The sequence below is a fragment of the Rattus rattus genome, chromosome 6, assembly GCF_011064425.1.
Source record: "Rattus rattus isolate New Zealand chromosome 6, Rrattus_CSIRO_v1, whole genome shotgun sequence".
Taxonomy (NCBI): Eukaryota; Metazoa; Chordata; class Mammalia; order Rodentia; family Muridae; genus Rattus; species Rattus rattus.
The window spans coordinates 101,288,653-101,577,010 of NC_046159.1; the positions used below are offsets into that span (position 1 = coordinate 101,288,653).

Genomic DNA, 288,358 nt, shown 5'->3' on the forward strand with positions numbered 1-288,358 from the left:
TTAATCTTCCTTTCTTACGGAACTCCTGTTCTTGAAGTAGGTTATCTGATGGACCAGAGGTGACACACAACAGTTTGCCTTATGAACCGGGCTGTGTGGAGATAGTTAAACAGAACTATTAACTATTTTTATATTGTCTTTTTACCTGGGTATTTCAATAAAAATACAGATATACAGTTTTCACATATGTACAATCAAATGTACAGAGATTTATGTCAATAAGCGCCTTAAAGTTTGTGAAAACTTGAACATATAAACCACTTTTTGGAAGCCTGATATAGCTGAAACAAGTGGAAAGGTGGTCAGTAGAAGAGGGACAGACAAGGACCCAGCTGCAGCATTTCCCCTGACAGCATGTCCGGATACCATGGATACCAGAGAGAGGCTAGACTGTGCATACCAACTTGCCTCTGGAAGCCAAGGGAACGAAGGCCTCAGACTGGCACAGGAGGCGGGCAGGTCACAGATCCACAAAGAATGCTGGGCTGGAGGAGTGACCTTCTTACAGAGAATGAAAATACCTAAGCAAAACCCCTTTCATCTTTGGCTTCCTGATAGGACATTTTTTTGCTACTTCAAAGTCTGGGTGAGTGACAGGGTAGGGATCCTCCCTCGAAGTTCTTAAGCTCTAGTATTAATCACTCACATATGTTAACATTCATCCTATGTGGTCCCAAGATCCTGAGCTAAAAACTTAGTTTGGAGTAGTCTTGGGTGAGTAATGTCCCTAGAGCCTGGGAAATGCAAATTCAGATACTCCTTTTAAAAATAATACACTTTAGCCAGGCATGGTGGTATATACTTTTAATGCCAGCAGAGGCAGGAGAACCTCTGTGAATTCAAGGCCAGCTTGGTCTCCATAGTAAGTTCCAGAACAGCCAGGAGGACTCCATAGAGAGACTGAAGATAAGACTCAGCAGCTAAGAGCACTGCCTGCACTTTTGAAGGACCGGGGTTCAATTCCCAGCACCCACATAGTGGCTCAAAAACATCTGTAATTCCATGTACATACATATCCATGGGATATGACATACCCTTCGGGTCTCTGAAGGGTGAAACATGCAAGTGGTGCACAAGCATACATGCAAATAAAAGCAAAGCAGCAGCAACAAAACATACTAAACCCAGGACTCAGAGGAGTCAGAGCTAACATTCCGAAGTAGAGATCTCTACAAAATGACCCAGGAGCATGGCAGTGCACACTGTAAAATTACACAGAACAGTGAACAGAAAAATCAGATTGATTAGGGACCAAAGAGGTGCCTGTGCTTTGTTCTGGGACAGGTCTGGTGCTCCCAACTGACTTGCTGGTCTTAGGACCTTGGGCTCAGCTCTTACTAGATATCACCAGCTATGGATGCTGATAAACCCAGGGAAAAACACACACAGATTAAGACAAACAGTTACGTTAAGAGTATATTCACAACAAGAAAATGAACTGATAAATCCAAAAGGACCAAGACGGATTAGGAATGGGCACATGGGCTGGGATAAAGTTGAGCTGGAAGAGTGTCTGCCTCACATGCACGGGCAGGACCTCTGTTGTTTGATCTTCAAGGTGTCTAAATCTGGTGTGGTGCACACCTGTGGTCTCTGTAATACCAGTGCTAAGATGGTGGAGACAGGGCTAAGAGAGGATCAAAGCCAGTCTCAGCTACATCTCAAGTTCAAGGCCAGCCTGGCTACATGGCACCCTATTTCAAAATCCCAAAAAACAAAAACAGAAGGAAAAGACATGGAAAGTATGGGTGAAGAAAGAAAAAAAAAAACCCAACCCAACACAAAGTTTTAGCACAAAAGAAAACATGTCATTAGGAGAATAAATCCTAAAAACGAACAATAAATAGCACCAACTCAAAGTCTCCAGGAGCACCAAAGAGCAGGAAGACCTACACTCGACACACGAGAGAGAAGTCTGCGAGCATCAAAACCAGACATCAGACTGACATTGTGTTCCAGGCAGAAGCAGAGGAGGGCAGGAAAACAATGAAATTACACTTTTAAGTGATAAATGAAAAGTAGCAATTATATTCAGTCCAACTGTAAGTTAACAGATTTGGGAAGCCCTTCTAGAAAACTTTCCCGAAAATACAGAGTTCTATAATAAATTAGAAATATACTAATAAAGTATACTTAATACACTACTTAATAAGCACATGGAACGGGAAATGAGAAGGCACTTTGTACCTGTGAGGATAGGTTAGATACAGTGTCAAAATGGAGACTGGGAGCTGGAGAGGGAGCTCATCAGTTAAGAGCAGAGCACCCGAGTTCAGTTTTCAGAGCTCATGCCTTCTGGAGCACCAATTCCAGAGCATATGACCTCTCTCTCTCTCTCTCTCTCTCTCTCTCTCTCTCTCTCTCACACACACACACACACACACACACACACACACACACACACACGCACGCACACACACACACACATATATACAAACACACATACGCATACACACATATACATATATATATACACACACACGTGCTGAACATATATACATTGGGGGAAAGCACTCATACACATAAAATTATTTTCAAAAGATAGAACTGCAATGAGCATGTGCCCACTGACATTCAGAGTTCTTTGAAAACTTAGTAGGAGAGATAACAAGACTGATTCACAGTGGAATACATACATAAGCAAAATAGAGTGTGAAGACTAAAAAAAAGATAAAAGATTATACAAATAAAAGGAACTATGAGTATCTGTCTAAGCATTTTGTGTGTTCCTAGGAACAAATATTATGTTGAAATTACTCAACATGAGCATATGATGATCTATATTCCCAAGCAACTCTCAGTTTATAAATACCTTACATCCAAACTGTAACCAGGCATAACGGTACAGATCTGTAACCCCTGGACTGGGCGATGAAGGCAGCTGAGTTCCGGGCCAGCCTGAGCTACATGTCAATAGTCCATCACAAAACACAACACAATGAAATGCAAATGTGCACACACTAAAGAAAATTTTCCTGTCTTGCTTTTACTGTGATTGTTAAGGAAGGCAGATGCTAGCTTGGCCAATGCTTAGCATCCTGGCAGACACCCTGCATAACGCTCAGGAGACAGGAGTCAAAGAGCTGGGTGAGGACATAAAGTATAGCTCTTGCTGTTTGTTCCAGGCCTTACGTCTCATACACAGACCCCAGCTCTGAAACCAACTCTTCCCTGTTTTGTTGTCTGATGATAACAGGAGTTACTAGAATAGATGGCTTAGTGCCCGGACGTAGCTTGGCAGTTGAGTTCATGCTGTCCTGCGTGAGGTTCTGGGCTCCATCTCCAAGACCATCACCACCAAAATGAAAAAACATTTAGCAAAGTTTCTGGGTCTATCGTCAAATGTGAAAAACCACTGGTTGATTGGGTGACTGATGCAAGCCAGCATTTAGGAAGCTGAATCAGGATGACTTTCTGCTCAAGGCCAGATCCTGCCACAAAATAGCAGTGAGGGGGAACGAATACTATTTGGCAAAGGTTGGGCCGTGGGTTCCTATCCCAACACAGGGGGAAAAGTGAGAAAGAAAAGGAAGAGCAAAGGAGATCCAGAGAAAGGAAAGGGAACAGTAAATAAGGTGCCAATTCACATCTGCAGCATTCAGATGAGGAGTGCTGGGGAAGTGTGTCAAGGAAGGGAGAAAGGGGGCAGAACATGGACAGGAATCAGCAGTAAGCTGGCTAAGGTAACAGAGTCTCAACCATCAGGAGGCTGAGAGCAGAGAGCACAAGAACAGACCAGTCAGTGCTTCAGTATAAATACCATTCTTTCCATTAAAAGAATTCTATCCTGTTACCCCCAAATCTAATTCTACTCTAAGAACAAAAGGAGTTTTACTTATTAGGATTATTATTTCAAGGGTATATGTGTCTTATCTACATATATGTCTGTGTACTGTGCTTGCCTGGCAACCAGGGAGTCCAGAAGCAAGCACTGAATCCCTGGGACTGGAGTGGCAGAATGCTCCCAGTTGCCATGTGGGTGCTGGCTCACAACCATCTGTAATGGAATCTGATGCCCTCTTCTGGTGTGTCTGAAGACAGCTACAGTGTACAGTATAAATAAATAAATCTAAACAAACAACAAAAAAAAAAGAGGTGGACAGAGAACAACTGGGGAATTGACGGGAAGCATCCTCTAAATGCTGGTGCAGTACATAGTCCCACCGAGGAGAGCAGAGCTTGGGCAGGGCCTCTGTCTGTGGGAACTGGGCAGGGGACAAGACTGGCACCACGAAGGGTAGGGGAGGATTTACCAGGTGATTTCAGGGAAGTGCCTAAGTGAAGCAGAAGAGAGAGGGAAGCTAAGCCTTCGAGGAGAAAATGAAGGAGGAAATCTGTGGTTTAGGATAGGGAAGCGTGTTAAAAGCAGCCCTGGAAAACACCTACATGTTCTCATGCATCTCTCCCAGCCTCTTTGTGACAAGGTCTCATTGTGTAGCTTAGGTTGGTCTCAAAACTCACAATCCTCCTGCTTCGCACCCCTCCATGTGCTACCACCCTTGCTAAATTGGACTATTAAAAAGCAAAGTATTGTTGAGTAAAGAATGCCAGATACAACGTTAAAGAATGGGTAAGTGTGACATCCAAGACTGACAAGAGGAGATTGTCCACAGTGAAGACAGAGAGTGCAGCTGAAAAGCAAGCAAAGATCAAGCAATTTCCAGAAGGGGAGACTACCTAGAGCCTTTTTTTTTTTTTTTTAAGTTTTTCTGTGGTAATAAGGAATTAAATGACAAACTAGGGTACCCACCTCTAGGGGATGAGCAGTTTACAGTAGGGTAGGAAACACACTTGGTATAAATGACGCAACAGACCATGACAGCACACAAGTATGTAGAACCATGGTAATCCAACAGAAAAGGTAGGAAACATATAGTTTAGTATCAACTGCATACATTAAATGAGTGTATGCAAAGTAATGCTACTTACCAGGATGCTCGTACAAGGGAATGCATCAAAAAAGCAGGTGCTTGTAGGACGGGGGAGTATAGGGTGAGGGACTAAAGGATGGACAGAGGAACAGGGACAAAGGATATAATCAGAGAACAGAATGCTTTTGAACTGACACATTATCAGCCATACATGCTTACAAATATTTTGGAACTGCAGTAACCAATTAGCTATGAAGCAAAAGCCAGCAGCAGGTAGGCTACCAGTAAAGAGATGAACTTTAGTGCTCACTAGATTAAACTTCTCCAGAACAAGGGTAACCTTTGAAAGACTGCTAGGTACACAAGAAGAGTCCCCTTACTAAGTCAGGAGTTCCTGACACCTGTGATGGAAGGCACTTTAACTGGGTTTTATCCATACCTGTGTACTAAGCAGTGATCACAGCAGTTTACAAGACTGTTTCATTTACGTTTTGGAAAATGGGGAAAGGATGAGGACGCACAGCCATGCAGAAGAGTAACTAACAGCTGCTGTTATTGGTTTGTGCTAGGCACTCTGCTAGGCACTGTCTGCATGGCTCTAGTCCAGCCACTCTCACTGGGGGAGAAACAGGCAAGAACCCATTTTAAGTGAGACTTTTATAGTGGAGCCATGTGAACCCAAGTCTAATGACAACTTGTTCTCCTTCACACTTATGCCACCCTACTAGTAAAAAACATAGTGGGGAGACAGTGAAGGAACACACACCAGAACACAGAACAGTAAATACAAACAGAAAAGGAACACCCACATCAAGGCACATGTGGATGATACATGTTTCTGAGATGACAAAACGTACTAGTATATACCTGGAGAAGAGGTGTCTGCTATTATCCTTTGGAAAGCATAGGATCTCACCTACAATGGAACACCACTTTTGCTCTTTCTGACATGGACTCATACAGCCCTGTCTGATCTCACGTTCATGATGTAGCTGAGGATGACCTGAGCTCCTGTCCATCTCCCAAGAGGTGAGATCACAGGCAAACAGTGGCATGCTCAGCTTTGGATCATTTTAAGAAATGCTCTCAAGTGTTTACTTGATTTCCTGAGCCAATTGTGTGTTAGACTACATTCCTATACTGTTACAAGGCTAGTGACACACTTGGACCCAAACCTCTGCACACCCCCAGAATTCATAAAAGCAAAATATCTTCATCAACAATTTGTTAAATTTAGCTTGAAATTCCACCTAGCATCTTTCCTTAGCTACTTTCCATTTTGTTGCCTCCACAGTGAAGAATAAAACTGGTTTCCTTTCTCTTTTTTGAAACAACAGAGTCATACTATCTATTTAGCCCAGGCTGGTCTGAAATTTGCTGTATAGATAGACCAGTGTGTCCCCAAGTCAGCCTCTTTAATTCTCTGCTCACATTAAAGGTTTACCACACTACAGTAACACCTCCACCTGGTGCTCACTGAGCTCTACATGACAGCATCAGTCTTACCCAGTTATTTCTTGGCTCTCTAAACCATTAGCTTATTCCAAAACTCTTTAATTCCCTGGATGACTTTTCTTCAAAAAACATTTCCATTTACAGAACAAGCAATGAAACAAGATTCCGCCAGGCCCATCGGCATACAGCTGTAATCTAGCATTTAGGAGTTTGAGGTGGGATTACAAGTTCAAGGCTAGATAGAGAAACCCTTTTTAGTATATATGATTAATAGCGGGGCTATTGCTTATCTACTACTTTGGGTAAGACAAGTGTGCCAAACCAAGGATGGATTTTTTTTTTTTAAGTATATTTTGAGAGGGAGAGAGAGTGGTGTGTTTCTGTGGTTGCCCGAATATGTGAAGGTCACAGAGTCTTTCCTGAGCTGGATCTCACTGTACACCACGTGGGTCAAGGATCAAATTCAGGCTATTAGGCTTAACACAGGGACTTTTACTCAGAGCCAACAACAGATCTTTTTATCACTTTGACTGAGGACAATGCATCTGTAGGGACCTGGAGGGATGGCTCAGTGCTGAAGACCACATTCTTCCAGAGGACCCAAATTCAGTTCCCAGCCCCCTTTTCAATCCGTTCACAACTTCGGCTACAGGGAGTCAACTCTTTCGGCCTTTATGAGCACTAACATGCTCATTCCACTCATGTACATGGACGCACACACATGTAAGTAAAAATTAAACTCCAAAAAATTACAATGTATCTTAATACATCCATAATATACACTGACAAAAGAATGACCTCATAATGTCAAATTATTTAACTCAGGTGTTTGGGAGTTTTTTAAGAAGTGCCTTCAGGGAGAACTCAGATACACTGTAATTTGTAGTTCAAAGCACCCGATCCCTTTTGAAATTTAGTCCTTTTTAGCTTCAGGACAAGACACTTTTACACCGTATAAAAGGGAAAAAAGAACACACTCAAACCACTCTTCCTATTTTGGGCATCTATGTTCTTGCCTATATTTTCTATGCACAGATGTGTATCATTCAAAAATGTTGCCTACAGGAAGGATTTAGTGAGCTTGCATTCTAGGACTGTACCCACTCAAGCACATACCTCCCAGTACACCTTTTTTTTTCCCGGAGCTGGGGACCAAACCCAGGGCCTTGCGCTTGCTAGGCAAGCGCTCTACCACTGAGCTAAATCCCCAACCCCGCTCCCAGTACACCTAACTGTCACTGCTTCCTGACTGCCAATGGCTTGGAGGTCCACCACGTGCTTTCTCTACTCCCTGAGTCTTCCTGTGCTGTTCCAGGACAGAACTCAGTTGTCTGGTGGCAAAGCAAGTTTGAAGAATTCTTTTTGTATACATCAAAACTGGTGGTGTTTGCAAATTGTTTAGGAAAGCATGAGCAGGCTGTGCCTTTCTTTATTATTATACTATGCTCAAGTACAGTATTAAGACTCTCAACCTCTGCTGACAGTGGAACATTTAAACCCAAGTTAACCCAATAACACAAGACACAAGAGTGTATTTACATTCCTCTTTATTTAATACAACAAACACATAACATATACAAAAAGAAAAAAAATCACTCATGTAAAAGGTCCTGTCAATGAGGATCAACAGGAAATGTGTACTGGATCAAATAAGGCTCTCATTTCAAAATGGGTTTGCTAGCTACACCTGGAATATGAACGAGGCTGTCGCAAAGCACAATGAACACAGAAATCCTTGCACTGAGGAGTGCATCATGGGGCCAGTTTAATAAGTTCTCAGATGCCTGTCTGGGGATTTTCAAACTCTACCAGCAGTCCTATGGAATGCCAGGCTCTCTTGTTGCACTTATTTACTTATTTGTTTATTTTTAATCTGCCTCTTAGGAAAGTTATAAGAGCTCTAAAACCAGGAATCCTCAAAGTGTGGAAGCTTTAACACCAGCATTCAAAGAAAGCTGGAACTAGACCAAGAACTCAAAGGCAATATGGCCGTAGGAGAAGAGTTTAGCTCCTGCCTTCCAGTTTGCTAGTACTATGTGGACAGACCACCGGATGGCAGAATGAAGGACCTCCTTCTTGCTCATTGCAGGGTCAACAACAGCAGTCTGTCCATATTCCTGCTGAGCTGAACTAGAAATTCAACAAGCACCAGTTTGTCTCAAAAGAGCTTTACACACACGTGCGCGCGCACACATACACACTCACACAAACATACACACATCATCACCACCCCCTTTTATTAAATTTATTTATTTATTTATTGTTTACTAAAATAATACAAAAAAGGGAGACAGGTATATTTACAAAACTCCATGGCTGGTACAGTACATAATTATTAAGACACACTAAATGCTACAATCTTTCAGGTCCTGAGATTATTACAAATACCAACTCAAAGCTGTGTTCAGGTCCAGTTTTAGAGGGAAAAAAATCCCAAAGTATTAAGTCACACACTTATTTGAAGTACAGCATATATTCCTTCAAGTTAGCAAACACACCTTCCTACAAGCAGACACAACACAGTAATTAGGGCCTTTCCCCTAAAGGACCATCAACTGAGTCCTCAGGCTCCTATCTTGGAGACTTGCTTCCAAACTTGGTAGCATCTGTGTAGGGTGACGGTCACTGAAGAGGAGGAGCTGTTCCCTTATGGGAAGTGGCTTTGCAGGGTGGACACTCACTGTATAAAGAATTGTTTTTTCTTCTGCTACTAAACAAAAGTCTCCCCTTACCTAAACTTTTATCCTAGGGTTAGAAATCTGTGCTTAACCAGACTAAAATTCAGACTCTTGTTTTCCAGTTACAGTAAATAGGTCTGCAGTTCCATGGTAAGTCTTACAATCATAAATAAACCTTGCTCCAAGTAGAGAGAGAAAACTCCCATCTCTTGAGTCACCTTGGTTAGACTTAAGTTCATTATTTGGGACATGAAATTTACCAGCCAGAGATTTCTCTTCCTGTCCTTGAAATCTGACACGTTTAACAAGACAAGAGACACCATGGGGAGGAACAAACTAGCACACTCTTCTCCAAGAACAGTTTAGCACGACAGCATTTTCTAGAATAAGATAGTCTTTCAAAGACAGCCGACAATAGTCACTGAAAAGCTTGGCTCTCTTCCTTGAACGCCGTGTGGGAGGAAAACCAGTCTTTACTGGGAGAGGACCCCTGATGACCACATGTCAAAGTACATACAATCTGTTATGGAGTCAGAGCCAAAATGTCAAGAAAGCTGACCAAGGCTGGCTCAACTTTCTATTTAAAACAAATATCTTTGTCAACTGACAAAAATATATTTTCCTGTTTATGTTACTACCCAAAATTGGGCAAATCCTTGGTAACTTTGCCAGTGAATTTTCTGATAGGGCATAATGTTTCTGTAAACAGTAGAGGCAAGCAAAACAGAGGAAAGACTATGGTTGTAAGTACAGAAAATACAATATGGTGATGAAATTTTAAGCACAGACTTTCACATACACACATACACACAGTGGCTAGTCTTGGTTGCTGTTGACTCCTAAATGGACTTTGAGGATAGATGGAGCCGCTGACTCCTGTGTTATCTCAGGTAAATAATCTTAACTCTATTCCAACCAGAGCTCTATTAACAAGCATCTAACAATCAGACTAAGCAAAAAAAAAAAAAAAAAAAAAAAAAAAAAAAAAAAACAGAATACTGTAGCAAAGTGGGGGCAAATAATAGTTTCTGAGGTACCTAAAACTGGGACTAAGGATTCAATGATCTGGTTGGCTCAGACCTTGGCAAAAGAGCTCTGCTGTAGGGAGGTATGAAAACAGGCAAGGCAAGCTGTTATGAGCCCCTAATGAAAGTCTGTATTTTTTTCTGAAGAATCTTGGAAGATACTGGTATTAGCAGATTATGTAAAAGTGAGATCTATTTATTGTTACTCTGCACTACTGTGTGTGGACCCCCAGCCCATGCATATGCTGGGTAAGAGTCCTACCACTGAGATACACTCTCAGCCTATGAAATCTATTTTTTTAAAAATCTATTTTTTAATATAAATGAAGAGAGAAAAAAAATTTGCAGTCATCAGTGACACCCCCCCCCAAGTTCTAGACTATGTATAGAACCTTAATTTGTACCATAAAGACTTCAAACCGTGTCACTGACTAATTTGGGTAGCAGTGTCAAAGTATACAAAGTTTGAATACTAACTGCTATGAAATGGAAATACATAGGAAAGACAGACAAGTAGAAACAGCACAACACAAGGAAATCAGAAACAGCTGCATTAAAGCAAATGGTCCTTTGAGTGTGCATAAGAAATGTGTCATTTAGCATCAGGCCAGTCAAAGGTATTTCCACTAAAGTCTAAAGATGATAATCTATGCCGGCGTTCTCCACTAAGAGGTAAACTACCCCCTATACTATCTTTGCAGTTGATGGGACTGAGGACAGATGGCAAAGTGAGGGAGAAGAGAATGTAGAAACAGTTTACTTTTTCTCCCTAGATCTAACAACAGGCAACTTACACTGTAGTGGAGCAAGTGGTAACTTAAGAGCTCACACCAAAGACTGAATGAAGACTGAAAGAAATGAAGAAAAAATTCAACATTAATATTCAAAGCTGTTTTTAATCAGAGCCCAAAGCGGGTTTGCAGCTCTACCAACCTGAACACTAAACTTCTCGGCATTACAATGAGGTGACTTCATCACAAAAGCTCACGCGCTCCCAACATCAACTCTAGGTCTGTGCCGGCAAAGGATCTTCAGCTGGTGTTCTATGGAAAGTTCCCATTTTAGGGCAGAGGAACACAGATGATTATCTATTTTAGGCTTCTGCTACTCTTCCCCAGAGGAAACACACACACAACAAAAACCCTAAATCTTATTACTTTGCGTGGAAATCCTAACATTTGTTATTGAAGAATGAGTAAGAATATAATGTGAAAATGAAGAGTGTGCTTATCTGCATAGCTGATATTTAGAGGCTACTGGAAAGAAAAAAAAATTAAACAAAAATCCCCAAAGTGATTTTAGAAAAAGAACTAGAGAATGACTAGGTCTGAGCCAGTTCTGGGTCAGCCCAGATGTGCTGGCTGCTTCAGCCCAGTGCTACCTGCTAACTCATTGAGCTGGGTAACTAAGTGTTCCTCAACACCCTACATTCCACTCTCTTTCTGACCCTGAATATGAGCTGGAATTTAAACTCACCCATACACACTCTCTCACATACACTATTCAGCCCTAGCAAAACCTGTAGCATCCATTTGTCCCTGTTGTTACTGCTTTAAAGAGAAAAGTGTCATGCATTGCTACTTAGTGTGCATGAATGGAGGGTGAGATAAAATGATCCTAACCTCCTCCCGGGAGTTAGGGAGATCCTATTTCCTTCTATCCAGACCATCTTTACCTCTGCCCTGGCTAGGGAGTGAACCCTGCCTTTCTCCCTCCTATTTTCCTACAACCTGAGCAGCTGACAGCTCTGACTAAAGAAGCAGGAAATACAAAGGTAAAGGAATGTACAGCTGCCCAAGGGTAGGCCTGCCCCACCCACAGGGAAAGGTGGATAGCCCTACTGAAGTAGGAGTAGTACTCAGCGTCTGTTTACTCTTAGAAAAGTAAAAAATTACTTTCCCATCATCAGGCAAATACTGCAAGGAAATTAGATTCAGAAGGTAGACAAGGGAGGCTATAAACTTTCAGGATCATTTATCCATAATTCAAGCTTTATCTAACTTTACTTCACAACCTTTGCAAACATTACACAATAGCATCATAAAAGCTTTACAACAGTCTATTGGTAATTAGGAAACTTAGTGTTCATCCCCCTTTGATTTAATCTGAAACTAATAATTATACCACACAACAAATATGGTACATTTAAATATCAAATATACATCTAAATTAAAATTCCAGTGATTTTTTTTTAACTTAAAGACCATAGGGTGCTCTTTATATCCACTATAAGGAAAACATTTGTTTTTTCAACCTCTGCAAGAAGATAATACTATAATTATATAGAATGTTTTAGAAAAACAAAATATTTTTGAAATAGTAAAGTCTCTGATATCCCTGGGAGGTAGGTGATTATTATTATACCCAACCATCTTATGGGTAATCTGAGGCACGAAGGTTAAATGACTTCCCCCTAGATAAAGTAGTTTAGGAATTAACACACACTACTGATCCTAAGCTGGCTGACAACAGCTTTGCTACCAGGAACCTCTTTTTTTTTAGCCACAAGTATCCTTTTCCAACTAAAATTTTACTTAAAAGGCGGTCCTTTCTAGATATACAGAGGATCAGTTCAACTTAGTCTCTTTCAACATTGGTCACATCTATAGAAAACAAACAAACAAAACAAAACAAAAACCCCCCTTAAGGTCTTAGATACTGAAAGTTACGTTATTTTGCTCAAGAAAGACAATCATGAAATCAAAACAAAATCTGATCACCTGACAATAAACAGATTGAAAATTTCTCAAGTATGTCCAGATTCTATGAGTGTTTCCTCATTGTCTAAAATCTAAGTTTATTGAAGTTTCAGCTATATAATTTCAAGATCATTCTCCAGAAGAAAATATCTTTTAATATTGACATGAGTGTCAACTTCCTTCAAAGTGTATTCAGATACCATTCCGTGGTTCTAGCTCTACCTGTACTGAATCTTGTCTGCATAGGGCACCATATCAGCTTGACCAACAAGATACTCTTGTTTTTCTGATGCTTTCTCATACACTACTTCTGCAGGATTTGAGGGGTAGAGAGAAGTGGATTACATCCAGAAATAGTCAATGAGTCCACCGAGTTTATTATGTTTGCAATAACCAACACATGTTTTATATAGAATGCCCTATATATATACACACATATATATATTAACTTCTACAGATATTCAGAAAGGGAAGCCAGCATCATGTGCAAAGACTACTTCCCAATCTGCCCATCTGAATCAACGCAAAGCAGTGGAATAAACAAGGCAGATGTTCTGAAATGTCAAACGGGCAGTGCTTTAGAAAGATTGCCACGGAGCAGCTGCCCCTGGTTCTATACACACTGTGCATCTCACACTTGTGTCCACACACACAGAGCAGATGGAAGAGTTACTACATGACATGATTCTGGCAAGTCTGAGATTCTTTCTCCTGAATCCCTGACTTAATCAGTCTGTACTAGAGGGTGTCTGAAAGTTTTAAAGTGGGAGAAAAAGAAAGAAATAAAAGGCACTTAACAAAGACAAAGGCCTGAATTGAGCATGGTTTAGAGGAGTAATATAAGCATTTTACCAGAGATAAGAACTTATTTACAACAAGTTAAACTTTTCCCTTAAAACTTTATAAAATAAAATTGCATAACATGTTTGTGATCATTTATCTACTACTGTACTTTTCTCTGCTTTGTTTTTACAAAACCAAAAGCACCCCCAAAGCAAAACCAAACAATAAGTTGCCCATGCACACCTGGAAGTAAAAGTGCCCTTCAGAGAACGTGAGTCAGCAGAAGCACCGTGCTGAAGCACAGGGCAGTTCTCAAGTCTGGTCTGGATTATAGACTTTTCTTCTATTTTCAATTTGAAAAATAAAACAAAACAAAAACCAACAAAGGATGCAAATTCAAAACCTATATAATAATAACAAAACAAGGACCAGTGTGCTTTTATAGTACACTCCTAAAATAAAGTACCCTAGTTCTTCTATACAGGGGTCAAAGGACATGACAAAATCTCCTACAAGTAAAGCAGTTAAAGTCAACCAACACAGGCAACACAGTTCATCTTCCAAATGTAGCAGCAAGTAGGACAGACTGAGTTCTAGAGGCTTTCCCAAAGGACAGAGTTCTCACAGCCAATGGCAGTCGCAATAACACAGAATTTTCATTCAGAAAGTCTTGAACCAAGTAAAGGTGGGTTGAGGGTTATGGGAGAGGGTAACCAGAGGAGAGAGAATAGGGGTGCCTACCCTTTCCATCTCTGCATAGTAAACAATTTAGATTTGCTTTGGGAAAAAATATCCTGGATTAAGATCACTTTCAATAAGCTGTTTCCAAGCAGGTGTCAAACCCACAGTCTTCATACAGGTATATGCCCGGTTCTTTCCCCAGTGTTGGGACCCAAATAAGCCTTATTTGGTGTCTAGGACACAAAACAATATAATTTGGGCTAATAACATCCATCAAAGGGGTGGAGGGCATGAAAGAATGTACTAATTGAATCTTCTTGATTTCTTCAACGTATCAGGACTTTGTTATTATAGATTAACTTGGCTTCTTTTCCCCAAATCTTTTCTCCAGATTGTTTTAAAATCATGATTTCTCATTCTTTGTTCTCAGAAGCATGAGAAGAATTGTAATTTAATTTTAATAGGAATTATTGCTTGCATTTATTTTGGAGTCCACCTGTGGTGCAGCATTGCTGCCCGCGGACGGCTCTGCTGACTGTTATTGCTTGTGAATACTGAGGATCGCCTTGTCCATACAGTGACAGCTCACACATCAGTGAAGGCAGTTTCAATATAAGACAGCTGGAGACAGACGGTTTAATCTTCCTGAATCAAGTACCCCATTGAGTGGGACCTAAGTGTGCTGATTTATTTCTGCATTTGGATGTTGCTAACGTTCTTTAGCGATACACATTGCTCTACAGATATCCTTTCCAGTTACTCACCATTTAAAAATAACATAATTTGACTTTAAGTGCAAAAATACAGTATGAATTCCAAGTCTCTGTTAAAAAATAACCAACTTATATGCTTGTTTAGTAATAAAAACTGTAAAGACAGGTAACCATAAAGTATGGACACCATTTTCAATGTTATGATATAGAGAGAAATGTATGTACATTTAGAAAGGACTTTGATTCATTTGTCTAACATGAAAGGGTTGCTGGAGTGGGATCTGGCAGCAGTCCTTAGGAGTCAAGACCAGCAGGAACAGCATATACTTTACATACAGATTCTCAGAGCCCAGGGTAATTTTACAAAATGACATGGGAAAGAGAATTACAAATTTTGTTTTTTTCTAAGGATGGCAAAGAACCACCAACGGTCTTCATATAGCATGGTTCAAAATCGATGGGTTTAAGAACCTACGATTATTGTTTGACTTTGTGTATGTGTACGCAAATACACAAAAACACAAGTATCAGCAAGGAGACACTAATACACACAGACTTCTCTCTGGGTAGAGAAAATGAAGCACAAGGCTCCCTTCCTCAACAGACACCCCAGCACAGCAACCCATGAAGTACAAGCAGGCCTGTGAAAGGAAGTTACCTGGTGCTGGTATAAGCCAAGAGCTGAGAAAGTTTCTCTAAGAGACCTTTCAAATGAACCTTAATTCAAGTCAAACCTCTCTGCAATCTCTCAGTATCTTTCCAAACTATCTACTGGGGCTTACATATCCTCCATATTTGTTTAATTGGTAAAGTAAATTTCTACAGTCAAGAAATTATACCAATGATTCCTTTTCTTTCCTTTCCTTTTTTTTTTTTTTTTTTTTTAGACAGGGTTTTTTTGTTAGCCCAGTACAGACTTGCTGCTAAATACTCCAGGCTGGCCTCAAACCTGAGATCTTCCTGCCTCAGGTTCCTGAATGCTAGGACTATAAGCAAGAGCCACCATACCCAGCTTCAATAGTTCTTCTAAATAATCATCTTCCCTTACTGTAACGAGTTCTTGGAACTAAAGCTTTCAACTCTTCACTGACTTTTTGCTATTAAGCATGCCATTGTGACTTTGAAGTCAAATTATAGGCATAAAAACTGGAGCAGGTCTGAGGTTGGTTATTATAGTCCTAGAAGCTTCTTGGGACTTTTGCTTATCAAAGGAAAATGGGGGCTGGTCAAAACTCTTATCTGAATAAACTTAATGATACAGGGTAGTATGTAATGAGATTATAAAAGCAATCTTGTTATTACCAGGCTAGTCTGACACCATATATAAACTAAAGTTATATCACTCAGAGCTTATTCTTGGATATTCTGAAAATACTCAGAAGTTAAAATTCAATGGACACCACAAACCTGGCTGAGGCAAAATAAAATGTATCCCAAAAGAACTGTGTTTTCCCCTTCACACCCTTCATTGCCTCTATTTGCATATGGAAACTAGAATTAAAGAATCTTATAATCTGTACGCTGACTTGACTATTAACATTCTGAGTAAATTCTAGTAAAACTTTTTAAGATTCCAAATGCTCAAAACATACTATACTGGATATGGGTCATAAAGCTTCATTGTGATAGTTATAAAAGGTCATCCCTTGTGCACATCTGTATTCCTACTGGAATTCATCCCTTTAAAAATACCACTTCAGAATGAAAAACGGTATACTATTTTATGTATATATATACATACATATATATGTAATATATGTAATAACATACATATATATGTATATATATATGTATGTATGTTATTTGTTTGACCCATGAAGAAACAGATGCTGTGCACACTCCTGTTTATATCAACAGCTCTAGTCACCTAAAGTACCATTAGTGAAAGAGCACTGTGCAGGGAGGGAACTGGGCATTTGCAGTTCTTGGCAGGCTGCAAGAGAGACAGCAGCAAAGCAGCAGCCCAACAACAAAGACCCATGTCAAGAGAAAATGCAAGCAGTCACTTCTGTGCATCAGAACTAGAAATAAATACTAACCAGTCAATAGCAGGCGACAAGTCACCTGCGGGAAGAGTTCAGTACTTACTTCTGAATGGACGATGAAACTGACCCTTTTATAAAAAGGGGATTATCTACATTTTGTTTCTTAAGAGCACAGGCTCACTTTCCTGACTTTAAAAATCTAGAAGCTATAGTACTATTATCACTGTGTCACAGCAACTCTGCTGAAGCATCTTCAGTCCGCAGACTTGCACAGGGAGCTGCTACATACTGGAGAAGATTCAAGTTTGCTCAGGACATTTGAGGGTACAGTACTCTTCGGCTACTGTCTGGAGAGCATCATGCGACTGTGGCAAATCTGTCCACTAAACAGACATGACTGATTCTCCTCAAACTGGGCTAATTCTACTTTTAGCTGCTTTTACTATGCACTTATATGTAGAGTGTTCAGATCCGACCCCCAGGATGGATGGCCATTTACCCAAATCCGCTCAACTCACTTCCTTCTCCCCCAGCTTTTTTTTTCATTTTCTTTTTCTATAAAGTCAAATTTATACTTCTGTGGGTTTGACAGCTGAGTCTGTTTTAAGTAGGTTAACATGGGAACTTTGATTTTAAAAGACCAAAGGTCACTAACTTTGCACAGAAGCATTTCTTCCTCCTGCACTGGCTTTGCTCAAGTAACATACTCTTTCTTTTCCTTCTCTCCACAGTGCTTGGGACAAGAATGTAAACATCGACAGGAACAGCAGCCCTGTGACCACCAAGACTTCCCATCAGGTCGGCCACCTGCCAGCTAGCCAGCCACGTGGTTCCTCTCTCGCTTGCTGCAAAGTCACTGAGGTTTCCGTGGCAATTTAGTGTCCCCTTTACTTTGGCCTCCATCTGAGAAAAGAAACATTAAATGAATATGCTTTGCATATTGTAAAAAAGAAAAAAAAAGCAAAAGCAAGAAGAATCAGTTTATTGTGACTTACATCTCTAAAAAGATAACCTTTACTCCATAGTGATGGCATTACAGAAGTTGATTAAACCTAACAGGTAGAAAGGCAGTGGCTAAAAACTCTAGGAAAACTATTCCAGCAGGCATGTACTATTTTAAATAAATAGTTCAATGCTGGGTTCTCAAGGAATCAGATCACACAATGCCCACCTTAAAGGAACCTATTCCATCTTTTGATTTCTTTGGAAGACTAGGCCATTTTTATTTTCTTGTAAGTGGAATTAAATATTTTGCCATATGATGACATGTGATAATTCCCAAGTATTATGAACACAGCACATTGGTTGTACACAAGATGTAGCTATGTCTCTTTGTTTAGATCCTGGCCTTGTGCTGCCTCTGGGCAGCTTAGTTTCTACATCTACCAGTGTGTCACTGCTGGCACACAATGTGTAACTATTCTATGTAACTCTCAGTCAAACACTTCTAAAAACATCGGAGGAAGAGAAGACAGGGTTCCCCACGCAAGAGCAGTACCCAACAATCCACAACATCAAGAAACAGTCTCAGCTAATTTTCAGAGCCCTACTAGTAAGGAAAACAAAGACTCAGAGAAGCCAGGCCTGAAAGAAAATTACAAAGGAAGGAAATTCTTCACAAGAGGAGGAATCCTAAGGCACATGGCCATATCCACTCATGTCATATCCAAGTATCTTAAAAACATTAAAAAAAAAAAAAATCAAAACAGACTGCTTTGGAAGAAAAGCTGTATCAATGCTAATGATTATTTCAAAGTTGTATTAACAGTTCTAGAAATAACCAGGCTGTTTTCATTCACAATATATGTTTGTAGAGAGAAATGATTTGATCTATGGTATAACAAAATTATTAAAATGGTAAGGTACTATTAAAATAGGATTTTGTTCAAGGTAACAAAAAAGTTGTTTAATTACCAAAATAATTTAACTATCAAAATAAAGCAAGGTCCATTAACTGTACTGTGAAATTCTTTATAGCAGAGTTTGGTGCAGTATGGCCCATGGCTGAACTGAATCCAAACTCAAGTTTAATCAATTAACCATCTATTTTATTAATATAGTTTTATATTGGAAGCCAACTTTACTTGATTGTTTATAAGTCATTTGTGGCTCTTTTATATTACAATGATAAAGTTGGGTAGTTACAAAGTGTTTATTATTATTTGTGCCACCCAGGTATGGTGGCAGCAGCATGCAATGAGTTCAAGGCTGGTATGATCTACAAAGCATATTTCAGGCCAGCCAGGTCCACACAGTGAGACCGTTTCAAAACACAAACCAACCAACCAACCAGCCAAAACAAAAAAGCAGGCTGGAGAGATAGCTCAGTGGTTAAGAGCCTGCCTGCTCTTCCAGAGGTCCTGAGTTCAAATCCCAGCAACCACATGGTGGCTCACAACCATCTGTAATGAGATCTGATGCCCTCTTCTGGTGTGTCTGAAGACAGCTACAGTGTACTCATATAAATAAATAAATGAATCTCTAAAAAACAAGAAAGCTTCCTTTTGGCCCCTGTTTTAGATTCAGATTAGGAGAATAAACACTTAATGGGCTCTTACTGACATCCATTTACTAGATGAGTTATTTTTATTAAATTCCTATGTCTATTAGAAGCTTTTTTGTTTTGTTTTCAATGTGGAATAAGAGAAGTGATGCTGCAGATTTTCAAACTGAATCCAAACTCAAGTTTAATGCCTTATATTGTATTTTTGAGTGAACAGGTTTTTGTAAAGATTTATTTTATGCATATAAGTACATTGTAGCTGGGCTTCAGATCCCATTACAGACGGTTGTGAGAGGAAACAGTTTTAAACTTAAATTTTAGTTATTTGGAAAAATACTTAGATTTCCTTTTTCCTGTTCTGGGAGAGTGGTATTAACTAGATAAGTTAGTTTACATAGAGCTTGAGTCTTTTGAGCAACAAGAATCCTGTTTGTCAATTTCCTTGTCGGTGGTCACATTCACACCAGTCAGTAGAGCACATGTCTGCAACTGGATGGACCACAGAACAGGAATATATTTAAACCAAATCAAATGCAGAGGAAGTAGATGGGGTTTACGTTCCTTCTCTCAGGGATGAGCCTTGAGTACCTGATCACGGGAATGACCACAGGATTAATGATAGCCTATTGCCTCAAGACTGCTGCATAACTCTAATTTCTGCCCTATGCTCAAGAGTAAACTGGTTTAAAAACAGTTTATTTTAGTTTTAATTTTATGTGTATGGGTGTGTGATAGTCTGTATATGCTTGGCCCAGGGAATGGCATTGTTGGGAGGTGTGGCCTTGTTGGAGTAGGTGTGGCCCTGTGGGTGTGGGCTTTAAAACCCTTGTTCTAGCTGCCTAGGAGCCTTCAGATGAAGATGTAGAACTCTCAGCTCCTGCTGCACCATGTCTGTCTGGATGCTGCTGTGCTCCCACCTTGATGATAATGGACGGAATCTCTGAACCTGTAAGCCAACCCCAATTATCTTGTAAGAGTTGCCTTGGTCATGGTGTCTGTTCACAGCAGTAAAACCTAGGACAGAAGATGGTGTCAGGGACTGGTGTATTGCTATGATAGGCCTGACCATGTTTTTGTTTGGAAAAAATGTGGATTTGGAGACACTGGATTTGGAAAGCAGTGGAATGCTTTAAATGGGCAATCCTAGTAGGAATATGGAAGACTTCATTGCTGTGAAAGATTTGAACTGTGCAGACTTGGTCCAAGATGTTTCACAGGATAATAATTTTAATCTGTGGCCTAAAAACTGTTTTTGTGGCTTTTTGGTTTAGAATGTGGCTGCTTTTTGCCTTCGTTTCAAGAGTCTATCTGAGGCTAAGGTGAAGAGATTTATATTAATTGCATTGACAAGGGAAGTGTCAGAAAACACCCATCATATACTTTGTTTTCTGGTTAAATCTCAAGAAGACCATATTAAACAAGTGTAGCAAGCTGAGAAAGGAAAAATAAAAAATATGGTTTGAATTTTAATGGGGCAGCAGGAAGTGAAATAGAGTTCTGTGTTCTAGGATATTGAATTGAATTAAGGGAGTAGTGACTTTGGGGCAAGATTCCACACAGCTAAATTTAGGTCTGAGCATGGTAATACAAGTCTTTAATCCCAGGAGGCAAAGACAGATTTCTGAGTGCAAGGCCAGCCTAGAACACAGCAAGTTCTAGGTGAAGGAAAACTTAAATCCAGGGTTAGTGGACCACACCTTTAATCCCAGTGCTTAGGAGACAGGCATGCAGACCTCGAGTTCAAAGTCAGTCTATACAGCAAGTTCTAGGCCAGCTGAGCTTAGGCAGTGAAGGAGTTGGAAAACAGAAAGCTGGTGATAATGTAATAAAACACCTGCAAACAGCAGAATTCGACATCTTTGGACACATGGCTCTAGCTTTAGAGTCTGAATAGGAGGGACTACTGGGACAATTGATGCTGGGTAGCTGGAGCTAAGAAATTAATGGTGACTAAGAAGAGACCAGCATCACTGAGGTGAAATCTTCTGGGAAGTGTTTGCTGTGTTCCAGAGACAGCCAAGGTTGTAGCTTGTGCTGCAGCTGTACTTGGTAATGTGCAAGAATCACCCAGGTGGTACTGGTTTTGAAGGCATGAAGGGATCATGGAGAGCAGCTGAGGCTGGGCACTGTGAGAAGCCATGGAAAGACATTAGTGAAGGTGCAGCCTCAGCTGTAGTTGATGGCCCAGGAATGAAGGAGTCATGCAAAGGAGTTGAGGCTTGGCACCAAGAAGAGAGCCTATGAGAGGCTATTGGTGAAGCCTAGTTGCAGTAGAAGACCCCAGTGTATTAGAGATGCCAGTACCATGGGATGATCACTAAGAACAGGAGCAGCAGTGGAGTGGATCAATCTGACCTTACAGTGCTACGGAGGGCAGAGCTGGAGAAGTGACCTAAGCCTTTTGGAGGAGCCCAGAAGATCACATGTGCATCCTAGACATTTAAACAAGAAGCTGTAACACTGAAATTGCTTTGGAGACCCCAAGATGTTTGAGATGTCAGAGCTGTGGGCTACCTGCTAAGGAATACTGCTAACAGGGAGTGGAACCAGCCCAGAAAAAGAAGTTTGTTGCAGTCAGCAAAGATGAAAAGGGAATTGGAGGTCTGAAGACTGCTTTGATATCAGACATGGAGATAAGAGAGTTTGGAGTTTGCCCAGTTGGTTTCTTGTCTTGATTCGGGGATTACAGTTAAGTAATTGGATGGATCTCAGAAGGGACTTTTGAACTTTGGACTTTTAACATTGTTTCTTTCACATTGTAGCTGTCTTCAGACAAACCAGAAGAGGACATCAGATCCCACTACAGATGGTTGCGAGCCACCATGTGGTTGTTAGGATTTGAACTTAGGACCTCTGGAAGAGCAGTCAGTGCTCTTAACCACTGAGCCACCTCTCCAGTGCCGAACACTGTTGATGCTACTATAGACTATGGGGACTTGGGGAGTTGGACTAAATGTACTTTTTAAATTATGCTATGCTAGATATGACCCCCATAGACTCATATGTTTGAACAAGCCCATGGAGGCCAGAGAGTGGAATGTGATGGCTTATATATGCTTGGCTCAGGGAGTGGCACTGTTGGGATGTGTGGCCTTGTTGGAGTAAGTTTGTCACTGTGGGTGTGGGCTTTAATACCCTTATCCTAGCTGCCTGGAAGTCAGTATTCTGCTAGCCGCCTTCAGATGAAGATGTAGAACTCTCAGCTCCTTCTGCACCATGTCTGCCTAGACACTGCCATGCTCCTGCCTTGATGATAATGGACTAAGCCTCTGATCCTGTAATCCAGCCCCAATTAAATGTTGTCCTTGTAAGAGTTGCCTTGGTCATGGTGTCTGTTCACAGCAGTAAAACCCTAACCAAGACATGTGTTTTGCCTGCATGTATGTATATGTAGCACGTGTGTGCCTGGTGGCCAGAAGAGAGCGTCATCACTCCTGAAGTTACACTCTTATGAGTTGCTAGGAACTGAACTTGGGTCGGTTCTAAGAGCAGACTTTTAGCTGCTGAGCTCCTGACTGTGTGTGTGCAGCAATGTGTGCAGCAATGTGCCTACCCATGTGTAGGTGGGAGCTGAGGACACTGTTGTGGAGTTGTTCTCATTTACCTCTTTTTGTGGGTTCTGGGGCCCGAATTCAAGTGCCTCCTTCACTTGACTGCTGAGCCTTCTTCTCAGCATCTATGACTTTGGTTAATTATTTTATAAATTCATACTTAGGCAACACATTTATATAATAAAACCCTTCAAAAAAGTTTCCTCGGGTCTGAGACATGGCTCAGCAGTTAAGAGCATTGGCTGCTTTTACAGAACACCTGGGTTCAATTCCCAGCACCCATATGGCAGCTCACAACTGCCTGTAACTCCAGTTCCAGGCCAAACACCAAATGTACATTAAAACAAACAAACAAACAGTTCAACACTTGCAGACAACAGAAACAAGGAGCCTGCTTACCATTAAATGCTTGCTGTAAGTGTGTAGGCAGAGGTGAGTGGGAAAGGGTTGCTGCGTGCTGAGTTCCTGGCTGTAAACTCTTTAGTAAATCTGAGAGGAAAATACAGCTGTTAGTGATTGTAAGCTGTGAGTCCCTTAGATCAAACTTAGAAATAATGCCTTATCTAATACCAGTGTAAGCCCAAGCTCTAAGAGCTTTCTAACACTACAGCACACATATTTAAAAAGTTGACTTATGTAAATACAGTCTTGATTTCGTCAAACTTTGACTTTCTCTTACATACTGCATTGCCTTGGAAATATGGCATTAGAGGGTTCATCTGCTCATTTAGAATAGAGCCCCACTTACTCTGCGTTAGGCCATGATGGAGAGCCGCTGAGGTAGATCCCGAGGTGGCTGTCACGCCAGCTGTGTCCGTTCCAAAGCCAAGAAGCTCCAAGGGAAACTGGAAGGGCATGGTCACTGGAACAAGGCCACCCAGCATCCCAAAGGGAGTCACAGTTTGATTTGTTACAGACAAAGGTGATGTCATGAGAGTCAGAGGTGAGGCATTAGCCAATAATGATGCTCCTGCTGTAGACTGTGTAGAAACCAGGGGTCAAAATAGATAAGAAATAAAGCATTGCACCTAAATTGAATTAACATATTCACGGATGCAAGACTGTCTCTTTATCCATTCTAACAAATCAGAAAGAAATTAAGACTGAGGTGAAAACAATAATCCAAAGAGTTATTCATAATGATTCTGAAAGTCTCAAGTGAATGTTTTTGCAGTACACAGCTCTTTCGTTGGCACGGTAGCCTGCTTCTTGGATGTTCAACGTCCATTCTTGTTTGTAAGCCTCAAAGTCCAAAACTTACAGCTTCCCTTCTCTGCTTCTCCTTCCAAAACCAGTCAGGAGTCACTAGGAAGTAATTCCAGCCACTTCCATTGGGACTCTGAAGGCTCGCTCTTCTGGTGCAAGGCCCCCACTGCTGTCCTCACCTACTGCTCCCTCATCCCAGCATCTGAACCCTCTGAAAGCTGTCATCCTTGGTCCTACCCATGCTTCCCTAGAGCTGATAACTGCCCTACCTCCACCACCAAGGGCTCCAACTGTAGGATAGACAGTGCCTCTCCATCCCCTACCCCCAGACTCTTTTTCTTTCTATATCTCCACTGTTATTTCAAGTTTCCCCCCATCTCCCAGTAATAATCTGGTATCATTTGTATCTCTTTTAAAAAATCTTACTGAAGGATAGCCTCCTCCATTTTCCACAGTCTAGTTTCTTCAGAACTGCTGAAAGCTGGTTCCCATTGCTCTGCTTTTCTGAATTTAGACTAAGAGTAAGCGTCTCCTCATGGGTTGGTGGTGGTATATGCTTTTAATCCCAGCACTTGGGAGGCAGAGCCAGGTGGATCTCTGTGAAACTGAGGCCAGTTTGGTTTACATAGCAAGTTTCAGGCCAGCCAGAACTTCCAAAAAGCTTTTTAAGTTGATAATACATATTAGCTATTGTTGATTTTGTGTGCTTACTTCTAACTAAAATACCTCATCAATTAAGAGTTATGTTTGGGGTTGGGGATTTAGCTCAGTGGTAGAGCGCTTGCCTAGGAAGCACAAGGCCCTGGGTTTGGTCCCCAGCTCCGGAAAAAAAAAAAAGAAAGAGTTATGTTTGTTTCAAGCAGGGTCTCTGTGCAGCCCAGGCTGGCCTGGAACTCATTATAAAACACAAACCAACCTTAAAATCTGAGTCTTCCAGCCTCAACGTCTTTAAGTACTGTGATTACAGGAATGCTTCAGACACCAACATGCCTTACCAGGGCTGAAGGTTTTATTTCTTAATGTGTTAAGAAATACATGTAACTTTCCCATACATGTGTGGCATATTCACACTATTTATACATTTCAGGGTTCATACTCTTACTGAACAGAAGTGAGCTTATCTGCAGAAGCCATCTCGTTTTGCTTTCACTCCCCCATTCCCTTCTCTTGTTTGTTACCGAGGAGATTTAGAAGTGCAGTTCTGACCTGTCACCTCAGGTTTAATCCTGTGAATCAGAGTTTAGAGAGTAACACGACATGGGTTTCCAACACTTGACCTGTTCAAACCTAGAACCATGTGGTCCCCCACCATGCCCTGCCCTCAGCAAGCATTTCTCTTTCAGGTGTTGGGACTATGCTCTGAGTCTTCCGTCCTCACAACTGAACGGCAGTTTCCTCCTCACCCAACTTTCTCCTTATACCTAATTCTCAACACTCTGTTAAGTGACACTTTAAAAGGTGGCCAGCCTTTTTACTATGCTGATTCTGATACACAGTGAGTATATTTATGAAAAACTACCCAATTAGAAATAATAGCTTTTTAAAGCAACTAGGATAAAAAGGATCCAGTATCAGTTTAAAAAATAAGCAATAATGGTCCTTCATTTTAAATATTAAATCTATTGTAGTCTCAAGGTAATCTCCAAGGCTGTGTCCTGAATGGACTCCCTCAGTGAAAACAGTAAATACTGCAAATGAGTTAACCCTTTTAAAGTCTTTCTGCAAGAATCTAATTTAAGCATTATAACATAGAAGATAAATTGAGACAAGTTCCTATTTTTAAAAATAACGAATTAATCAGCAATTAAAAAAATGTTATGGGCTGGAGAGATGGCTCAGTGGTTAAGAGCACTGACTGCTCTTCCAGAGGTCCTGAGTGCAATTCCCTGCAACCACATGGTGGCTCACAACCATCTGTAATGGGATCTGACGCCCTCTTCTGGTGTGTCTGAAGACAGCTACAGTGTGCTCATATACATAAAATAAATCTTTAAAAAAATGTTACAACTAATGTTTCACTCTTTCTAAGAATTTTCCATCTGATTTTGTTTATGGAACTGGAATGTCAGGTGACTTCAATGTTATACTGACATGTAGAAGTTTCTTTAAGGGGTACTTTAGGAAGTAGAAAATCTCAATGTTTATAACATTTGGGAGCATAGAAAACCTGTTAACATTATCTAGATAAGCAGGATATATAGTGTCCACAATCAGACATGTTTTCTAAGCTTTCTCCATTTTGAGAAAAAATATGAATGGAAACTGCTTTTCTCAGGTAGACACTTGTTCTTACAAAGTTATGCATTCTGTTGGGTAAGACAGCTGTTTCCCACTCATCCAGAATAATATTCTGAAATGTAGTTATACCGTTTTTCTTAGTTAAGACCTCCTTTTACCAGCGTCCCTTCCATACATTGTAAATCCCAAATCCTACCAGGTTCCCTTGATATAGTGTGGGTCTCGCCCCATACTTTGCTCACACAGCACACTGAGGGTTCTTTCACTTGGCATTTTTACACTGCTGTTTCCTCTAGCCCATACTGATTTCCCATCTTTTCTACACATGGCTGTGCCCTGTTCCTCCAACTCTCAGGTCAAATTCAATAGTATTTCCTTTAACAGGCCTTCTATAGTCTATGATCTTACCAACAACCAATTTTTAACAATCTTTTCATAGCAGATGCTTTCTTTTTTTAGATAAACTTGTGCTTATCACCCTGGTTCCCCAGCACAGGGAAGAGAGCTTGGCACATATTACTCACATAGTACTCAAGTTTGCTTACTGAATGTTGCCTTCTAGAATAATAAAGAGACAAATATGGGGTCATACAAAGTCATAGGTTGGAGGTCAAGAAAGGGGAAGAACGTTCTGGAAGGAAAGTTATTAAGTAGAAAGCAGACAGAATTAGTATTAAGCTTTGACCTGCCACCCTTTGTTAAATGACCTATCTTTTCATCGTGCTTCAGATAGCCCTGCAGATGCCTTGTAGACAGGAGGTGCAACTACAAGAGCAACAGGCCCCAAATTTACTCCCTCATCAAGGAACATCTGCTTTCAGCACCTGAGTTCAGCAGGCAGCTGGAGGCCACAAGCAGCTGACAACACTAGAGACAGTCTACTGCACAACAACTACTTGGCTGCAGAGGGTACGTGATGCTAATAAACTGTTGACTTTTTCCTGAGTCGAACCATTGAGAGAGAGAAAAACAGATCAAGGAGGGAGGGCATCTTGGGGTTTCTGTGTTGTAAAGCCACTTGGGAGTGGAAGAATAGGAGGAAGGAACTTGTCTTGAGCACAGATTTTGTCATACAGACTTCATGCTGACAGATCAGTCATTCTTAAGACAGTGAATGGCTTCCTTTGGGGCAATGATAGTCAAATACAACAAGGTCAGACAGATTTCAGAGGTGGAAAAAAGTGAAGGACAATTTAACAAGATACCTGAAGGCGATGAAGTAAACAACAATACACAAAACCAATTTAAGTGTAAAAAAACTCCCCTGGCATTTTATAATAAAGAAACGAAGCTGTAACCCTGATAATACAGCAAAGACAGTACTTATGTCATAGAGATTTAACCAAAATTTGATCACTATTTCAGCAAAACAGTAAAGCTATAAGAGAACTGAAATTCTTATTTTTATAATGGAAATCACAAGAGAACCAATATGGTAACATTTATAAAAATTAAGTGGGTCATTCATTCACTCATTCACTTCTCTTGTACAAGGTCTCACTATGCTCACTATGCAGCCTTGCCTGGTCTGAATTCAATGAAGACCAGGCTGATCTCGAAGTCAAGATGTCCTGCCTCTGCCTGGGAATAAGGTGAGCCACACCACACCTGGTTGCCATTCATTCTTCTTTCAAGCTGGGCACGGTGATGCGTGCCTATGACACCAGCACACAGGAAGTAGTGGCCTTCTGGAAGGCCTTGTTTCAGAAAAAGTGAGACTGTGTGTGGTAAGGAGGAGAGAGTGGACCAGGAACTACTTACTACTTTTATTGGAATTTCATTTAGTTCTGTGATCAAATTAAAGGTTAACTTTAGTAAGTCACTTCTTTAGCAAATATGAAGAGTAATAAAGGCTAATTCCCAGACCTTTTCTATAATTAACAATTTTAACAAATAATCTCCATAATCAGAGAATTTGACTTTTGTTATTTACCTCTCTACCCTTTGTCTTTAACCCTTTCCTTGAGGAAAGGTCTTACTATCTTGCCTAGGCTGGTCTTGAACTTATGGGCTCAAGTGATCCTTTTGCCTCAGTGCTGGCATTTAGGTGAAGAACACCTCACTCAGCTTTATTATGATGAAAACAATTTTTTTTTGTTTCACAAAGACAAAACATCAATATGGATATGAACCAGTGAAGTGACAGTAAATTGAATTTGTTTTACATTAGTATTCCTGGAGAATGATGTAAGTTGAAGAATAACTTGGTATTATTAAATATGTACACAACACCAAGTCTTCAACACTATACTGAACTGCATGAAGCCTCTACAAATAGCAAGGGGAAAATTCATTAAATTACCATTCCACAGACTAGGAAGCAGCAAAAGAACTTAAAGCATTGACTTAAAGAACTCATTTCACAGATGAGTCACATTCGCAAAGATTTAAGGACTATACATCATAAAATATGTATTTTCAAAAAGGTATTTACAATATACTATTATGTAAGAGGTTTTTGAAAACAGCCTTAAAACACCCTATAAATAAAAGGTGGCGCACAGGTGGCTTTTTTCTTGTCTCTAAATGTGTTCATAGTGAATATACAGTACTTCCAGGAGGAAAAATATTAAACCACATCACTAATGTGAACAAGTCTCTTAAAAATCTCAAAATATAGACAAGGTGGAAAAGTAGACACAATTCAAGATGACTTAGAAGTCAGAGCCAAGAAATACATGAACAATGTATCAGATGTGTTAGTCCAAGTTGTCTCAACAAACAAACAAAACAAAAACCCAAAACAACAAAAAATCAAAAACAAAAATAACCCCATAAAACTCCAAAAAACCAAAAGTCCTCTCAAAATAGCCTTCAGCACATGCAGGGAGTCTCAGCTTCAGGGACAGGTAGGAGTGCAGTAGAGTCCTAGCCAGTCAGGTCTGTATACAAATGTCTACTCTCTAAACAAATCTAAATAAAGCACTGAATCAGAAACAACTACCAAACACAGAACAACAGTCTTTATTTTTATAAAAAATAATCTTAAAATTACATTTATTCTTGGGCAGGGGAGACTGTGCAATAGTGGTACGTGGATGTGGAGGCTAGAGGACAACTTTCGGGAGTCTGTTCTTCTACCCTGTGGGTCCCAGGGATGGAACTCAAGTCATTATGCTTGGTGGCAAGTACCTCTACCCATTCAGCCATCTCACTGACTGAGAATAAGATATTCTTGAGCTGAAAAAACAGTCAGGTCTGAGGTTCTTTATGTCCTAAGTACAAAATTAATGAAATGAGATCAGCACAGCTATAGCCTAAGAATACTGGGATTTAAAGGGACGTTTTCTAGTCATGTCAGCAGAGCAAACACACCCTCTTATAAAAGGATGTACTTCAATTAGCACGGCCTCAGACCCTTCTATAATAACCCTAAACACCATGCAGGAGTGCTGAGGACAGTCAGTAAGCCAGGTAAGTGTCACAGCACACAAAGACCTGGTCAGGTGTGCAACAGCAGTGAAGGAAATACAATTCATGTCCCTTCCAGCAAACAGACCTTGATTGAGAGGCAAGTTTACACTAAAAATTAACAAACTGGGAGGAGGTGGTATATAGGCATTCCACATTTAGCAGACAGAATTATACATAACAAAAAGCTAATGTAAAACAAAATTTTGGAGAGGATAAATGCTTAAAGAGAAATAATACAAATATATACATTTGACGTAATAAATAAGGAAGGTAGCTCAGTGGTTAAGCTCACTTGCTGCTCTTCCAGAGGACTAGAGTTGGTTTCTAGCATCCAAGTCAGAGGCTGACGCCTGCCTGTAACTCCAGCTCCAGGGGGCTCTGTCGCCCTCTTCTGGCATTCTTAAGCACTGCATCCAATATGCACATCATGCCATTTCACATTTATAGAGACCCACACTACTAATACTTAGTTTTGCTTTTAATGAGACAGTTTGTGGAGATTTTTTTCCCTCAACAGGATGTCATAGCCCATGCTGGCCTTGAACCTGATGTGTAACCAAAAACAACTTTGAACTTCTGAACATCTGACCTTGCAAGAATTAGGATTGCAGGAGTGCACCACCATGTCTGGTCTGGCTAAGAGATAAAGCTGTAAATATCCACTCAAGTTTTTTTTCCCCAAAAAACAAATGTTAAGGTAAATGTGATTTTCCCTGGTATGGGGGACTAATCTTGGGGTTTCACATGTGTTAGAGAGACTAGCACTGAGCTAACGTGCCCACCATCTAAAGTCTTACTTAAGACTCTGTTATGCAGCCCAGGCTAGCTTAGAAGCCCCTGCATATAGCCCAGGCTGGCCTTCCTGCTTCAGCCTTCCATGTGCTAGTATTACAGGTGTATGGCACCATGCACATGGCCTAACATGATACTTGGTTGAAAAAAATAAAAAACCCACATTCCAATGGAAACTTCACACAGCACTATGATGTCAACTCTAAGACCATTTCATAGGCATGGCTGTTATCAGCCCATTTTGAACACAGACTATGTGCTGTATGCATCACCTGCAAAGTCATTAAGGTGACCCAGGAAGTTTACTCAATCTTACATCATCATATAAATATACAGTCCATACATACCTGCACACTGGCTGTTACCACTGAAGACCCTGAGGCAGAGGTTGGTCTATGTGGAGTAGACAACGGTTTAGTAGCACCCTGTGTTCCACTTCCTGTTCCCCCAGATAGACTAGTCCTATTAGCTCCACTTGAGTTAAGGTTGCTACCTCTGCTGGCAGGTACATTCACTGGGATTCCACTCAAGCTGCTCTTCCCAACAGTTCCAGCGGACGATGAGTTTGTTAGTTTAGAAGGGGCCTGAAGAGTTTTTGTAGTCGGAAGGCCAGAAGTGCGATTTGAGGGCAACAAATTCAGAGTGGGAGACTGTCTGCTGATGTTCATTCCACTGGGCTGTTTATGGGCAGGGTTGTTACTTGTGGAGTGGCTACTCTGGGCTACTAGTGTGTTTGGACTAGAAGAACTCGGGCATACAGCAGGCTTGGGAGTTGGATTGGATTTAGAAATCAGTTTAGTAGATACTGAAGGCTTAGCTGATAGAGAGGGCTTGGGTGAAACAGAAGGCTTAGGTGAGGTCAAAGGTTTGGGAGATGTGGCAGGTTTGGGAGATGCGGCAAGTTTGGGAGATGCGGCCATTGAGAAGGGAGATTTGAAACCCTGCGTGGAGATTTGTGACACCATAGCCTTGGCTAAATAGTTACTGGAGGTAGTGGTACTCGGTGCTGTCCTAGAAACCAGGGGGTGAGACCCCTGAGAACCATTTCCAGGTGATGGGGTAGACAAAGGGAGGCGATACATCAGTGGCTTCTCTGAAGTCTTGAGTAACTGGGACGAACAGGAAAGTTGGGGGTTATTACTTAATTTCACCACTGGGTTGGTCTGTGATTTACTAATGGTGGCTTGTAAAGGAGACACATAGTTCTGCTGGACAGCTGAGTGCTGGTGCACCTTTGTTACTTGTGTTAACGAAGAAGCATCTTGGGCCTCTGATGTTCCCAGAGCATGAGAGGAGGCAGCAGCTTGGGCTTGGGAGGAGGAGACATGAGTCTGTGAAGAGGAAGCATGTATCTGGCTTGACCTTTGCAGTCCTTGCTGGAGCAGCCTGGCTGGCAAAGGTTCTAAGGAAACTTTAGGGTTCTGAATTGAAGAACCAGCAATAAGGCCTGAAGAAATACCAGTGTGAGCTAAGTCCTGGGGTTTCTTTGGTACTGGCCCCGTGTGACCAGCAATGAGACTTGATGAGTGAGCAGTCTGAGGAGAATCTAGTTTTTTGGGAGTAGCCAGTGGTAACTTACTCATGATACTTGCTAGCTTTTCTTCTCTCAGGCCTGGACGAGGTTTTGTGGTTGGCACATTTAGCCTTGAACTGACTGAGGGGCCCTTGTTCCCATTGTTGATGACAGCTAAAGCTTCAGATACAAGATCCAGAGAGGCTGAGGGGAGAGAAAGGTCTTCATCTAGGGAGTCATCCAGGCAGATGGTTTCTTGGGCTGGTGTAGAGCTAGAGCTGGCTGAGGCAACGATCGATGTGCTGGAGCTCGTGCAAGGACCACCACCTGAAGCCACCACGGATGCAGGCGCTTTGGGGTCTTTTTTGGGGCTACATTCCTAGCATAAGTAGCATCATATTAGAAAGAATACAGAGTTAATTTACACACTTTAAATTTAGTTTTTATAAGACTAAGACATTCTTATGACTAAAATTATTATTATTATTTTGTTCTGATACTGGTCTGTTTATAGCCTTGCCTGTTCTGAACTCCTTATGTAGACCAGGCTGGCCTTGAACTCACTAAGATTTATGTGCCTCTGCCTCCCAAGTACTGATATAAAAGTCATGTGCCAAGGTACTAGGCCCTTTATTTTAAAGCTAGAAATCTTGAAAAGACTGCCAAAACCAAAATAACATTAAGACAGTACTCTATCCAGATCTCTAAATACCAGTGTGACATACTATACCACCATGTCCTTGCAAGTCACCTTCCCAGGACCTGAAAACGGGGCTAAAGGACACTGACTGACATCATTGTCCTGGTGTGTGGAAGGGACTTCACTTTTTTTTTTTTTATTTTTTTTTTTAAAGATTTATTTATTATATATCAGCCTGTAGCTGGACACATCAGAAGACATCATTGTCCACAGATGGTTGTGTGGAAACTCAGGACTTCTGGAAGAGCTTTTATATCAAGACTATCCAGACTCCTGTCTAGAGGTTTGAGGTGGGATGCCAACTCTTGTTCTCTGCTTCCTTGTATTTCTGTAGCTCCTGACTACAGTATATTAGGAAACTAGTTATTCAAATCATTCTACTCGTTTTGATGGACAGCATTTGTAGTTTATCAAATACGTGCTTACTGTCTCCTACAAGTGAAAAGATACTCATCTAAGTCTTAAGTCTAAGTCTTACTGTCCTAAGAAAATGAAGGTATTAGTAATTAAAATACTAAACACCTAAGTGAATATTGTCAGTTAAATTAACTTTTTTTTAAATCAAGGAAGAGTTAAGAGAATTATAGTTTAAAATATTCAGAGAAAAATATTAGCAAGTTAAAGAGCAACCATTTATTTGTTGAGAGTAATATAAACAGTGCTAAATTTCATGTTTAAGATAAAGACAAAACTATTGCACAGATCAATAAATCATTTCAAAGGTGCTATTAGTTCCTTAGGAAGAAAAAGTCCCACACCCAGAGTCTTATATACTGATGTCTACAGCCACATCACTTACCTTCAGCATAGTAGGGAAAGAACGAACAGGAAGGGTCTTTACCATCACCTCCTACGGTGTCACAGTAAGTAAGCTGTTAAGAATGCTGTACACTCTAACTTCCAGAGCACTTGTCCTCAACTTTACTCTAAGAACTTCAAAGCCTCACTATCTACAAAAGTGTGGGTATGTATGACCCTATAAGGGTCTGCTGTTGTCACATGATGAATAAACATGAGACTCATGCTTGCGCATGGTGACAGTACAAGCACTTACTAAAACTCCATCATTAGAGAGGTGGGGCAATAATATCACCAGCACAGAGTTTCTGTTTTAACTATTTCTCTGAGGGGAGGCAGCATCTTTTTTTATCTCAAGTTTAAGCTCCAACTCCATCAAGCCAAGGATCAGCTTGAACGTCCAATGTTATGAATGTCTGCTTTTTATTACTTTTCCACTTTAAATATTCATGTTGGTAGCGAGGCAAGACTTGTGCTTGGCTAAAGAATAGAAGAAGCATGGGAGGGTTCACAATCTTCCTTCTCCTAAGCACTGCTAAAATTATTTTATATTCTTTTCTTGGAGGTAGGAGCAGGTCCATGTATCCCTGAGTGACACAGAGTTATGGAGAAGAGATTGGCCCCAAACTTGCTGTAATTTTTCTGCCTCTTCCTCCAGAGTGCTGGGATTAGAGTTAAGTACCACCATGCCCAAGTAATTTTATGTTCTAAATTAACAAATCTATGGCCTGTCCTCCTGGGGATTTAGTTGTTTGTGGTGTTCGCTGACTCTAACCTATACTAATATACCTCCCCATGTAGTTTATATTTCAGACAGTAGACAGTAAGCTCATAGGTTCTTTTTGCTTGTTGTTTGTGTTTTTTGTTTTGTTTATTCTGGGTCTTTTCTGTGGTGGTGAGGTTAAGCACTGACCTCTGTCACGCAAAGTCTACAGTCTGTCTGAGCTCTGTCTGCAGCCTGTATGTCTGACTGATAAGTAAGCCTAGAATGTGAACAACAAAACCTTTTTTTATCTGCTGTTCTAGGCCACCTTTAAGGTTTTGCCAAGTAATGCAAATTAAAATCCTAACAAAGGAGACATTTTCAATAGAGAAGGGGTCTTCCTCTAATCTAGACCCTTGGTCAAGACATAATCATCTTCATTTCTCTGCTACTCCCTCTCCTCGTCTGTAACTAAAGATGTAATTCTTTCAGGGCCATTTTTTTTTTTTTTTTTTTTTTTTGCTTTTTAAAGATTTATTTTTTTATGTATGTGGGTAGACTGCTGTCTTCAGACGTACCAAAAGACGGCATCAGATCCTATTACAGATGGTTGTGAGCTACCATGTGGTTGCTGGGGATTTAACTTAGTACCTTTGGAAGAACCACCGAGCCATCTCTCCATCTCTCTCAGGGCCCTGTTTTACACTGGCTTATTTTCTAATTCTGACTTGTACTAATCCCAGAAAATCCTGCAATACTCTGAATGTCAAGTGAAAAGAAGTCACAATGTTTCACTCCATATGTAGTCTCTCTACTATGAGATGGACAGTCTTTTCCAGGGCAGTGGGGCCTCAGCAACAGACTCTCACTGGGTAGCTCCTCTGACTCTGGACTGCCTCCTTTCTATGTAGAATCTTAGTATGGTTTTCTGGAACAGTTTCTCTGTTCAGTCCTAGCTGTGCTAGAACTCTCTGTAGACCAGGCTGGTCTTGAATTCAGAGATGCGCCTGCCTCTGCCTCCCGAGTGCTGGGATTAAAGGCACATACAATCATGCCCAGACAACTATGTTTTTTAAAGAACATTTGTTTCATTTCACTCAATATTTCTACATAGAATTAATGTATGCAAATCCCCACAGCTCCATAACCATATGTTTTTCAAATGGACTTTTATGAAGTTGAAATCAAGGAATTTTACACAAGCACCTATGCTTTGCTAAACAGCGTATGTTCTTTTCACCTTAAACTCCCTCCCAACACTCACCAATTAGGACCACCTACAGAGTTGCTGGGCTCTTACCTTGACTTTGGGTTTTGATGCAGGAATCACCTTTTTCTTCGCCCTGTGATAAAAGATTGAAATGAAGGTCATCTCAAAAGCAGTTATATGTTATGGATTACAGCAGACTACTCTAACTTCTTCCACCACTGGGAAACGTCCTTGAAGGCAGGAACCACATATAAGTATTCAGCTTGCCTGGGAATACTTAAGCAATATTTTTCTAATTCAAATTGACTGAAAGGCCAATTAATTACTAAAATAAGAAATATCTTAGATAAGAAAAAATTAAAAACCACACATAAATATATAAAACATAAAATAACTCACAACAGATGCCTAAGGAGATAGACTTAGAGTGTTAAGAACTCACAATTATACATAGGGAAACAGCTTTCAAGGTAGACCAAATACAAATTATGGAGATGGGTTAATAATGATATTTTACTTACGAAAAAAATCAAAAATTGTTAGATTTATAACTAATTAGTTAAAGGGCAAGAAGAAAACTTTGTGAGTTTGAGGTCGCTCTGGTCTACACAGTAAGGTCTAGGCCAGCCTGGGCTACACTGTAAGACTTAGTCTCAAAATAAATAAAGCAAGAAACTTTGAACATTTAGGAACCAGTATGAAATACCTGCAAATATTATGGAGTTTCAGGAAGGCAACAGTAATTCTCCATGCCCTTTTAGGAGGAAGGCAGTAGAGCATAAGACAGTCATATTTACCTATCTTATTTTCTCTCTTTCTTTCTTTCTTTCTTTCTTTTTTTAAGACAGGCTGCTTTCTCTGTATGGCCCTGGCTGTCCTGAAACTCACTCCATAGACCAGGTTGGCCTCAAACTCAGATCTTCCTGCCTCTATCTCCCCAGCACTGGGATTAAAGTAGCAACATTGCCTGGCTTACTTATTCTATTTTCTGATAAAAATACAAACAAACATATATACATGCATACATACAATAAAACACAAACATAGCAGTAACAGTGGAACTATTTAAAAGCTGAGGAGTGGGCTAGGATGTCACTCAACACCCAGCCTCGATGGGGGCGAGACATAGTGGCACGAACTCATGATCTGAGTTACTTGAGAAGCAGAGGCAGGAGGGTCACATGGAGCCCATTAAGGCCAGACTGGACAAAAAAGTAAGACTCTGTCTCAAGAGAGAAAACAGAATAATTGAAACACAACAGATCTCTGATGATAAACTAACAAAGTGTCCTTTCTATACACTAAAAATTTCTATTTCTTCTAACTGTATGTATGAAAGGAGAACAGCAATTTGATAATATCATCCCCAAAATGATAATTAAAACTACATTAAAGTGCTCAGCAAATTATAACTTGATAACTTTATATATTTCAATAACCCTTTTTTAAGTGCTAGAGATAAAACCAAAGGCCTTATACATTTTAAATACTCAACTAACTGAGCTATTTTCCCACTGGATCAATATGTACCCCCAAAGCAACCACAAACAAAACACTGCATTTTCCTATGTATTAAGAGGATAAAGGCTCACTCTTTAACAGCAGTCTCTCTGCGCTAGGCATGTGGCTAAGTAGAAGAGTACCTGCCTAGCATATGCTGGGACCTGGGTTTAATCTCTGGTATTAACATTTTTTAAAATTTGATTTTATTAGTGAGCAACTATATGTGTGTAGATATAAACATGCCTCAGTACACATGTGGAAATCAGGGATCAACTTTAGGAGTTGGTTTTCTCCTTTCGCCATTGTTCTAGGGCTCCAATCAAGTCTATATAAGGCAAATGCTTTTATCAACGGAAACATTTTGCAGACCTAGAAATCTGTTTTTTTTATTATTACTAAGAAAGAGCCATTTCTGTGTACACAAGGAAGATCACTATTGGATCAGCTCATCTGATGCCGTTACGCATGCAGACAATAAGAATGAGAGGAGCTACCCTAAGCTCCTCAGAGCTCCCCATAGGAGAATACCAATCTAGACTGGGAGAGTATCTCAGGACTGTTCCCAAAGTCACCAATCAAAACAACATAAAACCAACCAAACAAAGGGTAGCAACAGAGAGACGATGACCTAAAAGTAGACTTAAGTCTTACCTATGTCAATCAGCACTTTAGTAAACATCTTTGTTTCTTTTAAGAATTATTTCTTTATGTTTATGGGTACACTGCAGCTGTCTTCAGACACACCAGAAGAGGGTATTGGATCCCTTACAGATGGTTGTGAGCCACCATGTGGTTGCTGGGAATTGAAATCAGGACCTAAGAGCAGTCAGTGCTCTTAACCACTGAGCCATCTCTCCAGCCCCATCTTTGTTTCTTTTTTTTTTTTTCCTTTTTCTTTTTGTCAGAGCTGGGGACCGAACCCAGGGCCTTGCGCTTGCCTAAGCGCTCTACCACTGAGCCAAATTCCCAATCCCTCCCATCTTTGTTTCTTAAAGCCATAACATGAATAAAAACAAATGGAGAAATCTGGAATCAGGGTTTACTCACGGAGCAGAAGTAAGATGATTATGTACACTCCGGCTTTCCTTAAAAAGCATTCTGGAAACATTAAAAGACAACATTATTTCTATAGTAACTAACATGGTAATTGCTTCATTTTCTATTTTTGTTTTACATACAAGATCTTGCTGTGTGGCTCAGACTAGCTTCAAATGTAGTATTATAGGTCATGCTGACTTTGAACTCAAAATCCTTAATCATTTAATTTTTGTTTATTTACCAAAGTATTAACAACTTTATTCAATAATGTATTTCATGAAAATTTTATTTAGTTTCTTTGTATTTAGAAATTTTACCAAATCAGCAGAAAAGGTTTATGATTTTGTGTTTTGGAAGATGAGTTATACTACATAGCCCAAGCTGGAACTCTCTACTACTGGCTGGCTTCAAACCTGCAACCCTTCTGTATCATTCTCATTAGTGCTGTGCCACCATGTCAAGTTCTGCTCTAAATCCAGCATGTAGTTTCCTTCCTATGCATCAAATGTAGAACCGTCATCCTCCAATCTTTTCCTTACTACTAAACTCAGAAGCAAAAATGAAAAAAAATTTGAATTAAAAACAAAATAAAATCTTCATACTTATTTCTATTTCCACAAGTTAAGTGGTGATGATCTAAAATAACACACACACACACACACACACACACACACACACAAAAACACATTTTATTGAGATGGAGATCTCTCAATGTAGCCCCAGCCTGTAATACTATATATTAACAGAATGTTGAACATGTAAGTTCTTATTTTAAATATTTTTTTGAGATGATACTCCCCCTTTCCCTTTCCTCCATCCAAACCTTCCCATGTACCACCCCCTCAAACATGTAATTTTTTAGCAAAATCAATGTGATGTGGTTTTGTGCAAATATATTTAATCAAATTGACAAGAAAACACATCAGACTCCTAGAAAGCATATTACTTACCTTGCCTGCATCCAGCCCTTAGGCCACAGTGGCTTCACTTCTGTCTCCATGAAGGATTTAAGATAATCCTCAGCGGACTGGCTTTTATTTGGCTCTAGTTCATAGCATCCCAATTTGATTTCAACAAGGTTACATAACAAAGTTCTAAACAGATTAAAAATATATATTGATACAAAAATCTGAGTTGTGAAAATAAAGAATATAAAACTCAAAACAAGTGTTTTTGAAGCACACAAATCTGGTGGCAATAAAGAATATTAGCTAAAGAATTTAGACAATGATTAGAGAGAAGTTCTAACACCATTCATTGCACAGTCACCCCCACCTTTCAACAAGGGCCTTTGGTACCTTTGTTTAAGTGAGTGAGGACTGAAAGGAATAGTTGTTTCCCTGGGGTAGAGCACGCCAACAGTTCACACAAGTATGTTTATTACAGGCTTGTCCTCTGCAACCACAGTGGCTCACTTCACTGAGTAGGTGATTGAAGTGTTGTATCAAAACCAAAGTACCAAGTTAATATTCGTTAGTATGTTTTCTTACATACTAACTAGTCTTTGGCTGCTTCCAGTCTAGCCCTCTTATGCCTGTGGACTCTTCTTCTCACCTTATCTCTGACTGTAAGTGGCGACTGACAGGGCTCACCTGATGGTGTCATCCCAGTGGAACTTCTTTCGTGGGCCTATGACTCGCTTCCCTGGTTTCTCATCATCATCATCATCGGATCCATTTTTTTCTCGTTCTTCATCTGCTTGCAACCTGAAAAATGAAACATTTTATGAAGCAAAGTTTTCACCCAAAGTTCATAATACTCAGAGTTGTTCAGCTAAATGTTTACTCAGAGCAGAACAAACAAGAAGCGATTTCCATACACTATGGTGAATTTTGAAGTAGCATAAAGTAGCTGAGTAAACAAAGCCTCTGAACTACAATACAGAGGTACAAATGCTCATCCTTCAGGTCAACAGCTACTGTGTCTGGCCCAGTATAATCAGACTGGTCAGCATGGAAGATGTCTCACCAGCACTAGAGCATAGCCTTTTTCCTTTTTCTTCTGAGACGGCATTTCAGTATGAAATGAAGGCCAGGCTAGTCTGGAACCTGAATTACCCTGCTGAAACCTCCTAATTGCTGTTAATACAGACATGTCCCATCACACCCGGCTAGATTCTTGTTTTGTTCATATGAATACTAACCAGATAAAATCATGTGCTTTTGACAGCAAAGCAGTTGAGTGGGGAGTGACAATTAGGAAAACTTATTCACATCATTTCAGGGACATACACAAGGATGAGGACTACTTAAGAACATTAGCTAAAAGTGATTTGGTAAAGCCAGCCCAAAGCAGAGGCACATACTTGGCACATTTGGCTTGACTGCGAGCCTGGCAGTCCTCCTGGTATTTAAACAGCTGTTCAGGCATGACGTTGCTAACAGCCAGCTTCAGTTTCTGCAGAGGTTCTCTTAAACGATCATCCTAGAGGGGAGAGGGAATATATTTGGAATTTTTTTCAGACATCCCAACAAAACTTACTCTATAAGCAGATCCTCAGTAGGTGAAATCACATTTCTTATATTGATTACAGGCCTGAAATGATTATCTAATATGGCTATCTCTTCAAAGCACTGATTTGTCAAAAGGCACATTGGCTGCAGAATTAGGATGATTGTCTCACCAAGCAGAGTCCCAGTTTTGCTTGCTACTTCACATCTTAAGCATGAGTAAGCTTTGGCCAATAAGTCTTATGAATGAACTGTAATGCAAATAACCTAGAGAATAACCCGGGAGAGACACTGCCCAGAAATACTACAATACACGACTGGGGACTATCCTGTCCTCCCCTCTGTTGTTAGCAACTATAAGTTATGCTGCAAGCAAAAACCAAGTTCAAGGCCAAATGAAAGAAGAAACAAACTTCTCTCCATATGGCTTCAGCATAGGAATTAAGAATGTTATATTTGACACCTTAAATCAGCCAGAAGCATTTTCCTCTTGGGATAGAAATGGCCTGACAAAGCTCATATAAATACCAACAAGGACAAGATAGATGGTATCTTTCTCCCATTATCTAATGGAATATTAAATAACTTCAAATATCAAATTTCAAATGTTTCTCTGAAAATATATTGTTTGTGTTTGTTTATTTTTGTTGTTGTTTTATGGTAGGGTTTCACTATGCAGCTCTGGTTGTCCTGGAAAATCATATGTAGAACCAGCTGGCCTCTGCCTCCAGAATGCTTGCATTAAAAAATCACTGCTGCTGAGGCTGGTACCACTACAGCCGGCCAATTAGTTTATAATCTGGGGCTGGCTCAAGCTTAGCTGGCTGAAGTCCTGCCTAACATTAAGCCCTAGGTTCGATTCCTAGAAAGGCATAAAACCAGGAGAGGTGAGACTAGTCATGGTTGTGCATGACTTTAGTCCAGTCTGATTTATATAGCCAGTCCTAGGCCAGCCAAAGCTACATAGGAAGACACTATTTCAAAAGGAAAGAAAAGAAAGACACATGGGAGAGAAAGACCCAGATTCTGTTCCCCAAACCCACATGGCAGCTAGCAACAACCTTTGCCTCCAATTCCAGAGAAGCTAACACTCTCTGCCCTCTGTGGGCACTATAAACATTCATGTATACCAATATACTACAAGCAGAATATTCATGAAGAAGATAAAAATACACACTAACAAAAACAAGCAAAATGATAAAGGCCTATAGTCCCAGCACCCAAATGGAAACCCTGCTAAATCTGGGCTAGTTTAGGTCTTTATGTCCTTTTCAAAAAGGAAAATAAAGTGTTTTATACTATACAAATGGTGTTTCTCCGGGTTGGGTATGGTGGTGCATACCTTCAATTCCAGCACTGCTGCTGGATCTCTGTGAGTTCAGGGTCAACCTGCTGTCTATAATGAGCTCCAGGCCAGCCAAAGCTACATAGTGAGGCCCTGTTTCAAAAAAAAAAAACCTAAAAAGTGTTTCTATTTCTACTCTATTTTATCAGTTACCCATTTTTGTCATTTGAATTTTGGCTCCAACTGCCAATGTCTGAAGTTGCTAGCAAAAACACAAGATATGAGATACAATTTCTTTATTCATTAACCTGATTTGAATCAAGAAGGAACTATAATTTTTCAACTAAAAAAAAACCTCTTTGTGTTGCCTACTACATTGACTTTCTAGTCTAAGAATCTATGCCTTAGGAATCAGTGTTTCTCATCTAAACCTATCAACTTTTGAAATAAAATTAAAAAAAAATTTATGTGCACACACACACACACACACACACACACACACACCCGTGTATACATGTGTATACTATTGCTCATGCCATGGCATATTGTGAAGTTCAGAGGACAATTTTGGTAGGCTTATTCGACAAGTGCCTTTACCATCTTGCCAATCCTAGAGAAGGGGCTCTCAAACACCTTTAGTGCTATTCCATGTTTATTAATGATATGCAAATAGAACTATAAAGTGACAGATGTGCAAGACTCTGGGCAAACATTTTCTTGCTTACTGGTTACAAAACCCAAGATGTAGAAATTATTCTTCCACTCACCTGGACGTTAAGATGTAACTTCTTTAGACGTTTTACCAGTGTTTCCTTATTGCATGGCACAAATGCTTCAAGATGGGAGTAGACACCACTACGAATGACAGGACCTAGTTCTTGTAGCTGTAACTCGATGCTGCCCAAAAAAACAAAAAACAAAAAACAAACCACACCACAGTAAACAACACAGAATCCCTTTTACATAGCACCATATAAGCTATAAAGGAGTCAGGTGGTGGTGGCTCACACCTTTAATCCCAGCAGTAGGGAAGCAGGCAGGCCACTGAGTTCAAGGCCAACCTAGTCTACAAAGCAAGTGCCACAACTACACAGAGAAACTCTCTTTTGAAAAGTCAAAACAAACATAACAAAATAAGGAAGGAAAAGAGAAAGGAAGAAATGAAGGAAGGAAGGGAGGGAGGGAGGAGGCAGGGAGGGAGGGAGGGAGGGAGATGTTTCCAGAACTGCACTCTCCACAGTCCACAGAGTGCTTCCCCTGAAGGTATCTGAAAAGGAGAAGCTCCTGACACCCAGCTATATGTACATGCTATTTCTTCATCTTTGTTTCCCTATTGTGACTCTGACATAGCTGTGTATTTAATAGTTTACTCAATTTATTGTAAATGATTGGTCACGCTTCCCTTTCTGGAGAAGAAAACTAATTGTTAAATCTGTATTTTTACCTAGTAGCTATTTTTTTTTTTTTGATGGACTAGCCTGACTCAATTTTAAGAATAGAAACCATTTTGTTATAAGGTCAAAATAAATTCTTTCCAGTTTTCTGCATAACTTAAGTTTGACCATGTCTTGACCCATTTTCTGGAATTTGTTCCATACCCTATACCTTTGACTCCGCCCTGCTAATATGCTCTGCCAAATGATTTTGAGATGTTCTTCCAAGTTTCTAGGTAAGCACAACCCTTGGAAACCCCCCAGTCTTGCAGGTATTCTGAGCTATATTATCCCTACTCTGTCCTATGTTCAATGCCATTGTCTCAAACCTCACTTTAGGGAGTATCAATGTCTGACAGAAAGAAAATAAAGCATAATTAATGACCAAAAATTTTGCTTCAGTGATCTTTACTCTCATGAGATGAGATTAACTTTTGGAGGCCCCCAAGAGATAAGACTCCAACCCAATTCAGAGCAGACTGCTGCCTCAGGAGGTGTGTACCTTGAAGAAAACTCAAGGCCACAAGCATACTTTCTGTTTGGCAGACTGTCAGAATTGCTACACAAGAAGAAGTCAGCAAGCAACTGTCTGAGGAGGCCTCCATTGGTAAGTCACAGTAAAGCATCTCCTATGACATCTGGTGCTGGTCTGCTGGGATCCTGTCTGGGACAGTGAGGGTACTTGATGTCAGAAGAATAGCCTCTATCTGAAAATCCTGTACCCAATCAAAGGACATGGTTGGACTATACAACAAAGACGCAAGGTAGAAACCCATGCCCAGGAACTGGCCCATTGCCAAGTTCCTACAATTCTCCAAGTAACCAGTTTAGTCACCTCCATCCAGATTAAACAATGCTTGCTAATAAAATATTAAAGCTGCACCTCCATGCATTTATATCCAAAGATGGTATCTCGTGTTGGCAACCAAACTTTGTAAGAGTCAACAAGATGGTACTAGTTTTAAAAGGCCTATTAAAGGGTCATAGAGAGCAGCTAAACCTTGGCACTATGGCAGGACTGGAATTCCTGGAGTCCAGGTAAGACTACTGAGGAAAATGCAGACCATTTGCAATGAGGGACCTGAACAATTCTGAAAATGCCAGTGCTGTATGATGACCATCAAGAACTGCAGCCACAATGAAATGAAGCCCACTGGACTGGAGTCTAGGGGTAGGCTATATAGGATGCTGTCAAGAGTGGAGCCAGAGGGTGACTGGGCTCCTTAGAAACACAGGATCTCAAGTGAATCCAGATACTAAGCAGTGAGTTGTTCACACTGTTAATGTCTGGGCTTGCCCTGCCCAGGTGATGACTGTGCCCTGTTTTTTCTCTGTTAAAAGCTCTAGCAGGGCTCCCAGAGGTGCCCTGGGATATCCCTATCTCATGAAGCAGCAGGACAATGACCTAAGTAGTCTAGCAAAGAGCCTATAAAATGTCTTTCCTCACTTAAAGTTCATTCAAATCTCACTTAGGAATATATGTATAGTCTCTTTGTCTCTTCTTTTTTTTAAGCTTTAGCTATTTTGATAAACTAAGTCAGATAAGAAAGATACTATGATGATACACCATGAAAAGGTCAGGAAAGGGGTTGGGGATTTAGCTCAGTGGTAGAGTGTTTGCCTAGCAAGCCCAAGGCCCTGGGTTCAGTCCCCAGCTCCGGAAAAAAAAGAAAAAAAAAAAAAAAAAGCCAGAAAAGTAAAGTTGCCAGTCTCCTATGACTTGAAGTTTCATTTTGATACTCAAAAAGCTTCAACTCAAAAATTGTCATTTTTTAAAGGCTAAACCTAACAGGGATAAAAATATAAATGCTAATCTTATAAAAGCAAGTAACTTGTAAACTGTTAAAGATATTAAAATACAAAAGTTAGTAATAAGTTACCTTATAAATAACCAAATGTTTAATACGTTCAAAACTATACTTGTAAATGATGCTAAATACAAATTTTAGACTCCTGAATGTTTTCAAGGTTAAACATAAAACAAATAACTAAAAACAAGTAAAATTTACTTAAAATCAGGTATACTTAATAAGCGGCCCTCGTAACTTTACAGAGTTCCAATGAACATGACATTTAATCTGTTTAATGAAAAAATGTTCCTATGATAGAAATGTCAGCTCCTACAGGCAACTATAGGGTCTCTAAAGGCGACGACAGGTGAGGCACACACACAGGTTTGTATAATGATGATGCTAACCACGGGAAAATTGCCCCATGCTTCACCTGCTGCCAGGGAGGGCCCTGACAACAGTGCTGTGGGCACTACTGCACATGCAATGCTGTCCTAACGTGACAGCTGAAGACAGACCTCTGCCCACAACAGACTACCGCTGAAGCCTAGCATGACTGTCTAAGTAGTGTTATGTTAGGCCTCTGTCACTTTAATTGATATTTCCTGCTATAATTTATCTCTCTCATACCTCTAATTATGTTGATAGCTAACTGTAGCTTTATCAATTTAGCAACAGCTTGCCTGGTTAACACATTTCATATATGAAAATCAGGCCTTGAGCCAGGTGCAGTGATGCACACCTGTAATTCTAGCACTTGAGAGGTAGAGACAGGCAGAGCTCTAAGTTTGAGGCCAGTCTGGTCTACAGAACAAGTTCTACACAGAGAAAACCTGTCTCAAAAAACCAAAAACGATTTAAGTAAGCTTCATTAAGTTGCAATTTGAATTGACCTATCACAAGTCAAATGGACTAAGTACTTCTGTCATGACAACAATCAACACCCTAAGTTTCCTTGCCTATTACCTATTCCTGTAGGGAGAAGATCCAAATGTAAAATTTTCCTTAAGTTCCTTAACTTTAACCTCCATTTGCAGTCTATGTCTGTCCTGCAGATTCCTACTTGGCTGACAAACACCATCTAGGAACCAGTTACTCACTACAAATTGTTCCAAAGATTATCTATACCATGTCAGACACAAGTAGTCCTACAAAACCAGAGAGCTCTGGACTTGCAGAAAGCTGATTTGAACCAGTTCAGCAGACATGATTGTTTGGTCTCTTCAGCATGACCAATGAGCCAGATACTTTTGATGAATGCCCCACTGCCTGAATCTCTTTCCTGGCTTTTGACTAACATTCCAGACTTTCTGTGTCCTGACAATTTCAGCTGAGAAGCCTTTACAGAAGAGAATATGTCACCTCTTTAAATCTCATTCAGTGGGATTAATATTTTTCTCTTCTCCCTTGATTTCTCTTTTAAAAGTAAACCAGCAAAGCTTATAATAATTACCATATTTAGCAGAGAGAAAATATTAATAAATAAGATGTCTCTCAAAATAGAAAAGACTATAACTGGCAGCTGCTACTGAAAAAACAAAAACAAAAACAAAAACAAAAAACAGATGTCAGTTTGAGGCCATTACTGAAGCTCTTAGCCGGGATGATGGTGTATACTTAATCAGTGGCATGGATTTCTCTGAATTCAAGGCCAACCTGGTCTATTTAGGAGATCCAGGCCAACAAAGGCTACACAGTTAAGACTGGTTTCAAAACAAAACAAACAAACAAAAAAACAAAGTAGAAGAAACTGGGGCTCTATGTAACAAGTTATGTCCAAGTCACCACAGATAATTGTTGGACAACATACGCAAGCAGATCTCTGAGAGTTTGAGGACAGCCTAGTCTACAAAGCAAGTTCCAAGACAGCCAGGAAAAAAAAATAAAACAAACCAGAGGAAAAAAATAGATATTGTTAATTAAAAAAAAAAAAAAAGGACAAAAATCACATTTTTTAGAACTGGTTAAAAAAAAAATCCTTGGTATTAAAAAACTAAGTGTGTCAAACTAATAGAAGAAAAACTAGGAAGCATCTGGAACACATGGGCACTGGAAAAATTTCCTGAACAAAACACCAATGGCTTATGCTCTAAGATCAAGAATTGACAAATGGGATCTCATAAAACTACAAAGCTTCTGTAAGGCAAAGGACACTGTGGTTAGGGACAAAACGGCAACCAACAGATTGGGAAAAGATCTTTACCAATCCTACAACAGATAGAGGCCTTATATCCAAAATATACAAAGAACTCAAAAAAGTTAGACCGGGGAGACAAATAACCCTATTAAAAAAATGGGGTTCAGAGCTAAACAAAAGAATTCACAGCTGAGGAATGCCGAATGGCTGAGAAACACCTAAAGAAATGTTCAACATCTTTAGTCATCAGGGAAATGCAAATCAAAACAACCCTGAGATTTCACCTCACACCAGTGAGAATGGCTAAGATCAAAAACTCAGGTGACAGCAAATGCTGGCGAGGATGTGGAGAAAGAGGAACACTCCTCCATTGTTGGTGGGGTTGCAGACTGGTACAACCATTCTGGAAATCAGTCTGGAGGTTCCTCAGAAAATTGGACATTGAACTGCCTGAGGATCCAGGTATACCTCTCTTGGGTATATACCCAAAAGATGCCCAACATATAAAAAGACACGTGCTCCACTATGTTCATCAGCCTTATTTATAATAGCCAGAAGCTGGAAAGAACCCAGATGCCCTTCAACAGAGGAATGGATACAGAAAATGTGGTACATCTACACAATGGAATATTACTCAGCTATCAAAAACAATGACTTTATGAAATTAGAGGCAAATGGTTGGAACTGGAAAATATCATCCTGGTGAGCTAACCTAATCACAGAAAGACATACATGGTATGCACTCACTGATAAGTGGCTGTTAGCCCAAATGCTTGAATTACCTAGATGCCTAGAACAAATGAAACTCAAGACGGATGATCAAAATGTGAATGCTTCCTCCTTCTTTAAAAGGGAACAAGAATACCCTTGGCAGGGAAGAGAGGCAAAGATTAAAAACAGAGACTGAAGGAACACCCATTCAGAGCCTGCCCCACATGTGGCCCATACATATACAGCCACCCAATTAGACAAGATGGATGAAGCAAAGAAGTGCAGACCGACAGGAGCGGATGTAGATCGATCCTGAGAGACACAGCCAGAATACAGCAAATACAGAGGCGAATGCCAGCAGCAAACCACTGAACTGAGAACGGGACCCCCGCTGAAGGAATCAGAGAAAGAACTGGAAGAGCTTGAAGGGGCTTGAGACCCCATATGTACAACAGTGCCAACCAACCAGAGCTTCCAGGGACTAAGCCACTACCTAAAGACTATACATGGACTGACCCTGGACTCTGACCTCATAGGTAGCAATGAATATCCTAGTAAGAGCACCAGTGGAAGGGAAGCCCTGGGTCCTGCTAAGACTGAACCCCAGTGAACTAGACTGTCGGGGAGGGCGGCAATGGGGAGGGTGGGGAGGGAACACCCATAAGGAAGGGGGGGAGGGAAGGGGATGTTTGCCCAGAAACCGGGAAAGGGAATAACACTCGAAATGTACATAAGAAATACTCAAGTTAATAAAAAAATAAATAAATAAATAAAAAAAAAAACTAAGTGTGGGGGTTGGGGATTTAGCTCAGTGGTAGAGCGCTTGCCTAGCAAGCGCAAGACCCTGGGTTCGGTCCCCAGCTCCGAAAAAAAGAAAAGAAAAAAACAAAAACAAAAACAAAAAAACCCCTAAGTGTGATTAGGTTAAAAATAAGCACCGACATGGGGAAATGCCATGGTCATGAGTGCTAGTCAGAAATGCTTGGTTGGTGTCATTGGGTAGATGGTTACTAAGGGCCTAGACTCCCAGTAGAAGGGACTTCTAGACTTGCCTTATTGTTACAAAGTCAGTGATCCCGAAAGAAAAATACAAATTGCCCAAGTACAAAGAGATTCTATGGAAGGAAGTCTAGACTGAGTCAAGGAGACAATTTAAAAAGTCACTGGTTTTCATGGCCAGCAAACTGGGAGTACACACCTAGCCCAATCTGAGTGGAAGTGCTGGACAGTCAAAAACTCATTACCTATTAGGACAGCCTGCTTCAGGTAACAGGAAGAAAATCAAACGAGTACAGTGTGCATACTTGTTGATTCAGGTCAAGTTCAGCTATAAAGAAAGTTGAAGCATGAAACTCATCTCTTCCTCAGCACAAGGAAGAAATATTGAGGCCAATGCACCTGGGTAATGTCGTGGGATTCTACCTCAAACAAACACCACACACTATTACAACAGCAACTCTGTCTAGAAAAGTAAAGCATGTGGGTTTAGGACAGAGAAAAAAGGCCAGAAACAATAGAAATTGACTATGGGACTTGAAGAATGAATGGTGTAGGGAGGAGCTGGAGAGATGGTGTAGCGAGTGGTTAGGGGCTCTGACTCACTCTGACTTTCTTCCAGAAGACCCAGGTGTGGATTCCCAACACCCACATGGTACCTAACAACGGTGTGTAATTCTCAGTGCCAAGAAATCCGGCAAACTCTCTGAACTGTTGGGCACTAGGCAGTAACATATGTGCAGGCAAGCTACCTGTTAGCATTCCTTCTAGGCTCTGCCCAGCTGGCTTACTATAAAAGGGGCTGTGTGCCCCCTTCTAGGTCTCTTACTCCCTTATTCTCTCTGGCTCTCCTCTCTCCCTGACTCCTTTCTCCCTTTCTCCCCATTCTCCTCCCACCTCTCTCTCCACATGCTCCTGGCCAGCCTATCTCTCCTCTCTCACCTCCCTCTCTCTTCCTCCATCCATGTCTTATAGAACAGTAGATGGAGTAGGAAAAAAGGGAGAGAGTGAAAAGACCAGTATTAGCCATGAGAAGAGCTGATCAGTGTATAAGCAAGGAAACCATGGCTAGTGAGATCTGATCTGGAACCTGGACAACCCTGAGGAGTAGCAGCTGCACTGCCTAGTGACTGGAGTTTAGGAGTGACCTGAGCAGCACGGGTATGATGAGCCCCACACCTCTCCAGTGCACTGCGTTCACTGAAAGCCCCAGGCTGACAAAGTCTCCACCGCTACTCTGCTAGAAGCACACTTCTGCCTGAGGAGCTAGGTTTTAACTGTGAGGATAACAAACTGCAACTGGTTATAAAAGATGCAAACAATAGGTATAGAGCACCACGTCCAGTTTTCTGCAGTACTGGGGAATCTGATCCAGACCTTTATAAATTAAAGCCAAGAACTATACCAGTTCAACTATATATATATCCTTAGCCCTTCAACAACCTATTTATTATAGTGTGAATGTATGTGTGTGGATGTGGGTGAATTCTTGCCAAGTGTGTGGAGCTCAAAGGGTAACACTGGGAGTGGGTTTTCTCCTTTCATCTGGGTTCTAGGATTCAAACTAAGCACATCTTGCATAAGCGAGTTTTTTACCCACTGAACCATCTCATCAACTCTCAACTTAGATCCCAAGTTAGCCTCAAATTTGTAGTTCTTTTGCCTAAGCCTCTTGGTGCTGGGTTTAGAGGCATACACAACTACCCTCTGCAAAGTTTTTATTAATTAGTTTATTATTTGAGCTAGAGTAGCCCAGGCTGACCTTGAACTCACAATGTAGTTGAGGATGACCTTCAACTGACCCCTCTTCACTTCTGAAGTGCTGGAATTACAGATATACCACCACACACCGCTATGTGAGTCCCGGGCTTCAGGCATGCTAAGCAAACACTTCACTAACTACATCCTGCAAAGTGCGCCATCTGTTCTCTTTTCTTTCCTTCCAGTTAGGAGTTAAACTCAAGAATGCTAGGCAGGTATTCTATTATTGAGATTTAGTCCCAGTCCAGGTTTAAAAAGAAAAACACAAAAATCACTTACTCTAGAAGAATATTATTCATATCTTGTGTAAAGAATTTTTTCCTTCCTTCTTCATCAAAAAGTTTGGCAGCCTAGAGAAACATAAAAGAGACAATGTAATTCAACAAACAACACTGACATGAATTGTCTAACAACAACAACAACAACAACAACAAGACAATAATTAGTAAACAATCATTATAAGTAAAATAACACAAATTCTGATCCAGAGTCAGGCAAAGACGTTTGACATCCGAATCAAACAGGCTATCATGTATTTTTGCTGCAGTGGCTGTAACAGCCAGCACAGACTTAATGGCTGAAGAGATGGCTCAGAGGTTAAGAGTACTGTCTGTTTTTCCAGAGGTCCTGAGTTCAATTCCCAGTCATCAGAGTAGCTCATAACTATCCATAACGAGGTCTGGTGCCCTCTGCTGGCCTGCAGGCATATGTGTAGACAGAGCACTATATACATAATAAAGAAATAAATCTTTTTTTAAAAAAAGCAAAAACTTGGGGCTGGAGAGATGGCTCGGTGGTTAAGAGCACTGGTTGTGGGGTTGGGGATTTAGCTCAGTGGTAGAGCACTTGCCTAGAAAAGCGCAAGGCCCGGGGTTCGGCCCCCAGCTCCAAAAAAAAAAACAAAAAAAAAAAAAAAAAAAAAAAGCGCTGGTTGCTCTTCCAGAGGTCCTGACTAATATTATTCCCTCTTTGGCTAAAAATTATTTAAAAAATCTTCCCTTAAAAGAATAAATTTTTTTCAATAAAATAAATCTTAAAAAAAAAAAAAAAAAAAACCCAAAATCTTTAGAAAGAGATAGATAGATAGATAGATAGGTAGAAAGAAAGAAAGAAAGAAAGAAACCAAACTTATAAATCAAAGGTTTAGAAGAAGTAGAAGAAACTTAGGTCAAAGGCACAAAATGCTTTCTTTTTTCTTGCTATTTTTCATTAGTTTTTGTTGTTGTTTATTTTTTGGTCTTTTAAGACAGGGTATCATTATACAGCTTTTGCTGTCCTGTTGCTATGGAGACCAGGCTGGCCTTGAATTTACAGAGATCCACCTGTCTCTGTCTCTTAAGCAGTGTGATTAAAGATATATGCCACCATGCCCCACGCACCACCTTACAGAAAATATTTTCAACAAAATCATAAGGAAAAAATCACAAAACTAGGGAAAAAAATGCCTACCAAAGTGCAAAAGGCATACAGAATATCAAATAGACAGGACCAAAAGACAACATGTAGTAGCCAAAACATTCAATGTTCAAAACAAAGAAAGCATATTCAAAGTTGCAAGACAGAAACAAAGTAGCATTATGACGCCAGGCATGCCTGTGAGGGCAGCAGCTGGCTTCTCAACAGATACTCTAAAGCCAGGAGGGCTTGGGCAGATGTTTTACAAGTCTGGATGACTACTGATGCCAGTAGACATTTCTCTTTACTAACCAGAAGAGAAAGGAGAGCCTGCAAAGATAAAAGGCAGTTTCAAGGAATTTATGATCACCAAGCCAGCCTCACAAAGGAAACCTTAAAAGAATACTTGGGACTGAAGAAAGAGTTTGGCACATTCAAGAAGTAGTAACAGGAAAGCATAACAAAGGATAACTAAGAAAATCAAATGCAATAAAGTCAACAAAAAGGACAGTTATATATACACACATGTATCTTTCAAGAATAACTGTAGGTCTCAATGGTTTTAACTCTCTAAACAAAAGATTCAGACTAGCAAAATGAATTAAGAAACACTATCCATCACTTTGTTACCTTCAAGAAACATACCTCACCACCAGAGACAGAGTCCATCTTAGAGGACAAGGATGGGCAAACATGCCAAGAAGATAGATGTCCTGAACTAAAATAAGGACACCACATACTGACCAAGGGTAATGTCCATCAAGACATTACAATCTTAAAAATATATGCACTAAATTTTGATGCACTCACTCCTACAAAGCAAATACCTCAGATGTAAAGTATCAGGTTAACACACACACATTATCAGTAGCTGGCTTTAATAACCCATTTTGACCACCTCTCTCACCAATGGATGGATCATATAAATAAAAAATGAACAGAGAATTAATTAAATGACATCATAGATCAAATAGATCTAATATATGTATAGAACATTCTATCCAACATATACATTCATATACATTCTCAGCAGTCCATTGAACCCTACACTAAAATACTGAGATGCAAAACCTATCTCAATAAATAAAGAAAATTGAAATAATTCCTTGAATTTTAACTGGCCATAGTGAAATAAAACTATGTATCAACAGGAATAGGAACCATAGAAAACAGACCAGGCATTGTGGCAAAAGCCTGTAACTTCAGAAATTACGGATACAGGGGACAACTCTCAGCATAATAATAGTAAAACACAACAAATCCACAGCTAACCTATGTTAAACACAGACAAACTTAAAGCATTTCCACAAAAAAAAAAAAAAAAAATCAGAAACAAGATAAGAATGCCTCTTCTCCCCACTCCACTCCAACACAGTAGTAATTAACCAACAAGACTAGAGGAGAAGAAAAAAGGGATACAAACAAGAAAGGAAAGGAAGAAGTCAGAGGATCCTTATTTGCAGATGATAAACATAAAAGACCTTAAGAGACTTCATCACAAAACTACAGCTGAGGAACACTTTCAGCAAAGTAACAGGGTACAAAATTAACACAAATCAGGAGCTTTCCTATGTACCAAAGACAACAAAGCCAAGACAGAAATCAGGGAAACAATGCCATTCACAACTTATAAAAACAAAAAACAAAACCCTTTGACTAAAACTAAATGAGGAAGTAAAAGACTTGTACCTACGGCATAGGAGAGAACTTTACAAATAGAACTCTGGTAATGCAGGAATTAAGACCAACAATTAAAAATTGGACCTCCATAAAACTCAACTCTTTCTGTCCAGCCAAGGACATCATTCAAACGAAGAGGCGGTGTACAGAATGGGAAAAGATCTTTACCAGCTATGCATCTGACAGAAATGGTATCTAGAATATAAAAAACCAGACAACCCATCACTGCTGCTCTTCATTAACAGCCAGCAAATAGCCTAGATGTCCATCAACAGTAAACAGAGTGAACACATGGTACATTTAACTGTAAAGAAGAGTCAGGTGATGAAAAAAAATGATGACATTTGCAGAGAAATGACTGGAAATAATGACTCTAAGGTAATTCAGACCCAGAAAGATGCAGTCTCTCTTATTTGTGTATTCTAGCTTTGAACTTTTAGATATGTATTTAATTTGGAGCAACCATAGAAGTCAGGAAACTAGTTACTCCAGCTCCAGGGACCCAGTGCTCTCTTGTGGCCTCCATGGGCACCTACAGATATGTGCACAGACCACTTTACCTACACCCATAATCAAAAATGAAATAAAACTTTTAAGAAATATAGTCATCACTGGCCCTCTTAACGCACTTCCTCTAAGTTCTGCACTGAGAAAGGACATTCAAATAAATAAAAATATAAAACAGCTAATTAGCAAGTCACAACCTTAAAAGAAACAGTGAACAACAAAAAGTGTAGTTAACACAACAGACTCAATAAAACCAAAGGACCACTTGACGAAAAAAGACAACTCTTTTGCTACACAAGACATAAGTTTTTCAGAGTTAGAGAATAAATGCAGCATAAGGATGGATGGTTTCAATGGAGAAAGGAGAAAAAAGGAAAACAGACAGGCATTTATACATTACAACATTACGAAGAATGATTTTAGTAAAAACTAACTTCAAATTCATGAACTAAAATCTAAAAAAGACATCAGTTTAATAATGTCTATTCTGCTAGGGGTGAGCGAGCGAGTTTTGCCTTATGAATGAAGTACACTCTAGGTTGTTTGTAGTAGATGGGCCAGGCTGGCCTCCACCTGCAGACCCTTTGGTCTTTGACTCCATGCTAGAACTGCAGGCATCCACTACTGCACCTACCATTAAAAAGTTTTTATTACTTTTATAATAGGGGAAGAAAGTTTAAAATTACTAAAATATGGCATGGATTCAGACAAACATGCAAGTAATCAAAGATCAATTTAAGCCAGGTCTGTCAAATTTGAATACAAACTATTCTGTATCTCAGATAAAGGAGCTGTGTGTGGGAGAGTGAGTTTGAAGCTGGTCAGACTAACAATGAGTTAAAGCATGAGGAGAAACCAATGACGGCTGTCATGTGGGACTATAACTAATGCTTACTATAGCTTCTGATTAGCTAGAAACATAGATCATAAAATAACTAGGAGTTCAAAATGTGGCTCACAGGTAGAGTTCTTTCTAGACAGAATCTCTCTGTGTAGTCCTGGCTGTCCTGGAATTCGCTCTGTAGACCAGGCTGATACCAAACTAACAGAGATTTGCCTGTTTCTGCCTCCTGAATGCTGGAATTAAAGGTGTTCCAGCTGCCATCCCCCGGACAGTGGCATAACTCTTGACCAAGTTTTATGAAACCCAGTATTTGATTTCCTGGAACTGCAAAAATATATAACAAAAGAAAACAACTACATGTTAAAATAGCTTCCACCAAGTAAGTTCAGATACAACTTCAACAATGCTACTACGCATATACAGCCAATGTCTAAAAAACAGACTATGGAGAATAACAAGTTGTTGAGACTCTGGGTTGTTTTTGTCTTAAAACTAAGTGTCTGTGTAGCAAATAAAAAGCAAAAGCATCATTACACTTACTACACGAAGGTCCTCAATGCGTTTCTCCAGAAGCACAGGTAGACCATCTGGAAGTGTAGGAACCACCTTGGGCACAACCTGAGAGGCGAAGGTGGGCTGGGTAGTATTTCCATTTTCTCCCCCTGACTCAGAGAGGGGACTTCCATCAGAAGTAGCATCCAGTAATCTGTCAAAGTCAAAATCATCTAGCATCTCTAGGGCATTCTCAGCTTCCTGAAATAGTTCATGCTCATTTGTGCTAACAAAAATAGGGAGGTCAGGATCAGCACTGTTCAGACTTAAGTCCGGGATATCATCGCCCAGGGTTGTGGCAGCACAAGGGGGCTTAGGCAGAGAGGAAGTTGATGGGATTACTGGGACTTTAGGGGTAGACTCCTTCTTCAAGGCATCCTTCTCTTTTTGGAATTTTCGTATCATGGCAGCCAAAGAAAGGGAATCTTTATATCGTTTTTTCTTTTTTTCAGACTTGTGTGAATTGAGAGCCACAACTCTGTGAAGGAGAGAAAGACTGGTTAGGCTTCATCATTTTAAAGTTAATCCACTATGTAAATAAGCGAAATAATTAAAAGAATCATGTAGGAGAGGCAGAATAAAATTTTGTCGTCTTAGTTTCTTATTAAACTTTCACATTAGCACCTTCAACATCTAGATGACAGGGTTTTACACTCAAGCTCATTAGATGTCATCCTCACCCTCCCAAGTCCAAAAATTACAGATTTGTGACAACACATATGGATTAAACTGGTTCTTTTAGGTTAAAAAGCTGTAGTGAACAAGATAGTCAATGAAAAATCTGTAAGTAATCTGAAACACCATGAGTCTCTAAAATGACATGCAGAAGGTTAAATTAGACATAACTAAATACATTAGCGGTAAATATATATTTCTAAAATAAAACTGGAATATTATGATAATAATTTCCTAAAAGGCTTATTTAGCATACCCCAGTTGTTTGGGTACTTTTTTCCTTGGCTTCTTTTCTTTTTCCCCTTCCTCTTTCCGCTTCCGCTTCTTTGCCTCAATATCATCTTCTTTTATTTTGGGAACCTACAAAATAGTGAGAGTGCATCATTTATTAATGTATCAATTATTTTCCTCTTTGATGTTAGTAATACAGCATCTAAGGTAGTAGTTTTTTAAAGTGGTTTTTTGAGTTAGAATTACTTGCTTAAAGTACAGATTCTTGGGGGTCTATAAGCATTCTTGCCCAAGTTTTTGTTGTTATTGTTGTCTATGTGTATAGGTATGTGAGTACAGATGTTTATGAAGCCAGAGGGTGACAATGGGTACGTTCTTCAATTGTTCTCCATCTCAGTCAGTTTCTCACTAAACATGGAGCTCACCAATTATAGACTGGCTTGTGGGCAAGCCCAGATATCCTTCTGTCTATCTGTAGCTGTGATTCAGTTCACTGGGACCTCAGAGTTGACATTTTGAAAAAGGACTTTAGTGATTCTGGTAAATATACAGGCTTTGACCCCATAGCAGAAAACAATTATGGATAATCTTAACTTCTCAGATACAGTACAACAACAGAAGCTGTTACAAATTAGGTCTAACTCAATAGTTATGGATGGTTCTTGTACAGAAAATCTTACTTTCTTGTTTGTTTGCCCATTTTGTTGTTTTATTTTTGGAGGCAGGATCTCACTCTGTATCCATGGCTGGAAGCCAGCTATGGAAACCAGGCTGACTTTGAAATCACTAAGATCCACCTGCCTCTGCCTCCTAAATTCTGAAAGCAAAGATTGTTTGTGTGGTTGATTTTGTTCCTTTTAAAGAGTGTAGAAATCGAATCCAGGGCCTTGTGCAAAGGACACAATGATTCTACTATTAAGCTATCCCCTGCCCACATCTAAACAAACATTTTAAACAAATAATTAAGTACAATTTCATTAACAATACTTTTCCTTATGTTCATAGTTGTGGCACAAATATTCAAAAAGTCTATCCTAAGGCTAGGCATAGTGGCACATGCCTTTAATACCAGCACTCAGGAGGCAGAAGCAGTTAAATTTCTGTGAGTTTGAAGCCAGCCTGATGTGCATAGCAAATTCTAGCCCAGTCAGTGCACAAGTATATCCTGGGGGAAGAAAGATGGCTCAGCAGGCAAAAGTGCTTGCCATGCAAGCCTCGTAGGCTGAGTTGAATCACCGGAGCTCACAGTGGATGGAGAGATCCAACTCTCAAGAATATTGCATACACATGCTTGCACACACTCATCACATAGATACATACAATAGTAATAATAAATGAATAACCAAATCATACTCTGGTCTGGGTGTACAGCAAGAATTCCTGGGCTCATGTTTTTAGCAAGCACAGCAAAAATATAAACAAAATAAAACAGAAAACATATCATATTAATTCTATGCTTCCCTTACCACTGAGATGTCAAACTCACCTTGGGTGGCTTGTGCTTCTGGTTATCTGTAAAATCATCTTCTTCAGTATCTGAAGCTTGGCGAAACTGCAGAGTGCCAGTGTTGATATAGAAGCCTCCATATTTTGTTGTTAGAGAAGCAGGGACTAATTCGTCATACTAGAGCAAAAAACGTTTCAAATATACTCTTCTGTCTATAATTCTATAAACATGTCAAAGAACAACACTTCCTGACAACTTTCTGAAACACTACCTGCATATCCAGCCATCCCACTACTAGGCATACTCCCAAAGATGATAACATCAGTGCGCCAAAGATATGCCATGTTTCTGCTTCAAATGCAGCATCATTTGCAAAAGCCAACACTGGAGCAACCTAAGTGTCCAGCAGTAAATGAGAGGGATATTAAAATGTGGTACATTTACTTATATAATGAAACATTAATTGGCACTAAAACAGAAAGCCTGCACTGGTTGTGATGGCACATGGCTTTAATCCCACTACTCGGAAGGCAGAGAGGTGGGTGATCTGTGAGCTCAGTGCCAGCCAGGTCTACATAGTGAGTTCCAGGACCACCAGAGCTAGATAGGGAGACCCTTTCTGAAAAAAAAAAAAAAAGCCAGAAAATCCAATTCAATATATAAAAGCATTATGTTAAGTAAAATAAGCCAGCAAAGAGAAACCAATACCATACAGTATCTGTATGTGAACACAGAAGTTTGAGATAAAGGCAGAAGGAAGTGAGGGAGAAACTGGTTGATAAACGTTGTATTTAGAAATAGCTAGGGGATTATCCAGGCTAATTAGTGATCCTCTGACCACTAAAATTGTTTGTTGATTTAAAATAAATGGGGAGAGGACTGCAATAGATGTTGATGGAGAGAATAAGTTTAGAAAAAGTATCTGGAATTAAAGGCAAATCTGATCATTCAATGTTACTTAAGAGAGGAGTTTCCAGAAGAATCCTGACAGATGGTGTTAAGAACTCATGGTTCTGTTCTTTATTCCCTTCCCCTTGCCACTGCCCTTCATGACAATAATCCTAATGCAGAGTCTAAACCAACCAGAGTAGAGAGCTGAGCATTCAGATAGAAAGTCAGTCCTAAAAACCCCAGCAATGTGAAATTTTGTTAATAAGGAGATGACGCAGAATAAGAAAAGTCTTTGTCTTGCCTCTGTGTGTAAGTAGAAATATATTTTCAAGTATTTAAAACAAAAGTAAAGCATACTTCTTCAAGGAAAGCCGAAAACCACATTCAGAGCAAGGAAAGATACAGAGTCAAGCAGTATGCTGGGAAACTAACAGACTCAGCCTCAAAAATCTAGTTTAAGGTTTATCGTTTCGCCCAGTGGAGATGGACGAAAAGCAAATATTCAATGGAGGCCAATCCTAAGCAATCAGTGTTTATTTGAGAATGAAAAAAAAAGCATTCTGTACCTAGCAGTACTCAGATGCCTGGAAACAGGATGCCTCACTAATCTCCTCCTGGGATTCTTCAGATTACACTGTGCTTTGTCTTTAAAGAAAACATCCTTGGGAGTGGAGAGATGGATTAGCAGTTTAAAGCACTTGCTGCTCTTACAGAGGGCCTAGGGTTTTCTTCCCATCACCCATATAGTGGCTCACAACCATTTAGGGGACCCAAAGCCCTCTTTTGATCTCTGTGGGCACGAGGCACACATATGATACACAAATACATACTCAGGAAAAAACACCTATACATGTAAAATAAAATTTTAAATAATCTTTAAAAGAAAAGATGCCGGGCACAGTGGTGCACATCTTTGATCCCATCACTTGAAAGGCAGATCTCTGTGAGTTCAGGGTCAGCCTGCTGTACAAAGCAGGTTCTAAGGCAGTCAAAGTTGTTAAGAGAATTTCTGTCTCAAAAAACAAACAAAAAGAAAAGAAAGACAGAAAGAAGAAAAACATCCTTGTCACAAGTAAGGAAAAAGCCTATTTTACTGGTTACTATATAAATAAAAGGCATGGTAATGGCACACATCTTTAATCCCAACATTCAGGAGATAAAAAGGCAGGTGGAACTCTGCGAGTTCAAAGCTAGTCTGGTGTACGAGGACACCCAGGGCTACATAGAGAGACCCTGTCTCAGGGAAGAAGGAAGGAAGGAAGGGAGGGAGGGAGGGAGGGAGGGAGAGAAAGAAGAGAAAGGAAAAAAAAGAAAGAAAATTATTAAGGCTAAGCATTAAGTTATGATGGGATTTTTTTTTCTTTTCTTTTTTTTCCGGAGCTGGGGACTGAACCCAGGGCCTTGCGCTTGCTAGGCAAGCGCTCTACCACTGAGCTAAATCCCCAACCCTCATGATGGGATTTTTAACTAATTCCTTTCAAAGATTATGAAAAAGGAAAAAAGTTTAATTATGCTAAATTTCAAAGCCGTGAGATGGAGAAAAGAAATAAACTATTCTTTTGATTTAGTAGATGCACTGCTCTTCACGCCCCATGGAAAAGATCAGTATTACTGGCAAGTGAAAGACCGAAAGAGAAAGATGAAAAGGACTCTGGTACATCCCTCTATCTTTGGTTTCATATACTGAAAATACCACTAGCTCTCAATGATTCTTCACATGGATGCTTCTCTTTGGTTCTCATGATACCCTTGGGAGGGAGGGAAGGCAAACATTATCCCTATCTTGCAAGTGAAAACTGGTAAGGATCTATCCAAAGCCAGTTTGTATCACTCAAGTCACCAGCCAACTCTCAACACATTTGCTAAACCAAACCACTTCTTCATGAGGGAAAACATGTATCCCAGATACTCAGGGCAATCTTAACTACTCTAAGCCTTCTTTCTGTTGGGCTTTCTACCCTAGCACTGCTCAGAATAACTTTACAGGTATGTAATTGAGCTATCTAAGAACAATGTTAAAAGAAAATGAAACAACTTAAGATATCCTTGCTCTAAATCCTTTACAAAAGACTAATAAGAACTTGGCAAACCTCACAACATTAACTTCTGGAGGCTACATGCTTAGTCCTTTTACAGTTTAGAAAAATAAAACTGAGACTGACTTTTAGGCATTTAATAATAAGGTAGCAAAAGACTATAAAGACTCACTGGGAATAGATGACTTTTAATTTGAAAAGCTTATTGGCAACAAATCAATACAAGCAAGGTGTCCTTTGATTGGATATAACTGTTTTATGTCTGAATTATAAAAAGAACAAGGTGACTTTTAAAAGATCAATGACAGGGCTGGGGAGATGGCTGAGACATTAAGAACACAGGATGCTCTTTCAGAGGTTTTGATTTCAATTCCCAGCAACCACATGGTAGCTCATGGCCATCTGTAAAGGAGATCTGATGCCCTCTTCTGGCCTGCAAGTGTACATGTAGACAGAGCACTCATACCTAAATGAATAAATCTTTAAAATGCTTTTTTAAAAAAGATCAATGACAAAAGATTACTGAAGAAATCAACAACTTATACCTACAGAATTCATCCTTGTCAAAGCAGCAGTTTTCAAAGTTTCTTCAACCCAAGTTAAAAAACCTGTATCAAAACCCAGCATACACATACACAATGAAAGTGAAGTTATCTATGATACAACTTTTTCCATTAGATTTGTTTCCTTTGAAATACTAGTGAGGGCTAGAACATATGTCTCAGCAGTTAAGAACACTAATTTGGGGGCTGGGGATTTAGCTCAGTGGTAGAGCGCTTGCCTAGGAAGCTCAAGGCCCTGGGTTCAGTCCCCAGCTCCAAAAAAAAAACCAAAAAAAAAAAAAAAAAAAGAACACTAATTTGCAGAGAACCAAGATCCATTCCTAGCACCCACATGGTGGCTCAAAACTATAACTCCAGTCCCAGGGAACTTGGCTTCTGATTGTTGCAGTTACCAGGCACGCATGTTTTGCACATAGATACACGCAGGCAAAATATACATATGGATAATTACACAATAAGTCATATGGTCTAAATTGGCACATAATTCATATATTAGGTGCAAAATTAAGTTGAAAATTATTTAATCAAATATTATAAATATTGTTAAGTGATACTTAAACACCACAGATGAAAGTTCATCTATGACGGTTTCCATTAGAAGGCACTCTCAAAGAGTAAATACTTAGTCAGGCAGTGATGCACCTTTAATCCTAGAACTTGGGAGGCAGAGGCAAGGGATTCAAGGAGCCTGGTCTACTGATTGAGTCAAGGACAGCCAGGGCTACTCAAAGAAGCCCTCCCCAACCTGCCCCCCAAAAATCAAAACTGAAGACACTAAGATTGTTGGAGCTGCTAGAGATCAAGAGGGTGGGAGGGATGAACAGGCAGAACATAGAGAATTTTTAGAGTGAAACTACTCTGTATAGTCATAACGGTAGACATATGTCAATAAACATTTGTCTAAACCAACAGAATCTATCATGCCAGCAGGTACAAACTATGAACTTAGGTGATAACAGTGTTCATCAACTGTAACAGATAGACCACCATAGCCGGTATGTTGATAGTAAAGGAGACCGTGTGTGTGTGTGTGTGTGTGTGTGTGTGTGTGTGTGTGTGTGTGTGTGTGTGTGTGTGTGTGTGTGTAGCCAATGGAGAATGGAAGTTCTTTGTACTTTCTGTTCAGTTTTGCTGTGATTCTTAAACTGTTCTAGCGAGACATGGTGGTCCAAGGAAATCCTGGTGAGTTTGAAGCTAGCCTAGTCTACATATGTTCCAAGACACCCAGAGCTATACAGTAAGATTCTGACTCAAAAAAAAAAAACCTCTGGGTTGGGGATTTAGCTCAGTAGTAGAGCGCTTGCCTAGCAAGCGCCAAGGCCCTGGGTTCCGTCCCCAGCTCCAAAAAAAAAAAAAAAAAAAAAAAAACCCTAAAACTAAAAAAAATAGCTGGTGTGATGGTACATGCCTTTAATCCCAGCACTCAGGAGGCAGGCAGAGGTAGGCAGATCTGAGTTCAAGGCCAGTATGTTCTACATTTCAGAACAAACAGCCAGAGTGACACAAAGAAATCCTGTCTCAAAACAAAACAAAAACCTAAAAACCTAGTGAATTTAAAAAAAAATCTGTTCTAAAATACTTTAAGAAGCTATTTAAGTAAAAGGATGGGCACATGCAACGGCCATGAATGAATTTCCTTTTGGGTAAATCAGAATTTTAAATCTACATATTAGCATTATTACTGTTTGATACTTGTTAATACTTTTTTTTCCTTTCCTTTTTTCAGAGCTGGGGACCGAACCCAGGGCCTTGCGCTTGCTAGGCAAGCGCTCTACCACTGAGCTAAATCCCCAACCCCAATACTCTTTACTATATTTAAATTTACATTCTTTTGATCTCAAAGTAACTCTGGGAGATCGTAATTGCACAGAAACTGGTAGATAATAAATGCACAGAAAATTAGCTAACACTGACATATGTTTTCTTGATCAAATGTCAAATTAGGAACTAATATAAAACTAGAACCTTGGACTTCCTACACTGAGTTCCAAGTAACAGTCAATAACCTAAATAGAAACATCCCAATCTTAACTTGCCAATTGCTAAGGTGAGCGCTCTCTACTCTAAACAGCTAATATGCCTTAGCACAAATAGTTTAGGAACGTGATGTCCAGTGTGCACTGCACTGACAATCAGTCCAACCACTCTCATACCAGTATAAGCTCGATCTGTCACCATATATGCAACCAAGGCTCTATCACCATGCAAAGGCTATACCAATTTGCAAACCATAAGATATTTAAGTACTGTCATTAAGTACTACAGAAGATATGATAATCCTAAAGGACATCATAATCCCAGGCATTAGAGTAATCTAATACTCAGATAAAAATGGAAGACCCTTACCCATTACAAAACATGACAAGCCTTAATTCATGTACTAAAAAAGACAGAGTACTACTAATTTTTATATGTTGTCCCAAATTTCATCTTCCTTTCATAAGGGAAATTGGATGTTAGAGCTAAGGTTGTAGAATTTGGTCAAAACATACTGGTGATAAAGTCTGGTGCTTGATACACCACCCCTGTAGTAAGGTATACAACAACAACAACAACAACAACAACAACAACAACAACAACAACAACAGACTGAATAGTTTTATAGCTATCTGCCAAACTAACTTTAACTCTAGAGCACCAACTCTCAGGACTACTTGGCTTGCAATTTATAAGTCATTCCAAAATGACCTCCAGAAGCTTGCCTCAGGATGGACCCCATGACTAATAAATTCTACTGCTAGCAATTTGCCTCAGCCATATTATTTCAACTCTATAAAGTGTCCTGAATATATGTTTATTCAAGTAGATGAATGCACGCGAGATACTCAACTACCTGCAAACACATAACCCTGAGAATTAAAACTTTTTTTTACTAAAATCAGTAAACAATATATTGTTAAAAACCATTAAAAGCAGTATATATGTGCTAATATATACTACTAAAAGATGTTGACTTTTAAAAAAGAATATTTAAAATACATATAATGATAATATTTGTTTATTTTTTACAAGAACATACAGGTTGAATGTTTATTAGATAAAGAATTTCTTGATGACTACAAAAGAACTTTATGTTTATGTTTTGGTGGGGGACATTTGGGGAATACTTGACCTTGTACTTAGTATCCATCTTCTGTGTTGTTGATTTAACATAACTGATTTATGTATGTATATGCTGCATGTGACTGTATGAAGGTGCACTGCCTTGCATGTGTGCATGTGGGTATTGAGGCTAGAGGTCTATGTTCGCAGGGGTCTTCCTAGTCTCTCCTCATTTTATTTTTCAGTCTCTCACTGATCTGTTAATCCTGCCTGAATGGCCAGCCCTAGGATCTGTCTACCTGGTGCGTGCGTGCGTGCGTGCGTGCATGTCACTTTTACATGAGTGTTAGATCCAAATTCAAGTTCTCAAGCTTGCATGGCAGATACTTTCCTTCTAAGCCACCTCCCCAGCATTATAAGTGATTCTTTTAAAAGCTAGAAAAATAAAACCCAAGAAGTCCTAAGAACAAAAAAATTTGTTTAAGCTGTATACCCAGAAACTGTAATTCAATAAATTAGTTAAGACAAATGTATCAGGGAGACATGGCTCAGTGTTAAAACGCATATTCTCATAGAGGACCAAACTTCAATTCACAGCACCCGTATCAGGCAGCAAATAACTGTCTAGAACTCCAACTTCAGGGAGCTAATACCTCTCTGATTTCCCTGGGCACATACACAGATACATATACATAACACATAAATAATAAAATTTTACAAAATTAAGAAAGCACATCAATGTTTTCCACCATTGATTAAGCTTAATGTAATCATTTTCAGCATTTGATTAGAACATTATTCCCTCTCCTGAGTATGAGTATGAATGTGTGTGCTTGTGTATAAGAGAGTGCATGTGCTTCTGTGATTACTTATGTGCTTCTGTTTTTAGATAGGGTCTCATATATCTCAGACTACACCCTCAATTTGCCACGTACTCAGGAATGACCTTGAACACCTGATTCCCCCATCTCTACAAATGCTGGGATTGCCAGTATATAATACTGTGCCTTTGTCCTTTTTGAAAACTTTACTTCTCAGTTTGGGCAAGGAGTAATGATTTCTCTAGGAATTAATGCTAACTATGCACCTGAAAATAAGTAACTGACTAACCTCAAAACATTCTGGAAAGACCTGAAAGCACAGCAAACTACAAGTAATGGCCTACTATCTTGTTGGCAAACCAGGACTTGCGGGCCAAGCTCAGCCTAACAGTTTATTACACAGCCTGCCAGAATGAATTTTGCATTTTTTAAGTGGTGGGGAAAACATCAAATTAAATATTCTGTGATGCATGAAAATTACATGAGTTTAAATTTTACAGTCTATCAGTAAAGTTTTACCCTTCACATTGCCACAGTAATCTATGTACATATTCTCTGTGACTGTGCTCATGCTAGAGGAAGAGAAGAGCTATAAGAGACACCATATGGCCCACAGTCTAAAATATTTACCACATGGCCCTTTAGAGTTTGCCAAAACCTGGCCTATGACAGCAATATAGTAACAACTTACCATGAACAAGCCAACATTAGAAAAATGTAAATCTACAGTTAAAAAAAATTCAAGCTATATAAACAGCTTTAAAAAGCACAAATAAACATCCCCGGAAATATTTTAAGTTGCCTTGACGTCTACTGCCAAGAGCTTCCTGCCATATTGAAAATATAGTACTCACAGCCTCTGAGTTATCAATAAACGGGTCTGTCTCATCATAGCCAAAGCCTATATCAATTAAATCCTGTAGCCGATCCTTCCGGTGTTTACGGGCTTTCCCACCCTGCAAAGAAGAGAGACATTAGATTTACTCAGCACCAGTACTGCTTCCATGAATTAAAAAAGGCCTTTTAGAGAATTCACATCCTTTTTGTAGAGAAACCCTCTGTAGGCAATTGTACCTCCCCATATCTGGCATGTAAAGTGCACTTAGTGACTGCTTCTTTCTTCAGAGTACAACAAGCTGGACAAAGTAACTATAAGGTAGAAAATCTGTCAACATGTCCTCAACCACATAGTAGAACAATGAGAAGTCAAATGGATGGCATCTATCTTTGAAATAATAAAAATTACTTTTCAACTCTGTGGTCTTCCTTCAAAAGCCTTTGTTCATCCACGAGGCTATAAAATAACTGATCAGTGTTCTGCAAAGCCATCATGATTACCAAAGCCAAGGAAAACATAAAAAGGTCAATCTGCTGGATATGGTGGCACATGCTTTTTAATCTAAGCACCTGAGAGGCAGAGGCAGATGGATCTCTGTGAATTCAAGGCCAGCTTGGCCTACATAGTGAGTTCTAAAACAGCCAGGGATACCCTGTCTCCAAGAAACAAAAGAAAAACAATCAATCTAGATAAGCCTACAGAGAGAGCTAATCCCACAAGTTATCCTTTGACCTCGCATATGCCACAGGCATGCAACTATGTCTCATGTGTACAATACATAAAAACATTCTTTAAAAAATATTATATCTTATGTGTATGAATGCTGCCTGCATGTGTATGCGCATGTACACCTGCCCGGTTCCCCCAGAAACCAGAAGGCAACACTGGATTCCCTATAACTGGACTTAATTATGGATGATGAGAACCAAACCTGCATCCTTTTGTAAGACAAGCAGGTGATCTAAATAAACCACTGAGCCATCTCTTTCCAGCCCTTTATTTTATTTTTTAAGATTTTTAGCTTTGTGAGTGCACATGCGTGCATCAGTGAGTATGTGTGTGTATATGTATACATAAATATACACATATACACATATGTATATGTACGTACACTGTATATACATTATATACATGCACACATGCAGGTATACATACATACATACATACATACATACATACATACATACATACATACATAAATACATACAAAGATTAGGTGCCTTCAGGAGTCAGAGGCGTGCATCGGATCCCCTGGAGCTGGTGTTACAGAGTAGCAAGCTACCTGATGTGGGTGCTGGGAATCAAATTCAGGTTCTCTGCAAGCCATCAAGCCACTCTACAGCCCCAAAACCTATTCTTAAAAAGTTACACTGAAATGTTATGTAATTGTACATGCAGAATATATGACTATGAAAAGAAGCACATACAGGAATTGGTGGTCAGATGAAGTCTGTTGTCTAGCCTATTCTCAAGTGTCCTGTGCCAAAGTCCACACTCCAGTTTTGATGACTGTCGTTATGTGAGGCATAGCCAGGGAGTATCTAGCTGGGTGATTGATGAGCACAAGAATCTCTTCTACTCTATGAAACTTGTGAACCTATAATTAATGTTAAATGTTTTTAAAACAAAACAATGGCAAAAACAAGCCAATTCTTGGAGATGGCATTATTTAAGTTATACCTTACTTTTGCCCTGGCTGACCACAGCATAAAGAGCTCATTCTATTTTAGATACAAAATGTTACTCACATTCTCAGAGTGCCATATAAGCTTGGGATAAGTACTTTAAACCGAGTAGCCTTCCTCTGGTACCAGGAAAACCTCTGATACCCTATGCCTCACTTTGAACATTTACATTTACAAATTCAAACTCAACTATGACTTTTAAGCATCCCTGAACCATCTCCTCATCCTGTGAAGAGGGAGAAGGAGGAAGAGGAAAATACCAAGGATATGGCCTATCAACATGTTACTTTCAAGCCACAGTGGACTTTGGAGAAAAGGATAAGAGAACTTGGTTCCAGTTCTCACAGGGCTGACTTTAATGCACATCAAGTCTAGTGTTTAAAGATGGTTACATTTAATGCAACCTGTCTTTAAATAAAAACTAAATAAAAAAATGATAGGGAGAAAAAGGCTACACTGAATTATAAACAATGTCTCTAATACAGTGCTTACCCTCAGAGTAACATCCAAAGGTAATTCTAAATAAATACTGTGTGCCATACATACTGATATTGAAACATCTAACCTGCCTCCTGAGTGGGGGGATTAACGTCACCACTGCCAGTGCCTAACAAGATATCTTTAAAAAAAGGCCCTTGCTGCCAAGCCAGGGTGGCCTGAGTTTGATCCCTGGAACCTGCCTGGTAGAAGGAAAAAACCAACGTCTGCAGATTGACATCAGGCTTCCACATGACAACCTGAGCTTGGTCCCTGGAACTGACAAGGTAGAGGAGGGAAAGCAACTCTTATATGTTGTCCTTTGGCCTCGATATGAACAGAAAATAAAAAACTATTTTATAAAGATAAATAAAAGCTCCAAACTCTGAAAACAGTACAATGTCCTTTGGTGTGCTGAATGAATAAAACACTGGAAGACCCACAGACACATGAGATAATAGAAGACCATGTTAAACCAAAGCCCCACACAGACAGGGTTTATTTACAGGAAATTCTAGAAAAACAATAATAGCCTCTGGAAACAAAACAGGCCAGAGGTTGCCAGGGCTTGGGCTAGTGGTAGAGGACTGTCTGCCAAAAAACATTATGGGGAGATAAAACTGACCTACACCATGACTGCAGCAATACTTACAGACTGCGTACCCTTATTAAAACTCACTAAGTTGCACAATTAAAATTGATGAGCTGTTATTAAATTATATCTCAATAATAATTCTAACCTTCAACGTCTGTCATTCAGTTCTTTCTTCTCTACTTTCCTTCCTTCTCAATCTCTCCCTTTTAACTTTTAAATTTTTGCCAGAGTTGGGGTTAAGAATTATTATCTCTAGCTCACGTCTGTCTCCCATGAACCTCTGCTCACAGATTTAGTCATACCTCCAGCTTCCTTTCCATTCTAACTCCAGGTCTTGAGAGCTGGACATTATTTTTACCTAAACTTATTCAATCCCTTGGCTAACCTCACTTCCCCCAAGTTTACCCTTAGTACATCTGATAAACAGTTCAAACATATCACTTCCTATAATCTCCTGCCTCAGAAATATGCTACTATAAGGAAAATCCAAACAAAGACCTTAATAGTCACAAGTGTGAGGTTTTCTGCATGGTATGTCCAATTGCCTATCCATCTTTCTCTCACAACTTTCTAACCTGAGCTTTTTGGTCCTTTGAAATCCTCATCCTAAGCACATGTGCTCATCCTTATTCGTTCCCTTTTGATGGACTCTTACCCTTCATGGATCTTAACTCTCATGGCTCAGACGGACTTTAAAGTTTTCTCTAGAATGCTAATTAAAATCACAACTGCAAACAACCACAGCCGCTGCTCATCGGATACTTTCAGGGCAGAGGCACAAGGTACAATTAGATGAGTATAATTTGCCTGGGGAAAACTAGAAACAAAACAACAAATCCATGGTCTGTTGTGATGAGCAAATACAGAACAAATAGCTTTATTGGTAATTAGATGAAGGAACCTGTGTGTCCAGTCAAGGTTACCAGTTTGTTGCCACTAAAAATGACCATTGTTGATTGTTAGTGCTTATGGAGCAGAACAGCAGTACTGTTAAACAGGTGTGAATCCTTTTAAGTGTCAATCTTAAATAATCAAAAAGAGCTAACTAAAGCTATTATATTAATATGTAATCTCATAAAAATCCTATTAATAACAGCATCAAAGATATAAATATAAACCATTTAACTATGGCATGATCATTCAATGCAAGTAGTCATTAAAACAAAAGGCTATATATAAGGACTAAGAAAAGCTGTTTGTTAAATCTTATTTAAAATTCAGGTTAATCACAGAAAGGACACTATGAGTGTTTATTAGATATCTGAGGGCCAACAATGATGGCACAGAGGTAAAGACACTTGCTGCCCACCCAGACAACAAAGCTTGATTCCCCAAAGACCTATGTAGAGGAGGAGAAAATAGACTCCATGAATTGTCTTTGGATATCCACACATGTAATATGAATGTGCACACCCAAACAAACATCACATAAAATACTTAAATATATAGTTTTTTAAGTTTAAAAACAGGTGGCTGTAGAGATGGTTCATGCAGTTCAGAGTACTTGTTGCTCTTGCAGAGGACCTGGCGGTTTGAGTCTAGCACCCACAAGGTGGTTTACACCCATCTGTAATTCCAGTCCCAAAGCTGGAACTTGTTGTGCAGCTCAGGCTGTTCTCAAAACGTGCAATCTCCCTATCTCAGCATCCAAGTACTAAGATTACAAGCATGCGCCACCATTTCTGTCTTGGAATAACTCATTCAATAGACACCCAAAAGGAACATATGAGCTGTGAATTTTAAGCATTAAAATTTACCTAAAGGAACTCAAGACAGATTGGCAATATGCCCTCCCTAGTAGACAAACCTATAATGAATCACTCTTTTTCAGTATCTTTAAAAAAAGACTGTGCCCTACGACAGAATCATAATTTATAATTTTCTGAATCTTTTTATACTGTATAATTTACACATTAAGACTTTATAAGAATCAAAATTTACTTCCATTTTGTTACGTCTCAAATAAAGAACCCTTTTAAAGTCCTTTTTCTAAGTACTCCTTCATGAGTCAGTCATTAGCACTGAGTCATTAGTACTGGCTTAACCTGATAATCAGTATCTCAAGCCAATGCTGAAGGATTGCATTAGTAAACTGAGAAACAAACAAGCTACTCCTAAGGCAGGACCGCATCACCTCTGTGACAGTCAATGGAGCAAAGCATCAACATTCTCTGATCACGTATGGCCAACAGAGCAAGCAGGACACCAACTGATAAGACTCTGGTCTTACAACCAGAAGAAAATATCCTGGTCACAAAGCCTCTCAATTTCTACCCCAGACAGTCGCCTAGAACTATCTTTTTTACATCCATGCTGATTTCAACCTTCTAATAAAAAGCCTACAGTTTTAAATCAATGGAAACAGTCGCCAGCACAGAAACATTAATACACACTTTGATAACCACCACTTATGGGTGTAAGATCTTCCACATGTCCTAAAACTGCTGTTTCACAATATGTCTGCAGGTATTAAAGATGTTAAAAATGTATTTAGCTCAGAGGCCATATAATAAAAATGGCTCAACAAAGCAAATGATCAGAATTAAACAAAAAGGTATTGTTTGAGCAAGGATTTCTTTTCCCTTTAAGACTACCCAATCCCTTAAAGTTTTTAAAGACCATTTATGATGATATCCTGGATTTTCAGGACCCCTAAAAATAGCAAAATCTCTGGATGTTCAAATATCCTGTATAAAATCATAGTGTTTATACATAACTCCCTTGTATCCTGCTGTATATTTTATTTCTAGATATTTGTTAACAGCTAGTGCAATATTAGATAGTTAGCAACCTGCATTGTTCAGGGAATACTATAAAAAAGTCGCCACGTGTATAATACAGACACACGTCTCTTTCTCTCTCCTTTAGAACACTTCTTATTTCAGTGGGGTGAGTCCAAAGAGGTGGAATCCACAACTACGGCGGGCTGTCCCAGGCTACTACTTTATTTTATTTTTGCTTTTAGTTTTGTTGTTTTTCAAGACAGGGTCTCTCTATGTAGTTCTGGAAGTCCTGGAGTTATGTAGACCAGCTTGTACTCACAGAGAGTCACTACATCTAGCCTGGTTGCAGACCACTGTTAGTCTAGAACACTAAATTCACTGGTATTTCTGTTTCATGAGTAGAACTCATTTTGTAGTGATCTTAACAACTTTGCCCACACTCTATCCAAAACTTTAGCAAGCTGAGTCTTAGGAGCCATACCCAATAAAAGGACAAAAATGGAAGAAAACCAGAACCTGGAAGGCTACTCAAATGCTCTAACTTCTCAGGAGTTAGAAGCATCAATGAATGATATAATTTTTAAAATGATAACACACTTTGTAATATCCACTTCCTAATGCCATATCCAAGGGGACTATTAAAAGTATTTCACAACTAGTTGTTAGGTCACTCAACACAATTTATACAATTACTAAATTATTATTTTTTTTCTGGGCATGGTGGCATACAACTTTAATTCCAGTACTTGAGAGGCAGAAGCAGGTTGGTCTGTGAGATCTGACCAGCTAAGGCTGCATAATAAGATCCTACTTGGATGGATGGATGGATGGATGGATGGATGGATGGATGATGGATGATGGATGATGAATGGAAGGAAGGAAGGAAGAGAGGGAGGGAGGAAGGGAGGGAGGAAGGATAGGCAGATAGAACAGGACAGACACACAAGGAACATTTTTACAAGTATTTAGTTATTTTGGGCAAGGGGCATGTGGAAGTTGGAGGACAATTTGCAAAAGTCAGCCTATCATGGATTTTAGAAATTAAGCTCAGGTCCATTGGGCTCAGCAGAAAGTGCCTTTATCTGCTGAGTCATCTTGCCAATCTAACATATTTGTTTTATACTCTATAGCAAAATAAAACTCAAGACTTTTTAAACACACACACACACACACACACACACACACACACACACACACACACACACACACGGGGACAGACAGACAGACAGACAGAAAAAAAAAACCAGAGACACGGTTTCCTGGTTTGTAGCCCTGACATGGAATTCACCATGCAAATCAAATCTATCTAGCCTAGACAATCTGTTGTGACCCTCCTGCCTCTGTCCTCAGAGAGCTGAAGTTACAGGCATGCTCCACACAATGATCACTTCAACTATTTCATTTATATGGATCCTCAGAATTACTTTTGGATCACCAAATTTATCATTGTTCCCTTAAAAAACAAAAGGAAAAAATAAAATACTCTGAAGCTACTAGGACTCTGATACATACATTAATACTGGCATTCCAAGTCTATAAGGTAGAGGAAGCAAATATTTTTATAAGTAAGGAGACTTTAAAGCTATAATTCATCAGTGGTAGTAAATGCTTGTCAAGGAGTTGCTCACAATCAAAGTTAACTGAGTCCCATGTGAGGCACTAGGCACTGTGCTGGACACCTTCACAGAGACTACTGAATTTATACCCAGCTCTAGAAATGGGAGTCCCAACACATATGCAGTACCAAACTAAGAGAACAAGTCTAAACCCATTAAAATGAACCCTGTTCCCTGCTCTGACATACACCACTTAGAAACTATCTTAAAACATAGCCAGAACCTGGGGTGTTTAGCCTCAACATCTGAAACCATCATCTTATTCAGGAGATACAGACAGAAAGGTCATGACTTTCAGGCTTCCCTTGGCTATAGAGTGAGACTGTCTTAAAACAGCAAGGACAACCAGAAAAGACCTCACTACAAACTGGCATGGGTTTTTGGGTAAATTTTCTTCTAGAGCATCTACCAGTTCATCTATCTTAGTGAAGAGCCACAGATTATATACCCAGAAGGACTCTTTAAAAAAAAAAAAAAAGAATCTCATAGATATGAAAGTTGGGGCTTAAAACAACTTCATCCAAGGGGCACAATTTGTTGGTGGCAAAGAGTAGCCTACAACTTAACTCAAATTCCACTGTATTTTGATTATTTCTTTCTCATGCAGGAGCCAAAAAAATGTCAATCTAAAGAGTTACACTTTGAGGATAACAGGAATGGCAGGCCAGTGGATACTGATATCCCATCTCTGTAAAGCATTTCTAATGCGCACAGAGGAACCAGAAGTGCAGCCTCATTTCCCAACTCACCAAGAGTAGTTAAAGCATTGAATAAACAAGACATAGGGATAGAGCTTTCTATAGTCAGTTATATAGTTTTAAAATTGGAGGAAAAGTTATATGAGAAATTATATTACAGTTATATTTATATTTTTATTAAAATAAGAATTAATATATTGTTGCATGGAATATGGGATATATAAGAATATTTAAGGTGTCTGAGGTCCACATCATAATCTATGCACTGCATGCTGGGATCCTGGTAAGAGATGTTAGGGACAGTCTACTTTCTACATGGAGTTTTAATGTAGATTAATTAAAATTTGGAAATCGTGTGTAATAAGAAATAATCCCATATAAGATGCTAATAATCTTGACCGGGTAGTATCTGAGTCAGAAACAATGACAGAGGAATCCCCATAAGCTATGAAAAATCATTGGCTATGTATGGTGACGTCAGAGTCATAGTGGTTTGATGTGTCAGGAATAGCCAATCCAAGTGGATTGATAGCTCAAGCAAGGGATGGATAGAGTAGAAGTGATCAAGACAGATAGCTGTAAATTATGGATGAGTAAAGAGAAAGTTAATCTTTTTTTCATTTTTTTTTCTGCATTTTACTCTCAGAATAGATACCTCCAAGGTGATTTCTAAGTTCTTCCTCAGTCTTGAGGTTTGGGATTCCCTGTTTGGGTCAGCAAGTTGCGAGAGTGTGAGTTCACCCTATATTCTTCAGTACGATTTTTTTTCTTGCATGTAATCCCTCTTCCTGCATGAGTTGAGTATCTTGGGAGAGCAACTGTAGACAGTGGTTCAATAAGGAACACATAGGAAAACAATTTGTTCCATGAACTGATTCCTATGAAGACTGTGCAATGACAGAGGTAGTGACCACTGCCAAAGATGCTCTAGAGTTTAAAGTACACTCAAGCATCTGGTAGTTAATGTTAGTTTTCAATGGAAATCTAACTAGCACTACTAGTGATCATCTGCTCAATAAATTCAACACAGTTGCCTGGGGGGATGATGTTGGATCATTGATGACCATAAAACATCTGGGAGTCCTCTGAGACATCCATGATGAACACAACATTGGGAGTCTGAGGTCCACATCATAAAAAAAAAAAAAAAAGAATATTTAAGGTGGATATGACATAAAGGAGTTTCCTACTGATTCTGATCTACAGAGCTTAGAAGTACAGTCTAAAGCACTTCTCTTAAAAGGAGGAAGGTTGATAAACTGCTATACTAAAAGAACAATGTTCTCCACAACTGTGGGAAGAGGACAGGGTTAGAGCTATACGCAGCAGGATGTGTTGTCTATTCTTGACTTTGTGTGACCATGGATCAGGCACTTAGCGCCTCTTTCTCTTCATCTATAAATACAGTGAATCTTTCTTACCTGACAGTTTTTTTATTATACATTGTTAAGCAAACTGTTTAGATTCTAGAAAGACTGACTGCAACGAATGCAGCCTACTAATACAGTCAGGACAAACCTGTAAAACTGTCTGGCAGTCAAAACCATTCATTCAGCTTCAATTTGCGAGATCAAGATAAGTAAGCAGTTGCTATTTACAGGCCCTCCCAACTAACCAGACAAAGAAAACTGGCCAAGAGGGCAAAATGACTGAGGTAAATATTACTGTACTCACGTATTTCATTTCAAACTTCTTAGCCAACATTTCCACTTCTTGTCTCTCCTTATGCTCATCAGTAAATGGATCTTCTGTATGAACAAGTTTCTTCTGATTTAAAGGAAATGGGAAAGAAACACAAGTATTAGTACTTCTTCAACTACACTGCCATGTATTAATCATATATCAACTACAGTTCAATATAACTAAATATACATTTAATAGCACAGCAAGTAAGTATTCTCATTATACCCATTGTATTATTTTCCAGGCTTGAATATATCTTTATATTTCAATGAATCAATATTCCTAATAGAAACAAATTGGTCAAAAGCATTAAAAGCTATTTTTAACAATAGTACATAGTAGGAAAGTATCTGCAGCTAATAGACATATACACACTGTACAGTTTTTTGATGGTCAAGAAGTCAACAATCTAAACTGACTCCACTTGCAAAATGATCCCATCCCAAATAAAGCAATCGCTCCTCAAGACTAACATTAGGTAAAAATGAAAACACACATTTTGTTTTGATATTATCCCTAAAAAGGACTGATTCAGCCACTTAATATCCCTAAAAAGCTAATCAATTATAGAATCAGGATTTAAAATATGCTTACAAGTTATTACTGAAGTATCTCAGCTGTCTGGCTTTCTGCTGAGACTAAGAATAATTTCTTTATCATCTGTCACCTGTCAATAGATATCAATTCAAGGGATACACAAAGCTAAAAAGTGCAATAGCTCACCATGGCTTTCTTCTAACGGTGTAAAATGAAACGTTCTAAAAGAGTTTAACACACACACACTGAGCAATTCACCATACACTTGCCAAAACAGATAAACTTGTATTCTTTCCTGATTTTACTACTTTTTTTAAAAAGATTTATTTATTTCCATTGCTCTCTTCAGACACACCAGAAGAGGGCATCAGATCCCATTTCAGATGGTTGTGAGCCACCATGTGGTTGCTGGGAATTGAACTCAAGACCTCTGGAAGAGCAGTCAGTGCTCTTAACCGCTGAGCCATCTCTCCAGCCCTGACTTTATTACTTTTAAAAATTAAAATATTATTGTGCGCTGCTGCATGGTGGGGATGAGTGAGTATGCATACATGTGGAAGTCAAAGGGTAACCTTATGAGGTTGGCTCTTTACTTGTATCTTTCTGTGGATTGTGGGGATTGAGCTCAGGTTGTTAGTCTTAATAGACATGCATTTTGGCAGATGTGTTTTATATGCATGTTTTTCAATGTAAAAAAAAGCTAAGAGCTACTTTTAAAAAATACCATTTTTATCCAATCAAGAAAATTTTACTTTGAAAAAACTCTAGTTTTGTTGTTTGCCTGTTTTGTTTTTTTGAACACAGGGTCTTTATGTAGTCTTGAACGACCTAACTCACTGAATAGACTGGGATGGCCAACTCAGAGGTCCTTCTAGTTCTCTCTCCCTAATGCTGGAATTAACAGTGTACACAACCACACTCATCTGAAAGTAAGTATTTTAAAGGGTTAACTTTTTCTAACTGATGTAGCAGCTTTAAATAGTTAAAAATGAAAGTATATTACAACCAGGACAAAGACCTGAATTTGGAACTAAGGCACTTCATCCTAAATATAAAGACTGACACACAAAATCAGCCCAAAACATGACAGGGAAACATGAACAGGATGAGGGCAAAAGGATTCATCTTCCCTAGCACATCAGAATAAAGGGAGACTTCTTAAGATTTTAAAGAGTTGATTTTAGAATCAATTTTTAAATGTAATAATAAATATTTAGATTTTCTTACCCTAATGGCATTATGAATGAAAAATGTAAAACTCAAGGGGAAACAACCTAGCAACAGAAGACTGGTAGGGAAGGTAAGCATTGAATTGGGAAACGCAGTCATCTAATGGAACTAACTGAAGCAATCAGCATGTTTGCTGTTAAAATTGTTCCCTCCCATCACAGTGCAGTCCAAATACTAGGCCCTTATTCGCATGGGGACTTTTATGGGACCCAGAGCCTTTCACCACATGCTAATTAAAACCACTGAGCTTTACCTCCAACACAGCCTGACTCATTTTTATATATGTAAATATAAACAAAGATTTATATTTTTTTTTAACTAAGAATCACCTTAAAATGTCATTCCAAGTTGTTTTTCAAGACAGGATTTCACTACACAGTTTAGGCTAGTCTCAACATTATAATCCTGTCTTAGTATGCTGATACAAAGAGTATCACCATGCCCAACCCGTTCTAAAGTATTTTGTGTACTTAATACAGGCATCAAAATCTATCTCTTGTTTACATATGGTCTATAAAATTAAAAGACTCACTTCTCCTCTACAGTTAAGAAAAATGTTGGCAATCCCAGCATTCAGAAGGCTGAGGTAAGAAGTCTGACAGCAATGTGAGGCCAACCTGGGCTACACAGTGAGACCTCAAATCAACAAACACCCACAAAGAACTACCACTTTCCCCAATAAAAACTCAAGAAGAATCTCCCCCACCCAGGTAAAACAAATTGCAAGTTATCAGCTACCTATGTGTGATATCAATGCAATGATTCTGTTCTTCGACCCTAGTAGCACCTGTAAATCCTTTGCAGGTCTTATCCAACATAAGAAAGGAATACCAGCATTCTGCAATGCTGCAGTCATCACCAGCAGTTTCTCTCACAGGAAACATTTAACTCGTTTTGTTCTCAAATGGGTACTCAGGTTATCTGATTCCTTGGTTTGCTAGGAACTGAACTTTTTTCTTATGTATTTGTCATGTCCATAATTCAGAATACATTATTGCCAGCAACGGTGAACACATGGATCTCTCAGGGCAGGGACGATTCCAATGTCTCAGGCATTGAAAATATATATATATATATGGTTGAATATATAGTGAACCACAGTTATGGCATAAATACCACAAAGAAAAAACAAATTAAAGGGCTGATCTAACCTGCAAGGTGATCTTGCTTGTTAGAGTTAGCCAAGATCTACTTTTCCTCATAAATATGGACAAATTTCAACTGTGTATGTTAGTTGGGACTGCACACTTCATTTAGCAGGAAAGAAGGGTGCTTATTTAAATATACCCCAATGTAGATGATACTTATAACATACTGTTTTCAATAGCCCACACCTACCAACTTTCAGTTGACAAATCTTATTCACTGACATACACCTATTTAAAAATTGAGATTTGTTTTTCTAATTTGACTTAGCCTACTATACTAAGGTACACTAATTACAGTAACTCAAAATTAAAGTTACTTTGGAAAAATTATAACTCTAAAAATAAATTAATCGAAGCCAGTGTTGGTGGTACCGGTCTATAATCCCAGCTACTCAGAAATCTGAAACAAGATCATAAATTCAAGGCCAATGTGGGCTACAAAGTAAATTAATGGCCTGCCTCACCAGAATCATCTTGTCTCAAAAACAAAGGATGGGGAGTACTTGGAGTCATGTCAGTAATACATCCCTGGCCTGGCATATTCAAGACCCTTGGCTTAGACTTCCTGGAGGAGGAACTTTTGGGATTACCACTTTGTAGACATCCTCCAGTTGGTCAGTCTTCTAGGATCTTTCTTTATGGAACTGTCACAATTTATTTACAGAAGTGTAATTTATACATTCTTAAATAATAAATATATTAAATGGGACTAATCATAGGAAAATGTGGCAACTTTTCCTACAAAAGTATATCACATTAAAAAACAAATTCTTTTGTGGAATTACAAACAAAAGATAAATGGTTGAATATATAGTGAGAAAATTGAACCAATAAATCCCTAAATTGATATTATCTATGAAGCAAACATAAAAATTAAACCCAACTCATATGTCTCATAGAATATAAAAGTATAGCCATGTACCAAACATTGCTTTAAAGGTCAAGGAACGATCACATACACAACAGTAAATACCACAGAGCCTATACAGCAGGTTAAATGTAAGTAGGATATATCTAAAATCAGACTAAAACACCTACTCAGGTGTACAGGAAAGTGTACACCTTTGACTCCACTACTCAGGAGGCAGAGGCAGAGGGGATCTGAGTAGGAGACCTGGTCTACAAAGTGAATTCCAGGACACCAAATCCGGTTTCAAAACAAAACAAAATCTAGGTTATTGTAGGTACTTTCTATTTGCACAACAACAAACCACAAAGTAGCATTATGTAATTTTTTTCTACCAAAAATGGCTTTTGTCTTGCTGTTTTATTATACCTGTGTCTGTGTGTGTGTGTGTGTGTATGTGTGTGTACACAACTTGGACAAGATGGCTCTCTCCTTCCCCCATGTGGACACTGGGGATGGAACTCAGGTCTCTAGGCTTGGCAGCAAGTGCCTTTATCTGCTGAGCCATTTTGTTGCCCAATTTTTGTTTTTTTGAGGCAGGTTCTCACTATGTGGTCCTGAACTCTTCATCCTTCCACCCCAGCCTCCAGAGTGCTTAGGTCACAGACTACCATACACATCTACAAAATGTTTTGCATCTGTAACTTATGCAAATTGTAAAGATTGTACACCTACTTATATTAATGAGTCAAGGATAATTCTTTTGAAAATGCTCCAATTTAATAGACAAAAATTATATTCATACTGTAAAAACAAAGAGTTATGGAAGAATTGAGTCTACAGGACAAAATATACCTGAAAGTGACTAAAATGGTCTCTACCCCTAACGATTCAATTTCTCTGAAAACATTTAGTAATGATGGCCACACAATACTTGTAACTAGCCATCAAAGGATTATCTGGCACAAAATGAACACAGATTAATGGTATTAGTCAATGTGAGACTTTTAACTAAAGAGTCCTTCACTGCAACAACAGAGATAGTTGAAAGGAACTAATGCATTCTGGAGTCCATTAGAAAGCCCAGCCTAATAAAGAGCATGGTCTCTAAACAAGAGGGCAATGCCTCTGTCTGTCTGCCTGCCTGCCTCTATCCGTCTCTCTCTCTCTCTCTCTCTCCCATCCCCCCCCCGCCAAAGATCACCAACCCACAACAATAAAAATTACAGTCACCGACAACCGCTGTCCTAATCCCCATTGTTCACCGGTTCCCTCAAAAGCATACCGATATATATTTTCCTAATTTTTTTAAATTAAGAGCGAATGTTTTTTCCGTCATTCTCCACAAAACCACAACGGACAAACGCTCCCAATTCGAACTAATGAAAGCCACTCAAATAATATGACTGAACAGCCACCGAATAAGACAGGAGACCTTTCCATTCAAAGACAATATGCACAAACTCAACACACACAAAGCTAACAATATTTACCAACACAAGTGCAACCACATTACGAATCCACTTTTTCATTCCTAACGTGGAATCATTAGTTTCTGAAAATGTTTAATTTCTCTTAAATCCCCTTCAATCAAGGAAAATAAACCACCCGGCCACGAGCCCATCTCAGCAGCCCTGGCGCACGATACAGCTGGGTTGAGGAAGGATGAGGATGAGCCGAGAAGGGGTCACACAATCTCTCCGCTTCAGACCGGGGGGCGTGTCCCCCAAGGTTTTTTCGCTTCCCTTCTACCGGAACGACAGATGGAAGTGCCACAAGAAGCTAGCCGCACGGCTCGCAGGGCCTCGGGATTTGGTGTGGGGAACAGAAAGGAAAAGGAGGAAAAAGCTGAGGTTTCGAAAGGTGCACAGGAAAACCGGCTCGGCGCGGTGTGGAGGGGGCAGCCTCGGCCACCCAGGTTGGCCGAGCCGCGCAGCTCCCGCCCCGTCTAGCCGCCCGGCCCCCGCCACCCCACCCCCGGGGCGAGCGAAGTGCAGAGCAGCCCGGGCAGGCGGCGGGTCCGGAGGCGCCCGGGCTGTGGGGCGGCCGGGAGGGAGGGACCCTCTGTACCCGTTGTTCTCCGCACAGCAGCAGCTCCGGGTAGCTGAACTCCACGCAGCTTTCGTCCGTGGGGTCCTTGAGCACCAGCTCCAGGCGAACAGTCTCCTTCGGCGGTCGCGGGGGCGGCTCCGCCCGGGAAGCCGACTCCCGCGGCGGGGGAGTCTGCAGGGGCAGCGGCGGCGGCGGCGGCTCGGGCCGCGGGGGCTCGCGCTGCAGCCGCCATGGCGGCTCGGCGCGGCTGACCTCGCGCTGGGGGGCGGCTTGTCGCGCGCCGGGGCTGAGCGTCAGCGCGGGGCCGGCTCCGCCCGGGCCGGCTCGCGGTACGGCTGCGGCTCCAGTCGGGGGGGCTCGCGCTCCGCGCCCGCGAAGTCGGCCTCGCGCCGCCTCACCGGTGACAGGCTAATGAACGCGACTCTGCGCGGCTCCGCCATCCCCACTGTTCTGGCCCTCGGCGCTCGCTCGAGCCGGCTCTCGTCTCGACGCCGCACGGCGTGCCTGCCCGCCTTTCCTTCTGCTCTCCGTCACTTTTCTTCCCTCCAGCACCCTCAGCTGTCCCCGCGGACGCCACCGTGAGTGCGGACCAGGTCCCTGTCCCCGCTACTACGTTCTGATGGGCTCCACCACCATCGCCAGGGTCGCCGCAGCCGCCATGTTGGATCCCCCACATAAATAGAAGCAGGCCGCTGAGCGGGCGCATGCGCACACTAGAGACGCTCGCGTCCACAGTCGTGGCTGTTGCTCAGTTTTCCTCTTTTCCTCTCAACAGTCTGGAGGCCAGACAGCTCGGCGGAAATGACGTCACAGATAGGCCTGTCTCCGTGGCAACGGGGACGCTATCTATGCTTTGGTTTCAAAGGAGGGGTTTGCGGTTCCCGGAGTGATTTCCTCCTCTCGCCCGGAAACCGAGGCACGCTCGCGGATCCCTTAGGGTGAGCGTCGCGATGTGCCTGGGACCGACCCAGTCATGGCGCCGGGTCCCGCCCGACGTTGGCCTCTGGCTCTCGGCGTCGGGGAACAGGGTTGTCAACTGAGGATTCCTGGCGGACCCAGGAAAGGGGTGAGGGACTGGCAGCGGGTCTTCCCGGCCTGCCGGTCCGTTGCCCAGTCACCTGAGGTGTCCAGGGTAGAAAGGCGAAGACTAGACTCGCCCCAGACCCCTCCCGAAAGCGCCACGCTGCCTCCCACACTTCTCCCTAGCCGCTTTGCACATGGCGGTGAGACGCTTAGTGACGCGCCTCAGTTGAGAAATTGAACTGGCAAATGAACAGTTCTTGAAGACTCGAACGTCTTGGCAGCGTTTGGTGTTATTTTAGGGGACATGCTCTTGGGGGAAAATAAAATCATGGCTCATATTCTGAATAGGAAGGAGCGTTGTTTTAAGCTTCGCTGGAGAAACTTTTCCGTGGGAAACGAACTGGAATTCAGATTTTAAAGGACTAGAACTATTGGCCCTTTAAATCTATTCAATAGAAAGTGAATTTGAGGGCTCCCTTTCCACATCCTCAAGGAAACTCACGCTTGTTAATTGCATTAACTAAATTAGATGTTGAAGAGCTGAGTCAAAGAGACGTCACAGACATTTTTAGTATTTGCTCTTCTATTCCTTACTAAAGGTGTATGCCAAGTGGTGAGGGAATGTTCATCCCAAAAGGTCCTGCTAGCTCTAAGCCAGGTGTGGAGATGTACGCCTTTAGCCTCAGGAAGATACAGGCTGTTACATTTCAACACTGTCCACATTTAAAAAAAACAAAACAGGTCAGCTAGCACTTTTTTTTGATATGCCTCAACTACCTCAGTGAGCACTTCTTTTTTTTTTTTTTTTTTTCTTTTTTTCGTTGCTGGGGACCGAACCCAGGGCCTTACGCTTTCCAGGCAAGCGCTCTACCACTGAGCTAAATCCCAACCAGCTAGCACTTTAATGAAAGTGGTGGCACTCTGGAGCCAGGCAGATTTCTTTGAGTTCAAGGCCAGCCTGTTCTACTTGGTGACTTCTAAGCCAGCCAGAGCTACATAGTGAGACCCTGTCTGAAAAAAACAAACTGGCAACAAGGAAAAAAAAATGATGAATTTCTTCTTTAAAACGCTGCAATATTTCCTTGACATTATATTTTATGTTTAACATTCCTTCCACTACTCCTGATTTTGATTGTGGTCTCCTATTTTGAACTGAAGTGACCTTTCTGCTCACAGACTTGTTTCTGCGGTCTTCTAATGGGTCAATGTTTCTGAAACACTGGTTGCTATATCGCCCTCTATCCCATCTCCAATTGACTGAGCACTATACCTGTGTTCAGTTTCTGCAATTTATCACGGAAATTGCAGTCTGTCCTTACGCCAAGCTCTTCTATAGGTAACCTGTCACACAACATTATCTTCTGCTGGGTGCTTTTCAAATACTAAACATCAATCGACAGTGAGCAGTAGATTCTAATTGGCAGTGTAACTACTCAGAATAGCACTTGAGCGGCAGAGGCAGGTGGATCTCTATGAAATTGAGTCCACCCTGGTCTACAGAGTGAGTTCCAGGATGGCCAGAACTATGTAGTGAGTGAGACATTGTCTCCAAGAAACAAAACAAGAAAAAAGCAGTTTCTACCCTGTAACCCAGTGTACACACACACACACACACACACACACACAAACACACACACACACACCATGAAATTTAATCTACCTTACTAATATAATGTATCATAGAGTAAAAACAATGATGGAGGTCAAAGGACAACTTTGTAGAGTCTGTTCGCTCCTTCCAGGTGACCAGGCTTACACTGCAGTGCCTGTACTAATGAGTGATCTTGTTAGCCTAGAATTGTTTAAATGCTAATTTCTAGTCTTGAATGTATTTTCCTACACAGACAGTAATAATTATATGACTGGTTCGCTACATTTATCTAGCATAAAGTGTTGTACTTTTTCATTCTAAATGCTCTGTAGCAACAGTTTAGATTGTGACATTACCACAAATTTGTGTTTAGCTTGTCTACCATATTTACTGTATCCACCAGTGCTGAATAAAGTTTTTATTTCATTTTGCTTTGCTTTTTAAGACAGGCTCTTACTATGTAGCCTTGGATGACATAGAACTAGCTCTGTAGACCAGGTTGGCCTCAAAAGCAGAGATCTGCTTGCCTATGCCTCCCCCCCAGTGCTCCCCAGTGCTGTGATAAAAGGCATATACCACCAGGTATAATGGCACACACCTTTGATCCTAGAGCTCAGGAGGCAAAGGCAGGCAGATCTCTGTGAGTTGAAGGCCAACTTGGTCTACAATGTCAGGACAGCCAAGGGTAGGAAGAAAAATCTTGTGTCAAGGCATGGGGCTTCTATTCTTTTGTGTAATAAAAAAATCCTCGGGGTTGGGGATTTGGCTCAGTGGTAGAGTGCTTGCCTAGCAAGCGCAAGGCCCTGGTTGGTCCCCAGCTCCAAAAAAAAGAAAAAAAAAAAACCAAAAAAAAAAAAAAATCCTCTTTGAGCACAATTTATAGTATCTTGAGTGATATCTCTAACATACACATATGATGTTGATGACATCTTTTTATGAAAAAAATATAGGGTTTCCCCTACCCTGAAACTCAATAGGAAATTCTAGTTTTCTGTCAGCAAACAACATTCTCATGTGCTTACTTGCATACATCTCGGGGTGTTGTGATCATGTAAATTGTTCTTAAAAGTTATGCTTTAAGTTCTAAAGGAGGGTGTGTCAAGTGTTGATTTTTTTTTTTAAATCTATTATAATTTGCTTTGTTGTTGTTGTTTTGTGGAGTTGGGAGGGGGGGAGTATGTGTGGGGAGGGGTAGTGATGAAGCAGGATTTCTCTTGTGTAGCTGTCCTGGAACTCGTTCTAGAGACCAGACAGGCATAAAACTCATCTACCTGTTTCTACCTCCTTAGTGCTGACCACTACTGCCTAGCTGCTTGCTTTTTTAAAATAATGCTTGTAACCCTCAAAACAGGTTTCTGAACCCTCTAGCTGGTTGCAGTTTTGAAGTCGAAGTAAATGTGCATCTTAGCAGGTACGAAACTGAACAAGTCAGGAAAAAGTAATTTTACTCCCTAGAAACTAGGGATAGAAAATAGATACCTACACATTTCTGAGAGAATTCTTTTAAAGAATGATTTACTTATTTTATGTATATGTGTACACTGACAGTATCCTCAGACACACCAGAAGAAAGTATCAGATCATGTTACAGATGGTCATGAGCCACCATGTGGTTCCTAGGAATTGAACTCAGAGCCTCTGGAAGTACCTAGTGCTCTCAAATATTGGGCCATCACTCCAGCCCTTTCTGAAGAGAATTTTTAAAAGCTCTAAATGATGTAGTTGAAGAAAGGGGGCCTTAAAGAGGCTAGAAAGAGGTCATAATCAGTTCCTAGTGAGTGCAAAGTATTTTTAACTATACATTATACTCTTAAAGTGTATGCATTCATTTAACCATTATATATCCTAAGAGATAATCTATTGAGCTACTCATCCCTTATCTGTGTATTGTATGCATGTGCTTTTGTGTTCACATATGCCTGTGGTTGCTGACATTGAATGTCTTCCTCAATCACTCCCTACCTTATTTGGAGTTTATTACATTTATTTTGAGTGTTTGTGTATTTGAGGGGTGTACATGTGGAGGTCAGGAGTTTGGTCTTACTTTCCACCATGTGGGATCCGGGGGTCAAATTTGAGTCATGGAGCTTGGTGGAACCGTTAACCTGCCAGGTCATCTCATCAGTTCATCCGCCTTAGTGTTTGAGAAAGGCTTCTCACTGTACTTGGAGTGCATCAATTTGGTTAGGCTGGTGGGCCAGCAAGTTCCATAGATCCATCCACCTGTCTGTTTCTCCAGGGCCAAGACTAGAAGCATGCCACTCCAGGCCCAGCTTTATACATAGGTGTATGGAGATCCAGGCCCAGATCTTCATGCTTGTGTTGGCGAGCAGTTGATGGCAAGTACCTTTATTCACAGAAATCCATCTGAACAGCCAGCAGAGCTATAAAAGTCTGTACATCTTTGTTTTTATCCAATTTGATTGGTGAGATATACAGGATTTTTTCTTCTTTTACTGGTTTAACTTATTTTTTTATTTTAAAAATCTGTTAATAGTATCATTTTTCAATTTTTTTTTTCCTTTGAGACATCTTACTGTTTAGGCCATACTGGTTTCAAACCTCTGACTTCTGAGTGCTGGGTTTCTAGGCAGTCACCACCATATGGCTTCTATTTATAACTTTTTTTTTTAAGATTTATTTTATATGAGTACACTGTAGCTGTCTCCAGACACACCAGAAGAGGGCATCAGATCTCATTACAAAAGGTTGTGAGCCACCATGTGGTTTCTGGGATTTGAACTCAGTACCTCTGGAAGAGCAGTCGGTGCTCTTAACCCCTGAGCCATCTCTCCAGCCCTCTATTTATAACTTAATTAATTTTGGAGTTGATTAATGTTTCTTGTGGCAGCCTTATGCTTATTTCAATAATCTTTTTATAATTTCTCAAGAGCCCAATGCCATTTTCTTTTTTTTTTTTTTCCTGTTTTTTAGTGTTAAGGATTCAAGACCTCATCCTCCTGAGCTTTAATACAAATCTAGTTTAGATTGCCTTTTACTTAAAAGTTACAGGAAAGTTGTTTTTTTTTTTTTTTTTTTTTTGGAGCTGGGGACCGAACCCAGGGCCTTTTGCTTGATAGGGAAGTTCTCTACCACTGAGCTAAATCCCCAACCCCTACAGGAAAGTTTTAATCCTGACACTTGTTATTTTTTTCTCTCTGCTTTTATTTATGTTAAACACTTGAGAGTTGGGATGACTACTCTGTGGCAGGAAGTTTGCAAGCTTGCCAGAACTCCAGAGTTAGATCCCTAGCGTAACACAGAGGAAACTGTCCATGGCACAGTAAATACCTGCTTCGGTTTGGGTATTAACTTCTGCTTTATATCACTGTGATTATAAATACACTGAGCTGGGTGGTGGCACATGCCTTTAAGCCCAGCACTTGGGAGTCAGAGGCAGGTGGATCTCTGTGAGTTCGAGGCCAGCCTGGTCTACAAAGTGAGCGTTCCAGGGCAGCTATGGTTACACAGAGAAACCCTGTCTTGAAAACCCAGAAACAACCAACCCCCCTACCCCCACACACAAGTTCTTTTGAGTTTACTGAAGAAGGTATTGGGCCTTGAGGTTAAAACTACAGAGGAAGAACAGGCTGCCTAGATCTAACTCTTCCTTGCTTACTATCATACACCCTGTGACTTATATACAAAGTCACTTAAGCACTTGTTTTGTGCCTCAGTTTCTCTTGGTTTGTAAAATGGAGATAATACATAATTTAAAGCACTGGTGTTGGGGCAGATGAATTGGCTTACCTGGTCAAAGTGACTGCAGTCAAATCTGATGATCTAGGTTTCATCCCTAAGACCCGCATGGTGGAAGAACAAAACCAGTGCCACAACTTGTTCTCTGATCTTCACACACTTGCCACGGAACACACATGCCCATATACACACAAATTAAATGCATTAATCTTTTAAAAATAGTGTTTGAATCAATTGGATTAATTGGGTTAATCAATTGTGAAATGTTTAGAACAGGGAGCCGTATCCCGGAAGTGATGTTATTTTCTTTGTGGCTTACTATGCAGTAACTTTATTGAACGGCCCATGGATCCTTGAAGGGGAGGTCCGTTCTTTGGCATATGAAGCTATGCTTATTGCCAATAATGTTGAGATGACTGCAGCTTTACTTATGTTTTCATTTCACCGCTTATAAACTGCTGTTATCTCTCATCATTTTGTTTTTTGATTATTAGTGCCTTCCCTTTGTTGCATGTTCACAACCATTGTATTCATCAGGAAACAGAGCCTTTATCATTCCAAGTGTGTCCCTTTGACTTGCTTAATGACTTTGACCTGAATCCAACCTTGTTTGATTACGGCACCTGCTCTCTCTCTCTTTGCATTTTCCCAGTTGAACTGCGGCCCATCTTTTTACCTTCTCAGTAAGAGCAAGCAGCCCAGAGTTGCATTTCACTTTGTGATTCAATCTACCAGTCTCTTTGCTTTAATAGAAGACATAAACCAATACAGAGGTTTGAACAAGAGGTAGGTTTGAGCAGAGGCATTAGTTTGCCATTCTTTCTCCTTTACATCGTTCCAAAACTCCTAGAAATTGCTAGATGCTTCGTGTTTGTATATGTTTTTCTGAGAATTTAAATGCTTTGTATTATTGTGTAATGAGGTAAAATTAAAATGACCTTAATTCTAAATTTCTTTGGACATTATCTACAACCTGAATGCTATTTCTCTGTATTCTATAGTTAAATTATAAGGTACACCCATGCCTGTAACTAGATTGATCACTAGTATGACACAACTGTACTAATACTACTGTCTACCTTTCTGTTCAGAGTAAAATGCTTTCTTACAACTTTCACATACATGTACCAATTTTCAATAATATTTTTAAAAGATTTGATCTGATGTGTGTGTGTGTGTGTGTGTGTGTGTGTGTGTGTGTGTATGTGTGTACCATGTATGTGCAGGTATCCACAGAGACTACAAGAAGGCATCAGATCCCCTTGAGCTATACTTAAATGTTGTTATGAGCCCAGTATGAATGTTGGGAAGCAAACTCTGGTCCCCTGGTAGAATAGCAAGTGCTATTTACTGCTGAGCCATGTCTTCAGCCCTGATTTCTTTTTCGAAATCTTGGTTTTATTCCTTTTCTTGTTTATCTCTTGTGCTGATTTCTTACAAATGCTAGGCTATGCTATTTCTGTGGTTTGATTACGCATCTTTGAGGAGCATGAATTTCCTGGGAAAGCTGCTATAATGAACATTTGGGTGAGGGACCCGGGACTGTGTGCCCCTAAACAGGCATTCTCCCACTGGTCCTGAGTTGGACTTATGCTTCACCACTTCGTTTGCTAAGCCACTGGGAGATGCTTTCTACATACACTGCTTGGGTCTCTGATGTCCTGTTGTCTCTTCTGCACCTCAGAACTCTACCCAAGGAGATTTCCTGTTAAAATGTTGCATTCATCATATTTTAATCAAACAGAAAGATTTTGTATTCTTTCTGTGTGTCTGCCTCTCCATCTGCTCCTATGCCTTCTCCCTAACCTTTCTCTCAAACACACACACAGCCTTCATACATGTGGATTCATGTGAACCCAGTTGGATTCATCTTTGATTGAATAAGTGTTTGTTGCTTATATTTGTTTACTTTTTCAATATTTGTCTTCTGTATATGGGTGTTTGATCTGCATGTATGTGTGTGTTCAACGTAGATGTCTGGTGCACATAAGAAGTTCAGAAGAAGGCATTGAATACCCTGGAACTGGAGTTAGTAATGGCTGTTAGTCACCCTGTGGGTACTGGGAACCCAACCCGGGTCCTGTACAAGAGCAATGGGTGCTCCTGATCCCTGAGCCATCTCTCCAGCTCCGCTTCCATTCTTGTAAACCATGGAAATCATTTTTACAACTGAATCATGAAGTAGCAGTATTTTTCCTTCCCTAAAACTTTATAATGGTTTTCTTCACTTCCCTGCCTTATCTGATCTCCAAACCCTCATACAAACTTTTCTCAATGTGGTCATAGGTGCACCCTCCATGAATCTAATCTTGAATGAACCAGTCTTGGACCCATATGTTGTGATGCCTGGGACTGTTGTACAATAGTCCTGAAATCTGCTTCCATTCAAGCCTTCCCATCACCCTTAAGTTATTGCCCCTGTTTCTTATATGATGGGACCTTTTTCTTCTGTTTGTGCCTGTGTTTTTTAGATGGCACATACCATGCAGGAGATAAAGGAGATATATGCTTTATATATATATATATATATATATATATATATATATATATATATATGAAATGTAAATAGTATGCATACCTGAGTGACAGTCTCTAGTTGAAAATTTTCTCCTCAGAATGCATTTATAGAGCTGCAATCGAGACATCCAGTGCCATCTATTAATTTGTTCATCATTTATTATAGTCTGGGCCCACCTCTGCCCACCAGACACTTGAGTTTTCCTTGTCTCTTATGTTCTGTGGCCTCTGTATTTCTGTTGACACCCTGGACATGTGCTTAGATAGAATCTCAGTGTCTGAACAGTACTTGTCACCACAGGCCCATACGCTCTTGAAACATAAGTCTTTTGTTTTTACTTTTTAGTCAACATGTAACATTATTGTTGTATGTGTGTGTGGTCTCTATGTGTGCACTTGAGCTGCCACATGTGCATGTGGAGGTTGGAGCACAATTTTTTAGAGTCAGTTCTCCTCTACCCCCTTCATACTGGATCCCAGGGCTTAAACTCAGGTCACCCACCAGGCTTTAGAAAAATGCTTCTCGGGGCTGGAGTGATGGCTCAGAGGTTAAGAGCACTGACTGCTCTTCCAGAGGTCCTGAGTTCAATTCCCAGCAACCACATGGTGGCTCACAACCACCTATAATCAGGTCTGGTGCCCTCTTCTGGCCTGTAGTTGTATACATGCAGGCAGAAAGCTGTATGATGTATACATAATAAATAAGTAAATAAAATAAAAAAAAAAGATTCATTTTAGAAAAATGCTTCTCAACCTGCGGGTTTTGACCCCTTTGGAAGTCGAATGACCCCTTCACAGGAGTCATCTAAGATCATTGGGAAAAAAAATAGATATTTATATTACGATTCATAACAGTAGCAAAATTAGAGTTATGAAGTAGCAGCAAAAATAATTTTATGGTTGGGGGTCACCACAAAATGAGGAACTGTATTAAAAGGTCGAAGCATTGGGAAGATTGAGAACCACTGCTCTAGAGGAGAGAACCTTTATCTGTGGTGTCAACTTGCTAGGCTTAAAAAAATAACTACTATTTCTGATGGTGGTGGTACTCAGCTTTAATCCCAGCACTCAGGAGGCAGAGGCAGAAATCAGAGGAGTACTAGGCCAGCCTGCTCTACAGTCTGAGTGCCAGGGTAGCCAGGGTTACACAGAGAAACCCTGTCTTGAAAAGCCAAACAAATGGTTGGGGATTTAGCTCAGTGGTAGAGCGCTTGCCTAGCAAGCGCAAGGCCCTAGGTTCGGTCCCCAGCTCCGAAAAAAAAGAAAAAAGAAAAGCCAAACAAACCAAACCAATAAACAGACAGACAAAACCTATATTATATGCTCCTAAGCCCCTTATTTTAAGTATAATCCCACTATACTGGGCAAATGTGCTGTCAGGGTGTCTAGGTTATGCATATACCTTACCTTTCCAGCTATTTTTCATGACCTGTAACCACTTATGCAGATGATAGTACATTAGGGTATGCTCATAGTCTTGAGGACTATGAGGCACAGGGCCATAGTTGACACATGTAGTTAAATGTTTTCATGGCCGTCTGTTGAAATTGGCAGAACAGTTAGTAATTGCATTTCTACCTGGTTGCTCACAGCATTCAAATGCAGCTAGTAGTCATGTGATTACCACAGAGTCTATACCAATAGTTCCCTACTTGTCTTTTGTTTATCAAACAAACAAAAAACAAAACTATTTTCCAGCCCAGCGAAAATTAAAGGAATAATGTTTTGTCGTATTTTTGTGTTTTACATATGGCCTCATGAGGCCCAGGCTGGCATTGAAATCACTATATAGCTAAAGATGACCTTCAACTTCTAAGAACTTCCTGATTCCACCTCTCAAGAATGTTGGCATTACAGGAGTGCTTCATTATGCCACAGTTTGTACAGGACTGGGGGATGGATCCCAGGACTTCATGTATGTTAGGCAAGCACTCTTCCACCTGAGCTACATCTCTAGCTCGTAATAGAAGCATAATGGTTATTACTAAAAGTCCACCATTGTAGGGCACTGCTCGTGAAGTCTGTGCATATACATGTGAATAAACAGGAGTAGAGTCATGCCTTTGTTTTGTGCTGCTGTGACACAACTGGAGATTGGGTAGTTTACAAATAAATAACAGAAATATGTTTTCCCATAGTTCTGGAGGCTCAGGTGCCCATGTTCAAATCAAGGTGCCTGTATCTGGGGTTACTTTTGCTAGCGCTCCCCCCACCCCCATCTTCAGCTTATTTTTGCAACAGATTTTTGCTAGCCCTTGAACTCAACAGATATCCACCTGTCTCCTCTCAGTGCTAGGATGAAAGGTATGTGTCACCACACCTTCCTTTGGTTTGAAAGACAAGGGTTTCAGGAGGCTAGAGAGATAGCTCAGCAGTTAAGAGCCATACTATTGCAGAGGCCTCAAGTTTGGTTCCCAGTATCTATGTCAGGCAGCTCATAACTGCTCGTTATTGCACCCCCAAATGATCCGATGACTTCCTCTTACCCCTCAGGGCAAGACACTAGTACAAACTGACACAGAGACAGACAGACATATAAATGTATATATTAAAATAAAATGAAATGGCCTTAAGGCACTGGTGCTCTTCCAGAGGTCCTGAGTTCAATTCCCAGCAACCATATGGTGGTGGAGGTCCATTTTCTGGTGTGTCTGAAGACCTTGTTCATGCATAAATTGAATAAATAAATCTTTAAAAAAAAAAAAATGAAACCTTAAAGGCAGGTCCCATATAGTGGAGGTATTTTCCACCTTGTTCTACAGTTGAGAATGTGCTTGACCTCATTATCTTCCTGCCCCCAGCTCCTAAGCACTAGGATCAAAGTGTGTGGCATCATCCCAGCGGCTTCTTGATGGCCCTCAAAAGACAATAGGATACATGAATCCACTGGCATACATTCTTTTCATAGAACCATCCTGAGGATATATTACCACATAGACATGGCGAAAGGCTCTGCCTACCACACTTGTGTTGGTGACTAATACCGGAGTTTTCGGTGATACATTGAAACCCGAGCAACATCAAAACGTTACTTTGTAACCCACTTTTCCAACTCTTCAGTGTGGCCTTTGTTTCAGTAGTATGCTAGTTTCCCGTGCCTGCTAACAAATACAGAGAACACTGGCTAAAAGCAACAATCTTACATAGTCAGAAGGCTTAAAATGGGTCTGCTTGGGCTAAAATTAAGTCCATACTTTCTGGAAGTACCCAGGAAAAGCCAGCTTCTGGAGATCCTTGGCCCTCAGCTCCTGGTTCTCTTCCTCTATCTGCAGAGCCAGCAGCCTTGGCTGAGACACCCTCTCAGACTCCCCCACCTCCACTCTTGAAATAACCTCTGTGATTACATTGTGTCCTGCAGAGAATTCTGATAATCTCCCTAAACTAAAGCTGGCTTGTTAGTAACTTTTTTTCTGCAATCTTAACTCTGCCTATGTTACCAGCCACATGAAAACTAGGATTGTCTGGTAACCTGGATGGACTCTTCCCATGCCAGCTCCTGGCTCCCATTTGGTAACCTGTATCGACTTCTGTGCCATTCTCCTGTTTCCTTTCTACTACTCCTGTTCATCTCGGTTGTCTAGCTTATAGAAAGGTCATTGCTGTAAAGCACAGTTTTGTTGCAGTCACTGCTACTGCTGCAAGAACCTGTAGGGTGTGGTGTATAATATTCCACTCTGACCTCACAGTTTATTCCCTCATCTTATTCAGGGCCACAGGTGTTGTTTTCAGGCTGTTTCTGGGCATAAAGGTTCAAATTAGCATTCTTGTGCACATTCCTGGTGAGACTGTATAGACTGTCTCTTGGGCAAGTAGCTAAAAGAATGAATTGCTGAGCTGTGTTGTGCAGTAAACAAGTAAGGCCATGCATGTTGTTTCTTCTTTTCTTTGAGACAGAGTCTCTCTACAGAGCCTTGGCTGTCCTAGAATTTACTCCATAGACTAAGTTGGCCTTGAACTCAAAGAGCTGCCTACCACTGCCTCCAGAGTGCTAGGGTTAAAGGCATGTGCCACCACTATATTGTTTCTTAAAGAACTCGAATGACCAGGAATGATAGCTCACACTGTGATCCTAGCACTTGGGGGTTAGAAGTAGAAGGATCTAAGGTTGTTCTCCACTACAGGGTTACATGAGACCGTATCTAAAAGAAAAAAATACAATGAAAACAAAAGAACTTAAATAGATCATGCCTCAAAATAGGCAGTCAACCATGGTGGCTGCTATCTGTAACTTTAGCATTCAGGAGGTAAAGCAGGCAGATCTCTTTGAGCTCTAAGCTAGCCAGGGTCACAAAGACCGTGCATGTGTGTGTGCGTGCATGCATGTATGTACAACTGTACATAAGATATACAAAAGTGTATCTACAACCTATTGCCCTCTCCCCTGAACTTAGCCTAAACCTCCCTGGTCAGCCCTTAAAAGTCTACATCAGACATTTAGATTTTATTTATGAAGTCTCTGATGTTCACAAGTGTGCAAACTTGTGACACATTCAAGATACATGTGAACTGATGATGTTCCCTGATTAATTTACTGTGTGCTCTAGAGTTAAGGGATGATAAAATTACATCACTAAGTCCCAGGTTCTGATGCTCTTGGACCATTTATAAATAGGCAGGACCACTGAGCATTTCTATAAAGTGCCTATAATCTTGTGTTTTACAGGATGGAAAAGAAATGAGAGGTAATTGTCTAAATGCACTTTAGAGTTTGGGGTATTTGGCTTCTGTGTACTTGGCTATCTGCTGTCTATGCTGTACGCATGGCAGGATCTTGCTTCATGTTGATTTGGGGATCTATTCTGATTGCTTCTCCTAAGTGAAGCAGAAGGTATCTCATTTACATGTCTAGAAGCATCTCCATTGCCTGCTTGTATCTTCTTCTTTTCCATATCTCCCTATGCATGCTCCTTTTTCACTGTATAGCCAGGGATGGCCTTGGAATCCTAACCTTCCTGACTCTGCCTAAGTGCTGGGAATCTACATGAGCCACAACAACCAGTTCCATTACCTCTTTTTTAAAAGATTTATTTATTCATGTATTTTATATATGCATTTTGTCTTCATGCACATCAGAAGAGGGAATCAGATCTCATTACAGATGGCTATGAGCCACCATGTGGTGGCTGGGAATTAAATTCAGAATCTCTAGAATGTCAAGTGTTCTTAACTGCTGAGCCATCTTTCCAGGCCATCCCATTCTCTTTTTAAAAAGATTAATTTTAATTATGCATATGCTTACATGGGAGAATGTGCACGTGAGAACTGGTGCTAGAAGAGGCTGTCGGGTCTCCTGGAATTAGGCAGTTGTCAGCTGTCTGTGGTGGGTGCTGGGAACCTCACTTGGGTCCTCTACAGCAACATGTACTCTTAACTGCCCAGCCACTTCTGGAGCCACACCATTGCCTTCTTGTTGTTTTTAATATTTTGTTCCTGCTGATGACATCGGCTACTGGCTGAGTTAACCTGTGTGTACTTCTGTTAGACTGACTTTCTTGCAGGCCCAAATTGTGTATTTCAAATTGCTAGAAATGCAATACAATAATTGGGAACCAAACTGCATGAGGTTGGATCTCATGAGCTCCTTGCTATAGGAGTTACGTGTTCAGTTATTTAATCAGACAGGAGTTGATTGAGCACATGTTCTGTACATCACTGTACAATGTGAACGTCATAAACTTCATAATAGACTGCAATCAGGGAAAAGCCGGACCCAGTGATTTGGTAAGAACCACTAGGTCCTAGGAAAGGCTTCTTTGGCATAGTCTCTTTTTTCATAAAAATTAACTCATGGAGCCTTAAAGTCTCTTTTCCTGCCTTCACTCTAGATTAGGAAAGGAAGTGGCATACAACATGCCCAGCCCTATATTTATGATGTGAAACAGAAGATCGTGATGCGAATCCAGTAATAGGACTGGATTAGCAAAGTGCTTGCTATATATATGGAAGGCCTGAGTGCAGATTTTTAGCACCTATGTAAGAAGCCAGGCCTGGTAGCATATGTTCTAATCATAGCTCTGGGGGGGGGGGAGGGAGGACAGGAGGTACCCAGGCTGGCCAGTCAGTCCTGCCAAATAAGCAAATCCAGCTTCAATGAGAGATCCACTTTCAAAACAGAGGGTCATGAAGGCTAGAAAAAGACTCATTGGTTAAGAGCAAAAATTCTCACAGAAGACTACAGTTTAGTTCTCACTATTCACATCTGCTGAAAGTTCAGCTCCAGGGATGCCCTCTTGTGACGTGCAATCACATGCACATATCCACATACATACATATAATAACAAATATCTTTAAAATACAAGAGATAAGACACTCAGCTTGCCCTCTAACCTCCACATGTGAGCACAGCTACATAAACATGAGCATACGTGAAAAGAACCAAAAAATAAATTTTAATTTAAATATAGGACAGTGGTATGTGATTCTTTTGTCGTACAAAAATAACTGTAAAAGTGTTTTTCCATTTGTAAGTATACACTACAGATTATTTTTAAATAGTACATTGATACTATAGACTGTATAAATTACACATTCCCAGCCTGGGGCCCTTCTTCTCTGGGCTGTCATCTGTAGAGAAAACAGCTCCGAACCTTGACACCCTGTCAAGACGATCAGAAACAATTATCCCTCCTAACAGAACTGCATGTGCTTCTCTTCAACTTCATTTTTTTCGTTTCAATCCTGTAGATTAAAAAACTTTAAAAAGTAATCTAAAATTCTGCTGTTGGGAACAGACATCCTTCTGTCAAGGAAAATGTCATAGAGACTACTGAGTTGTAAACTGAAAAATTCTCATTGGTAAGTACATCACTGTGAATGAGTGTCTTTCAGGAATGAGGAGCTGGAACTGAACAGCACTTCACTGGAAGATGCCAACTCCTGGGACTTCATCTGCCTTCCCACTCCTCGGCTTACAAGTATTTAAAGCAAAAGTAAGTTTCCTAAGAAGGATCCACAGAACTATATAGCAGGTTTGGTCATCTGATCCACCTAGTACCTTTGACAAAGAGAACCAGGTTCTATTGAAAGAGTGGGAACACCAGAACAAGACTAGGAGAAGCTCTGGCATAAAGAAATGGTGCATCTTTGTTTCCTGCAGTCCTGTCAGACCTGTATTGTGATTTGTGCTTTGGACCAATCATATCTGAGCCTAATGTAAAAGATGGCACACTGGCCATCCTCTAAGCAGAGCTGGAGCCCGCCTTGGGATTGGCCAGAGAGAAGCTGTGTCCAGCAGGTCCTATTGCTTCAGCTGTTTCACTCTGTACAGGTTTCCCTGTCTGTGCAGAATGCCATCTGCAGCTGGGGGCTGGGGCAGGAGGAAGAACTAGTGTTTCTAAAAATTCCTCCACTTCTTCCTTTGTGCAGTCTTTGCTCTACGAGGATGGGTCTCAGACTTACAGAAGAAAATTATAGAGCATATAAACAGGAATCTGAAACACAAAGAGATGTGTGTCTGTTTTCTGAATATAAACCTGACAATAGTTTGTTGAAAGAAGTTTATGTGACGACAGACAGCTCAGAGACACGAGGCTGAGATGCGATAGAGCAGTCTCTTCAAAGGACCCTGGTTTATAATTGTATCAATAAATCCCTACACCATGCTCGTGTGTGTGCAATACAAACATGTACATGTACTGAGCAGTGGTGAGCACGCCTTTGATCCCAGCACTCGGAAGGCAGAGGCAGGCGGATGTCTGAGTTCAAGGCCAGCCTAGTCTACAGAGTTCCAGGACAGCCAGGGATACACGGAGAAACCCTGTCTCAGAAAAAAAAAAAAGTTACGTATATATGTTTCATGAAAACTTTCCCAGTCGTATGTTCAAAGCTGCTGTCCATTAAGCAGATATTAAGAACCTTGCCCTTGGGGTTGGGGGTTTTAGCTCAGTGGTGAGCGCTGCCTAGGGAAGCGCAAGGCCCTGGGTTCAGGTCCCCAGCTCCGAAAAAAAGAACCAAAAAAAAAAAAAAAAAAGAACCTTGCCCTTGCTTTGCGAACCTTCAGAGATGCCAAGTTCTTCCTTTCATTCATGTTTTAAAAACGCACATACTCCGATTGTCTCGCTGTAACAAACTACACAAGCAGCGCTTTACTCTCTGAGGCAGCGGTCCCATACGCCAACTATCTACTACTGACAGCCTTTTACTAGAGGGCCTCATGGCCATCCTGAGAATCACACAGCTCGAAAGACTTTCCTCAGGAGTCAGAGATGTAGTCATGGATGGGCTAATGCACAAGATGATGGAATATGATCAAATGATGGCAATTCTTTAGTATAAAGGTACTTGTCACTGCAGCTAGAAGAAAATGTCCTGAAATGTAACAGAAAGAAAAACAAAACTATTACCTATTCCTAAAAGCCAGTAAATTATGTAAGAGTATTCGGAATGATTCTGGAAGAAAGGCACCAGGGAAGCCCAAAGTACTTTCACCAGTAGATTACATTAGGTGTCAGCACAGACCAGGGAGATTTGTGCTGCCTGATGGCTAAGTCCACACATAACCACCCGCTCATCTTAACGCTCGAAGAGCAAGGAAGAAAATGTCAATCAAACAGGGTCCTGGATTGCATATTCAAGTGCAGGAAAACAGTTCCAATTTGATGTGAGAGGATGCTGGTCCTCGCCTAAAGCTTGGCTGCTTAGATGGGCACTCTATTCTCCTTGGCCCACTTCTTCATGATCCTGATGATATATTCCACTTGGGTGTTTCCTGTGCTTCTCAGTAAATGCAGCACTTCTCGGAGGGTCTCTCTGAGGAAAGATTTTAAAGAACAAATATTCTCAATAGAGGAAGAAAACTGGCAATCTCACGACATTGCACTATATCCCAAGGAGGCATCTGTGTTCATGGATCCTCCACTGGGCATAAGCCAATTACAAAGCTGCTAGTTTTCTAAGCCATAGCAATGGGTCACTTCAACAGATTTATTCAAAAAGGGTTCAGATATACTCATAATATAAATGAGAATAGCAGTAAGGACCAAATTTTGGTGAATACCCAGCATTTACACTTTAAAACACGTTTTAACTTAATAACTCATTTATGTACACATGTATTTATGCATATGCACATATGTATGTTTGTATGTATGTATGTACATATGTATGTATATGTGTGTACATATGCATAGTGTATTTGCACTATGCAGATGCCCGAGAAGAAGACAGAAGAGGGTATCAGATCCCTTACAGGTGTTTGCGACACGTGACATATACGCTGGGATTCAAACTGTAGTCCTCATGACTGGGCAGCAAACAGTCTTTTTTTTTTTTTTTTTTTTTTTGGTTCTTTTTTTTTTTTTTTCGGAGCTGGGGATCAACCCAGGGCCTTGCGCCTAGGCAAGCGCTACCACTGAGCTAAATCCCAACCCAGCAAACAGTTTAACTGATAAGCCACCCAGCCCCAAGTTAAAATTCATTGTAATTGGGCTGGAGAGATGGCTCAGTGGTTAAGAGCACTGACTGCTCTTCCAGAGGACCTGAGTTCAATTCCCAGTAACCACATGGTGGCTCACAACCATCTGTAATGAGATCTGATGTCCTCTTCTGGTGTGTCTGAAGACAGCTACAGTGTACTTATAAATAAATAAATCTTTTAAAAATTCATTATAATTAAAGCTTAGATACTAGGTGAGGCAGGCTGAAGCGTGCCTGTTGTCTCATCAGAACTTTGGCAACTGTCTGTGGCTCTGCTCTTCTTGTGGTCTTGCTTTCTACTCTGCTTCTCTCTGAGGAACCTCTTGCACCTGACTAAGTGCTTATATTCATGATTACACATATACACAAGACAGGAAGTAAATTTTGATAATTTGCCTGCAAAATTTTACAGTTTTCTATCCATATGCATTAAGCAATAGATATGGTGCATGGAACTATTTTTATAACACTAAATTAATGAATTAGTTTGAGACCAGGTTGACTTTGCTGGCCTTGAGCCCACTACTTTGCTTTAGGCTCCTAAGTGCTAGGAATTTACTTTCAAGTATTTTAGTTTTTATTCACATAAAACTATAATCCTCTTAGTTTTATATAATCAAATACCTTAGCATTTCCTGGAATACAAGAAGGCAGAAGCAATAAAAGAATTATCAACCATATCTACTCCATTTCTGTTTCTTTGAGGCCTAAATTAGATAGCAGAAGGGCTTTTAGAGAGCAGAAATGCCAATGGCATTTGCTCTGGAAATGGCTGTTCATCCAGAGCCAGATGTACACCTTACCCTGGATTTCAAGGCTCTCGTATGCTTAGAGTCCCCAGTGTGTATGACTTAGAGTCACTTGACTTTGTAAAATAAGGCATTTCTGGAAGAAAATGATCATACAATGTTTCTACCTTTTAAGATTTCTGCACCAAGGGGTGGAAGGACAGAGGCAACTCCTCTATTTGCTTACTTACTTGGGTTCTCTCCCAGCTAAAATCATCTGGAAAATGCCCACACAGGCACCCCTCTTGCCTTCCCAGTATTCAGGGTTGGGATCCAGCCTCTCTAGGACATCAAAAGCCTTGGCTGAATAGTAGAACTGGCCCATCTGCACAAAAGAAAACATGGTGGTAGTATTGACCTTTAGTTAAGAGGTGGGACAGAGTAAAACATGGAGTACCAACCAAAATGGGCTGAAGCAAATGCACACATTTCTTTTGAGGTAGCAGCTTAGGCACATGTCAATGCCTAGCTAAAACAAAAGAACCACAGTTTAAATGCTAGGTCCATCTACAGCCACATGGCCTTGCTTTCAGTGATAGAACATTTTGTCTAATACTGTTGAATTATGCTGTCATCAAAACATTTGCTGTTTCTCCTAATTCTAGTCTACTCTTGTGAGAAACTGGTGGCATTGACTGTCTCGAATTAGGTATTTTTTCAAGTTTCCTCAATATACTACACTAACTGGACCATATTCAACTCAAAACCTTTTCCTGGGTTGGGGATTTAGCTCAGTGGTAGAGCGCTTGCCTAGCAAGCGCAAGGCCCTGGTTCGGTCCCCAGTTCCAAAAAGAAAAAAAAAAAAAAAAAAAAAAACCTTTTCCTGGTTGTCCTAAATCCTTAGACTGCCTAGGCTGTGACAATTCTAAGCACATGGCCTCTGAATTCATTTTGCAGACATCTATCCCAAAGACTCGGCACATTTCCTTAGGTTCACGGAACATGCTGAGCTGAACTGAAATCGCCGAGATGGGTTTTCCGAATTTGCTCTTCAGGTTCTAAATTACTGGGTGACTCTCTTCACTCTGTGGATCTGGTCACTCTCCAGCCTGCTACTCAGCCACTGACAAGTGCCTTAAGGTTTATGTTGAGGAATTTAACTCCAGTAACAGGGTTGCTCTGGCAATGGATCACATCCAAAGATGATCTGGCCAGGATGCAGAAACATCCCGGGTTACCGTCTGATTTGGCTGGGATACTAACACACCCTTAGTACACACCTTTAGTCCCTAAAATGGCAGGTTAGATTAGTTTGTAGAAGGATGCAGCCATGTTTAAAAATGTCAACTAGTTGAGAGGCAGACAAAGTGATGAATCAGAGAAAGATGAATCAAAGATTTAACAATGAGTCAGAAAATCTATGCCCAATTCTCACAAAAATAGTTCAGAAATGAGGGGCTATTGAAGAGCAGTGCAGAGAGGAAGAATGAGATAGACATAGGTTTTTTTGTGTGTGTGTGTGTGTGTGTGTGTGTGTGTGTGTGTGTGTGTGTGTGTGCCTTACAGAGAGAGTTGTACCAGTTGCAGAGAGAACAAGCTAGACACAGGTGAAGACAGAGTGAGCTGGTGAATGAAAAGGATCCAGAAGATTAGGAGATCTTGTCAAAGTTAGTATGAAGCCAAGCAGAGCAATTCGGTCAGAAGCTGAGAGAAGCCAGATTGAATCAGTCAACTTGATAGGTTAGATTGTATGGAGGCTAGAAGCTTCCAGGCCCATACAATCCCTTATCCTGTCTTTCTACCTACTTCCCAAGTGCTCTTCCTCTTCAGGGTCTTCACATTTCTTCTCAGTATGTAAGCCAGCACATAAATAGAGTGGTGTGTGAAACATACAGCTTACTATGGATGAGTACAAGTGGACAAACCACCAGGTCCACATGCTGTGGCAAAACAAGATCTGCTAGCAGATCCCTTCCAAAGCTCACCAGTCCCTGGAACTATGTGCCATGTGATGCTGGTCCTCAATTTTCACTTCCCTGTCACCCAAACTCACCTTGTAACAGTCATTGGCAATGAGCTGTAAGAGGCTGAAGGACTCGCCGGAGGTTTCCATCTTGAGATAAAGTTCCCAAGCTAGTCTTGGTTTCTTGTTCATAATATCTGCAAAAGAAAACAATGTTATTGTTTACTCATGATAGTGCCTCAGGACATTAACCAAAGATGTTCTTCAACTCTAGCCTTGAGCCTCTCAAGTGATGAAATTGTAGGAGTGTGCCACCATTCCCAGCATTTTTTAAACTTAATTTTTATTTGTATGTATGTGTTTGTGACCTTGAGGGCCAGAAAAAGACACTAGATCCTCTAAAGCTGGAGTAACAGGAAGCTGTGTTGCTGGGATCTGAATTCTGTTCTTCTGCAAGATCAACCAGCACTTCACCACTGAGCGAGCCATCAATCACTTCAGCCCCCAGGGTTAGGCTTTTTAAATGTATAAGAAATAACTCCTGCACTGTGCCATTCTATGGACTTGGGTTTATGTCCTCCAAATACAAAATACTAGTAAAATACCTCTCACATGAAAAGCTTGCAATGCTGCCACCTACCTGGTTTCTTACCAGAATTAGGTCAAACCTAAAATATTTAAGCTTTATATAATTATCTTTTAAACTGAGTTAAGTTCTAGATGTCTCCACTTTGCTAAGGGTATAGTCGTTCTTCATTCAATCCTGCTCACAGTTCCACCTTCATTGGCTCTGACTGCTAACCAAGTGCTATGGGCCATGCCTGTAATTCCAGCTTTTGGGAGATTAAGTCAATGGGATCCAGGAGTTTAAGGCCAGCCTAGGATATAGAGTGGGACTTTGCCTCAAAATACTACCAGCACCACCAACAAGAAGAATATGCAGTTGCTAAAATGTTCCTGTGACTATAAAAACATACTGAACATTTTAAGGGCAGCTTTAAAACTTTTACTTATTATTGTATGTGTGTTGTGTGTTTGGGTAGGAGGGGCCTGAGCCAGGGTGCATGTATGATAGCCAAAGAATTAATGTCCACTCTCTTCTTCCACCTTTACGTGCTTTCCAGGAGACAAGTAGTTACTTGAGTCATCTCAGTGGCTCCTGGTACATATTTTAAATCTGACTGGATTGTAACGCCCATGCAGGAACTAAGCACGTATGCCCAGGTGAGGCACCATATACAGACTCTAACTCCCAGCCTCTTTCCTTAACTTTCATGCTTCCCTATTTAACATCTAATTTTAACTTAGTAAGTCACCTCTGTTGTGCCTGTTGTTTTTTTTTTAAATTTTGTTTATTATTATTTTTTTGAGATGGTTTCTCTGTAGCCTTGGCTGTCCTCAATCTATGGACCTTGAACCACAAAGATCTGCTTGCCTCTACCTCCCAAATGCTGGGGTTAAAGGTGCATATGCTCACACCACCCTGCTTATTTTTTACTTTTATTTTTTCACCCACAGAATCAACTAACCTGGGGCTGGAGAGATGGCTCAGAGGTTAAGAGCACTGACTGCTCTTCCAAAGGTCCTGAGTTCAATTCCCAGCAACCACATGGTGACTCACAACCCTCTGTTATGTGATCTAATCCCTTCTTCTGGTGTGTCTGAAGGCAGCTACAGTACACTCATATAAATAAAATAAATGCATTTATTTTAAGAAAAAGAATCAACTAATTGGGGTTCATAAAGGCTCACAGAGACCAAACAAGAAATCAAGGAGCCTGCATGGGTCTAACCTAGGTCCTCTACATATGTTACTGTTGTATAGCTTGGTCTTCTTGTGGGACTCCTGACAGTGAAAGTGGGGGCTATCCCTGAATCCTTGGCTGCTTTTGGGGCTCTTTTCCTCCTACTGGGTTACCTTATGCAGCCTTAGTATGAGGGGAATTGCCTAATGTCATAGGAGCTGTCTGATGTGGATGATGGGAACCAATCAAGTCCTCTGGAAGTGCAGTGAACACTACCAAACCATCTCTCTAGCTCAGATTAGCTAAAAGACAAAACAAAACAACAACAACGAAACCCTAAAGCAACAAAAAACAAAAAATTCATTCTGTAGCCATGGATGGCCTAGAACTCAATATGTAAATTAGGATAGCTTTGAACTCACAAAGATATGGCTCCCCATGTCTCTCAGTCAGTCAGTATCTCAGACTGAACACATACTCATCATGTAGCCAAAACTCACTATGCAGCCAAGGATGGTCTTGCACGTCTGATCTTTCTGATTTCCCCTTAAGTAGTGCTGGGTTTTTTGTTTTTATTTATTTTTGTTTTAATTTTATTTTTTTTTTAAATTGGCATTCTCAAGGAACATAAGAAGAGCTGTAGCTACAGGTCTTCTGGTGTCAGCCTCCTCAGTGCTAGAACTGTTGTAGGTTATCTGATATGGGTTCCTTCTACCCACAGCTGGAGATGACTTATCTCTTCTGTTTTATTGTTCACACTTTGTTTACCTTTCCCTCTCACATTTTTTTCTGTTGCTCAGACTAATTACTAGTCTTAATTTAATTTATTTCCCTTTGGCTACCATTAGTAACTAGTGTCTTGGCATACAATATACTATTGAAGAGGCAATTGCTTTTAACTGACACTTGCTGTGTTTTCATGATAGGCATATTTAGGGTAGAGTTGCTTCTTCAGTCAATACTCTCATTTAGAGCAGAGCTGGATAGTGAGCGTGGTGCTCAGAGCATGTGTTCTGAGGGTTTAGCTACTGAGCTACACTCTAGGAGCACAAGAAATGAAACAGCATCTCAACTCTACAACAACCTAGTCCCTCTTGAACACGAGAAATACTTTCACTGAAATAATACAACTAACTGGAAAACAAAATCCAAAGAAACGTAAGTCCAGATATGCAAATCCCAATGCGGGGCTAGGTGTAGTGCCTTTAATCTCAGTACTTGGGAGGAAGAAGCTAGTGGATCTCTAAATTTGAGGCCGGAGTCTATCTATAGTGGCCATCTGCTCTATATAAAGTGAGTTCTAAGACAACCAGAGCAACACAGTGAGACCCTGTCTCAAAACAAAACAAAACAAAACTTCAAAAGTAAGTCCCAATGTAGAAACAAAAACTCTGAAAAATCAAAACAATATGATTACTCTAATGGAATTACAGTAATGGAGTCCATGAGAGTGAAAGTGAATTGGGTGAAATCCTAGACAAAGAATTCAAAAGAATGAACATGAGAACATTCACTGAAATCAATGAGGACATGAATAGCTGAATAGAGAAGTCAGAATAAGGGGCAGGAAAGATGGCTCAGTGGTTAATCAGAGGGCTCAAGATTCTGTTACCGGAAACCACATGGTTACAACTGTCTGTAACTTCAGTTCCAGGGGATCCAATGCCCTCTTCTGGCCTCCCCAGGGACTGCATTCACAGAATGTACACACCCATGCACATAAAAGAAAAATAAAGGTTAAAAAAAAAAAGACATAAGTTGTTAAAATATAAAATTAAATTTAAAAGTAAAAATAAAGTATGAAAAGGAATTCATAAAAAGAAATACTGAGGGGTTGGGGATTTAGCTCAGTGGTAGAGCGTTTGCCTAGCAAGCACAAGGCCCTGGGTTGGTCCCCAGCTCCGAAAAAAAAAAAAAAAAAAAAATACTGATAAAACTTAGCTTGAAATTTTGTAAGTGAAAAATTCAGTAAGACATACAAAAATTCAGTGGAAAGCCTCACCAATAGAAGGGACCACGTGGAAGACGGTATCAGGACTGGGGGAGAGCACAGATGAATGTGATAGTTAATCTTGGGTATCAACTCGACTAGATGGAATCAACCCAGGATTCTGGGCGTGAGGCATTTTCTTATTTGGATCATTTGAGCCAGAAGATCCACCCTGTATGTGAGCCACACCTTCAGGTAGCAGCCTATATAAAAGCACTTGAAAAAGTGTTTGCTTTTCTTATGCTTGCTCTCACTCTCTCAGACAAGTTCTTCTGTCCCATTGCTCAAGCATTTCTTTGCCTTGTATTAGAACTAATTTCGTTGGGATTACAACATAGATTAAAAATCAGCAGCTCTCTAGGAATTCCTAGGGCTCCAGTGCCAGATTGGGAGAATGTTGAGATATCCAGTCTTAGGGACAGAAAAACTACCGTATTTTTAGCCTTTCTATCATGAAACAGCCATTGTTGGAGTATCTGGACCCTACCCTGTAAGCTAGTATAAAAAAAAATCGTGTGTGTGTGTGTGTACAGTCTGTAATTCTGTTAGAGAACCATGATTAATATAGTCAACATCATATAACAATAAAAATAAACTGTTAATGGAAGATGAAAAATAAGATATATGGGTCATAATTAAAAGACTTAATAATGATCCATGGGCACAAAAAAGAGAGAATAACGACAAAGGAGCAACATGTAACTCTAAAAAATTTGTTAAAAAAAATAAAAAAGGGAAGTTGTATACTTCATCACAAAATTTTATTTTTAATTTTTGGGCTTTGGATGCTAAGGGACACTCTGCTTACAAATGTTGGAAGAATTAGATCGTGCTCTGGCAAGGAGTAAATGTATGATTGGGCTGATGATCACTGCTGGTGATGTTGTTCTCATAACTCGTATAGCCAGTGCTACTATTTCTGCATTAGCTTTAACACAAGAGTTAAAAACATCTAGTTTTGCTAATCATCTTGCAGAAAATGTAACCAATGTCCTGAGCATACAAGAGGAATTGGATAGATGACTAGAACAAGGAAGGAATTGATGCATTATATAATATAATGTGACCATGGGAGATGGTACTAGGAATGAAAGTCAAAAGCCATTTGGAATGTCATACTTGATATCTATGGGTTTGTATGACTCTAAAAATGTATGAGAGTCAGCATAATTGGACCAGAGTAAAAAGACACCTTCAAGGTATATGGCATAATACTAATACTTCTTTAAATTTATTAGCCCTGCATAAGGAGGTTGTGAATTTAAGAAATGTAAAGCCTTTGTCTCTTGATGCTGCTAGTACTGCAAATGATATTCTGAAAAGTTACAGGCCACTTTTCCTTCATGGTCCTCATTTGCATCTCTCTTATTGGGCACAGCAGGACTTGGTTCTGTGATCCTTTTTAGGGTATGCCTGTTACCTGTTCTTTTGAGAGGAATCATCGTAGCTTTTTACATAGATTCAAGCTCCAACATTTTCCCTAGCAGAAGGTGGTAATTAATGATGGGTAAGATTGTCTTGAAAACCTTCTTAACCTAAGACAGACCACAAATACAAGAATATTTGTGTGCCAATGATGGGTTTTCAGATGGCAACCTAAGACAGGTACAACTTTCTGCTCTGTGACTAATAAGTTCAAGGCTCTTATACATAGAAAGACAAGATTGTCTCAGAGATGGGACAACCTAAGTCAGGGAATGAATGCAAGGATTCATGTACTGATGACAGGTAAGGTCCACACTGCTTGAGGGGATGCCTAAGGTGGGCACAGTCTTTATGCACCAATAGCTGAGGCTGCTTTGGCTTGTATTGAGAAAAAAAGGATGACATGTGGGAGCACATCCAGAGTTAACTTTGTCTGACGTCTTGCTTATGGTTAATCATGAATGAGTCTGCTGACATCTGTCTTTGTTTTTAATTAAGACGTGCATTATACCCTGCCAGGTCTTGCACTTACACATACATCCTTGACAGACTGTCCAAAACCTGAAGGCCTTAATCACATATAGATACTGTGTACCACAAATTTACCATGTAGGCTTCGTGGTTACTGTTTAACTTCCTAGTCATGTTGTTTGCCTTTCAACAACACAGAAAACACACTAGTTGCTGGCATAGTATTGACCAGCAGCCCTCCCATGCCTGTCTCCTGCATCTTCTTTCTGCCTCTCCTACAGTCACCCTAATTCCCCCAGTTGTAGTCCCCAAGTTGACTGACAAAGCTTTAAAAACATCAAGAAGACAGATCAGAAAATAAGCTCCTAGATCATTAAGTCCTAAGTGACTATGTCCTAAATTACAGTTAAAACACTAAGCATACAGAGCCCAAAGGAACATTAGAAGCTTCGAGGGAGAAACATGAAATCACATGTAAAGACAACTCCATCAAACAAGAGAAAGTTTTGCAACAGAAATTCTAAAAGTTAGAAATCTTTGGAATGACATATTTCAAATTCTCAAAGACAATAATCATCAACCTAGATTACTGTATTTAGCAAAGCTTATAACTGAAGAAAAGTTTGTCACAGTGGTTTATATTCACTAAAACAATAGAAGAAGGTAAAAGACTTATACACACTGAAAAGAAACACACACACCCATGAGCATGGCAAGAATAAACCATAGCAGCATGACGAATAAGCAAAGGAGAAAAGCTACAGTAAACATTACATTCAGTGGGGAAACTCAAAGACTTTCAAATAAAACCAGAAGTAATACAAGGTGTCCAATTTCTCCACCCTTTAAAACTTTCACCAATCTTATTCAATATAGTCTTTGAAGTCTTAGCTAGAGCAATAACGCAAGAGAAACAAAAGAATAGTAAGAGTAGTCAAATTACCCCTACTTGCAGATTTATAATCTTATAAATTGGAAACCCTAAAAATTCTACCAGAAAACTTTTAAAACTAATGAACACTTTCTACAAAGTATCAGTATATAAAAATCTGTATTTTAAAAATCATTTTTCTATATATCATAACAAACTTGCCAGGAAAGAAATCAGGGAAATAATCCCATTTATAGACATTTAAAGATATTTAAATCCCATTTAAAGACAACACAACAATAATTTGGAATAAATCTAACCATGAAAGGAAGAGACCTGGACAATCAAAATTTAAACACACACACACACACACACACACACACACACACACACACACACACACACACACGAAAATGGAAGAGTTCCTGTAGTCATGAGTGAGTCAAATAAAAACGGTTTTATTACCAAAAACAAACTACAGATTTAAGGCAATTGCCACAAAAATTCCAATGACATTCCTTACAGAAACAGAAAAAAAATGCTAAAATTCACATGTAATACAAAAAGGTACATACACAAAAGCAGACATATAGCTCAATAGAATAGAATGCATAGAATGCATAATCCACAACTAAATCTATAGGGTAGGGCCACCTGAATTTGACAAGGGTTTCAAAACATAAGTTGGGGAAAATATAGCCTTTTCAACACACAGTGCTGAGCAAAGTGGACAGCCACAAAGAAGAGTGAAAGTAGATCCCTATCTCTCACTCTATTTAAAAACACGGATCAAAGACCTGAAAGTCTAAAAATGTTAAGGGGAAAATACTCCAACATATAGGCATAGGCAAGGTCTTTCTCAATAGCCTCATAACTCAGGCCAAGACTTAAGAAATGGGATTTCATGAATTCCAGAGGTGATGAGTTCAGTTCCCAGCAACCACATGATGGCTCACAACCATCTGTAATGGGATCTGATGCCCTCTGCTGATGTGTCTGAAGACAGCTGCAGTATACTCATATATATAAAATAAAAAATCTTTAAAAAAAATAAAAGCTTCTGTGTCTGTGTATTCTAAGAAACATCTGAGTATAGAACTGCCTATGGAAAGGGCAAAATGTTGGTTTAGTTATCTGGTGTCTGGAAAATATAAAAAACTCCCAAAATATGAAAATGTTGAACATCCTTAGTAGTCAGGGAAACAGAAATTGAACTACATGAGATTCCATGTCTTCCCAGTCAGAATGGCTACCAGACAAATAAGTACTGCAGAGTGGAGAGAAGGGAGCCTTTATATACCACTGGTGGGAATACACACCACTTAATAGGTGTAGTGAGCCATATTGGATTTGGGCCTGGCCGTTTTGTGACTGTTTAGCTCAAAGTGGCTACGTGACTCTTGGCCACACATACTCCTCTAAGAGCCTCTCCCATGAATTTACGGCACAGGAAGAAAAAACCAAATATCTCCCTAGTAAACACCTGGTGTCTCCACTGCATGACCTCTGCTGAGCCCGGCTGATGCATGTGGAACTGACACACCTGGACCACACCTGGGTGGTGGTCAATTTACTTCTGCCTTTTGCTTCCTCAGCCTTTATCCTTGAGATTTAGGCTGGTCTTCTGGGATTTCTCCCTAATTAATTCAGGTCTCGTAGTCGGTCTTTTGTTACCAAAGTCAAGAGCCAGGTAGTCACGAGCCAGGGTTTCCCACTGTGCTTCCCAGATATTTTCTACCTGGAGACTTGGGTATATAAGTGGTGAATAAAGCTACAGGAGACTCTTCTGCTCTCCTCCTTCCTCTCACTCTCTGACTCTCTTCTGCTCTTCCTCTTCCTCTCTCTTCCTCTCTCTCTCTCTCTCTCTCTCTCTCTCTCTCTCTCTCTCTCTCTTCCTCTTCTGGCTTGACATGATCTTCCTCTCCTGGCTTGACACAATAACCTGTATGTATGTGTGTGTGTGTGTGTTTCTTTCATCCCACAGGTTTTCACCCAATTCTCAGTACCGTGTCGGTGCAGGTGCCGACAAATAGGTACAACTGTGAACGTTCCTCAAAATCTCTAAATAGTGGGTTATGGTTAGAAGGTATAGCATTTACCCCACATGCACAAGGATTCAGGTTTGAGCCCTAGCACCACAAAACAACAAAGCAAGACTATCTAAAATAGAACTATACTATGACTCTAGGTCTTCACACCGTGGACACGTGCACACTCATGTTTATTCTGCACGATTTATAATAATCAAGCTAGGGAATTAGCTCACATGCCCACTAACATAAATAGATAACACACACACACACACACACACACACACACACACACACACACACACACACACACAGAGGATATAAAGAACAATGATACGTTTTAGGAAACATGTACAACTTGAGAATATCATATTAATATACAACAACTTAGAAAAATAAATTCTCTCATTTAGATCCCAGATCTTATACAGCTTCACAGGACCATTTCTCCATTTCCCCATATAATATGAAAGCTGGAGAGAGACGGGGATGGAGTAAACTGTGGGAAGGCATGTAGGCTGGAAATAGTCAAGGTATAAGATAAACTTGAAGTTGTGTTGATGGAACCTGGCACTATTTACAATTAATATGTGCAAAAAACTGAGAAAAGAGAAGATATGACTTATTAGAGGTTATCAATGAACAAAAATTATATTCTGACATGTTGCCACTTTTCATCTTGACAAATGAAAGGCAGCACCAGCATGACAGCACCATCCCTCCCATGACACTGCAGAGTTGGGAAGCTCGGGTAAAGCTGGAGAACCTGACGTTTTCCTGCCAGTGTGGAATGGTCGAACTAATCATGGGGAAAGCTACATCTCACATTCACATGGCAGCTCTTATCCAGGAACATAAATAACCCTTAGTCAGTGTCTACTCATCCTATAGAAAACAAACAAGTGTAAAAAATGCTTAATGTGATTCCCAAACAGATTACATGATGGAAAGAAAATTAGGATTCGTGTCATGATGTTCAAAACAAAAACTTACAGCAGCGAGCTAACCAACTAAGGTAAATGTAATCATTTTTCAATTTCTCACTTTGGATCAAGAGGAAAACCTATGAGAGAAAAGAAATAAACATGAAGCTGGGTATACAATAAAAATGGACATTATCAAGTAGACCAGGCTGCTGATACTGTAGCCTTATATTTTAATAGGAAAACTGAAGCATTAAAGGAAAACAATGATTGTAAAATCTATATGTTTCTTGACACTATACTTTGTAAAATATTTACTTTTTATTTATGGGCATGCATGTGAACCTGCTTGAATATGTATACACCATGAACATGCAAGCGTCCCAGAGGTCAGAAGAGGGTATCAGATGTCCTGGAATTCAGACTATCGACAGTTATAAGCCACCACATAGGTGCTGGGAACTAAACCCTAGTTTTCTGCAAAAGTGCTCTTAATAGTTGAGCTACCTCTCCAGGTTGATATTGCACTTTTAATGTAAATAACAATGAAACAAATTATTTTTTACTCTGTGTGTGTCAGCTTCTCTGTGTGTGTGTACATATGCATGAGAGAACATGGTATGTGTGTATCACGATGTGCATATGGAGGTCAGAGGGCAACGTTCAGAATCTGGTCCTTGCTGCTACAGTGCTGTATACTGGAGGTTAGCTGGCCTGCAAGCTTCCAGGCAGTTCTGTTCCTGCCTCTCATCTACAAGAGTCCTACCACAGACAGCTTTTCTATGTAGGTTCTAGGGATGAACTTGGGTCACCAGGTTTATGTAGCTAGCTCCGTAACCCACTGAGCCACCTCTCTGAACTGTTGTTATTTAAGTCTGGCTACTCTGCTACTAAGTGCTGGGTCTGTAGGAATGGGGTACTAGTCCCTAGCTAAATCAACCTTTAATAGTTCTTACCGTTTACCATTTTATATTAGTGAGAAGAATCTAAGGATGCCTTTAGATATGACTGTTCAAATGCCTTTGAAAGCAGGCACTCACCTCCTCACCCTCACTGGTGTTGCCTGTTGCAGCTTTGGCTTGGGCATAATTAAAGTTAAAGATGTCGTCGTTGTAGAAGTAACTCTGAAAAAGGTACCAAGAACAGGCCACACTGAGTATTAACATGCAAAATGTAAAATCATCAGCTTATTAACTTAACGATCTACTTTTTTCCTTACAATTTATTGATGCCACCCGCCTTTAACCCCAGCACTCAATAGGCAGAAGCAGACAGACATTCCGATGAGCGAGGACAGCCTGTTCTACATGGCAAATTCCAGGCCAGCCAGGGGGACATAGTGAGACAAAAAGTAAATTATTGTGCATGCACCTGTGTGTATATGTGTGCATGCACCTGGGTGTATATGTGTGTATGTGTGCGTGTGTGTGTGTGTGTGTGTGTGTGCGTGTGTGCATGGTGGTAGTGTGGTAATATGTGATATATATGCAATGGTGCATGTGGAGATCAAAGTACAATTTTTTGCTTCAGCTCTAGCTCTTCTGCCTTTACCTAAGTTCTTTTTTTTTTTTTTTTTTTTTTTTTTTGAGCTAAGGACTGAACCCAGGGCCTTGCACTTGCTAGGCAAGCACTCTACCACTGAGCTAAATCCCCAACCCCTTTACCTAAGTTCTTAAATTGAACTCAGGTCACCATGCTGGTCGCACTCTCTCTCTCTCTTCTCTCTCTCTCTCTCTCTCTCTCTCTCTCTCCCTCTCTCTCTCTCTCCTCTCCTCTCATTTCTCTCCCTCTTTTTCTTTTTTTTTTTTTCTTTCTTTTTGCTGCCCCCATAGAAATAATCTTGAGCAATTAAGCCAGGTATGGCACATAACTTTAATCCCCAACATTGGGAGGCAGAGACCAGTGTATATCTGAGTTTGAGGCCAGCCTGGTCTACAGAGTGTGTTCGAAAACAGCCAGAAAAATACAGAGAAACCCTTTCTTAAATAAAATTAGATTAATTCCTTGATGTCATCAATACTACCAGAGAAAAGAGGCTATGTATTATAACTTTTTGGTGGGGGAGAAGTAACTGTGATTGGCGTTGAATTCCTTTTTTATTGTTGTTTTGAGACAGTCTTACTGTGTAGCTTTGGCCAACTAGAACTCACTATACAGAGGCTGGTCTTGAACTCACAGAGATCAATTTGCCTTTCCCTCTGCCTCCTGAGTGCTGGGATTAAAGGCATGCGCCACCATATCCAATGGGCTTCAAACTTGTAATTCTTCTGCCTAAGCCATCATTTCTATCTAATACTGCATGTAGAGTGTTTCACACATAAAGTCACATGGGTAATTCATACTGACCTTAAAAGAGTTGAGGTAAATCAAGACATCATCAAATTGTTTAAGCAGGAAGAAACAGGAAGCCATGCACTGCCTTCCTGGTATTGTATCTAAATGGGGTTGAGGAAAGGGGGAAGAAACCATGGAAATTCATGAAACCAGATGGTGTCTTTAGTTAAAATTCGAGTCACTGTAGAATTTAGAAATAGGAACATAGCTGTGTGGGGGCGCACACTTTTAATCCCAGCACCAGGAGACAAAGGCAGGTGGATCTCTGTGGGTTCAAAGCCAGCCTGGACTACATACATAGTGAGTTCTAAGACAGCCAGGGCCATATTGTGAAATCCTGTCTAAAATAAAATACTGAATCTTAGGACCTCTTTTTTTTTAAGATTTATTTATATTTTTTATATATGAGAACACATGTCTTCAGACACACCAGAAGAGGGCATCAGATCCCATTACAGATGGTTGTGAGCCACCATGTGGTTGCTGGGAATTGAACTCACGACCTCTGAAAGAGCAGTCAGTGCTCTTAACCCCTGAGCCATCTCTGCAGTCAGGACCTCTTTTTAATTCCTGGTTCTGAAACTGTAAATTCTGCTGGCCCCAGACTCTCAGTGTCAACTCTCAGAGTACATAAGAAACATATCTCCTGGAAGTATACTGATTTTGGTGTTCCCTAGACTGCCTTTATGAGATTTTGGTTTGTGTAACTCTAATACCTCAACTCAATCAATGTGGTCAAGTCTCCACATTTACCTGTCCAATACAACCTACCGCCTCCAAGCTCCAGCAGAGAAATAATATGCCAGAAACTACCTGACTCTGGCCTGGACCAGCCTTCACAAAGTCATCTTACATGTCTACTTGAGATAGCGATGGCACCCCCACCCACACCAGGGCATTCCGAAGACTCTGTGCTGCTGCTCAATGTTCATGTCTGATGTGCTCCAGGATCTCGTCTGTATTATGTTCAAGGTCTGTCTGTCCCACTGCACTGTAAACCACACAAGGGCAGGGATTCTTGTCTTATTTGTTGCTACATTCCCAAAGCTTTAGCAAGTTTTTGTTGTACAAATCAAAAATAGGGAAATGGAATACTATTCAATAAATAGTGTTGGTGAAACATTTGTGAATTTGTCAAAGGAGTGCCTTTTTAAAAAGTTAACAGTCAGTTCAGCAAGCACACTCTTTTGCTATGTAGACTAACTAGCCTGTCCTGGAACCCACAGAGATCCACCTGCTCTGCCTCCAAAATGCTAAAGACATGTGCTACCACGCCCAGCAGATTTCACTTTTTAAAAATAGAAACGAGAGAGAGTAAGAGAAACTTAGTGTGGTGGTATATGCTTGTAATCCCAGGACTTAAATTGTATGTATTTATTTATTTATTTATTTATTTATTTATTTATTTATTTATTTACTCTCCCTCCTTCCCTCCCTCTTTTGGCTCTTTTGAGACGTTTCTCTGGGTAGCCCTGCAGTCCTGGAACCCACTTTGTAGAGCAGGCTGGACTCAAACTCAGAGATTCGCCTGCCTCTGCCTCCTGACTGTTGGAATTAAAGACATATGCCACCATGCCCAGCACTCTGTCTCTTCTTAAAGCTTTTATTTATTTGATTTATTTGATTCTTTATGTGTATGTGTGCAGATGCCCACAGAAGCTAGAGGGGGTATCAGATTCCCTGAACCTAGAGTTACAGATAGTGTGAGTGCTGGGAACCAAATTCTGGCTCTCTAGAAGAACTGTACATACTCCTAACCACTAAGCCATCTCTCTCTCTCTCTCTCTCTCTCTCTCTCTCTCTCTCTTGACTCTAATTTTTTTTTTAACATTTAAAGTATATTTTATTGCATTTTTTTATACATTTGAACTGTATATGAGTGTGGCCATGAATCTGCCATGGTGGGCATTCATAGGTCAGAGGACAGAGGACAAGTTGTAGAATTTGTTTCTCTCTTTCTATCATGTAGGTTTTGGCAAACACAACTCAGGTCATGAGGTAGACATTTGTCTTTACCTACTGACTCAGCTCACTTGCCCTTATTTTTTTTTTTTTCTTTTTTTCGGAGCTGGGGACCGAACCCAGGGCCTTGCACTTGCTAGGCAAGTGCTCTACCACTGAGCTAAATCCCCAACCCCATTTTTATTATTATTATTAATCATTTTATTCATTTACATTGCAAATTATATCCCCCTTCCTGGTTACCCCTCCATCAACCCTTTATCCCATCCCCATCTCCCTCCTCCCCTTTGCCTCTATAGGGTGCTCCACCCATTCACCCACTCCCACTTCACCCCTCTAGCATCCCCCTACATTGGGTATCAAGCCTTCCTCCCCTCCAATTAATGTCAGATAATACTGGCCCTTACTTTTAATTTTTCCTTTTTTATGTGTGTGACAAATATGTATATATGTATGATGTGTATGCATGTTTATCTGCATACAAGTGCATGTACAATGGAATTCATGAGGTGTCAGACGACCTCATGTTCCATGCCTTCTACCTTGTTTGAGTCAGGCTCTCTTGCAGTTTGGCCATAATATGTCAGGCTAGCTTCCCATATATGTCAGGCTAGCTTCCCATATATGTCAGGTTAGCTTCCCTTATATGTCAGGCTAGCTTCCCTTATATGTCAGGCTAGCTTCCCTTATATGTCAGGCTAGCTTCCCTTATATGTCAGGCTAGCTTCCCTTATATGTCAGGCTAGCTTCCCTTATATGTCAGGCTAGCTTCCCTTATATGTCAGGCTAGCTTCCCTTATATGTCAGGCTAGCTTCCCTTATATGTCAGGCTAGCTTCCTTATATGTCAGGCTAGCTTCCATATATGTCAGGCTAGCTTCCTTATATATGTCAGGCTAGCTTCCCTTATATGTCAGGCTAGCTTCCCTTATATGTCAGGCTAGCTTCCCTTATATGTCAGGCTAGCTTCCCTTATATGTCAGGCTAGCTTCCCTTATATGTCAGGCTAGCTTCCCTTATATGTCAGGCTAGCTTCCCTTATATGTCAGGCTAGCTTCCCTTATATGTCAGGCTAGCTTCCCTTATATGTCAGGCTGGCTTCCCTTATATGTCAGGCTGGCTTCCCTTATATGTCAGGCTAGCTTCCCTTATATGTCAGGCTAGCTTCCCGGTAAACTTCTGAGGATTCTCCAGTCTCCACCCATCTCGCAGCAGGAGCACTGGGATTACAGATGCTCACCACCCTGTTTCTATGGGAACTAGGGACCAGAACTCAGGTCCTCTTGCTTATAAGTGCTTTACACCGAGCCTTCTCCTCAGTCTGGAGTTATTTTTATAACCAACAAAATATGCTCTGAAGTTAGGCTTTGCTAGATGTGGTGCATACCTATAATCCCAGCACTTGGGAGCCAGAGGCAAGATGATTCTAAGTTCAAAGCCAACCTGGTAGTGGCCAGCCAAGGATACATAATGTGACCTCGAGACCCTGTCTCAAAACACAAAACAACAAAAAGTGAAATTTAAAGGCAAAGGACCCACTGGGGACTGGGGGGGGCTGCAACATGCCAGAAGGTAAATATATAAGGAGTTGTTAAAAATTCCGTAAGAACATTTCATATTAAAACTAATTTATATTTACAACTCTCAGGAACCAAGAAGAAAATTTATTCCTGTTTATTTCTCACATTGCTCTTTTAAAAAAAAAAAACTGTACTTATTTATTTTTTATGTGTCTGAGTTTTCTCTTAGACATTGTCTGTTCATCATATGTGTGCCTGGCTCCCATGCAGGCCGGAAGACAGCCAGTGCTCCTAACTGGGGAGCCATTTCTCTAGCCTCAGGTCCATTTTATAAAACACAGTTACCTGTATTTTAATTATGTGCGCATGTGAGTGCAGCGGCCTGTGGAGGCCAGAAGGGAATGTTGGATTCCCTGGGGCTGGCTTACAGGCAGTTCTGAACCACCTGATGTAGGTCTTGGGAACTGACCTTGAGTCATCTATGAAAGCAGCAGATGTTCTTAACCACTGAGCCATCTTTCTAGTCCTCTCTTATCCTCTTTCTCTGGTATGTTCAAAGGGAAAATGCTCATATTTTCTCTTACTGTTGTGTCTATTTGTGTGTACACACACACGCACACACACACATTCGTGCATGTGCACATGTGTGCCATTGTTTCAACAGGGTCTCTTATAGCCCAGGCTGGTCATGCTGTTCCTATTTCCTGAGGGCTGGAATCATAGGTAACAGCTATCATGTTTGCTTATTGTGATGCTAGGGCTCAAACCCAAGGCTCCCTGCATGCTGGGTGAGCAAGCTACAAAGTGAGCCTTCCTCCCCAACTCTAACTTCCTGCTTCATAACGGGAAACATAACATGCATCTCTAGACAGTCAGCTCCACCAGTCAGTACTGTCCAAGTGCAAACATAAACTGTGTTCAGAAGGACAGGTCATAGACATACCACATTCACTAGCTGATCCTCCTACCAACTGGAAAAACTGTTGGGCAATTTTCATATGATCCCTCTGCAAAATAGAACAGAACTCATAGAGAGGCAACAAGTACAAACATTTTATTTATATTATACTTATGACTATAATGCATTTTCCCATATGTCATTTAACATATATCCTTGTTTTATATCATGCTCATATCATTAGCGCAGCACCTAGAAAATTACAATCTAGAATTGTGTGAACATAGGTAGAACTAGAGAAGGAAACTCTAACCACAAAATTCCACTCTAAAATCCGTGCATTAAGTAAATTTTCACAATGAACAACTACATAACTCTCTGTGTCTGAACGTTGTAAAGGTGCTATAGACGTAACAAGGATTACTCATTAGCCTCATTTATCTAAGCAGAAAGTACTTGATGCCGACACAAAGAGACCCAAAGATGAAAGGTTTGTTCATTGTATCCTTTGTTTCATGAATAACTTAAGACATTAACATGGATAAGAACTTCAGTTTATCTACCTGTCTGTCTGTCTGTCTGCATGCCCGCCTGCCTGCCTGTTGTTGAGAGAGGGTTGCTCTATGTAACCTGGGCTGTCCTTGAACATGAGTCCCTCCTGCTTTGGCCTCCTGAGTGCTGTAGTTATGTGTGTGGAGCCATGCTCAACAGCAGCCTAGCTTTGAGCTGCTTTTGTAGTTATAAGATGGCTTTAAACACTGGGGAGGGGGTTGGGGATTTAGCTCAGTGGTAGAGCGCTTGCCTAGGAAGCGCAAGGCCCTGGGTTCGGTCCCCAGCTCCGAAAAAAAGAACCAAAAAAAAACAAAAAACAAAAAAAACAAAAAAACACTGGGGAGACTGAGGCAGAAAGATTGAAAATTTCTGTGATTTCAAGACCATCTTGAGGATATAGTATCTAGGAAAACCAAAATTAAAACAAAGAACAACAACAACAACAACAAAAAATGGTCAAGTGTGGTGGCACACACCTTGATCCCAGAACTTGGGAGGCAGAGGCAGGCAGATCTTCTAGGCCAGCCTGGTCTACAGAGTGAGCTCCTGGATAGACAGGACTACCCAGAGAAACACTGTTCTCAGAAAAACAAACAAACAAACAAACAAAGAAAAGCTTTTACAGAAGAGAGGAGGGTGTATTTCCAGTACCTTAACAAAAGCTTTTCTAGAGAAAGAAGTTCCCCATGTTCTAGATGCCAAATCCATTGTTTGTATTTGTCAGAAAAGAAATAACTCTACTACATTGGTGCTCTTTTAAACAAAATAGCAAGTTTTATGGTTAGAGCTTAAAAAAAAAAATCTCTACACAATAGAATTGTTCCTGCAAAATACCTGAACTGGAGGTTTTAAAGAATGGAAGGAACTGAAGGACGTGACTCAGCGCAAGGATCTACCACGCAGAAGGCTTTGACCCCCAGCACCCCTCCCCCAGTGATAAAGACAAAGGGCATGCAGAAGAAGCCAGGGAGTGTAAGTGGTTGCACATCAGTATCTATTGTGGTCTTCACATAACTAGAACTCTGTCAAATATAGATTATCATGATTTTATACTCACTGAACCCATTTCCTGGCCAAGGGCTGCATTGACAACTCCCTTGAGAATATACTCCTGGGAAAACACAATCACACCAATCACAGTTACGCGGGCTTTCTTGTTGGCCCCTTGTCCCAACTCTACTTCATATTCTTTTCCCTGCTATAGCCTGGTTTATGAAAGGAAGAGGAGTTTGGTTTGACTTCTAGAGGACAAGAGCCCATAAAGCAGAGTTTACTATTGTAAGCTCTTTTTTTTTTTTTTTTTTTTTTTTTTTTTTTCGAGCTGGGGACCGAACCCAGGGCCTTTATTTGCTAGGCAAGCGCTCTACCCCTGAGCTAAATCCCCAACCCCTATTGTAAGCTCTTACAGAAATAATTCAGTGAGAGGCTGGAGTTTGCTTAGTTGGCAAAGGGCTTGCCATATGAGGACCCTGGTTCAATCCTCAGGACCCATGTAAAAAGACACTTGCAATTCCAGTGCTGGGGAAATGAAAATAGGCAGATTCCTAGGCTTGTTAGGGAAGCCAGCCAGTTTTATTCAGTCTTTTATTCAGTGAAAGGGGCTGGGCAGGGTGCTTTCTATAGACGTAGTGTACACAGTGTTGGAGATATGATAGTATGAGACACAGTCCCTGAATGAAAGAAGTTAACAACTTACTGAAGGAAAAACGATAGTTTGCAGACACTTATAGAGTAGCTGTTCATTCAATATAATTATAGATTTCATTTTTTAAAACAGATTTAATATTTTCAAATTTTAGACCTTTTAGGGATCAATGGATATTAAGGGGGGTTGGGGATTTAGCTACATTAAAAAAAAAAAAAAAAAAAAAAAAAATTCAGGGGCTGGAGAGATGGCTCAGTGGTTAAGAGCACTGACTGCTCTTCCAGAGGTCGTGAGTTCAAATGCCAGCAACCACATGGTGGCTCACAGCCATCTGTAATGTGACCTGATGCCCTCTTCTGGTGTCTGAAGTCAGCGACAATGTACCCACATACATGAAATAAATAAATACATCTTAAAAAAAAAATTCCAAAACATTCATTCTCATCCCAAAGTGGCACAAAGTCATCAGCATATATGGTCTTCTTGACCCTACAGTAGGAGTCTTCTCTGAGGCAGATTACAGCTATGACTGCAGTGCTGCTCTCCACAGCACTTGTTCTAAAAAGTGACAGTGCCTCTACTTACCTGAGGTGTAGTAGGTTCCAGATCCTTGATCAAATTATAGGCTTCCTGCACATCATCTGCAAGGTAAGGAGTCAGCGTTATACGGGCTTGTGTTTCAGTGGTGCTCTCTTAAACAGTCATGGTGTTCAAATATTCATATAAAATGGGGCTGAGGGTGCAGCAGCTTAGTAATAGACTGTTCTTACAGCAGGTGCAGGGCTACACACACACACACACACGAGAGAGAGACAGAGAGAGAGAGAAAGACAGAGAGAGATAGAGAGACACACAGAGAGAGAATACCATGTTTTACTTGACCTTGAATTCTCCATCAAGTTCTAGGTTGTGCAGCTATCCTAAAGAAAACTGTCATTTTCTTTTTTAAAACATGCATGTATGTATGTCATGTGTGCATGTACATGAAGGCCAGAGGACAACCCCTGGTGTCATCTTCAAGGACATGGTCCACCCACTTTGAGACTAATAAGGCTGGAGGGGCTCACTAGAAAGAGACAGGATCCTCCTGTCCCCACCTCCCCCGTGCCGTGTTACAAATGCCTGACACAACACCTGGCACTTTCACAGGAGTTCTGCAGCTGGAACTCGGGTGTTCCTGGACTTGGCAAGGTGGCATGGGTCTCTCTAATCCCAGCACTCAGAAAGCAGAAGCAGGTGCATCTCTGAGTTCAAAGCCAGCCTGGCCTAGTGAGTGAGTTCCAGGATAGTACTATTTTAGAGACCCTATCATTAAAAAATAAAAATGTAGGCTGGGTATCATGTCAATGGATTTGTATTTAAATAAGAAGACTGTCTCCTCCTCCCCCCTTTTTTTTTTCAAAAAGAAATAAACATTACATACATTCCTAAGAGTGAAATAACAATGTAGACATGTTCTGTATAGTGCTGGCTGGCCTGGAATTCACTATGCAAACCAATCTGGCTTCAAACCCACAGAGATCTATTTGCCTCTGCCTCCTGACCATAGAGACCATATAGGTGTGAGCCACCCATAGCCAGTTTAGACATTATTTAATTTGGAGTCTTTGGACACTCTAAAATTTGCTATTGTTTATGCTAGAAATTTTTCATAATTTGTGAAATATATTCAATTTTTCATTAATTCATATCTAAAAGCAAATTTCTTTTTGCTTATCTGTCACACAGAGAGGACTGTTCTGTAAGGCATGTTCTCACAAAGTAAGCACATTTTTCTCAGTGAGAAATAAGTCACCTGGTTGGGCTCTACCACATGCCTGAAAAGGCTACACTTAAGTTTAAGATCCACAGCCAAGTATCCTATACTGCTGAGTTCTGAGAAAGGTTGCTCCAAAAATGTTCCCGATAATCAGAGAATTAGACATCACATTACATTTCTCATAATATACTTAGTCTACAAAGCAAGAAATTTTTGAGCAAACACAGATGTTGATAATTTAAGATGTACATTTTTTTTCTTCTCCTTATCTCCTTCATCTTCTTTGTCTTCTTCAGCGTCTTTTCTATTTTTTCCTGTTTTGCTGAGACAGGGTTTCTCTGTGTAGCCCTGGCTGTCCTGGAACTTAACCTCAAACTCACAGAGATCCACCTGCTTCTGCCTCCCAAGGGCTGGGATAAAGGCGTGCACTACAACTGCCTGCTCTGAATGTACATTTTCATAAAAAGTGAACAGGAAAAGGTTAAAGGGAAAAAAATTGATGGCCTGAAAGGAAATTGACAAAGGAAAGGACAAAATAGTAAGATGAAGAAAAGGGAAATAGACTGAGAGGGGAGAAGGGATGAGGAGAGGAAGGAGGAGAAAGGATATGGAGAGGGAGGAGAAGGGGTGTGAAGAGGGAGGAGGGGTGTGAAGAGGAAGGAGGAGGGGTGTGAAGAGGGAGGAAGGGTGTGAGGAGAGAGAAGAAGGGGTGTGAAGAGGGAGGAGGAGGGGTGTGAAGAGGAGGGGTGTGAGGAGAGAAGAAGGGAGGAGAGTGAGGAGGGAGGAGGAGAGGTGTGAAGAGGGAGGAGGGGTGTGAAGAGAGAAGGAGAAGGGGTGTGGAGAGGGAGGAAAAGGAGAAGACAGAGGAAAAGGCACAACTGGTAAGTGCCATTCAATTACTTTTGTCTCACAAATTTGGTGCAAATATATCTTTGGAAATGTTATGTATTTACAACTAATTCAGTCGTATAAATATTGGAAAATATTTTTCATCATGTCAGAACATGACAAATTTCTCTTACCTTGACGAAGGTAGTAAATCACTAGGTTTAGCCTAGCTTCAGGAATGACATCAACCAGGGGAGGTAAAACCTGCAAAGCCCCTTCTCCTCCTCGGAAAACAACCTACACAGAGAGCAAGAGTGTCACTGTGGTGCCTCAGGGGCTATGCATGCTCTTCACTGTAATCGTGAAGCAGCATGGGAGTGCTGGTGTGCACACTTGTGATCCCAGGACTCGGGAGCCAGGTGTGAGGAGAGCATGTCCAAGGTTAGACGGAGCTTCACAAGGAAACCATGTTACCACAGTATCACAAAAGTAAAAAGCCCATGATGGCATTTAAATAACTTTTCAGAGCCTGTTCCCTCATTTCCCAATGGAATTAGTATAAATTACAATTACATGAGTTAAAATGGGCTGTGTGGCACATATATAGTAGATACTTAAATTTAATTCTACAAATATTCATTAGCTCTATGTCTACTACCATATTAAGCACTGGGGTTACAGCAAGACCAAGTCACTCCCCTGCAACCACATAAATTATTCAAGTATGGAGAGTCCTTCAGAAAGCAAACAAGGGCTGGTGAGATGATTCAGTAGGTAACGTGCTCGCCACTGAGCTGGACAACTGAGTTCAATCTGTGGGACCCACATGATAGAAGGAGAGAACTGACTCTTACAAGTAGTCCTCAGGCCACCACATACATGTAAGTCATGTGCACATGCTTACTCATACTTGCACATGCATACATGCAAATGTAATAAATTAGTTAACAGACGTGATTAAAAATGTAAAAGAAAAGCAAACAAGTATGCTGTTAGATAATGAGTGTTACAAGGTTAAAACCGAAAACATTAGCCAGTGAGATGGCTCAGCAGGTGGAGCCCCTGCTGCCAAGACGGACAGCTTGAGTTCAGTCTCCAGGACCCACACGCACATCTCCAGCAAACTATTCTCTGACTGCCACAAGCACACATGTGCACTAAGAAAACACATTCCCACACAGAAGTAAATGTAATGAAAATTTAAAAACCATTTTCTCACACTATTCAATTTCCAGAGCCTAGCAAATGTTCAGAACACAGAAAACCGTCCCGCTACACTGAATTGAAGGCATCAGGCATGAACTTTGTAATTTCCCCACCTTAGAATACTAATTTTGATGATTTTTCCCAGTTCCTCACAAGGGGACTTCTTCATGTGCCTTGATCTTGTGACTTCTAACTCCATCTGGACTCTGTCTCCATTAATCACTGTATCTTCAGTCTTCCCAGAGTAGCAGCCCTATGTCTCAACTTCAAGTACACACAAGGGGTTCTGTTCTTGTGTAAAATCTCCACTTTGTTCCCTCCTTTTTTTCTTCCTTTTTTTTCCTGAGAATGCCCCCTATTTTCTTCCTTTTCTTCCTTTCAATGCTAAGCTTCAAAAGCTGTGGCTGACTGCTAATTTCCTCTTGCCCTGCCCTCCTTAGCCTCCCCACACTTGTCCTTTGCTCCCGCACCCTACTCAACTTACTCTCATAATCACAAGCTCACCTCTAACTAAATGCAAGGGACTTTTTTGTGTTCTTCTTCCATGGTTATCTGTGGTTTGGCCCTGCTGGCTTTAAGATGATTGTAAAAGTCACAGCACCATTGGTAGTATTCCACCAGATAGTGGCTGTTACAGAGAAATATAAAAAAAAAAAAAAAAAATCTGGCTCAGCAGGTAAGGGCTGGTTACAACAAGCTGAACACCCCTAATTAAAAAAGTCAGTACCTGAAAATGTTTAAGTGTTGCTGCTGATGCCACGAGTGCAAAATTCCACATGTGACCTCAAAAAGTAGGCTGGCTGGGTGTCCTGGCATATATATGCCTTTAGTCTCCTCACTGGAGAGGCAGACAGGATCTCTGAGCCTGGTCTGTGTGTACACAGGGTTGCAGGCCAGCTAGAGCTACACAGTGACATCTTGTCTCAACAAGAGGAGGAGGAAGGGGAGAAGGAGGGGGAAGAAGAAGAAGCAGAAGGAGAAGCTGTAGTTTCTCGATCGCTGTTTTCAGATGGGGAAGCGGAAACTCACCATACAAAACCATTGGCTCTGTGCTCCCTGGTGCCTCACTCAGAGCACATAATCTCTGCATCTCACTGTGCTGCACGAGGTAGGCTATGATTTCACGTGAGCTTGGATTGCATTTAAGCAACGGCCATCACAATCTAGCCCTAAACACATTAGTTCCTTCCCACTTTCTCCAGCACACACTTACGACTGGTACAATCAGCCCTAGTTGTCTTACACACATCACACTTGTTCTACATCCATGACCTAGATTAAAATGAGCCCTGAAGACTCAGCCAGCATTCAAGGATGAAGCAATCGTCCTATTCTACCCATGAAGATAAGTTCCTCTGTTTTCCTCCAAGGAACAGAAACACTTGAGTCTCCATGCCTTGCCCTTCTTTCCAAATGTGACCCACATTCTGCCCTCCCAATAAGAGGAAAGACTGGTGTCTGAAACCCCTTTTATCTCTTCCACAGTAAGGCAGCACTCCCTAGAGTAGGGCGGTATTTGTTGGGCGTTTCCCTTTATTAGTTGCTATGATGTACCAAAATAAAATAGGACTCAAGTCACCCAAGACGGGAAACTCACTCACCAGATTGTGTCTGATGAGTTCTTTAGCAAATTCAAATGGTGACGAGGCATTGTCCATCAAGCTTTTGAGCTCTGCCTAAAAAATAAAAAGGAAAGACTTATCAAAGTAATAAGCATATAGTTCTTATTTTCTAAGATTTATTTTGTTATTATATGTATTTATTTTGATTTTTTTTTTTCAGTTCTCTCTATGTAGCCCTGGCTGGACTTGAACTCACAGAGATCCACCTACCTCTGCCTCCTGATGCTGGGATTAAGACATGCACCACCACACCCAGCTTCTTATTTTCTTAAATGTGTGTGTGTGTGTGTGTGTGTGTGTGTGTGTGTGTGCGCACTTGAGCACTGTCTTCACCTAAGACTAGAAGCACTGTTACAGGTGGGTGTTAACCATCCAACATGGACTCTGGGAGCTCAACTCAGGTCCTCTGCAAGAACAGTCTAGACTTGCAACCACTAGCTGATCTGTCCAGCCCCAAGGTACAGTTCTTATGACGCATACCTATCTAGTGCTTTAGAGTTTACAAAGCATTTAATGTGCTATCTCATTTGATCCTGGGGGCTCTGGGACAACATAATTATTATCTACATTTTACAGATGACATCACTGAGTCTTATAAACAAAGGTTAAGTGTTTTGGAGGCTGGGGATGTAGTTCTATAGCATGCTTGCCTAGCAAGAAGGGAGCCCTGGGTTTGAGCCTGAGTACCTTATAACTGGGAGTGGTGGTACACACCTATAATCTCAGGACTATAGAAGTGGAGGCAGAAGGATCAGAAGTTCAAAGTCATCCTTGGCTATACAGCAAGTTTGGAGCCATGGACTATACCATGGACCTTCTAAAAGAGTTAAGTGCCTCAAGCCCCAGACTAAGTAGGAGGTTTAAAAACTGTGCTCGTGTCTTAGGACCCCTAGGGTCAGTCCTTATTATCAGTGTCAAGGGCTTAGAGATTAAGCCTCTCGTTGTTTTAGTCTTCCCATTCCACCCACATTCTTTTCTTCTAACTTTATAAAGTTTATTATTTAAAAAACTTGCAATAAAAATCACACACCAAAATTAACCAGACCCAAATTCCTTGAACTTCTATACAGTATCTATGTAGGAGATACACAGATATGTCTATACAGTTTGAATAGCAGTTCTGAATTCATACAGCTTCATGTTGGATTTTACAATTTTACTATCAAATATATTTTTATGCACATATCTACTGCTAAAACCAAAAAAGTCTATGACAGAATTAAGACAAGAAAACCAATTATGTTATATCCAATTCATGCCCATTACCTGCATTCAGTACTTCCTCATTCCCTATTATTTAGGTCATCAGTTTTCAACCTGTGGTTCGAGACCCCTTTGGGAATTGAACAACCCTTTCACAGAGTTCACATATAAAATATCCTGTATATCAGATATTTATATTATGATTTATAACAGTAGCAAACTTGCAGTTATAAAGTAGCAACAAAAATAATTGTACGTTGGGGGTCACCACAACATGAGGAACTGTATGTATTAAAGGGCAGCAGCATCGGGAAGCTTGAGAACCACTGATATTTGTTCTCTGTTACTTTATTTTAATTAGGTGTCTCTGTGGGCGTCTTCATGTAGTGGTGGTGCCCTCACAGAGCAAAGGCATTGGATCTCTTGGAGCTGGAGTCATAGGTGACTGTAAGCCACTGCATGTGCTTGTTGGGAATTGAACTCAGATCCTCTGTAAGAGCAGTACATGAGGCATCTATCTGTCTACTCAGGCTCCTGAATTCTGAATTCTAACGTTTCCTCCTGTGTGCTGAACTGAGCCTGTTTACAAAACCCAGTCCAAGTCCATTCTCCCTCGGCTTTCCTGTTTGTCGTATCATAACCTCTCCTGTATTCTCTCGATCCTTTAACCTGAACCCACATACAGTGGCTCTGTAGCCCCAGCCCAGCCCCAGCACAGGATGGAAGCTTGCAAATGTAGCACAGCAGCAGAAATAACAAAATTGGGTGGAGGGAAAGAATTGACTTTCCAAAGTTGTCCCCAACCCATAACATATAAGCCATTCACATGTGTACACACACACACTCTCTCTAAATAAATAAATAAATAAATAATCCTGCGACTAAGCCCAAAGAGCCAAATCTTATCTCAAAACCCACACAATAGAAAAAGAGAATTGGTTCCTGCAAGTTGTACAATGTGACACACACACAAATATATAAATAATAAAAATGTTTACTAAGTCAGGCATAGTAGTGCATGTCCTTAATCCTAACTTGGGAGGTAGAGGCAGAGGCAGGCAGGCCTCTATGAGAGTGAGTTCCAGGATAGCCAGGGCTACATTGTGAGACCCTGTTACAAAAAAAAATTCTTTTTGTTGCTGTCTTCAGACACCAGAAGAGGGCATCAGATCCCATCACAGATGGCTGTGAGTCACCATGTGGTTGCTGGGAATTGAACTCAGGACCTCTGGAAGAGCTGTCATTACTCTTAATCACTGAGCCATCTCTCCAGTCCCTCCCGCCAAATTTAATAGAGTAAAATCTCTAAAGGATTGTTAATGATATCAAGCTTAAAATCAAGACTTTTGTTTATGTGGTTTTTAGTCAATAATACTTCTAATATGAGACATTGAAACAGAAAACAAAATAATCAGTAAATAAAAATAAGTAATTTATTATATGTTAATATAAATTATTATTTTTAAAACTATATTTACCAGGCAGGCCAGTGGTGATATACACCTTTAATTCCAGTACTTGGGAGACAGAGGCAGATGATATATGTGAGTTTGAGGCCAGCCTGGTCTATACAATGAGTTCGAAACAGCCAAGGCTATACAGAGAAACCACAAAAACTAACCAACCAACCAACCAACCAATCAACCAACCAACCAACCAACCAACCAACCAAAAACTGTATTTACCAACACACAGAGATTGGCTGTTTCATACTTTCCACAAATAATAAGTCAGTCGGTCAGTCAGTCTGTCTGTCTCTCTCTGTCTGTCTGTCTCTGTCTCTCTCTCTCTCTCTCTCTCTCTCTCTCTCTCTTTCTCTCTCTCTCTTTCTCAATTGGTGCTTTTTGTTAGAAAGTTGCGTGAGCTCCAGACAGGAAGAAACTTGAAGAAAAGATGACAACTGGAAGGCCATGTCCATGTTAGCATCTGTTATTGTTTTTCAGTACAGGCATAATAAAGAAATGTCCTTACTGCTTTGGAGGACAAGTTAGTAACAATACCACTGCCATCATCTCTTTCATGTTTACTTCAAATATAGCCCTGAAAAAGTCACTGCCTGTCACCAACACACAATGACATGGGATTATTTCTCCTTTCATGATAATTTTGAAACCATAAAAAATATTCTGTTTTCTAAACATCTGTAGTATACATTAGATGTTCTGTCTATGATCTTCTAATGCAAGGGAAATTCTTTTTCTTTTCAGAAGAGATTCCATTCCATGAGCTTTGTTCTCTAATATGATAGAGACTATCAATACCCAATCCCACCTGTTCTTAGGACATTTGGCTAGTCCTGCTTGCTAGCAGGCTCTGAGACTTCCTGAAGCTGCGATCTCAGCATCATGCAACCAGCGGGTAAGTTCTGTGGTTCTCATGTGTTAAAATGGTTCTCATGAGGTAAAAATAAAAAAGTCGGGGGGCGTCTTAAACAAAGGAACAGAGGGGGGGGGTCTGCTCACAGACTCTAGGTCCCCTGCTGTGAAAAGTACAGAGTTTATCTGAATCAAGTGGGTATTTCGCCCACTTTCAGATCTAGGTAGAAATAAATAAAAATCTATGGGGTTGGGGATTTAGCTCAGCGGTAGGGCACTTGCCTAGCAAGCACAAGGCCCTGGGTTCGGTCCCCAGCTCCGAAAAAAAGAAAAAAAAATCTATAACACCAGGCAGAGTGAATACAGACATACCTTATAGAGTTATTAATAAAGTCTGAGGCTCCAAGCAGAGAGCTTAACAGATGTATTTTTGGCTAAAATCTTAGTGTGACAAGTTGCTTACTTATTGGTATTGGTATTAATAAAAAAGTGATCAAAGTGTTTTAAGAACTACTCCACTAAGGCCATATGACTTGATGCTGGCTAGCAAGGGTTTGTGGTTATTTTGTTATTTACCTCAACAGGAAGCTCATGTAATCTTAATGTGGGTTCCATGGGAATTTTGGGTTAATTTCCTGATACGACAGATTAGGAAAGCCTAAACAGAGCTTGCAACCTCCCAAAAGAACAATGCCAACCAACCAGAGCTTCCAGGGACTAAACCACTACTGAAACACTATACATGGACTGTCCCAGGGCTCCAACTGCAAATGCAGCAGAGAATAGCCTTGTTGGGGCATCAGGGGAAGGGGAAGCCCTTGGTCTTGCCAAGGTTGGACCCCCAGTGCAGGGGAATATGGGGGGCAAAAGGGGGATGGATGGGGGAATACCCATATGGGGGAGGGGGAGGGGAGGGAGTAGGGGCTTATGGACAGGAAACTCGGAAGGGGAATAATCTTTGAAATGTAAGTAAAGAAATATATCTAATAAAAAATTAAAAAATATATAAAGATGATAAAAACATCAAAAAAGAAAAAGAAAAGTCTAAACAGGCTCATACACCATTGTTTAGCTTACTTCTTTTTTTAAAAATTGTTTAATTTTCACAATGGATGTGATTTTTGAGCTTATGGTTATATTATTCCTCTGGGAGAGAGTGCAAAATACAAACTTTTCTGGCTACAGACTAAAATACATGGTATTTTGGGAAAAAGGTTTTGTCTTTGTGTTTTTAAAAAGGGTGATTAGGCTGTGGACACCTTCCAGAGTTATACTGGTTAGATTTGATAAATGTAGACCTCCTGAAAAACTAAATTCAAGAGACTCAAACAAAAAGTTATCTAGATACCAAAACTTTTGTCTTGAGAATTATATTTTCCAGAATGTACCTGCTTGGATTCCTGATCTCAAGGACTTTCAGCTGGATCCAGTCAAGGCAGGCACATCAGGCTACAACATTTGCTCCATTTTCCCTACTGCCTACCCGACCAAGGACATCTCAATGCCTATGTAAAACTTGAAGAAGCCACTGAAGAGTCACTGCCCCAATTCCCTGGACTTTGGGAGGCTAAAGGTGGTTATTCTAAGGTTGTCTTTCTAGAAAATGTAGAAATGGTCATAATTTAACAGGGAGGAATTAGCTCAAATTGATTATACAGCCATTATCTCATTTAGTAGAAATCTTTATATTTGTTACTAAGCTAAAGTTATAATCTTTTACATTGGTACAGAATTTATTTGATACAAGTTTAGGTTTTCTTTGATATAAATTTCTTATCAACTTAAAATTAATATTGTTACTTTCATGTGTAGGCATTGTGCCTATACAACACATTTAAGTATACAAGGCTTAGACGCAGTCCTTTACTGCTACTAAAAAATTAATCTGAGATGATTCAACATGTGGGTTAAGGGCCCAATAACAAATTCATGGCTCTAAGTTTACTGTTAGAGTGTTTTCAAGATAATTTATTAAGATAATTAATGGACAACAGTCCATATTACTTACATAGTTAGATGGTTTTCAAAAATATCAAAAGTCCACAAAATCTAACATTTAATATTATTTATCTTTTGTTGAGATATGTCTGCTCCTAAGAGCTCACCTTTGGTGGATTTGAAGAAGAAATTGAACATTTCCACCTCCAGATGAGGTGATGTATTGTGGTGAGGCAGCCACTAGGCAAGTATTGCCATAATTCATCTACAGACTAAATACTGTCCAGAAAAGGACATGCTACAGAATTAATTGACTGATAATTTCTGCCAAGCCAGAGTGATCAGCCCTTCAAAAGTCTGTCAGATGATCCTAGGCCAGAAGGCTGAAGACTTGCTCTCACATGTTGCTGGCAGGGGACTGTGCAAGTAGAAAATGGTCTCTATAACCTGTCTCAGTTCTAGAAGCCGTGTTAGGCTTCCTGTATTTACAAATATATTGGTCATTCTCAGATTTCTATGGGATTGAAGACTGATTATATTCTCATAGCCTACTCAGGCTTTTTAACTTTGAGAATACCAATTTAATTAGATAGTTATCAGATAGTATACAAGCTAGCCAGGATATAACATAAATTTTAAGTCTTTCTTAAGCTGGAATGGATAACTAAATGTTCTGTTTAACTGACAAATGTTGGACTGGGTGTTAGACATATTTTATACTTTTAAATTACAAAATGATAATAGTTGTGTTCAGCTTATATTTGAGAGAAAAGTTTTTTTTTTTTTTTTTTTTGGTTCTTTTTTTTTGGAGCTGGGGATTAGACAGAAATGGTGAAGTGTAGGTTGATGTTACACAGGTGAAGGCAGGTGCAAGATAGAACTAGGCCTCTCATTGGACGAGAAGGAAAAATGGGCAGGAGAAAAGTTTTAGAGACAAAGGAGACTGGAGTGAGGAGGAGGGAGCTGAGAGAACATGGCAGCAGATGTTAGGATTCCTCTCTGCACATATTACAGGTTGTTATGACTATTCTTAAGGGACGGATATATACAGGATTTTGTGTTGTCTAGATGGGGAAATTATAGCTTATCAATTGGATCAGAGGATATTGTGTGGTGTGTTTTTTTTTTTTTTTTTTTCCCGGAGCTGAGGACCAAACTCAGGGCCTTGCGCTTGCTAGGCAAGTGCTCTACCACTGAGCTAAATCCCCAACCCCGGTGTGTTCTTTCATATGGGGACTTAATTGAATTCAAGAAAGTGTATGGTGGTCGGATGCACCGGGCCCTCCATGGAATTGGGATGTGTATGCCTGGCATGGTGGAAACCAGCCAAGAGTGCTGTGAGGGCAGGGCAGCCTGACAGGGTGGGGCGCTGGGATGGCTCTCAGACAGCAGATCAGAAAGTAGATGGGGGCAGTGTGGAGCCGCTGAAATAAATTAGTGCCAATTCCAATGTCCCATTGGAGCTGGAACTAGCGAGAGTGTGACCTCCAGGGTATGCATGTAGGAACCATTCAGCTGCATTTTTATTTTTATTGCAACACTCATGCTGCAACTGCCTCCACCATCTTAAAACCTGGCTTTAATAGAGGGCCCCTATTGTGGCAGGGTTAGAAGCACGAAGGGTGACAAGTGAGTCATCCAGAGACAGCATCTAAGAAGATGCTGCTCTGTCTGTGTACATGGTGAGAGTGCCAACACTGTGCCCAGGCAGCTTGTCTTCCCCACTCAAACCTTGGCCTGTTTCACAGCCTCTGCAAAGTTCTCAGGGACCCAGAGACGCCAGATCACATTTTTCTTTTTCTTTTTTCTTTTTTTTTTTTTTGGAGCTGGGGACCAAACTCAGGGCCTTGCGCTTGCTAGGCAAGCACTGTACCACTGAGCTAAATCCCCAACCCCGTCAGATCACATTTTTAAATTACTGAATATTATTTAAATATTAATGATCTTACTGAAAAACTACAAAAATAATAGAGGAATTATTAAAACATTTTAAAGTAAACCAGGCAGTAGTGCCACATGCCTTTAATTCCAGCACTTGGGAGGCAGAGGCAAAGGTAGGTAGATCTTTGAGTTTGAGGCCAGCCTAGTCTACAGAGCTTCAGGACAGTCAGAGATACACAGAAAAATCCTATCTTGAAAACCAAAACAAGATGATTTTAAACTATACTGAAAAAACATGACAATAGAGAGTTGTGTCAAAAGGGAAAGGAAAAACAGATTGAGGGAAAAACTTACAAGCCATTTTTGAACTGGAGTGTTTATGAGTCTCACAGAAGAAGAATCTTTTTTTTTTTAAAGATTTATTTATTTTATGTATGTGAGTGCATTTTCACTGTCTTCAGACACACCAGAAGAGGGCATCAGATCCCATTACAGATGGTTGTGAGCCACCATGTGGTTGCTGGGAATTGAACTCAGGATCTCGGGAAGAGCAGTCAGTGCTCTTAACCGCTGAGCCAGCTCTCCAGCCCATAGAAGAAGAATCTTAATGCACATATTATTTACTCTTTGAGAACTTCAAGCTTGTGTTTTGTAAATTCACAATGTGTTTTGTAAACTTGGGTGTTTAAGCCAGGCATGTGGCTCCTGCCTGTACAAGGCACACTTGGGAGACTAACATGGAAGGATCCGGAGCTCCAGGCTGGCCAGAGCTATACAGTAAGATCCTAGGATGGTTTGGCGCCAACCCAAACAGTACAAATGGAAGAAACATGTGTCTAAGAAAGCAGTGATGCAAAAATGTAGACAGAGCTGGATCTAAAAAATGTCTGAGGAGTTCTTAACCTCACCAGATTACCAACTGAACAGATTTGAACACACGGTAGCACCAAATCCAATGGACAGTGAGAAAGGTGGGAGACAAAGGCAGGGAGAGAAGGGGGGCAAGCTCTTTCTAGAAGCTCTAACTAAGAGGGAATGGCAGATGATGGCGTGGAGATGAAGGAGAAAAAAGTGACAGACATCAGGGTTCTAATACTGGTTTACTCAACACATGATGGGACAGGCAACTTCTCAGCCACGAACAGACTCTAGAGGAAGAAGCTGAAGCAGTTGGTTTTCAACATTTATATTAACACACATCATCTAGGAAAAACTATCTAAAATACACTAGATACAACATAGATCATTCGGAAAGGAAATTCCTTTTAGGATATCAGATTTTTTTTTTAAAGGCATTTTTTGGCTCACCTTTAATGCCAACACTTCAGAAGGAGAAGCAGGCAGATCTGTGTGAGGTTAGGGTCAGCATGGTCTACACAGGAAGCTGGAGGCCAGCCAGAGTCAAGAGTGAGACCCTGTCTCAAAAATGTTTATATAACTCTTTGTTTATAGAATCAATAACCAAAGACATTAATACAGAGCTATAGGCCCTAGAGTTTATAAAGTAACTCCCACTAGAACTGAGATAAATAGAAACATATCTGCGTGCCTACCTCAGCTGCTTTGCCATTATAAAGGCGAAAGTGATTGCAGGCCTTAAGGTTGAGGGCGATGGTGCTATCAGGAATTTGCTGAAGGTAAACAGCCAGGACTTCTTGAGACACATCATAGTAATCCAATTTGTAGTAGCAGAGGGCCACATACACATTGAGGGCCAGGTATTCCCTGTAAGCAGAAAGACTCAAGCTGAAGTATGTTTCACAGAAATGTCTAACTGCAAAGCTCAAATGAACAATAAGGCAAAGAGGAGAGGGCAAGGATCTGCCCTGGAAGGAAGAAAGCAACATATAATCAGGATGTTTTCTTTCTCTTTTTGAGTTCAATATTTGAATGTCTTTAAACCAGATTTGATATACTTCTCTTTAAGAAAGTTTTTATTAGCACATATTAGTTATACATAATTGGTTTGTTTATGACATTTTCACATACATATATAATGTATCTTGATAGTATTTGCCCTACATTATGCTCTCTTGTCCCCTCCCACTCATCTCCTTCCTCTTTTCCATTAGTCTTTGCCTCATGTCTTTTAGTGTGTGTGCAAGGCACGCCACAAGACATGTGTGTGTGTGTGTGTGTGTGTGTGTGTGTGTGTGTGTGTGTGAGAGAGAGAGAGAGAGAGAGAGAGAGAGAGAGAGAGAGAGCACTCCAGTGAGTTTAATCATGGTTACTTATAAAGGCAGGGATGAGGGGTCATTTATAGAAACACAGGCAACTTTCCAGTGGATATATCACCACTAACAAAAATGTTTCTCTCTTCCTACAGGAGCTATCGACTGCTTCTATTTTCCCAGGTGAAGCCTCATAGGCCGCTCCTCTCCAGCAACCATCAACTGTCCATTAATCCTCAAAGAAGGGCTGAGCTTTGTAAGCACCCCCTCCTCCATATTGGAATGATAAATGGACCAACTTTGTGCAGGGAATCATAGCATTCAAGGAAATTCAAGACATCTAGAGGGCAGCATTCGTCAACACACCACCTTTTCCTCTTACCTTCTTTTCTACTCTCTTCCCTAGTGTTCCCTGAGCCTTTGAGGAAGTGACAGAGATGTTTCACTTAGGGACCCTCTTTAACCTGTCCCCACCCCACCCCCCTTAACCTGTTGAGTGTCTACAGTTAATGCCACCCACTGGAAAAAGTATTTCTGGCCATAGCTGGCAGCAGCATTAATCTATGTGTATAAACATAAAGATCTAGGGCTGGAGAGATGGCTCAGCAGTTAAGAGCACTGACTGCTCTTTCAGAGGTCCTGAGTTCAAATCTAAGCAACCACATGGTGGCTCACAACCACCTGTAATGGGATGTGATGCCCTCTTCTGGTGTGTCTGAAGACAGCTACAGTGTACTTATAAATAATAAATAAATAAATCTTTTTTAAAAACCATAAACATCTAAAAGACAAATTGAGAGGTATATCATGTCCCTGTATAAAAACAACAGCAGTAGCTTCTCTACAAGGATAAATGACTTTTATGGTCATGGGCTTTTAACCAGTTTTACAGTACTAGAAATGAATTCTCCCTGAGGAAAAGTCCTCAGATCAGAAGGCAGTTGGTTGCCTCCATAACATTTATACCATTGTTGCATTTGTGGGCAATCTTGCCTAGCATGTTGGTAGTTTAGCACACAGCATACACAGCTGAGTAAGAATGTTGACAACAGTTTTCTTCCAGCCATTGGCATAGAACCTTCCAGCACTGTGAAAGCTAGTCAGGTGCCTTGGTTTGAATGAAAATGGATCAAATATGCTCATATATATTTGAATTCTTGGTCTATGGTTGGTGGAACTATTTGAGAAGGATTAGGAGGTATGGTCTTGTTAGAGGAGGTGTGTCACTGGAAGAAAGCTTTGAGGTTTCAAAAAGCCCAAGTTCATTCCCAACTAGCTCTGTCTCTGTCTCTCTGTCTCTGCCTCACAGATATTGTCATAAAATGTAAGTTTTCAGCTACCCCCCCCTCCCAGCACCATGCCTGCTTGCTACCACATGCTTCCCACTGTAGTGGTCATGGAATCATCCTCTGAAACTGTAATTAAAGTCAAATTCAATGCTTTTATAAGTTGCCATGGTCACGGTGTATCTTCACAGCAATAGAACAGCAACTAAGACACCAGGAGAGGAAGCTTCAAGCTCAGTTCCAGCTAGATTTCTCTGCCAAAAAAAAAAAAAAAAAAAAAAAAAAGGGTTGGGGATTTAGCTCAGTGGTAGAGCGCTTGTCTAGGAAGCGCAAGGCCCTGGGTTCAGTCCCCAGCTCCGGAAAAAAAAAAAAAGAACCAAAAAAAAAGTAGATTCTTCAATATTGGGACATCTAAGCAGCCAAAAGTGATGGCAACAGTCTATATGCTTCAGGGGCCTTTAGGGCCTTTCTGGTCAACAATCCACAGGGGTGTGGCCCACACTTAGAACTGGGATTTTTCATTTAATGACATTTATGTCTGTATACATGTGTGTGCCTGGTGGCCATCAAGGCCATAAGAGGGCATCTTCCACCTCCAAAGAAGAGAGATTTCAGTACTTTGCTGCCATGGACAGGCTTAAATAATGCATTTTTTGTTGATATTTTATAAATTATTATTAATTTTTAAAGATAGCATACAAAGTAACAAGTTTTTTATGATATTCTCATACAAATGAATCATTATATTCATTCTAACCAGTTTTTCCCCCTTCTTCAAGGTCATACATTTTCAAAAATTTAAATGTGTATATACACACACACACATTATACAGTCAGTGATCAGTAAACGTGTCAGTATATACATTTTATGGGAATTGGAAGGCATTAGACAGCTCCTTACAAAGGAAGGATGCTAAAGGTAGAGGCCAAGCATGATGGCACTCCTTTAATCTCAGTACTCTGGAAGCAAAGGCAGGAGGAGATCTGTAAGTTCAAGGCCGACCTGATCTACATAAGAGATCCAGGACAGATACATAGTAAGAACCTGTCTCAGAAAATAAAGGGCCTGGAGCAGTGGCTCAGTGATTAAAAGCAATGGCTCCTCTTCTACAGGACTTGGGTTTGGTTCTTGATACCCACATGGCAGCACATATGTAACTCCACTTCCAGGGAAGGTGATGCCTTCTTTTGGCCTCCACAGATACTAGGCACACATTTGGTGCACACACATGCAGGCAGAACACCTATACACATAAAATAATAAAACTAAAAGCAAAAACTACAAGAGAAAAATGGCAGAGAAAGTCTGACGTGAACCATACACAAAGCATTCTGAACCTCGTCGGATTATCAGTGAGACAGATTTGAATACATGGTGGTACTAGGTCCAAAGGACACGAGGCTCTAAGCCAAACTGGGAACAAAGAGAACTCATAAAATGGCAGAGATTTCAAGTGGTCAGAAGAGAACACACCTGTTATCCAGCAGTATCCGCTTGTATATATCAATAGCTTCCTGGTAATGAGACCGCATGTAGTGGATTGAGGCCAAGCTAAGCTGGTCCTCTTTGATATCCTGAAGATTCTGATGAAAGTTCATTAATTTCTTCTCATCATTAAACTACAATTGTGAGAAAAGACAGGCAGAGTCACACTCACGTGAGGGAGAAGCCCAGGTGGTGGAGGCCTGAATGCCTCTCTGGCCGCTATCTCCCTGTTTTCCCCATCTTCTAGATCTTTATCTTTTTGGTACTGCTGCAGAGAAAGATGTCAACATCTCTGGAGACAGAGCCTTGGTAACAGAAAGGCTGTCTGTTACAGCTATGATTTACTACTTGATATCTCCACCCTATTTATTTTTCTTCTTCTTATGGTTTCTTTTCTTTTCTTTTCTTTCTTTCTTTTTTTTTTTTTTTTTGCTTTCAACCCTTGACAATTCTTTCCCATTCTTTTGTATTGCTTTTTCTTCAGTAAATAGTGTGTAATCAGGATGTACTTGTCATCATGTAACTTCATAAACACATTTTAAATGTTCTGTGGTAGGTTGGTTTCATCGTCTCCTCAGTTACTACCTGCGGCTGTTGTTTTAGGCCATCAGAGTTCAACCTGCCTGCTTATTTATTAGGTGATCGCTATGAACAGCAGCTGCCTGTGTTATACACGGGACCAAACTGATACATTTGTATGTAACTCTGGATGCATAGACTACCTACCCTTCCTGGTGCTTCAGCTCTTTTATTTTTAAAGTATGTTTATTTAATAATTGTATGTGTGTAGATGCTTCCCAGCATACATGTAGATGCATCCGGTGCCCGTGGAGGACAAAAGAGAGCATCGAGTCCTCTGGGACGAGTCACAGACTGTTGTGAGCACCGTGTGGGTCTGGGAACCAGAGTGGGCTCCTCTGCCACAGTGCTCTGCACAGCTGAAGCTTCCCAGCCTCCTTGAATCTTTCTTTCAGAGAGCCTGTTTTAACCCTGGGACTAAGAGAGAGCTGCGCTCCCAGGGGTGGTGGTGTAAATGACCTTGGCTCCATATGCTCATATGTTAGTGCTTAGTCCCCAGTTATCAAAACTGCTCGGGGAAGATTAGGGGGTGTGACCTTGTTGGAGTGGGCAGCCTTGGAATAGGTGTGTCACTGGGGATGAATTTTAAGGTTTCATAAGCCTAAGCTAGTCTTTCTTTCTCTGCCTGCTGTCCCACTGATCAAGATGTAAAACTCTCAGCTACTGTTCAAGCACCATGCCCGCTGGCTTTCTGCCATGATGATCATAGATTAACCCCTGACACTGCAAACAAGCAACCTAAAAAAAAATGCTTTCTTTTATGAGTCACTTTTAGCCAGATGGCGGTTTAATTCCCGCACTTGGAAGGTAGAAACAGGTGAATCTCTGAGTTCAAGGCCAGCCTGGTCTACAAAGTGAGTTCCAGGACAGCCAGGGCTAAACAAAGAAACTCTGTCTGGGAGTTGGAGGAAGCAATCATCAAATTTGTGGCTGAAGAGATGGCTCAGTGGTTAAGAGCACTCACTCACTAGCTGCTCTTCCAGAGGTCCTGAGTTCAATTCCCAGCAACCACATGGTGGTTCATAACCATCTATAATGGGAGCTGATGCCCTCTTCTGAGCATGCAGGTATATATGCAGATAGAGCATTCATATAAATCAATCAATCAATAACTCTAAATAAAAAGTTGCCTTGGTCATGGTGTATCTTCACAGTAATAGAACAGTGGCTAAGACAATGGAGTTCTAAGAAGGAGGACCCTCAGAACCTCTTCTGCAAAGAGATAAACTACTCTTAAGGGATGGTGTCCCACCCCCTAAAGAGAGACTGGGCCTTTAGCTCAAGTGATAGCTGACCTTAAGATGCTATCTAAGATTTCCAGATAAAAGCATCACTTGAACCATTTCAGATAAGCATCCATACACCTGGGCTAACTCTGAATGTGACACATGAACATGGTGGTTTCATTTCAATATGAGGGCTTTGCTTTCTGCCTTAACCCAGAACTCCTTTATCGACAAATGTGAGTAGTAACCAGTGTTAACAGAAATACTGAAAAACCAAAGAAGTAATGTTAGCCTCATTCTATGGATTATCCTACATAAAAAAAAAGAAAAGAAAAAGAAAACACAAGACAACAATGACAGTCCTCCTCTAAAGATCCCAAGCTAGAGTAGTAACTATGATAAGACACTTACAATATTAACAATTCGTCTTAGTCACTGTTCTACTGCTGTGAAGAGACACTATAGCCAAGGACTACTCTTGTCAAAGAAAGCATTTAATTGGGGGCCTGCTTACAGTTTCAGAGTTGTGCTCTATTCTCATCATGCAAAGAGAATGGTGGCATGTGGGCAGAATTGGAGAAGTAGCTGATAACTATAACATAATTCATCCAGGCAGAGAAAAACTGGGCTTCGCATGGGCTTTTGAACCCTCAAAGCCCACTCCCAGTGACACAGCTCCTCCAAAAAGGCCACATCTTCCAACACCTCCTAATCCTCTCATATATTGCCAATCTCTGATGACTGAGCTCAAATATATGAGCCTTTGGGGGCCATTCTTATTCAAACCACCACACAGCTCATACTAATGCTTTCAAACTACAGACAAATAGTTTAAATACCTATATTTCCTGACTATCTCAGGAAAAACATATGACTCTGTTGTAACCTTACTTTATATTTTGGCTTGCTCCCTTGTTTGTCTTTTAGACATTGTTGAAATGATATACATTACTGATTATAACTTCATACCATTTCCTTTTAATTTATTCCAGCATTGGATTTTTTTTCTCTAAATTGTTCTTTTCTGTTTGGCCAGAGTATCAACATGTAACAGTCCGTGGGGCAGTAATACAAACTGGACCGTCTGTGTATATTGATAACAAAGGGAGAACTGTGCCATTAATAAAGTAAAATGATGAGGATTTATACCTGGACAAAGTGTGTTCATTTCTCCAAGACTTCTATCATCAATAAGATGTGAGCTTTTGCTTTACGCTTTAATGCCGTGCTCACATCACAGTTCTCAGGCACCTCCTTGTGGAAGGAAGCCCTGTCGTTTTCAGCACTGATCTTCGGATTGGGTGTAATAATCTGTTGCATAACGTACTGTCTATGTGGTTTGATGTCCCATTTAATGATAGGCCCTGAGTTCCCCTGAATGATGACCCTTTAAACCCCCAGCTCCAAAGATCTTTCAATGTGTCCTAAGCCCAGCTAAATTGAGACCTTTGATCCCTAGATAGGCTGGGTCTTCACCTTTATTCTCCTATAAAGAAGTTATAGAAGATGGATATTCAGTCTTCTACAACCCTTAAAATGAAGGTCCTGGAGCCTGGAGAGATGGTTCAGCATTAAGAGTACTTGCTGCTCTGGAATACCTGGGTTCAGTTCTTAGCACCCACATGACGGGTTATGACCATCTGTAACTCCAGTTCCAGGGTATCTGACACTCTCCTGTGGCCTGTGTAAGCACTGCACATGCATGCTGCACAGACAGGAAGGCAGGCAAAATACCCATAGAAATAAAATTACTTTTCTTAAGGAACTGAGGTCTCAAATAGAGAAATTGAGGCAGGATAAAAAGATATGGAGTTATGTTGAAATGGATAGAAAAGGGTAAGAGAGAGGAGAACCTTCTCCAGTCTGCCCTGCCTTTACTGCTGAGAAAGGCAGGAAGGCTTAAGACTTTACTGATGAGGACCTAATGGTGAAAAGAGGCAATGTGTGTTTCCAAAACACCTTGAATGGTGCTCATGCAGGGCCAGATGCTGCGTCCCCAGAGATGCTGCAGTCAAGGAGGCTCTGCTACAGCAATCAGGCTGTACTACTTGGGGCTAAAATGATGGGAAGCCTTAGGTTCCTAACATTCTCTTCTCTTAGACTAACTTTTAACTTAACAAATTATACTCTGGGCAATTTTAAAAGAATAGGAGGGCTTCTTATCAAACTTCAGACATATAGCCACACTGTAAAGACACTCTCTACCTTGAGAAGCCATACCTGTCTTATAGGATGTGGGCTTTGTGCTTGTGTTTTTCTTTCCTCTCCCCTGTCTCCCTTCTCCCCCCTCTCCTCTCCTCCCTCCTTCCCCGCCTCCCCTCTCTCTCCTCTCTCTGCACCTTTGTCTCTGCAGTTAATAAATCCAATGTTGCCTCTTGAATTTAAAAAAAAAAAGGATGTTTTTTTTCCAAAATAAGTAAGTCCTGAGGCTGACCTGTAGTTTGATCACTGATACACTACAGACGTGTGCGCACGCATACACTTGTACCCATGTGTGCTTATGTGATACTGGAGCACAAACTCTGGGCTTCCTGCATGCCAGACAAATGGGCCATCACTGAATACATCCTCATCTTTTCCTTGAGCCCCAGTTGGCCTAGAATTCACTCTGTAGACCATACTAGCCTCAAGCTTGTGGCAAGCCTCCTCTCTCTGTTCCAAGGATTACAGGCCTGTGCTGCCAAGCCTGTCCTTAAATCTGCAAGTGAAAGGCTAACACTTGGTTGCAGGTACTAAGTTACAAAGTCTAGAGGGCAAAGCTTTAATTAATTGGTGCTCACTTCTTTAGACTGCACTGCTTAATTCAGAACTTATGAAAATAAAATTTCTTCTCTCTCTCTCCCTCTCTCTCTCTCTCTCTCTCTCTCTCTCTCTCTCTCTCTCTCTCTCTCTCTCTCTCTCTCTCTCTCTCTCTCTCTTTGAGACAGGGTTTCTCTGTGTAGCCCTGAATGTCCTGGAACTCGCTCTGAAGGAGATCCACCTTGCCTCCACCTCCTGATTGCTGAGATTAAAGGTGTTTGCCATCACCACCCAGCAAGTTCATGCTTCCTTAGGCCTGAACATTGGAAAACATCCAAAGAAGCAACAAAGGGAAATGATGGCTGAACTGTGGCACAGCTGTCTGTTAGGAGTAGTAATGATGACAGTAAATGAGGTCCAAATTCAAGTTCTGCAGACAGCACCCAGCTAAAACCACCGAGGAGGATCTCTCAGCATCAGCCAACATGTTACACGAGAAACATTCAGAGTTTGCAAGAGAACATAGAGATCAAAGTACATATGAACTTTTAAAGTATATATGTCTTTTTTAAAAGACAATTGGGAAACTATTTTAGAAAGATTTCACGGCCCAAGAACTACCATTTTATCTCTTCTGTAGACTATCTTGTGACAGAAAAAAAGATAACATACTTTTGAACACAAAATCTGGACTTAAAACAGTACATATACATATAGCATGATCTGAATTTGATAAAAGAAAATAATTCACATTTCCAGAAAGATATGGGGACAGTGGTATAGTTCAGGGGCAGAGTAAATGCTTAACATGCATGATGCCCTCAGTTTGATCCCCAGCACTAAAGAAAGGGGGAGAGAAGGTGGGCAGAGAGAGAAAGTGAAACATGAACTTTAAGACTAGATAAGAAGAGCTGGAGAGATGGCTTGGTGGTTAAGGGCACTGCTCTATTAGAGGAGCTGAGTTTGACTCCCAGTACCTACACAGTGGCTCACCACCTTTTGTAACTCCAGCCCCAGAGGATCTAACACCCTCTTCTGGCCTCCTTGGATACTAGATGGTGCACAGGCATACATGTAGGTGAAACACCCATACAATAGAATTAAGTAGTAGTAGTAGTAGTAGTAGTAGTAGTAGTAGTAGTAGTAGTAGTAGTAGTAGTAATAGAAAAAGGTCAGAAGAGAAAAGGAAATGTTGATTATTGTGTTTATATATAACTTTTTAAAAAAAGACTTTTTCTAGGGACTAGAGAGATGGCTCAAAGGTTGAGAGCACTGACTGTTCTTCCAGAGGTCCTGAGTTCAATTCCCAGCAACCACATGGTGGCTCACAACCATCTGTAATAAGATTTGGCTTCCTCTTCTGGCATGCAGGCATATATGCAGGCAGAACATCATGTTCATAATAAATAAATGTTAAAAGAGCTTTTTTTAAAAAAAGAATATAATGAAAATATCTTATTTTTGTAATAATGAGAAGACACAAAGTATTTCGTGAAATAAAATCAAAGACTTCCATTTCTAATAATAGTGGGCTTGTTGGGAGCACAGTCCTTTCACTAAGAACAAACAGACATTTGAATGCTACTAGAAATCTGTGTGGAGGCATGAAAGTTACAAACTTGGTGAAGCTCTGAGATACTAAGATCCCAAAGAGATGAGAAGGACGGGATGTAGGCGCCCACCGAGATAAGCCCAGCAGCACTTATCTGTTAAGGACTCTGGTTAGCTCAATCGGTGGCTGAGTTGCCAAAAGCTCAGTGGGAGTCACATGGGCTTGATAGACAAGACATTTGAGGCTGTCAGTGAGGAGTCCTGGGGATAACTTAGCAAGGGGAGCGCAGGGGAAATTCATCGGCTCTCAGAACAGCTGGGGACGAGCTTTAAATGGCTAATACTGCTGGCAGCAGCCAGTCCATTGGCTTCTGTCTGTCTCATGTGCCTGCCAGATACAAAAGTAAATCCTCTGTGGAAGATGGCAAACTATCTAGACCTCTAATTATCTTCATATTATTTTCATCTATAATAGCCAGAATTCAACATGATATGATCAGACATACAAGAAATAGGAGTATTAGACCAAAAATCAGCTGTCAGGAAAAAAAAAAAACCTATGAGAATTCTTAGACCTATGTTTTATGTTCAATATGCATTGAAATTAGGAAGTTTTAGTAAAAATTTTAAAATGTTAAAATTAAAATATAAATTCTGGAAAAGACCACAACTGAAATTAAGAACTAAGTACAAGGATGGATTTAATAAATGATTAAACATGGCTGCAAAAAATTGGTAAGAAATTTCCTCAAAATATATATAAAAATAGAAGTGTTTCCTTGACACAATGAAACTGTTTGTATAGGTACATATTATTGAAGTCCTACAAGGAATGAACAACAAAACAAAAAAGAAAACCCTTGACAACCAAAAAAAAACCTCGATATGTAAAAGACATATGCTATAGTAACCTCTAAAGTACTATTAAAAGTATGAAAACAACAAGCTTACAGAGAGCAAATGTGGGATTTTTAAAAATCATTGCAAAAAGGATATAAGAAAAAAGAAGATGGAATTCTGATTATCTGGGACAAATAAAGAAATGAAACAGTCAGATGGCAGTCGCAGGCCTGGGTGTGGTGGTGCCTTTAACCCCAGAGGTTGGGAGGCTTAGTCAGGAGCTCATGTATTTTAGGTCATCTTGAGCTATGCAGCAAGCCCAGCCTGTACAACATAGCAAGACCACATCTCAAAAGTCAAGAGCACTGGATACAGCTCAGTGGCAGAGCACATGCATAGCACGCACAAGGCCCTGGGTTTAATTCTTAACACTGTAAAATAATAATAATAATGTTGTGAACATTTTAAATGCACCAAATATATTTTCATATACTTCTTGTTTGTGACTTGATTAACTTTCTGTAAATCAATTTAGCAACATTAACAGAAATTTCTAGTTAAGTATTTCTACCACTGTTGGCAAAAGAAAGAGAGAAAAATGTTTTTAAAGCAAGAAATGTGGAATGAGAACATCATTACCTTGTGAGCCAGATGGAATAGTAGGCGGTTTTGGAGTCGGCTTTTTGGAGCTGGCAGGGAAAAACAGAACCATGTTGTTTGATAAACATGTGCTTTTAAAATAACATCTATCGATACACACTGAAATTAGGCTGGAGAGATGGCTCAGTGGTTAAGAGCACTTGCTGTTCTTGCAGAGGACCCAGGTTCAATTCCAAGTTTACAACTGTTCATAACTCCAGTTCCAGGAGATCTGGTGCCCTCTCTGGCACATTCAGGCAAAGCACTCACACATAAAATAAAAAATCTTGGAGGAAAATTAATTCAATAGTCTATGAAACGTAGTCCCTGGGTGAGTCTCAGGTGGACTGCCCAATCCTTACCTAGCTGTATTGTCTGCTAGAGTAAACAGTGTGTAGAGGAGCGAGAAGGGAGCTGTTCTAAGGTCCTGCTCTCCACTCTGACATCTACCCTGCTAGCTGCCATGATGTTCCACAGCACAGCAGTCGATGAGCACAGTTTGGTCTGCCTCTGTGCTGCCCACACACTAAACCAAACAGTGGTAAGAATCAGAGTCACCTGAGAACACACGTGGAGCCACCCACATTTTCCATTCACCCCAGGGATCTTTCTCAATTCCTCCTGAAATCCTATTCTAGAATTATACTCCCACGTTTTCCTAAATCCAGAGTTATATTCCCATATCTTCCTCCACACCAGTCCACTGTATTCCAGGGATCTTCTACCACAGTTCAGTACCACCCTCAAACAGGCATCGAAGAAAAAGGCTAAACTCCTTTCAAGTTCCAGTCTTGTTTGTAGTCTTGTCAATTTTCCATTCTGGATAACCAATTCTATATCTCTTTTACAGAACAGTATCATACTTCAATGCATGAAGAAATGAAAAAATGTATGTAAGTATGGAAATGAAGTTGGCTGCTGTGAGCAGCCTTCCTGTGCCCACCAAGTGTCCCAATGCACACTCTTAGAAACATGAGAGAGTTAGTGCCCTAAGTGACCTGGTGAGTGATTCCATTTGGAAAAATTACACTAGTGTATAAGAAAAACAGGGTACAAATTAAAAGTGGTTTTAAGTTCCCCATTTTCCTTGAAAAATGGGTAAGTCTTATACATGTAAATATGAATTCTACCCTGAAAATTATTTTCCCCAACAATTTCTTTTGGTGGTGGTGGGAACAAGATCTCTCTGTGTAGCCCTGACTATCCTAGAACTCACTCTGTAGACCAGGCTGGTCTTGAACTCAGAGATCCACCTGCCTCTGTCTGCAGAGTGAGTGCTGAGACTAAAGGCATGTGCCACCACACCCGGCTTCCTTACAATGTCTTAATCGATATTCCCTTGCCCCCTTTCTCTACGTTTCCTTAAGCTTCATCTGACTTGCACTCTAATTATCTTTCATCTTTTTTCATGTGCCCTCTTTACCTACAAGTTTGCTAACAACTCTTCTTTAGCGGCTTTACCAAGCTTCTACGATGGGGAGCCCACCAGGATCCTGAGGTGGGGATCAGCTGGCCTCCAAGCTTCTCACTGTGAGCAAGAGCCCCATAGCCCATAGTAGAGTGGCTTGGGAAGTGCTCCTAACCACTGGCCTCACCTGAAGGCCGCCTGTGGCCTCTGAAGCCACCTTGTCCATCTTATCCCAGCAAGGGACTAACTTCCATAGCTATTGAAATCTGCGAATAGCAAAGTGACTTTCAGCTCTCGTGTCTGTTGTTGGGGTTGAGGTTTACTTCTGTGGCAGAGTACTTGTCCAACAAGCATTTAGCCTTGGACTAAGTCTCCAACACCCAGAAAAAAATTGCAAAGATTGTAAGACTGGATTTAAAAAGAAAGTTTCAACTGTAAATTGAAGTATCTATAAGACACACACTTTAGAAGCAGAGATAAAGTTAGGTACAAAGCAAAGACTAATCGTGAGTACCATACATAAAGTGCCCATTTTACCTTTAAACCCAGCAGCTTCTGCTTGTTTATACATTCCAAGGAAAAAGTAGGTGCAGGCCAAGTTTACCCACACTTCCGGGTTGCAATTCTCCTCCTTCGCCGCGTTTTCGTATTCCTGAAACAGACATTTAGTGATGGCCTTGCTCGACGGTAAAGCAAATTCTCTAGGGTGGAAGGATTCTCTCTCACAGAGCAGCCTACACTCTGGGGATCCCACAGCTCCTCAGCCGTTATCTACCAGAAGAGGTTACACTTACATGTGATTCTATCCAGACAGAACTCTTGCACACAGAATTTACACTTTTTTTCTTGTACATGAAATTTACACTTTGGTTTATCCTCATTTTAAAATGTCTTAGAAACCTTCAGAAATGAAAACAACCGGAATATATTTTGGTAACTTAAAAAGACATGTGATGGGGCTTCTGGAGAGATGGCTAAGAACACTGGCTGTTCTTGCAGAGGACCCAGGTTCGATTCTCAGCAGCCACATGATGGCTTACAATCGTCTGAACCTCCAGTTCCAAAACACCCAATGTCCTCTTGGCCTCTGCAGGTACCAGGCATGAACCTGGTTCCCATGCACACGTGCAGGCAAAACACGATAGTCATACACCTAAAATAAATAAATATAAAAATCATCTTTAAGTGACTGTGAGATACAGAGGTATAGCTCAGTGATAGAATGCACACCTGACATGTGCCAGACCGAGTCAGTCTCATGTGAATGCTAACATGCTCAGAGTCTCATTAGCATACATGAAAAAATAAAGGGCAAGTAAGATACAAACTCCCATGCCAGACCATATAGTCTTTCTTGTTTATAAAGTTACTTTTGGATAGTATTTAAAATCATTTTAAAATACTAACTTATATTATACATAAATGATACTATCAAATGTATTAAATACTCAGAGTATATTGGAGTCCTATACCTGGTCACAGTATTATTTTACTTTATTCATTATATAGCAAAGTGAGAGGTTGAGCAGAAAACTTCTATATAAATATTTGCCTATTTATTTATTTATTTATTTATTTATTTATTTATTCATTTATTTATTCTTTGAGGCAGGGTCTCTCTTTGTAGACCTGACTATCCTGGAACTCAGTATCTTGACCTCAGAGTGAGGTCACTCTGTAGACCAGGCTGTCCTCAAACTCAAAGATCTGCCTGCCTTTGCCTCCCAAGTGCTGGGATTATTTTTTAAAATTAGCTTACAAACTAGCACACTTCCCTACAGCATTTTTATGGATGGTTTTTTATCGACCGTCCCCTTATCTCCTCCTTTAGCCTATCTTCTGACTCCTCACTGCATACCCTCCAAACACCCCCGCCCCCATGTAGTTCCTCCTCCACCTTCATACTGAAGCAGAATAAGGTAGAAAACCCCAGTCATTAGATACTGATACATCGACTGACTCAGTGACTTAGGTAAAGCACTGCTTGTACTACCCATCTGCCAGCCTGGCTTCACTGCACAGCTCAAATACCTGACTGTTGCCCTTAACAACCTGCTCCTGCCACTGACTGCCGTTGCAGCATCTGGCTTGCCTGCACCACTTTATGGTTTTAGAGTACAAAATGAGAATACAAACTGGACCTGGACTGAAGCCCTTCAGGAGCTGTCCTGGCTTCAGTCCACCAGTGAGAGCGCCTCTCTTCCACCCTCACGAGTGTATCAGAGTGCTTATTCCAAAAGAATTCCCAAATAGTATTCCATGTGCTCAGTTACCTTCCCCACCTACTGAATCAGGTCAGTAAGAAGGCTCAGTGGTCAGGGTCAGTGGATCCTGTATGAAAAGGCATAGGATTGGGGAAGGCAGATAGGGCAATTTCTTTCTTCTTGCTTTGTTTCCTCCGGCATCGTTTGGCTGCTACCATGAGTACACACCATATAGTGTCATTGTAAACACTGCGGGATCTCCCCCACTAACCTCCAAAGCTCTCTTGTAGTCACCCAGGTGAAAAGCACAGTAGCCAATCCATAAGTTAGTGTCCTCTTCTTGCTCCCCAACATGGCGTTTGAACTTCACATTAAAATTTCATGAAAAAAAATACAAAAAAGGTTTTGTTAATAAAGACTTTGGGGTGTTTTGTTTTGTTTTGTAAAGGTATGCTGGGTTACTGATAAACAACCAGAATGCTACTAGAAGCTGGACAACACACAGCTCAATTAAGCCACTTCTGACAGGCGTTGGCACAGTCATGTTCTAATTGGCATACAACTCCATTTTTCCTCCAGACATTCTGGATTTGTTTTTCTGTGTTTGCTAGCACCTTACTCCAGAAGTATGTGAGTTATCTAATAATTCTGGATGATGGCCCAAAACTATATAAAACATTTAGAGCCAAATAACCAAAGGTTAGAGGCCAAGCAATGATCCTAAGGTCCCAGGGCCACTCTCTGTCCTAATGGGACTTAAATTCACGTCTGCCTCCACAGTCCAGGCTCCCACCACTGAGCTCTGCTGCATCCAATCTCACACTTCCATCTGCTTCTGTTAGTACACACACGCACACGCAAACAATCCATAAATCTCTGAAGACAGGCCAAAAAAGCATTCTGTTAGCCTCAGGCTAGCTTACAGACTAGAAGAGCTAAAGATGTCCAGAAGACAGTCTTATTTGGGCCCATTATAAAATTTTAGGGGGCTGGAGAGATGGCTCAGAGGTTAAAAGTACTGGCTGCTCTTCCAGAGGTCCTGAGTTCAATTCCCAGCAACCACATGGTGGCTCACAACCATCTGTAATGAGATCTGATGCCCTCTTCTGGTGTGTCAGAAGACAGTGACTGTGTGTTCACATTAAATGAATGAATGAATGAATGAATGAATAAATCTTTTTAAAAAGACTTAGAATTCCTTGGCTAATAAAGAATAAGTTTTATTACAGAGAAAAGGACTGAGAAGGATTCTCAATTATCATGTGTCCTAATTTCATTTCCTTTGCTGTGATAAAGACCCTCACCAAAACAACTTAGGGAGCTGGACACGAGTGTAAATGCCTAGCTGGACGTGATGCACATCTTTAATCCAAGCATGCAGGAGGCAGAAACAGATGCATTTTATGAGTTCAAGACCTGACTGTTCTACATAGTAAGTTTAAGGCCTGCTTAAACAGAGATCTTGTCTCAAAGACAAACACAGGGCTTCTCTGGTTGTAAAGTGAGTTTCTTATATGGAGGTAATAGTATATAGATTGTAAGCAGGCCAGCCTTCAAGTCCCTGCCCAGACTTGCTTCAATATGAATGGTAACCTGGAATTATAGGCTAAATAAACCTTCACCTCCCTAAGCTTTTTGTTTGCTGCACTGTTTTGGTTTTGCTTTGTTTTCATCTTTAATCATCTCAGTATTTTTATTTTTTTAATAAAAAATTGTATTTACTTAGGAGGATTCAGAATGTCAAGAAAATAGTCACTTTTTTTTTTTTTTTGCAATTACAGAGTGGTATTCAGTTAACAGAACAACAAATATCTTCAAATAAGCTGCATCAGAGACAACTGAAGATAAAGAAAAAAGAAAAATAAATAAATAAATAAACAAAACAATAAACAAACTGCTGTCCCCATATATAACTAATTTGTGCTGTGCACCAACAAGAACCTGCTTTAATTTCCATGCCAATTTACCACCCCCAGACTGTACCAGGCAAGGTTAGTGGCTATTGAGAATACCACCAGGACAGGGCTAGCTAAAGACACATTCGGTAGTGTGTTAACTATACAAAAAAAGACACTGTACAGTTTAAAAACAAATCTGACACAGCCTTACATTTCAAGTTTTTTCTTTAAAAGGAGTTGTGTACAAGGGGTTAAATGCTTTATAGACAAGAAAAAGAAAACTGCGCTAGAACCAACTTATTCATCATCATCATCATCATCTTTATCTTCGTCTTCCTCTTCTTCATCCTCCTCCTCGTCTTCCTCTTCCTTCTTTTTCTTGCTCTTCTCAGCCTTGACAACCCCTTTCTCACTGCATCAGGTTTTCCTTTAGCTCTGTAAGCAGCAGTATCCTTTTCATGCTTCTCCTTCAGCTTGGCGGCCTTCTTCCCATAGGGCTGCTTGTCATCTGCGACAGTGTTGTTCCACATCTCTCCTCGTTTCTTTGCAACATCACCAATGGATAAGCCAGGATGCTCGCCTTTGATTTTTGGGTGTTACTCAGCACAGAACAAGAAGAAGGCCAAAGGGAGGCCCCTTGGGGGCATTGGGGTCCTTGAACTTCTTTTTGGTCTCCCCTTTGGGGGGTGTAGGTTTTTATTTCTCTTTCATGACGAGCCTTGTCAGCCTTTCCCATACCTTCAAATTTCCCCTTTTCTTCAGCAGACATGGTCTTCCACTTCTCTGAGCCCTTCTTGGAGAACTCTGAGCAGTTGACAGAAGCATCCGGCTGCTTCTTCTTGTGCTCCTCCCGGCAGGTTTGCACAAAGAATGCATGTCAGGACATTTTGCCTCTCAGCTTCTTAGGATCTCCTTTGCCCATGTTCAGTTGATTTTCCTCCAAGAGACACAGAGTTGCCCAGTGCCCAACTGGCTCTCACTTGCCCCAGCACTGTTTCTATGGAGCTCAATGTACTGCCGTATTTTTACTTTTAATTTGGTGTGTGCATACACTTGCTGCTCTTCATGAGGACCCAAGTTCACTTCTTAGAACTCTCCTAAGGCAGCTCACAACTTTATGTAACTCTAGGTCTAGGGCATCCAGTTCTTCTGGCCTCTGTGGGCATCTGCATTTGGGTGCACAGACCCACATGCAGACACAAACTAGACATAATTTTTTAATGTTTCAATATGAAAATGCAAGGGGAAATATGTGTGGGTGGGAGGGTTTATTTAATTATATGTATTTTGTCTTCCTGTTTTCTTTTCATGTTTGTCTATGCACCATACGTGTTTCTAGTGTTGAGGGAAGCCAGAAAGCCTTAAATCCCCTGACATTTTAGTTACTAATGGCTGTGGGCAGGCATATGGGTGCTGGGAATTTAAGTCCTCTGGAAGAGCAGCCAGTGTTTTTAACTGTCGAGCCATCTCTCCAGTCCAAAATGTTTTATGTTTTATCAGGTTCATAGTTAGCTTGGAGTTTGGAATGTGTCTGGTTATATTTGTCTGGATTACCCATAATGTGCTCACCTGTTCCAATAGCATAGCAATCAGTGTTCAACCCACCATTCACCAGACTTAGAAATAAACCTTCTTTGGACATTACCTCCAATAGGGTAATAGCGCCAGTGAAATCTCTTTGCGAAAGTAAATCCTCTAGTTTTGGAATCTTCCTCCCTTTCTTCTTTCTTTTGTCAGTGTGTGGTGACTCCCCGCCCACAGCGGGTTTGGCCCTTGAAAGCATCTGTAAAACAAATAGCAAAGACTCTTCTATCAAAAACCATTTTTAAACTGAGAGTAACAGCTCTCAGTCAGCTCTATAATCCCATCCTTACCATCAAACCCTAGGAAGTCTGTTCAGATTCGCATTTTACTAAAAGGACCCTGAAGGATCTGAAGGGGAACCGAAATAGCTACTTCGAACAACTTTATCCATAACAAACACTCACTCAACTTATACCATCTCGGCTTTCCATTTTTCCCAGTTCACAATCTAGTATCTGGAAATGAAGAAGCAGGAGGGAAGAGAACATAGAGGTATATTTCTTCGCATCTCTCCCTATTCCCTGTGGAAACACTGGAGGGATAAGGGTTGCCCTCTAGAGACACACCTAGATTCTATACAATAGTGTGTTGAGGGCTCTAAGACCAAGTACAAACCTATTGGAAATCCCCCACCCTTACTATTCAGAGCCACTAACCATCTTGGCGTTGGTCCTGTGAGCCCCCGGCTGAAGATAGTCTGCAAAAGCTGTGCTTCGGCGAGTTGCCACATCCACACAGGGAGCTCCGTCTCCACGGCAACGCCGCCGGGAGGCTGGTCCTTCCGAGAGAAGAGCTCGCCCGGGCACCAGTGCACCCAGCTTCTTGGTTCCCTGTGTTTCCGAAGCTGGGAGAATAGATGTTTCTCTCAAGGGAGCGGATCCTTGTTCTTTGCGCTGAGGAGGAAAATGTGGTTGTGTCTCTGCTTAGGAATGTAGCTTAGGAAAAGGCGACTTAGAATTACTATTACAACTAGGAAGTATATTTCAAATGCAAGTTTCTTGGGAAGGTAATTTTCAAGGACCACTTCCGTTTTGCCTTGGTTGAGGATGACAGTAGCCCGGCTGCCTGGTACTTTGTCTCTGTTTTCTGCTGATACCTGCTGAACCAAAAGATAGTTTGGAGGCAGAAGTGATACCAAAATATTTCTTCGAGACAATGTTAATCCAAAATATGGGAGGAGAAAGACCACCACCACTAATAATAATGACCAAATTAATTAAAGCAAGATTTTTTATTCCTTTACACAGGCTGCCTCTCTCTAAGGCCAGTTTGGAGAGATCAGCATTGGATGTGAGAAAACAAGGTTTTATAGAGCTTAGGGGTGGGGTGTCGAAATGGGGAAAAATAGGAGTGAGGGATGTTACAGAAACTGAACATAACGATAACAAGTAATAACAAGTTAGTCCAAACTACCTCCTGAAACAGTCATAGCAGCCACAACAAGGTAGTCATATAACCTTTTGGAACAAAGACAGGGTTGCAGGATGGTTCTAAACAACTTTTAGAAACAAAGACATGACCGCCATTCCTGGGACAGGCAGTACAGAACCATTTGAAGTTAAGGCTATAGGAGAAGTATAGCCTAATCTTTGAGAAACAGAGGTTTAATCATGAACAAGAATGAGCCTACTTTGTCAGTTACTATAAGGTGACTTCTTTTTTATTTTAATGAATTTATTTATTATATATGGGTACACTGTAGCTGTCTTCAGACACACCAGAAGAGAGCATCAGATCCCATTACAGATAGTTGTGAGCCACCATGTGGTTGCTGGGATTTGAACTCAGGACCTCTGGAAGAGCAGTCAGTGTTATTAACCACTGAGTCATCTCTCCAGCCCCTATAAGGTGACTTCTGTTTGTCTTGCTTTGCTTTGCTTTTTGTTTTGTTTTTCAAGATAGGGTTTCTTTGTGTAACATCCCTGTCTGTCCGGGAACTCTCTTTGTACACCAGGCTGGCCTGGAACCCACAGAGATCTGCCTGCCTCTGCCTCCTAAGTGCTGGTATTAAAGGTGTGTGCCACCATGCCGGGTTATAAATTGGCTTTTAAGTCTAAGACGGAGGCAGCCTGGTTTTTCAACACACCTGCACACAATTAGAAACTGTAAAAATGCATGCACAATTAAAGCAAGAATGGAGTATTTACTCCAGACCATCGTTAATTTAGCTGCAAAAAAATATTTTTAAATACTAGAATTGTGGAATGTTGGAGCTAGAAGGGACCTTAAAGGACACTTTTAGAATGAGCAGATCCACTAAAGGCCTAAAATTTTAACAACTTGGGTGAAGTTGTGTAATCGTTACATAGTTAAATAGCCCTTTTGGAGACTCACTGTACTATAAATGTATGAAAGGGACATTTGACATCTTAGATTCCTTCACATAGTCATCTCTCTCCAGCCTTCGTGTCTCTTCTCACATCTGCAATCTGTTGGTGAGCGAATGACTTCTGTCATTACATATACAGTTTTGTATATACACAAACAAATTGGTATGCAGAGAGGTATGGAAGGGCAAGTATGTACACTTTAAAGATGCCCAGATGGACCAGCACTCCACTTAAAATTCCTTTGTTTCCAAATCTTAGAAATATTCCTATTTTCAATAAAAATTTCCAAAAAAATATTTTAGTTGCTTTTTATAGTGTGACATAGGTGACAGATCCCTTAGTTGTGACAGTCAAATAATTATAACATAATCTTTTAAAAGTACAACTCAGTATATTTTAGAGTATTCACAACACTATATTTCTTTTTAGTCTTAAATTCTGGATCATCCCAGGAAGCAACCTTACAATGGTGCTGTAGAAATGGCTCAGCCATTAAGAGCACTGACTGCTCTTTCAGAGGTCCTAAGTTCAATTCCTAGCAACCACATGGTGGCTCACAACCATCTGTAATGTTATCTGATGCTCTCTTCTTGTATGCAAGTGTACGCGCAGGTAGAGCACTTATATACATAAATAAATAAATCTTTCTTAAGAAATCAAAGAAGGGGCTGGAGAGATGGCTCAGTGGTTAAGAGCACTGACTGCTCTTCCAGAGGACCTGAGTTCAAGTCCCAGCAACCACATGGTGGCTCACAACCATCTGTAATGAGATCTGATGCTCTCTTCTGGTGTATCTGAAGACAGCTACAGCGTACTTATATATAATAAATAAATAAATCTTTAAAAAAAAAGAAATCAAAGAAACCCTTCAATGCATAGCAGACATTCATCACTTTGCATTCTCATTCTCTCTCTCTCTCTCTCTCTCTCTCTCTCTCTCTCTCTCTCTCTCTGTCTCACTCTCTCACTCTAGACCATTCATCTGTTTTCTGTCCCTGGTAGTTTGACTGTGCTGAACATTTCATAGAAATGAAACCATACAAAGAAGAACCATGTTCCATATGTCCAAATATTGACAATCAGCCCAGAAAAATTATTAGCTAAAATGTTTTATCATCTATCTTGACAAATACAACAAAATATAGAAGTTCGGGCTCTAGTTTAGAAATATCAGAATTCTTTGATAGGTGGGGCACTGCACAATTCTCAGCCTTCAACTCTTCACACCCCAAGCTGTAATATGCACTAAAAGGGCTTTGTGCATCACTGTGGACCCTTGAGGAGTCAACAAATTCAGACTCTAGGCACCCACTTATCCTAGAAGTTGTTATGCTCTTATAGACCTAAAGGAAAATCCCTCTAGGGTTCCTCAGACCCGGGGCAGAGCCCTTCTCAAGCATGCAGACTAGACGTTGCATGGGTAGGTTCAGTGTTCTAAGCATCATGCTATAAAGGAGGGAGTACAAGACCTCAGCATTGTAGATTCTAAGTAGTTTTGCAAACAGTGAGAATAGGACACAGAGCAGAGGCCTCTCTTGCTATGGTCTAAAGTTCGTGTTACTGATAATACTGTATGCCACTCTGTTGAATTTACTAAATTAGCTGAAATGATCCCTGATTTCTGAAAGGTTGTGGTATTGCTTTAAGTCTCTGCACCCTTGCAGAGGCTGTTTAAGATATGTTTTAGTTATAACGGACAGAAGACGGCCCTAGGTGTACTGGAAAAGTTATTTTTCCCAACGACAGCTGTAAGGATCACACCTGGTGTTACAAAATGTGACAACGTCAGCACAGGAAAGCTGATTACTGGGGCGAGAGACAAAGTTAGGGTTTGCAGCTTTATTATGGTTGGGAGAATACAGCAGGTTCTAAGGAGCTGTGTTACATGTCTAGACTGTGGTGAAGGTTGTGTGAATATGTAACGTTACCCAAAAAGTGTCCAGTTAACGCCAGTTGAGTATATCTGGAAACATAAACTGCATCCCATGAAATCTGATTTTCTTTAAATGGTAATCTAGTTTTGAGCCCAAGGCAGTATTATCTTTTATTTTCTAGATTTATTTATTTTATGTATATGAATACATAGCTGTCTTCAGACACACCCGAAGAGTGCCTCAATCTCATTACAGATGGTTGTGAGCCACCATGTGGTTGCTAGGAATTGAAGTTAGGACCTCTGGAAGAGCAGCAGGGCTCTGAACAACTGAGCCATCTCTCCAGCCCCTCAAGGCAGTATTCATTTAAAGATTATTTATTTTGATTTTGTGTGTGTGTGTGTGTGTGTGTGTGTGTGTGTGTGTGTGTGCCTGTGTTTGTCTATGCAGGTGTACACAGATGCTACAAGAGGGTGTTGGACTCCCTAGATTGGGGATTACAGGCAGTCTTGAAATGCCTGATATGTGTTCTGGGAACTAAACCCTGCTCCTCTATAAGAACAGCATGTGCTCCTAACCACTGAGCCATCTCTCTGACTCTACAGTAGGGTGCACTTGAAACTTTATCTCTCCAGCTTTACCCGGATGCAGACTGACAACATCTGTGGTTCTTAGAATCCACTGTGGAAATTATGTCTCTGTTCTTGACAGAGCTTTGAGCTGCTGGGAGAATGTGAAGACACGGAAGAGTTTTGATCAGGCCTGGAAGGGACAGGAGGCTGAACTCAGCATTAGAACATTTGCCTAGCATGTGTGAGGCCCATAGTTTGATCCCCAGCACAGAAAAAAATAAGTTTGTACATTTCTCAGTACAGTATACTGGCTGGTTTTGTGTGTCAACTTGGCACAAGCTGGAGTTATCACAGAGAAAGGAGCCTCAGTTGAGGAAATACTTCCATGAGACCCAGCTGTAAGGCATTTTCTAAACTAGTGATAAAGGCAGAGAGGACCCATTGAGGGTGGTGCCATCCGTGGGCTGGTGGTCTTGGGTTCTATAAGAGAGCAAGCTGAGGAAGCCAGGAGAAGCAAGCCAGTAAGAAACGTCCCTCTATGGCCTCTGCATCAGCTCCTGCTTCCTGACCTACTTGAGTTCCAGTCCTGACTTTCTTTGGTGATAAACAGCAATGTGGAAGTGTAAGCTAAATAAACCCTTTCCTCCCCAACTTGTTTCTTGGTCATAATGTTTGTGCAGGAATAGAAACCCTGACTAAGACAGTTGGCTTTTCTTAAAAGGAAAAAGAAAATCTCTTGAAAAGAAACCTCCATGTTTCCAAGCAGGGCAGTGGAAAGTAATCACAGCACCCAGAAGGAAAGAAAAGCCAAGTGGATTTCTGTGCGTTTGAGGCCAGTGTGGCCTACAGAGTGAGTTCCAGGATAGCCAGGGCTACACAGTGAAACACTGTATCAAAAACCAAACAACGTTGAAGGAATCAGAGAAAGAACTGGAAGAGCTTGAAGGGGCTCGAGACCCCATATGTACAACAATGCCAAGCAACCAGAGCTTCCAGGGACTAAGCAACTACCTAAAGACTATACATGGACTGACCCTGGACTCTGACCTCATATGTAGCAATGAATATCCGAGTAAGAGCACCAGTGGAAGGGGAAGCCCTGGGTCCTGCTAAGACTGAACCCCCAGTGAACTAGACTGTGGGGGGGGGCGGCAATGGGGGAGGGTTGGGAGGGGAACACCCATAAGGAAGGGGAGGGGAGGGGATGTTTGCCCGAAACCGGAAAGGAATAACACTCGAAATGTATATAAGAAATACTCAAGTTAATAAAAAAAAAAAAAAAAAAAAACCAAACAAGTTGGGTACTGGTGGTATGCACCTTTAATGCCAGCACTGGGGAGGCAGAGGCAGGCAGATCTCTGGGGGTTTGCAGCACAGCGTCCATCCTGTTCTGTCTTGTGATGGATTGAAAGAAGATACCAAACCATGAACAACTTCCTAGATCAACAGTTCTTAAACTGTGGGTTGTGATCATCCAAAGACATATTTCCAATGGTCTTGGGAACTGAGACACTGCTCAATAGCCAAATTATAGTTGTGAAGTAGCAACGGTGATAACTATATGCTCTGGGGTCAGCACGACATGAGGAACTGTATTAAAGGGTCACAGCATTGGGAAGGTTGAGAACCACTGTCCTAGATGTGGTGAAGAATTAAAAAATTAATAATAAGCCGCCTAACTACCCCAAAAGAAGAAGTGGGGTCTGTAAGAGCTTGAACTTTTCACCCTCCCCTGCTGTACAATGGTTCCCGAACATTCTTGCATGAAAAGTTTCTGAACAGCCACAATGACCCATAGCTCCGCCACAATGTTCCAACGGCCCTGTAAAATGTCACAACCCCTAATCACAATGTCACAAAGCCCTGGGTGTGTTGCCATGGCGTTACACATGACTAGCATATGATTTAACTGTATGGGCTGTTTATGGTTTTGGAATTTCCCTCCTCCCTCCCTCTTGCTCCCCCTGGTTTGTGGTTTTTCCTTTATAAGCTCTGTGAAAATTCAGGTGTGTGAACTCCACTGCCCCTGTGGGATACGAGTCTCACCCCAGTGCACTGGTTACCATCGATGTCATGTAATTACAGCAAGGACGGTCTTGTGTGAGTTCTTGGGGGTTACGTCATCCGAGACTTGAGGAGGGTCTCCCCACTCTGGGGTCCTTCATTGGGGCTCGTCCGGGATGGGTGACCACCCTCGTCTCCAAAGACCCACTTGGAGGTGAGATAGCATCTGTGTCTTTGTCTGTGTCTGTGTTTTGTGCCGCTAAACTCTGGGTCTGTATTTGCTACTCTGGGTCTGTATTTGTCATGAGTTCTGGAGTTCTGGTTTCAAGTCACCCCATCTCGGCTGAGAGGGAGGCCTTTCTCAGGAGAGAAGCGAAGCGTAGACGTGCCTGGGGCTCACTGATTGCACTGCCCTGGGAGACGTCCCAGGAGGTGAGGAGGGACCCCAGGGACGCCTGGGAGATTCCCGTCTGGCTACCTGCAAGGACATGGTAGTTCTGTAGTTCTCCTGGATTGGAGAAATCTGCATGCCCTCTGGCCATCTGTATTTCCAGAGTGGTTTTGTCTGTGTGTCTTAGGTCTTTGTTTTGTGTTCTGGTTGAGAAAGAAGAGTGATGTAGAATCCTCCCCTTCATCTGTTTTTGTGAGCTCACTGAAGCTCCCATCTGAATCAGTTTGGTTTGTGGTGATCTTGGGTGTGGCCAGTTGTCTTTTGTTTTTGTGCGCACTTCTGTTTTTTGTCTGTTAATCTTTTGAGAAGCCTAGTGTCATTTGGAGGCTGGTTCTCTTGAGAGGCAAAGCCACCAAGCTGACACTGAAGAGAGGTACTCTTTAAGGGAAAATCTAAGTCCAGAGGGACAGCCGGTAACAGATAGGCTGCCCCTCTGCTCGCCTTTCTGTTTCATAGACAAAGTTGTGCTTATATTTACAATGGCCTTTTTGTCCCAAGAGAGCCTCCTGGTTTAGTTGTGTGACTAAATGCTGTTTGCCCTCTTCTATTCTCAAGATTCTCTTGAGATGCTTGTTAGTAACTGTTACAGGACTTCTTTACCACGGAGGAAACCTGCTGTCTTCAGACGCCTGAAGGTAGGGAGTGCTCCAGGTCTGCCGCCAGGCTCCAAGGGTGGGTCTCTGAGGGGTTGGAAAGTGCCCCACCAATCTGGCCAAGATAAGGAAAGGATATGAAGAGAATGTTACAGAAACTTGAAGGGTTAAGTTAAGTTGCTGAGAGTTAGTATAAGTTACAGAGAAAGTAAGGTTAAAAGAGAAAGAAGGTAAAAAGAGCAGAAAGCTAGGGAAGAAAGGAGACTAAAAGAAGAGGAAGTTAGAGAGCTAAAGAGAGATAAAAGACGGAGAGAAACATATACTGGCCACAGTAGTTAGGGGGAACCTAGGAAGATAGTACCTGGCAACAGAAGAGAATTCTGGCTAAAGATCAGTGTGCCTAATGCAAAGAAAAAGGACACTGGGTCAAGGACTATCCAAGAAAAGAACAAGAGGGGCCACTGGAGAGCTTCTTGGTCATAGAGTGTTGGCTATGTACAGAGATAGAAGGGAAGTGGGATACAGGGACCCAATGCTCTGTGCTCCTATGCCCCCCAGTGGGCCAATATCCAAAGACCTTTGAGTGCAAGGGGCTACTGGCAACGAACAATACTTATGGACTGCCCGAAGAACAAGGACCTTGAGGGTAACCCACTAGTTCATAGTCATCCCTGACTGCCCCTATCCCTTGCTCATGAGAAAATTGCTCTCCAAAATGGCTTATGGGTTGAAATGGCTGGGTGAGGCCATGTGCATGCATATCTACAGACTGTATATGTGGAGCTTAAGATCTTGTCTCAGTGCACCAGTACCTGATGCTGGGAGATGAATGGCTTAGCGCTGTTCTGCTTGGAACATATCACTCCTGCCAGCCGGGCACTAACAATTATCACCCAATCCAGGACTTAAACTGTGATAGAATGGCTGATGTTTGCCTTTGAATAGAGTGTCCCAAAAGATGGGACCACTGGTCAACTGCCTAGATTCTCCACCGGTGAGGACAATCTGGTCACCTTGCTGCCCAGTCCGGACCTGGAACCACCACAGCACGAGTGTCAAGCACTGGCAGAAGCCCATGGTGGAGGAAAGACCTCTGACTGGCTGATTGACCGCTGCTGAAAGCCGAGGACCTTGTCACAGATGGGAACAGTTCTCTTCATGAATGAAGATCAGAGATAAGTGGGTGCTGCCATGGTGGACAAAACGATGTCATCTGGGATGGCTGAACTTCTCCCCCAGCACATCAGCACTGCAGATGCCTTTGCCATCTCTTGGATGCCCTGGTGAAGCCAACAACTGTGAGTACTATTCATTGCCCAGGAAAACAGGAGGAAGAGATTCAGTGACATGGGGCAGTAACAAAGCAGATAAAGTGGCTCGGGAAATGGCTATGCAGGAGCCTATCCTGGTTACAGGCCTGCAAGAGACAGCCACTGGGAACTGGGATTGGACTAAGGGATGGCCTCACTTAGAATGTAAAACAGAAGAAAAGGCTCAAATTGCTTAAACGGAAAAAAAAAAAAAAAGACAATGACACACTTGAGGGGAAAGCTATACTCCCCAGAGAACAAAGAAAAAGACTCACTTTGTAAATACAGAAATGGATTCATTTAGAGATAAAAAGTTTGTCCAAGTAGTTAAGTGTATGTAATAGACTTTAAGATTTTAGCCAGAGAGACAGTAAAAAAATATAAGGTATGTCAGTAGTGAATGCTTAGCAAGCAAACAGGGCAAAGAGACCTAGAGAGTTTAGTGAAAAGTCGAAGTGAACTTCACTGAGATAAAACCAGAAAAATATGATCAAGTATTTCCTAGTGCTTGTAGATACCTTTCCAGGAACAGATAGAAGCTTTCCTCACCAAACGAGAGACGGCCTCTGCAATCATCAAGAAGATACTGGAAGAAATCTTCCCCTGATTTGGAATGCCCAAGGTAATCTGGTCAGACAACGGCCCTACTTTCATTGCCAAGGTAAGCCAGGGTGTGGCCAAGTATTTAGAGGTCAATTGAAAATTACATTGTATTTACAGACCTCAAAGTTCAGGACAGGTAGAGTAAATAAAATTTTAAAAGAGACCCTGACCAAATTAAATTAACCATGGAGACTGGCGAGACTGGGTGACACTCCTTCCCTCTTGCTCTTCAGAGCAAGGAATACCCCTACCCACTTTGAGATCTTATATGGGGCCTCAAGTCCTCTGACTGTATTAGATGATGTTACTGAACCAACATGTCATAGTGCCATAGTAATAATGATTTGTGTGCCAGGCTAAAAGACCTATAGGTGATACAGAAAGAAATCTGCTCACAGCTGACAGCAGCCTATGCCCCGGAGACCCCAGAGACATCCCATCAGTTCCAGGTCGGAGATTGCAGCTACACTGAGCCCAGACACTCGAGCCTCGCTGGAAAGGACTGGTGCTGCTGACCACCCTGACAGCCGTCAATTCTCAGCCCTCACCAGCCCTGTACTAGCTGTTAGGGCTGAGAGCTGGGACCTAGAGGGAAATTCAGTCATGTTTGTCCTGGGTTCTATCAAGATAGGTGTGGGATAGGCTTGATTTCCATTACAAATGATGTAACGCTACATACGTTAGTACTCCTAACACTTCTTGGGACTGTGCCTCAGGGATCACAATCTATATAAGTTTAGAAGTTCTAAAAAGCTAGTCATGACCTTGTGTGCAGGTTTAGATAGTGTCCAGATTGGAATCCTGATGCTAACGACTTAGTAAGACACAAAAAGGAGTTGAGAATTACTTAGGGCTAAGGCTATCTAGGTGCTGCAAGGGCAGCACAAGGACATCTGCTGTTGCAATACAAGGCTTATAGAGAATTCAGAACTGCCATTCAGGAGTAATTAAAGACTCCATGAATAAACTTAGAAAAAGGTTAGACAAAAGGCAGACAGAGAAGCGCATCAGGGATGGTTTAAAAGTTGGTTTAATAAGTCCCCATGGTCAACCACTCTCCTCTCTACTTTAGTTGGGCCCATTATAATTCTCATGCTTCTACTTACTTTCGGGCCATGTATACTCAATAGGCTGGTGGCTTTTATAAAAAAAAGAGTGAGTGCTGTTCAGGTACTGGTCCTGCGACAACAGTACCAAGAGCTACAATGGGATGAACAGTGGCTCTAGGATTAGAGCGATAAAAAGAAAAAGTGGGGAATGAAGAATTAAAAATTAATAATAAGCACTAACTACCCCAAAAGAAGAAGGGGTCTGTAAGAGCTTGAACTTTTCACCCTCCCCTGCTGTACAATGGTTCCCGAACATTCTTGCATGAAAAGTTTCCTGGAACAGCCACAATGACCCATAGCCTCCATAAGCCACAATGTTCCAACGGCCCTGTAAAATGTCACAACCCCCAATCACAATGTCACAAAGCCCTGGGGTGTGTTGCCTGGCGTTACACATGACTAGCATATGATTTAACTGTATGGGCTGTTTATGGTTTTGGAATTTCCTCCTCCTCCTCTTGCTCCCCCCCTGGTTTGTGGTTTTTTCCTTTATAAGCTCTGTGAAAATTCAGGTCGTCGCCGAACTCCACTGCCCCTGCGGGATACGGGACCCCAGTGCAACTGGTTACTATCGATAAACCTCATGTAATTACAGCAAGGACGGTCTTGTGTGAGTTCTTGGGGTTAAATCATCCGAGACTTGAGTGAGGTCTCCCCATCTGGGGTCCTTCAGTGGCATGCCACTGGCCCTGCCTTTGCCTGCAATTCTCATTTCCTTTTTTTTTTTTTTTCTTTTCTTTTTTTCAGAGATGGGGACCGAACCCAGGGCCTTGCGCTTGCTAGGCAAGCGCTCTACCACTGAGCTAAATCCCCAACCCCTGCAATTCTCATTTCTATTATGACTTTCAACACATTAGTTTTTATTGGCTATGAATTTTACAAATATTACGTGGATTAGCGGTAACGGTGGAGCTGAAGAGTGTTGCGCCTTCTCTGCACGGCGAGACCCACCAATGGTGTGGTGGAACTTGTGGACTTGTGGCCCTTTCCAAGGCCGCGGCTCTTGCGGCCAGCAGATGTCAGCCCACGCATCTCCCTGTGCTTGTGGACTGGTTTGGTGATCCATTGGGTGTCAGGATTTCTTCTGATAGCTTTATGGAATGGATCAATGAGGATAACCTCAAAAAATTTATAAACACATTAGTTTTTATTTCATCACTACTTACTTTATCAATGAAAAGCACTGGTTTTATGAGTTATCAAGAAAACATGTGGAGCTGGAGAGATGGCTCAGTGGTTAAGAGCACTGACTGACCTTCCAGAGGTCCTGAGTTCAATTCCCAGAAACCACAACCATCTGTAATGTGTTGTGGTTTGTCCTGGAGTTATCTATATTTTGATGCTAATTCCACTGCCCCAAGGACAGCTGCCTAGTCATGTACTCAGGAATCAGGTGACTTCACCAAAAACTTCTCCCCCATTGAATTTGTAAAATACAGGGGCAGGTACAGGATAGAAGGAGGCCTGTCATTGGAGGAGAAGGAAGGATGGGTGGGAGAGAAGTTTGAAGGAAGAGGAGGAGACTGGGAGAGAGAGGAGAAGAGACAGGAGGGAGAGAGAGCGAGAAACTGTGGCAGCTGTGGAGGCTGACGTTAAGATTCCACTCTGTGTATTTACAGGTTGTTATTAATGTTCTCAAGGGATGGATGGTACCGGGTTTTGTACGTTTAGGTGGGCAATTATATCTTATCAATTGGGTCAAAGATTATTGTGTTGTGTGTTCTTTTATGTGATGGTTTAGTGTAAGAAAGTGTGTGGTGTCAAGAGACACTGGGCCACCGTGGAGTTGGGATGTGTTTCCGCCAAGATATCTAGCAGACATCTTGGGGCACTGCGGTGCTGGACCCAGCGAGGTAAAAGACAACAATACTTTTTTTTATTTTTTATATGTTTACAACAACAGTAATGGAATCTGATGCAGTGTACAGTGTACAATATACAATAAACAATAAATAAATAAATATTTTTTAAAAGGAAAGAAAAATGTGCATTAAATCACAAGGCAAGGGCTGGAGAGATGACTCAATGGTTAAGAGTACCGACTGCTCTTCCAGAGTTCAATTCCCAACAACCACATGGTGGCTCACAACCATCTGTGGGATCTGATGCCGCATTATGGTGTGTCTGAAGACAACTACAGTCATATATATATTAAATAAATAAATAAATAAATAAATAAATAAATAAATAAAATATTTTTTAAAAAAATCACAAGGCAACACTGCTACACAATCCCAAAGTAGTCACAGTCAAGCTGTGAGCCTAAGCTATTGTCGCACAATGTCTTGACTCAGGCTGAACATCTCCTTTCCAAGTGGTTCATCCACATACTGGACAACTTGGCACTGATTGTTGGTGGGAGAGCTTAATTACTTGCCATATGGGCCTTTCCATAGGGTGACTTGAATGTCTACATCATTTGAAAGTTGGCTTCCCCAGAGGTAGGGAGCGAAGAGGAAGCCCACAATGTTTTCATTTTAGGAGTCACTGTGTCATTTCAGATTACTGAGGTCACTCCTATGCAACTTGGAAGGAGACCACAGTCACTTGCAGACAAAACTCACTGGGAGCCAACTGGCTACTTGCTCTAGGCAGTTGTCATCAAGTTAATCCCACCCAAGGACGTCATCATCCCCATTTCTTCTGCTTTCAAACTAAGGCATAGAGAGTAGTGCTGCTAAGAGGGGGGCATGCAGCCCGAAGTTCCTCATTTCAACTCCAACAAGAAAGTCTAAATCCGTACTGGGAGAATGACTGGCCCTTCTCTGTGGTTAGAGCTTTGTTCTCTAGTTAACCATGTTTCATTAGCTAGGGAAAATTCCTGGCCATCCCCTGCTTCTGTCCTCCCGTCAACTGATCATGTGACTAATGCCTCTCCCGACTCCTATACCTCAGTGGAACATCTGTTTGGCGTGGACTTTGGACATTCCATCTGACTCAACCCAGTTATGTGTGCACTTTTGATTTCTGTGACTTAGCTGACTCATCAGTCTGGGTGTCTGCTTCCTTCTGATTGGTCGTTTAGCTGATTCCTATTGCTCTCTATTCCAGTGTGTCCTCACACCTCCAGCTTTGCGCTCCTCACAGATTTACCTGAAAAACATGTTAACAATGAAGAACGGGGGCTGGAGAGATGGCTCAGCAGTTAATACCACTGGCTGTTCTTCCAAAGGTTCTGAGTTCAATTCTCAGCAACCACATGGTGGCTCATGACCACTTATAAAGGGCACTCATAAATAAATAAAATAAACTTAAAAAAATAAACAAGCAGGGTTGGGGATTTAGCTCAGTGGTAGAGCGCTTGCCTAGCAAGCGCAAGGCCCTGGGTTCTGGGTTCGGTCCCCAGCTCCAAAAAAAAGAAAAAAAAATAAACAAGGACAATGAAGAACAACAACTAAAACCCCAAGAATAATAGACAAAAATCAAGAGCAATGAAACAGCAAACTCGTGTTGGGGATCCAGCTCTGGGGGTTGGGGATTTAGCTCAGTGGTAGAGCGCTTGCCTAGCAAGGGAAAGGCCCCGGGTTCGGTCCTCAGCTCCGGGAAAAAAAAAAAGAAAGAAAGAAAGAAAGAGCAAACTCTAGTGTTCTGAGAAAAAAAAAATCCCCTTCCTTTCCCTTCCCTTGTCAGCCCCCTAGAATGAGTAATCTACATTCGATAATTCTCCTTCTTGACTATACACATTTTGATTGGCAAGCTTACCCATCCAAGAAAACTATTCACTAAGTTGGAATATAATGTTGAATATAAGAGTATTTGTTGATTTAACGACTCGTGCTCAGAGCACAAGGTTTACTATCCTGGCAAGTCCACTGCTTGGATAGTTCCCCAAAGCTGGAGTTTGAGAAAATGAATATACATACAGACTGCAGAAGAGAGAAACGAAATAGTCATATTTGAAATAAATATACTACTTTAGCCCAGGATAGCCATCTGAAGGTTGTACGCTACAGCGTGGCTCAGAGGAACTACATTCATGGAGGCTGTCAGAAACACACTAAGGAGAGGTACGCCAGGGTCCCTAAGTTCAGTGGTACTGGGCCTGGCACAGTGTCAGCTATGTCTGGATAGGAAGGAGTAGTGGGGAACTCAAGGCCAGCTTGGGCAGCACAGTAAAAATCAAGAGAGAGCAATAACCCTCCAAAGACCCATTGCTGATTTTCCCAGTGGGACGTAACTGATGGGCTGTGGAGCTGTCTTCAGAGTTGACTCCTGACAGCAGCAAGGATTCTAGGATCTCTAGGATTGAAGCTAATTCCAGGCACTTGACAGCAAGAGCTGGAGAACCATAATAACAAAGCAAAGAGTAGGAGACGAGGGGCTGGAGAGATGGCTCAGCGATTAAGAGCCCTGGCTGCTCTTCCAGAGGTCATGAGTTCAATTCCCAGCAACCACATGGTGGCTCACAACCATCTATAATGAGATCTGGTGCCCTCTTCTGGCCTGCAGCCACATATGCAGGCAGAATGCTGTACATAAAATAAATAAATCTTTCAAAAAAGGGCACGCTCTGTAAAGAACTTGGGGATTGTAACAGAACAGTTTCCCGAGGAAGAAAAGAGATAGGTGGTCAACAGTGTGCAGTTTAGTACAGGCCCTCAGTTAAAAAAAAAAAGGGGGGGGGGCGGGAAAAAGCAAGGTGGTGGTGGGGGTGGGGGTGGCAAGTGCTTTAAATCCGGGTGGAGGCAGGCAGATGTCTGTGAACTGGAAGCCAGCTGGTCAACAGAGCTGGTTCTAGGTCAGACAGAGCTAAGCAGTGATATTCTAGCTCAAAAAAAAAAAAAAAAAGATGGGGTGGTGTGGGAGGGTTTAAAACCAGTGGCAAGGGGTTGGGGATTTAGCTCAGCGGTAGAGCGCTTGCCTAGCAAGCGCAAGGCCCTGGGTTCGGTCCCAAGGTCCAAAAAAAAAAAAAAAAAAAAAAAAAAAAAAAAAAAGTGGAAAAAGTTGGGGATTTAGGATTTTTGGTAGAGCGCTTGCCTAGCAAGCACAAGGCCCTGAGTTCGGTCCTCAGCTCCGAAATAAAGAAAAAAACAAAAAACAAAAAAAAACAGTGGCATGTATCTTCAATTTCAGCACTCAGGAGTCAGAGGTAGGGGAAGTCTCTCTTGAGTTTGAGGCCAACCTGGTCTACATAGAGTTCTTGGATGGCTGGAGCTACACAGAGAATCCCTGTCTATAAGGAGCAGGGGGATGGTGAATAAAGAGAGATGTATTGACGGCACAGGCCTACAACATGATGTGTGAGCAGACAGCGTTGATTCGCTCACTCAAGGAGAAATCACAATTATTTGTTTACTAAAACCGTGTTCAGTTTCAGACTGACTGAGCTGAAGAGATGACCATGCCCACTGTGGGAACAACTCTAATATTCCACGATGTACTATGATAATTCTACCAGTTCTCTTCCCCTTGTCACCAATAACACTAGAATTGTTATACGGTATAGGGACACAACTCCACAGGACAGCTTTTTAGAGACTTCTACCTAGGGGAAAACTGGACTTCAACAAAGAAATGAATTTCAAGGTGAGCGAAACACCAAGTTAGATTTATTGAAAGCAGAAAGAAAGGTGTTTCAAGAGAGTAAAACATACCTGTAGGCTTAGATTTTGCAAAAACTCCTTTAATAAGAGTTCTTTTAGGGGCTGGGGATTTAGCTCAGTGGTAGAGCGCTTACCTAGGAAGCGCAAGGCCCTGGGTTCGGTCCCCAGATCCGAAAAAAAAAGAACCAAAAAAAAAAAAGAGTTCTTTTAAATATATATACATATATTTATGTATATATATGTATATATATTATGTATATATGTATATATAATTTATGTATATTTATGTATATATATATATAATTTATTTTGCCTGCATGCATGTCTGTGTGAGGATGTTGGATCCCCTACAATTGGAGTTACAGACAACTGTGAACTGCCATGTGGGTAGAAAGAATTGAACCTGGGTCCTCTGGAAAAAGAAGTTAGTGCTTTATTTTATTTTATTTTATTTAGCGTGTGAGTGCTCTGCTGCATATATATGTATATGCCTGAAGAGGACATAACTGAGCCCAGGTAGAACAGCCAGTGCTCTTGAATGCCTAACCATCTCACTAGCCCCTAATAAGGGTTCTTAAACTCTGTCATGGTTTGAATATGCTTGGCCCAGGGAGTGGCACTATTTGGAGGTGTGGCTTTGTTGCAGTAGGTGTGTAACTGTGGGCGTGGGCTTTGAGACCCCTCATCCTGGCTGCCTGGAAGTCAGTCTTCTGCTAGCAGCCTCCAGGTGAAGATGTAGAACTCTCATCTCTCCCTGCATCACGCCTGCCTAGACACTGCCATGCTCCCAAATCCATAATATACTGAATCTCTGAACCTGTAAGCCAGCCCAATTAAATTCCCTTCTAAGAGTTGCCTTGGTCATGGTTTTTGTTCACACCAGTAAAACCCTAACTAAGACACTTTTTAACACCCCAGAGATAGTTTATTAGGGCAAAAGGAGATGGAGACCTGTTTAGAAATAGTTCTTTGGGGCAATTCCAATCTTTCTTGTCAGGATATCAGCAGTTAAGTTTACATGAGTCAGCATCAGTAGCTCCATTCACTCACAAACACCACTCACTAACTAGAAATGGGCTGTTTGATCCAGAAGAAACCTCCAGGCTCTGCCAATAGGCCCAAGTCCACAGAAGCAGCAAGAAGCCACTGGAATATCACAAGAAGTTCTTTGCATTTTTTTTCTCTACAAAGTCACAATGAGTGAAGATCAGCAAAGAAGACAAGGAGAACCAATGCCACAGCATCGCCACTGTGTGCTGGGTTATACTTATATTCTTTTCAAACAATACGCGTTCTCAAGTATCAGTGCCTGGGTATGTGTAAATGAATTTTTCCAGGCAGCTTCCAAAAAAAACCAAAAAAACAAAACAAAAAAACCCACCACATGTCTGCTCTCAGCAAACATCCTCTCATGAAAAAGTCACATGATACAATTGAGTCTCTAAAGAAAGCAGAACTTTCCATTTCATACACCTCACAGGACCAGGGCGGAGCCTTAAGGAGTCATAATTAGTTGCCATTTTCTGAATCCTCACTGTATGTCTAAGATCACCACACTCGGATGTTACACTCTTCCTGGCATCTGATTCCGAAGGACTAAGAGCTGGCTAGTGCAGTGTGGCAGCAAACTGAATCATTTGACACGGTGACAGTACAGTGAGGGGGAAGGGTTTTACACTTCCAACGGTTGCTAAGCAAACTACTTTTCTAACATTGCTCAGGGATATGATTTGTTTCATTTGCTTTTCTTCTTAGAAAGATTTGTTTTATTTTTAATTACGTGTGCGTGTCTGTGTGAGTATGTGTATATGCATTGTAGATGCCCTCAGAGCCCACAAGAGGGCTTTAGCTAGAGGTACAGAAAATTGTCATCCACCCAGAGCGGGTGCTGGCAAAAGAACTTTGCAAGAACACGAAGCCATCTTAACCCCTGAGCCATCCCTCCAATCCCAAGGGTATAATCTGTAAGCAGGTTAAAAGTCAAATAAGTTTTCTCAGCAATCAGAGTTGTAAACTGAATCTCTGAGGGGCATTTAGTCTAAGAGAGGGGAGCACTAGGAACAAACACTTATCGGCCATGTTAGCCCCAAGCAAACAGAATATAATTGCTGTCCTTGTCACTTTTGATTGAAATGTATTTGGGAGGGCGTTATTTGACCCTAAGTGAGCACAATTTGCTTATCATTTATAACAAGGTGCCTTTTGGGAAACGTGTTGTCTTAGTTAGGGTTTTCCTGCTGTGAACAAGCACCAAGACCAAGGCAACGCCTATAAGAACAGCATTTAGTTGGGGCTGGCTCACAGGTTCAGAGGTTGAGTCTATTATCATCAAAGCGGGAACATGGTAGCATCCAGGCAGGCATGGTGCAGGCAGAGCTGAGCGTTCTACATCTTCACCCAAAGGCAAACAGGAAAAGACTAAGGCAGCTAAGAAGAAGGTCTTAAAGCCCACGCTCATAGTAACACACCTACTTTAAGGCTACACCTCCAAACAGTGCCACTCCCTGGGCCAAACATATTCAAACCACTACATTCCACACCCTGGCCCCCATCAGCTTGTTCAAACACATGAGTAATGGGGGCTATACCTACACATAACATGAAAACACACTTAGTCCAACTTCCAAAGCAGTCACAGTAGTCCCAACAATGTTAAAAGTCCAAAGTTCAAGGCTTCTTCTGAGACTCATCCAATCACTTAACTGTAATCCCCAAAGCAAGACAGGAAACCAGCTGGGCAAACTCCTCAGTCTGCATCTTCATTTCTGACATTAAACCAGTCTTCAGATCTTCAATTCTTTTTTTTTTTTTTTTTTTAATCTACGTTGATTGTAACAAACGTCTTTCTCCTGATCTGGTTCCACTCTGTTAGCAGCTTTCCTCAGCAGACAGCTCATAGCTCTGGCATCTCAAAAATCTTGGGGTTTCCAAGGTAACTTCAATGTTACAGCCTCTTGTTTCAATATCTGGGATCCATACATGATCTTCTGGGTTCCTCCAAAGGGCTTAGGTCACTTCTCCAGCTCTGCCCTCCGTAGCACTCTAAGCTCAAGTTGATCCACTCCATTGCCTCTGTTGTTCTTGGAGATCATTTCATGGTCCTGACATTTCCAATACACTGGGGTCTTCCGCTGCAGCTAGGCTTCACCAATAGCCTCTCACAGACTCTCTTCATGGTGCCAAGCCTCAATTCCTTTGCATAACCCCTTTAGTCATGGGCCACCAACTACAACTGAGGCTGTACCTTCACCAGTGGCCTTCCATGGCCTCTCACAGTGCCAAGCCTCAGCTGCTGTTCATGACCTCTTCATGCTTCAAAACCAGTACCACCTGGGTGACTCTAACACATTACCAAGTACCAAGTGCAGAACAAAATACAACCTTGGCTAACTCTGGAACACAGCTTCTTTGTACTCTCAGAAAACAATTCCCAGAAGATTTCACCTCAGTGATGCTGGTCTCTTCTTAATCAACACTAATTTCTTAGCTCCAGCTAACCAGCATCAGTTGTCCCAGTCGTCCCTTCCATTCTGGATGCTAAAGCCAGAGCCACATGGCCAAAGCTGCTGAGTTCTGCTGTTTACTATGGCTGGAACATGATTCCCCCCGCATTACCAGCTTTCTGTTTTCCATTTGCATCACTGCCTAAGTTTGGCTGTCCTGGAACTTGCTCTGTAGATTGACCTTGAACTCAGAGATCTACATGGCTCTGTCTTCTGGGATTAAAGTTATGTACCACCATGCCTAGACCTAAGGTTAACTGGGTGGGATCTTCCCCCAAGGTCCCACTCCCTTAATCTGTTATCTCCCAGAACATAGGATTCACCTTCATTCTACTGGTACCCCTTTAGTACTTGAGCCATATATTTTATATTTTTCCTTTCTCAGCTTGCTCCTTTTAATTAAAATCTTCTTCATAAAAGTGAACTTTGGTAACCACACAACAGAATTGTTTTGAGACTTCCTTTTTCAAAGCAATTAATCTAAATCTCTTCACCTTAATTTCAGTCAGACTCCTGAAAGAATGGCAAAATACAGCCACATTCTTCATCAAAATACCAAACAGACTCTAGAACACATACTGAAATTCTTCTCAACTAAAACCCCTTGGGCCAGGTCTACACAGTTCAAGTCACTCTCAGCAACAAAGTCCTCCATATTCCTATTGGGATAAACCACTAAGCCCCACTTAAAGGATTCCACTGCTTTCTAAATCTAAAGTCCTAAAAAATCCACACTGTTACAAGCAAAGCATGGCCAGGCTTATCACAGCAATAGCCCACTCCTGGTACCAACTTCTGTATTAGTTAGGGTTTTACTGTTGTGAACAGACACCATGACCAAAGCAACTCTCATAAAAACAACATTTAATTGGGTCTGGCTTACAGGTTCCGAAGTCCAGTATCATCAAAACTGGAGCATGGTAGCATCCATGCAGACGTGGTAAAGGCAGAGCTGAGCGTTGTACATCTTCAACCAAAAGCAAACAGGAAAAGACTAGCTTCCAGTCAGCTAAGAGGGTCTTAAAGCCCAAGCTCACAGTGACACACCTACTCCAACAAGGCTACACCTCCAAATAGTGTCACTCCCTGGGCCAAACATGTTCAAACCACTACACTTGTATTGTGTTAGGGAGCCAATTGTTCACTCTCAGTGGAATCCGAAGTCTCTTGGCCTTGTCAGTAGTAAAAGCAAATCAGACCCCAAGAAAAGGAGCCTCCTCTGATGTAGAAACTTAATGGTTCTTTGGCACAAATCCCATCTGTGTTGTCAGGAAATCAGCAGTTCAGTTCACAGGTCAGCAGCAGCAGCAACAGCTCGATCCATCTGCAAACTCTTCATTGATAGACCAGTAGTCCAGTTCAGTAGTGTCTGGGTAGTAGCAGCAGTGGTATGGCCTCGCAAGAACAGCCAGGCCTCAGCCGAACCAGCAGGAGGGATTTGGGGCAGCAGCAGCAGCAGCAGTTTTCTTCTGTGCCTCTCCCAACAAAGATCAGTGAAGACATGAGACCAAGAAGTGTCTCAGAGCTAGCTCTGTCAGTAGCCCCTCTGACAGTCTGCTGAGCCCTCGTTATACTCCCTCTAAACATCACGTGTCCTCAAACTGGTCTGGCCTCAGCCTGTGAGTCTGTCTCAGCAAAACTCCACTTGAGTCTTTATCAGTTGACATCACTCTGCCAATTGTCCTGAGTCCTCAGAAGCAGCAAGAAGCCACAGCACATTACCAGAAGTTTTTTTGTTTGTTCGTTTTTGTTTGTTTGTTTGTTTGTTTGGGTTTTTTTTTTTTTTTTTGGTGCATTTCTCTCTGTGGAGTCCCAACAAATAGAGCCCAACTACACAATGTAAGGCAGACCAATACATGCGTGACGTTTGTCCCGGCCCATGGGAACACCAACGGAGACCCTGGGGGGAGTGGAATGGATGGGACAAGAGGCAGGAGAAACAGAGACAAGACAGTATTCTGATCCAGTCTCATTTAATCAAGCAAAAAGCACTTGCTTATAAGCAGAAAAATCACGCAACACAAACTGATAGTCAGGGTAATGATAAACATATGTCACATCAGAAACCAATGGCATAAGTTTTGATTTCCCAGAAACTTCTTACCTACAATAAGTTTCAATTTCCTAAAGTTTCTAACTAACAATAAAGTGAAAGTCATTCTTGTGCAGAAGCAAGCTACCAGGAAGTCTCCAGTATTCTTAGCTGGTGGTAACCCCACGTATGCTACTTGGAAACAAGGGCCCATGAAGTGGGAAACATAGCTCAGGCAAAGAAAGGCATAAGCAGGCCGGGTGGCCGCAGACAACACTGGTGTAGAATCTTTCATCACGTGACCTTTCGTGTGCTTGCTTTAGCAGAGCATCCTCTCTTTGTCTGGTTCAGTGGAAGGTCCCTTCACGAGTCTGCCTTAACCATTCACCTGTATCCACTTTAGCAAAACCATGTCTGCGCTAGCAAAACATCCTTTTAACATAACTGACTTTCCAAAGAACCCTTAAGTTTCCCCTTTACTCCTCCCTTTCCCACACTCTCCTTGTATGTGTGTCACAGCGCTTCCTTATCTCAGAGCAGAGCAACTCTGGGAAAAGAGGAATATGTAGATGTTTTTGTGACTGTTAGGGAAGGGACAGGGTCAGAGCTCATCTGATGCCTGGAGATCGGCCGCAACCTCACGGTTCCTATGGCACAGCTGGGTAAAGCGCAGCGAAGGTCCAGTTCACAGTGGTTCTTCGGGTTCTTGGAGTCACCAGTTGCCATTTTCCCAATGCTCATAGTAATTTGAGAGCACCATACTTGGACGTTAGGCTCCTCCTTGCATCCATCTGACTCTGAAGGATAAGAGCTGGTGTAGTATTGAAGCGAATTGGAACATCTGAAATAACGACTGTACTATAGAGTGGGGGTACGGTAGCCACTGCTGCCCCTCTTAAATATCTAAGGGATGAAGAACTGTAGTACATATCGAATTAACCTTCCGGTGGGCCTGGTGGCCGCTAGGATCTTAAAGAATGACTACAGACTGCAAGGAAGTAGCAGCTTAGGCCCAGGCGTGCACCCTAAGGCATTGCTTGGCAGCTGTGGATCTGGTGAGTGCATTCTTTTCTGCTCTAGTCAGTCAGTAGTTTGGTCTAGTAGACTCATAACCGTTCTTACAGCATTGCCATTGGGCCATTCATCTGTGTGGGGGGTGGGGGAGAGCATGGGAGACGCCCTGGGGTGCGGCACATGTGTTCCCAAGAGTGAGAGCTAAGGGTGGTGGTGGTGATAGCACACACCTTTAATTCCAGCGCTGGGGAGGCAGAGGTAGGAAGATCTGAGTTTGAGGCCAGCCTGGTCTACAGAGTGAGTTCCACAACAGCCAGGGCTACACAGAAAAACCTTGATTGAAAAATCTGGGAGAGGAGGGGAGAGGGAGAGAAAGAGAGAGAGAGAAATGCTTTGAAGATCTAGTGATTTGCCACTTTATTTAAAATTTCAGAGATGCTTGGACAGGTATGATGGTTTAACAGGTAAAGGTGTTTGCTGCTAAGTTCAACAACCTGAGCTAGAACCCACATGGTAGGAGAGGTAGGAGAGAACCAACTTCTGTAAATTATCTACACACACACACATGCACACACAGACACGCACACACACACATGCACACACACCAAATGAATTACGAATTTTAAAAAACTAGAGTTCTACTGGTTATTAGCATCCTCAGGTTCATCTCTCAGAGCAAAAGGCAACTGTCTGTTTCTCACATTCTTTATTCGAGAAAGAAGCTTAGAGTCCGTGAGGAAATCCAGGTTCTCCTTGGACACAAACTGGGTCGAGCAGCATCGCTGCTGCTGTTGGACCCCAGAAGGGAGACCCTCACTCAAGTCTCGGGAGGAACGCGCACCCAGTAGGACACAGACACCGACTTGCTGTAATCACACGAGGAAGTTTTAATTGTAAGCAAAATGAAACGAGAGCTCAGGCCAGCATGCTGGGGTCCTCATACACCACACACAGGGAGTAGAGGAGTTCATCTGACCTGACTTTTACAGAGCTTTTAAAGGAAAAAAACCACAAACCAGGGGGGAACAAAGGAGGGAAATTCAAAACTATAATCTGCCCATACAGCTAAATCATATATTAATCATGTACCACACACACCCAAAGCATTGTGACATTGTGATTAGGGATTGGGACATTCTACACGGCCAGTAGAACATTGTGGCCGAAAGCTATGGGCCATTATGGCTATTCAAAGAAACCTTTCATGTAAAACTGTTTCGGGAACCATTGTATAGCAAGGGAGGGTGAAAAGTTCAGGTTCTCACAGGCCCCACTTTTTCTTTCTGGGTAGCTGGACCCTTACTTCTCCTTTTGGTATTAATTTTTAATTTTACACTTCTACACTGCCTTTAGACTCCATCTGCGTCCATTTTCTGTTGCTATAACAAAACACCTGAGACCAGAACAGGACTTATTTAGCACACAGTTCCAGAGGACCCGGAGCCTCTGTCTCACAAGGTCAGGTTTCTGTTGCTGCGAGAAAACCCTGCTCAAAAATAACTTGGGAAAGACTTCACATCACAAGTCATCATGGAGGGAAGTCACAGTAGGAATGTGGAGGCGGGAACTGAAGCTGAGTCTTGGAGGAAAGGCTTTGCTAGGCTTGCTGGCTTGCTCTCCGTGGCTCGCTCAGCTTACTTTCTTATACAGTCCGGGGCACCCTGACCAGGGCTGGTGGCACCCACAGTGAGCTGGGCCTGAAGGACTCTAGTGGGCCTGAGCAGTACACACTGGCCTCTGGCCGGCCTGGCCCTTCCACTGTGCCCTCCGCCTTGCTAAAAATCATCAGATTACATTCCTAAAGCTAGCCACCAAGGTCTATCCTCTTCCGTGGCCACTTCCTCCTCCTGTGGCTCACAACCAAGGTCCAGCTATTGAAGTATTTTAGTTCAAAGCCCCCTTAGGCTCACCTAATTGACATGCCCAGTTAAAAATTAAACACCTCATCTTAACTCAAGGGTTTCTCTCTTTTTTTTTTTTTTCCGGAGCTGAGGACCGAACCCAGGGCCTTGCGCTTGCTAGTCAAGCGCTCTACCACTGAGCTAAATCCCCAACCCTGAGGGTTTCCCTTTTACCTTTATAAACTGTCATTTTCCTACAGGCCCTGTTGAGTTCCTCTCTATCCGGAGTCCTCCCTTCCCCACTCCCTAGACCCTTCCCCCTCTCTCTTGTCCTCTCTCTCCTGTCTTTGTCTCTTATTCCCTTCCCTTTGTCCTTCTGTGGCAAATGAATATCCTTTGTGCTGAGAACTTGGTCTTGTAGTGTCTTGTACCAATTCTGGTGCTTTCAGGGCCCTGCTGTATCATTGTAATCAAAAACAAATGTCCACACACTTGCCTATAGGGAATCTGAGGTATTTTCTCATCTGAAGTTGAGAACAACACAAATAACTCTGGCTTATATCAAGTTCACAATCCTTGTCGTTGTCGTCATCATCGTCACCATCATCATCATCACCATCATCATCATCATCACCAGAACAACATCCTAACTTGAGATTATGTTGTGTGACAAAAATTTTCCTGGGGAGATGCTACACACAGTTCTACTCACCCCAGATAGGGATGAGTACCCCAAAGTACAGATATGACCAAAGTTCAACTTGGTAAACCGTGAGTTGTATTGAGGTTACTTGCGGAAATATAGGTGAATGGTTACTTACGGGAGCAGAAATGGCTCAAAACCATCTGTACCGCCAAAGCCCACAACAGCACGGATGACAGCTCACAAAATCTGGGAACCTGGAGCTCATTGCAACAGCCTTTAAAGAGTTCAACAGGTTGAAGAGTGTCTGTTCTAAGTGACTCAGTTGGTAAACCCCCAACAGGCGGGCTTGGCTGGTTCTCCTTCCAGCCATCTGGTCTGGTCTCATAGTTTTCTTTGCAGCCTGGCTTGTCTGAGCAGGAGCAGGACTTTATTACTTCTCTGGCAGGGATCGGCCTATGGAATTCGGTGAGTTTCAAGGACTTCCAGGAGATATTTTGAGTTTTTTAAAAAATATTTTTCATGATCTATTTTTATTTTCTGTGCATTGGTGTTTTGTCTGTATGATGTCTATGTGAGGGCTTCAGATTCCCTGGAACTGGACTACAGACTGTTGTGAGCTGCCATGTGGGTGCTGGAAATTGGACCTTGGTCCTCTGGGCGAGCAGTGGCTGAGTCATCTCTTCAGCCTGATATTTTGAGTTTTTTATCTTCCTGTTTAAGAAGCTTTGCTGTAGGATGGAATGCTCCAGTCTCAGAAGAAGCCACTCTATGACAAACGGCTCATAATGAAGCAAACAGAGCAAGCATGCTCACACAGGTCTCTCTACCCCTCTAATGGAATCACAAATACCATCATTGGGACCTCCCTCCCCTGACGTTGTCTCACCCTATCCCCCTCCAACACCAAGTAATTTTTTTTTTTTCCGGAGCTGGGGACCGAACCCAGGGCCTTGCGCTCGCTAGGCAAGCGCTCTACCGCTGAGCTAAATCCCCAACCCCAACACCAAGTAATATTAACATACGAATTATTACTATTTTTGGAATACAGATTCAAACTCTATTAGAACTAGGTTGCTTTGCAAGAAGCCTAGAACAGGAAAGAACTCTAGGGCAGGACCAGGCTGTGAATCAGGCTGTGATACAAACAGCCCTTCCTTTTGGATCACACAATATAAGATAGTCTGTAGCATTAGGGTATTAGGGATAAAAAATTCGTAACACGGTCAGTTACACAGCCTTAATCCTGTCCATCCCCTGGGAAGCAGAGGCAGGAGAGGAGGATCGTGAGTTCCTGGCCAGCATGGTCTAAGCAGGGAGGTAACATTTTAAAACAATAACAAAAATAAAACATCAGGGTCAGCCTTGGCATGGAGAGGGGTTCTGAGAGAGGGCGTGTCTGGGAGCTGCGAAAGCAACCGGCTCTACGTCAAATCCTGGGTCCAAGTTGCCCGCCTAGGTTCTGCTGAGATGGCTTTCCAGACTGCTCGGTTAAGACAGCTAGCTCTCTGCTAGTAAAAATTCTAAAAGCTATCTGGAAAGCTCATGGGTTTTTTGACCAAAGTCAGAAAAGCTGCTATAAAAAAAAATACTATTGGATCTTCCAACCAAGTCAGAAATCCTGTTAGAAAAAAATTCTTAAGAGGTTTTGTTTCTGTTTTGTTTGTTTGTTTTTGTTTTTTGCTCTCCAGGGGTCTCCAGATAGCTCTTGTTAGAGAAAAATTCTAAAGAACTGCTATTGCTTTCTGCTAACTCACCTCAAGTAGACCAAAACCCCAATTTTTTTTTTTTTTTTTTTGGTTCTTTTTTTTTCGAGACTGGGATCAACCCAGGGCCTTCGCTTCCTGGGCAAGCGCTCTACCACTGAGCTAAATCCCAACCCCAAAAACCCCAATTTTAATTTACATATTAGTTCAATTATTTATTCCAGGTTCCTTTGACTATCCTATAAATGGGCATCCTGTGACCCCTGCCCTTTGATTCTTAGAAAACAGCAAGCACAAGGTTTCTTTTAACATTGCAAAATAATCCAGAGATCTGCCTGCCTTCATTACACAGAGATGCTAAACTAACTTGGTTGGGGTAGGTCCCACCCAGGCCTGAAATAACCAGTTCTACCCTGCCTGGGGCTAACCTTGCTGTGTCCCAGGCTGACCTTGAACTCAGGAATCTGCCTGCCTTTGTATCTTTATGACAAGCTGTCTCCTTAATGCAACTGCCTTTTTTTCCTTTAGATCTGTGAAGCCCCTCATAATTCACATTGCATCCTTACTTTTTGCATAGTCGAGAAATTATATATTTTCGAACTCATGTTTTTAGAGCTCTTTCCCATAATTTAAGGGTTGTTCCTGAAGGTCGCAGGGTTTACTATGTTGCGGAGACATTAGCCGCACCTTCGCCTCCTGGAGTCAAGTCGTCTCAGATTGTCACGGAGTCATTAAAGTTAACATAGAGGACATTCCTTCGAGGAAAGTATTACACAACAAGCCTTATCCCACAGGGATAAGGGGCAGGAACCATGTGTCATTCTGTGTCTCCCAGGGAGGCAATAAAACAGGGGAGTTAGACATTGTGGTTCCAGAGATGGATGTACTTTCCCGTAGATCCAACAGAGAGCCCTTTGAACTACAAATAATGGTTGCTGCCAGGTGCTGGGGCTCATGGCAGTCAGAGGCCAGCTGACATAATACATAAAAGGAGACGTGCTGGCAAACGTGGTACGGATGCTGTACGTACTGGAGAAGGAGAAATATGAGTGGAACCCCGTGACTGGCACAAGTGTCCCTCAGTTCTCCTTTGTCTGACCAGACCATGATACAGAGAGATAAGATAATAGACAACCTTGTATGCGTAGGCTCCTCAGCCTGGAAAATGTCTGAGATCTACTGAGGAGGAAGCTGAGGGTCTGTCTGGGGCATTGTAATAGGTGGTACTGGAGAGATGGCTTAGCAGTTCAACTGTTAGCTGCTCTTGCTAAGGAACCGTGTTCAGTTACCAGTGCCCATGTTGGTTGTCTCAAAACCTCCAGGAATCCCAGTTCCAGGGAATCCAACCTTCTTTCTTGGTCTCTACTGGTACTTAGATGAGTGTTTGTACACACACGCTCACACACTGACACACACACATACACACACAGACACACACACACACACACACACACACACACACACACACACAGACACACACACACACACACACACCACACACACACAGACATACAGACACACACAGACACACACACACAGACACACACCACACACACACACACAGAGACAGACACACACACACACACACACACACACACACACACACACACACACACACACACACACACACCCCACAGGGTGTTAAATAGTACTGGAGGGATATCATGAGGAAAGAGATTCCTGAGGGGCTAAGGACTGGATATAGCTGACACAGTATGCATTACCAGAGCTTGCCTCTCAGCTCCCAGGACTATGTGAGCTGATGGCTGTCAGCTTTAGCTTCTCCTGGATCTGCCCAGTATCTGCTAACATGCTGCATTTCTCTACTGGCTTCGATCAGCGAGGCGATGGCACATGGGCCTCCTCTGTGCCGAATAATTTTTGGTCAACTTGACATGAATAGGTTCATCTGGGAAGAGGGAACTTCAAATGGGAAAAAAAGAGATCTCCACCAGACTGGCCTGTGAGCAAGTTGGGGGCTGTGGGTTTTATGGGTTTTGTTTTTTGGTTTTTTTGGTTTTTTTTTTTTTTTTTAATGTGGGAAGACCCAGCCACTGTAATAAGAATAGAGCACGTTGAGTGAAGAATGGAGAGTAAGCCAGTAGGCAGCATCCTTCCATGACCTGTTTCAATTCCCGCTCTGACTCCCTCATGATGGACCATAAGATATAAGATAAAATAAACCCTTTCCTCTCTAAATCATTTCTGGTCATGGTGTTTATCACAGAAAGCAAACTAGGACACACCCAAACCAGGGCTTCCGCTCTCTAGCATCACATGTCTCCTGATTTAGTCTTCATGAAAGTATGACAACACTCCCTCAGGCTCAGCCTGGGTCTTCTCTTGATCTTCTCTGACGTTCTACCCAGGGTCCAACTCCTCCCTCCCCTTCCCTCTCCTCCTCCCTCTCCCCCCTCTTCTCTCCTCCCCCCCCCCCTTCTTCCCCATCTCCTCTTATTCTTTTCTTCTCCCTCTCCTCAACTTATACCTCACGCTATCCCAGAATTTTCTATGTAGTCCAGGCTGACTTGAATCATCCTCCTGCTGATGTAAAAGAAACTCAAAGTCACAGAATTGATGTTTTAAAAGATTTAGTAATAGATTTGCTTTGGAGACATTAAATCACACAAAATAGAATTTAGTAGTTAAGGGACTGCTGCCTCCCCAAAGTACCCCAAGGATAAATATATTGTAGCCAGTCCTATTAGAGGTTAGCAAAATTTAACATGCTAAAATGTAAATGTGTGTTTCCCAGGATTTACTTACCATTTTTAAATTTTTATTTATTTATTTTACATTTATGAATACACCATAGCTGTCTACACCAGAAGAGGGCATTACATTCCATGACAGATGGTTGTGAGCCACCATGTGGTTGCTGGGAATTGAACTCAGGATCTCTGGAATAGCAGTCACTGCCCTTAACCACTGAGCCATCTCTCCAGCCCTACTTACCATTCTTTAGGCTTCATTTCCATAACAAAAAAGAGAGCCCTGACCAAACACCAGCCTTTGGTCCATCCAGGAAGACATCCCTTTAACTTGTTGCCTAAGGCAGATAACATAAGGCCACCAGTCATCATTAAGTCCTAGCCTGCCATTCCTCATAATCTTATCAGGAAAAAACATAAGATTTCGGGTCAGGAGATGACCCTGGGTAACAAGTATTCAGAAAAGAACATCGCTAATGTACTTAAGAAATGATTCTGTCATCATCTTTGCTATGTAAATCTCCCACCTGCCTAAGCGGCCAGATTCACACTTTCCTGTTTCTGTTTAAATTGTTCGAGGTGGGGCTGGAGAGATGGCTCAGAGGTTAAGAGCATTGGAGGGTTGGGGATTTGGCTCAGTGGTAGAGCGCTTGCCTAGCAAGCACAAGGCCCTGGGTTCGGTCCCCAGCTCCGGGAAAAAAAAAAAAAAAAAAAAAAAAAAGCATTGGCTGCTCTACAAGAACTCTGGAGTTCAAATCCCAGCAACCACATGGTGGCTCACGACCATCTGTTATGAGATCTGGTGCCCTCTTCTGGCCTGCAGGCATACATGTAAGCAGTGATAAATAATTCTTAAAATAAATTCTTCGAAGAAGTATAACCTGGGGTGGGGGATGAAGGAGATTTTAGGATGGCAGTGCAGGAGAAATGAATATGCCAAAAAGACCTGATTTCCTTGGGCATTCTGCCCCTTTAACTCTGTTGTTAGCTCCCTCCCACGAAATTCAACTGTAATAGTACATATTATGATTTCAAAAACAGAAGCAAGTAGACCTCTGACTTTGAAGCCACCCTGGTTTACATGAGGGGTTTCAAGCCAGCCAAGGCTACATAGTAAGACTCTATTAAAACAAAACAACAACAACAGCATGACAACAAAACAAAAAAACTTTTTTTTTTTTTTTTTTTTTTTTTTTCTTTTTTTTTTTTTTTTTGAGCTGGGGACCGAACCCAGGGCCTTGTGCTTGCTAGGCAAGCGCTCTACCACTGAACTAAATCCCCAACCCCAACAAAAAAAACTTTAAATGTTTCCTCTGTCCTTCCTTTCCACAATTTAGAGTGTTCTCTTAATTATATGTCTTTCCTTCTTTTCTTTCTTTTCTGTAGTGGAGACGCTAGGGATAGAACTCAGGACTCCTGAAAAATCGAGATGTTATCTACCAGTGAGTGGTATCCCCCAGCCTACACACTGTTTTCAGAGCTTTGAAGGCACTGAGAAATGGTCTCTGTTTTTTTTTTTTTTTTTTTTTTTGGTTCTTTTTTTCGGAGCTGGAGCTCGGGACTGAACCCAGGGCCTTGCACTTCCTAGGCAAGCGCTCTACCACTGAGCTAAATCCCCAACCCCATATGTTCTCTGTTCTTAAGCATGCTCATCCAACCAGACTCTTTATTCTCTACAAAGAAGTCTTTTTTTTTTTTTTTTTTTTTTTTGAATTTCACAGAGCTTTATTGGGTAGGACAGAGGGCCACATTTCTACCTGTTTACCCACCAAACATTTAAACTGCTATTGCTCTGAGATCCCTGGTGATCTTCATGATCTCCATTGGAGCTTGAAGAGAGTATGATCAGGAAAGCTCAAAGCCTCCTTCCTTAAGCACAGGTAATATTATTTACAGTTCACCTTCACACTGGAGATGAAAATCATACTGGAATCTATCGCTAAACCAAATTTACTTTTCCTTCTTAAATGTCTTTGCTACACAGTTTCACTTTTCTGGTGACTTCTTGTTCTTAATATCTTGGTGTATACAATGTCTTCATCCTTCTTCAGAGTTTTTGCATCTTCAAAGAAGTCTTTTTTAAAAAAAGATCTATTTTACTTATGTATGTATGTTTCTGTTTGAATGTGTGCTACATGAGAGCTGGGAATCGAACTCTTGCCATCTGCAAGGGCAAGGAGCACTCTTAACTGCTGAGCCATCTCACCAGCCAGGACTCTTTGTTCCTCATCTCTTTAATATCAATGGAGAAAAGCCTCTGATTGCCTTGATACTGGCTCTGTGAGTGTGCTAGGACTTTCTTGGTTCTAGGTGGCTTAATACTTATGTGTGTGAGTGTGTATGTGTGTGTGTGTGTGTGTGTGTGTATGTGTGTGTGGTGGTGGTGGTGAGTGTGTGTGTGGTGGTGGTGGTGGTGGTGGTGGTGGTACTAGGGTATCTGAAAAATCAAAGAGTACTAAAGCCACCAGAGGCTTCCAAGTTGTTTTATGCCCAAGAAAAATAAAGAAATTTGGACAATGGTGATTAGAAAAATGAGGAGACACTATATTTGCACAATTCTCTTACAGATCTTGTGAACTAGACAGCAACTTCCTATTTAAGTTTTATTTTTATCTTATGTGTGTTTGCTCACTGTATTGTTTGTGGAGCCAGACCATGATGGCATGGTTTGAGCCACTTTAAGGGCGCTGGGAACCAACCAAGATCCTCTGCAGGAGCAGCAAATGCTCTTAACTGCTGCGCTATCTCTCTAGCACCTATGATTGAGGCAATCACCATAGAGACTGGTCACGTTTGAGAGCAAAGGACCAAACCAGTAAGACTCCTTATTCCACATTCCTTAAGCGTGTTCCTGTTAGGAGTATGTTCAGGGATCTCAAAGGACAGAGAACGGTGCTCTAACTGGTCTGTCCACTGCAGAGTTTACTCTCGATCGCAAGGGTGTCTTCAGGAGAGCGAACACAGAGGCAGGAGGCACACTTGGTTCCTCCTCTTCCGCCTCTGCCTCTTCCCCTCCCCCAACCCCCAACCCCCCCTTTTTTTTTTTTTTTTTAAAATTTAATTTGGTGTTGTTTTTTTTTGTTTTTTTGTAGTCTTGGCTGTCCTGGGGCTCTTTTTTTTTTTCTTTTCTTTTCTATTTTTCGGAGCTGGGGACCGAACCCAGGGCCTTGTGCTTGCTAGGCAAGTGCTCTACTACTGAGCTAAATCCCCAACCCCCTGGGGCTCTTTTATTTTTGTGCCCTGTCCCCCTCATCCCCTACGATAGCTAGAGTCTTACCTCTAATCTTATTTGATTGTCTAGTCTTAAAGGAAATACCAGTAAAGAAAATGAGGAGGAAGAAGTTGTTCACTTCAGTCTCTCCATTTCCTAGAATGCAGCAGGGCCTTTGTGCTAAAAAAAACGTTTCTTACAAGGTGGGGGTAATCAAAATATTTTAATTTTATAGTATCTGATAAAAAAGATTCATAGTTAATATTTCTAATATCCCTTTACCTGGTCCCTCATCCATCCACAGGAGGAGACAGTTGACTGATTCTAGATTCTTAAAGGGACTTCCTCTGATCCCCTAATGGGATACTGCTGTTGATAAAGCCGATGCGGGATTGTTTCTTTGATCACTGTGTCTTCAGAGTCACCACTGTAAGGACCACACTGAAGATAGTCAATAAACACATTGATCTTACTTGATTAGATAAGAATGGGTCTCTGGAAACCTGCCAGACTGAAAATAAGGCCGAGTGGATTAAAAGACAACTCCAGAAGCAAGAAGCAGGAGTCGACAAGCAGCCAGATGAGGACCCAGGCTTGGCTGCTTTTCATACCAAAGAACTTTCATACCAAAGTTCCAGTGAGTCAGAGTGAACCGCTGTGCATGCGTTACACACCTGAGTGACTCTCACCCAGGTTTTTGAAGAATTTGAAAAACTTTATTTCTTATTAATGTGTTTTTAAAACGTAAGTTACATTTATTCAGAGAGAGAGAGAGAGAGAGAGAGAGAGAGAGAGAGAGAGAGAGAGCGAGAGAGAGAGCGTTTGAGAGTGTTGTGGAGGTGGGAAGGCAACTTACTGAAGTAAACTGTCCCAGCATGTGGGGAGATTCTGGGGGTCAAATTAATGTCCTAGGTTTTAGCAACTGGTGCCTTTACCTGCTGAACTATCTTCCTGGCCAGTAATCCCCTTGCCTCGGTCTCAGGATATTACTGCCAAGCCATCACCACGTCAAGTTTTTAATATTATTTCAGTGTGTGTTTGTGACTGTGTGTTTGTGTGAATGGGTAGGGGTCACTCATGCCTCCCTCTTGTAGAGTTCAAACCTCACAGCACACACTTTTATTCCTGCACCGCGTCTGCAGATTTTAAAGAAAGGTTTATTTCCCATCGAATCAGTGACCCGACCCATTCACTTCATTTCGGAGTGCTGAAAGGAAAGCCCTTTTCTTTTTCTAATTTGGGTCTAGTGTTTAGGGGCCTGCAAATTAGCTGAGAATATAGATGAGACAAACAAAATACAATTGTCGTAAAGAAAAATTTTAAAACCTCAATTTAACAAGGGGAAGGGGCCGAAGAGCAGACAAGTTTTTTTTTTGTGTGTGTGTTTCACTAGAGAGAATGGAAGGACACAGGGAACCTTTTTATGCTAATGGTCTGGAGCAGCTGAATCTTCCGGAAGCTCCCCGGGGGACACGGATGGCTCTTTAATTTCGTCATCTTTTGCTTTCCTCAGAGGAAACTCTAATATATTTCTTTCTGTCTCTAGGGTATCAATAAGGTATAAGGGTTTACCTTAAAAATCATCCTCATGCCAAGTGGGGAAGGAGGAAATCTGAAGATATTCTAAGCAGTTGGTTTGGGGCACCAAAATTGGAGATTTTAGTTAAGAAGGCCAGAAAGGATCAAAGAACGGGTCTTCAAATAGCTCTGGAGAAGGCTACGATCCCAGGGAGAGTAACAATCACCGCACTCTAAGAGGGGCTCTGACAGTGTGTAAAAAGTGCGTAATCCTAGATCTGGCGCCGCGCGGTCAGGCCGGGGAGCAAACTTTCGAGAACCTCGGCCATCGGAGCTCCACCTGTTCCTTCAAGTTATTTCCTCAAGTGCGGAGTTCCGATAACAGCCAAGTCCTGAGGTGGCTGCGAGCACTGAAAACACTCGGCGGAGCGTCCGGCTTACAGGAAGCGCTCACCAGGTCAGCTCTTTCCGGGGCTGGGTGGGGCGGATTTGAGGACGCCTCCAATGGGTCCCCCAGGACGCGTCACTGGCCTCAGGCTTATCAGAACTCCACCCGAGCCTCACGAACATCTTTACTTCCTCTCTTCCCTGTAGCAGCCTCGCAGTCCGGAGCTCCGGGGACCTCACGTCCAGCCTGGAACCGAGGGTGCCGCGGCACGGCGGACCTGCCCGCGAAAGGTTGCTTGCTTCCCATTCGCTCTCCCGCGCGGCTAACTTTAAATCTGACCCCGGGACCTGGCCGGTAAGGTCCGGCCTCGCGACGCCACCGCCGGAGTTGGAAAGCGAAACCGCTCTGCGCTACGAGCGGCACCGCCCGCGTCCGCCCCTGGGGCCGCGTGTAAGTTTCGATTCTCCGTAAAGCCGAGTCCCGCGCAGCGGCCCGAGCGGCGGCAGCCATAGCGCGCCATGGCAGATCCCGGGGTATGCTGTTTCATCACCAAGATCCTGTGCGCCCACGGGGGCCGCATGACCCTGGAGGAACTCCTGGGTGAGATCAGGCTCCCCGAGGCGCAGCTCTACGAGCTGCTGGAGACGGCGGGGCCCGATCGCTTCGTGCTATTGGAGACTGGAGGCCAGGCCGGGATCACTCGGTCTGTAGTGGCTACTACTCGAGCCCGTGTCTGCCGTCGCAAGTACTGCCAGAGACCCTGCGACAGCCTGCACCTCTGCAAGCTTAATCTGCTCGGCCGGTGCCACTATGCACAGTCTCAGCGGTGAGTGCACTGGGGATGGGGAAGGTTCTCTACCTGCCTGGCCGAGCACCTCCGGGCTGCTTCCTGGGCGAGGCCGGAGCCGGGTGGATATCGCTATAAACCCCTTCTCCCTCTTTCTCCCTTAACCTCTAGGCCAGTCGTTCTCAACCTTCCTAATGCTGCGACCCTTTAATACAGTTCCTCAAGTTTGTGACCCCCAACCATAGACTTATTTTCGTTACTACTCCATAACTCTTATTTTGCTGCTGTTGTGAAACGTAATGCAAATACCTGTGTTTCCGGATGGTCACATGCGACTTCTATAAAGTTCGGCCCCCAGGTTGAGAAACTGGTAGCCAAAGAGCTATTGGAGTGGCTGACAAGGCTGCCTCTCTACCCTTTCCGTCGCCCGCCAGAATCCTAACTACAGTACTTTTGGGCCAACCAGAATTTGTAGAAGTTGCAGGCACACCTTTCCTCCTTGCTACCCTGGTTGATCCCGAGTGTTGCGATCACCCCAGAATCTTAGCGGTGCTTCCCAGTCTCCTGTGTCTCCGGTGCACCAATCCCGGGGACGCTGTGATCCTTCAGTCCTTGTCTGTCATCCAGCGACCGGCTGAGCCACCTGGCCAGATACCAAAGGTGTAGTAGTGGTCTCTCGGCCTTCTTCCTACTCTGCGTGGCCCACACAGTGACCGACCCTTTCTTGCGACTCGCTCTCTCAAATTGCACGAAACAATGGGTTAACTTTTCAGGCAGCTGCTTCTGTTCCTTTTTGGTTGTTTTGTTTTGTTTTTTGCTTCTCAAATACTAGGCGTTTCCAAGGTTTGAATGAAGCTTTTTGTTTTGCCGTCTTCCACATTTCTTCAAGACAGGGATCACTGGTTTGGGTTCACCTGTCATACCTACCGAGATGACTTCCAAACACATCTAACCTGTGCAGGCCTGCTATGAATCCGGGGTCTCCATCCAAGGTCCCAGCTCCCTGCTCACATAGGTCAAACTTCCTCGGAGCAGGCTCTCCGATCTTATCCCCGACTTCACGCCAGTTTATATAATTTCTTTTTGTTTTTTCTTTTCTTTTCTTTTTTTTTTTTTTTTTTTGGACGTGGGAACCGAACCCAGGGCCTTGAGCTTGCTAGGCCAAGCGCTCTACCACTGAGCTAAATCCCCAACCCCTATAATTTCTAATCCTGTCTGCCCTTTCGTCTTCCAGGTCTCACTTCTGAGTGTCGCAGAAGTAATGAATGATTGGTTCTTCTAGGATGTCATATTTCCAAGCTTTTGTAGTTGTGGTTGGTGGTGGAAGTACTCAAGATTGGTATTAAGAGCTGCATATTGGGCAAGCACCCCACCCCTGGAGCCTTTAAAAATGTTTTTGAGCTGGAGTTTCACCGGTTTGCCCAGGATGGCCTTGAATTTGTGCAGTTAGCCTTCAGCTTGGTTTCTCCTGTCCGCCCAGTCTGAAGTGGCTGAGATTACTAGTCTGTGCTGCCAGGCCTAGGTTTCTTTCTGCCGAGAGTATTTTCCACACTTTGTTGAGTCTTAAAAAACTGTGAGTGTTGCCCTGTTTTGGATCATCAAACATCTTTTTTCCTTTTTTTCTAAATTGGGTATTTTTTATTTACATTTCAAATGTTATTCCCTTTACCAGTTTCCTGACCACAAGCCTCCTACAACCACCCTTCTATATAGGTGTTCCCCTGTCCATCCATACCCCTTACCGTTTCTCCCTACCCAAAAATTCTTCTACACTGTCGGACTCCTGCCTTGGCAGGACCAAGGGCTTCTCTTCCCATTGGTGCCCAACAAGGCCATCCTCTGCTACATATGCAGCTGGAGCCATGGGTCTGTCCTATCCATGTGTGGTGGTCTTTGGATGGTGGTTTAGTCCCTGGTATCTCTGGTTGGTTGGTATTGTTGCAAACGCCTTCAGCTCCCATTAACATTTTTTTTTCAAAGATTTATTTATTTTTGTATGTGAGTACATACACTATTTCTCTCTTCAGACACACCAAAGAGGGCGTCGGATCTCACTACAGATGGTTGAGCCACCATGTGGTTGCTGGGAATTGAACTCAGGACCTCTGGAAGAGCAGTCAGTGCTCTTAACTGCTGAGGCATCTCTCCATCATTTTTTAATCATCCACTTACTTACTAGCAAAAACCAACTTCTGCCAGTCACGTCCAGTTTATACCTCCAGGATGTCTGTATCAAAACATACAGAAGAGGAGTGCTTTAAATGGATGGACTAATTAGTATTTTTTTTTAATCGCTAATTGTTTGTAACAAGAACTCATTTAGCGTTAAATATTTGAAGGAATGCTTTCCTGGGTCCCTTTATCTAAGTATTTTCTGTTATGATGCAACAGTTTGAAAGCCTTTCTGAGTTACAGGAAGTTGTGTTTAGAAGCTACCATGTAAGTTGCTTGCAACTGAAGAAATTACCCGAGAAGGAAGCAAGGGAAGTGGTTTGAGGCTGAAAAGGAAGGAACATTCTAGCACTGTACAGAGCACCGACTGGGTGATAGCCTGCTTTGGGACTCTTCTGTTATTGCCTGTCCTGAGCGTTTCTTCAGGAAGTGTTGGCTTTTTGTTGTGAAGAAGTCCGAGTGTTTTTCTACAGTTCTCAGCATATTAAAAAGGGGACAGGGGAGACTGCCAAGTCTCCACGTGCCCATCATTTTGGTTCCACACTTTTCAAAATGGGGCCTGCCCTGTCTCGCATATTCTCCATCTATCTCTTTCCCCCAACTCCAGTGTTTCATGTTGAAGCTAATCCTGGTGATTATTTACTTCCTAAGTATTCAGTATCTCTAATAACAGGTAAGGACTATACTTTATTAATATTCTCGTTGTACAGTGATCACTTTTTAAAAGTTCCCTCTCCCCCTCCTCCCCTCCCCCTTGCAATAGGGTCTTGCTGTAGTCCAGGCTGGTTTAGAACTCTCATTAGACCAGGAATGACCTTGAGTGTTTGATCCTCCTACCTCTACCTAAGTGCTGGGATTACATGCTTGGCACGGCCAACCATAGCAGGTTTATGGGGTGATGCCATGGGAACCCAGGGCCTCATGCACACTAGGAAGCACTCTACCAGTGCGACTACAGTCTCAGCATCTCCCCACCTCAGCAACTATTTTATTATCAGTTAATTTAGTATTCAAATTCTCTTGATTGCCTTAGTAAGCAAATTTGTATTCTCAGGATAAAACATATAGACATAAACCATCCGATATGTTTTTTAGATATGTCGTTTAAGTTTGTTGCACACAACACGTATAGAGCTTTTAGCTTTATGAACTTTGTTATTGTGATTATTTTTGTCTGGCTTGAAACAACTATTTTAACTGCTTTGGAACCACACACTTCTGTATTTTGAAAGAACATATATGATAGATTATTTTGTCAGTTTAAGTTTAGATAGATACTCCAGTGAATTAATTAATTAATTAATTAATTAATTAATTGTCTCACTGGGTAGCTTTCAATGGTCTGTAACTTGCTGTAGCCTGGGCTGGCCTCAGATCTACCTGCGTCTGTCTCCACAGGGTGGTAGGAGGGATAAAGGCATGTACCACTATACTTGGTCAGGGTGTGTTTGTTTTTGATGTGTATGGGTGCTTTGCCTGCACTTGCACCGTTTCTCACGCCTGGTATCCTTGAAGGGTGGAAGAAAGTGTCAGACACCCTAGAACTGTATCTACAACAGCTGTGAGCCACTGTGCAGTTCGGGGAAATGAACCTGGGTCCTCTGGGAAAGCATTCAGTGCTCTCAACCACTGGACCATCTCCCCAGCCCTATACTCCCTTCGGAGTCTAGGAAAACATTTTTTAAAAAACATTTTTTTCCCTTTAGCAACCCTTAAGAGAATTTTGTCTACCAAAATTTGCCATGCATTAATAACCTTCTCTCGACTCACTGGCTAACGGGATCAGTTAACCAAACTAATATCCACGACGTTGTAGTGTAATTTGTGTTTTGTTTATAAATACTTTCCCTGTAGTATACTTTTATTTATAGATTGAGCTTCTCCTGCCTCGGTGTCCTGGTGTTCCTGTCCCTCCTTTTGCAATGCTTCTGGCTATACATTTTAGTTGACAACAGGACTTTCCTGGGTAGGCAGTGTATTCTTTCTTGTTTGGCCACTCAAGTTGGGACACTTCTGTTTACATTGCTGACATGATATTTCCAAACCTGAAATTCAAGTCCTAGGAGTAATACAGACACTAATTATACCATAAGCATGGGAGAAATGACAAGTGAGTCTCCACCATAGCTCCAGAGAATAAATAAGCACGAGTCCTCCCCTTTTAAAAGACATCTTACCATTATTGTTGTTGTTGTTGTGTCTGTGTGTATGGGTGTACGATGTGTGTAGGGGATTACATAGAGCACAGGGGAGGCCAGCACAATTATGTGAACTGGGTCCTCCTTTTTTCTTTTGGTTTTTGTGGGACAGAGCCTTGGTAGTTAGGGCAAGCTTGTTTCAAACTCAAGAAAAATCCCTCTGCTTCAGGTTCTTGCGTCTAGGCTTGCAGTCATACGACATCACACCAAGCCTTCAGCGCTGTCTTGGGGCTGGAGAGATGACTCAGCAGTTAAAAGCTCTCTCCTCGTGTTCTGTTTCCAGCGCCCACATGGAAGCTCAAAACCATCTGTAACTCCCGTCCTGTGGGATCTGACACGCCCTTCTGGCCTCCATGGACACCGGGAATTCATGGGGTTCAAATGCATACCTGTAGACAAACCACTTGTAGATAAAAATAAAAATAAATAAGCCTAAAACGAAAATCTCATCTTAATCAGATGAGACGGGCATGGGGCCTTTAAGTTTTCACTGAAGGCCACCATAGCTTGTAGAGGTGACAAGGCAACCCTATTTGCAGGACTTTAGCTTCTCCATTACCTAGAAGAAGCCCTGTGAATTGAAGTTTTTCCTTAACTCAATTCCCCTTGCAGGCACTATTTCTGCTGGACTGGTTGGAGCAGACTGCCTTAAGGTCATTGTGTTACTATGGTTTCTGTCAATGTGGGTGTCTTCTCTGGGCTATTTCCTGTTTTTATGGTATTCGGTGCTGAAACTTAGGGTAGGTGTGGGGCCTGTGAGATGGCTCACGGGTTAAAAAGTACTCGTTTTGCAAACCTGGTGCCCTGAGTTAATTGCCAGGATCCACAGAAAGAGGGAGGAAGAAAACCAACTAAATCCACAGAATTGTCCTCTGGTTTCTACACATGCGCTTTGGCATGCGTGTGCTCCATACTCATCACACACACCAGTGTGCACAAATGAGAAATGTGGGATCGAGAGCTAGGTGGTGGCTGCGGTGGTGCCTGTCTTTAATGCCAGCTCTTGGGAGGCAGAGGCAGGTGGACCTGAGTTTGGAGCAGCCAGCCTTGTCTATAGCGTGAGTTCTGGAACAGCCAGGGCTATACAGGGTATACCCTGCCTTGAGAAAGGGAAAAAAGATAAATGGGAAAAAAGGGATCTAGAGTGACTTTCTACTTTTTTTATTTTTGCTTATCTCTTACAAAATGAAGAGCCTCGAGAGGTCCTTAAGCCCCATTCTTTTGCCTGTTTTCAGATCTACAGACCCAAGGGTGATATCAAGGTTAGGGTATTTTGTTCCACATCACTGGATTTGACTAACTGCTGATGGAAAAATTTCGGGGGCTGGGGGGGGGGTGTCGAGGCTTGGGTTTGTACTGAATCATTGTTCTCTAAGCAATCCAGCGGGACAAATATTTACATAGCCTTTCCATTGTATTAGGTATTCTGAGTAATCTCAGGGTGATAGGTAGAAGGGCGTGCCTTGGCTACGTGCAAACGCTGTGCCTTTTACAGAAGGAACTTACAGTGGATTTCGGCTTTGAGGCATCATGAAATCAGCCTCTGAGGGTCCCCAAAGGATGGCTTTTCTTCATTCATTTCTCTTGTTCTCACAGCATGGTGCTTCACTCTCTCTATTTTTTATTCTCCTTTTGCCTTGAGCTCTAGTATTATGGGTCTTGGTTCTGGTCTTTGCCAAGTGGTACGCATATCCACTTTTTTATTTAATTGGATTTTTTAAATTTACATTTTAAATGTTATCCCCTTTCCCAGTTTCCCCTCCAGAAACTCGATATCCAATCCCCCTCCCCCTGCTTCCGTGAGGGTGTTCTCCCACCCACTCACCCACTCCCTCCCACCTCCCCTACACTGGGGCATCAAGCCTTGACAGGACCAAGGGCCTTTCCTCCCACTGATGCCTGACAAGGCCATCCATCCTCTGTTACATGTGCAGCTGGAGCCATGGGTCCCTCCATGTGTACTCTTTGGGTGGTGGTTTAGTCCCTGGGAGCTCTGGGGCTCTGGTTATTGTTTTTCCATAAGGGGTTACAAGCCCCTTCAGTTACTTCAGTCCTTTCTCTAACCCCTCCACTGGGGACCCCATTCTCAGTCCAATGGTTGGCTGTGAGCATCCGCTTCTGTATTGGTCAGGCTCTGGCAGAGCCTCTCAGGAGGCAGCCATATCAGGCTTCTGTCAGCATGCACTTCTTGGCATCCGCAATATTGTCTGGGTTTGGTGACTGCATGTGGGATGCAGTCCCCAGGTGGGGCAGTCTCCAGATGACCCCATATCCACTTCTAAAAGACTACATAGTACCAAAGAATGCTGCCCAGTCAAGCCTGTTCCACCCCTTTCCCCAAGCTTTCACTATCTATGCTTAGCGATCTTGGGCCCATAGACATTCATATTTTTAGAATCTATATATGCATCCTGGGTCCTTCCACAGGTGGAAGGTAATGGTTTATTCAGTCTGATGCCTCCACGACCTCGGGTTGTCGGTTCTGTAGGTGTAGAGAGAGCCTAAGGAGAGAAGAAACCGGTGGACTAGAGCTGGGAACCGGGGTCACTATCTTCCACTCTGAGGCCAAGCGGTTTGAGAATTCTAAATTCATAGTTGACTGTCCTGGTCGGTACAGGCGAATGTTTGCGACAGCAGCAGGGAAGAGCACAACAGATTCTTAGCTTGACTTGGTGCTGTTCAGTGTATGGGCATTGCACATGAACCTTCATTGTCGGCTGTAGACCCCACAGAGCGGGACCATTCTGATGTATTCAGGCACATAGCTTTCTTTTGTGCACACAGCTCATTTGCTCCTTATTAAAATTGAGACTTAAAAAAAAATTTTTTTGTTACGAAACCGTGATCTTTCGTTATTTTGATTATGTTTCTTGGTGCGCATCTTCCCTACAGGAACCATAGTGGACAATGTGAAATTCTAAAGAGTGTTTGTGGAGCCAGGCTTGATGGCGCATGCCTTTAATATCAGCAAAGCTCTGAGTGTGAGGCCAGCCTGGTCTGCATAGCAAGTTCTATACTGTGAGGCCGAGTGTTGGGTAATTTACACTCCTGTTTGACATGAATAGTCTTTGCTTTGTGTCTGTCTGTGGTCTCTTAAGCTCTTTGAAATTTATGCAGATGAAGGGAATGTAATCTTGTACCTTACTGGCTTTTTGATTCATTTACTTAATTATTTACTTGTTCAATTAATTAACTTATTTGTTTATGAATGGAGACTCCTGTAGCCTAGGCTGGCCCCCACTCTTGTTGTGGTTGAGGATGACCTTCTGTATCACTCTGAATCACTGGTTTTGTTTTGTTTTGTTTTGTTTTTGAAGATTGCTGGACTTGATGCATTTTATTAGCAATCTTTTCTGGTCATTTTAGCATAGTATTCATTCGTTTGTTTGTTTGTTTGTTTGTTTGTTTTTGGTTTTTCTGAGAGATAGTGGTGTTCTCCGTAACATTGGCTGGCCTCGAACTCAAGAGATCGAAGCTTGACTTCCCCTACCCAGTGCTGGGATTAGAGACCTGAGCCTCTATGACCAGCTCTTGGTATTTGTTTTTTGTTTGCAATGGTCTTTATTAATTTATTTTTTAATAGCTAAGCCTGGTTTTTGTTTTGTTGTTTTTTGTTTTTTGTTTTTCATCAATAAACACATTCATGTCTCTGTGTAAACATTCATGGCCTCTATCCAAAAAAAATCTGCTGAATAATTGCCTCATACTGATGCTTTCCTACCCTGTCTTCTGGCCACCTCTGACCTCCTTCCTGCCTGTAAGACTTAGCTCTTCTGAACCTTTCCTCTGGAGGCATCATCATGAGGGGCGTGGCCTTGGGGGCCTGCTCCTTTCAGGCACTGTGTTTTCAGAGTTGAGCAAGTGACACTTAGTTTGGCTGTATTTATCAGGGAGCAGAGCAGGTCCTCCTGGGAAGGAGTCTCAGTAGACCAATGTCCCTGAGCCATGGCCTTAGAGGCCTACTTGGTATTTTCTGCAATCTGGTGACCAGGCAGCTTGCAACCCGGAAGAATCATTTTAGAATCTGTTCACTTTCAGATTTGCTTCATGTTTTTTAGTTTACTTCAGTCAAACTTGACATTCAGTTTGGTAACATTCTACAAAAATGAAACTAGGAGACTCCATATAAGTACTATGAACAATGATTACATTTTTTTTTTGGCTTGTTTGTTTTTGTATTTTTTTGTTTCTTTTTTGAGTCAGAGCTCTGTGTAACAGCCCTGGACCCTGGCTATCCTAGAACTCAGGAATTAGACCACGCTGGCCTTGAACTCACAGAGATCCACAGCCACTGCCACCACCACCAGGCTGCCTTTTATTTTTAAATGACACATTTTAGGAAACCTTTGGCATTCAAGCCAGCCGTCAACAAATATACGGAGGGGCATACTTTCTGTACCTCAGTAAAATGGAGTCCTCGAGTGGTTACCTTATTCTAACTTTTCTATTTTAACATTCATCCAGACTTTCAAAGACACTGATGTTGGGAAGTGTGGGTGGAAGCAGCTTGACTGAGACATTCTCCAGTGGAGAATACTTTCAGCAATAACCCTGCTTCCTCCTGCTCTTTACTCCCTGTGTCTGTCTGTGTGTGTGTGTGTGTGTGTGTGTGTGTGTGTGTGTGTGTGTGTGTCTGTCTGTCTGTCTGTCTGTCTGTCTGTCTGCCTGCTGGTATATCGCACTATACAAGTGCATGCAAGTGCCCACGAGACCAGAGGAAGGAATTGCATACCCCTGAACAGGAGTCACAGGTAGTTTTGAGCTGCTCAGTGTGGATACTAGGAACCAGATTGGGGTCCTTGCTGAGCTGCCTTTCCAGCCCCAGACTTTTGAAGATTTAGTTAGGCTAAAAGATTCAGGCATGGAGAACCACTGGGCTACATTTCCAGGTTGGACCTGGCATCAGGGAGGGGATTTTTCCAAGTCCCTAGAAGAGCCAGTTGGTACCAGTTTGTCTCAGCCTGTCTCTCACCTCCCTCCACCCTCACCTTCAGTGGGCTTGGGCACTCTGATGTCACCTCCTGCAGTTCTGCTCCTACCTGACACTCTAGGCCTTGATGTGACAATGGGCTGAGTTCCCTTTGTTATGGGTAATGAAGCTGTGAGCAAAGCTTTTAAACCCCCTTTCTTTGCCTCTCTGGATATCCTTGGCTGTGCTGATCTGTTCTTTTTGGACTCCACCCTATTGAGTGGTCCAAATTCAGTGACCCATCCCTACCGTCTCATGACCTGGCTGTGTAACCTTGAACATTGTAAGTACAAAGAAAACCAGAGTCCTTTGTTTTTAAAACAATACTTCATTGGGGTTGTTTTTGATTGCTAACATTTTATTCTCTAGACCACTGTCTAGATGCTCTCTTTCTCACGGCCTGGACCCTTTTCTACCTAGTTTGTATTACGGTGCAGTATCCTGTTTCTGTGCAAATCAACTGTCTCTCTGTGTTTATCAACCCTGCCCGTAGGTTATGGGGGAACACGAGAGTTAGGGGGAGAAGGGAAGTAGTTCGATGTAGTTTCCATCAAAGACGGAGAATCTTGGTTTTTTTGTTTACTCTGGTCTGCGGAGCAGCTGCCGCATTTACAGGCCTGTGGCAGCTGGGAGGGCACCCAGTTCGGGAGCCTCATCCAGGATTGAATGTGAAGGGCCCAGCCTTCAAGTCTCGGCCCCAGGGAATACGTTAGACTCGCTTGGGGTCTCACACCAGGTGTGGTAATTTTTGCACTCCTCCTGCAGTAAGAACCACTCCCCAGCCTAGGGGAGAGCGTGGACTGCCCAGGTTACAGCAAAGGAGAAAGGATGACTTGTTAGGCTTGGGGTCTGAGAGGTGCTCCTGCCTCTTCTGTGGCCGTCTTTGCTTCCTTCTCAGAGTTACCTTTTCCTACGACTGGAGCTGTTTACGTGCTGTTTATCTGCGCCACAGGCACTCTGCATAAGTTTGCATTGTCCTGGGCAATTCCTGCTGGGTTGTTTGGGGGGCCTCTTTTCTGTCAGTTTGGGAGCTGGGGGGCACTTGAGGTCCTAATCAACCCTCTCTGCAGGAGCCATTGTCCCCTGTTGGGGAGGGAACCTCGACTACTTTCATGTCTGACCCTTCCCACACCCTACCTTCAGACAAAACTGTCTGAGAAGTGCCGTGGAGCCAGCATCAGTAGTCTCACAGACCCTCTGGGTGTAGATGATTGTTTTTCATGGTACAAACTGGAGTCAGCTGGTAGGTCTCGGAGGGGATCCAGACCCTGCACCTCTGATTACTTCCGTGTGGATTCTGGGCGGAGGAACACTTTGAGAGGCTCTAGCTCAGACTCCCGGAAGAGGCCCTTGGGAGACTTTGACACCAGTTCTGGGCTTCAGCTAGGTGGTGTTAGGCTCTTGAGCTAGGGCAGAGAGAAGAGTGAGAGGAGAGTGTGGAAGGATGGAAGCTTCGACCTCTAGTTAGACCGGGGAGCTGCACTCGTCTCCTCCCAGCAAACGTCACAGTAAGTGTTTGCCTTCCTACTCTTTATCCTTTGACTCCCCGCCCCCCTTGCTTTTATTCTGCACCCAGTTTTCCAGTTAGCAGTGAGGAGCAATGGCTTTCAACAGCCCTACCTTTCTCCTTTGTAAGTTTCTGATCTACATGTTTTCAGTTTTGAAGATTAGAGACTTCCCCGCCCCTCTTGTTTTTGAAGTCTGTGTTAAATGATCTGGTCTTCCTCCTGTCTGCGTCACCATTTAGCTTTCATTTATTGGGCCTTAGTTGCCCACATCAGGGTTATCGTAATTGCTAATCCCGGTCAGGAAACACGTGATGGATGTTGGTTTCTGTTTCCCTTCAGACAGCAAGTGCAAACCGCCCCGCCTTTGTGGCTGACAAGTGTGCTGAAAATGAGGGCTAAAAGAAAATCCTGTAAGATGAGGCTGAGGGGACGCCTGGAGCCTGTAGGGAAATAGCAGGGCCTGCCAGGGATGGGACACCAACCGCATCCAGACTGGACATAGACGTACCAGACAGAAGCTGGGTTTGAGGTGAAGACCAGAGATCAGGGAAGTAGTAGTTTGCCTCAAGATGGAGATGAGAAATGAAAAGTAAAACCGGAGCCATCAGAAGGACAGCATCAAGGACAACAGCCAGCTCAAGCTGGCTCTTCTTTTAGATGTCCATGCCTCCAGTGGACTTCCAGGTAGAGGGAGCCGCATTGGTTTAGCTCTGTAGTCAGGTCGTCTGGGCTAGACCCAAAAGGATTCTTACTCTTTTTGACTGACCGTTGTCACCTTCTCAGTAAGGGGTCAGAACCTGCCTGTTTGTGGGAATATTTGAGCAGGTGGCTTTACCCACGGAGCCACCTTGCTGGCCCTGGACAGGTGCTTCAGTTGGGTCATTTCCAGACCCGTAACAAGAACCTTAATGGCAATGACTTTGGGAACAGTAGAGTGAGATGCCTCAAGGGGCAAGGTAAGGAAATCTTCCTACACATCTGGCAGAGCTGTAACAGCGTGTGGGGGTGCAGGGAAGTTTCTACTTTTGGGGCTGAGACCAGAAGGGATTACCTTCTGAGCCTTTTCTGCTGTAACAGTCTCTTGAGATCCTCTTCCGTGGACTCGGGGAGTAGGTGATAAGTTGAGTTTTTGCCCAGCTGTTGAGGGTTCTCAGCGGTACAGGCAGGTGGGAGCAGTTATCTGAAACCACAGAGCCAAAGCCAAAAGTTAGCAAAGCCGAGGTCAGCCTTATCACGGAGCACCAGAAACACTGGAAGCCAAGGTTAGCGGTGGGGAAAGTAAGGAAGGGCCAGTGTGGGAAAATGGCGAGGATGGAGGTCATCACCAACCGTCACCTTTCCTTGAAGCAAAACAAGAATGCCTGGCTGGATTCAAGGACTCAGCTAGTGGCCGACATGGCCGTGGTCCGGAGTTGCTTAAAGGTTTTGTTACATTCTGAAGGCTCAACATTCCTGGAAGTGACTGTGTGTGTGTGCACGCACATGTATGTGTGCAACTCACCACACACGCATTCATGTAAAGCGTCATTCGTCTGGAGCTGTCCCCCTTATTTTTTGAGGCAGGTTTTGTTACTGACTTAGAACTCACCAAGTGACTGAGTTTGCTGGCTGGTGAGCTCCAGGGACCTGCCTCTGTGCACTTCTCCAGTGCTGGGAGTACAGGCAAGCCACAGATTAGCTCTTTATTCATTTTTTTTTTTTTTGTAAGTTCTAGGGATTGAACTCAGGTTCTCACAAGGCTGACCTCGGTTGTCTTGGAACTCATTCTGTAGACCAGTCTGGTCTCAGACTCTGAGATGTGCCACTCTTGAAAAATAAGGTGGACAGCTCTGGAGGAGCGACTATGGGCGCCAGGGAGTGGAATGTGGTGGTTTGTGTATGCTCGGCCCAGGGAGTGATTAGAAGGTGTGGCCTTGTTGGAGTAGATGTGTCACTGTGGGTGTGGGCTTAAGACCTTCATCCTAGCTACCTAGAAGTCGGTCTTTCACTAGCCGCCTTCAGATGAAGATGTAGGACTCCCCAGCTCCTTCTGCATCATACCTGCCTGGACACTGCCATGTTCCTACCTTGATGATGATGGACTGATCCCCTGAACCTATAAGCCAGCCCCAGTTAAATGTTGTCGTTATAAGAGTTGCCTTGGTCATGGTGTCTGCGCACACACATGCACACACAGTCACTTCCAGGAATGTTCTCGAGCCTCCAGAACTGCCTTTCTGACTGAGCAGTCTCTCTAGCTCACAGAAATGAGTTCTAAAGACTAGAGAATGATTGCCACTTGGATGTTTGTTTGTGAAAATCCACCAGTGACAAAACAACTGAAAAGTAGTAGTGAAGTGAGCTGCCTGATGTGGGCGCTGGGATTCAAACTTGGGTCCTCTGGAAGGGCATGGAGGGCTCAGACCATTCGGCCATCTCCAGCCATCTCCAGCCATCTCCAGCCATCTCCAGCCATCTCCAGCCATCTCCAGCCATCTCCAGCCATCTCCAGGCCTCTTAGTGCCTTTCTCAGCAGGCAGTGGTTTCTGAACAGACGCTTCACATTCCGTTGCCAGTGTTTTTCTTCTGTCATAGCTATGTGCAAATGAAGTCTATAACAGTTAGGTCAGATACTGTGTATATCATTTGTAAAGAATGCCGGGCAGTGGCGGCACATGCCTTTAGTCCAAGCACTCAGGCGACAGAGGCAGGTGGATCTCTGAGATTGAGACCAGCCTGGTCTACAGAGTGAGTTCTAGGACAGCCGAGGCTACGCAGAAAAACCCTATCTCAAAAAACCAAAAAACAAAAAAAACAAAAAACCCCCAAAACTATAAAAGATAAATAAAAAATAGAATAAAAATGTACCCCTCCTGATTGAGCTGTTTGGTAAATATATCTTTATTATTATTTATTTGGTTTTTTTGTTTGGTTGGTTTGGTTTTTTGTTTTGTTTTGTTTTTTGTTTTTGAGACAGGGTCTCTCTTTGTGACCCTGGGTGTCCTGGAACTATCTATGTAGACAGAGATGATGGCTTCAAAATTACAAAGATTCTCCCATCTATGCCTCTCAAACCCTGGATTTAATAGTATGTGCCACATACCCTACTTTTTTTTTTAAATTTACCATACCTTTACTTTCTTTTTTTAACTCAGAGGCAGAGGCATGTAGATCACCATGAGTTTGAAACCAGCCTGGTTTTCATGGCAAGTTCTAGGCTGGTTGAGATGTGTGTGTGTGTGTGTGTGTGTGTGTGTGTGTGTATGTGTATGTGTGTATGTATATATATCCTGTTTTTGTTGTTTGTTTAAAGTATCTATTTGCATATGTGCAATCAAACTGAGGTCATCGGGTTGTTGGCAAACTTTTACCTTTACCCAGTGTGTCATCTGACTGGAACAGTGTACCTTTTAAAACTGTATTCTTTGTGTAGGATAGATTAGCCTATGTTAATTACCAAAGGAGACAGCATTGGTCTGTGCTGAGTCAAAGTTTAATGAACTGTTCCTTTTTAATCTACTTCACACACGCCAAGCAGGTGCCCTAGCACTGAAGTCGAACCTTGCAGTTCAGTGTTTTAGGCTGGCATAGGAAATAACGGACTTCAGCATGGTTTCTCACATCTCCACGCCCTGCTTATTCGTACCCTTCTCCCTGTGCCCTTCCCCGCTCTCCTGCGCCCTCTTGGTAATCCCTTTCTTCCCAACAATTCCCCCTTCTGTATCCTCTTTCCTCCTCCCCCTCCGATTAGAACTCAGAGATGCCTCCTCCCTCTCCTGGCCCACTTTCTACATCCATGTCACGTGAATATGGCTGCCTTCTGGTTTTTTTCATTTCATTATGAAGTACAAACACTGATAGTTGTCCTCCTTCCTTCCAGGAACCTCTGCAAATATTCTCACGACGTTCTCTCGGAACAGAACTTCCAGATCCTGAAGAATCATGAGCTCTCTGGGCTTAACCAAGAGGAGCTAGCTTGCCTCCTGGTCCAAAGCGACCCTTTTTTCCTGCCTGAGGTAGGTCCTGGTTCTCACTTTAAACAGCAGGCAAGAGAATTATGTGCAAGACAGGCATGCTGTGCACACCTTTAATCTCAGCACTCTTGGGCGGCAGATCTATTTGAGTTTGAGGCTAGCCTTGTCTATGTAACAAGTTCTAGGCCAGCCAAGGCTACTTGGTGAGACCCTGTCTCAACAAATAGAAGAAGAATTTGGGTCCACGTGCCTCCTTCACTAGGCTGCCCAGGGATTCCACTGTGAACAAGGACGGGTTAAGGACATGATGGTAGCTGGACTGGTTAAGGCTTTTACATCAAGGTAGCCTTGGGATCGAAGCTGGAAAGATGTCTGGGAGATGCAGGTACAGGTTGTGCCACTGTCCCAGAGACTCCTACCGTAAATTCAGTGATTAGGAAAATATACTTTAAGCTTTTTCTCCTTGATAGCCTCATCAAGGGTCTGTAGGCTACAGCCTAGACGCCAAACCTGGGCTGACACCCGTCTAGAAACAGTCTATTGGAACGTAGACGTACAGACGAGTTTACAGTTTTTCTGCTGCTGTTTTTCCCCTCTGGGTAGTTGCAAACAGAGACGGAATGGCCAGAAGACCCTAAAGTGTTTACTGTGGACCGTCACAGAACTATGGTACCTCTGGATCCTGCATGGATCCCGGCGAGCAGATACGCAGCATGGTAGGGTAGAGGGTCCAACACCTTTTTGCAAGACTCGTGCTAGTGAGTTAGCGCCTGTTGTCTTCAGCATGTGGCTTCCATCTCTTAGTACAGGGATTTCTCACTGGTCGCCACTTTTTAGTCAGTAGGATTGTAGAAGGGAAGTTGAAGTTGAACAGTTTGCCTTTTAGAAAATTGGGCGCGGCGTGTAGCACATTTGCTCACATCTCATTGGCCAGTGCTTGTCACATGGTCATATTAGCTGCGGTGGGGCGGAGAAACGTAGTTTCCAGCTGAGTTGAGCAGCTGGCTGTCAAGGACTTCTATTAGTAGAGGAAAGACCATGGTAGATAAACGAAGTCTCATCCGCTTAGGCTTACAGAGTGGCGAGTCGGTTGATGTTGCTCCAGGCACCATGTCTGACCCGAGAAAAACCCCTGAGTGGAGAATCCTTGAGTGTATCTACAATACAAAGTCATACCAGCCTCACACAAAACGGGAGACAGAGCAAAACCGGAAAGGGGAGAAGAAAGACAGGAAGGAGCAGAAGACAGACAGGGAGACGGAGCAACACAGGAACGGGCGGGAGGGTAAAAGCGATTGGCAGCTATCAAGAAGGTTGGAGTTCTGTTAGATAAGACAGGCTAGCCAGTGGAGATTTCTTGAGGATCTGACCATTTTGGGACATTTAAAAACTTGGCACAAGTGATTTTTGAGGTGTCCCCTGAGCTCCAGGAGCGCGGAAGGCAGGGCGTGGCGTAAGAGTGGGTTGATGAGGAGAAGACATGCTCTCTTCTTTAGCAGCTCCAAGTCTTCCTTAGGTGCTTAGAATGCTCTGCTCCACTTCTGTCTCTTTCCTCCTTCCCTGCTCCCTGTCTTTCCCCTCCTCTTCCCTAGAGTGTGATGTTCTCAGTTCCCTTAGCATCACTCAGCATCCGGATTCAGCCTCTAATTTCCCTGTGCAACCTTGGACAAAGCTTCAAACCCTCTGGCGCCATTGGTTGTTTTACATCAGTTAAGATTTAGAAGTGCCTGCAAGCATCGGGTACTATGTGAAATACTGAATAAAACAGTGAACAAGATACACTTCCCTGTCCTTAAAAAAAATTATTGGGGGGTTGGGGATTTAGCTCAGTGGTATTCGGTCCCCAGCTCCGAAAAAAAGAAAAAAGAAAAAAAAAATTACTGGGTGCAAAGTAGTTTTTGGAGGGTGTCTTAGGGTTTTATTGCCATGAACAGACACCATGACCAATTCAAGTCTTATAAAGGACAACATTTAACTGGGGCTGGCTTACAGGTTCAGAGGTTCAGTCCAGTATCATCAAGGCAGGATCATGGCAGCATCTAGGCAGGTGTGGTTTTATATCTTCATCCGAAGGAAGCCAGGAACAGACTGAGCATCCTCAGGCAGCTAGGAGGAGGGTCTCCAAGCCTACCCCCCACAGTGACAGCTTCCTCCAACAAGGCAACGCCTTCTAATAGTGCCACTTCCTGGGCCAAGCATGTGCAAACCATCACAGAGGGTTTCTCTTCAATAACTGCAGAGGGTTTCTGTGCCCAGTTAGCCTGTTTAGCTCTTGAATAAATGACACAGGAACCTGCTATTTTTATTAACAAACTTCACGAACTAAGATGGGCAGGTTCTGAGGACTCGGGGACTAGGCTGCTACTACCCAACTATGCCATCTGGTCTTGCCCTGGCTTGCTCTGGTCCACGAGTGTCCTCGTGTCTGCTCTTTTATGGTGACCACATAGTGAATCCTCCTGGTCCATCTCCATGGTCTCTCCACCTCTCTGTTCCTCTTTTTCATCTCATCCTTCCCTGTTCTGCCCGGCTGACTGGCCGATCAGTCTTAATTAACCAATCAGAGGTGATGGGAAGCAACCTTTACACATCATTGATACAGGATATCAGTAATCATGACAGTGCCAACATTCTGATTGCAACCACATCTCTGGGCACAGCAATCAGCATCTGAATGCACAGTGCATAAAAACATCCCCTAACAGTTGGGGACAGGGAGATGTCTCTCAGCCTGACGGTCTGTATTCAATCCCCTGCACCCACATGATAGAAGGAGAGAACTGATCCCTCCAAGTTGTCCCTTTTGTAGCTCAAAAATGTCCTGAAACTCACTCAACTGTCTAGCCTAAGCTAGTGAAGTCTTGATTCTCTTGCCTTAGCTGCTAGGTGCTAGGATTATAGACAGTGTACCATACACTCTTGTTCTTGGGTATGTGATTTGTTTGTTTGTTTGAGACAGGGGTCCGCTGTGTAGCTTGAACCCACAGAGATCCACCTGCTTCTGTCTCCCTAGTTGGGGTTAAAGGTATACACCGCCTCACATGCTCTTTGTTTTGTTTTGTTAGAGACAGATCACCTGATGTAGCCCAGGCTAGCCTTGAACAAACGTACTCTCTCCACCTCTTGAGGGCTCATAGTATTATTACGCGTGGCGTACCTGCTACTGGGAGTTGAACCCAGGGCCCTGTGCCACAAGCCAGCCACTGGATTACGACTATGTGTCCAGGTGATGCTTATGGTCCAGTTACCACGCTTTAAGAACTGCGGTCTAGAATTAGATTCTGTAGCACTTATGCACTGGATCTGGTTTTAGAAGCTACCGATGTGACTCTATCACTATTCTCGGAGTCAGCCTTTGTCTCTACATCCAGACTCATTCCAGAGGTCCAGGCAGACCTGGTTTATGCAACCTATTGAACTAAACATCTTCAACTTTCAGACCCCTGCAAGGTCAAGCTAATCACTAATCACTTTCTTCATCTAGTGGCTGAGACACTTGCCTCATACTCCTTACTTTCTACAATATGGTCTTACACTTCGTCACTCTGCCTCACAACAGATGTTTGGCAGGCAGACAGAACAAATATTCTCCTTCTGCTGTTGAAAAGGAAACAGAAACTAGAAGGTCACTGGGACCGTGAGGTCACCCAGCTGCTTCTAGGGCCTTGGCCTTTAAAGCAGCCTCTGTCAGCCCTGTGGCCATGTGGCCTGATTGCAACATCCCTGTCTTTAGAGTAATGTGTGCAGATGTGTTTGTTTAGAGCAGCAGTTCACAACCTTCCCAGCGCTGGGCCCCTTTAGTGCAGTTCTCATGTTGTGGTGACCCCCGACCATAAAGTTATTTCATTGCTGCCTCATGACAGTAGTTCTGCTGCTGCTACGAATCTTATCCTGAATGTGACCGTCCCCATCCCCACCTCCACCCCCACCCCGGAAAGGGATCATGACCCATGGGTTGTTTAGATAGTAGGTAAGGACTTCCTTTCTGAGTTGGACATAGTGTCGTGTGCCTGCAACCCCCACCACTTGGGAGGTCAGGGAAGGAGGATTATGAGTTGAAGTCTGGAGTGTGCTACATGACGAGTCCCTGTGTCAAAAACCTGAAAACAAGGCTAAGCAGCACAGTGGTGTGCTCCTTTAACTCTGGCTAACAAGCAAAACCAAAGTGGGAGGGGCGTGTGCACCTTTATCCCAGTTCCTGGGAGGCAGAGCCAGGTGGACCTCTTCAGAGTTCAGAGGTTAAGAGGTCCTGAGTTCAATTCCCAGCAACCGCATGGTGGCTCATAATCATCTATAATGTGATATGGTGCCCTCTTCTGGCCTTCAGCCATACATGCAGGCAGAATAAATCTTTAAAAAAAAAAAAAAAAAGAGTTCACACCCCTCCCCCTTCTTCCTACTCCTCCACCCCTCACATACAGAGCATTCAAAAAGGTCCTACTCTGGCTCTCAGAGACAAACGACAAAATCCCAATGTTGCAGATAGGACGCACATGTCCTTTCAACTGTACAGTAAGTTGGGATCCAAACTAGACTTCCTCTTTGGTGCTCCCTTACGATGGCCTGTGTGTATGCCATTTGAGTTTGATTCTTCCAGGAATTTTATCCCCTTACGTTTCTTTTCTTTTAAATGCAAGGTTTTTGTACTGAATTCGTGATCCTCTTTGCCTCGGCCTCCTGAGCACTGGGTTACAGGTGTGCGTCATCGTACTGGCTATCGTCTGTTAATTCTTTGCACTCTTCTATCCCCAAATAAGTCACCTGTTGAATCCATTTCATCAGACTAGGGTGAGCCTGCATTGTCTCCCGAGACACGCCTCCTCTTTATGGGAAACGGGGCCTGTGCATTCCTTAGCAGGCAGGCAGACCCAGCTGTTCTTGCCCCATTGTTCTTTCTTTCTTCTCTAGATATGCAAGAGTTACAAAGGAGAGGGCCGAAAACAGACCTGCGGGCAGCCACAGCCATGCGAGAGACTCCACATCTGTGAGCACTTCACCCGGGGCAACTGCAGTTACCTCAACTGTCTCAGGTCTCACAACCTGATGGACAGAAAGGTGTTGACCATCATGAGGGAGCACGGGCTGAGTCCTGATGTGGTCCAGAACATCCAGGACATCTGCAACAACAAACACGCCAGGAGGAACCCGCCTGTCACGAGAGGTATGCCCTTTTCCTTTTTAATTGCGTGACTTGGCAAGTGGGGCACGATAAGTAACACCTTAACATCCTAGCACTCAGGAGACCGAGGCAGGCGGATCTCTGAGTTCGAGGCCAGCCTTCCCTATACAGTGAGTGAGCTCTAGGACAGCCAGGGCTACACAGAGAAACCTCATCTCAATAAACATGCAAGCAAACACACACAAAAAGAAGAAAGAAAAATTGCAAGGAAAGAAATCTGCCTGTAAGGCCTCAACTTTGCTATCTGCGTAGCACCACAAAGTACGACTGAAGTAATGATGTGCATGCAGTTTTAAGAGTGGCTGTATTCCCTCACTTTAGAAGAGCTTATCACAGTCCGGTGGGGGCAGCACACACTTCTATGTATAACAAACATCCCAGCACTCAGGAGGCAGAGGCAGGAGGATCTCTGAGTTGGACAGCAGCCTGTTCTACAGAGCTAGTTCCGGGACATCCAGGGCTACAGAGAGAAACCCTGTCTCAAAAAAAAAAAAAGTTTGCTTGGGGGTGGGGCATGTGTGCATTCATTAATTCCAGCACTTTGGAGAACGAGGCCTGGTCTATATAGAGAGACTTTGTCTGAGAAGCCAAACAGTTATTTTGATAGTTTATTTTTGTCCTTGAAGCTTTTTTTTTTTTTTTTAAATGGGAATCAAAAACATTTTTTGAGATTCAGAAATTTTTAGCCTTGGTCCAGTTGTTTAGTCTTGTTCTCTGTGTGTGCATTCGCACACTGGTGCACATGGATTGTTCTTAATGACAACTGTTCATTTATTTCGTGTGGAAGTCAGGACAGTTTTCAGGAGTTGGTTCCCCTTCTGTCTTCCAAGTCCTGGGGATGAGCTCAGGGTGGTGACTGGGAGCCATCTTTCCAGCCAATCACATACTCTTGATTATTTGTTTTAAGACAGAATCTCACTGTGCGGTACTAGCTGGACAGGACCTCACTAGATAGACCAGGCTAGCCTGAGCTCACACGGCGATGCTTGCCTGTCTCCTGAGTGCTGGGATTGAAGGCATGCACCACAGTGCCCCGCTCACGTTGCACGTTTTGTGGTTAAAGCATCTGCTGTGTGTATGGATGCGTTGTGATATTTTACACGCGTCCATCGAATCGTTCTCAAAACTGTCCTCCTATAAATATTTTATCATCTTAAAAGTTGTGCGTATGTGTATGGGAGCTGAGGTGGGTGTGTGCGTTTGAGTGCAGGTTACTGCAGAAGCCAGAGGTGTCAGCTGTCCTTGGAGATGGAGTTATAAGCAGTTGTGGGCAACCCAACATGGCTTTGTAAAAGCAGCAAGCTTTTTAAAGCAGTGATCTACCTCCCCAGCCCCTTTCTCTTTGAGACTTCATAATGGCCCGTACTGTGGCGTTACCTCATCTTGCTTGTTCAGTCATTGCTTGATGGACAGTGGTTTGTTTCTACACAGTAACCACCTCAGGAATAGCGCCACTGTGAATGTGGGTGCTCAAATGGTGCCTTGAGACTCTTCCTCTGGCTTTTTCAGGAGCACAAGAAGCCCATTTCTAGATCATTCCAATGCATTGGGTGGTTCGAGGAACTGCCATGCTGTTTTCCATAGCAGCTCTGCTGATTTCCTTCCTCCGGCCCAGTCCCATCCTCCATCCCCAAGACTCAGGATTCACTTTACTTCACTCAGTCCAAAGCGTTGATGAAACAGCCATCCTAAGGGATAAGAAACGATACTGTTTCTTAAGCGTTTTCATATAGCATACCGTGGTACTGATCTGAAAACTTTTGTCTTTTAATTTAAACTAAATTAAATTATTGTCTTAGTTAGGGCCACTATTGCTGTGATGAAACACTGTGACCAAAGCAACTTGGGGAGGAAAGGGTTTATTTATTTATTTGCCTTACACTTGCACACATCACGCTGTTCATCACGGAAGGAAGTCAGGGCAGGACCTCAAGCAGGACAGGGACTCAGAGGCCAGAAGCGGATGTAGAGACCATGGAGGTGTGCTGCTTACTGGCCTACTCACTCTTCCTCCCTCCCTCCCTCCCTCCCTTTCTTTCTTCCTTTTTTCTTTTTATCTTTTATTTGTTTGTTTGTTTGTTTGTTTGTTTATTTTGAGACAGGGTTACTCTGAGTACCTGGCTGTCCTCAAACTCCATCTGGAGGCCAGGCTAGCCTCAAATACAGTGATCCACCTGTCTCTACCTTCCTAGTGCTGGGTTTAATGGTGTACGCCACCATGGACCAGCTCAGTCTGCTTTCTTATAGAACCCAGAACTACCAGCCTAGGGGTAGAACCACCCACAGTGGACGGGGCCCTCCCTTATCAATCATTAATTAAGAAAATGCCCCACGGCTGGGTCTTATTGAGGCACCTTTTTCAGTTGAGGTTCCTGCCTCTCGGAAAACTCTAGCTTGTGTCAAGTTGACATAAGACACCACTGTACTATTTATTTATTTCGTGTGTGTGTATAGCCATATGAGTGGAGATCAGAGGACAGCTTACAGAAGTTCTCTCTTTCTCCAGATTAACCCCAAGTCATTCAGGCTTGGTTTTTATCCACGGAGCCATCTCACTGGCTCTGCTTGTCTTTGTAGAGGGGGTAGAGTAGAGGCCAAATTTATGAAGGGAGTAGAATCCCTGACTCTAAGATGCTGCAACGAAGCTACATCTCCTTGGAGAACGGTGTGTAGTTAACAGGAGACTTTGGCCCAGAACCCGTCATCGTTATTCCTCACAGCGAAACTGTGAATGGTGGTGAGTTTGTTATTTATTAATCTCACTTAGGGTAAGGAAACGAACGAGTGTTGTAAGTGTCAGGCAGCTTTAAATCACGCTTAGAAGGCCAGACAGTGCTGTGAAGATTCCACAGAAAGCCATGTTTTCGAGCGGAGCACACGTATGCCCGTCTTCCATGCCACCGTGCTCTGAACAGAGAGTGTCTTCAGAGGTCTGTGAGCGGCCCACAGTGTGTGGGAGAGATGTGTATATTATAGTCACTTCCAGTTAGGCTGTGCAGTTAGACATCGTGAAGGGGGAGGCTTGCTTCTGCTACATTACTGCTGACACCTTTCCTCTACCAGGACAGTACATAAACACCCACCACCCGCCTACACCCACCGCCCGCCTACACCCACCGCCCGCCTCACCCACCGCCCGCCTACACCCACCGCCCGCCTACACACACCCCCCGCCTACACACACACCGCCCGCCTACACACCGCCCGCCTACACACACACCTTCCGCCTACACCCACACCTTTCAATGCCTTCCTGAAACAGACGGACTTCACACACCAGGTCACTCCTGCCGGCTTCACTGCTCCCTCGCAGATAGGACTTTTCTAGAGAGAAGACGCTGCTTCAGCAGTGTTTCTAGGTTTCTTTTTTTCCTCTTCAATATTCATAGTGTAGGGTAGGCTAGTCTAGAACTTGCTGCATAGCCAAGGCTGGACCCCTGCCTCAGCATTCCAAGCACTGTAATTATAGGCACGAGCAGCCCCGACTGCCTTCAATTTCGGCTCTTCATAATAAGTTTGGGCACTTGTTGTGGTAAATATTAATTGGGGGTTTCTACTCTACCTTAAATCATTTAGTTTCCAAATACAAAACTTATATTTATAATAAGCCTTAAAGCACTAGAGCTGGGCAGATATCAACCCTCTGTGCTCTTTTGTCTACTTCCCTGTCAGTAACACTGAGATACAACTTGTCATGTTCCCCCTGGGCCGCTCCTACTCCAGCAGGCTGGCCCTCATGGCCATGTGCTCATGTTGAGATCCACCTACCCCATGGTTCCTTTCCTTCTTGCCTCTCTCCTTTCAGTCACCCCGCCCACCTCTCTCCTGCCCAGGCCCAAGCTGTAAGCATCTTTATTCAAACAGTAGTTTTAAATTAAGGGTTTAGGTTTTGCACAACAAAAGCTGTAAGATTCACTGTCTGGAGGCAACTAGACCATTACTGTACACAGCAACAACTAAACCTCAGGAGGCACTGAGGGAGCTAGAGGAAGAAGCCTGGAAAGCTTGTGGCTTAGATGAAGTCCTTGCTTGAGTCAGCAGTCTTTTACCGGCTGGTTTCAGTGTTAGAAATGCCTGTTCAGGAACCCAGATCACACTGAGTGACATCTCTGCCACTTCTCTCCTTTGCTGCACTTCAGCTGTCATTCACTGTAGTAATGAACACTAACTCAGGACTAGAGTCGGGAGACACCCCACCTGGGGTCTTGGGGAATGGAGTTCTCACTAAGTTCTAGGATCGGCTAGAAGAGCTTTGGGGTCCTCCCTTGTCTTAGCCACGTATTGCTGTTGCCGTGGACTCTGCCAGGCCGCAGGTTCAGCCTACGGTTTGCAGCCACCGGTTAGAAAACTCCTATGATAGAACTCACTTACAAGGCTGGACAAGCAGAGAGAACAGAGAGGTAGGAACTGACCTGAGCTTCAATTTTCTCTTTGGGTTTCTCTTTCCAGCTGCCCATCCACACCGCAGAGGCGGCGCACACAGAGACAGAAGCAAAAGCAGAGACCGCCTCCTTCACAGCAGTCTAGAATTTCTCTCACCTGTTGTCTCACCTCTGGGATCTGGTCCGCCTAGCCCAGATGTCACCAGCTGTAAAGATTCCCTGGAGGATGTGTCTGCGGATGTCACCCAGAAGTTCAAGTACCTGGGGACTCACGACCGTGCGCAGCTCTCCCCAGTCTCATCTAAGGCTGCTGGTGTCCGAGGACCCAGTCAAATGAGAGCAAGCCAGGAGTTTTCAGAGGATGGGGATCTAGATGACATATTTTCTAGGAATCGTTCTGATTCATCATCATCAAGTCGAGCCTCCGCTGCCAAGGTGGCACAAAGAAATGAAGCTGTGGCCATGAAAATGGGCATGGAGGTCAAGGGCAAGAAGGAGGCTCCAGACATCGATCGGGTCCCATTTTTAAATAGTTATATTGATGGGGTGACCACGGAAAAAGCATCGGTCTCAGGAATTCTAGGCGAAAAGTTCACAGCCAACGATCTAGAAAATTTGCTATTACTTAACGACACTTGGAAGAGTGCGGCTAAGCCCCAGGATCTGCAGACCACAGGCAGAATCACTGACAGTGGCCAAGACAAGGCATTCCTGCAGAATAAATATGGAGGAAACCCAGTGTGGGCAAGTGCATCCACCCATAATGCCCCAAATGGCTCTAGTCAAATTATGGATGAAACTCCTAATGTCTCTAAAAGTAGTACCAGTGGTTTTGCCATAAAACCAGCAATTGCTGGAGAGAAAGAAGCAGTCTATTCTGGAGTTCAGAGCCCGAGAAGCCAGGTCCTGGCTATGCCTGGGGAGACTACTACCCCTGTACAGAGCAACAGGCTGCCTCAGTCGCCTCTGTCTTCCTCAAGCCACAGAGCTGCAGCCTCCGGGAGCCCTGGCAAGAACTCCACCCACACCTCTGTGAGCCCAGCCAGCGACTCTTCAAGGATGACATCAGACCCCGATGAGTGTAAGTGGCCTAGGGGACTCGCAAGGCTTGAGTGCACAGGGAAAGACAAACGCAACACCATGGCATTGAATCACCTACCTGAGAATTGCTGTCATTTCTTAGCCTCCGGTACCCTGGTGTCCACAATTCATTCTACAGAAGGGCTGTGCAGGCTCTCAGGAGCATCCCGAATCCAGGGATGCCCATGAGGGTGGACCCCATTTATGACATCTTCCTCAGTGAGGCCGGATTCCTCATTTCTGATATACATTGTTTGTTTTGCAGATCTCCTACGCTACATCCTAAATCCCTTATTTAGGATGGATAATCATGGCCCGAAGGAAATCTGTCAGGACCATCTGTACAAGGGCTGTCAACAGAGTAAGCTGCGTCCCCCGTAAGATGTCTTTAGCCGCTGTGGATGCTGCTGCTGTGCGCGTGGCACGCATCAGTACTCGCTGGAGAGCATGCTGTCGCTTTTGAGTGATCTAGGGAATTGGATCATAGGGTGATTCTGTTTAATGTTTGGAGAAGACATTTCCATCGTGGCTCAGCTATTTTTCTAGTCCCTCCCCTTTTACTCCTTTCCTCTTGCTGTCTCTTCAGTCTTTTTTTTTTTTTTTAAATCGTTTACAATATTGTGTGTGTGTGTGTGTAATGCAATTTTTATTTTCATAAACACACCTATTACCCCCTCTCATTCCTGTCCCTCACTCCCTGAACCATCCCCTTTTCCAACGAGCCCTCCAACAAGTGTGTTCGGTTTTTTTTTAATGACCCACTGTATTTAATCAAGATGGCTTGCATAAGCACAAGTGTGGGGCAATTGACATCTGAAATATAAATTAAGAAATTATCCAATTAAAACAAAAACAACAAAAATAAGCAAATGCATGGCACCTAATCCAAATTGGGTATCAGGTACCAGCCTAAGGAATTCACGATGCCAGTCAGATCAGAATGGAGTGAGAGCAGTTAGTGGGATTCATTCTAGAAGAGATGACAGGCTAAGACTTCAAAGGAAGACAAGGGGCTGTCTATCCTACAGAGCTCCTAGTCTCGGCCAGAAAGGGGTGCAGGTCCTCTGGCACTGGAGTTACAGATGGTTGTAAGAGGCCATGTGGGTGCTGGGACTCGATCCCAGGCCATCTGGAAGAGCAGCCAGCTAAGCCATCTCTCCAACCCAGATTTTATTTTCTAATGGGTTTCCGTGGGAACCAGAGTAAATGACACACAATCCAAACAGGGAGCAAAATGACGGGTGGGATAGCGTGGTCTTGACCGAAAAATCAGTAGTGGAGTTGAACAGTGATCTTGAATTGCTTAGGAACCCCAGCACTTGACCGTAAAACCCTTCTTATCGTTGTAGGCCACTGTGACAGGAGCCATTTCCATCTGCCCTACCGGTGGCAGATGTTCATATATACCACTTGGAGGGACTTCCAGGACATGGAGTCTATCGAGCAGGCCTATTGTGATCCCCACGTTGAACTGTAAGTTGGTGGCTGTCTCTAACTAACGGGATCTGCAAGCTGAACAGAGGGGAGTTTCAAGCTCGGCCTGTGGTACACCAAGCTGCTTGGTGCTAGAGTCTCTGGGAAGATTTAGTCACTCGAGTGACATAACAATGATGTGAGTGTTTGATCCATAGCCGTGTCTTGTGGAAAAGCACAGTACAGAGAATAGCCCACCACTATTAAAAACAGTAAAGGAGGCCAGGGAGATGGCTTAGCGCACGAAAGCGCTTGTCCCCAAAGCCTGACAACCTGGCTTTGCTCCCTGGAAGTCATGAAGAAACCAGATGAGGTGGCCATTCAGCCCAGGGTATGCCACATAACAGGAGAAAGAAGAAAGGCCCTGCTCCAGGAAGGCGAAAAGAGAGAACAGCTCTAGCAAATTGTCCTCTGCCTTCTAATTGTGTGTTGTGTTCTGTGTGTCTCACTTCTGGGACACTTGAGACAGGTGATTCTCAGCCTCACCTGCATGGTGAGTTCATGTCAGCAAGAGAGAGACCCTGTCTCAAAAAAACAAAAAAAAAAAAAACAAAAAACAAAAAAACCCAAACAAACAAAACCCATGATGGACTAAAGTTTGACCTCTAACCTTCCTGCACACATGTGCACATGCACACACACCCCACACACACAATTTGAATAAGTCTGTGGTCTAGTACAGACATTTGATATGTACCTACACTTTTGTGTGTGCCATCTCTGTGTTCTAGAGGCCTCTAAGAAGGTGCCTTGGATTTCTGCGTTTGCTGCCAGGGTTGGCGAGGGTGGTAGCCACATGACCACACTTACTTTTGGTGTGCAAGAAAGTGAATTTAGATAGAATTCTGTGTTGCTTCATTCTGCCACTAGGGGGCGGCATTAGCAGTTCTCGTATGTAGATGAGATTCTTTTTGCCTGATGCTCTCCCCCTCTCCCTCCAACAATTCCTTCTTCATAAATCCAGCTCTCAATCTTGAAATTACTGGTGTTTAATTTGTGAGGAGGAGTTCGGAGCGTGGTAACTGGTGGAGTTCCTTCAGGTCCTAGCAACACACTGCAGGCTTTGTGAAGCCTATCACTAGCTCTTCGCCCACCATATAGGTGGGGAAACTGAGGCTTTGGCTCTTAAACAATGAGCCTGCAGTGCTAACTTTATTCAGAGACCATTAAAAAGTTTCTGAGGTTTTTTTGGGGAAAAAAAGAGTAGAATTTGTTGGGCTGGAGAGATGGCTCAGTGGTTAAAAGTGGTTAAGGACTGCTCTTCCAGAGGTCCTGAGTTCAATTCCCAGCAACCACATGGTGGCTCACAACCATCTGTAGTGGGATCTGATGCCCTCTTCTGGTGTGTCTGATGACAGCTACAGTGTATTTGTATAAAATAAATAAATCTTAAAAAAACAAACAAACAAACAGAACAGCAGCTCTCAAGCTTTCACTCAACAACATCAGAGCATCAACTCTATTGAAGCATATTGAGGGTCTGTGTATGTTGACGAGGGCTCAGCAGATAAAAGTCACAGCTGTGTAATCAGGGTGAACTAAGTTCAACTCTCAGAGTACACTGGGGAAGGCGAGAATTGACCTCTACGTGTAGTAGTTCTCTGACCTCCATGCATGTGCTTGTATGCACACGCCATACACACATACACATATGCATACATGTATACACACACACATCATGCACATACATAATGCACATAAAAACACACATCATATACATAAATACACATACATACATGCACATCTTATATACACACACTATACTTACTCTACTGATGTAAGTGAACTCATACACATCCTATCAATTGCACACACATCACATGTCATATACACAACACATCATACACACACACACACACACACACACACACCATAGACACACCCCCTCACATCACACGTAAAGAACTCATACAACACACAAATAGAAATGAAGTCTGTTGTAAAGTTATGTAAAGAACTGTAAAGAAAGCTATCTTGTGGGGCTGAAGAGATGGCTCAGTGGTTAAGAGCACTGACTGCTCTTAGGTCCTGAGTTCAATTCCCAGCAACCACATGGTGGCTCACAACCATCTATAATGAGATCTGGTGCCCTCTTCTGGCCTGCAGACATATATGCAGGTAGAACACTGCATACATAGTAAATAAATCTTTAAAAAATAAATAAATAAATAAATAAGTAAATCTTTAAAAAAAAGAAAGCTATCTTGTACACATGGAAGTAGGAAAGCAAAAAAGGTAAGTGGTGGGTTTTTCGCTTTGTTTTCTGAAGTAGGGTTTCTCTGTGTACCCCTGACTGTCCTGGAACTTGCTCTGTACCAGGCTGGCCTTGAACTCAGATCTCCCTGTCTCTACCTCCTGGATGCTGAGATGCTGAGATTAAAAGCATTTGCCACCAAGCCTGGTCCCCCCCCTTTTTTTTTTTTTTTTTTTTTTTTTTTGATAGTGTTTTACTATTGCTATGATATTTGACCTTGTCACTCCTCTTATAGTTTCTACGTTATTTAGACTATTTGAATTACAATAAATGTGGCTTTTTTATTTTAGTTGAAAAAATGAGTTTCTAAACACTAAGCCAATTTGTTTTATGAACAGTTTTATTCTTTCTATGGGGAGGGGGAAATCACTTTACATTTTCCCTTTATGTAAAGATTTTTTAAATTTCTTTAATGTGTATGAATGATTTTGGCCATTTGCATGTGTGGATTTCTTGAAGTTGCAAATGGTTGTGAGTTACCATGTGAGTTCAGGAAATTGAACCCACGTCCTCCGTAAGAGCAGCCAGTGCTCTTAACCAGCCACTGAGCCTTTCTCCAGCCACTGGGAACCTTTTTTTTTTTTTTTTTTTTTTTTTTTTTTTTTTTTTGAGCTGGGGGCTGAACCCCGGGCTTTGCGCTTCTTGGGCAAGGGCCCTACCCCTGCGCGAAATCCCCCCCCCCCCCCCTTTTTTTTTTTTTTTTTATGAGGGAAAAAATGAATCTCTTTTGCATTTATTCATTCATTCATTCATTCATTCATTCATTCATTCATTATTAAGGCCTCACTGTGTAGACCAGGCTGGCCTCCAACTTAGAGACTCCTCTGCCTCAGTTTCCTGAGTCCTGGGATTAAAATGCACCACCACACCCAGCAGGATTGTCTTTTTTGGGAAACCATTACCTGTTGTCTTAGTTAGGTTGTTACTGCTATGGACAGACACATGACCAGGCAACTCAGGTTAAGAGGTTCAGTTTATTATCATCAAGGCAAGAGCATGGCAGCATCCAGGCAGGCATGATGCAGGAGGAGCTGAGAGTTCTACATCTTCATCTGAAGGCCGCTAGGAGTAAGGTCTTAAAGCCTACCCCCAGACTGACACACTTCCTCCAAAAAGGCTACAGCTCCTAATAGTGCCACTCCCTGGGCCAAGCATATTCAAACCGCCACACATATGTTGTACAGACAAGTTACCTGTCTGTATTTCAGGGTTTTGTTTATTATGTGTTAGACCGGGAGCTGTGCAAAGGGAATTTAGGCTCAATCCCCAATACCACTTAGAATGCAAAGAGTCAGAGAGAAATGGAGACAGAACATTTAAAGACCCATTGCAGCCCTAAAATTTAAATTCTATGGTCATGGTAGGGGTAACCAGAATGCTGGAAATAGAGGTCACTGAAGTGAACTTTCTATCTTTCTCTCGAAGCATTTTGATAGAAAACCATCAGATCAATTTCCAGAAAATGACCTGTGACTCCTACCCCATCCGACGCCTCTCCACTCCTTCATCTGTGGAAAAGCTACTTAGTTCTGTCTTCGCCACCAAGTGGATTTGGTATTGGAAGAATGAATTTAATGAATATATCCAGTATGGGAATGAGGTGAGTACCATTTCCCTTTGAGGGGGAAGAAGCCCCTTGGGAGGCTTTTTCACTTAGGAGACCCAGTTCAGTCATATGTCCCTCTTTCTCATTCTGAAAGATGCCCAGAGCTGTGAATTAGCTTTCTGTGTATCAGTTCCAAATATACAGCCAGCACAAAGGATGGAAATGAGGACTTAGGAGACCGGGGGAGAGGGATGTCTCCAAGGCTGTTGTACTGGCTGAACACCTTAACCTGCTCTAACCACATCTGGTCACCAGGATTCAGTCAGAGTTTGGACTTACACGAACTTGACACTTCTAGGCTGACCCACAGCCTAGTAAGAAGGAGTAGAATCTGGATAAGCTGAGCATCTGTCCTTTTGTGAAAATGTCTTTTTCTTTGATTCATAGCTTTAAAGGGGTGAGGGATAGGAAAAGGCAGAGCAAGAAATGTCTTCGAATCAAAATGACTTTGAAAGAAACAAATGAAGCCAAGAGTAAAGGACAAAGAAATGACAATGAGGTTCTTTGTAGTTTGAAGTGAGGGGACATCGGAGCTGCCAAAAGCAAAGAAAGATGCATTAGAAGGACCCAGTGCCTCTATGAGAAACACCTTACCTGCAGGGCAGGGAGGCCACTGGGAGGCCACCATGCCTGCTGAAGTGTAATGTGTCCTACGGAGACATTACAGACATTACGGAAGAGACAAGGGTGCTGTGGGGAGGCTGTGTGCAGTAGGTATGTGGTAGGGACGGGGGTCTACAAGGGTCCCTCCATCCTCAGTGCTGCACACAGTGCTTTCCAAAGGTCTCAGCAGCACACACATTCTATCAAAGAATCTTCCAAGGAACCTAAATGAGCAAGGAGTGGGGCAGAGTTGCTGTTTTGAAATAGGCTCGGTGCCAGACCTGATGTCTCGGTCCCTGTATTGATCTGCGTTCCCTCGAGGCCAGGCGGAACAGAGTTCTGTCCACAGTGGGCTCCTGTGACACGGGACTGTCCAGACTCTCTCGTGGTCAAGCCAAACATGCTGTTAAAGTGTAGTGCATGGACGTGATTTTGTCAAGTGCTATGGGAGTAGACATTATAAGCCCAAATTAATTAACCTTGGGAAAGATGAAAATAAACTATAGGCTCTTGGTTCCTATGTTATGTGTTCAATGTTCTGTCAGATAAGGAAGAAAGATCAGGAAACATTTATCCTAGTGACACTAGTGCCAGAGACCAGAAAGAGCTATCAGTAGAGAATAGGAGGTATTTAAATTTAAATTTAGAGCCACTGACTAAGGTGCCTGTCACCAAACCTGAGAACCTGACTTCCATTTCCCCCCCAGAAGTAAGTAAATGTAATTTAAACATCAAGTATGTCTAGTTCTGTAGATGACATTTCCTAATAAAACATCGAGAAACTTCACCCACAACCATAAGGGTGCATGAAATCCTATCACTGGCCACACCAGCCAGCCTCGGCTGCATACTGAGACCAGCCTGGACTACATATTGAGATCCTGTAACAAATGAATGAAAGGAAGAAAGAAAGAGAAGAAAGAAAGAAAGAAACTTTCTGAGCACTTTTTTTTTTAAAGCATTATTTATTTAATGTATATAAGTACACTGTTGCTGTCCTCAGACACACCAGAAGAAGGCATCAGATCCCATTACCGATGGTTGTGAGCCACCATGTGGTTGCTGGGAATTGATCTCAGGACCTCTGGAAGGACAGTCAGTGCTCTTAACCACTGAGCCATCTCTCCAGCCCCCATTTCTGAGCTCTTTAATACAGACTCTTTTTCTGGGACAATCAGACTACAAAGGTGTTAAGATGTAATTTTATTACTTAAATTACATTGTGCGTGTGTGCGTGTGTGTGTGTGTACATGTGAGTGTGAAGATCATCAGAGGGAAACTTTAAAGAGTTTGTTCTCTCCTTCTGTCATATGGGATCTGGGGATGGAATTCAAGATCTCAGTCTTACCAGCAACCTTACCAGCTGAGCCATCCTGCCAGGGCTAGGACATAATCTTAAGTGTGCATAAACACAATGCAAAACCTTGTGCAGTGTGATGTGAGTGAGTTCTTGTATTGCTTGGCTCCATCATGGCAGATACGGAGTTGGCTCTTCTTTCACTAAAAGGGAAAGAGGGTAAAGGTATGCGCTTTTATCTGCTTTCCCTCATGGTGCAAGTTCGATCCCTGGGACCCACATGGTGGAAGAAGGAAACTGACCTCTACAAGCTGTCCTCAGACCTTCACAGGGGCACCCTGGCTCATGCACGTCCCCTATCCTCCCACTAAATAAATGTCAAAAGCTTAAAAAGAGTATATCTAGGTCAGGCAGGCGTGGTAGCACATGCCTTCAATCCCAGCACTTGGCAGAGGTAGTTGGATCTCTGTGAGTTCAAAGCCAGCCCAATCCACATAGTGAGTTCCAGACCCTGTGTCAAAAGCAAGGGGAGCAGTGTATGGCAGAACGCTTAATAAAATAATGAGCCAGGCAGTGCACTGGGGAGGCAGAGGCAGTAAGATCTCTGTGAGTTTGAGGCCAGCCTGGTCTACAGAGTGAGTTCTAAGACAGCCAGGGAGAGCTACACAGAGAAAGCCTGTCTTGAAAAGCCAAGGCAGGTAGGCAGGCGGATAAAATGAAATATAGTTAGAAACTGTGATAAGAGACAAGATGGAAGGGGGAAGCAAAACCATCACATTTTATCAACAACATTCAAATGCAATAGAGTTAGACTCCTATTTTTTAGGGTGATTTTTGTATCTGTGTTGGGTTGAATTCATAACTATCTTCAGCTGCACCACACCCTAGAGCCCTGCTAGTCAAAGTGAGGTTCACAGACTATCACCTAGGTGACATTCAAATGCTGAACCGCCAAGTCCTTCTCCTAACTCCTGAACCGTATTTAGTCAGTCCCCTGGTGTACTTCCTGTGCGTGAGATTTAAAGATCAGTTTAAGGCCCAAAGCCGAAGAGAGAGTTGAAGGATACAAGGCTTCAAGCTATCAGGATAGGAAGTCTGTAGGCCTTACAAGGATTTGCCCCCTTTTGGCTGTTCTTTGAGTCAGAAAGGAGGTACATGGAGTACCAGATACCACCCAATCATGGCAGTGACCTTTTTCAACCCTCTCTGTGTTGGTGGCCACCGCATCAAGCATTTTCATGGTTTGGCTTCATAATTGGATGTTGACGCTTAGAAACCTTCTGCCTTTTCTTCCGGCCTCATGTCCTGGCTGGTACACACACCCAGACAGACTCCCTCTGCATTATGTGTGAGCTATGGAACTCAAATGTCCCCGCCGTTCCTGCTGGTCTGTGGGATGGAGAGAGCATGCAGGCCCCTGGCCCTAAGATATTTTCCTCAGGTGCTTCTGTTCCAGGCCTCTCTCCCGGTGGGCACTTTCCTGAAGGAAAGGGAGGCCTAGCAAAAAGCTGACTGTCACTAAAGAAAGCACGAGCTCCTCCCCATGTAGGCAGTATTGCTATTTTCAGCCCCTCGGCTCCAGTTCTCAAGGAAGTGTACGGCAACTGCTGTATCGCGAGCCCCTGAATGTAGGGTTTTACATCCAGTCTGCACTTGCCTGTTTCCAGTTAAGGGTGTGTGCTAGGGCTGACCTACACCACAACTAGAAACAGGTTTTCTTTTTTTCTGTAAAGAACGCATCTTGGGGTTCCCAGTGTGATCAAATATCCTGCAGCAGGCCCTCGAAGCAAGTATAGCCAGCACTGAGAGCCTCCCTGATCGTGTCACTAAAGCAAAACTGTGTGAGATAGACGAGTAGAGATTTCCCAAAAGTCTTTACCTATGTGTTCTTCATTTTTGTGTGAATAGAGCCCAGGCCACACCAGCTCTGACATCAACTCTGCGTACCTGGAGTCTTTCTTCCAGTCTTGTCCCAGGGGAGTTTTGCCGTTCCAGGCTGGTTCACAGAAGTACGAGTTAAGCTTTCAAGGTGAGTTCTTGTCTTTGGTGGTGTGGTCTGTCCACTCTGGCACTGAGCACCCAAGAGTAGATGGTGCATATCCGGGTCACGCCCAAGGCCCAGGGTCTTTTTTAGCTGGGGGAACAGTCTCTGCGAGTGGAGTGACGGCCGGTGGCCTGGGGCCTGTTCCCAGCAGACTTTCTGTGCAGCCCCCAGAAGAGCCTCCAGACTCTCTCCCAGAACTCAGAGGTTTGGACAGACATCTCTAGAGAGCTCTTCAGCTCCGTCAGATTATGTTTCTGATTCTGGGTGGGACCCTTCACTATTTAGTTTTGGATGACTATGGTGGAGATCTTGGGCCTCTAGACAGCCTTAGACATCTAGAAACTTGCTCTTCGTGCCTCGCCTCTGGATCATTTATCTCCTCCACTTGGGCACTTGGCCCGCCACCATGTGTAGTTGAACCTCTGTAGGAAGGCGTTCTTGGTAGCTGCCACCAGTCTGTTATGAAGTGAAAGAGAAATGAGCTCCAAGGCCAGCTTGACTGGAAGCCCTGTCCCCTTGGTTGGGATCATGCCTCAGGGACATGCCTGCAAGGAGCCAAACACTTGCCCTTTCAGGGCCAGTTTTGAAGAAGTGAGACTTTCTCAAGTCCTTAGCTTTCCCAGTTGTCTCTGAGGCTTGAGCCATTCATTCTGTTGTAAACAACGCAACTTATGTGACACCAAACGCTTTTGGAGATCGACCTGACATTCCCACCAAGCCATGTTGAAATATGCCCACTGCTTCCTCTCCTCTGTGTCCTCTAGACAGTGAGTAAACAAGCTAGGGTGTCAAATGTCAGGCGGTTGTTGGGGTCGGTGTCCTAGCTTGCATCTCTGTCGCTGTAATGGACACCATTACCAAAAACAACTGAGGGAGGAAAAGTTAGGACAGGCCAAGGCAGGAGTTTGAGAGACACCCTAGAGGGCTGTTGCTTACTGTTCCCCTGGCTTATTTTACTTTACTTTTTACTATAAAGCAAAGTGCTCTAAAGGTACTTTACCACCTTACAGAGAACAGTTCGGTCTGCCTGGGCATGGTACCGCCCACAGTAGGCTGGGTCTCCCACCTAATCAGGAAGGGAGAAAATGTCTCCCAAAACTAATTAGGGCTAGGCGATGGTGACCCATACCTTCAATCCCAGCACTCAGGAGGCAGAGGCACCTGGATCTCTGTGAGTTTGAGGCTGGCCTGGTCTACAGAGCAATTTCCAGGACAACCAAGACTACATAGAGAAACTCTATCTCAAAACTCCACCAAAACTACCACCACCAACAAAACAAAAACAGAAACAAACAAACAAACAAACAAACAAAAATAATAAAACCCTAGTGGGGAACCAGGGCATGTCTTTAATCTCTGCACTTGGGAGTCAGAGGCTAGAGAATCTCTGTGAGTTCCGGGGCTATTAGGAATGCATGTGAGATCCAATCTGAACACAAAGTACCACTCCCCCCGACCAGAGCAAAACAGACAAACTTGAATGAGTTATTACCAAGTGAAAACCATTGTACTTCAGATTTGTAAGCTACAGTGTGGGTGATGTGGATCAAATGTGGGCAGCCTGTGCTCTTGTTGGTTGAGCCATGTTTTTAACATCAGAGCCGTGGGAAGACTTTGAGTATCATTGCAGCAATATCCAACTTACCCGTTTGATTTTATTTGTTCTGTTCTATCACCCTGACCGAGTCCTAATGTCTCAGTAAAATGAATCCATTTCACGTACACAGCTGGCTGAGCATTGACATTACATGACACATTTCCATCTGTCCAAAAGTTTGCCATGCCTCCTTTTGTCTTTCTTTCTTTTGTGGGTGTCGGGGGCTAGGGGTGTTGAGACAGGGTTTCTCTACATAGCTCTAGAACTTGTTTTGTAGACCAGACTCTACTCAACTCACAAAAATCTACCTGCCCCTAGTGCTGGGATTAAAGGCAAGCACACCACTGCCTAGCCCTGTTCTGACTTGTTTATAACATCTGGAGTCCATCTTTTACTCCCTAACAAACTATGGCTAGTTTGCTTTAAGTTTCTATAGGTCAATTTTAGCATTTTTAAAACTTCAAATTAATCTTTTTTTTTTTTTTCCCGAGACAGGGTTTCTCTATGTAACCCTAGCTATACTGGAACTCCATATATAGACCATGCTGGCCTCGAACTCACAGAATTCTGCCTCTGCCTCTGGCGTGCAGAAATTAAGGCCCCACTCTACTACCCAACTATTAAAAGATTCTCAAAGTATATATTCACACATAGCTGAGTTCTTTCATTCAAAATAGTGGGTTCTGGAATCATTTATGTTGTGGTATGTATAGTAGTTCTTCACTTTTATCTGCTGAATAATATTCCATTGTGAATACGTTTTATAGTTTATTATCCACCAGTTGCTTTCCAATGTTTGGTCATAAATAATGCAGCTCTTTTTGTGTGGATCTAGGTTTTCATTTACTTGGGTAGTGTTCCTAGATATGTTGGACTTTATGAAAAGCTCCAAAGAAAAATGTTGTTTTATATTCTAGCCATGCATGGTCATTGAAAAAAGTCACTCTTGGAATTTCAAACCAGGTCTACAGTTGCTTTATCTAAAACTACTCTTCTCTGTGCATGTAAGATTCATTCATGGCACACACCTTTAATCCCAGCAATCAAGAGGCAGAAGCAGGTGCGTCTCAGTGAGTTTGAGGTTAGCCTGGTTTACAGAGTAAGTTCTGGGACAGCCAAGGCTAAACAGATAAACCCTGTCTTGAAAAGAAGAACAAAGAAGAAATAAAGAAAAAGATTCAGTCATGAATGTTGGCTGTAAAAATGACCTCTGAGGGAAAAATGAGTCATTTTCTAGGATCAAGTCTTAATCTTTATTTCATTTTTGTCTAAAGGGATGATTCAGACAAATATAGCTTCCAAGACTCAAAGGCATGTTGTCAGAAGGCCAGTATTTGTTTCTTCGTACGATGTGGAGCAGAAGAGAAGAGCTCCAGAGTAAGTGTTCTGAAGCTGTTAGCTCTGGCCATGATCTTGCTGCGTCGTGCTGCATCATGCATCTGGATTCTGTGTTCTTGGGAAGTTCCTGCCTCTGTCTCACTGCAGTTTCTATTTGATTTACCTATGAGTAAGGAAGATTGTTAAGCAATGTGGCATAACTGAAAGTTTCCTGGGCCAGGGGGCCAAGGGGTGCAGGCACTTGGTTAAGCTTTGTGTAATAGATATAAGGTTTGGATTTTGGGTATAGGGTGGGAAGGATACTATATCATTAAACCAGCATTTGCTTTTAACTTACAGGGTAGTTTAGCAGCTCTCCATACTCTGGGTCTCACTTGCTCCAGCTGTTACTGACTGGATCAAGGGGTGTGCTGGCAAATACACCGGATTTTTGTTTTGCTGAGGGTCCTCTTTCTGTCTTTGGTTGTGCTGTGAGGGCAGGGGGCTGAGAGAAAAGCTTAAGCTAGCAGCCTGGTGAAGAGCTGGAGAAAGAACAAGTTGGCTAAAGGCATTGGTTTTAATTTTAATTGATTTCTAATCATTGTACCCATGGGACATTTCAAGGTGGGTTTTGCTGTGGGGAATTCATTGTAACTTGCATATCTGCTATGAAACTCAGTAAAGTCTCATTGTTCACAAACTTTGCAGTTGGATTTTTTCCCTCTGGGGGTGTGTGATATATGAGTCAGGTTTCAAGGCAGGTGTAAAAATCAAACTGTTCTAGATTCTTGTAGCTATGAGAGTCAAAGGTGGGTTACCACAAGGCAACATGGAAGTAATATCTAGAAAGTGTAGACAGGCAGAAAGTCATGTCCAGGAGGACGCTGCAGGATAGAGCATGTTCTAGATTACCTAAGTTCACACCTGCCCTCTGTTCGTTAGCTTCAGGGATTTGGGTAGGGGAACCACGCTGCCCCCTCTCATCTACATAACATGCTTAGCAGCCGCAGTGTGCTCACTGCTGAGATACACCTCAGACCCTGGGAACAAGGCTGGTGTGCCTCGTGCTCAGTAGTGACAGCCTCTTTGGTTTGTCTTCCTCCTGGTGTATATGACATCTACCAAAATTGACAGTAATTCATTAACTATCATGTAATACCCAATTCACCCAATGTATTTTCCCATTCTCTTTGAAATTACCTTTTGTAGTTGATTTTATCCCTAAGCTGCTTTTAAACTATTTAAGTGTACCTGTCTCTATTTTTAAAAAATGTTGTGTGGGAGGTTGGAAAGATGGCTCAGTGGTTCAGAGTGCTGCCTGGTCTTCCAGAGGACCTGAGTTCGGTTCTCACTACCCACGTAACAGCTCACAACTGTCTGTAACTACATCAATGCACATAAGATAGAAATAAGTAAATTATACAAAAAGTATGTGCATGCACATGCATGCTTATGATCTCACCAATTCAGGTGCATGTGGAGGGCAAAATTTGACATTGGTATGTTTTCCTCAATCTACCTCGAGACAGTTCCTAGCTGAACCTAGAGCTTGCACATCAGCCACCAAGTCCCTGGAACACTTGTTTCCAGTTTCCTGTGTGTACTGGTGTTGTGGGGGGGGGGGGTCTGCTATGCATAGCTTTTTTATGTGGATGCTGGGCATCTGAGATCAGATCCTCACTTTTCCCAGTTGTGAAAGTAATTTCTATTCACCTAACATCTAGTCACCTAACATAACTGTCTTCTCAGAGGCTTACTGCTGAGAAAAGCTCACTCTAGTTCTTTCTGAACTCTGGCTGGCCGCTTCAACATAGCTGTACTGGTTCATACTCTTCTCCAAGCTGACTGATTCAGTCTGGCTTCTCTCAACTTCTCACTGAATTGTTCTGCTTGGCCCAAACTAACTCTGGGAATTTGTTCTAATTTTCTGGTTTGTTCTTATTCTCTGGCTTCAATTGCCTCTGCTGACCTGCATGTGAACTCACAAATGAACTTGGCTCCCTGCACTGACTTCCAACTGACTCACTAAACTCAATTTCACTCAAATGAACAGACTCCCAACTCTCTATGCTGCTCTTAAATGGCTTTTCTCCTGAGAGTTGGGCATATTTGACTCATTCTATTAAATTTTTCTCTGGTTCATCACCTTGTCTGCTCCTTAGTTAGCTGTCATTGTTTGGGATTAAAGATGTGTACTAAAGGATTCCATCCAGAAGGGTTAAAGGCGTGTGCTAAGCATCCTGACCAAAAAGTGTGCCTGCATTCATTCCAGCAGGTTCACCCAGACCTACAATGTCTTTGGATGTGATCAGAGCAGCCAAATTGCTGGATTAAAATTCCTTTACACCCAATGAACCATCTCCTCAGTCCATTCCCTACATTTTCTTTTCTTTTCTCCCCTCCCCCCCTCATTTGTTTGTATCTGAGATAGGGTCTTTCTGTGTAGTCCTACCTGGCCTCAATCAAATTCAATATGTAGACCAGGCTGTCTTCGAACTCACAATGGTTCTGCCTCCTGAGTGCTAGGATTAAAGGTATGCGCCTCACATCTGACTACCCTCTATTTTTAAAAATGCGATTTAAAAAAAACAAAAAAACAAAACAAAACAAAAAAACACAACGGGGTAAGAAAAAAGAAATAGGTAGTTTGATCGATCAAAATATACTCCATCATATTCCAATGAGGCCATTTTATGGGTGGCTTCTGTAGGCTGGTTACTAGATTTTGAGGACTTGTCAGTTCTGGGCTGGGTTTTTGTCAGGATGCTTTGCTCTAATTGTTCTGTTTACTGACACTAAGGGATGGCTGAGATTACTTCAGTCTTCCAGTTGCTCTCTCACACTGAAATACAGTTTCTACAGAAAGGCAAGGTCCCTTCCTCTGTCCTTCTATACCTGTCTACCATTTGACAAAGAAGTTACAAGACACACAAGCTCACACTGACACACCTATACCTTTGAAGGTTGAGCAGATACATAAAAAAGAATTGGTGCCTTTACATGGTAGTTTTATGTAATGTCCACTCATTCATTCATTTACTCAGTGTGTGTGTGTGTGTGTGTGTGTGTGTGTTTAGGTGTGTACATGCACTGCCCCCCACACACATACACACAGGAGGAGGTCAATAACAAAATCTAAAGATTCAGTTCTTTCCTTCAACCTGAAACGATCTAGCAATAAGACTCATCATCAGGCAAGAACTGGTACCTACTGCTGTCTCACCTGCCCGTGCTTTATAGTTTAAAGTATTGGGACAGAGAGCATTTATATCATTCCTAAATGATCGAACCTCTTTGTAAAAACCTGTGGTTACTGGAACCAGGATTTTTCAGGAGTAGTTCAGAGGAAATATAGAAGTCAATACTACATTACCCAGAAAGACTTTCTGGCTGTGGGTTGAGGGTAGAAAGAAAGGGACCCAAGTAAAATTTCCTTCTGTCTTTATTTGTAGTCATCAGCCAGTGACGCCCAAGGCAGATGCTCTGACCCTGAATTCTCTTCCCCAGAAGAATGCTAGCACTGTTTTGCCTAACGAATATGAGGTAACTGGCTTTGCTTGTCTGGTGGGTGAATCCTGTAAAGGTGGGAAGATGCTTTACAGTAAGCATATGGGTTTGTTAACGGAATGAGTGAACTGCTTCTTCAAAACTTAGCTCCAGAGTCAAAGGCAAGGCGCCTGGGTGTGATGGTGATGCATTCCCAGAGAACAACTGTTTTCTAGGGCATTTCAGTGTTCCTAGAGATGCAACGTCATTCAGGCAGACTCTCACAGCCACCCTGTGAGATCATAGCTGATAAAGAAAGCAGGATTCCGAGAGCAACAGTAGCCAACTTCAAGGGTCCCACTTTGCCACTAGCCCGGCCGAGACAAGACTGTTCCTTAGTCTGGCTTAGCCTCCAGCTCTTGTGAAGGCCAATCTTGTGTTCCATAGGTATCTCTGATCTCTCTGTCACTGGTGGGTTTTGGAATTTGGGCAGTTACCTTCCTGGGTCTCAGGACTAAGTCATATACGGCATAAGTTATCCTGAACAGACCGGCACATGCCTGTTGGATCATTACCAGAATGAACATGAGGCCAGATATGGACATGCTAAGCCAGCCCTTCCCACCTGAGAACAGCCATGGTGGTCCTGGCGTGGGTGGGCACATGTGATGATCAGCATGCTTCTAATGTTTTCTAGTTAACATTTAAACATCTTTTTTTTTTTTTAAGTTTCTAGAACTCAATGACCAGGATGTGGAGTATGTCACAGTAAGTGAACAGTTTAAAGCATCCATGAAACCTTTCAAGATTGTGAGAATAAAGCGGATATGGAACCAAAAACTCTTGGACGCCTTTGAAAGGTGACATAATCAGACCTTGTTTGGGGTCATGTTATTTAAATAGATCAAGGGGGAGCATTCATTTTATTTTATTTGCACATTTTTTTTTTTTTTGGTTCTTTTTTTCGGAGCTGGGGACCGAACACAGGGCCTTGCGCTTCCTAGGCAAGCGCTCAACCACAGACCTAAACCCCCACACACTGCACACTTATTTATTTGATATGGCGCACGCACATCCATCACAAGACAACTTGTGGGAGTCAGTTGCCCCCCCTCTGACCACATGAGTCCAGGTGACTGAACTCGGCTCTCGTGCCTCGTGGTGGCCATCTTGCCAGCCTACTGTTCTTTGTTGGTACTGAACCTCACCTTTCTCTACATTAGGAAGAAGGAAAAGATGAAAAATAAAAACGAGATGCTCCTGTTTCACGCGGCATGCCGTGCTCATGTGGATTATATCTGTAAGAATAATTTCGAGTGGATCCTACATGGAAGTCGGGAGACCAGATATGGAAAAGGTTTGTGCTAGAGGAGAGAGGGCTGGGACTCCAGCCCTGTGTGTGGTTTTGTGGAGACACCCTTGGCATCACGTTGTAAACCTGTGCTTCTTGGCTGTAGCGGCCTTATGAGAAAACAAGCTGAGTTACCTCGATCCTGTGTGAGGGCAGCTCTGTTGCCTTGAGGGTGTGTGTGCTAGGCCTTGGCCTAGGGCTCTTGTCTCGACTGCCTAGCTTGCTGGTGCCACTGATGGGTTCCAGTGAAGAATGGGGAGGAGCCCTTTCTCGTCTCAGCCACAGGTTATGGGGCTCTGCCCTCACACAGAACCCGACTCCTCTTTTCTACCAACCATTCACTCTTTGCGGTTGATTACGGAATAAGATACAGTCAGACCCTGGCAGCCAGCGCCGGCTTGGAATCCCAGTTACTTGGAAGGCAGAGGCAGGAAGATTTATTTAGCCCAAGGCTGGTTTGCACTGCAAAGCTAGCTCAAGGCTAGCCTGAACAACTTAGTAAGACCGAGTCTTAAAATAGAAAGAAAAACGTTTGGAGGCTGTTGCTCAGTGGTACAGCTGTGGTCCCCAGAGGTTTAGTTACCGTGTTAGAGAGAAAACAAAGTATAATGATACAGATGTTTGGAGATGTCATGGTGAAACCCATTACAATGTATGCTGATCTAAAAATTAAATTAATAGAGCAAGAAGAGGAGGATGAGAAAAGTGGTGGTGGGGGGGACCAGACCTAACACAGTGCAAAATAATATGAAATAACTGGGTGTGGTGGTACATCATTTTTTGTTTTGTTCTTTTTTCTTTCCTAGCCAGGGTTTCTCTGTGTAGCCTTGGCTGTCCTGGAACTCGCTCTGTAGATCAGGCTGGCCTCAAACTCAGAGATCCACCTGCCTCTCTATCCCAAGTGCTGGGATTAAAGGCGTGTGCGGTCACTGCCCAACTTTGGTGCATGTATGTAATCTCAGCACTTGGGGGCAGAGGCAGGAGGGATCTCTGAGAGTGAGTTTAGCCCAGTTCACATGGAGAGTTCCTGGAGAGCCAGGCCTACATATTGAGACCTTATTCTAAATAAAATGAAGAGGGCATGCCACTCCCTTCAGTGATTCGGGGACCTCTGGATCAGTGTGGAGCACAGCTGTGAGTACCAATCTGGTAAAACAGAGGAGCTGGGAGCAGAGGGGAAGGAGGGAGAGCACTGGCAGCTAGACTCCATGGCTGTAGGGGAAGGAGGGAGAGCAATGGCAGCTAGACTCCATGGCTGTAGGGGAAGGAGGGAGAGCAATGGCAGCTAGACTCCATGGCTGTAGGGGAAGGAGGGAGAGCAATGGCAGCTAGACTCCATGGCTGTAGGGGAAGGAGGGAGAGCAATGGCAGCTAGACTCCATGGCTGTAGGGGAAGGAGGGAGAGCAATGGCAGCTAGACTCCATGGCTGTAGAAGTGAGGTGGGTTGGTGGATTTGCTCGTATATTTGGTGATTTTCCAGTTCCTGGCCTACTTTCCAGTTAGCAGAAAGATCCTGGATGGACTAATTCTCTTGAAAATAAGTTTGTTTGGATGAACAAACTTATTTACATTACATTTCTTATCTTACATTGATAAGAAAACACAGCTTCGTGGGGGTGGGGGAAGACATACAAAAAGAGTAGTTCAGTGTTGAGGAGAACAACAAGAAGCAATTTAAAGGAGCTGGAGAGATAGAGAGTTCAGTGGTTAAGAGCACTAACTGTTCTTCCAGAAGTGTACTGAGTTCAATTCCCAGCACCCACATGGTGGCTCACAATCATCTGTAATGAGATCTGATGCCCTCTTCTGGTGTCTGAGGACAGCTACAGTGTCTCATATAAATAAATAAATAATTCTTTAAAAAAAAAAAAAACAAAGTAAGAAGAAGAAGCAACTTAAGGGACAATGGCATAGCAGCAATAATTCCAGGCACCTGGTCAAAATGCAGCCAGGATCAGGAAGCAGGTGGGGGTGGGGGCAATGCTAGCGCATGTCTGTTTTTTTCATTTTTCTTTGGGTTTCCAGCCCTTGGAATGACAATACCTGCATACAAGTGGGTCTTTCAGGAAAACCTCTCTGGAAGTGTTATGAGAGATGTGCCTCCCACCTGACTGGAAGTGCGGCTTAGCAGATGATGAGGATTAACTATTGAGAGGGCTTACGAGCATCAGTCAGGGGTTGTTGGCAGATGTTTCGTTTACATCGATGTCTGGTTCTTTGTATTCTGTTGTAAACCTATGCTCACGGATAGTAATTCTCCGCTTCTTTCTGATCACTTCTAGGAAATTATTTTGCAAAAGAAGCCATCTATTCCCACAAGAATTGTTCATATGATATCAGAAACATTGTTATGTTCGTGGCCCGAGTCCTGGTTGGAAACGTCATTGAAGGAAATATGACGTTCAGTAGCCCTCCTGCACTCTATGACAGCTGCGTGGACACCAGGCTGAATCCCTCCGTCTTTGTCATTTTCCGGAAAGAACAGATTTACCCAGAGTATCTGATTGAGTATGTGGAATCAGAGAAAGAGAAAGGTTGCATAATTAGTTAGAAATGACACATACTATGCCGAAACCATTCTTTTGCCGTCTTGGACCAAATCATCCCCAGATAGTAGATAGGCTTCTACATTCCCTTGCTACATTACCGAACGTCTTAAACCGGCTCCTTGCTTCTCCCAACCGCCTTGTACATCATTCCTAAGTCCATTTTTACCTCCCCAGTACCAGCCATTCTGGTGTTCTTATAGTCCTTGATGCCTTTGCATCTAAGTCATTGGTCTAGATGAACTTTTCTCTCAGTTTTTACCACCTACTAGGCAGTATCTGTTTTGTTTAATATTCAAAGTGCATACAATCACATTAATTAAAAAAATCAGATTTACTGTAATATAAGAGAGAAATATAAAGTCATAACTTCGGCACGACTTTAAGTCCTAAGACATGATGGAGTCGTCAGATTGCTTCCGTTTACCATGAATCAGTATGAGCTTATAAGAAAAGAATTGGAGGAACATGAAAAAGCAGGGACGTGTTTAGACATTAGAGTAAAAACTAAACGACACACGTTAATTGCAAATGTCAGCAACTATCTGTACATGGTAAGAACGAAATATCTTCATTGAAATAAAAATACAGCACAAAAGAACTTACAGATTGTCGAAACAGCAAGGATGAAGAGGTACATTCTTGCAGACGAGCTGTAGGTCATACGCGAATGTCGAAAGAGACATTCAAAACTCGAATAGGGTGCAGAGTAATTTCTTATTGTGAGGAACTGCCCAATGTATTGAAAGACGCATAGCTGGCTCTCACATGCCAGGAGCGCCCTCCTTCGCCCGAAGTCATGACAACCACAGACCCTACTAGACCTGGTCATCCTTTGAAAGGTAGATCTTTTATAACATCTTTTGCCATCTTGAGATGATTTATAGGTGATACAATCTACATTTGAGTTTATTCTGACTTAATTTAGTGCCCTACTTGTGTGATAAATGGAAACTCAGAACTCTAATGGACACAAACTGTAAGGGCTCAGGCTTGACTATGCTACCAGCTTCAAATCATGCGAACTCTCACTAGGAATAGGTTTGCCTTAAGAGTCCAGCAGGGGCAGCTTCCTGAGCTGAATGAAGTACAGGAAAATGAAGATTAAAGGGATGTGTGACAGAACACAGGGTTAGATAGGGTACACCATAGCAGACTTTGCACCTTATCTGTCAGTGGTGAAGGAGAGGGCAAAATCATTTTAGTTGAAATGATAGATAATAAAGACGGGACAAATTACAGTCTGTCTCAGGGGAATCAAAGGATTCTTTCTCAGACAAGTTGTAGGTCCTGCATAATACATGTCCAGCAGGACATTAGACAGTCGTAAAGGTGCAGGACGGTTTGTGTGTGGGACTGACCCATCCACACACAGCAGGGCGTTTGTTCTGCCTCAGGCTGCATCTACTCGGTGAGGTTAGTAAACTTCAGATTCAAAACCAACAACCATCACTCTCTAATATGCTACAGTGGGAACCACTGATCTAGTTAATGGCAGCACTCTTGGATCAACTCAATTGTTACTTCCACTGTTTTACAACTGAATAAGCCAGATCCTTGCCTCTCAAGCCCCGTTTTTAACAATTCCTTGATTTATAATCCTTCTTCTTTGCTCAATAAAAAGAAAAAAGTAATTTGATTCTTTTGCCTTCATTTGTTTTGTTTATGGCTATTTCGAACACAAACAAAAACCCATGACAGACAACAGACTTGAAGGCAAGACAGGCACAGCTTTAAACTACAAACTTGGGGAGAGGAGTGTTAGAAGCCACAGACATACTTTTCCTCCTCTCTTTCTAAAGGTGGTAGTAGTGTCAGGCTAAGACATAAAGGTACCTATATTTATAAGCAGAATGAACCTTCTGGCCAATCTTCAAAAACCCATCTTTAAAGCTGGGTGTGATGGCAAATGCCTTTAGCCAGAGGCAGGAGATTTTCTGTGAGTTCTAGGCCAGTGTCTTAGGGTTCTACTGCTGTGAGCAGACAGCATAACCAAAGCAATTATTTTTTTTTTAAGATTTATTCATTTATTATATATAAGTACACTCTAGCTATCTGCAGACACACCAGAAGAGGGCATCAAATCTCATTACAGATGGTTGTGAGCCACCATGTGGTTGCTGGGATTTGAACTCGGGACCTCTGGAAGAGCAGTCAGTGCTCTTAACCACTGAGCCATCTCTCCAGCTTGACCAAAGCAATTCTTAAAAAGAACATTTAATTGGGGCTGGCTTACAGCTTCAGAGGTTCAGTCCATTATCATCATGGCAGGAGCATGGCAGTGTCTAGGCAGGCTTGGTGCAGGAGGAGCCGAGAGTTAAACATCCTCATCCAAAGGCTGCTATCAGAATACTGACTTCCAGGCAGCTAGGATGAGGGTCTTAAAGCCCACACCCACGGTGACACACCTACTCCAACAAGGCCACACCCTCCAATCTTGTCACTCCCTGGGCCTCAAATATACAAATCATCACAGCCAGCCTGGTTGATTTACATCATACTGTGTTCCAGGCCATCCAGGGCTACCTAGTGAGTCCCTGTCTCCAAGACAGAGTCATTGTCTAATAGCTGACGGTTTAGCACAGCTTATAAGAGTTCTTGTCTAGGGGTTGGGGATTTAGCTCAGTGGTAGAGCGCTTGCCTAGGAAGCGCAAGGCCCTGGGTTCGGTCCCCAGCTCCGAAAAAAAGAACCAAAAAAAAAAAAAGAGTTCTTGTCTAGATTACACAAAGCTTTGGGTGCAATTCACCAGTGCTATGTAAGATCAGGGGTGGCGGGCATGCCCTGTAATCTCAGCACTTGAGAGGTAGAGGGTCACTTAAGTTCAAGGCCATCCCCTGCTACGTAAGTGGCTGGTTCAATACAGGTCTAGGAAAAATGAATTAGTTTTTGTCTGTTTTTAAAGTGGGGGCCCCTCTCTGCTTATTCTTTTTCCATCCCATGCTGTGGGTCGTGGAGAGAAGACCGGAGAGCAGTGTGCATGGCAGCACACATTTGACAAAGTGAGCACAGAGCCTCCATGAGGTGAGTGAGCCTTCACGCCAGAGCCTTCACCTGCACACACACACACACGAAATGCTGTCGAGCCAGATGTGAGCAGACGCTTGAGGGTTCTGATTATAAAAACAGTATCATCGACCTCAGCGTGCGCACAGACATCAGAGGACGTTCGGTGTGAGTTGGATCCCTCCGTCCACCATGTGGTCTCAAGTCTTGTCAGCAAGTCCCTTTGCCCTCTGAACCAGCCTGTGATTATCTTCCTTTGTGTTTGTTGGCCAGTCACTACGGGCTCCTCATAGAGTTTTCCATTTCCTGGTGTCTGGGTTTTCTCAGTCCAGAAGTTGGTGCAAGCAAAACTGAAGAATAACCACTTCCTGACCTAGCAGGTGATGACGGTGAAAAATACTGCCAAGCGACAAGTGCTCCTCAGGCCACTACTGCTACATTCCAGGGCATGGCCTCAAAGGGGTGCAGTAGACTGAGGAGCTCCGGGATGGAGCACTGGGACACAGGAAAAATAAAGAAAAAATAAAGGAACAGCTTAAGTCCTAAAACGCCATGGCTGAAATGTTTTCCCAACCTCAACCCTCCCTTGTTAGTCTGCCTGGCTGGTACCCATGTCTCTCATGCCCAGGAGGCTGCTTTATGCCCTTATCTCCACTACACACTTCTTCTGAACACTGTGCATTCTCAGCCTGCACATCAGATCGAGCTGGTTTTTGCTACTTTGTGGTTCTTTTTTCCACACTGTATCCCCTGGGTTAATCCCCCTAACACTAGATGAGAGAGAAAGATGGATAGAAGGGAGGGGATAAGGAGGAAGAGAGAGAGAGAGAGATCCCTAAATTTAATTTCTTTCCTTTTGTTTCTTCTTTGATCACAGCTAAGAACAAAACACAACTAACCTCCCTAAACAATCAACAACACCCTGTCTCAGTTAGGGTTCCCATTGCCGTGAAGAGACACCATGACCAAGGCAACTTTTTTTTTTTTAAAGATTTATTTTTTTTACTTTAGGTATATGAGTACACTGTCACTGTCTTCAGAAGAGGGCATCAGATTCCATTACTGATTGCTGTGAGCCACCATATAGTTGCTGGGATTTGAACTCAGGACCTCAGGAAGAACAGTTGATGCTCTTAACCACTGAGCCATCTCTCCAGCCCATATTTATACACTTTATTATTTTATATGTATGAGTATTTTGCCTGTGCATGTACCATGTGTGTGCCTGGTACCTATGGAGGTCAGAAGAGGGCATTGGCTCTCCTAGAACTGGAGTTACAGATAGTGTCTCAATTATCCATTGGGTGGGGATCATCAAACCCCTGTCTTCCCTAAGAGTCACATTTGCTCTTAATTGCTGGGATAACTCTCCATCTCAACTTTTGAGTCATACAAAATTGATTTTTTTTTTTTTTTTTTTAAGTTAGGGTCTCAGGGGTTGGGGATTTATGGTAGAACACTTGCCTAGCAAGCACAAGGCCTTGGGCTCGGTCCCCAGCTCCGGAAAAAAAAAAAAAAAAAAGTTAGGGTCTCATGTAGAACAGGATATCCTTAAACTCCTGACCCAGCTTCAACCAACCCAGTGCTGGGATCACAGGCAAGTCCACCAGGCCCAATGTACGTGCTGCTTGGGAATGGAACCCAGGGCTTCATTAATGTTAAGCTAGCAGTCCACAGAGCTGAGTTGTGTTTTATCTCCATTCAGACGGAACACACTTCAAAAGTGATGGCTAGTGGCTCCCTCTTCTGGGAGGTCCTCCGCTCAACCAGCATCGTCTCCTTAGCAACTTACCAGCGTTCAAAAAAAAAAAAAAAAAAATCCAATGTTATCTATTATTATGTGTGTGCTTAGTGTGCATCAGCATTTATGTATAATGTGTATAAGTGCAGATCCGTGCACGTGGAGGTCAGATACAAGTTTCCAGACCTGATTCTCTCTGCCATGGGCTCCAGAGACCTAACTCATGTTGAGGTGTGCCAGCCCCCAGCACAGCTGTAGCCATTTTCTTCCATGCCTACCTGCTATTTCATAATGTTTCTGTAACATGCCTGCCACTCACTGACACAGGAAAATAACTTGATTCAGAGGAAGGGCATGTTGATCGTATATCCTGTTAGGTTCTTGCATGTACTGCATGAGGTTTGCTAATCTTAAGAAATCCCACAACGCTTTACATAGGAGCCATCAAATTAAAGGTCAATATGAACTATTACGTCTAAAATGGCTTGAGTCAGCGTTGATCACTGGCAGCACTTCCTCCATTTGGGTAGGAGCTCACTATGGTTTTTGTGTTTTTGTGTTTTTGTGGTTTTCCTTTATAAGCTGACAGAGAAAAATCAACAATGTCATGGCTCAATCCCACTTGAGTTACGGTCCTGATTGATCAGTATTACAATAAACCATCCCTATCTGGACTGAAATCGGTGTTTGTGTGGTTTGTAGGGGTTACTCATGGACCCCAATACTTATGAAGGAGCTTATACCCCCTGAGCTGGTTCCTTACTAGTTTTTTTGAGACACAGCGTCATGTAGTCCAGGCTAGCCTCCAACTCCCTTTGCAGTGGACGCTGGCCTTGATCTCTGCCTCCTCTCGCCTCTATCTCCAAGGTGCAATAACCACCAGGCTGGACGAACCACTTTAGCAGTTTGTATTCTTTGCAGCCCTTCCTGCTATCTGCTATCCGCTATCTGCAAGAAATCCAGGAGACAGGAATGCTGCTGGGGCTCAGGCCCTGCCTTCTGAGGCCCGGCCCCCTACTGCTCGCAGGCTCCGGCCGCGGTCGCGGCGGGGAGGAGCCTGCAGGCCCGGGGCTGGCGGGGACGCGCTGGCGGGCCATGGCGGACCTCACCCTATGCGCGTTCCTCACCAAGGTGCTGTGTGCTCACGGCGGCCGCATGTTTCTGCAGGACCTGCGTGGCCACGTGGAGCTGTCGGAGGCGAAGCTGCGGGCGGTGCTGAGGCGCGCGGGCCCAGAGCGCTTCCTGCTGCAGGAGGTGGAGCTGCGCGACGGCCCGTGGGACCCGGAGGCCGAGGTGGCGGCGGGCTCGGGCTCGGGCTCGGGCTCAGGCGGTGGCGCCACGGCCTGCAGGGTGATGGCCGTGTCCTCCGCGCGCCTCTGCGCCCGCTACCAGCGCGGGGAGTGCCAGGCCTGCGACCAGCTGCACTTGTGTCGCCGCCACATGCTGGGCAAGTGCCCCCACCGCGACTGCTGGTGAGGGGCGGAGTCCTCAAAGTCCAGCGGGGCAGAGGGTGCGGGCGGGACGTGTCCTCCGGATGCTCTCGGCGAGCCTGGGTGGGATGGGACAAAGGCCTTCGCGCTGGCCACCCCTGTGCTCCTCGTCGCTGAGGGGAAGAACATGGAAGGTCCTCTCCACTGAGATTTATTATTCACCCCTCCCCCCAAATTTGCTTTCCCTGTCCCAGGATGCTAGGATGCTCCCCAACACCAGCCAGGTTAAATCCGTGTCGCTACTTTTGAATTCACTTATGCCAAGTGCTGCTTGAGGGAACATCTGGGGGGCTTCAAGGCCTGCGGAATTTCTGTTCTCTCCTCCCCCTCCTTCTGTAACCGCAGCCCATTTGCGCTAAAAAGGCTGGTGTAGTCCAACCGCAGGAAACTTGGTGGCAGGATGGGGTGAGGGCCTGGCTGCGACATCGCCCAAGCACCCCTCCCAAGCCCAGTGCTTTGCAGCAACCCAGAAAGCTTTTTGGTACTTTCTTTATAGTGTTGGTTGACAAAGCGAGACCAGCAGCTGTCGTTAGCCTGACCGTAAAGTTTTAGTCACTGTAAAAACAGATGACTACCCTCAGCCAAGCCTGAGGGTAGGATACTCACTGAACAGGAAAATGACCCCTGGAAGCTGAGTTGCCTCAACCCGGAATTGTTTTAGTACTTGGACAATTCACTTGTAAATTGGAAATGCCCTAGGCAAAGAATTAGACCTGCCAGCCTCCTCCCTCCTCTGGACCGCGGCTTCTGACTGCTCTGAACTCTTCTAGGTCTACCTGCTCTCTGTCCCATGATATCCACACACCTGTCAACGTCCAAGTCCTGAAAAACCAGGGCCTTTTTGGCCTCAATGAAGCCCAGCTTCGAATCCTGCTTTTGCAGAACGACCCCTGCCTTTTCCCAGAGGTGAGTCCTTGAGAAGCTGCTCTCCTCCCATCAACCTGGGCAGAGCTTTCTCTCACTGATCACCTGTTCCTCCATGTTTGCTTTCTTTTGTTGGGGTAGGATCTTATATAGCCCAGGCTGGCAGTGAACTTGCAACTTAGCTGAGGCTAGCTTTCTGTTCTGCTAATCCACCCCCACCCCCACCTCCCATCACCACTTTAGATGTTAATTTTAATTGCTTTTAAGTACTAAGATTTGGTTCCAATATCCATTTTTAATTGCTGGAATGGTAAAAAAAAAAAAATTAGCACATTTGTTTCTACTTATGTGAATTTATTAACAAAATAATCATCTCAAATTTATGAGATTACCAATAAAATGATTTTAAAAGATTTATTTATTATGTTCTCCCTGCACGTACACCTGCACACCAGAAGAGGACACCAGATTTCATTATAGATGGTTATGAACCTCCATGAACTGGGAATTGAACTCAGGACCTCTGGAAGAACAGCCAGTGCTCTTAACCCCTGAGCCATCTCTCCAGCCCCGTATAAAATTTTAATCTGGTGATCATTCTATTGTAGACATTCCTGTCAGAGGCAGGAGGGACAGACACTTCGATCCAGGATGTCTCTTTCTACAGCCTGAGACATTTCCTAGTCTTGGAGGGACCTCAGCCCTGATAAAATCAAATCCATGGCTTCAATGCAGAAAAGAATTTTAGGGAGAGTTCATATGACGTAGGGTTTATAAATAGACTTAAAATTAGATGTATTTACGGGTGAGGATGTTTTTTGGGGGGGGGTCGGGTATAGGGAGCAGTGTGGCGTCTGTGGTAGTGCACCCCTGTAACCACAGCAGGTGAGAGAGGAAAGATCTCTGAAAATGTGAGTCCTGCCTGGTCTGCATAGTGAGCTCCAGTCCAGATGACTCCACCCATCAAAACCCTGCCTTAAAAACAAACAAAACCCCACCAAGTATCATTTCATGGGATTATTAGCTATTGAAGGAAGGAAGGAAGGGAGGGAAAGAAAAGGAAGGAAGGAAGGAAAAGAAAGGAGGAAAAAGAGACAAGTGTGATGGTGCAAACCTGAAATTCTCTAGAGGCCAAAGAATTGAGTGTTCAAGGCCAGCCTGGGCTATACATCAAGATCTTCACTTGAAAATGAAGCAAACTAAAGGCAAACCCAAACCAAGATAAAACAAAGATAAATTATGGCCAGGATGCTGAGAACTCTCATACATGGAGCAACCGGATCTGGAGGATTTCCAAAAAACAAAAACAGTTGTGCTTGGTAGCTCACTCCTGTAATCCCAACACTCAGCTGAGGCAAAAGATAACAAATTTTGTCTCAAAACAGAAACAAAGGCCAGAGGGATAGCTCAGCTCCTAGAGCACTTGCCTGGCATGGGCAAACCCTGAGTTCAATTCCAGGGACCTCATAAATGATAGCTTTGGAGGCTTCTGATCCCCCTGTCTCCCTGATATGATTACAGGCGTGCCCAGGTTTATGCAGTGCTGTGGATCAATCGTGTTGGGCAGCATACCTATAACTTTGGCTCTAGGAGACCTGTGGGTACCTATACTCCTATGCATATAACCCCTTCCCCACCACACCTTTTTAAAAAAAATACAGACATGGTGGTATCGATACCCTGTAATCATGATGGTGGGGAGGGGAGACAGGAGAACCCTGGGGCCTGCTGACCAATCAGTGAGTTCTAAGTTCCACCAGAGACTTTGTCTCAAAAAAATAAAGTGATTTAAAAAGACACCCCGCCCCAAGTGCTGACCTCTGGCCTTCACATGCATGTGCACATACATGCACCCCTCCCCCAAAGATGCCATTAAACTTCTCATTTAGTTAAACTGTACTATATTGGCTTAAAGGTAATAATGAAAACTCCCATTCAAGCCTTGCTTCACTTCTGCCCCAGGTCTGTTTGATGTACAACAAAGGTGGTGATGTCCTTTATGGCTACTGCAACCTCAAGGATAAGTGCAACAAGTTCCACGTATGCAGATCCTTTGTGCGGGGTGAATGCACTTTTCAGAACTGCAAACGCTCCCATCAGCTCATTCACGCTGCCACCCTGAAGTTGCTAGAGGACCAAGAACTTAGTGTTTCAAGTGTGGTGAATTTCCAGATAATCTCTACCTACAGACACAAGAAGTTGCACAAGATGCTTGAAGAGAAAGGTAGGCAGAGAGCCATCTATAAGGAGGTGTGCTAAGGTTTTCTGTCCTGTGTAGTAGGAGGGGCAGTGAACAGAGGCCAGCCTGCAGACAAAACATTTCATTTGCTAACTGCAACCTTTTCCTTGGAAAGTTTGAGACTGTCAACATTTTATTTTGTTATTACGTGTGTGTGTGTGTGTGTGTGTGTGTGTGTGTGTGTGTGTGTGTGTGGGCACATGTGTGCATGCTTGTTCTCAATGCATACATGTGGTATATGAGGAAGGGGCCAGAGGAAGCCAGAAGAAGGGATGAGGTCCCTTTGAGGTCTGTGAGGTGCTTGCAATTACACAGCAAGTGCTTTTCGTCACTGAGCCGTGTTCTAGCCCCAGCTAACATTGCATGGTGTGGAAATATGATTCTAACCAAAGCAGAGAAGATTTTGCCAACTTAGAGGATTTGCCCATGATAGCTTCTGGGCAAACTAGGAGTCAAGGATTTGGTAGAATAATCCTAGTAGTTCAGCTGAGAACATGGGAGGGAGATGGCAGGTGACGAGTACTGTATGTGTGGTTTGCTTTTATGAAATTGAACTAAAGTTTTCCCCTATTTTCATTTTTTTTTTTAAGATTTATTTATTTTATTTATATGAGAACACTGTAGCTGACTTCAGACACCAGAAGAGGGCATTAGATCCCATTACAGATGGTTGTGAGCCACCATGTGGTTGCTGGGAATTGAACTCAGGACTTTTGGAAGAGCAGTCAGTGCTCTTAACCACTGAGCCATCTCTCCAGCCCCCCCCCCTATTTTCATTTTTAAGCAGTGTTGACCCCATTACAGGTAAATGATTAGGAATAAAATTGCATGTCTCAAGAAGTGCTGGAGAGATGTCCCAGCAGCTAGAGCACTTATCCCTCTTGCAGAGGACCAAGGCTGGATTCCAGGCATCTACAAGATGGCTTAGAAACTCTATTATTTATAAAATAATAAAATAGGGGCTGGAGAGATGGCTCAGCGGTTAAAAGTGGTTAAGGACTGCTCTTTCAGAGGTCCTGAGTTCAATTCCCAGCAACCACATGGTGGCTCACAACCATCTGTAATGGGATCCGATGCCCTCTTCTGGTGTCTGAAGGCAGTTACAGTGTACTCATATAAATAAGATAAATAAATCTTTAAAAAATTAATAAAATAATTCTTTTTTTAAAAGTTTTTCTTAGTCACTGTTCTATTGCTGTAAAGAGAGACACCATGACCAAAGCAACTCTTATAAAGAAAATCGTTTAATTGGGGCTGGCTTACGATTTCAGAGGCATGCATCATCATGGCAGGCACAGCAGGAACGGTGGCATGGGCCATTGAAACCTCAAAGCCCACCCCCAGTGACATATTTCCTCTAACAAGGCCTTGGCTCCTAATCCTTCTAATCCTATCAAAGAGTTCCACTCCCTCCTGGTGACTAAGTATTCAAATGTTCGGGGGTCGGGAGGCAATCTTATTCAAACCACCGGGGAGATCCATTTTGTGGTAACTCTTCAAGCCCAGTTACTGAGGAAGTGCTGATCTGGCTGTTAGCTTACTCTCTTTGTTTACTAAATTTAATATCAGAAATATCTCCTCATGTTGCCGCTTACCCTTTCCGACTGCTTATTTTATTTACTTTTTTTTATCCAGTTCACCCCATTCCCTCCCATGTTGCTTCTTTTTTTTTTTTTTTTTTTTTTTTTTCCTGACCGAACCCAGGGCCTTAAACTTGCTGCAGCGCTCTACCACTGAGCTAAATCCCCAACCCCCTCCCATGTTGCTTACAACAATGTAGAATTAAAACAGAAAACTCATCTCTCCTCTTCCTTTCAGACAACTTGACTTCTACTGAGCAATCACAAGGCCTTGGGAAACAAGGAACCCCCGGGGCCGGGGCTGTGGAGGCCAGGCCTTTCTTCCCTGCCCGTGCTCAATCGCCCTGGAAGCCCCAGTAAACCTTAATGAGGAAGCAAGAAGCAGCTTGTGCATCTTGGAGGATCAGAAGGAAGATTTCTGCTGAGATGGAGTTTTTAGCTGGTCTTTCTTTCCCTCACTTAGTATCATTGGCAACTCCAATACCTACCTCACAGATGATTGGCAGAAACGAAAATATACTTGCGACTGACGTTGGACCTGGAGTTGGCGAAGAGAGGGTAAAATTCTGAGCACGCAGTCCAGGGTGAATCCTGAAGCTGTAGCCTCCCTCTGCAGCTCCTGAACGCCTTCGAACCTCTGGATGGAGGACAGGTTTCTGCTGCCTTCTGGGTCCAGCTGGTGTTTTCTAGACTCCATTTATACAGCTTACATTACAGACATCACAGTTTGTGTGCTCTGTCATTATTTGTTACTTGGGTTTATACATAATCCCTTTTTGCACAGAATTATTAATACAGTTTAGTCACGTCTCTTATTCTGGAATATTTCATACTCTGACAATGTTTGAATATCTCATTTTGTATCTGTGCAGTATTGGGTTTAAAAGCCAGTTTGTACTTTTGCCTGGCTTGTAGGTGCTAAACAATACTGTCTTCTGATACACATTTCCTTAACCATCTGTGTAGATAACCTCTGTCCTTGCTTGCTATTGGGTCTTGCTTGATTTTGTGAATTTCCTGTGTTGCATTTTGTGGCTCGTGCCCTCTGTGCTGTTGTCAATACCGCGTTTGTAATATTCAAGTTTCTGGGTCCATCCTCAGCCAGTATCCCAGCTAATACTCTTTGGGCTCTGCCCAGAGGTTTCTACCTCACCCCACCCCTCTCATCTTCTGTCGAGCCTATTAGAGCTCAGCTGCTCTATCTTGAAGGATGTGTAATTCGTTCCTTCCAGTTGTATCTCCCCCGAATGGATGGAGACAGGCCATCAGGAATCTATATATATCTTACCCGTTTCGTGGTCTCTCCCTACTTCCTCCCCCGCTCAGCCCCTCGGTCTCCACTCATCCTGGTGTTTTCAGTGTGTGCTTTGGAGACATTTGTTGTGGTCATGTTCCCCGATGTCACTTTGTAAAAAAAGATTTGTGTTTCTTACCATGACATGACATTTGAGAAGTAGTAGCAATTCAGTAAGTTTTCATAAAGCCGAACTTCCTTTATTTGGAGAAACTTTTATCATGATGCCTAGGGATCGAAAGAGAAGAGGGATGTAAAAGTGTCCTTTCCAAATGAAAAACCAGTTTCCTGGACAGTAAGCTTGCTGACTTACTGTTTTTCACTTCGGCGGTCGGTGACAGTATTTCTGAAATTGTGTTTTACATTCTTTTCTTCCTTTTTAAATTTCTAGCTGTGATTTTCTCTCTCTCTCTCTCTCTCTCTCTCTCTCTCTCTCTCTCTCTCTCTCTTTCTCTCTCTCTCTCTCTGTGTGTGTGTGTGTGTGTGTGTGTGTGTGTGTGTGTGTGTGTGTGTTGGGATCAAACCTAGGACCTTGCCCATGTGAAGCAAAGTCCTCTACAACAAGGTACATTTAAGTCCTGGGCTTTAAAATAAATTTTTAGGCCAGTCACTGTAGTGTAGGCCTTTAATCCCAGCACTACAGAGGCAGAGGCAAGCAGATCTCAGTGTGTTCATGGCTGCCTAATCTACGTAGTAAATTCCAGGCTAGTCAGAGCTGCATAGTGAGACCCTGCCTCAAAAGAAATGGCATTTAATTATTATTACGATTTATATGCTGTCATTTTCCTTTATATATGATGTTACTGGTCTGTAATCATTGTTGCAACATTTTTTTTTTTTTTTTTTTTTTTTTTTTTTTTTTTTTTTTTTTTTTTTTTTTTTTTTTTTGGGCTGGGGACCCGAACCCAGGACCTTGCGCTTCCTAGGCACGTGCTCTACCACTGAGCCAAATCCCCAACCCCTACAACATTTTATTAAAGTCTGTAATATTTCATTTTAAATTTTAGTTCTTTTGGAATTTAGTCTACAAAATTATCTTTCTGTATCTTTGATACTGGGAATAGGCCTACGGCTCATGTGTGTCAGACAAGTGTTCTACCTCTGAACTGTATCCTCAGAGCTAAAATTATGTTCTGTAACTGTTATTGGACCGAGTCTGGGTGCTCATTCCATGATGGGCAGATAAAGAGATGTGGTACTGAGGGAAGAAGGTGATTTTATTCACAAATTTTCTTAGAAAGGAAGGATGGGGGTGTTACAGAGCCTGATCACTGGGGAGCTAACTTTGAGTCAGTTTATACCAGTGGGCGATGGCCGACTTTGGGTATTCTCCCACCGTGCATGGGACAGATAACACAGCTCCTTGCCTTGTCTTGAAGTGTTTTCACTTCTTCATGTCTTAGAAATGGATTAGTGTTTCCTTGGGCTTTACTTTTCAAATTAGTTCCACAGCACACAGTGAACTGATTTCCCAGTGCTTGACGAGTGAACTCAGCTCCATGATCACCGCCCTTCCTTTGCTCTTAACTTCACTGACAGCAATTCCTCAGTTATCCTGTTAGAGCTAGAGAGGTTTGCGTGGTAAAGTGGCAAGTTTCAAGGCTCCACGTGAGCTATCGGTTTCCTCCAGCCCTCCCCCCACCTCATTAATTTGTCTTTTTTTTTTTTTTTTTTTTGTTTTTTTTTTCGGAGCTGGGGACCAAACCAGGGCCTTGCGCTTCCTAGACAAGCGCTCTACCACTGAGCTAAATCCCCAACCCCCATTTGTCTTAAGACAACAAGTTATTGATTGTCCCTGTTAGCTTTTTCTCATTCCATGGCAAATCAGTTACCAAGTGTTGTAAGTACTTCCCCTCCTCAGAAATCTCTTTAACAGTTTTCTTTGCCTCTCTCCACCTTCAGACACTGCCTTGGTGCACACCCACCACCTCCCACTGCCTTGGTGTACACACACACACACACACACACACACACACACACACCACACCACACCACACACACCTCTCACTGCCTTGGTGTGCACACACACACACACACACACACACGCACACACACACACCTCACGGCCTTTGTGTGCTCCTCTCATGTATTTCATAGGCACATTACTTAGTGATGTCCAGGTTAGTTGTTGGGCTTTCTGGTTTTGTTTTTTCTTATGAGGTGCTGGGTAGGCTCTTGCACCACTGCCATCATGGTAGCCACATTTAAATCACTGCTATCGTTTGCCTTTGGAGATCTCATTTATTCTCTCTTTATTTATTTGTTGACACGGTCTCATGCAGCCCAGCTAGTCTCAAACTCACTGGGTAGCTCAGGCTGGCTTTGAACTCCTTATCCCCTTGCCTCTATGTCCCAAGTGGTGGGGGTGTAAGTGAATGCTACCACTTTTGCCTCTAAAGTGGCTTTCGTTTCCCTGCTTTTAATCACGTCTTAGTCATTTAGTATACGTGTTTAGGCTTCCAAGTGTAGTGATGCATATGTGGAGGTCAGAGGTCACCTCCCCGCTGTCGGTTCTCTGCTGTCGCTATGGGTCCCTGGGATCAAATCCAGGTTGTTAGGCATGGTGGCCAGTGCTCTTCTGCACAGAGCCACCTCATGGGACCTTGCTTGTTTTGAGCTCTGTAGAGGAGGTGGCTTTAGACTTGTAATAATCCTGCTCCTCAAGTGCAGGGTCACAGGTATGGGACACCCCAGGGTCTCCCCTCTTCTCCCTGCCTCCATTTCAGCTGCCTGGTCTTTTAGAAGCAAATTCAAAGATGTTGCAGTTTTGTTTTTCCTGCTGGACTTTTCATCGGCCTCCACCACGAAGGGCAAGAGTCATCCATTAGGATCTACCGGGGCAGAGGCAGGTAAATGGGGGTAAGAAGGGCTGTGGCAAGCCGTCCTGACAGTTCTGGTTTCTATGTGGGGATGTGGACCCAGATCTCCACATTGTTCCGTTTCTCAGAAGAAGCCAGAAATACAGATTTTTTGTGAGAAACTACTTTGGTGATTAAGTATTAACTTTTTTGGTTGAGTTTTAGAAATACAAGGTTAGAGTCTGGTGTTGTGAAACTTGTGAGCCTGTAATTCCAGCACTCGAGAGCAGGAGGCAGAAGAATCCAGAGTTGAAGGCCATCTTCATAACACTGTGAGTTAGAGGCTGGCCCAGCTACCAGAAACAATGTCTCACACATCAAACACCAAAACGGGTGCCAGAATTTCAACCAACTTGAGTTTTTCGGAATATATTTCATCTTACTACTCTTGTTTGTTTGGTTGTTTGGTTATTTTTGGCTTGGTTTTGAGGCAGGGTTATTCTAGGCTGGTCTTGAACTCAGTATGTAGCCTACATTTTGGATCCTCCTGCCCCCACCTCCCGAGTGTTGACATCACTGGCATTTGCTGCCTGCCGTGCCCACTTCCTCGGTGCTAGGGACTGAAGGCAGGACTTGGTCACGCTAAGCAAGCACTCTGCCAACCAAGGCACATCCCCAGGCCTAGGCCTGGACTCTGTCTTTAAATGGTGTTGCCTCTTCTGGAAGCATAATCACCACTTCCCTGGGTGGGCCTCAAAGCCTGACAGAATTACAATTGTCAAGACTCTCAATGACCCTTACTGACCCCAGAGAGGTGGTATGTATGCCTTGGGCTTATACCTCACATCCCAAAGCTTTGGTTTTGAGCAAACCCACTATTTATTCCTCGTGGTAATTCTGAGAATTAGACCATTTCTTGTCAGATACTGAATTAGTTGATTCAGAATATGCTGGTTTTCATTGTTGTTTGTTTGTTTTCTGTTTGGGGTTCTGTTTTGTTTTGCTTTTCAGACAGGGTTTCTCTGTGTAATAGAGCCCTGGCTCTCCTGGACTCACCAGGCTGGCCTTGAACTCACAGAATTCTGTCTCTGAGTGCTGGGATTAAAGGCACGTGCCACCACGTCTGGCTCTTATCTTGGTTTTGTTTTTATTTATAAAAAAAAAAAAAAAAATCAGTCTCTCACAGGAGCCCTGGCTGACCTGGAACTCATTACATAGACCAGGTAGGCTGGAAAGATCTGCTGGGACTAAAGATGTTCACCACCACACTCAGCTCAGGTCCTTTATTTAAAAAAAACAAAAAAACAATGCTTACACTTTTTTTTCCTAATGAGGGTGATATGTGACACAAACAACTGAATCACTGAAGTCTGCAGTCAGCTTCCGTCCATGAAGTGGGTTGCCCATCAAGGACAAGGATCTCTGTCTGTCCAGCATCAGGGTTGATGTTCCTCACTCTGTTTTTTATACATTTATTATGTTAATTCTTTCATGATTATTTTGTGTTTGTGTTACTACTCATTATGGGGATCTTTCTGAAGCACTGCTAACTTTTAAGGTCCTTGCCTTTGGGTGAATTGTTAGTTGTAATAGTTGTGGGTGGCCTGTTTTTCTGAGTAGCGATTTGTTAATGTAGTTCTATCATTTTACGTTAAATACCAATAAAAATATTGTTGGCATTTCTTCATTAAATATAGAATTAGTTGTTAGCTTTAAATGACTGTTCTTTATTAGAATCAGAGAAATACTCTATTATTTGTTGGAAGCTGAAGACTTGATAAAATGACTCAATTTCTTAATGTAATAATATCTTATTGCATGATTGATTTCATTCAATGTTTTTATATTAAGACATCCTTAAATTTATAATAAATCAGCTCAGCCTGACTTATGACTTTTTAATTTTAATGGTTTATGAGCAAAGTATAAATTTCATTTTGAGTAACAGAACGTCTATAAATTGATTCATGATTTATTTGTTTGACTTTTTATTCAGGGCCTCAACTCTGTAGCCCGGGCTAGCTTGGAATTCCCGATCCTTCTGCCTCACGTTCTCCGGGGCTGGGATCACAGGCGTGGTTATCACTCCCATCTCTGTTTTAATTTTTAAATGTATTAATTCTTATTGTGTGTGCATGAGTATTTGCATGAGTTTATGTGTACCATGCAGGAGACCATAGAGGCCAGAAGAGGGCATTAGATCCCCTAGAACTGAGTTAAAGATGCTTGCTGGGAACCACCGTGTGTTCTCACAAGAGCAGCAAGTGCTCCTAACCACTGAGCCATCTCTGCAGTGTTCAGAGGTGTGTGTAGCCTTTGGAAGCAGATTGGATGCCAAGGGATCCGGCCTCATGAATATGTTCATATAATTATGGATTTAAAGCACAATGGGCTATTGGAAGATGTGGGAACTTTGAGAATTGGGCTGTAGTTGGGTGGCATGCCCTGGAAGGGTGGGTTTTGTCCCTTTTTCTTTCCTTTCATGCTCTCCTCTCAGCTTTCTGGCTACTGTGCGTTGAGCAGCTCTGTGCCACCAAACGCCCCCATCACGGTGTTCACCACGGTGTTCCACCTTACCACGTCCAGAGACAGCACAGCCATGTGACCATGGGCTGAAATCTTTGACTGGGAGCCAAAAGAAAGTTCTCCTTTAAGCCGACTTTGATGGGTATTTGTCACGGGATAGAAAGCTGACTGATACAGTGCAAATATAGTAAGAAGGTAATAATCACTATTAATACCTCTGTATAACAGCTGGGTGGTGGTGGTGTCAGTCCCAATGCTGGAGAGGCAGAAATCAGCCAGGGCTACACAGAGAAACCTGGTCTCAAAAAACTAAAACTAAATACATAGTCACACTGGCTGATGAGATGGCTCAGTGGGTGAGGTCACTTAGCACCAAGCCTGAGTGACTCCCAGGATCCACATGATGGAAGGAGAGAACTGACTTGGCAAGTTGCCCTCTGACCTACACACACACACACACACACACACACACACACACACACACACACACACACACACGCACACGCCACGCACACGCACACGCACACACGCACACACAAACACTACATGATTTTTTTAAAGGAGGTAATCCTTGCTAAAAGGTTAAATATTTTCAGTTTTTCTCATAAGTCTAATCTTAGGCATTGAGGTTATATTTGTCTCTTTTGGATTTTATAGGCGTTTCCCTATATCAAATGCATTTGCAGTGTTATTAGATGTGTGTATTACACCTTTGTGTGTCCTGTGATCATATTTCTATTGTTGGATGTTATTGTTTGCATTGTTTTAGAATTGAGGTAGGTGCCTGCACTTGCTATTTTCTTAGCTGCATTTCTAGGTATAAGTGCAAGGCTCGGGTCTCTCTGAGGTGTCCTGTCAGCATATCCTCATGAAAGACGCAATACATTTTGTTTCCTGGATAGTTGTTCCAGACAAAACATGTTACATATTGTATAACGCAATACATTATATATGCTTTTTGTCTCCAAGAATAATTATGCTTGCTTCTGTTAGAAAAAGTCAATGGAGCTATTAAATGTTTTAAAAAATTACACACCTGGCCATTGTGGAGCTTACCTTTGATCCCAGCACTTGGCAAAGGCAGGAGGCTCTCTGTGAATTTGAGCCAGTCTGGTCTATATAATGTTCTAGGACAGCCAGGGCTAAATAGTGAGACCCTGTCTCAAACAAATAAAGTTGCAGGTCAGACTCTGGGTCAGGCCCTGAGAACTGATTTATTTTCTTTCTTTCTTCCTTCCTTCCTTCCTTCCTTTCTTTCTTTCTTTCTTTCTTTCTTTCTTTCTTTCTTTCTTTCTTTCTTTCCTTCTTCCTTTCTTTCTTTCTTTCTTTCTTTCTTCCTTCCTTCCTTCCTTCCTTCCTTCCTTCCTTTCTTTCTTTCTTTCTCTCCTTCTGTCTGTCTGTCTTAAGATTTATTTATTTTATCTATATGAGTACACTGTCACTCTCTTCAGACACACTGGAAGAGGGAATCAGATCTCATTACAGATGGTTGTGAGCCACCATGTGGATGCTGGGATTTGAACTCAGGACCCCTGGAAGAGCAGTCATTGCTCTTTACGCTGAGCCATCTCTCCAGCCCTGGCTTACAGTTTAAGAGGTTCAGTCTATTATCATTATGGTGGGAAGCATAGTAGCCTGCAGGCAGACATGGTGCTGGAGGAAAGTTTTACACCTTGATCTGAAGGCAGCCAGAAGGAGACTGTTTTCTGCAGGCGGGCAGGAGGAGGGTCTCGTCTACTCTGGGTGGAGCTTGAACACTGGGCATCCTCAAAGGCCACCTACACAGTAACACAGTTCCTCACACAAGGCTACACCTATTCCAAAAAGACAATACCTCCTGATAGTGCCACTTCCCATGGGCCAAACATATTCAAATATATGAGTCTATCAGGGGAACCAAACCTATTCAAACCACCACAGTAGGCAAATATGTATATGTGTATATGTATATGATGTATGTATGTGTTTATGTATATGATGTATATGATATATGTGTACTTGTATGTGTATATGATGTATGTGTGTATATGTATATGATGTATATGTGTATGTTATGTATATGTGTGTATGTATATGTATATATTTGTTGTTGTTTTGAGATGAAGTCTCAAGTATCCCAGGTTAGCCTCCAATTCATTATGTAGCCAAAGTTAACCTTGAACTTCTGGATCTTCATTCTTCCACCTCCCAAGTGCTAAAATTACAGGCATATACTGCCTGTATCAACATGCCCAGGGGATCGAACTCAGAGCTTTATGTGTGCTATGCAAGCACTCTACCAGTTGAGCTGCATCACCAGCTGCCGTCTGGCCAAATGTTGAGGAAACGTTTGCATTATGTCTAGCTAATTACTCATCCAAGGTTATATTTGATTCAATTGTTGAGTCAGGGTCTTACTCTGTTGCCCATGCTGTTTTCAATGGGCCTTCTGTATCAGTCACCACAGGCATGCACCGCAGTGCCTGCAGTAAAGGCGAGCTTTATTCCATTCATTCATTGTTGTAAAAGTATAAAAAATAAAAAAAGTATTGTTGTTTTTATCCCATTAGGTCCCGCACCACAGTGCCCCAAAATATCTGCTGGATATCTTAATTCTCAGTCAGCAAAGCCTCTCACCCACTTTGCTCCATCTCATATCACACTGCCAAAGGCCTCTCTCTGAGCCTGGCGGCGATCTCTCTACTCATCCAATTCCCAAGGCAGGTTTCCATGCCAGAAACACACATCCCAACTCTGTGGTGGCCCAGACCAGCCACTGCATACTTTCTTGCACTTAAATCACTACATGAAAGAACACACAACACAATAACCTTTGGCCCAATTGATAAGATATAATTGCTCACCTAAACATACAAACCCCAGTACCATCCATCCCTTAAGAACATTAATAACAACCTGTAAAGGTACAGTGTGGAATCTTAACGTCACCCGCCATATTGTCCTGCCACAGTTTCTCTCTCTCTCCCTCCTCTCTTTCCCTCCTTCCTGTTTCAGTCTCCTCCTCTTCCTTCAAACTTCTCTCCCGCCCATCCTTCCTTCTCCTCCAATGACAGGCCTCCTTCTATCCTGTACCTGCCCCCAACTGTATTTTACAAATTCAATGGGCCTCACTCTCCCACCATGGTGGATCTCCCTTCCTTCTCTCCTGGTCCCAAGACCAGGAAATTACAAAACCCTGCCTCTGTCTGTCCTTCCCAGCTGTGGGCTGTTGGCATTTTTATTTACTAGTCAGAATCAACTGGGGACAGGTTCCCAGAAACTACTTGCAGGTACCCTTGTAAGCAGTTTTGGGGACCCAGATTAACATTAAAATACAAGCAGCATTAGGCCAAACCCACTGCACACAAGCATTAGCACCAAGCTACACCCTTAGACCTCTGGCTCAGCTTTCTTTTTAAAAAGGTCTTTACTAGCTTCTTCAATTGTATATAATAATGAGTTCTATTATGACATTTCATACACGTATATAATGCATTTAGATCATACTCACCCCCACTACTCTCTTTTATTCCCCTCCCACTCCTGATGTTAGCGACCTCTCCTCTAGTCATTTTTTGAAGGGGATGTTTGAGCCAATGAGTTTAGTTAGGCTTGTTTATAGTTACTTACAGGTGAGGGGGTAATTTACAGTGGTGTGGACAGTTCATTAATGGCTGTACCACTGAAGAAAATGTCTCTTCCTCCCCGCCAGCTACCACTGCCTTTATATCCTCAGCAAAAGGGGAGGCTTTGAGCCTCCTGAGCACCTCCTACCAGCAACCAGTGGCTTCTGGTGTCCTAGTACAGTAAGGTTGCCTTTGATTCTTCCGACCTGTGGTTTTATCTTATTGGCCTGTATTCAGTGTATCCCGTAAGCCATCCTACCCTCTTCCTTATTAAAGCAGATGGGGAAAGTCCCTTAGATATCCTCTAGTCTAGTTGGGAGAGGGCTTGCCCAGCAGGCACAAAGCCCTGGGTTTGGTCTCTGGCATCACATAGAACAGGGCCTGGAGATCCACACCTATGCTATAGAACTGAGGAACTGGACAGAGCAGGGACAAAGGGATTCCCCTCCATGAGATAGTTCTTCCCTGAGCCTGGGCTCAGTAGGAGGGAGGAATGTTGTGGTTTGCCCTGGAGTTATCCGTATTTTGATGCTAATTCCACTGCCCCTAGGACAGCTGCCTAGTCACTACTCAGGAACCTGGCGACTTCACCAGAAACTTCTCCCCACTGAATTTGTAAACTATAGGTGAGGGGCAGGTACAGGATAGAAGGAGGCCTGTCATTGGAGGAGAAGGAAGGATGGGCGGGAGAGAAGTTTGAAGGAAGAGGAGGAGACTGGAATGGAAAGGAAGAGAGGAGCGGGAGAGAGAGAAACTGTGGCAGGACAATATGGTGGATGACGTTAAGTCTCCACGCTGTACCTTTACAGGTTGTTATTAATGTTCTTAAGGGATGGATGGTACTGGGGTTTGTATGTTTAGGTGGGCAATTATATCTTACCAATTGGGTCAAAGATTATTGTGTTGTGTGTTCTTTTATGGGACGATTTGATTGTAGCAAAGTGTGCAGCAGCTGGAGACACTGGGCTGCCGTGGGGTTGAGATGTGTTTCCGCCAAGATATCTAGCAGATATCTTGGGGCACCATGGAGCTGGACAACAATAGTTTTTTATTTTTTATATTTTTACAACAACAGAGGAAATACACAAGGCCCCTCTTAGCCCGAGAACAGGCATAGCTTAGCTTCTGTGCTACCGAGTCTCTGTCAACTTGAAACAAGCTTAATCATCTGAGAAGAAAGAACCTCAGTTGTGAAAACAGCTTAGTCTGATTGGCCTGCAGGCACTTCTGAGGCATTTTTAAAACGTCATCATCATCATCATCATCATCATCATCATCATCACCACCACCACCACCACCACCATCACCATCATCATCATCTTGGTTAATGGCTGATGGAGGATGGCCCAGCCCATGGTGGGCAGTAGTACATGGTAGGGCCTAGACAAGACCACTGTATACTAATGCGGAAGGCAGATAGTAGGGTCGGGACAAGACCACTGTATACTAATGGGGGAGGTGAGCAGATGATAGGGTCAGGAAACTACCATTGTAGACTAGTGAGGCAGGGCAGACAGTAGGGTTGGGACATGACCAATGTGTACTACTGGGGGGGCAGGTGGTAGGGGCGGGACACTACCACTGTACATTATTCTGCCCCTTTCGTTTTTATTTAGAAACTTAACCTACAATTTATTCCACACGAGTCAATAGAGAACTGTAGACACACAACTAAGTCCTGGTGAAAATTTGCAGAAATTGCTTTCCTATGTGATCAGAGAGTGTGTTAGCAAATTCTTTTTAGATGGATGTAGGTTGAAGAACTTTAGAATTTGAGGAATCAAATAAAAATTTGAAATCACGAGAGCCCTTTGAATAGCTACCACATCAGTGGTGGTGGATTTGAAGGATTTATAGCCTCACCCCACTTTGTGTCTCTCCTCTCTCTCTCTCTCTCTCTCTCTCTCTCTCTCTCTCTCTCTCTCTCTCTCTCTCTGCTTCCTGCTCCTGATGTGTTCATTGCCTTCCCTGCCATTATGGATCTGTCCCTGTGGAACTATAAACTAAAATCCTTTCTTCTTTAAGTTGTTCTTAGTTGTGGTGTTCGTCACTGCAATGGCAGAGCATTGCATGGACTAAAGCTGACTGCACTCAAAGCATTTCCTCTTGGGGGTCAGAGCATAGGGTTTTTCAAGACAGGGTTTCTCTTCATAACAACCCTGAGTGTCCTGGAACTGGTTTTGTAGACCACGCTGGCTTAAACTTACAGAGATCCATCTGCCTCTGCCTCCCTAGTGCTGGGATCAAAGGTGCATGCTATCATGCCCAGCTTAATTTATTTATTTTTTTCTTTTTTTCGGAGCTGGGGACCGAACCCAGGGCCTTGCACTTGCTAGGCAAGTGCTCTACCGCTGAGCTAAATCCCCAACCCCTTATTTTTATTTCAAGTGCATTGGTGTTTTGCATGCATGAATATCCGTGTGAGGGTGTCAGATCCTCTGGAACTGGAGTTACAGACAGTGGTGAACTGCCATGTGGGTGCTGGGAGTTGAACCTGGGTCCTCTGGAAGAGCAACCAGTCCTCTTAACCACCGAGTCATCTCTCCAGCCCCCAGAGACTGTATTTTAAGATAATAGAAGGAATTTAAGTTCCAAGACAGAGAAGAGATGCTGCGTGCTGCATTTTATATACATAACTGTGATACAGCCAAAAGTTCCAAGAAAGTAAGAAAGTATTGTGAGCGTCCATGATTCACTGAAGAAAGATACCCTAGACTCAAAGAGCATGTAAATGCAAAGAGTGTTTTATTCTGCAGAAGTCCAGCATGCTGGGGTCTCCCATTACCAAGACAGAGAGACAACCAAGTGAGCTTGCAGGCCTGATTTAAAGCACATTAGGGGATTCTGGGATAGATGACGTCTATGTTAATCTGTTGGGTCCATCTCTATGGACATTCCATTACTGGGATGTGGGGGCAGGAAACTTGCTGGGGAGGTCTGGAAACTGCTGCTGAGGAAGTAGCTGAGGAAGTCTGGAAACTGCTGCTGACTCATTGTGCTTGCCTCAGGCCAGGTGGCCGGGCAGCTTCTGGGACCTGGACTTGTCCGGAATTGCCCAGTTCTTGGAAACAGATGCTAGTCTCCTTAACTGTCAATTTGAATGAAGCCAGTCATGGAATCAGCCTAGCCTTCTCGGTTTCAGAAAGTTTCTAAAGAGACATAGTGATATGCAGGACTGAATAAACCAAACCAGCTTTAGAGCTGGTCAGAGGCGCACAGCAGGGGGCTACGAGTTAGGAGTGTGGACTGGCATCCGACAGAACTAGCCTAACTTACATGGGGGCTTAAGCTCAATCCCTCAGAACTTAAAAAACAAACAACACACACACACACACACACACACACACACACACACACACACACACACACACAGTCTTAGTCAGTGTTCTATTGCCGTGAAGAGATTAATTGAGGTTTGCTTACAGGTTCGGAGGTTTAGATTTATGGTGGGAAACATGATGGCAGACAGACATGGTGCTGGAGAAAGAGCTGAGAGCGCTACTGAAAGAATAAAAAATGCAGCTAAAAAGTCAGAAGTTTAAAAAATGCAACCTCACCCCTAAGAAGCCAAAATACCTCAAATTCCAGACCCTGCCCTATACCTGTACTAACTGATCATAAAGTTAGATTAAAACTTAGAGAACAATCTTGAGAAAGAGGAAGCTCCTCCCAGGAACTGATGGATCATAAAGTTTAACAATCTTGAGGAACAGGAAGCTCCTCCTTGTGATTTTTCATTAGTATTCTCGACACTTTCCAATGACACCATCCCTGCCCCCTCAGGTTGTGGTTTCTCCCTTTAAATAGCCTTTCTCCCAGCCTTTCGGGGTCGAACTCCACTGCCCCTTCGTGGGATATGAGTCTCAACCCCAGTGCACTGGTTCCTATCAATAAACCTCATGTTTATTACAGCAAGGACGGTCTCACGTGAGTTCTTGGGGGGTCGCATCATCCGGAGACTTGAGTGAGGGTCTCCCCGCTCCGGGGGTCTTTCACTACATCTGGATCTGAAGGCAGGGGGAGGGAGGAAAGGAGAGAGAGAGAGAGAGAGAGAGAGAGAGAGAGAGAGAGAGAGAGAGAAGAGGAGAGACTAGGCCTGGCTTGAACATTTGTCCACCCTTAGTGACAAACTCTCTCCAACAAGGTCACATCTCCTAATCCCTGTCAAGTAGCACCACTCCCTAATAACAAATCATTCAAACACGAGCCTATGGGGGTCATTCCTATTCAAACCACCATCACCCCCGCCCAAACAAACAAATAAAAAACTGGAGAAAAGCACTCACAGAATAATGGGAAAGGAGAAAGACTTTCCAAAATCTATTTAAAAAGTTATAGCACAAAGAGAGCAGAATCAAAACCAAGGGTGGGGGTGGGGTTGAGGGTTGGTTGGGGGTAAGATGTCTCTCAGTGGTGGATGACTTCCCAGTGTGCATAAGCCCTGGGTGAGAGTCCTAGCTCTTAGAGGTGTGGGGAGGGGTGAAGGTGGAGGTGGCAGAAAATACAGATTGTTAGCATTCTGTCTAAGCTCCACCCCCACGGTAACCTGGCATCAGTCAGCTGTGCCTGGCACTATAAAGGGGGCTGCTTGCCCCCTCCTCATCCTCTCACTCTTTTGCTCCTTGCTCTTCCCCTCTTCCTCTTTGTCCCTTCTCTCCCCATTCTCCTCCCCTCTACCCTCCTCATGGCCGGCCTTTACTCCTCTCCTTTTCTACTCCTCTTCTCTCATTAAACCTTTCCCTGTGGAACCATGTTGGCCTGGTGTGGTTCGTCCGGACACAAGCCGAGATTTCTACCCCAACACAGATCTCGATCAGATCTTACGGTTGCTTGGGGAAGAGCATGAGAGGAGAGCAAAGCAGGCTCTGGGGAAAACTTTCAGTAGATTTGTGGATTCTGTGGCACAGATACTGTTTTATCTTTAAAACTATGTAACCAAATCTAGCAGAGGCAGTCATCAATGCTAAAGAAGAATTGATAAATCAGCTTCAAAACACAGCAGGCTTAGGTAGGAGGGCTGCCACGTTCCCTGCATCCTGATGGCACAGTGACACAACTGCACACTAAGAACAGTTGTAGGAAGTAGTGGGCCAGGAGTTTGGTTGGGCTTCATGAAGAGGAACAGGCTAGAATTGTTAATGAAAACCCAGCTAATCTTCCAAACTCAAAAATAGTCAGGACTCGGTCAAGGATCCTAAGAAATCTGGGTACACACATATGTAGATGTACATGTGTCTTATTTGGTGCGGTGGATGGAACCCAGGGCCCTGTTTTTGCTGAGCACGCACTCTATTACTGACATTTTAAACTGTAGCCCTAAATCCTTTTACGTCATTGAATATCTGTAATAAAGAATACCCAAAAACTAAGAAGTGGTTGGTGGCATTGAAAATCCAGATAGAATGATTTTGAAGCTTGAAATCCAAGTAAAAAGCTGGGGAGGTTAAAGTCAGCTTCTTTATTATGCTTAAAGGGTTTTTTTCCCCCCTTGGAAATTATGAGAAAGTGTGGTAATTATGAAAGATTCTGTTCCTTACGTCCACGTGCGTACTACATGAAGTCTATTAAGTGTACCAGCTCGTGTAATTCTCAAAGCAGAAATGAATCTAATCAACAGGCAGGAGTTAATACACCATACCAGTGACTGTTTACATATGCAGAGAATGCTTGCCTTAAACTGTCTCACACCCTCCAAAAAAAAAAAAAAAAAGATAGTGCACGCCTGCAATCCCAGTAGTCAGGAGGCTGAGCAGAAGGATTGAGATTTCAAAACAGCCTGAGCTACACAGCAAGGCTGTATCTAAAAACAAAAACCAAACCCAAGGGCTTGCAAGGCCTTTGACCTGATTCCCATCATCAACACCAGACAAACACGCTGGGCCAGATGATGCATGCCTTTAGTCACTGCATTCGGGACCAGCCTGGTCTACATAGTAAGCCCCAGGTTAGCCAAGGCTATATAGTGAAACTCTGTCTCAAAACACAAACGAAACAGCCAGGTGGTGGCGGCTCACCTTTAGTCCCAGTACTCAGAAGGCAGAGGCAGGCAGATCTCTGATTTTAAGGCCAGCCTGGTCTACAGAGTGAGTTCCAGGACAGCCAGAACTACACAAGAAACTGTGTCTCAAAAAATAAAAACAAAACAAAACCAACCAACCAACAAACAAAAATCCCAAAATTGACTATAAATGGATGCCTTGCAGGACTGGGGTTGTGGGGATGTGGGAGCATGGCTTTGACTTTGCAGGAATGTCTCGGGTAGAAATGTGCAGGTAAGCAAGTAAAATCAACGGAAAGCATCAAGCTCTGTGTTGCAGATGGCACTGGAAAAAAATCTAATATTTCTGCCGAGTTATTTCCGGTGTCTGTTTTCTGTTTGCTCTGTGTTCCAGTAAACCTTGCTGGATGTACTAACAAATCTAACAGCATTCACTACAAGGGCACACTTCAAATGTAGAATATTATGTATGCTGAAAAAAATCATAGTGTAAGGGTCTGTGGTTTGCACTTACTGGCTTATAATCAGCTAGGTTCTTTATACAGCCTAGATCCATCTGCCTAGGAATGGTGCCACCCATAATAGGCTGGGTCCTCCTCCACCAATCAAAGGTTAAGATGGTTCCTCTGGTGGTCAAGTTAATCATGGCCACAGGGCAATCTGCCGAGCTCCGCCATTCCTTACTTGAAGTTTTCGTTCCCAGGTGACTCTAGGCTATGTTGAGTTGACAATTAAAACAATCATCCCAGATTGTGACTTCAAAAAATGAGAGGGAGAGCCTGGGTGATGGTGGCACACACCTTTAATCCCAGCACTGGGGAGGCAGAGTAGGGTAGAGCTCTGAGTTTGATGACTACAGAGTGAGTTCCAGGACAGCCAGGGCTACACAGAGAAACCCTGTCTTGAATTAAAAAAAAACAAAAAACAAAAAAAACAAAAAACAAAAAATGAGGTGGAAAGCAAGTGAAAATGTCTAGCATTGACCTCTGGTCTCCACATGGATGGGCACACACACCACACACACACACACACACACACACACACACACACACACACACACACGAAACAATAGCTAGTTTGGCAAAGGGCCAGAAGACTAGCACTCTCACACCTTGGTGCAGGGATGGAAGACAGATTTGCTATGTTATAATGCTCTTTAAGATCTATAGTATAGGGCTGGAGAGATGGCTCAATGGTTAAGAACACCTGACTACTCTTCCAGAGGTCCTGAGTTCAATTCCCAGCAACCACATGGTGGCTCACAGCCATCTGTAAAGGGATCCAATGCCCTCCGATGCCCTCTTCTGGTGTATCTGAAGACAGCTACAGTGTACTTATATATAATAAATGAATAAATTTTTAAAAAAAGATCTATAGTATAGGGGTTAGAGAGAGGGCTCATTGGCTCACTGGCTGCTCTTACAGAAGACCTGAGTGCAGTTCCCAGAACCTATATGACAGTTTACAACGGTCTGTAGCTCTAGTTCCAAGAGATGGGATGCCTTTTCTGACCTCTGCCGGTACTAGCGTTCACATGGTGTATGCTCATGCCTGCGAGCAAACATTCGTATACATAAACACAACTGGACCTAAAAAATAAAATATGCAGCACAAGGTTTAGGAGCCTTCTGCCTTAGCCTCTGGTGCATCTAATATTAACAATGTTTCTTTGGGGTTAGTGAGAACATGGATAATTCTAATACTTACAATTTTGCTTGGTACATTATGCTTTTTTGTACAACATACGATAAAAATTAAAACTCTTTTAAGAAAAATGAAAATGATGGCATGATCTCAAATTATTTCAGTGAGTTAAATAAGTGCTATTCTTAACAAAGATAAGGATTCCTTAAAAATTCTATTAGAGGCCAATTTCGTCTAGAAACATAGTTACAAAATCCTTAAAATTCTGGCAAAGAATTCAGCCATGATCACCCTGGTGTTTAGCTAGATGCCTGATACTATATGGGGTGTGTAGTATGTGTCTGTAGCCATGCTATCTAATGTGTACCACATGTGGATATTTAAAGTTAAGTTAATTAAAATTAAATTACATTAAAGATTCCACTCCCCAGTCAGCCAGCTGCATGTTGAATGCTTGACAACCATGGCTGTTTAACTAGACAGTACAGATTTACAAATCACTTCATTCATTCACTCATTCATTCATTTTTCATTTTGTGGCTGTGGCATGCGTATGAGTGTATGGATGCATGCAGAGGCCAGAATAAGACATCATTGTCTTCCTCTGTAGTTTTCCACTTTGTCCTTGACAAAGTCAAGTTGCTCCTTAGTTCAGCTAGGCTGGCTGACAACCCCCTGGTATCTGCCTGCCACTTCCTCCAGTGCTGGGGTCACAGATGTGGACAGACGTGTCCACCTTTTTATATGAGATTTGAACTCAGGTCTTCATGTTTGTAGAACAAGCATTCTTACCCACTGAGCTGTCTCCTTAGGTTTAGACAACAAGAACTTACAGAGCAAGTCCATCACCACATAAGTTCTCCATAGAAATGTCTTAATTTGTCCCTTGAGAATGGTGGATGAGCTCCACCCAGAGCTGTCTGCTGGCAGACAATTTTATCTCCCAGCTTCTGACAACTGTCTGCTCGAGCCGATAGCATTCAGATTTGTCTGATGTGAATAAGAGTCGGTTTTCAGGCATCGTTCATTGTTTGGGGAATGCCATTTTCTGAAGGATAGAGCTTGTTTTCTCCCTGGAGCCTTGTCAAGAGCCTTGGTCCACTACATTTAACAAATGTTTGTGGATGCCAACTCCTTCAGTTCCTGCGCTCTGAAGAAGACCAAGCCCACATCGGGTTTGAAGCAGCCTTTTATACTTTTCCAGTGATCTCAGCTGGTGTTTTGGACTGCGTGGCAGAGAAACCCAGCACTTCTTCACATACTTTGAAACTCGAGTAGTTACTCTGTCAGTACAAGAGTGCACAAGTAGATGTCAAACTACTTCCCTTCTGGGCCTGGTACCAAAGACCTTGGCCAACCTCAAGCTCCTTTTGGGTTAATGCGCTTTCTCCGGGGAGAAGGGAGGGGTGAGGCAGGAGGAGAGGCTGGCTCTGAGCTTAGTCTTGATTCTATTTGTCCATTCACCAAACATTCATTGGCTATTCTGACCCTCCACCAGCTCCTGAGCTCTGGGGAAGAAAGAGACAGAAAGGACAAGGTCTCTGTCCTTAGAGAACTCGAGTTGCAGAGGTCAGGGAAGACTTCCTCTAGGAGTGATGCCCACAGCTCTGGAGGCTCCAGACTGGACCTTCTCCTGGGGAAAACATGCATCTGGGATCTGACAGCTAAAGGAATCCTCTGGAGAGTGAAGATGGTTGGGATGGTGTGCTGGCGAGTGTATATGTCAACGCCACACGAACGAGGGTCATTTGGGAAGAAGGAATCTAAACTGAGAAGATGCCTCCCATGAGATTGTTTGGTAAGGCAAATCTGTAGGACATTGTCTTGATTGATGATTGATAAGGAAGAACCCGGATCACTGTGGGTGGTGCCACCCCTTGGCAGGAGGTCCTGGATGGTACAAGCAACCTACAAGCAACCCGGGCAAACAACCAGTAACAAGCGGCATTTCTCCATGGTCTCTGCTTCAGCCCCTGTCTGCAGACTCCTGCCCTGAGTTCCCTCAGCGATGGAGTGTGACCTGAGAGTTGTACGCTGACGTCAACCTTTTCCTCTCCAAGTTGTCTTTGGTCACGGTGGTTTGTCACAGCAATGGGATCTCTCAGACAGATGGACAGCTAGTTAGTGTGGGTTTGGCTTCACTTGCACTTGATCAGAACCCACGATGAGAGAACAAGGATGGAGCTAGGCTATGCCCATCACGCTCAGTCCCAGCTTGCCAGAGTCAAGTTTCACACGCGCTCATCTGTGGGTTGGAGTTGGTACCAAGCTAGAGAAGGAGGGTGATCCTAAAAATAGTTGTCACCAACTGTCGCCATGATTCTGAGGTGGGCATTTGGAGAGCTGCCACCAGATGGGGCTATAGACGGAGATGACCATGGTGAGTGTGGGCAGAGAGCGTAGCTCATGGATTGGTGGCAGCTTGTGTTGGGGGCTGGTGCCTGGGGAAGATGGAAATCGGGGAAGTGGGATAGGTAGGAGGTGGAACTGGATCCTCCCTCTGGAACATTCTCTCTTACCACTGTTGCTACCAAACCATGTAAGAGAGACAGGCTTTCTGGTTCAGCCTGTGCCACTTTCTGTTGTCATTATTTGTTTGGTACTTTTAGTGGCACACTGGAAAGACTTTGTTTACACCTACTTATTTACTCTGTGTGTGGGATTGCCCTTGTGGGCCACGGCAAATGTGTGGAGGTCAGAGGGCAGTTTAGGGAGTCAGTTTTCTCCTTACAACTTGTGGGTCTAAGAGACTGAACCCAGTTCATTGGGTTTGGTAGCAAACTGCTTTGCCATTTTGCTGGCCCAAAGAGCCTGGGTTTTAACCATTTTAACCTCTGTGGACTATCCCTAAGGACTATTCCTCTTAATGTTTGAGACAGAGTATCTCACTGAATCTGGAGCTCACAGTGGCTAGATCGGCTGGCCAGGGAGCTCCAGGAATCTATCTGTGTCTCACCACAGCAGTGCTGGGGGTCACAGATACATTCCAACTCATCTGGATTTCTAGGTTGGTGCTGGGGATTTGAACTCGGGTCCTTATGCTTGTCCACCAAGTACTTTACTCACTGAGCCATCTTCTGGGCCCTTGGCTTCCCTTTCAAAATCAGAAAGTCTTTTTGGGAGCTGAGGTCAACTGAGGTAGTTATTTAATTGTGATCATAGAATGTCTAACTCTGACCTTATTTGCTCTTTTGTCCCCCAAATATGCCACATAAGCAAGGGTCTTGTTCTGTGTTCTGTTGGCTTCTTCCTGATTGTTTAAAAACAGTACCTTCTCCTTTTCTTTTTCTTTCCTTTAAAGGACATTACCCCCTGTTCCTACTGTTGAAGAGGCAGCTTACACCCCAACCTTCTCTGTGACTCTTTTTGTAGCTTATACAGACCTGTTCCTTTTTCGGATTTTCCTATTCTCTATCTTCCAAACACTGCCATCTAGTCCTGAGACTGACGTTAAAGAAGGTGTGACCGACCATGACGCCCTCTATCTTGATTGTGCTGTCTTTGTTCTTACCTTGGGGAAGACATAGCCTTCTAAACATTTTCCTTCGTTTATTTTGTTTTCGAGCTAGGATTTCACTCTGCAGTCCAGGCTGCCTCAGCCTCCCGAGGATAAAAGATATGAGGCACCACAGCGGGCTAAGATCTTTTTCACGGAGAATATAAATATAACACCTTTATCAAAGGGAACAGTGCCCCAGATTATATCATCTTAACAGGACAGTGTCCAGTGCTGCACTCCTTCCAGTGATGCACATTGTTTTATATTAGACGGTGTACTACACAGTAATGAATTACTTCATATTCGTGTGGGGTGTGTGTGTGTGTGTGTGTGTGTGTGTGTGTGTGTGTGTGTGTGTGTGTGTGGTGTGACTGTAGAGGCCAGAAGTGGGCATCGGACCACTTACAGGTGGTTGTGAATCTCTCACAGACAGGCCCAGACATTTGCCTCCTAGGTAATTCCAGAGGTTGTCAGGTTGACACTCAACATGTCCACTTGTTTGGTCCAAAAATTGGTCTTTTACATGAGCTCTATTTCAGCTTTCCAACAGTCAAAGTCTTTCTCGAGTGCCTCTCCTTGGTCCTCTTCTTCTATCAAGTCCCCTACCTTAGGTGCAATTATACACTCTCATGGCTAACGACCAGCTATTGATGGTTTCCACATCTGTGTCTTTGGCCTTTGGATGAGTCTTTCAAGCCCCAACTCTCCCTCACCATAGCCGTACTTGCTGGGCTCTCACAGCCAGCAGTTGAGTATCCAATGCTTCCTCCTGGGTATGAATCCAGCCTTGCCTAGTCAAATGTTTCTTAGATAGGACACAAAAACCATGAGCCAAAAAGGGCAAGAATGGCTGGCTTTCATCAAAGTGAGAGGAAAAAAACTCTGCTCTTTGGGATATACCATCAGAAGACTGAAAAGCCCAGCTGTGGGCCGGGAGAAAATGTTGCCAAAACATTCATCTGATGGAAGATTTATATCAAAAATCTGTAAAAATGCTTACAAATTGGCAGTAAGAAAAATGGCCCATATAGGATGTGTAAACACACTGCCCCAAAGAAGACCTGGTACGTGCAAATAAATTCTGGAAAAAGCAAAATTATAGATGTATAAATTATATTATTGGAGTTGTCAGCAATTTGTGTGTGTGTGTGTGTGTGTGTGTGTGTGTGTGTGTGTGTGTGCGTGCGCGTAGGGGTATATGACAAGATGATACAAGGAAAATTTTAAGGCGATGCAATGCTATATCTTGTTTTTTTTTCGGAGCTGGGGACCGAACCCAGGGCCTTGCGCTTGCTAGGCAAGCGCTCTACCACTGAGCTAAATCCCCAACCCACAATGCTCTATCTTGAATGGTGGTGGTCATAGAATTCCCTAGGCTTGTGAAGGCTCAGTGAACATTTTTAAAAGATGAATTTCCTTGAACTCAGTTGCCTAAGTTCATCTAACTAAATTAAAGATGTAAAAATGAAAGAAATAAGAAGGGTTGAGGGTGGGAGAGAAAGGGGGAAGAAAAAAAGAAAGAAGAAAAAAGGCAAGGAGGGGGAAAGAGCAAAAGAGGAAAGGGAAGGGTAGATGGCGGAAGGGAGAAACCATGTAAATATGAGGGGGCTTTTCTGGGCTACATTGTTAGCTGATTGTAAATACTGAAAGTAGAAAAGGACGAATGACTCAGGGGAGAGAAATCACACATGGTTCAAATTTATTTATTATCTGTGTATGGGTAGATTGTCTCTGTGTGTGTCTGTACACCAGATTGGCCAGAAGAGGGCGCTAGATGACTGAGGATTGGAATTAAAAATGGTGGTGAGACAGAGTGTGGGTTCTGGAAACTGAACTCAGGTCCTCTAGAGTGGACCACTGAGTTGTCTTTCCAGCCCCAAGAAACTATTTGTATTTTGAGTTAGGCTTTCTGGGCTACATGTTGAACCAATTTTAAATTTTGGCCAAGATATCCTCCAAAATGCCTCTATCAACTGACATTCCCTTCAGTAGGTTTTGAGAATGCCCACTTCCCCATACTCTTGTATAAATAGATAAGATAAAAAATTTAAACTTGCTGTCTTTGGTGGTGGGAGATGTTCAAATCCTTCATGCCACATGCATGCAGGGTTGCTGTTTCCTGACAGGTTCTCCCTTCCTCTTCAGCCATTTCTCTCCAAATGGTCTTATACATTGTTAATAGAGTCATCGTTCTTGTGCTTCATTCTAATAATAGCTCAAACAGATCTTTACTGATACTTCATCGCCTGCAGATGAAGCTCAGATCCTTTAGCCCCGTAGCCTGGGTCTTGCTCTGTGCCTGTTTCACTCTTCCTTCTTGTCCATTGGCGCTTCTCTTCACTCTAACTTTCCATCCCTGACTACGCCCAAAAATCTTTCTAAACAGAGCGCTTGCCCAAGCCTTAGCTGCCAACCGACATTTGAATTTAATTACTGGAGGTGTGGCCCCGGGATGGTATGCTTTATTTATCAAACTCCAGTTGACTTTAAGTAGTTGCTAGGGTTGGGATCCAAGGTTGCAGTTGAGCTGATACATCAGTTAGAAAAATCTCACATTCCTGTTATGTATTGGTTCAGACATTCATCTTCTCCAGGTGCAATCCTGCTAAGTTCTTGTAGCTTCCTAATGACTAAAGTCCACCTCATGGGCTGGGAACTGAACCTAGGGCTTCATGTATGCTAGGCTAATGCTGTATCACTGAGCTACATCTCAGCTCACGAAGCTTTCCTCCTGTCCCCTACCAAATACAAATGCCCCCTGGGTCTTTTTAATTGGATTTTTAAAAATTTACATTTTATTTTATTTTATTTTATTTTTTTTGGAGCTGGGGACCGAACTCAGGGCCTTGCGCTTGCTAGGCAAGGGCTCTACCACTGAGCTAAATCTCCACCCCCAAAATTTACATTTTAAATGTTATCCCTTTTCCCAGTTTCCCTGACAGAAACCTGAAATCCCATCCCCCCTCTCCCTGCTCCCCTACCCACCCACCCACCCACTCCCTCCTACCTCCCCACTCTGACATTCCTCTACACTGGGCAAATGCCCCCTTTGAACATTTAGTGATCTCATTCTGACATGTGAAATCCTCTGCTTTGTGATAGAGTCATTTTGAAGCTTATTTTCCCCTCTAAAATCTTATAAGCAGTTTGGAACAAAACCATGGTGTTGTGTAATAGTTTCCTCTGAGATGAACACATTCCTCTCCACAGGGAAGCTCCTTACGCAAGAAGGAAAAAGAAAAAAAAGCCAAAACCAAAAACCAAACAAATGAACAAAAACTTCAAAATAGCTTCAGGAAGTCCCTGAAACAGACAGGTTCCCTAGGCCCCTCCCTTCCAGAGTAATAAAGTTGAGTGTCCCTCTCTCAGACCAGATCAGCTGCCTGCAAGGAAAAAAAAACCAGCTAAGCTACCTGGAAGGGGTTTAGACCAACTGAGTCACTTGGAAAGGACACACCAACATGATGAACTTCCTGTATGCTCTAGGTCCCAGCTGGGGTGGGCTTTTGTGATGACGTTTGTTTGTTTGTCATTTCTGCCCCTGTAAGTAACCTCTAACCTATATTCCTATAAATAATCCCAATAAAACTCATGGTTCACCCATTGGACTTTGGTGGTTTCTGTACTTTGGTTAGTTGTAGGTGCCCTGCCTGAGACAACACAACACATGGCTAATTACACTTCCTCAAGGCACAACACAATCTTGTGGGACAGCCTCAGGGGCTTAGTAAACAGTTTTTGGATATTTACCCTGGTTGGTTCTTTCTCATGCACAATTGCTCTGTGCCATGCACGGTTTGCTCCAGTTGTCCCATTGTTCAATGTCCAATGTTGCCTTGCTGTAGTGACTGCCATTGGCTCTTCTAGTTAGTACGGGAATTACGTCTTTGCCCACACACCATTCCTCCTTCAATTAAATGTCTTTCATTTTTATTTTTGAGAAAGGGTCTTACTATGGAGCCCTGGTTGTCCTGAAATTGCTAATGTAGGCCAGGCTTGTCTTGAACTCAAAGAGATCTGCCTGCCTCTGCCTCCTGAGTGCTGGGATTAAAGGCCTGTGCCACCATACCCAGCCTCCCCTTCCCCCTTTAAAGGTCTCTGAATAGCTGTCACCAGTGGGGTGTTCTCTTTCTTGTCACAAGTCTGCTTTCACTAGAATGTATGCACCATCAGAGAAGAACTCCTTTCTGTCTGTTGTGATACTCCCGGGGGCTACTGTGCTGTCTGACATATACGGTAAGTTCTCAAAATGGGAGTGGAACTTAACGGAACGTGTGGACCTCATATCAGTTACCTCTTTCTTACTGCTGTGATAAAATACCGACAGAAGCAATGTAAAGGAGGGAGAATGTCCTCGGGCTTGTGGTTTCAGGGGTATTGGTTCATCGGGGTGGGGAAAGCAAGGGGCATTCCCTGTGTACAGAAGTTATGGCCCTGTCTGTTCATGTCACGTTCAGATCAGGAAGCAGAGCCACGTAGACAGAGGGCATCTGAAAAGAACACACGGCCAACAGTGGGATAGCAACGAGGTCTATGGAGAGCAAGCAAACTCTGAAATAAAACACCCATCTTTGCCCTTTAGCGTACAGACCTTCCTACTAACCTGGTGGGCTGAGTCAGGGGCAGAATTTAAGACTCAATGCATTGGGAAGGCATTTGCTCTACTTGCGGGACCCTGGCGCTTGCTTTTCCACCCTTGGTTCTTTGCTTTATCCTATAGGTTTTGTGTAGATACCCACTCCAACTGTCAAAGCCCCATCGCCACCCCTGCAAACAACTACCCCTGCCCCCCTGCCCTCCAGTCCCCTCCTCCCCACAGTCAGACAGAACAGCCATTGACCCACTTTTAGGTGGACAGACCTCAGGACAGTACCACACCGACTCTGGGCACTTAGGCAAGGGAAAGGTGGATCCTGGTGGGTTTTGCCTTGGCTCCTCAGACACTTGGGCTTGTGGGGCCCAGGCACAGCTGGTAGAGGCCTACAGCAGTGCCTGTTTTGCCTATGTCTAAGAGTAAACTGACCCCATCTCTCTCCCTCCCCAAACCAGGCTTGAAGCCTGCCGAGGAGCCACGCTGACTCTCACCACTTGTGAGTGAGGGAAAGCTCATTTCCCACTTACTGATACAGAAGATGAGATTGGGTGAAAAGGTGTCTGAAAATCAGTGCTTCTATCTCCCTTTCTATCCTCCTCCCAGCACTAACAAGTCATACGCAGTGCTAAGAGATATCCACTGGATCTGTTCATTGCATAGTTTTGTATGAAGGCGCTGAGGCTCTGTCTTAATCCCTATTTTTAGACACAAATGTGCATAGACGTGTGACTAGGTGTGGAGGCATGGATGTGCACTTGTATTTGCACACACATACACATTCCTGCTTACCTTGAACATTCATTCCTGCCAGGTCTGCAGAAGTCACACTCTCTGCCAGCTGAGCCCTGGGAGTCATTTTGGTAGGCGCTGAGGGAGAATGCTCTAATTCCCCACAGAGTTTAGGTTTATGTGTTGAGAGCAGGGAGACCAAGGGACTCTAGGGACCCCCTTTTTCCTTAGAGAGTTGATCCTTAGGGGTCCCTCGTGTTAGCCCAAGGTTGCATTTTTGTTTGTTTCTAGCAGAGTCTGACTTGACTCAGAATGGTGTGGGAGACTCCTTTCTCCCATACCTTGATGTCTAGTGCAGCTGGGAACTTCCTGGAGGCTGAGTTCACATGTAAAGGACACATAGATTCTCACCAATAAATATATAATGCAATCTTCCGGGGGCTATGGGAGAGCCTGTGTGGGGAGATAACATGCTAGAACATCAATTTAACTTTGTGTGTGTGTGTGTGTGTGTGTGTGTGTGTGTGTGTGTGTGTGTGTGTGTGAGAGAGAGAGAGAGGGGGGGGGGCTAACAAGTCCATAAAAAAATAATGTATCACAATAGGACTAAATGTCAAGAGCTGCTGCTCCAGGTGGGTGGCCTGAACCAAATAAGTTGTGTATACAAAGAATTCAGAGAAAAGCCAGGAGAGAGGGGAGTCATACCTAGGACTATTATGTTCAGGGTGCAGACATGCTCAGACAAGCAGAATCTCCACTTGGGTAAGCTGGATACATATGCCCGGGGGAGCAGGAGAGCAATTTATGGGGCTGCTTATGACAGGTGACACAACGGAGCGCAAAAATTAGGGCCATCTACAAAAGCTTGCAACCTACATTCTCATTTCCCCTGAAATTTAACAGGTGCCCATTTTTTTCTCTTAATTTTTTGCTTACATAGATGAGTTTGCCCAGCAAGACAGGGTAGCTCCTTTCTGGATCTGTTTGCCTACCTCACTGAAGAGCCACCCGGATCCTTTGGCCAGTCTGGTGGCTCACATTTCCCGGTGTCTGTCATAGTTTCTCAGTCAACGAGCTACTTCTCTTACGCTCAGCTTTCAGACCATGGCTGGCACAACCTCTGAAACATAACTGTCCAAAATTGTGCTATGTTCCAAGACCTTCCAACCTCACTTGGTCTTCAGAGTTTACGCACTTGGCTTTTAGCACAGAGACAAATGTTAACTCTCATCCATATACCCATTTCCCTGGAACATGACCCCCAACAGGGTCTTTTTCATCATTCATTGGTGTTACTTTCTTTTTATAAGAAAAGCCTGAATCAGTGTGTTTGTCTGTATCTGTCCACCTTGATTCAGGTTCAGCAGTCCCTTTCTGGAGACTCACTAAGCTCAGGGCTATAGGCCCAGTCTCTCCAAAGGCCCACCTTCGCAAGGTGGCAGAGCTCTGGAAAGGCAAAGGATGGGCTGAGCCCTGTGCGCCTCCTCCCCAGCCTTTTCCTGCGCGCGGGCTTCGGGAAAGGGAGCTCACTTCTTTCGGCTTTGTCCGCTCAGCAGCCGGGGCTCTGCCAGGGACCTTGGCCGCCCCGCACACACACCTGCTGCCCGCCCCGCGTGGGCGGCTCGGGGAGGAACGTGCCCAGGATCACCGGGTTTGCGGCTGCTCCTCCAGCGCCCCAGGGGGTGCGGGTGCGGGGCGGCGCCGTCCCGGAGCCCTCCTGAGAGGCGGGTCCTGGGGAGGGCGGGGACCCGGTCCCGCCTCGCCCTCCGCCGGGCCGCCCGCAGGCAGGCGCCGGGCCGGCCGGAGGTGGTGCTCGCCTCCCCGCGCGGGGGCCGTGCGTTGCCCGGCAGCGGCTGCGAGACTCGGGAGGGGCGGAGCGGCGCGGCCGGCGTGCAGCGGCCCCAGTCCGTGGATCCGGCCCGGCCCGCCCCGCCTCGCCGGCCTCGCTGCGCGCCGGTGTAAGGCGCCCAGTCTCCGCCGCAGCGGCCGCCGGCGTCCTGGGCCTGAGCGCGCCCCACGCCGGGAGGCCGGGGTGCTGGGGAGCCGACGCGTGGCCATGGAGCGGGAGCCCCGCGCCGGGGTTGCACTGGTGCCGGGGCGGTGCGGCCGCGGCCTTCCTCCCGCCACCGCCGCCCGGGGCTGCTGCTCCCCGGCCTCTGGCTGCTGCTGCTCGCCGGGCCGGCCTCGTGCGCCTCAGGTAAGCATCGCCGAGACCCCCGGGACGCGGCCGCCACCCTGGCCCGCGTTCTCTGCCGCGCTCGTCAGCCCCCTGGCTCCCCCACCCGCCCATCCTCTTTTATTCTCCACCTCTCCCTCGCCCTTCTTGCTGGAGATGCTTTTCTATTCTTCCTGGGCCCAGCAAATAAAGGCATGGAGGAAATGAATAAATGCAAAGGGAAAGAACGAGCGGTTTCTGACCGGTCTTGCTAAAAGGTCTGCAACCTAGTCTTCTGTGAACCATGTTGCCCGAGGCGGGTCTGGCGGTTTCTGCTCCGAAGATGCCTATTTTCTTTTTCCCCTTTGCAAAATGCAGGCACGGGAATTGTGTTTGTGCACGGCTGTGTGAATGTGGCGTAGCGAATGTTTTGGGATACTTTTATTGTTGGGGCAAAGGGGTGCATCTGGTGTGTGCTGTAGAGCAGTTGTGCATTGCCGTGAACAGCCAGTGTTCCCCCAGATGCGAGCAAGCTGGCCGTGTCCCCCAGTGCGCCAGGACACAAAGAACATTCAAAGAAAAAAATCTCTTGGAAAGCGCCCTGACCATGGATCTTTCCAGGGAACTAGCTATTGGTATTGCCTCTACAAAGGCATTACAATGGAGTGTGAAAATATTTTGAGTCTGAAGTGTCAGGGCATGAAAGGAGTCATGGTTGGTTTTATAATAGATGCAATTTAGTGACTGTTCATCAGCATGGGATTAAGAGACATGATTTATGGGGCGTGTGGGTGGGTTTTGTTTGCTGAGGAAACGGTTTAATTCATATTGCTTCTCTAAAATGTTTATTTGTCCACCCTGAGCGTGCACTGGATGGATGGCCTGGAGACCATTTCCGAGGTGACACAGTGCAAGCCCGTGATTGTCCCAGCACACAGATGCCTGGTTGCTTTGTGGGTAGAAAAGGGAAGGTTGGAGAGCTTCTTCACACTGCACAGGAGAAACAGAAAAGCCATGAAAGCAGCCCAGAACCCTCTCTGCTTGTGGGAGCAGGGCCAGAGGACTGCCAAGTGCTTGAGGGAAGTAGAACACATTTGAAGGTGTCCCTTAGACCCTACCGTAGGCATCCTAACTAGCGCCACAAAGGGGATGATGGAATAGAACAGAGGGACTCCAGGGAGCACGGGATGAGACCCATTCCCTCACTCAGGAGGAAGTTAAGGCAGAAGCGTCTTGCTCAAGGTCACTGGCTGGATGGTGAGAGGAATTGCAGAGCTCTCCATTCCCCTTTGCTTTCTGTGACCCACAGGCTGGGGTCATAGCGGAAGCCTCCAGAGATTTCCTCTAGCTGGGTGGAACGATGCCTCAGATGCCTCAGGGAGCCACAGCAGAGGCAGGGTTGACAGAGCGGGCCTGTTAGGCTGTGTGTGTGCTGTGGGTGCAGAAACTTAACCTGAGCTAGCACCTTCTGTCTCGGTCTCCCTCTGAGCATTTCAGTCCAGAGGAGTTAGTCCTTCCAAGAGCTCTTGACTTTAGTCAACAGAGAAAGCTGGGTTCCTGCTGCGTGGACCATCATGGGACCTAGCTCCCTAACTGTTTCCACTACATGTGTGCCAGGCCACATTAAGAGTTAGGTTTTGTGATCCCTGCTTACCTGAGGAGGACCTTTAGGGGACGCTGGCTCCAGAGTCTACGACATCCTTAGCTTCCCAGCCTCAGCATTTTCCCACTTGCACACTGTCATCCGAGTATTCTGGAGAGGTTGTAGGAGATAAAGTTGTTTGGCTAAACTTAAAGACGCACAGCGGGTGTGTCTACACTGCCTCCCCCTTGTTCAGAAACCCTTTTCTGGTTCTCTGCTACTCCTAATCCAGAATCCAACTAGGAGATGTAAAGTTATCCATTCTAGAGCTGCCCTCTCGGAGCCGGAGGCGGCCTCCTTTCACTAACTTGCTTCTCTGGTTTGCATAGCTGCCTCTGGGCAGGAAACGCAGGGTGAGAAGCAGTGTGTGTGCACGAGGATGTGTGTCCGCTATGGGTGAACTGCTAGGTGGAGGGTCTTCGGGGTGACCTGAAGTTGGTGATCTGCTTGCAGGTTCTGGGAGGGCAGCTTGATGAATGGTGTCTTGGTGAGGTGCCAGGCTGCTTGTGGGATGCCTGACCCTGGCCAGCAGCTGTTGATCCTGGGTCAAGGTGATATAGTCTGGCCCAGGTTTCCCCTCAGTGGCACCAGGGCCTCCTGGTCTTAGTAATGCACTTTCACACAACTGTGTGTCAGGGAGACTTTGCTGAGGGATGTCCTGAGGTGGAGGGGGTGAGGGGATGGTGCCTTGGTCTTGTTTACAATTCCTCTGGGAGGCAGCCGTCCCCTGTCTGGCTAACAAATTCCCCGGCTTCAGCAGAGGTGGACTTGATTTTCAGGTGATCCTCTCATTACAGTTTTCAGAGAGAGAGAGAGAGAGAGAGAGAGAGAGAGAGAGAGAGAGAGAGAGAGAGAGAGAGAGAGAGAACGAGAGCGAGCGTGCGAGAGCGAGCTCTGCTGTATTGATTTGTTGTCTGTTTCTATTTCCTTTAGCGTTTTAAATATGTGATTTTGTTTTTCCGAACAGGGTTTCTGGGACTAAAGTCTCACCACCACCTGGTGATTTTTTTTTTTTTTTTTTTTTAAGAAAACATTTCTAAGTTTGGTGTTGGCTATTCACTTTTGTGGAAACAAACCTGACGTGCTTGGAGATTTCTTTTGAACATAGAACTTTTAGGTAGCCAGCCACCTACAATAGAGAAGGAGGGAATGGTGGCCCACTCCCAGTCCTCTACTTAAGAATTAGGGTTATCATGAAATTGACAGCGTTGGCAGAATCTAGAAATTAAAGAAAGATGGCTCACCCACAGTTCCACAGCCCATACATAACACTATAAGTGGGTTAGGTTTTTTTGTTTCTGTGGTAGAATTTTGTTACATAACCCAGGCCTTACTATGTAGACCAGGCTACTTTTAAATCTATGACAGTCCTCTTGCCTTGGCTTCCCATGTGCTGGCATTAAAGGCATGGGCTGCTACTGCCACTGCCACCTCCACCACCGTCACCGCCGTCACCGCCGTCACCGCCGTCACCGCCGCCCAGCCACACAGCTGTAAACATTATGGTGAACAGCTTTATAGACCAGTCTTTGCCTCTCTCTATAGGTCTTTGTTTTTAAGCATGTGTTTTGTAGAGTGGGAATAATAATGGGATTAACTGTGAGGTGTGCCAGGCGGGCACCCTGTGTGTTTGCGTGGAGTGTGGGGTGTTCCGCAGATGTTCAGGATGTGGTTGTTGAATGAATCAGTATTCTGAAAGCTGTAATGTTGGAAAAAAGCCACAAAGTGTATGTAGCTGATGTCCTTCACATCCATAGATTGATTGATTGATTGATTGTATGTATGTATATATCATCCGTCTGTCCGTCCGTCTGTCTGCCCGCCCCCGCCTATCTATCTATCTATCTATCTATCTATCTATCTATCTATCTATCTATCTATCTATCTATCTATCTGACACAGCATCTCTCTATGTAGTCCTCTATATTCTGGAGTCCTGCTATGTAGATCAGGCAGGCCTTGAACTCACGGAGATTCTGCCTTTTCCTAATCAGTGCTGGGATTAAAGGTGGATCCCTTGATTATTTTTAAACACTTTTGTCTGCTAAATTTGTAATACATTGTTTTGGTTTTCCCATTTTGCATTTTAGTGTTGAATTTTTGCTTGTTTTGTATTTGTATTCTTTGAATTTTGTCATTGTTTCTTCTATTATATTTTCCTCCTTCCAGTGTTTTTCTTTTATATTTAATTAGTCGGCTAATTAATTTTTGAGGTCTAATGTAACTCAGGCTGGGCTCGAACTCACTCTGTAGCTGAGGATGGCCTGATCATCTGATCCTCCTGCCTCCACCCTCCATGTGCTGGGGTTGCAAGCAGGCATCTCTGTGTCCCCTTTTCACGTGCTGGCGATTACACGTAGGGCTCTGTGCGTGCTGGACAAGCACTCTCCCGGCTAGGCCACACCCCAGCCTCTTACCTTTTACATAATTGAATAAAAAGGTGTGTCTGTGTGTATCCACATGTGCCGTGGTGAGCGTGTGGAGGGCGGAGGACAACTTCCTATAGTTGCCTCTTCTGCTTGTGGGCTCTGGGATGAGACTCAGGTTGCCTGGCTTCCATGACAAGTGTCCTTACCCGCTGAGTCATTTCCCTGTCCCCACTCTTTACATAATTTTGGGACACAGAAGTGTACAGTTACTGTGATGAGCAGAATCTGCTTTCTCTTTGTGTAATTTTTTTTCATGAGTTTATACTGTGTCTTGTTCGGTTTTTAACCGTCATTTCAAGGTGAGTATTTGCTACAACTGGTTTAGAATAAAGGCCTTAGCATGTGTGCAGATTGTGATCCCCAGACCTGCTGCACTCTGTTATTTGGAGTTGGGGAATGCTTGTTAAGGGTTTAAACTTCTGAAGCAGGGTGTGGATGGCAAGCCTTTCATCTCAGCTCTTGGGAGCAGGGGCTGGAGGATCTGAGTTTGAAGCCAGCCTGGTCTACAGAGAGAGTCTTTGCACAAACAAACAGGAATAGAACCCAAAACAACAACAAAAGGATTTAGGTTTCTGGAGCTCGTCTTCCCCTAAGTTCTAATCTCTTGATGGTATCTGGAGATCGTTATAATAATTTAAAGCCATCATTCAGATATTAATGGAGATAATTTTTATGTCTTGTGGTTGTCTTTTTTATCTTAGGTGTTATTTATTTTATGTGTATGGGTACAGGTGCCTTTGAGGCCAGAAAAGGGCATTGAATCCCCTGCATCTGGAGTTATAGATAGTTGTGAGCCACCATGTAGCTACTATGGTTTGAACTCCGGTCCTCTACAGAGGTAGCAAGAACTCTTGAACAACAGAACCATCGTTCCACCCCATGGCTGACTTTTTACCATTAGAACATTTGAATTAAACTGTTCCATTGAAATTGGTTTTCAGTGAGTCACAGGTGGAAGGACACTGCTTTGGCTCTCACTCCTGGTACAGCGTCTCAGGAAGTGCCTCCCTTAGGTCTGAAAACAGAGCCCCCACCAGGGAGCTGTTAAAAGTCACCAGGGACTTGGGAGCAGGGGTTTCTGTGCACCCGGGGGATAGCAGCAGCTAATTACTGTGGTTATAATTACACCGGGTGGCTTTCCTAGAGAGGAACATGCAGTTGTAACTGCAGGGGCTGTTTGCAAGTTGTGACCCCAGCTTCTCATCCGGAGCCCACCGGGATGTGATTTCCCCTCTGCGTGCTTCTGGACAGATTCGAAACTCAGGGTGTATGTCCTTCTGCCCATAACTTCCTGTGGGACCACAGACACATGTAGACCTTGTCCACATCAGTGGCACAGAGTTAAACTTTCCTTTCAGCTGTCTTAGATGCCTTGGAAATGCATAGGTGCAACTGACCTCTCCCCACCCCGTGTGCTTTCCTGTGCATGTGCGTGTGCGTGTGCATGTGCATGTGCATGTGCGTGTGCGTGTGCGTGTGCCTGTGTGCGTGTGTGCATGTGTGTGTGTTTTCTCTTTGTCCATTATATATGCCAGACTAATGAACCACTGAAGACAGATTCCTCTTCTTATATTATTAACAATTAAAAAAAAAGTGTTTTTTTTGTTATTGTTATTTTTCTTTTTGTCTTTGTTTTTGTTTCGTCGGACACAGGGCCTCACGTGTCTCAGCTGACTGCTTACTTGATAATGTAGTTGAGGATGCCCTTGGACTTCTGACCTCTCTCCTCTGCCTCCTAAATGCTGGGACTACAGATCGCCATGCCTATGGTTCTGGGATTAAACCTATGGCTTCGTACACTCTAGCCAAGTACCCTACCCCCAAATCTTGTTTTAAAAACCTGTCGGCTACGTGTCCGCTGGTGCACACATGCAGTCACAATTTTGTCAGGAGGCTGAGAGAATAGAAAATGTGAGTGACGCTAACCTGGTAAATAGTGGGACCCCATCTTCAGTAAAACTGAAAAAAGGCAGGTGTGGAGTGTCACAGCTCAGCAAGAAGGTGCTTGCTGTCAGGCGGCCTGAGTTTGGTCCCTGGGACCCACACAGTGGAAGGAGAGAACTGAGTCTACAAAGTTGTCCTTTGATCTCACATGTGTGCCCATACATGTGCACATGTTCCAAAAAAAAAAAAAAAAGCCAAAAAACAAAACACAACGGAATGAATAATAATGCTACCAAGAATTGGGGGAGGGTTGGGGATTTAGCTCAGCGGTAGAGCGCTTGCCTAGCGAGCACAAGGCCCTGGGTTCGGTCCCCAGCTCCGAAAAAAAAAAAGAAAAGAAAAAAAAAAAAAAGAATTGGGGGGCATGAAAAACAAAGGCAGGTGCTGTGGGAGGCTGGGGTGCAGCTCAGGGTACAGCAGCTGCCTAGCATGCTCCTGTTTCTCCCGTCTCTGCTGATGGTGTTGTAGGTCCTGAGCACTGCGGCCTGCAGCTTCAGGCATCTGCCTGAAGATTAGTGCTCTGCCCCTACTGTCGGTCACATCGCTGCAGCAGCAGCAACTCCTGGCAGGTCGAGTTTACAGAACCCCACCCTAGATGTTCTGAATTGAAATCCGAATCTGCCAGGTTCCTAGGTGCGTGTGCACCCCACAGTTCTAGTTTGAAAGGCCCCGTGTGCACAGGAAATGCTTCCTACCCCAGCCTCCTGGGGCTTGGTGGTGTCAGCCCTGCATCCTTTCCACCAGTGCCCGGGGCCTCTGTCCTCCCTCAGGACTTTTCTCTCAGTTCCTGTTCCCTCTGCTTTCTGTGGTCAGAGACTAAAGGCAGCACTCAGTACAATGACTGCCCCTAGGACTCCACTGTGGTCCTCTTGACAGTCATTTAATAGGTGTGAAGTGATGTATCTTGCTTTATCCCGAGATGATTACTGATACTGAGCACCTTTTATAGACCTCTTGATCGTTTCCTATGTCTTGAGGCGTTTCTGTTCAGATCCTTTGCCCTTAAACTTACTAGAATGGCACCACTGGGCAGTGCTCACAGCCTGGCTGCTGTTAACTGTGTTGGTGTAGATATGATGGGTGATGGGTATTTCTGAGTATTGTCGATGCAGTGGCCCAGTATGGCCAATAAAAGAGGTAGAAGGATGAATGTGGACCGTACATTCTGCCCTCCCCACAAGATCCCGCAGCATCACAGAGGAGGCCGTTTCTCAATCCAGGGGAAGCCAGTGTTGGAGAGGGTCCAGGCCTTCAGAGGGTGGATGTCTACCATTTTGGGAGCTTGCTGTGTATGCTCAAGAGATGAAGTAAATCGGTAAGAGGTTCAAGAGGTGAGATAGAGAGGGAGGCAACAGTCTTGGGATTGGAGGAGACAGATGTAGGAAGGGGGGCAGAGAATGCAGAAGTGTATTTGCTCATGTTCGGGAGGGGTGGGAGCCAGGGCAAAGCATGAGGAGATTCATTCTAGAGAGGAAGAAAACAGAAGGGGTCCAGGCAGCAAGCTCTGGAGGCAGACATGCCTTGAGAGAGTGACTATTCACAGAGGGAAGGAGGGAGGTGTTGAGAGAGGAGTAAGCAGAGGTGGGACTGGGGACTGAGAAGATGCCACAGGAGGAGAGAGGAATGAAGGGAAGGTCAGGCAGGGAGCTGGAAGGACAGTCTTGGTAGTAGTTCAGGTGGACACACCAGTGGCTTGGTGGGGGATGAGCAGGTGGTGCTGGCCCTGAGTTGGTCAGGTGTAGTGGGGAGGTGGCTTTTCCTGTGGTAGGCTATTCACAGCCCTGTACCATCATTTGGAAAGGCTTGCTGAAACCTTGCTTTTGCTTCTCTTGTTTGGGCCTGTGGAGAGAGCCCTTCATCACTTAGCGTTTCAGGTGTGGGGATTACCTTTGGAGCCAGACAGTCTGAAGGTCTGTTTTAAAATGCTGGGGAGCTTTCAAAGGGCGGAGGACTAAAAACATAGAACAAATGATCTTTTGGAGTCAGCTCTGCAGAACTTGGGCAAAGCCCAGGAACCCAGGGTTCACCGCTCCAGTGTGGTCCCCCAAACAAGCAACATCAGCATTAGCGTCAGCTAGGAGTCTGTCAGAAACTCAGGCTCAGCAGGACAGGTAACCCTCAATGCCTGAAATCTCAGCCCTCAGGAGGAGGTCAGCCTTGGGTTACATATGGAGCTAGAGGACAGTCTGGGCTACAATAGAGAGTGTCCCACGCTCCCAACCTACTGAATGAGCTACCTTGCAGTATCTCTAGGTAATTTATGTGTTGCCTACGGTTTGGAAGCTCTGGCCTCAGCAGTTTCTTGATGAGCTCGGGAACATTTCAGAGATTTCTGCTGGTCCCTAATTAGTGGGATGTCTTCAAATTGTAAAAGCCAACCCAGATTTCTAGGGAAATGGAGGGTAGAAGACCTAGGGAAATGGAGGGTAGAAGACTGAGCTGATGTCTAGATGGATCAGAGGTCTGCTCCTCTTCTGAGTTTCTCTCTGAGGGGGACCAGTATAAGTAGTCCCGATTTCCTAAGCTGCGTGGAAAGAGCCAAGTGCGTTAGCCACCAAGGATTACAGAAACCCTTTGAGATTAAGGAACAAAAGGGTGTGTGTGTGTGTGTGTGTGTGTGTGTGTGTGTGTGTGTGTGTGTCTTCAGCCCCCCAGGAAGGAGGAAGTTGTGGCACTCTGCAACATGGGTAGATCTCAAGGAATTGTGAGTGACATCACCCAAGGGTAGAAGGTCAATGCTATGTACTTCCCCTTAGGTGAGGTACTGGGTAGAGTGGGTATTTTAGAGTCTGTTTCAAAGAAGTAGCACCCAGCGCCCAGAGCATAGAGACTTGCGTAAAGTTACAGAGTTTCAGTTTCCTAAAGGGAAGTGCTTAGGAAGATGGTTGTTTAAAAAGTAACAATAGTGGTGGAGTGGGCTAATTGTTTCAAAAGTAAGAGTGAGCATGAGACTGAGGCTTTGTGGTCTAGGTAAGTGGGAAGAACCCCAGTTCCAGGCATGTGATTTGGCATGGGGTGTAGGACTCATCAGCAGCTGGTGGCCAAGACAGTGGTAACAAAGTTTCTCTGACTCTGTGGTTAACAGCAAACATCTCCAGACTGCTGAATTGCTCGGCCCTGCTGCATTTAAACCTCCCTTCCGCCCCCCTGCTCACCCTGAAGTTGTTGAGGTTTTTTTTTTTTTTTTCTTGAGCAAGTGCTGGCTGGAACCTGGGCTGGGCAGGGCAGCTAGCTCACGCTCCCACGCTCGCTCACTCGCTCTCTCTCTCTCTCTCTCTCTCTCTCTCTCTCTCTCTCTCTCTCTCTCTCTCTCCCCTCTCCCTCTCCCCCCCCGTGTGTGTGTGTGTGTGTGTGTGTGTGTGTGTGTGACAGTTTTGTTATACCCTTGGATCCAAGTGATCCTTCTGCTTTCAAATAGTCTTAAAGAATTTGTAAAACTCCACTGTTCTCTGCAACCCTTGGAGTTGGGCTTTTAAATGTTTTTATGTGTTTTGAGGGATACAATAGTTTTATTGGTTTCCCTGCCTGATTATAAAAACAGTATGCGTTGGTTGCAATAATTAGGACTTGCTGTTCCTTCTGTCTAGAACATTCTTACCTCAGATTTTATCTACAGTTACTTCCCTTCCTACAGGTCCCTCCTCAGCTCCCGCACCGTCAAAAGAGGCATTCTCCAGCAAGAATGCTTTCATCACTCCTAAGCTCCTGCCTACTTTGGTCACCACCTATATTTCGGCCTGTTTATTCTCAGTCCTTTTCACTAGACCGTAGTCTGCAGCAGGACGGGCTTGCTTTGCTCAGTGTTTTGGTTCTGTATCCTTTGCTTGTTTATGTAGCAGATTGCCCTGTGTGCTGGGCCCTCGGGGTGTACCACATGTCACTAAGTGTAGTTAGTAGTAACATTAGTAGGCAGAGCAAAGAAGTAGAGGGACTTGCAGATTCAGTCTGGGATGTTGGAGACACCCATTGCAGGGTGCCTGTTTTAGTGTGCTGTGGTATCCAGGGGACCACTGATGGAGGGCCATATCCGGCAGAAGTAAAGCTCTTCTGCTGGGGCTCATGGTGTTGCTACAATCTCTTTGCTGGTGCTAAGACTGGATCTGTTCCAGGCCACGCTCATGGCGGTGGCAGTTCCTCGCTTGGGGCAGCATCGCTCCATCTTCCCTGTATGCCATTTGAAATTTTACCTTTTTGTAAGGACAGTCATGACAGATCAGAGGCTCACCTACTTATGCCTGACCTCATATTAATTAATTATATCTGTGGTGACCTGTTTCTACATGACGTCATACTCTGAGATTCTCTGGGTTAAGAAGTCGTTGTTGTTGTTGTTGCTGTTGCTGTCCAGCCCATAACATTGATGTTTGAACTAAAATCTGAAGCAGGCAAGAGAGTGCCCAGAGGTCTTTCAGGGGACAGTGTTCCCAGCAGAGGACATGGCAGTGCATGGGCCTTAAGGCAGGGACTTGTTCAGGATTAGGTCTCAGAAGAGACCTGGTGTGCGGTGTGGAGGTAGGAGGATCAAGGATTAGATGTGAGGAAGTGAGTCCTGGGCGTAGAGGATCATCAGAAGGCTGTTATCAAATGGTGACTCGATGGGACTTACGATGTAGATCGTGCTGCGTGTTCATTGAGCGCATTCGGATGGTTAGAAAAAGTTATAAATTAACAAGCAAAAATTGCCTCAAATCCCGCCACTCCGGATAATTCCCGTGGCATTTTGGTGCGTCTCTTTTTAGTTTTTCACACATACAGACGCATAAGAACACACAGGCAAGGCAGTGGTGTCGTATCCGACACATTGTTTGGCAGTTTGCGCTTTCCCCACTTCGTGCTCCATTGTGGGATCTTTGCGTTTGTGCCACAAGCCAATTTATCCAGGGCGGGGAATGTTCTCTGCCTCATTTAACCAGTGGCTTGTTGCCGGGTTGTAACTCTCGAGTGTTTCAGTCGTACACACATCTTCACACACTTCCCTAATAACTTCTGTAGGATAGATTCCCAGAAATAGACGCACTGGCCTAGGCAGTGTGCACACATTAAATTTTGATGCATTCTGCCAAATTGCTCTCTAGAAAAGTTGAAGCGAGCCATATCATCTCTAGCAATGCCTTAGCAGTGCCAGTGCCTTCCTTTTTTCCTTTAGTCCCTCTGAATACAGCCCAGTACCCACCTATCATCCTTGACAAGCCCACAGGTAGGACACGTCTTCATAACTGTGGCGTTTCTTTGATGGCTAATTGCCTTTGACCAAGCTCCCCCTGGATGCTCTTTCTCTGGTTTTCTGTAGAAATCCCAGGGCTGAGGGACTAGAGAGGGTTTAGTGGGTGAGTGGGTATGGGTGACCATTGGGGATCTGAGCTCAGGGACCCAGCACTCATGTGGAAAAGCTTTTTATACCATTAACCCCAGAGCTGTGGTGGGTGGAGACAGGAGGATTTCCGGGGCTTGCTGGCTGCCAGCCTAGTTCCGAGTTAACTGAGAGATTCTGACTCAAAATGAGTAAGACGAATAATAGAGAATGCGTGCCCAGCATCGCCCTCTCAGAAGGTATGATCACACACCTGCCTACACACACACACACACACACACACACACACACACACACACACACACACACACACACACACACACGCCCCGGAGCTGTGCTGGGAAGAGCAGTAATAGCCTGGCCAAGCATGGTGGGAGGCAGTTGTAGCTCTTGTTTCTGTAGAACGGCTCGGTGAGATAGGCGTTCCTGCCACTCCTATTGCTCAAACGAAGACAAACCTCAGAGGGGTTCCCAGCTTATTCAAGGCCACACAGCTAATGTCCTCTCCACACTAGGATGAGTGTGCGTACCCCAGCTAGGCTCCTGCTGTCTGGGCCACATTAGTAAATGGCGCTGGGGTGTCTTCTGAGAAGGTGTTTGTTCTCAGGCTTGCCTTGCTTGGTGGAATACACTCTGTAATTACGTAGTCAAAGCCATTTGTGACTCCGGGAGAGCACCAGGCTGGTGGCATGGAACAAGCCTTGACCCGTACAGCCCTGGTCATAGAAGGCTTATACCAAACCTCTGTGGGGAAGGCTTATACCAAACCAGGCTTTCCAAAGTTACAGAATCACACAGAGAGTTATTTTGTTAATGTTTTTAGCAGTTGAACATTTAACAGTAACAATTTCAAAAAATGGAAGTTCCCCTCACAGAGTGCGTTTTTTTGTCATTCCCAATCTGGAGGATAATCTCCCATAATGTTGAGTGACATTTGCTCCCCGCGTTTTCTCCTTTACTGAGGCTTGGATCACACCCTTGTGGTTTTGATAACATTGCGATGTAGATGATGTGTTCTCTGTGGTTTCTTTCTGACGGCCAAGTGTGTGGTTCTCTTTCTCCTTTGATCATAAATTAGTGTGTGCTTCTGGCTTAAAAATCAATTTCTCACCAACTTTCCAGTTTCGGTGGGAGGGAGTCAGTACTTTCAGACAAGTGTCTTGTTCAAAACAAACAGGAGGGGCTGGAGAGATGGCTCGGTGGTTAGGAGCATTGGCTCTTACAGAGGTCCTGGGTTTGGTTCTCAGCACCCACATGAGGACTCATAACTGCCTGTGATGTCAGTCCCAAAGATCTGGTGTCCTCTTCTGGCCTCTGTGGTCTCAGGCATGCATGTGGTGCACAGATACACACGAAGGCAAAAATACCTATACACATAAACTTTTTTTTTTTTTTAAAAGATCGAAAACAAAACCCAAAACAACCAGCACAGTGAGCCATTCTTCTGTGATTTCTCCACCCTTTGAGCTTTCTTTAGTTCTAAGGGGAAAACAAACAAACAAACAAACAAACACAAAACCCAAAAGCCAGTCTATTATTGCCTTGCATTCGTGCCAGGATCTGGTGATGAACACTAACTTTCTAAATGACTCCCAGGAACAGTGGTCTCGGGACTGCTGTGTTTTAGAAAGTCATCGTTGTTATTGTGTGTATGAGGTTGAGGGGTGCTTGCGGGCCATTGTGCACAGGTAGAGGGCGGTGCACACAGAATATTCCCTTCCCTGGGGTGGGGAAGGGAGCGACTGGGCAGGAGAAGGCTGCTGTTGAGCTCTGATGTCCAGCAGCCCCCTTGTCTTTTGGTGAGATAGTCATCACGTAAGTGGGATGGGGCTGGTACAGTGTGGGTTCTGTGGGAAAAGTGGTTCACAGTTGCAGTCTTCGTGGAGTACAGAAGAAGACATCAACATGGAGTATCTTGGTTCTTAAAAGTAGGATAGAGTGAAGTGAGTGAGTGAGTAAATGAATGAATGAATGAATGAATGAAGTAGGGTGGAGTGGGGAGTGGAGTGTGCACAGGCCTGGAGAACTAAGGCACGGTAGGCAGAAGTTCCTGACCTGAGGGACACCAGCTGCCTCATGGCTGTGTGTTCCCACTGGGGTTCAGCCTAGGACACAAACCTGATGATCTTTCCTCTGTGCAGCTGCTCGGACAGCTTCTACACCGACAGATCTCCCTCTGCATGCAGCACTTCTGCACTAGACTTGAAAAGAGGCTCTCCACGAGTCTCCTGCATGGACCCTGGGACTATCTCTTGACCTTTACTTTTATTTTATTTTTGGTGTTTTTGAGGCAGGGTTTCTCTGAATATCCCTGGCTGTATTAGAACTCACTCTGTAGACCAGACTGGCTTCGAACTCACAAACAGAGATCTACATGCTTCTGCTTCCCGACTGCACTAGATTAGAGGTGTGCACCAGTCTTTTGACCTTTAAATGGGCGCTGTTCTCTTTAAGCGTTGAACTTCGTGTTCCTGTTTGTCTATGGATATGATTTGAGACGGTTTTTTTTTTTTTTTTTTTTTTTTTTTTTAAAGATTTTATTTATTTTATCTATGTGAGTACACTGTCGCTGTCTTCAGGCACACCAGAAGAGGCATCGGATCCCATTACAGATGGTTGTGAGCCACCATGTGGTTGCTGGGAATTGAACTCATGACCTCTGGAAGAGCAGTCAGGTGCTCTTAACCGCTGAGCCATCTCTCCAGCCCAGATTTGAGACGGTTTAAAAACAAGTTTGAGTGTTTGGCTAATTGCCGCGAGGGGATGAATCAGTGTGCTGCTAATTTTAAAAATACTAGTAAGGTTACGTGGTTAAAAAAAAAAATCTATGTATGAGGTAGAGAGCAGCATCCCTGAAGATATCCAGCCCCCGGGCTGATGAGCCCTTTACAGCTCGGGGAAGCGAGCAAGGGATTGATTGCCTATACCTGAGAAATAGAATGGACCGGTGGAGTCAGGGGCAGAAGTCCAGGTCAGACAGGACAGCGTTACTGAGTAACCAAGAGTGTCATTTGGGCTGTGTTCTCAGAAGCAGGTTCTTAGGGGTGGCTTTCTTAGCTGAGACACCAGGAGATGCTTAAAACCATGTTAGAACACCCAAGTAACTGATCTTAAGGAGAAAACAGGACCCGGCAAGATGGCTTGGTGAGCTGCTGAAGACACTTGCTGCCATGCCTGAGGACCTGAGCTAGATTCCCTGGGACCTGTGTGGTGGGAAGCGAGAACCAACTCCTGCAAGTTGTCCTCTAACCCCGCCATGGTGTATGAGTGGCACCGCCCCAAACACGCACAACTAATAATAAATGCATTGAAAAAACCCAGATACTGTATAAAATGATGTGTGAGAATTGTCGGGCACAGAGCAGAACAGAGCAGGGCTGTTACAGTTCTCAGCAGTGTCCTGTGTTCATCTCTC

General features: G+C 43.0%; 5 protein-coding genes and 2 pseudogenes across 8 annotated transcripts in view; 4 read left to right on the forward strand and 3 right to left on the reverse strand.

The window, feature by feature from the left end:
* Positions 1-15,787: 15,787 nt before the first annotated feature.
* Ubn2 (ubinuclein 2) lies at positions 15,788-82,218 on the reverse strand. The gene is given in 19 exon segments (XM_032906733.1): positions 15,788-17,793; positions 23,344-23,433; positions 23,693-23,924; positions 30,942-32,486; positions 33,607-33,657; positions 35,609-35,651; positions 38,069-38,119; positions 39,010-39,153; positions 39,652-39,765; positions 40,365-40,483; positions 42,562-42,691; positions 50,902-50,972; positions 55,589-56,078; positions 56,532-56,635; positions 57,993-58,130; positions 66,161-66,262; positions 75,613-75,705; positions 81,454-81,701; positions 81,704-82,218. Coding segments are annotated over 19 exon segments (3,987 nt in total). The 5' UTR covers positions 81,876-82,218; the 3' UTR covers positions 15,788-17,743.
* Positions 74,988-75,068, forward strand: LOC116904675 (annotated as a pseudogene).
* Positions 82,219-98,683: 16,465 nt separating the features above from the next.
* Positions 98,684-154,006, reverse strand: Ttc26 (tetratricopeptide repeat domain 26). Of its 3 annotated transcripts, XM_032906734.1 has the most exons (18): positions 153,755-153,936; positions 153,160-153,297; positions 149,888-149,980; positions 147,950-148,064; positions 146,005-146,054; positions 138,419-138,564; positions 135,041-135,212; positions 126,130-126,204; positions 123,517-123,619; positions 121,321-121,376; positions 120,148-120,201; positions 118,584-118,647; positions 114,172-114,260; positions 112,866-112,949; positions 111,896-111,965; positions 102,461-102,567; positions 100,659-100,792; positions 98,684-99,013 (listed from the first exon to the last, which is right to left on the reverse strand). In XM_032906734.1, the coding sequence occupies exons 1-18, from the start codon at positions 153,755-153,757 to the stop codon at positions 98,902-98,904; spliced, it is 1,665 nt and encodes a 554-aa protein (XP_032762625.1). In that variant the 5' UTR covers positions 153,758-153,936; the 3' UTR covers positions 98,684-98,901. The 3 variants fall into 3 exon arrangements, 2 of the variants coding, with proteins under 2 accessions (XP_032762625.1, XP_032762626.1); XM_032906735.1 differs by lacking the exons at positions 114,172-114,260; positions 118,584-118,647 and having other exon boundaries at positions 153,755-154,006; XR_004388314.1 differs by lacking the exons at positions 98,684-99,013; positions 100,659-100,792; positions 102,461-102,567; positions 114,172-114,260 and having other exon boundaries at positions 153,755-154,006.
* On the reverse strand, positions 151,812-152,436 carry LOC116903949 (annotated as a pseudogene).
* A 34,547-nt stretch (positions 154,007-188,553) lies between the features above and the next one.
* Positions 188,554-235,496, forward strand: Zc3hav1 (zinc finger CCCH-type containing, antiviral 1). Its single transcript, XM_032906737.1, has 13 exons — positions 188,554-188,880; positions 203,548-203,683; positions 208,550-208,802; positions 213,270-214,283; positions 214,548-214,643; positions 215,632-215,755; positions 219,435-219,609; positions 223,424-223,544; positions 226,431-226,533; positions 229,926-230,016; positions 230,689-230,819; positions 231,183-231,316; positions 233,594-235,496. The coding sequence occupies exons 1-13, from the start codon at positions 188,573-188,575 to the stop codon at positions 233,860-233,862; spliced, it is 2,955 nt and encodes a 984-aa protein (XP_032762628.1). The 5' UTR covers positions 188,554-188,572; the 3' UTR covers positions 233,863-235,496.
* Positions 235,497-239,682: 4,186 nt separating this feature from the next.
* On the forward strand, positions 239,683-246,500 carry Zc3hav1l (zinc finger CCCH-type containing, antiviral 1 like). Its single transcript, XM_032906738.1, has 4 exons — positions 239,683-240,074; positions 240,863-240,998; positions 242,919-243,180; positions 245,014-246,500. Exons 1-4 carry the CDS (start codon positions 239,698-239,700, stop codon positions 245,133-245,135), a joined length of 897 nt encoding a protein of 298 aa, XP_032762629.1. The 5' UTR covers positions 239,683-239,697; the 3' UTR covers positions 245,136-246,500.
* A 27,078-nt stretch (positions 246,501-273,578) lies between these two features.
* The window catches only part of Kiaa1549 (KIAA1549 ortholog), a 121,544-nt gene continuing 106,764 nt past the window's right edge, over positions 273,579-288,358 (forward strand). For both annotated transcript variants that reach the window (XM_032906739.1, XM_032906740.1), the window contains exon 1: positions 273,579-273,659. The gene's annotated coding sequence lies outside the window, so the exon portion shown is untranslated. The remainder of the gene's footprint in view (positions 273,660-288,358) is intronic.

What these genes read in the sequence shown, in the direction of transcription:
- Ttc26 (XM_032906734.1), bottom strand. An exon ending in TTGGCCAGGAAATGGGTTCA is followed by an intron (nt 118,648 to 120,147) that starts GTGAGTATAAAA and finishes TCTATTTTGCAG; the next exon opens with AGGGATCATATGAAAATTGC. An exon ending in TAGTTGGTTAGCTCGCTGCT is followed by an intron (nt 102,568 to 111,895) that starts GTAAGTTTTTGT and finishes TTTCTTTTGCAG; the next exon opens with ATATTATGAACAAGAAACCA.
- Zc3hav1 (XM_032906737.1), top strand. Translation starts at nt 188,573, where the DNA reads ATGGCAGATCCCGGGGTATGCTGTTTCATCACCAAGATCCTGTGCGCC. An exon ending in CACTATGCACAGTCTCAGCG is followed by an intron (nt 188,881 to 203,547) that starts GTGAGTGCACTG and finishes CCTTCCTTCCAG; the next exon opens with GAACCTCTGCAAATATTCTC. An exon ending in TTTTGCCTAACGAATATGAG is followed by an intron (nt 230,017 to 230,688) that starts GTAACTGGCTTT and finishes TTTTTTTTTAAG; the next exon opens with TTTCTAGAACTCAATGACCA.
- Zc3hav1l (XM_032906738.1), top strand. Translation starts at nt 239,698, where the DNA reads ATGGCGGACCTCACCCTATGCGCGTTCCTCACCAAGGTGCTGTGTGCT. An exon ending in TGCCCCCACCGCGACTGCTG is followed by an intron (nt 240,075 to 240,862) that starts GTGAGGGGCGGA and finishes GAACTCTTCTAG; the next exon opens with GTCTACCTGCTCTCTGTCCC. An exon ending in CAAGATGCTTGAAGAGAAAG is followed by an intron (nt 243,181 to 245,013) that starts GTAGGCAGAGAG and finishes TCTTCCTTTCAG; the next exon opens with ACAACTTGACTTCTACTGAG.